The sequence below is a fragment of the Mercenaria mercenaria genome, chromosome 14, assembly GCF_021730395.1.
Source record: "Mercenaria mercenaria strain notata chromosome 14, MADL_Memer_1, whole genome shotgun sequence".
Taxonomy (NCBI): domain Eukaryota; kingdom Metazoa; phylum Mollusca; class Bivalvia; order Venerida; family Veneridae; genus Mercenaria; species Mercenaria mercenaria.
In genome coordinates, this window is record NC_069374.1 from 24,833,436 (window position 1) to 25,082,730 (window position 249,295).

At 35.8% G+C, this 249,295-nt stretch overlaps 10 protein-coding genes and 1 long non-coding RNA gene across 11 annotated transcripts; 9 read left to right on the forward strand and 2 right to left on the reverse strand.

Annotated features, from left to right (window-relative positions):
- Positions 1-788: 788 nt before the first annotated feature.
- LOC123526586 (carbohydrate sulfotransferase 1-like) lies at positions 789-11,644 on the forward strand. Its single transcript, XM_053523087.1, has 4 exons — positions 789-1,074; positions 2,843-2,899; positions 3,511-3,626; positions 4,893-11,644. Exons 1-4 carry the CDS (start codon positions 860-862, stop codon positions 5,594-5,596), a joined length of 1,092 nt encoding a protein of 363 aa, XP_053379062.1. The 5' UTR covers positions 789-859; the 3' UTR covers positions 5,597-11,644.
- Positions 11,645-26,555: 14,911 nt separating this feature from the next.
- On the forward strand, positions 26,556-29,312 carry LOC123528046 (carbohydrate sulfotransferase 1-like). The gene is made up of 2 exons (XM_045307789.2): positions 26,556-26,681; positions 28,526-29,312. Exons 1-2 carry the CDS (start codon positions 26,588-26,590, stop codon positions 29,227-29,229), a joined length of 798 nt encoding a protein of 265 aa, XP_045163724.2. The 5' UTR covers positions 26,556-26,587; the 3' UTR covers positions 29,230-29,312.
- Positions 29,313-35,589: 6,277 nt separating this feature from the next.
- Positions 35,590-38,065, forward strand: LOC123526587 (uncharacterized). Its single transcript, XM_045305829.2, has 6 exons — positions 35,590-35,767; positions 36,248-36,343; positions 36,576-36,644; positions 37,045-37,146; positions 37,407-37,568; positions 37,823-38,065. Exons 1-6 carry the CDS (start codon positions 35,617-35,619, stop codon positions 38,041-38,043), a joined length of 801 nt encoding a protein of 266 aa, XP_045161764.2. The 5' UTR covers positions 35,590-35,616; the 3' UTR covers positions 38,044-38,065.
- Positions 38,066-38,197: 132 nt separating this feature from the next.
- Positions 38,198-44,155, forward strand: LOC123526588 (uncharacterized). Its single transcript, XM_053522751.1, has 6 exons — positions 38,198-40,421; positions 40,827-40,922; positions 41,123-41,191; positions 41,608-41,709; positions 42,791-42,952; positions 43,908-44,155. The coding sequence occupies exons 1-6, from the start codon at positions 40,247-40,249 to the stop codon at positions 44,126-44,128; spliced, it is 825 nt and encodes a 274-aa protein (XP_053378726.1). The 5' UTR covers positions 38,198-40,246; the 3' UTR covers positions 44,129-44,155.
- Positions 44,156-46,687: 2,532 nt separating this feature from the next.
- Positions 46,688-67,420, forward strand: LOC123526589 (uncharacterized). The gene is made up of 19 exons (XM_053522546.1): positions 46,688-46,763; positions 47,107-47,284; positions 48,834-48,996; positions 50,408-50,575; positions 51,559-51,726; positions 53,014-53,201; positions 54,486-54,651; positions 54,872-54,983; positions 55,359-55,509; positions 56,086-56,230; positions 59,237-59,404; positions 59,889-60,076; positions 61,328-61,493; positions 61,695-61,806; positions 62,126-62,276; positions 62,864-63,008; positions 64,841-65,012; positions 66,574-66,749; positions 67,200-67,420. The coding sequence occupies exons 2-19, from the start codon at positions 47,111-47,113 to the stop codon at positions 67,256-67,258; spliced, it is 2,772 nt and encodes a 923-aa protein (XP_053378521.1). The 5' UTR covers positions 46,688-46,763; positions 47,107-47,110; the 3' UTR covers positions 67,259-67,420.
- A 4,996-nt stretch (positions 67,421-72,416) lies between these two features.
- On the forward strand, positions 72,417-74,718 carry LOC123528048 (uncharacterized). The gene is made up of 2 exons (XM_045307790.2): positions 72,417-73,540; positions 73,731-74,718. Exons 1-2 carry the CDS (start codon positions 72,611-72,613, stop codon positions 74,481-74,483), a joined length of 1,683 nt encoding a protein of 560 aa, XP_045163725.2. The 5' UTR covers positions 72,417-72,610; the 3' UTR covers positions 74,484-74,718.
- A 4,366-nt stretch (positions 74,719-79,084) lies between these two features.
- LOC128548411 (ctenidin-1-like) lies at positions 79,085-91,646 on the forward strand. The gene is made up of 3 exons (XM_053523088.1): positions 79,085-79,255; positions 89,544-89,682; positions 90,544-91,646. The coding sequence occupies exons 1-3, from the start codon at positions 79,198-79,200 to the stop codon at positions 90,701-90,703; spliced, it is 357 nt and encodes a 118-aa protein (XP_053379063.1). The 5' UTR covers positions 79,085-79,197; the 3' UTR covers positions 90,704-91,646.
- LOC128548412 (uncharacterized) lies at positions 84,845-86,055 on the reverse strand. Its single transcript, XR_008367020.1, has 3 exons — positions 85,758-86,055; positions 85,177-85,454; positions 84,845-85,002 (listed from the first exon to the last, which is right to left on the reverse strand). It is a non-coding gene; the product is annotated as an uncharacterized LOC128548412 (long non-coding RNA).
- A 9,164-nt stretch (positions 91,647-100,810) lies between the features above and the next one.
- On the forward strand, positions 100,811-122,986 carry LOC123526594 (SPRY domain-containing SOCS box protein 1-like). Its single transcript, XM_045305835.2, has 3 exons — positions 100,811-100,957; positions 105,344-106,194; positions 108,872-122,986. The coding sequence occupies exons 2-3, from the start codon at positions 105,489-105,491 to the stop codon at positions 109,000-109,002; spliced, it is 837 nt and encodes a 278-aa protein (XP_045161770.1). The 5' UTR covers positions 100,811-100,957; positions 105,344-105,488; the 3' UTR covers positions 109,003-122,986.
- Positions 122,987-124,679: 1,693 nt separating this feature from the next.
- On the forward strand, positions 124,680-231,670 carry LOC123526698 (von Willebrand factor A domain-containing protein 8-like). The gene is made up of 44 exons (XM_053523090.1): positions 124,680-124,951; positions 131,957-132,037; positions 132,491-132,546; positions 133,463-133,537; positions 134,766-134,876; positions 136,752-136,919; positions 137,151-137,365; positions 141,187-141,295; positions 142,894-142,998; positions 143,537-143,650; positions 146,215-146,346; positions 146,783-146,860; positions 153,563-153,723; positions 154,391-154,504; positions 155,382-155,550; positions 156,023-156,094; positions 156,822-156,937; positions 157,542-157,654; positions 159,104-159,210; positions 160,245-160,393; positions 161,043-161,118; positions 164,635-164,770; positions 167,848-167,967; positions 187,045-187,250; positions 187,772-187,923; positions 189,430-189,544; positions 192,773-192,911; positions 196,555-196,772; positions 197,678-197,797; positions 198,984-199,054; positions 200,087-200,212; positions 202,055-202,119; positions 202,823-202,971; positions 204,328-204,523; positions 205,839-205,917; positions 213,947-214,151; positions 214,540-214,648; positions 217,333-217,489; positions 219,060-219,168; positions 220,321-220,446; positions 222,318-222,476; positions 226,950-227,048; positions 227,448-227,686; positions 230,871-231,670. The coding sequence occupies exons 1-44, from the start codon at positions 124,819-124,821 to the stop codon at positions 230,974-230,976; spliced, it is 5,655 nt and encodes a 1,884-aa protein (XP_053379065.1). The 5' UTR covers positions 124,680-124,818; the 3' UTR covers positions 230,977-231,670.
- A 7,513-nt stretch (positions 231,671-239,183) lies between these two features.
- On the reverse strand, positions 239,184-244,525 carry LOC123526596 (PDZ and LIM domain protein 5-like). The gene is made up of 4 exons (XM_045305836.2): positions 244,234-244,525; positions 242,191-242,342; positions 241,617-241,762; positions 239,184-239,854 (listed from the first exon to the last, which is right to left on the reverse strand). Exons 1-4 carry the CDS (start codon positions 244,333-244,335, stop codon positions 239,754-239,756), a joined length of 501 nt encoding a protein of 166 aa, XP_045161771.2. The 5' UTR covers positions 244,336-244,525; the 3' UTR covers positions 239,184-239,753.
- Between the last annotated feature and the right edge of the window lie 4,770 nt (positions 244,526-249,295).

The window sequence follows — 249,295 nt, forward strand, 5'->3', positions numbered from 1 at the left end:
AGATGTTTGTTCTTTTTCCTGTTAAATAAAACAAAACACACTCCTAAACAGAAGATATTGACACTGGCATTTAATTATATGCTTTTGTCTACATAGCTAAACCACAGAAAGAAAGAAACTGATTTGGTTTATGTATAGGGTAGACATCGGATCCTTGTTGTTCCTTCTCTTGAGAAGGAATATATTAATTCGGTAAGTCACACTTGACTGAGCTACTGATATCGAAAGCTGTTGTAATTACAAGCTGGCCAATTAAACTCCATGACCTTAGAAGTAACCTCTGACGTTAAACTATTCTTTCTCAATTGAGGCGACTCTCTGACTGAACGCGTTCCATGGATTACATGATACTAAACCCGAGGATGATTGATTGATTCTTTAATTTCCTCTATGCTTGAAGAACATAACATATTATGTACATTTCAGCCGACCAGATAGACATATATCAGCAAACATAAATGTAAACAACCAAATATTATCGTTACCTTCAAATGTATGGTTAATATGTGAAAACAAACCCCATTGCGACCCTCTAATTATGCGCAACAGATTCACAAATCGAATCATTAAGGATTGACCGGGTCAATGTCTTATTGCCGTATTTACTCTACTGAAATTGGTAACAGATTTAACTTGTTGTTAGATTTAACAATTTTGTTAAATAACTAGCGTAAATACTTACCTGACATTTTTAGGCAGTAAAAAACAGACATTGCAACCAAACTTTTACAAGATGATCATTTTATATTCATTTAGATGTGCCCTAGAAGGAACTTTTGCTATGCTTTAACTTGTTTAACTTATCTGCAGATATTTCGACCACTCGTAGACATTTGAACCACTATCTGAATATGGCGGTATGGTCCTGCTTACTGGGTTGTATTTACATATTTCAGTCAAGTACTACGACGTTTTAATCAGCAGCTACATGCGAAGCGGTAGTACACTGACGGGTATTATTCTAGGCTGGAGAGCTGACACGTTCTATTTATATGAACCTTTCTGGAAAGTCTCGCAGTGGGCTTACTGGCATGGTAACGACACAGTTTGTCGCTCTGATTATCTAGACTGCAGGTAAGTTAGACTGCATGTATTTTAATCTAACAAAGTTTAAAGTATATCTTAGTCATCATTATTGTATTCTTATGTGATAATCATGTAGGGATAACAAAGCACATCTGCAGAATTCCTAGGGATCAGTTGGTGCACGAACTCGGAAGGGCAAAAGTACCAACGTATCCTGAGGAATTCTGAAGATATTATAATACAAAATGAACATGCGCTTACACTGTTCTAGCATAAATCGCGTAGAAATAAATAACATATGAATATAGCGTTCATCATCATTATGAAATTTCATCAAAGTCACAGGGAAGTAACTAACGAGGCCTCTGATTGGTTGAAAAAAGTATATGGTATTCTGCAGTGTATATCTACCATGTAAAGTGATCTCCCATTGGTGCAAAATATGTTGGATGTGTTTGAAAACTACCTTATTTCATAAAATAAAACTGTAATCCATGATTACTGGCTAAAATAATATGAGATGATGCACTTTGTGTGAGAAATATGCATGTTCTAACAGTAGGGCATTTTTATGAAAAATGAAAAAAAATCACTGCCGGACAACGGGTAACCGAGTTCAAAGAGAAAAAAGTGCCCAAAAGTGATGCCCAACATATATATTCCCTGCAGTGTTTCGATAGTTCTTGGATAGTTCTTTCAACCTGAGTAGGTGGCATCAAATGTTTTAATGTTAGGAAAGGCCCGTGACCGGAAACATTACAATGTGGGCCTATGGAAATTTAGTTGTTTCCCTATGACCAAAGGCGCAGGAGTATCAGTGTTTCTTTATGACGTTGGCGTCTTTTCCGTTTGAATTATTCATCTTTGGGTCGTAATACATTTACGCTTTGGCACGAAACGCGCATATCATATAAAAATGTGTTTAACAGCGCGTGAGGACTAAAATCTCTCTATTAACACACGTTTACTTAACTGTTAAAACATCCCCAAAAATATGCTTCAGTGAACAATGCATATTTCAATACAGGTGTGATTATGTTTATCATCCAAAATAAAAGTTCTGTTAGGATACTGATAGTACTAGATACAGTGCATGTTCTACATGCATTCGACTGCATATTCTTTATATATATGGTAATTTAGTTTTACACTTGTGTGAAGACCATATGAGCCGCGCCATGAGAAAACCAACATAATGCATTTTCGAACAGTTTGGATCCAGACCAGACTGCGTGTCAGAATCCATGCTGTTCGCTAACAATTTCTTAAATTGCAATAGGCTTTGAAAGCGAACAACATGGATCCTGACTAGACTGCGTGGATGCACAGGCTGGTCTGGGTCCATGCTGGTCACAAATGCACTATGTTGGTTTTCTCATGGTGCGGCTCATATGAATCTCCGGAAACTGCTTCGTCTGAGATCGAATCTAAACAACCATTTCTATTAGTGACAATTGTCCTAATTTATCAAGTTCTATGAAGCCTTTATAGTATCATCATGGACATTCAAGTTGTATTGTTTCTCTTAATTTTGACAAGACCGCCTCGGTATGTTTTTAGAACTTCCGCTTCGTGTGCAGGATATCTGGGTTCGATCCATGGCCGCGTTATACCAAAGACTTGAAAAAATGGCACTAGTAGATTCCTCGTTTACAAGTAGACACAGTTGTTTTTACCATGAGAAAACTATTGGAAAAGACACCAATCCCAAACAAACACTCGAAAAGACAGCTATAAAATGTCTAACACATGTTTAATTATCATTGTCCATATAAATATAAAACTAAAAAGATGTGTATATGTCTTTTTTCTTCAGGAAAGTAGAACCAGGGAAGGCAGTTCAAGACAAATCATTTCCTAACAACAAATACAAGTAATACAATATATCTTCACTTTATCAAAACCACAAAAATGTTTTGAAATGTTACAGCCAGTTTTGTCTTGAACAGATGGTTATGTTGTAGTCCATCTACTGTTGATATCTATTTTTTTTTTCAAATAGCCACTTGGTACTTGGTAGGGTCCGTGTCTACGAATGCTGTAACATCTAGCGTTGTCTGCGATATCGCTCATAACTAGCAAAAAACGGCATCTGTGCATCAACCCGTGGTTACATAATGAATTATTCCTGAATTAAATTTCTATAAAATAATTAAATATTTGTTTTTCATCTGTACTTATTGTCTTCCTGTGGGACAAACCCTTTTGCTGAAATGAAAACTTTCATATTTTAACGTTTTAAGAGTTATATTGGGACTCCTAAAAGCTAATGCAGACCAATGTATATTTTGCAAAATCGTTTTTATCTATTTTTTGTTTAAAAACTTTGGGTTAATCTTAAGTAACTAAGTATTCGTATCTTTTCATAAAGAATTGGCTTGTTAAAATTTTGAAAAGAATCAAAACACACCCTTAATCGAGTATTGAATGATGCCCAGTCACATGTTTTGGTCCAGTGTCAGTAAACATTCTCTTTGTTTTCAGAGACCACCCTGTGTCATTAGTCATGGCAATGAAGATATTAAGAAAAATCTACAGTTGTCAATTTGATGGCTTGAAACGGACAGTTTTTGATCGGCACATAACAGTTGGATTAGGCGGTAAGTGTTAAATATTATATCAGTGGACATTTACATCAATTTGGGGAGCTACAAAGTGAGTTCAAACTGCATTGGGTCTTTCACAAACAATCTTTAGGAGAAAGATGTCATTGTTATTTCACCGTTTTTATAACATAAGTTTTCTTATGGCCTTAGAAATTAATATAAAGTACGCCTTCATGAATTGTAGTAGGAGTGTTTCAAATACTAAAGAAATCTTTCATTTTGTAATTGAAAGATCATTTATATAGGAAAATCTGACAAACGAAATTAAAATTTTGCAATATTTAACGTTCACTACACATGTTTTGCCAACAGAGAGTAGCATATCCTGAAAGCTTGACAAGAAGAAGAATGTAAAAAAGTATACTAAAATATTGGGTCCATAAATTGTTCTTGTATCATATCAAGACCGAGGTCTGATGGTACTTAAAGTCAAAATCTATTAAGTAATACAATGTATCTTATTAAAGTAATACTTTTGTACTTAAGGTCAGGCTGAAAAAAAAACAAAAAAAAACAACATAAGTACTCTAAAGACACGTTTGCGACAATGAACATCACAAACTGTCGTTGATGCAGATGTTATTTATGGGCATCGTATAATATTTAGTAACAGCATTTTTAGTTATATATGGTAATACATAGGTTTGCTTAAACGAGGGAGTGGACCGGCTGTTTTTAAATCCATGTTCGGTGTTCAGTCTCTTTAGAGATGGACGCTACGTTTTTCGTGAAAGACAGGGCATCGTTCCAGAAAATTTGCTTAGCTAGACAAAGTGTGAACTTGGGAGTACACTGTATAAAATTGAATTACTAACAGTCCTATAGGACAAACAATGAAATAAAAGTTTGAAAAAATTATATTTAGGAGAAAACCTATGAAAATCTGAACATTTGTGAAACAGGCCCTAGTTCTCCTTAAGCCCGCTGGATCTACTAGTATACTGCTTCGTAATTGTCTTCTCACTTTTTTGTCGGGCAAGAGTGGTGTTTCTCTTGTTGGGCTATCATCTTCAATGGAGCTGACTGCAGGTTTTTAGGGTTTTTCAAGTGTGCTTATCATAAACATTTACATGAGCTTGTTGTATATATCGTGTATTTTATTGCATTTTGTTTCGATTCTCTTACATCTTTTCTCTGGCTTCGGAACATATGAGGTGTTTTTACTACTGCTTGTTTTCTATATACTCTGTATAGACCGAAATATAGAAATGTACTTTATATTTAATTACTTAATTTTTTTTCAATCTGTTTCTTGCATAGGTCCCAGCTGGAGTCAGATGCGTACTTGCATGAAAAGCAAGGGGGAATTTGAATCATGTCTTCAGAGTTATATTCCACAAAACTGTAAGAACGCAACACATCGTGTCGCCAAAGTACTGCGACTGTCAGTTGATCTGCTGGAAGATATACTTCGTGCACGTAAAAACCTGAAGGTCATTCATCTGTTTAGAGATCCAAGGGCAATCATCAATTCAAGAATTGAGAGAAAATGGTATCCACCACATAAAGAAGAACGAATCATTGAGAACGCCAAAACTTTATGCAATAAAATGCTGTATGACTTTCAAGCAGGTCAAAAATTATCTAAACTTTACCCTGATCGATTTATGTTCGTTTACTATGAAGATTTAAGCGAAAACCCATCCGGTAAATCGAAAGAATTATTCAAATATTTTGGTATGAATTTAGAGGAACATAAGTACAGACACGTGAAGAAATTATCTGTATTTAACAACGCAGCGAAACGAAGTGAACGTCAGAATAACACAGCATTCTGGTGGAGAAAGTCCTTAAAGTGGGACATTGTGCAGAAAATGGAGCCATTATGTAAAGATGTCTTTACAGAACTTGGATATAAAATTTTTACTAACGTGCAGGAATATCAAAACCTCTCAACTTCCAGTATTACTATACCAAATAAGTATTTAATCCTGAAGGTTAAAGAGAATGCATCCCAAGATTAATTTGTAGCTTTGGTTTTGTTTACGTTATAAAAAAAAATCTGTAGGAAAATCCCTCGGAAGCATAGAATGCAACAAAGCAAAATGATAGCAAATTCGGTTTGACTGAGGTTGTTCATTAGAGGTTGGGAAAGTGCAACACCTCTCACACCCCCTAGCACCGGTTTTAGCGGAACTCTTAATACACATGAGCAACGAGTGGATAAATCTACACATTCATTACTAGTTTAATTATTATCATCATCATACTTATCATTATCATATTTTTATTATTGTTGTTGTCGATATGGTTTTATTATAGTTATTTGAGAGAACAACAATCAAATCTAAACATTTATAGTGTTTCATCAATGCTCTTGATCAATACGTGTTTTAGCCCCCGCCTATAAAACAATACGTCATTTTAGGTTGTCGTAACGGATAACACATGAGTTTTTACTGTACCGGCGGCGTCGGAGGCTTGTCTAGACACGTTGTTTTAACAATTCTGAACAAGCCCATACAACGATAACACCAATTAATTGACAAAAAATCCATAACTCATGCTAGCATTTTGACATTATGCCCCTCATGTACTTAGCCATTGCTTCAACAAAACACAGTCTATGTCTGTCAGCGAGTTATTACCTCAGTATCTGTATACAGCTTAATAAAACTTCACACATCAACTTTATAATATTCCATAACATTTACTATTGTTTTCATTTCGATGCCTCTTTTTATACTTAGCCATTTTTCTTTTCTTCAACAATAGGCCTTGATTCTATTACTAAAGAACTACAGGCCTGTTTCAAACCTACCTTTTGTCTCAAAAGAAAAGTAGTAGATCAACGCATTGAGTGAAACCTGACTTCGAAGAACCTACATGAACTGCATCAGTCGGCATACAGATTTTTGCATCACTCGACAGAAACTGCACTTCTCAAAGTTCCAAATGACATTCTTCAATCCCTGGATCAAAACGAAATCACAATCTTGGTAATGCTTGACTTATCAGCTGCGTTTGATACTATCGACCATGAAACGTTGCTTAAACGCTTGGAAAAGGACTTCGGGATCATTAGCAAACCACTACAGTGGATGACTTCTTATCTGAATGACCGCTACCAAACAGTCTCAGTAAATGGCGAACTATCTACTCCAGTCCATATGAAATACAGTGTACCACAAGGATCTGTCCTAGGACCGAAAAACTACATCATGTACACAAAACCCGTTGGTTCAATCTGCAGAAGCCATGGACTGAATCATCAATTTTATGCCGATGATTGACAACTATACTTATCGTTTAAGCCAAAAATTATTTCCCATCAACACGAAGCCCTATCTCGGATTGAAATCTGTCTCAACGACATAGTCTCTTGAATGCATCAGAACATGCTGAAGCTCAATACTGACAAAACTGAGGTCATTTTGTTTCACACAAATCACACAAAAATACCCGAAGATATCTGCGTGAAAGTAGGACACTCTCAGATTAAACCATCAATTTGTGTGAAGAATCTCGGCGCTAGAATGGATTCAAACATAGTCATGACACAGGATGTTAACACTCTCTGTAGAGCTAGTTACGTACAACTTCGGCAAATTGGCCACATCAGGCAGTACATTACAGCTGATGCTACCAAGTCTCTTGTGAACTCTCTGGTTACATCGAAAGTAGACTACTGTAATTCGCTGCTGTATGGAATTTCCAAAGACACACTGCAAAAACTTCAATGTGTACAAAACACAGCGGCCCGCATCATAACCAGGACTCCAAGATTCGAACACATCACGCCGGTCTTAAAGGAGTTGCATTGGATTCCGGTTCAGCACCGCATTGAGTTCAAAATCTTGACACTTACATACAAAGCCATGCCATCCTAAGTACATTGTCGATATGTTGGACGTGTACAAGCCTCGTAGAGACTTAAGGTCGGCAAATGGCCCGGTGTCTTTGGTTGTACCGAGGAGTCGAACAGTAAAGTATGGTGACAGAAGTTTCAGTGCCCTCCCAGCAAGCATCAGAGATTCAAGCTCACTGTCCGCATTTAAAAAATCTTTGAAAACGCATCTCTTTCACATATGTTATAAATAAATAACAAAATCTGGAATACTGTTGAAAATGGCGTTAAACCAAATCACATTCAACATGTAATATCTGAAATACTGTTAAAATGGCGTTAAACCAAAAACCATGAAAGTGAGAAAGGGTTTGGTCTCGTAATGTAATTTAACGTTGAACATAATTTATGGATGAACTTGTTTTAATTACTATTCATTTTAATCTTTTACCAATATATTTTATGTATGTATGTGTATGTATGTGTTCTTTATGTTTTTGTAAAGCACTTTTGGACGTATATATTTTGTATGAAAAAAGTGCTATATACGTTAGGTATCATAATAATAATAATAATAATAATATGTTGACAATTGTCAGCAGATTAGTATTTCAGTACTTATACTTCGCAACTGAACAAACGAAACTTTACACAATTCTTTGCGATGATGGTAATGCCAAAGGAATAACACAGGCACCATAACTATTTCATCTTTTTGATAAAATACGTAAAATGTTCGTCTGCCTTGAATGCATTTTTAGCTCACCTGTCACAAAGTGACAAGGTGAGCTTTTGTGATTGCGCGGTGTCCGTCGTCCGTCCGTCCGTGCGTGCGTGCGTCCGTGCGTCCGTAAACTTTTGCTTGTGACCACTCTAGAGGTCACATTTTTCATGGGATCTTTATGAAAATTGGTCAGAATGTTCATCTTGATGATATCTAGGTCAAGTTCGAAACTGGGTCACGTGTCATCAAAAACTAGGTCAGTAGGTCTAAAAATAGAAAAACCTTGTGACCTCTCTAGAGGCCATATATTTCACAAGATCTTCATGAAAATTGGTCAGAATGTTCACCTTGATGATATCTAGGTCAAGTTCGAAACTGAATCACATGCCATCAAAAACTAGGTCAGTAGGTCTAAAAATAGAAAAACGTTGTGACCTCTCTAGAGGCCATATATTTCGCAAGATCTTCATGAAAATTGCTCAAAACGTTCACCTTGATGATATCTAGGTCAAGTTCGAAACTGGGTCACGAGCCGTCAAAAACTAGGTCAGTAGGTCAAATAATAGAAAAACCTTGTGACCTCTCTAAAGGCCATATTTTTCATAGGATCTGTATGAAAGTTGGTCTGAATGTTCATCTTGATGATATCTAGGTCAAGTTTGAAACTGGGTCACGTGCGATCAAAAACTAGGTCAGTAGGTCTAAAAATAGAAAAATCTTGTGACCTCTCTAGAGGCCATATATTTCATGAGATCTTCATGAAAATTGGTCAGAATGTTCACCTTGATGACATCTAGGTCAAGTTCGAAAGTGGGTCACGTGCCATCAAAAACTAGGTCAGTAGGTCAAATAATAGAAAAACCTTGTGACCTCTCTAGAGGCCATATTTTTCATGGGATCTGTATGAAAGTTGGTCTGAATGTTCATCTTGATGATATCTAGGTCAAGTTCGAAAGTGGGTCAGGTGCCATCAAAAACTAGGTCAGTAGGTCAAATAATAGAATAACCTTGTGACCTCTCTAAAGGCCATATTTTTCATTGGATCTGTATGAAAATTGGTCTGAATGTTCATCTTGATGATATCTAGGTCTAGTTCTAAACAGGGTCATGTGCGGTCAAAAACTAGGTCAGTAGGTCTAAAAATAGAAAAACCTTGTGACCTCTCTAGAGGCCATACTTGTGAATGGATCTCCATAAAAATTGGTCAGAATGTTCACCTTGATGATATCTAGGTCAAGTTTGAAACTGGGTCACGTGCCTTAAAAAACTAGGTCAGTAGGTCACATAATAAAAAACCTTGTGACCTCTCTAGAGGCCATACTTTCATGGGATGTTTATGAAAGTTGGTCTGAATGTTCATCTTGATGATATCTAGGTCAAGTTTGAAACTGGGCCAACTGCGGTCAAAAACTAGGTCAGTAGGTCTAAAATTATTAAAATCTTTTGACCTCTCTAGAGGCCATATTTTTCAAGGATCTTCATGAAAATTGATCTGAATGTTCACCTTGATGATATCTAGGTCAGTTTCGAAACTGGGTCACGTGCGGTCAGAAACTAGGCTAGTAGGTATAAAAATAGAAAAACCTTTTGACCTCTCTAGAGGCCATACTTTTCATGAGATCTTCATGAAAATTAGTGAGAATGTTCACCTTGATGATATCTAGGTAAAGTTCAAAACAGGGTCAGGTACCTTCGAAAACTAGGTCAATAGGTCAAATAATAAAAAAACCTTGTCACCTCTGTAGAGACCATATTTTTCAATGGATCTTCATGAAAATTGGTCATAATTTTTATCTTGATAATATCTAGATCAAGTTCAAAACTGGGTCACATGAGCTCAAAAACTAGGTCACTATGTCAAATAATAGAAAAAACGACGTCATACTCAAAACTGGGTCATGTGGGAAGAGGTGAGCGATTCAGGACCATCATGGTCCTCTTGTTATTATTCCTGGCTGTAAAGTCGTACGGGGAATATAGAAAGGAAGGTCATATATATGTGTCCGCCTGTCTGACTGCACCTTACCCTTTCACATCCTCACCCATCTACGTTCAAATAAGTATTTCTGTTACCTCAACTTCTCCAGTGTTTCGATATACAGTCACTTGATATCATAGTTTCCCATCTTTCAGCCGTCCACATTAAGTACTTCACCCCATTCCCACCTATCAGCCGACATTACACTTCCCGTTTTTTTTTTTTTTTTTGTTTTTTTTTTTTTTTGGTTTTTGTTGTTTTTTTTGCTTTATTATATTTCTTGGTGAGTATCTCCAGTCACACCCCGCCCACATTACCCTTAATCCCATGCACACAAAATGTGCATTCCACTTAAAATGATTCTAAAAATACATGTTTCGCGCCATAGAACCATAGTGCCATACCATGTCCAAACAAAAATCCGTCATTTAGTTTAATCTAACATTAACATGAGGGACGGACCAGTTTCAAATGTTGGTAAAACTTGTGCTCCAGTCCTTTTGTATTATCACACTATTGCAATGTTACGGAATGTATTTTGGTGAACTGTGGTATTATATGTCTTGATGTACTTTTGCTGTTGTATCTATCATGTCTTTTGTGAGTTTTGCAATAAAATATTATTAAACTATAACTATCATACTATGTAACCATTGATCACCGGTGGAAACGGGAAGACGGCTTCTGAAAGAAAATTCACTGTTTGTAAAAATGGTGTATCTAATTAATTTTACTATCTGTTTATATGTCAAAAATTTGTTTATTAAAGCAAAGGGTATTTGAAACACTATTTCTAAGTTAATCCAATTTTTGTTCTGTAAGAATTGTACTCTAGCACAAAGTAATGTAACCGTACTAAGTGAACTTTGAACATTTGTAGACGTAATTACTAAGAACATGTCACACTTCGATATTTATTGGAAAATTGGTAAAATATATATTACAAAAGTCTACATTATCACAGTTTGATGTGTTATGTAGTATTATATACATGTATCAGACTGTTTCATATATTTAGCTATGTTTATTGTTTTCTATTTACTTGCAATTTATTAATAGATATGCCGCCATTATTATGAAAATGGGATGCTTATATGTTGTTTACTTGATGTAGAAAATAAATGTTTTAAAGTTTGAAAGAAACGTTTGCCAGTCCGAGCTGGAGTAACTGAATATTAATATTTATAGATAATTACTACAACCACGGGCACGGACATCACAGACATCGAGGCCTTCGAGGCTGGTCTCCGTGCCTCGGTAGCAGCCTCGCCTCTGTACGCAATGTAGACAACTCATGTATGTATCATAGTTTTAACTGTATATAGTCAAATTTTAACTGCACAGCCTTTAGAGTTGTGACTGTCTTGCCCAAACCCAACCGTGGACAAAGTACAATCCAGTTATTGGAGTCCGGTCCTGTACACGGGAGAAGGAAGATTACTGAATATATATGACCTATCTGTTTTTAAATTTATTATTTGAGCCGTGCCATAAGAAAACCAACATAGTGGGTTTGCGACCAGCATGGATCCAGACCAGCCTGCGCATCCGCGCAGTCTGGTCAGGATCCATGCTGTTCGCTTTTAAAGCCTACTGCAATTAGAGAAACCGTTAGCGAACAGCATGGATCCTGACCAGACTGCGCGGATGCGCAGGCTGGACTGGATCCATGCTGGTCGCAAACCCACTATGTTGGTTTTCCCATGGCACGGCTCATTTTATGTTACTGTAATTGTACATGTATATCATTTGCATCTAGGAAAATATATATTTATGAAAGTTTCTTGTACTTACCACCAAAAAAAGCACCCACCAACATTCTTCCATCTCCCTTCTCATATACAAATTTAAATATGAGCATTAAATATGGATATTAATAGGAACGTGTAAGACTTTTGTTTGCGTAGGATATTATAAGTCAATGAATCGGAAATAAGGGGGAAAGTGACAATAGGCAGAAGGGCCAACGAATTCCAGAAAGTGACACAACTGTAGTGCTTCTTGTAAATGCTACTGAATTTATAATACTTTCACTCCCATATGGTTATAACAGACTAAACAATTTCGTCATTTTGCATTATAGTATAACATTCCCTGTTGAAGAGAGAAATTGTCTATACACTTTTTTTTTGTAATTGCATAAAATTATAATTATATTCAACTTCTTTGGCATCTTTCATTTTGGAATACTTTTAGAGGAAAAGTATTTATTTTATGGGCCAAAATTCTGCACTTAGATACAGTATCACATTTGACAATTGAATTTTAAAATGTTACTATTAGTAATAGTACTATAACATACAGTACATGTTCATGGAAAACATCATTGGTCGGTAGCATACTTCCTGTAAGCTTCTTATCACCACCGTAATAGTATTTGCTCAGACGATGTTTAAACGTTCTGCTTCTAGTTAATTATACACTTGTGGAACAATCACAACGACAACATGTACAGTGTTGCTTATGACATTCTTCATAACGGTATTGCTAGCCTTGCAAGTATCGCATATTTCATGAATAGATACCCCCCCCCCCCCCACCCCCTTTCTAAAACAGTTTCCAATCAGTGTCACTACCGTTTTAAAGCATGCATCAACATCTATAAATATCTTCCTTTATCACAATATTATGATAGTCATATGTAACGTTATAGTAGCAGTGCAAGTATTGAAACGCAATTAAGTAATGATATTATATTCGCACAACTTCCTGACAATGTATACAGCTATCACTATAATATCCATATCAGACACATAGATCATAAACTTTATACCATATTTATTCGCCTCCTACAAGATTCTTGTATTTCTATTGGTCAATAGACATCACGTGGAGACAGGATATATTTCATATCCTGCTAGTACATTTCAGATATGAATTTTGATTAAAAACAAAATGGTTGCCGCATCGCTAGCATAATTGAATCAAGTCAGATTATAAGCTCTAGCTATAGATACCGTTTCCGAGATAAAAAATAATGTTTTCTTGACGTTCTCATTTTTCCTTTCAAATTTAGGTTCGTGAAGTTAGCCGTAATTAGTAGAAATAGAAGAACAGTAACTCTGTATGGCACGGCCGCGATTTTTTTAGTTTTAGATTGTTTTAGTTAAATAATCGTAAAGCAAAGGAATTAACATATTTGTAAGACAGGAGTTTGTTTTAGGATCATTTAATCTACCAGCAAGATAAAGGAATTAACAGGAAAAGGGAGGAAAGTCAAAGTTTTAAGACATTTCGGACGTCGTGTTATCTGATGATTTTTTCGAAAGGATGGAACATAAAAGTTTTTCAAAACCAGTTCATAACCTGTATAAATAGCTTCTGTGTTTTGTGAGTAGTCAAAACACAGTTCATTTTTCATTTTATGGCTTATGTTAATCAATTATAATCAAAGCATGATGACCAGAGAAGATTGCATGATTCCAGTCTGCACTGTAAGTAGCTTTATTAATACAAAAATATGTTAATTTCAGAGAGGATGTAAAAGGTAGTCGGAAAGATAAAATCGCCTAATATGGTATTTCTCAACAGCGTATATCCCGTATCCTGTCACCAAAGAGCAGTGTAACTAATAACTTTACTGCCACCAGTCTGCTTGGAACACCAATATATCAACTGGTACTAGTTCAGGATTTTCACACACCATACCTGCAATGAGATGTATGGTTCCTGTATTGTTTTGCACAAATTCTTTAAAGTTTTTATCACCATGCCATCATACACCTTGTCTTGTTTTGCCTCCAACAACAATCTTAACATGTACAATTTATTGCATAAAACTTTATTCAAATACAATTACAAAGTAGGAAAAAGTAATACATTTTACAAGAACAAGATGTAATCAATATACTTTACATCTCTTAACAAATTGGCGAAATAGAAAATAAATTTGGCTAAGTTTCTTATTATTATTCATCTTATATGTTTTAAATAGCAAAGACTGGCTATTTGATTTCAACAAATATTTGACCATCAATATTTTTCTTCTGACAAACATAGGGATTCTGCCTAGTTCTCCATAACGTGCATCTAAGTTAGTGGAACGTTCAACACAAAATAGTTTATATTTAGATATATAGTTTCGATATCCCGGCTCTCATGGTATCCCCATACCTCGGCCCCATAGTTTAGAACTGGAGCGACAGCTTCATTTAAAATTTATGATTTATAGGCAAATCTCTTTGGTTATAAACAGTGAATAAATTATGAAGCAAAACGGACGCGTGTTGTGCGACTCTTTTTTTGTGTGTATATTTCCATCAACTACATTGTACTTCAATTTTAGAGTTATAAATGAAAATGTCGGCCATTTTCAAAGATCGGTATTTTTTTTCTTTTATTGGCGTTTAGACGTAGACCCCATGTGTTACAGTAAATTTCTATATCATAAAACATTGATTGTAAAGGTATTGTTATTTTTTCATGAGAAAACAAAACCATATCGTCAGCAAATAGAAGTAAAAACAAAAGTTCATCTATAGGAGAATGGACTTTATGTTGCTGTTAATATTATCTAGAATAACCTTTAGGAAAAACAGACAAAATAAAATACTTGCCGGAGAAGGAACAGTTAAGGTTGACATTTCACACTTGACTGAACTGGTAATGAATACGATACAGGGGTACTCAAAAAGGCATCTGATTAACTGTAGGCGCAGCCATCTTGGACCTATGCATATTCATTACGAATATCCTCTATCCCAGTGTGTATTTATTCCTTTTCAAGCAAATCTATTGTGAAATGCAAATTATTAAAAACATGCCGATTAGAAACAATAATAAGTGTAGAGTAATATCCTGTGCATAGAATATTTTATAATGTAGAATAGAGATTTATATAATGAATATGCATGATTTAAAAATAGAATCCCGCCAAATAATCATGAAATCGAATAGTCGCTGATCACGTGATATTTTTAGCTTCAAATATATTTGTGCAATTTGCAAATGGTGAAGTTCAGGTTTGCAAATGTTTCCATTCATTTATTTCTTACCTGTCTAGATCTTTTTTCTTGCGTTTCGTAAATGCATATGTGTAAAAAAAATAGACATATATACTAGTGTTCGCGTGTGTTAATCACGTGACGAAAACATCAGGGCGTAGGGATATTTCTGCAGAGAATTCTGAACGTTACATAAAGTAACAAAACAAATTTTTCATCACTGCCATACTAAACATCCGTAAAATGGTGCTAAAACAGATTTTCTTAAAAGATTTACAACGCTCGTAAGATTTGATATTATCGTTTATAGATTTAACAGCTGTGAAACGTTTACCTAATAGTTTTTGCCATAAATCTGTTCTTTTAATTCTATCAAACGATTGTTAAATAAGGTACGTAACTGTAAAATAATAAGTGTTCAAATATCGATATTCTCTGAGTCCGTAACCTAAGCATGTTTAAGTAGTTCACAATTGACAAGTTCTGTTCCTTTTTTGTAATAATTGTTGTTGCTTTTTTTAAGTAGAACTGTGGATATACTTGGATGTATGAATATCTCAGTAGAAAATTAATGAACTTCTGTAGTTCATTTCTTTCTCGCCAGTGGTCAAATAGTGCCCTAGGGCAAAGCGAAAAATTAATTTAATTGATATAAATCTTTTATCATTTCAATCTTCTTTTTCACCACATGCACTAGAAATCTTCATGTAACGTCAAAACAATACATATAATTGTGTAATGTACATTATCTTACTGCATATTGGGTGCTTTTTAATCTTTCTGATTTTTTTTTCGTGTGTGTGTGTTTTTTATGCATTTATGTACATTTATGAAAAATACAGCTCAATTACAATTAATACAATTTGTTTAACATGGAATAGTGACAATATATTTACAGATCTATCACTTCAATGGACTTATTCTAGGATTTAGACAATTTTACAGGTAAGAGCTAAATGATTTAAGCATAAATAAAACATCTGAAAGTCGTACTAAAATGTTCTCACAAGACCGACTTTTTTCGCTTCCAAATTTCGTGATCAGATAATCCTTTGGTATAGGGCGTTACATGTACATGCATCGTCCGTTAAAGGTTTCAGTACTTACGATGTTGCTCATTTTAGAGCTGGAGCGATTGTCTGCGCATGTCCGGAAGTCATTATCAGTTGGAGAGCACGGCAAAAATATGCAATTAATTGCATGTTCGTATGCATTTAGTGTATAGTATTGCCATGGTTACAAAATATATACATTTAAGGTACTTTTCATTCAAATTGCTTGAAAACGGTATATATTACGGAGTCTGTAATTTACACAGACGCTCGTACTTATACCACGTATCATTACCACGTATCATACAATACATATCGTGGATTAAAAAAGATTGACTAAGCTCAATTTTATCAATGATTACAATTTATGCCAGTGATGAGAATGTATATCTCACTGATCACTTTAATATAAGAACAGTTACAAGTTTGCCAAACGGTAATACGTTATTATGAGAATATAATGGTAGAAAATGGTCTAATGATAATCAAAATGCATCTAAATTAATGACATACAGATAAAAACATATAAATTGTGAATAATATTTGACATTGAATATAAGAAAGTATGTCAATTCAAGACTTTTGTAGATTCATTTCTTTGAATTCATTGGAACATAAGAGACACTTTCTGCTTGAGTGCGAATTATTTATTCAAATGTCGTTGCTGATAATTTAGAAAATGCTTGACTTTAAGCCTATAACAACCGAAATTTCACATTCATTCTTCGTAATAACCCTAGAAAAACAGCAAAATTGGGTAATAAGGCTGACTTATATAGGAGAAGCATTGTGTATAATTCTTAAAACTATTGTTCGTCAAAACTGGACGTCAGTCAATAGGCATGTTTGAAAGTTTGCAGAGATAAACGTTACAGACACATCAAACATGCCTTCAGTTTAGACGTACTCTATTTGAAAGTAAAATAAAGATGTGGTTTGAAAGTATTTGGTTACAGATTTTGTTAATTGTAGAAAAAACGAGGTTTCACGTGTACCTACTGTCTTAACATGTATGGCTGCCGACAGTTAAAAACTGTTTTCAACAAAAGCAAGTGGACGATCCTGATAACAGTATGGAGTACAGGTAAGGGCGTAAACCATTAACTTTAATTCCGCCTTAAGACTAAAACCTCCCCGCTAACGTAACCAATAATTCAATGTACCTGTTGTATGGACCTACTCCAGGGGTCGTTATTTTGAAATTTAACACTTTGGTCGACTTTTAGCTCGATCCCTAAAATGATAGATGAAATGTATTTTTAACAGTAGGTAACTGCTGTTCGAAAGTACATCATGAGCATGTACTAGTTACTTCTAACAATTTCTTTTTATGGCTTGTTGCGTTGAAATAGGACATATCTTGTCGTATCTGTTGCATTCGGTCCTTGCCTAAATTACTTGATTCATTAATAAATATTTTACTATTAAATCAATAATATTTAATGAAGGACTAACTCTCATAAATTTCGAGGTTGTGACAATTCACAAAATTATATACCAACAACCAAGTAAATTTCCCATTCAATTTACCCACGAATTCAAATCCACACGAGAAAATTGTTTTTGCCAAAGCCATGACTTTGGGTAACCACGAAAGTGAATGATTTCGCAGGAAATAGAGCGAATAAGACAACAATTCTAATTTTAATCGCCAGTTTTCTTGTTTATATTTTGCTATTACAAGTTTCTTGTAAAGCTAAAAATCTGTTACTACACAAAAAATATGTAAGAAACACTACTGTAGAATCAGGTATTTTTGCGAGGGATTTATTATCGCTGTATTCGCTAAGTATTCATACTCAAAAAAAAATACTTGCGAAAGTCCTTATATTTCGGTAAAAATCCCCATATGTTTCCAAATATGGCGATGTACCGCGAATTTTCTACCTAGCAAATCATTTCATTTTTTGAAAAAAAAACTTTCATGATTTTGGTGTGTTTCTACCAAACCCTTTGGTATATAAAAGCTAAATGCTCACAGTTGCTACTGACTCATTTTACACAGCGTTTTATATAATGTACATATAGTTGTATGACGTAGGATATTGCAAGTCGATATTTATTTATTGTCGGCAGATAAAATAACATTATAAACATAAGCTATGTATAGCTTAAATTTAGGCCGACATAACTAAAAGAGCAAAATAGCCGGTGAATCCTTTAAAAAATATATATGCAGTATGATGTTAACACTGGTGGCTCCAACACTGGTGCTCTAGCACCTAAGCTCGCTTAAACTGTACATGAGATCCATATTAAATTACTTCGCAAACTCACGTTGTTTTATCTCATTAAATTTTGCTATGGTAGTCATTATAAGACTGTATGTAAGGTCGCGAAAACGTGTGACAAATTGTCCAATCAATAACATAAACAGGAAACTCTACTTATTTAGTAGAAATCGAATTCCTCGTGAGGAAAGATATTGTTTATGTTGCAACAATTTAGACATTGAAGACGAATACCATTTTGTTTGTGTATGTAAATGTTACGCTAATATTAGAAAGAAATATTTAAAAGTAGAATATTGTAGACGTTCATCGGTGTATAAGTTCATACAAATCCTTAATTCAAATAACAAAACCGAACTTATTCAATTATCTAGATATGTAAAAGAAGCTCTAACCATCAGAAATGCAATTCTAACTGTCGAACGTTGATGTCTTATGTTCATTCTCCACATATTTTCTACTGTATATATAATTATATTCAAGGATAAAATACTAAATATAAATGATCCATTATGCCATGTTAATTGTCACGTTGATATTATATATGTATAGAATATGTATTATAGATGATGTACTATGTACAAGTCTTAATAAACTATCTGTTCTGTTCTGTTCTGTTCTGTTCTTATTTTCCCTTGTCCGTTGTAAAAGATGGGGGAGGGGGGAAATAAAGTGACCGGTTTAGCAGTTTCTATGTGCTAATTAAACACGGTGAGGATGCGCACACCGGATATTGCCATTTAGTGATAAGGTATTTTCCGAAAACGTGTTTATTTTTCGCCAACAAGGTAAGTAAAACCCTCATTTACTATTGTATTATACTAATATGGAAGAAAAGAGCATTACTTTTAATAACTAGATGCTGTGCATATGCTCTCACAAGCGTAAAATGAGTCAATCTTATAAAGGAATGCTAAAATTTGTGATAAAATGGCAACTTTATCATCTGATAATTGCAGGTCGGGGACGCATCTCTCCCGATATCGTCACTTATTGTCTTATGATAAAAATTCTGAATCGTATGATTAATTTAGTTACATACAAAGAAAACATATGCAAAATTTCAGCTTTGTACATGTTCAAATGACAGAGAAATCGATGATAAATGAGCGTCGGTGGTGTACTGTGTATTGCAAATATATGTACTGTGTATTGACCTGTATCACATTTTACTGTACTGTGTATTGTTAACATTATCGCTGAGTTTTGCAGAATGAATCTTACATAATGTACATTATCATTTCCTTTTCAAAGTACAAAACTGTATTTTCTTTAGTCCTGAAGATACGTGATGTTTTACATTGATATTTATAGCGTTTACTCTGTTGTAATTCATGTAATAAGCTCTAAACGTAACTCACAGTGACCATAGTTAAACAGTGGGCAATATTTTTTGTTATGCTTACCAGTTTTAAATGTATAGATAAATTCTGTTCCTCCATTGAGCATTTTGTTTAAGTTGATATTAGATGAATTATCTCAGAAACAGTTAAAGGTACATGTATCAATTAAAACTTTGTATTGGGATGCCACTTAGACTTACTCTCAATAACTTGCAGACAGCCCGGCCCTACCAATAAATATTATATTGTGATTTTTTTTCGTTGCAGATTCAACTTGTGTATATGTGTTTATGACTGGCTCGACGAACGAATTTAAGGCCATTGTATGTCACGTTGTTGAACACCACCAACATGACGAGAATATTTTCTTGTGCTAATGGCCAAAACCGCAAAAAAAGTAAATTCAGAATAGTATCAGACATAAATTATGCAGCGAAAAAAACAGAAAAAATACTGTCGATTCAGAAAATATTAACATACATGTTTTAAAAAGGAACCCGATTACAAAAGGGGCCAATTTGCAACAGAACAGAAAGAAACCTTTGATTTGGGAAAATGGTGAGGAGCCTGTTCACTGACGGTAGTGGAAATGTATGCTACCTACCACGCCATGTAGCTTAACATTTACACAATGATACCAGTACAAAAATATAATCTAGAGACACATGCACGGCGGTGTACTTGGAACTTTCAATGTTACACAGAGTGCAATTCCATGGACAGATAAGGTTTTTGGAGAATATTGTTATACAGTCGATGAAAGAATAACAAAATAGATGAATGAATAAATAGCTTTAATTAGTTTGTTTGCCAAGAAACGTTTTCTTTAAGTGATTTTATAGTTTCCTTTATTTTTTGACGTCGCAAAATGTTTTCATCGACAACTTGGTTAATATGAGGTATAGTGAAGACTGCAAGTTGTTTTGAAGAGCAGGCTTATAACTTTTCCAATGATTTTACAATTATTCAACTGCTTGCATAACAGAGACCGCATTTCTGACGCTAAATTAAGAGGAAACAGAAAAGCAAGCAGACAAATACTTATTGAAATTATAAGAAGTAGCTAGTTACTGCATAAATGTGATGAGTGTACATAAGAATTCACATAAGAGTGGGCATTGATACTGAAATAGGTTCGGTTGTGACATATTTATTTTACCAAACATTATCTGACAAGCAATATTGTAAAAGACATGTTTTACCTTGATAAAGAACAAATAGTCATGTACATTGTAATATTTATTAAACAAACTTGAAACCTAAACACAAATTCATAAAATAACAAAGGTCATAGATAGTAGAAGAACTCTTTAAGATTTGTCTTTCTTTCTAATCCTTTCCATCAACTGTACTTGTAATGTCAGTATATAAATATAGTTAAGTATATTGTTGGGAATAAATATGTTAAAACCAAAGGTCATAAACATTTTACATTCAACAGTTGAAATACATGAAAAATGTCGGAATGATCTTCAAGTCAGTTCCCGATCGTTTGTTATAGTTTGAAGTTGACCTTGACAACAAATATACTATTTTAGTTAACGGGGAAGTTGATCACATAATAATGATAACGAACTGTTTGCATAGAAATGACATATATCTTGCAAATGAAGTGTACAAGATAACACATGGCACTGTTTCCCCCTACTTCTAAAATAAATTGCTCAGTGCATATGGCACCTATTTTGTTTTGTATGAAGAAAGTGGTGAGCTAACTACCTTTCAGAACAATGCATTTAGAACAATAAAAATAGCTTTGACTATATTATTTTAAGAAAATTTCAAGTGAAACTAGTTCGAGGGTTCTACGTCAAATGAGTCTAAGGTTATTGAGGAGAAACCACTTTAAAAACTCAAAGCCCTTACGGCCTTGACCTTTGAACTATTGACACCATAAGCGATAAAGGTCTTCTATTGACCAAGGTTTATGTCTCTTTGTAGTATGAAGGTGAAAGGATAACATATTTTCATGTTTGCTCTTCTTATACGGAGAGCCCTTTTCCACTCTTATCGTCATCATATCCTGTGTTACATTATTATAAAACATCACGGCTGAATGTGTGGCTGTGCCGTTTATCTGCAATGGCTAGTCTTTAGACAGTTTCTCGGAGTGACTATTGGCATGTCGCTGTAATTGTAAATTGTAATATCAGTGTTCAAACTGGTGCTTGTTAATTTCGCTGTGAAGTCTAATGCCATCTGCAAACAGAAAAAGAAATTCTATCATTTGGGCCAATGGAACTACATGCTTTGTCTATCTAATGACCATAAATACTGAAAATATGCACGTTTTTCATTATCAATACTCAGTACACCAAACTGCAATACACAGTACAAATATTACTTTGAAAACTCAATACACAGTACACCACCGGCGCTCATTTATCACCGATTTCTCCGTGATTTGAACATGTACAAAGCTGAAATTTTGCACATTTTTTCTTTGTATGTAACTAAATAAATCGTTCGATTTAGATTTTCCCCATAATGCAAATATATTATGGTATCGAGACAAATGTGTTTACAGCATGCATTTATTAAATGATAAACTTGTCATTTTATCACAAATTTTATCATTTCTACTGAAGATTGACTCATTTTACGCTTGTAAGAGCATATACACAGTATCTAGTTATGAAAATTAATGCTCTTTTCTTCTGTAGTAGTATAATACAAAAGTAAATGAGGATTTTACTTACCTTGTTGACGAAAAATAATCACGTTTTCGGAAAATAACTTATCACTTAATGGCAATATCCGGTGTACGCATCCTCACCGTGATTAAAAGGCTGTTAATATTTCATTTACTATTTCTCTAGTGAATTATTTTGAAATACAGGAGGTGTTCTTTTAGTTATCGAATTTTGAATCTGCTTTTGATCAATTAAAGAAATAGTGTTTATACATAAGTATTTTAAATACAGAATTAAGGTATATTCATCATGGACATATTTATACTAAATGAAACCCTTTATTTTTCAGCAATCATATGTTTACACCTGCAGTATGTATCAAGTAAGTATATTTCAATAAAAACTACGTATTAAAATTTAAACACTAGTAGTGTGTAAGAGTGTTCGAGTAACTTTTGTCTCCTGTGCGCGATCATTTTCATTTGTATTACGACATTTCAACCATGTTATACGGCGGCATTGCTGGCGGGCTTGACTTTTTCAGGATTGCATTTTATCACATTTTTATTGCGCTGCTATGTTGAACGATTATTTATTTCTTCACTTACTTGCACGCTTATGACAGTAGGCGAGAGTGGCTGGCCCGCATTCTGTTGCTGGTCGTGTCGTGTCTTTACAAATACAAAGAACATGAAAATGAAAACCAGACAAGTGATATTGCATGGGAAAAATGTTACATTCTGGCAGTAAAGTAATCTAAGTAATCTTTTTTTTCTATCAGCAGGTTTCAGAACTGTCACAGATGCACGGGAGGCTTGTATGTACATTTTCGATACGGATTTTGGATAAAGAAAGGAAGCAGATTCGGATTATAAACGTTCTAGATATACATTTGTAAATTATAATGAACTTGATAAATAAACTGCATGAGTGAGGAGCTTTACAGTTTTATGCCTGGGAACAGAACCATGCTATGCACTTAAATTCTTAGTTTTGAAACAGCAAAACCTGAATAATACACTCTCAAAAATTACAGAATTTATTAAACAATCAAATACAATTTTAGATAATCATTTAGATTTTAGATAACTATTTAGATAATCATTTTAGATGAAAGGAACAATTATTAATTTGATGTTTATGATAGTATGACAATGAACAATACATGCAAACTACGTCACACAACTGTACAACTTGAAATAACTCGCGAGAACTCCATGCTACATTTGTCAGCTTAAATACAAAGTGAATATAAGACATTGCAAAAACAAGCAGAAATAAATCTTGATATTGTTTTATTACAGATCAGGACCAAGAACGTAGTATGGATGAACCAGAAGCAACCAAACCAAGAGTTCCAAGTAAGTACACCAATCCTTTTTTCAAATGTCATCTATAGCCAAGGCAATGAATACGGATAGTCGCACTACAATTTCAGTCTTTTCTAAATTGATATCATAATGCTTTCCTGTATCTACGTCTTTTTGGTTGTTGTTGTTGTCAAGAAGTTTAACTTACTTATGTAATCATTAAAGAAATATTCCAAAGTCTTGCTGTAGTTTGTCTCCGTACCAGAACATGATTCTTGTACAAACACATTTTTACATTACCTGCTCGCATGTGGTACAATACAACATAAGCTCTGACTGAGCTATTTAACCGATTACTGAAAACAAGTGCAAACAACTAGCAACAAATATTTAAGAACTGTAAATAAAATAATTTAATTAGTACATGGTTTAAAACAAATTACAACATAATAATTGGCATAAGTTCATAAAATCTTAGGGGTTCTATTAATACCAGGAGTTTACACAATTAAAATATAACTTTGTTACGATTGCATAATATCCTTAACTTCACTACTTATATAAACGAAAAGCTAAGAGATTAAGCAAAATAAAAAGATGGTTTTAAAGAAGCAAGTATCACACCAGTGCGCACTGGGCTAACACAACTGTATACATTTAAGGTGTAAGATAATGTTAAACTGGTTAAATTGGGATTTTCTTTGTTACAAATACATGAAAAAAGTGATTAGTTTTATTAAAAAAAATAACATTTTCGTACGATGTTAAATATATCCTCGATCTGACGTATTGGCCCTCCGCTTGCGGCCTCTGGTCATGTTACATAATGTCGAAACTATCTTGGATCTGTCTTATTTACATTAGATTTGCGCCTAGTGTTTGACGAAAGACTAATGATATATTGTTCATATCAATAAAAAATAAAATATTACCCAGCAAGCAAAAAAGCAAACCATTAATTAGACATCATTTCTATCTCGCAAGTTTATCTAGACTGATGCCCAGTGGAGAGTTGTTTGTTTTATTTCTTGTCAAAGGAAACACATCCCCACACACATAAGCAGATTGGTAGTCATATGGCATTTAAATATGAGCCGCGCCATGAGAAAACCAACATAGTGGCTTTGCGACCAGCATGGATCCAGACCAGCCTGCGCATCTGGTCAGGATCCATGCTGTTCGCTAACGGTTTCTCTAACTGCAATAGGCTTTGAAGGCGAACAGCATGGATCCTGACCAGACTGCGCAGATGCGCAGGCTGGTCTGGATCCATGCTGGTCGCAAAGCCACTATGTTGGTTTTTTCATGGCGCGCTCATATATGTTTTTGTTTTTCTACATAATATTATCACAAACAGAATATTTATTCGGGCAAACATTGGATCTTTGACGGACCTACCTACAGATATTTTGATCACTTATAGACATATATCCCACTATGCGATAACGGTCATGCTCACTGGGTTAGGTTTTCATATTTCAGTCAAGTACTACGACGTTTTGCTAAACAGCTACATGCGAGGCGGTAGTACATTGACGGGTATTATTCTAGGCTGGAGGGATGACTCGTTCTATTTATATGAACCTCTCTGGAAGATCTCAAGGTGGGCTTACTGGCATGGTAACAACACAGTCTGTCGCTCTGATCGTCTAGACTGCAGGTAAGATAGACTCCATGTATATAAACCTATCTTTATAATGTTTAAAATATACCGTAGTCATTATTAATTTATTTATATGATTAGGTGATTATAATATGTTTCTTTGCACAAGGCGTGATTTTATTTTTCAGCCGAAATAAAAGTTTGTTTACTAACAATAGTAGGGACAGTGTATGCAACATTTTACCTTCTCTTTTAATATACATTTACATCATGTTTTATACTCCATTCACTCCCATAGGGATATATTCCATCAGGAATGAGGTGTCGAGAGTGATTAATATATGTTGTAGAATTTGCTTCACAATCGACCTAAAATAAATCATTATAAACTATGTTGTATACTTATGTGAAGAACATAAGGACCTCATCTGAGATCGAATCTAAGTACAAGGCACCGGACTAAAATGACCATTGTCTTAGTTATCAAGCTCTAAAAAGTCTTTGCCGTACACTAATGGTCATTCAAGTTGTGACGTTTCTCTTATCCTCGACAAAGCAGTTACAAAATGTCATTCGCATGTTAAATTAACATTTTTCATACTCCTATACAATTTTAGGATGTGTATATAACTTTTTTCAGAAAGGTCGAACCAGGGAAGGCAGTTCAGGACAAATCATTTCCTGACAACAAACACAAGTAATACTTTACATCTTCATTTTACCAAGGCCACAAAAGAATGACCAGTCTCATCTTGAGCAGAAAGCTATTTTGTAGTCCACCTACTGTTGACATCTATTTCTTTAAATAGCTTGGTACTTGCTACGAATGCTATAACATTTATTGTTGTTTGCTATATCGCTCATAACTAATCATATAAGTTATCAACACGATTTTGTTTTAAAATGGGAATTATAGCTTTGCTGTGAAACTACCATTTATTAGCTATAAAAATAAAATTGAAATAACATCCTTTACTGAGATAATCGGCATTTGCTCATTAGTCCACGCTTTACTGATTATTTTTGAAAGAATTTAAAGCTGTACAAATTATTAACACTTTTTTTCCGAGACCAATATATATTTCGCAAAACCTTTTTACATATGTTTTGTTTCATACCTTTAGGGTAATCTTTCGCTACAAAAATATTCAAATCATTTTATCAAGCGTTTGATTGGTCAAATTTTTAAAAGACTCAAATACACCCTTAATCGAGTATTAAATGGTTACAAGTTACATGTTTTGGTCCAGTCTAAGGAATCATTCTCTTTTTAAATGGTTACAAGTTACATGTTTTGTCCAGTCTAAGGAATCATTCTCTTTTATTCAGAGAGCTCGCTGGGTCATTTGTCATGGCAATGAAAATATTAAGAAAAATCTACGATTGTCAGTTTAATGACTTTGAACGAACTGTCGTTGAACCGAGCTTAACAACTGAACTTGGAGGTAAGGGTTAAATATTATTATAAATAATTATTGGGAGAGCTACTTTGTACGTTCGAACCGCTTTGTGTCTTTAACAAGTTACGCTTAGGAGCTAGACGATACTGTTAATTCACCTTTTTTGGTACAAGGGTTGCCTAATGCCCTAAGAACTAAAATTGAGCCGTGCCATGAGAAAACCAACATAGTGGCTTTGCGACCAGCATGGATCCAGACCAGCCTGCGCATCCGCGCCGTCTGGTCAGGATCCATGCTGTTTACTAACAGTTTCTCTAATTGCAATTTAAAGCAAACAGCATGGATCCTGACCAGCCTGCGCAGATCCATGCTGGTCGCAAAGCCACTATGTTGGTTTTCTCATGGCGCAGTTCAAATATAAAATACGTCTTTACGGATTGTATTAGGACCATTTTAGATACTAAAATATATTTTGGTTTATGACAAAAAAAAGACCAAACATTTTTATAGGAAAGCCACTATATGTAAAACTCTTATCAAATATTGTTATAGGAAAACCCTTACCAACAAAATTGAAACTTTGCAATACTTAAAGATTACTACCTAACTACTTGTATTATCCTGAAAGCTTGAAAGTATTCTACAAATATTTGATGTCCTAAATTGCTCTTATATCATATCAGTATGAAGTTCTGATGGTACTAAAACACAAACTCTACAAGTAATAACTAATATCTTATGAAACTGACTTTTTCAAAATTCAGATCAGGTTTAAAATTTTTATCTATCTAAAGACTAAGAACACCACAAACTGTCGGTGGTGGAGATGTCATTTATGGGCATAGCATGAGCGGAACTATCCAATTTTCTCAGAGATGTTCTGACCGAACATCTCAGTATAACCAGAAAGGCCTAATACGTATCAGTCGTCCGAGCTATGACAAACATGTTTCTTTATACATAAAATTATTCGATGTGTTTTTTTGTGCATGTTAGACGTTTATAAGTACAGGGCTGTCAATAAGTTTTTTGTTAAACATGCTGAAATAAATAATTAGCCGCCCCGCTAGAGGGTTGGGGCATGCCCCCTACCCCACCCCACCCCCACCCCTGGAAAATTTTGAAATTCAGCGCTTCGTTTTCTGTATTCTGGAGCATTTAAGAACACATATTCCACAGAAATTTTATACACAATATGCCCCTTATTTTCACAGTTTTATGGGCTAATGTACGGTGCCCCTAAAGCAATAACTTATTTCGTTTAAACGAAATAACTTATTTCGTTTAAACGAAATAAAAAATAGTCTCACATTACCTACTTGGAAAAAAGTGTGTAACATGTCACTTTAGGGGCACCGTACTAATGTGTTAAATTTGGAAAAAAAAATAAAATAAAGCTTTTCTTAGAACTTCAACCAAAGATTAATGTAGATCTGTCATAAAATTGAATTACTGGTAGCTCTTAAGAAAATACAAGTTATATCCTTAGAAGTTCATATTCAGGAGAAAATTTAGGATCAATCTGAACTTTTGTGAAACAGACCCAATTCTCTAAGCCCGTTGGAACTATACTGCATTGATAATTGTCTTCTCTCCTACAGCATGGTCCTCTTTTTGGTCTGTCATCTTCAGTGGAGCTCAATGCCTGCTTTTAGGGTTCTTAAAGTGTGTTTATCATATTCATTTATATGAGCATGTTTAACAGACCGTGCATTGTACCTTATTTTTTTTCAATTCTTTTACATTTTTTCTCTAGCTTTAAATGGGAAAAATGAGTGAGGTCTTTTACTACTGTGTGTTTTGTAAATACACTGTATATAGACTGAAATATTGAAACGTACTTTAGATTTAATGACTTAAAGTGCTTTTTCTGATTGTTTCTTACATAGGTCCCAGCTGGAGTCAGATGCGTACTTGCATGAAAACCAAGATGCAATTTAAATTATGTCTGCACCGGTATATCCCACGAAAATGTAAGAACGCTACACATCGTGTCGCAAAAGTACTACGACTGTCAACCGATCTGCTGGGAGATATACTCCGTGCACGTGAAAACCTGAAGGTTATTCATCTGTTTAGAGATCCAAGGGCAATCATCAATTCAAGAATTGAGACGACATGGTACCCAACACATAAAGAAGAACAAATTATTCAGAACGCCAAAGCTTTGTGCAATAAAATGCTGTATGACTTTCAAGAAGGTCAAAAATTATTAAAACTTTATCCTGATAGATTCAAGTTCGTTTATTATGAAGATTTAAGCGAAAGCCCATCCGGTAAATCGAAAGAATTATTCAACTATTTTGGTATGGATTTAGATGAACATAAATACCCAAAAGTGAGAAACTTATCTGTATTTAACAACGCGAAGAAGCGAACTGAACGTGAGAAAAACACAGCATTCTGGTGGAGAAAGTCCTTAAAGTGGGACATTGTGCAGAAAATGGAGCCATTATGTAAAGATGTCTATAAAGAACTTGGTTATAAAGTTTTTACGAACGTGCAAGAATATCAAAACCTGTCAATTTCAAGTGTTACTATACCAAATAAGTATTTAATTCTGAACGTTAAAGAGAATGCATCCCAAGATTAGTTTGTAGCTTTAGTTTTGTTTACGTTATACTTAAAAAAGTAAAATTTCTACATTCATTATTATTATTGTTATCATTATTATTATTAGAAACCTATTTATTATTATTATTATTATTATCAATATTGTAATTATCATTTTTATCATCATTATAACTATTATTATTATTGTCTTTAAGTGCGGTAGATAGATACCCATATCGACCGAACCAAACGAGCAAAAAATGTTACTATAGTTATATGAGAAAAGAGAAATAAAACCTAAACATTTGTTGCGGTTGATCCTTTTGTCTACTCAAGTGTTTTGGTCTTAAAAGTATACGTCCGCCCGCTTAACTCCATAGGGAGAGCGCATTTCAAGGTTCACGTGATCCTGAGGTCGATCTCTAGGCGAGGCGTATGTTCGTCTTAACGAATGATTAAAGACTTTGTGTCTGAAACTATTCGTTCTCCACATCTGATTCTTGCTGGGAAGTTGGCATTTACTTGCGGAGAACAGGTTAGTACTGGCACAAAATCCAAGAAATCTGCACCGTTATAAACTAAGGCGTTAAACCCAGTACAAACAAACATAGAGTGTGTATGGCGTCACACTGTCATATCATCAAAATGTTATGACGTCAATGCTCGAGGTCACTACGTGTTTTGGCTCCGCCTACAAAACAATACATTTTTTGAGCTTGACGAATGTCACATTAGCTGTTGATGTACGTGCGGCATCGGCGTCTCGTCTAGACATGTTGTTTTAACAATTCTGAGCAAGCTCATAGAACTGGATGGAACTTCAGATAGCCTTCAGTTTTCAAATGATAATACCAATTAGATCTAAATGACAAAAATTCCATAACTAATGCTAGCATTTTGACGTTATGCCCCATTTTGGACAAAATACTGTCAACGATTTATTAGCTCCGTATATCACTGCTTAATAAACCTTTACACAACTGCATAATAATATTGAGCCGTGCCATGAGAAAACCAACATAGTGGGTTGCGACCAGCATGGATCCAGACCAGCCTGCGCATCCGCGCAGTCTGATCAGGATCCATGCTGTTCGCTAACAGTTTCTCTAATAGTAATAGGCTTTGAAAGCAAATAGCATGGATCCTGACCAGACTGTTTTTATTTCTGTGCAATTTTGCCTCTTTCTATACTTCGCCATTTTTCCTTCTTTTCAATAACATTCTGTTAGTCAGTATTTTAGTAACTGCACTTCACAACTGAACAAACGAAACTGCACACAATTCTTTGCCATGATGGTAATAACAAAGCATTGACACAGACACCATAACTATTTTTGATAAAATATGTCCATTTTCTTTCAAAATAAAAATTTGTCTGCCTTGAAAACATTTTTATTATTCCCAACTGTGAAGTCGTACGGGTAATATAGAAAGGACGTTTATACATAAAAACCAGTCTGGATTTCTACCAGGACATTCTACAATATACCAACTTATGATAAATATAACCAAACATGTAAATGGTTTGACGATAAACAATCTGTGTATGGTTTTCTGTGACACTTCGACAGCTTTCGATAGAGTTTGGCACAGAGGTCTTTTTTTAAACTTCGTGAGTTCGGTATTTCTGGAAATACATTCGCAGTAGCGACACATGCAGTCTTCGTTACTAAACAACCACTGTAGCAACGCATTCAATCTGCGTACTTAACAATCACGGTGGCAATACATTCAGTTTTCGTGACTTAAAAATATCAAAGACCACACACACAGGTAAGAAATATTATCTATAAGTGGATCCCTTGAAAGCATCGATTGTAAACTGAGCAAAGTAGCAGTACAAATGGTTGGAATAAATCGTTTAGTACGAGAAGTAATGAAACGTGCATCACACCTCATGCACCATAGCACCAGCTTAAGCGGAACTCTTATTTCATAAGAAGTGAATGAACTTTATGATCCAAAAAGGACTATGAAATTTAACACATTGAATGCAACAACGGGGCCACTGCACGGCGCTTAGCGACTGCCGTTCTGATAGTCAATAAAATCCAGAATGTTAATTCAGAATATTCTATATTATATGTCTCTAGAAAGTGTACTACCAGCCACATGATTCTTTCAATCAACATGTGCTACGAGCTTTATTTCAATCACAAGCTTGGGAAAAACTCCAATACCCCCAGTGCCACATATACTGGATCCTCAATAGTCAAAAATATAAGCCCTCGATCCTTAGGTTCTAGCATTCAATAATTGTAAAGATTGGTGTATCTGCTTAGCTTAAAAAACAGCCGATAACAAGTTCCTCCTCCTTCTTCAGTGCATAAATTGTTCATCAAAGTATAAAATGGAGAGAAGTTTCCTGCAATGCTTAAAAATAGTTCAAAAACATAAAATTGTGATAAGCACAGACTCTCAAGATTACTTTCCGAGGACCATTGTATTAGTATATTCAAGCTATGAAAATCCAAACCAAAAACAAAACAAGTATGAGAACGTCTGCCTGATAAACATGACGTCTAATCAATTTGACAATCCTAAAGGTTTCTGCTTTCTGCGGGTTATCGTAGCTTTGTATTGTGCAATCTAGCACTACAGTATGATTGTAATAAATGAATTTACTGTGACCAAAAACATTCAAACAAAATAGCAGTATCTTATTATTATTGATTTTACGCAACAAATTACGTTGATTTTACGCAACAAATTACGTTCAACGGTTTCAACGGAAAGGCCGAATATGATATGTGTTATGTAGGATAGTGTTAACTTAAGAAACATGATTCCTCCAAAATTATCACGGTACTTACGGTATATATGGAAATATAAATTTGAATTGCAGTGCATCTTAAAAGAATTGAATACTCCAAGAATACTGCTGTACAAATTTGTAAAGAAACGAAATTTGTCACAAAAAATAATCACAAATTTTCTGCAATTAATATATCAAATTTTCACAAACTCTGAGGCGTAGAGATCGCAGTATTTTGGTTCACAATCAAATTTTGTATAAAACAATTTGTGATAAATTATGTACTCTTGAATTATTTCATCCATATTTGTTTGGGATATCATGTTGTATACTGACTAATTCTTTTTCTTTCGAAAGATTCACGTATTTTCACTTTTTTAAATGTTGCTATATGATATTCCCAAGAATGAAATCAATTCAAATTTGATAGGCATTTGGAATAGCCGCTATCCTGACAATACGTCGCATAATCATATTTTCAATAACTGTAGAAGCATATCTTAATTTCTTGACCTGAAATAGCCAGGAACAACCCTGCTGTACTTTAAGTCTTGAAAATGAAATTTGCACTACAAAGATTGTCCTTTATTTGATATATCTTACCACTCCTAGTTTAGAAAATAGATTACTTTGACAGATAAGACTTTATTCGGAAAAGCTTACTATGATGCTGATTGCTTTGCCTCTTTCTTGTGTGATACAATTTTAATTTCAATGTTAATGGAGTTAATTTCCCGACTTCTTAACATTTAAAAGAGAATGCATATACATTTACGCTATATTGTGTTTTTACCAGTTATCTTTATTCTATGGTATATCTCTCATTATTTTTAAGGTTTGGGTTTTATAACTAGGCAACAGTGCTTTTATTTGGGAAAAAAAAGCTGTTTTACATAAAATTCTTTTAGCTAGACTGTTTTATGAAGAAGTCTCTCTACAATACTTTGACAATATATCGTCTAAGCTAAATCTATAGAACGTCGGAAACTTATTGAGTCTGGTAACGCTGAATGCGTTTGCCGATTACTTGCGGTCGCACGATTTCTGTCTAACTGGACCGAACAACATAGTATGGATATAGTTCCAATGGATTGTCTCAAACATCAAATAGTTTGTCGCATTAATGAAATGAACTTATCAATACGCCAATTTCATTTTATATGACCAGTAAACGGTGTGATTTACTGAATTTATTAAGTATATTTGTTCTATATACCCGGATAAAGCCATTTTTTCCTCGGGACACTTCCGCAGATTTTTCAGCAGGTCACACACGCCTAAATAGTATTCCCTATATATTCTATATAAAACTTACATTTTTACCAAACATAGCTAGACCCATTTCAGAGAACAAATCCTTACCTCATTTTAAAGAGTTAAGATAAAACTAACATAAAATGAAGAAAAAAGTAGGGGACATGTATCTTCTAAGAGAGATTTCTCTTGTCACATTTGCTTACTGTAAAATCACATTAAAATGACACTGCTGTGACCTGAAAGTACTACTCATACTAAAATTGAGTTTCATTGCACCAAATACAACCTCCTCTCCCATTTTGTTCTATAAAATGTGAAAAATACCTCCACAATGAAATTCAAACAGAAATCAGCTTTAATTTAGACCTAGTACTTCATTTCTGTTGTTGTTTACATGCACAGATTTCCAAACACAGACATGAGTGAATTTCATAGATGTTGTTCATTTATTTATGTAATTGCCATATGTTTCCGACATAACAGTCTAATTACATGATATTTTTTCAGGTTGCTGAAGACCGAAAAGTTTTAACTATATATTCATAATGTATTATGTGATTTTTATGTAATATTTTCTATTTCAGATTTGCTTGTTTGCTATTTTATCGCCTTGTCGAAATGTCGGGACGACATTTTTCGGCCGGGGGAGGGGTGGAATATGTCATAGAGTGTGTTGTATTTAACACCTTTGTTTATACACGTTTCGTACCAAAGCTACAACTATTTTAATAAGAATTTGGTTTGTTTAGTTAGTGCTAAATAGAAAGATTTTAGTCTTTATACATAGTCGAAAACACCTTATACAGTTCCGTTAGTTAATATAGTAGTTGTAGTCAGTAGTCCAAAATAGTCGTATTACGTAGAATTTACTACCTTTAGACCTTTAATCTCATATTTATGTTCGATTAATCTTCTACTTAACATTCATTTGCATGAATCAATAACCAATCACAACCACACCGCCATATTCAAAAGTGTAAACAAAAGTCATAGCCATTTTGTGCACAAATATTTCCCCATCTGTTGTCTGTACACAGTTGCAGGATCGTATCTGTCGTCAAATACATATCATACGAACCCCAGACTTGAGTTGTCATTACTCAGTCTACCGGCTGGCGAGGTCGGCGACATATACAATTTACACTTTACATATTTTTAAACCCAAAAATATACTTTTAATTCACATCAGTCTAAATAGGTGTAGTATATATATAGGTATAATTTGAGTCCATACAGAATATTTGCCGATAGTATAGAAATTACTCAATCTTGCTCGTGTTTTGATGCACTGGTGCTAGACCAGAAAGAAAAAGCCACTGTACATGGTATACTCTACCTCTGGGTATACGATAAGAACCATGGTCGTGAACGGGAAATTATACCAACACATTTCAATCGCGCATTTCTCACATAAAACGCACAGTTCGGTAAATGGGTAATATGCATATTGAACAAATGGTAACTGGTCTTCAATCTTGCACCTGTTACATTGTCTTAATATTTCTTATTGCAGAGACACTACGCGTAGGTCAAATTTCAAAAAAAAAGTTGGATTCTGTCATTATATGTTCCCGGCAGTCTAAAATAGACAGGCATATTTCTAAAATAAGTAAGGGTCACTCATTTTTCAAATCCCCATTTTCCCTTCCTAATCATCCTGATACACAATTGCCCCTCCGATGTGTTTACAATAACAAGTTTTATCAGTGACTTACTTTCCAGCTCTGGGAAACAACGGTCATACTAATAAGCTTTGATAATGTGGCAGTTGAGTCCAATAAGTCCAGGGGTGTTCAAAGATAATCCGTCACAAATCTATCGTAAAGCAATTATTGGGTTTACCTGTATTGGAAAATAAACAGTGACGATTGTATTGAGGTCAACTGCCACATTATCAAAGTTTATTAGTACCCTGGTTTGTTTGTTGAGTACTTACGCATATATGTGCATATAAAATGCCTAACCTCCATTTAATCTTGGTAAAAATACGAAACGTGTGTACTTTGCTACGGAATAAGTAAACAGCAATACGCAAATCATACATGACTCAACAATACTTATTCCTTGTCAAAATATGGCACTAGGAATTGATATAGCTTTTCTTATAACGTAAATAGTATGTTTTAGTATAATTATTTAAATTGCAGCGAATAGTGATACAGTTGCTTCGAGTAAAGAAAGTAATAAAACCTTTGATAACAAACCTTTTTCTTCTGTAGTGATATATTGTTCCTGATGACAGAAATATAATGAGCCGTGCCATGAGAAAACCAACATAGTGCGTTTGCGACCAGCTACACTTTGTAGCAGCTCTACTGTTATTGTACTGGTTTAATGCCAATGAAAGACATTAGTGTAGAACATGATAATAGGTCATATACTGTGATAAGGACATACGAATAATTAGATTTCGAAATGCTGTCCTTAAAACTGCTTTTGTTCAACAGCATATTGGCCACTGTTATAACTTTGGCTTATACTGAAGAATGTAGCGGGCTTAGGAATGATTTTGAACGCTTAAAAGAAGAATTGTCTCAAAGAATTGTTGATTTGGAGAACAAATTAGGTAATAAATCTTATATTAACTTATTCAAGCGGTTTATACCATAGATTTTTAATCCTTATTTAAAAGTTTTATAAGTCAGATTTTCGTTTAAAATTAGTGTTACAGCGTTCAATTGTATTTCCTCCCGTATTTAAGCACACACACTCACGGTTTGTCACACTAAAGATGTGAATCCAAGCGTCAACATCGGCGCAAATTAGACGTGCAGTCTGATCATGGTCTGCACTGTTCGCTATTCATTTTTCAGTAAACACCCCTTCGAATAATAAATAGTATTGCCCAAATTTAATGATGAACCAGTCCATGCGGGTAAGGGTTAAAATGTCCGATAACCGTTAAATGTAAAACCAATAATATATGGGTTTGCCTTTATTGCACCGATATACCAATATTTAATGGGCACTGTCTAAGGATGGTGGAATATTTTCATCATTATTACCATGACGATTACATGATTCAAGAAAAATTATGTACTTGTAGAGGCAGAGAAACGGAAAAGATATCTTGTAGATGAAGAATTAGATATTGAAAAGGAAGTTACAAAGCTTATCGGAGATGTTAATGGTATCAAACAAGGTAAACAGTCATTACTTCTGCAGTTAGAACTAATACAGTGTCAAGACTAGTAGAAATTACCTTAAAACTAGATGTACCCCTTCCTTAATAATTTAACTGAATCAGTCAGTTGTAAATGATGTGCCAAACAGAATTAAGAGTGATACTTGAACACGGTATATCTATAAAATACCTTTTCCTTGTGCTTACGTATATTCGCTAGATACTGAATTTTAAAGTTACATTGAGACAGGCATGGGCAGTACATATATAAGATGGGGTCGAACAGAGTGTGGAGGAAATGCAAGCAAGATTTATAAAGGTAATTGTTCAAGAAAGCAACTTCCCTATATACCCTAAAGCTTTAAAACAGTGTGTTACAGAAAGGCCAGAGTAATATATAAACGGTCTGAAAAAAATAGATAATAAAGAATAATTTGTCTTCTTGTTAATTCGCAACGTATAGCGTGTTTACATACTTTAATGTTAAATGTACTTACACGTCAAAAAGATGCATACAGAAAATAAATTAATTGTAACATTAATCTACAACTATTACTGAAGAAATACACACTTGACTGCGTATCTCTTCTTCGAAAGTGCAGACGGAAAAAGGCAGAGTATAATTTGTATACAAAACTTATAACTATTGCATATTATCTATTTTAAAGACACGTAGACAAAAGAACATTCTAATTGTAGCGAATCTATTTTATACAAAGGATACACAGGTGGGAAATGGTACGCAGATACAGGAGGTCCTGCTAATTATGTACGTATGCCAGAAGATCCTCAATGGGCAAAATACATGGACGGCTTTCAAGGTACTCGAACTGTCATACGTTATATACACTACAAACAGTGCATAGATAACTTTCCTGTATTTGTTTTATATTGTTTTAATGGGTCATTCTCAGATTTGCTGGCACTAGCCGTTTTATAAGGACACACAGCTTTGACTCACACTTTTTGGATAAATTATTTTACAAATACATCCTGTAGGGTTATAATATGCTGTAAAACACAAAGAGCATTCGTTTTATTGCAAAAGGGTTATATTGTAATTATACCGGTAATATTTTAGATATTGGAAACCGGATGTATGGTACAGAATATGAGGATAATTCCGAATCCACTTTCAATCCATTCAGTGTCCATAGAGATGACGAAGATGCCCCCTGTGTCGTCTGCAGGTCCCAAAGGGCGACAACTGTTATGATACCTGCCAGAACTAACTGTTACACCGGTATTATATTATTGAAATTATACATGCTTTTGCGCGGGTGCAAGCCGAAACTGTTACAAGGAATAAGCACCGTACTTGTCATCCGCTATTTGTGCTACCGCAGTTGCTTTTACAGGTTATTTGCTCGTTCGTTCGTCTCCGACTTGAACTAAATATAATTATTATACTCTAATGTGAACAAAAGCATGCCTTTTCCTCCGAACATGTGCATCTATTTCCAACAAAGTTTAATGAAAAGGATATTCCATATTCAGGTTGGCATCTGGAGTACACAGGATACCTAATGGCTATGAGCAGACACTATCAATCATCCAGCGAGTATATCTGCGTTGATAAAGACCCAGAGGTTATTGATCATGGCAGTCAGAGTGAAGATGGCAACTTGCTGTACATTGTCGAGGCAGCATGTGGCTCTCTTCCTTGTGGCCCGTATGTGAATGGAAGAGAATTGACTTGTGCTGTATGCAGCAAATAAAATGTGTAGTATCAAAATTACAAATTTGTTACAGTAATAACTAGATCTAGTATTTTGTTTATTTATAGCAACAAAACTCTTTTTTCTTGCTGAAATGTGACACGGTGTACCTGTAACCTGACAATAACAGGTAAAACACAACACATTTCTTTGTATATTAGTGACAATTACATTGTTCTTGTAGTGCCCGTCGTATTTTTTATTTGCCAAATTTCAGACATCCGAAGCGCACCTAAAATGTATCCATTTGCTATATTTTTTTCAACTGCGTAGCAGTGATCACTCAGTCTGAGTAAAATATTACATTTTATAATAAATCTAGTCGATAAGTAATTTTATACATGATTTATACCTTACTACTAATCGTTCAGGATCATATGTCAGTTGAACACATCAATAAAACACTTTTATGATTTTATATTTGATAAAGGTGGACGTAACTACAGTTCTGACAATGATCTAGTTCTTAACTAATTTGTTCGCCGGTATCAAATACTAAAGGAGTTCATATGTTCCTTTGCCAATCATTGTAATTATATGAAAAAGTAATGACTTTGTCTTGAAATTTGTGTTAACGCTTTCGATGTTACAAGGCGACTTTGCGGGTTCGATACGATATTTACATTTCTTTAACCCTTAACCTGCTAAATTTCTATAATGAATTTGTCCATCTTTTAACTTGGACAGAACCATTAACTGTTAAAAGGGGTGTTTACCAGAAATATACTGTCTGAATGGCGACCAGTACAGATCATGATCAGACTGCACGGATGTGCAGGCTGATCTTGGTCTGCACTGGTCGCAAAGGCAGAATCATTTGCCGCCAGCAGGCTAAGGATTAAAAATATATGTATACTAATATTTGAACGCGTAACATTTTATTCACACAGTCCTGGAACTTATGTCGGTAAATATTTCGATATTTGTAAATTTTGAAACGTGGATAAAGTTCCTTAAAAACAAGTTATTTTTATAAGATCATACGGTAGTTGAACAGATAATAGGATAAAAATAATTTCTGTCGGAAATTATTTTTTATAAAAGCATGTCTTTAACATATAAAAAGGATAAATGGGGCTTCTGCAGCCAAGTGATCAAGGTGACTCAAATCGGATCAATGTAGACCAAACCTGTCGCAGTAACTTTCAATCCAACAAATACAAAACAAGTATGATAACATATGCCTGATACACATATGTTTCTGAAGGGTTATGGTAACTTTAAATAGACCTACGATGCATCCAAATCCTATCAGTGGTGTGCCTCAAAATGTAGCATTGCGATTTGATTGTGACTACCAATATTTGGAAGGTAGTGTAATACCTAGTGCGCTTGATACGTACACAACCACAAATCATATCAATAGGTTATTGTTGTTAGACACTAAAAACAGACAAATGAAAAAATAAAAAGGCATTATGATCAAGTCGCTCCTCTGACTTTGACCTTTTAACCTTGAATATATGGCAGCCCTAAAATGCATAAAAGCGGGATTTATTAAATAAATCTGGCAAAGGTTAATCAATGATTATTCTGTCCAAATTTGGTGTGGCTCCCGTTTAAGATCCGCCAAATTGAATTTCGTTTGTTATTTTATGAAACCTCGACGATTACCTGCGAACATCCCTCATGTTAAAAACACTTAGTGCGTTTGAGCTATCGTTGAAGGTCATTTACGCACGTCAGAATTCAATATTTTAGTTTAGTTTTATTTATAATCCATGGCATATAATATGCATGTGGATAAAACAAGTGAAATAATGAAATAGTCATAAATCAATATTGTTCAAAATATTGTACAAAATGCGGTACAAACTAAACATGTCAGATATATTGTTATTTCTATACAGATGACTCCGAACCCTCTTTGCTACTTCCATAGGAGAATTAATTCCCCTCCCCCACGCGCCCTTTCACATCAGTTACAAATTAGTCATGCTACGTCCTGATGTCATTAAAACTGTGATAATGCGTTGTATTCCACAGGCCTATAAAATCAAAAACATGCACCGTTGCAATGCCGTTTGTTTGCTACAAAGAAACCACAAATTGCGTTTCTATCATTTTGAGGTGTAACATATCATTAACTGTTCTAGTTGGACGTCAACAAAAGATCTCAAACGTGATAATGGGTCATAGACTGTGATAAGAACGCTTAAAATGTAATGCAGTAAAGTAGAAACAGCTGAAATACTAAATCATCATGTCAATAAAACTGTTGTTTTTCAGCAGCATATTATTATTGGAGACTTTTATATCTTTGGCTTATAATGAAGACTGTGACGGACTAAGGAGAGAAGTTGAATTCTTGAAAGAAGAATTCTCAAATCTGCGTCAATATACGTCTCAAAGAATTAAAGATTTGGAGAATGAACTAGGTAATGTTATTAATCACTTTATTCCAGCAGTCTGCTATGAAATATTAGTATTATTGTCTATTGGTTAGATGATGACTCATAGAAGTTTTGTTTTTAAAAACAATGTCATTCTTTTAGTTCTTAAATTGCCTGCAATACGTTTAAGCGAAACGTGAATTATAGAGACTGGATGTTTAATGATTGTGTTTAAAAGTATACTATAGACCCAAATATCATACTTGAAAATATGAACAATTTCTACTTGACATCCTCTGACAATGTTGAAAATTTCAAATAGTTTCCGCTTGTTCCAATGATACGATATGATTAAATTGTATGTAGAAATGCTACGAGTGATATATATACTTATATAAGAATATAAGAACAGGACAAATGCTTTATTTGTATAATATATCATATTTGCAGAGGCAGAGAGAAGCAAACGATATCTTGTAGATGGTGAATTAGACATTGAAAGAGAAGTTACCAAGCTTATCGGAGATGTTAATGGTATAAAACAAGGTAATATAAAGTTAAATTGAAACTAAATTAAAATAGATCTATCACACGATTACTTAATCAAAGTAGATATAACAAATTTTCACTACATCGGTCAGAAGCTAATGATGTGCCACGCTTTACTACGATGTGCTGTTTCTTTTTGCCTATAGAATACTACTTATAGTCTGCATTAACTGAATTTTGAAGTTACTTTGACACAGGCATGGGCAGTTCATATGTCAGGTGGGGACGAACACAGTGTGGAGCAAATGCTAGTATGATTTATAAAGGTAATAGACGGCAACTTTCTTCTTTTCCTAGCGCTTTATGAGCGTTTTCAGAATGTTAGATGCTTAAAACGTTTCGATAAGATAAAAACTGGTAAATATTGTATACTATCCATGTAAATCTAGATTACATAAGCTCTAATGTTGGATTAATGACACGTCAAAAATAAGCATAGTGAGAATGTTATGGGGGGAGGGAGGTGGGGCCTGGGAAGCTATTGTAATTTATGACTTCGTTGCAAGTGCAAACAGAAAGACCTAAAATAACTTGTAAAAAATTTCAATTATTTATCGCATATAATCTCGTAAACCAAAGAATAGTTTATGCATGAGGAAGTTACTTTATAAAGGATATTAATCTGGATTTAAAAGATACGTAGACAAAAGAGTATTCTTATTGTAAGATTTTTTATATAAAGGATACACAGGAGGGAAATGGTACGGAGATACTGGAGGTCCTGCTAATTATGTATGTATGCCAGAAGATCCCCAATGGGCAAAATACCTGGACGGCTTTCAAGGTGTGCAAACACGCTTACTCTTTATTATTATTCCTATCAAACTACTTATATTATGTTATTAATCAAGCGATTTCATACTGGCCATGTTATTTGTTTGAGAGTTGTCGTATTTAGGCCTTGGGCCAACAGGACTTCCCGAGGACAAATAACTAGGCCAATATGAAATCACTTGTAATTAATATTATGAAATATTGTTCCCTCGATAAAATCAGCATTGGGGTGAACTTACCATATGTATTTTCTCTAGTGACATTTGGCGCCAAGCTTGGGGCGGTATAGAACTTGAATATTTAAACGGGGAGAAAATGTGCAGCCAGACCGGGACTCGAACCCGGGGCCTCGGAATACCGTTCCGATGCTCTACCGTCTGAGCTATCCGGCCGCCTACACACTTTCTCTCCGTTTAAATATTCAAGTTCTTTACCGTAACATATTTCCCCGCCATTTTGAAATTCGTCCTCGAATTTCAGCAGGTACTTTATATATAAGCAATTACACGTTGGGCGCAAAATGTTACAGGGTGAGAAAAATGTGCAGCCAGACCAGGACTCGAACCCGTGGCCCCGGAATACCGTTTCGATGCTCTACCGACTGAGCTATCCGGCCGTTTAAATATTCAAGTTCTATACCGTGATATCAGTATATTCCAGAAAATATGTCAGAATTTATGACACAAACTTGTTTACGAAATAAACTATCGAGAAACGTTATCTTCTACAAAGACGTACATCGGCATCGTAAGTCCGCTCAGAGTCGCACTTGGTTATTACATAACTCTGTTAGATGACATTTTTGTCAATACTTTTAAAAGTATTGTAACTTTATCATTCTTTTGTAAAAAAAAATGGCGTCGTTTAAAAATCAAACGGAACTATCTTCTCCGTATTTGCCCTCTCCTTAGAACCAATCAAGAGGTGGCCCTGTTTTTTTTCATATTGGCCATGATGTTCTCATATTGGCTCATATAATTTGTTTAATTAATCTAATTATCGTGTCCAATATTTCATTGTTGAATAATAATGAGATACATACTACACTACAATTATATATGTCGTGTGTAACAATACTGTGAACACTTTAGATATCGGGAACCGGATGTATGGCACAGAATATGAAGACAACTACGAGTCCACGTTCAATCCATTCAGTGTCCATAGAGCTAATGAGGACGCCCCATGTGTCGTTTGCAAGTCACAAAGGGCGATAACTGTGATGATACCTGCCAGAACAAGCTGTTACACTGGTATTGTTTAACTGAAATTGTGCACGATTTAGATGAATACTCTTGTTGTAACAAGGTTAGCTTTTTGTAAAAACTAGATAGCGACCAGTTTAATATGCTTTAATATGTTTAACTTAACTTAGACGGAAAGATCTATAAAATACATATGAGCCGCGCCATGGGAAAACCAACATAGTGGTTTTGCGACCAGCATGGATCCAGACCAGTCTGCGCATCCGCGCAGTCTGGTCAGGATCCATGCTGTTCGCTAACGGTTTCTATAATTTCAATAGGTATTGATAGCGAACAGTATGGATCCTGACCAGACTGCGCGGATGCGCAGGCTGGTTTGGATGCATACTGGTCGCAAAGCCACTATGTTGGTTTTCCCATGGCGCGGCTCATATACTGGTTAACCATCGTGGGAAACAACTTTCATTTAAAAATAGTCTCTTTGGATAAGTTCACACTGGAGCTCTAGGGAAGGGTAGGCTGTTGTGTAAATGATACTCCTACTAGTAAAGTAACCGACTAATCAAACATTGGGCCCTGAAAATATGTAAAACTTGTTTTTCCCTGCACATTGAGCGCTGTGATGAAAAGCAAGGACCCAGTTAACCCTACCTCGCAGTGGAGTTTGCAGAATTCAGCTCTTCAACAGGGAAGGTATGATTGGTGTACTAATTTATACCGTTCATGTGGGTTATCGAGTATAGAGTAGGTCTTTACTCTACCTAAGTGCTTCGATGTGAACTTACCCTTTGGGTTGATATATTGCAAAAACTGGTTTTCCATTTGTCAGTGCATTTGCAATTACTCGCACAGAAACCAAAGGCAAAAAGGTCTCCTTGGGATTCGGAAGCTTTAGCCTTCTTCATTGTTTTAAACAAAATCCCTGTCGTAATACTGACCTGCCGAGACGGGCGCATGTGAGTATTACAAATGCAAGTTACTGTGATTTATATTCCATATTTAGGCTGGCATCTGGAATACACGGGCTACCTAATGACTATGAGTAGACACTATCATTCATCCAGCGAGTATATTTGTGTTGATAAAGATCCAGAGGCTTTAGTGCATGGTAGCCAGGATGAAAATGGCAACTTGTTGTATCTTGTCGAAGCAGCATGTGGGTCTCTTCCTTGCGGTCCATATGTAAATGGAAGAGAACTGGCGTGTGCTGTATGTAGCAAATAAAACGTAACAATTAAAGTACAAAATATTTGTTGTAGTACTCTTTTCTATGCCAAAATACAGATTGCCATTGAAAATGCGACAATAAACTGGCAAAATACTGTAGCAATACGTATTTTTTGTACACTTCACTGTCTTGTTTCGTGACGTTTTTGCTAGTGTGTTGTTAAAGACGCATGTTATCTATCGGTTTTGGGTGTTGGCTTGCGTCGGTGTTTTGACTGACTTCCTTTCAAGCATTGTGACTTTTCTTCAGGATACGTTTGGTACACATGTTAAGAATAATCATTCAATCTATATAAACAAATCGTTGCACTTTATACATGAAATTGGTGCAACAATCCAAACCTATTGTATTCATTACCAGTTGCCAACACTTTCAGCGGCTATGCGTAGAATACGGTTTGTATTGAGTCAATTGTTTTGCCACTCCGCTGGTTCAATATTATGAAGCATCAAGGAATTACAAATGTCTCTAGTGTAACGTTGATTTATATCTAACTTCAATATCGTCATCACACAAATGGTCATGCATACCTTTTAACCATTTTAACTATATAGCTTGTTAATATTGCGAAAAAAATATATATCAAACTCTTGCCCATTATAACAGAAAGCAAATAGGGAAAGATTATCTGGAAAACCTGATATTTAGCCATTAATTCTCTTAATAAAATTTAAACGTCTTTTAAGTATTTTCCACAGCTTGAACAAATAATGGTATAGCCTCTGTCAATAACGCATTGAAGATCACATACTTCTCTGCAGGATTTAGACTATTCACGTAATTTAAGTTTTTCAGAGCAAACATTTCCGTACTGCTTACAGCATTCAAAGTGATGTTCTTCTTCTCCCAAGTCTTCAGTGTAGTGTCAGTGTAGAACTATATACAATGCCCAGTGTACTCGGTTATTAAGTATGTAATTTATCACATGGGTCCAGCCTCTTGTTTCGGGATAAAAGAAGTCAATCAATAGATAACTTGTATACGTGGTGACTTTTAAAGGACGACAGATATTCAAAATGCCATTAATTAGAATACACGGTAACATATAGGTGTTAGATGCCAAACGGTCAGCTTGATCTATAACTCCGTGATATGACATAAAGGAGTTGTGCGAAAGTAATTATTATCATGATGAAATAAAATCGCATTATACGTTATACACCCATGCCTTGTTAGCTTATATTACCAACATTATAGACTTTATCATATATATATATATATATCTCTCTTCCAAACTGATCGGTAAATCTCTCAACAGAAACTGGTATATGGGTACCAAAACATCGTAGTACATACAGCAAGGCATTGAGATGGCTTAAGGGTAATAACTTTATTGTATAAAGTCCAGTCCCTGAAGTGATGTCTGTACGCGTGAGAGGTCCGGAGAAAATTTGTCTAGAAATAGAGGAACATCTTAGGTGCAAGAAAATCGGAGGTGATATTGACGCATCAAGGTGCGATTCGAGAAAATTAGACACCTACAGAATTTGACCGCATGCCTATCACGTTTATATTGTGCAAGTATACATTCTGTTGTTTATGTCACATAAACGTTACGTACATTTTACAACCACTTGCATATTCTCGAATCATGTAATATTTTATCACATGTTTTACGCCGTGGTAGCCGAAATAATCTATATAAAATTGATAATACACTTCGTCACCTCAATACAAGAAGTGGATAACTGCATTAACTTAAAGAAGGACTTATTCACTTTTTGCGCTAAGGTGACGACTTGTTTAATAAGGGTTTGGCGCCAAACGTAAAGTACAGGAGATGTTGGTCAAATTGACTTGTTTATAATAGTTAAAAAGATAGATTTTTGATGTGTCTGCAGGAAAACCTTACATGTGATAAAAGAATATTACACTTGTAACTTTCCACATTGAATTTATTAAACGCGTTGAATAAAATTGATAAAATGCTCGACAGAGCCTCGCATTTTATTATTTTATCCAACACGTTTAATTAATTCAGTATGAAAAGACACTTTTATAATATGCTCTCTGTAACAACATCAGCCTCGAGTTTCCTGAATCTAATAATATGTTCCTGTAATCTATAATTTCAACTTAAAATTCAACTGGTTAAAAAATAATCAAATTTAAATAACTAAAATTTCATTTATGTTCTCCAACCTACATTCACTCCATATTTTTGCCATTTATTAAGAAATGAAATGATTTTTTTCAGTGTTCATGCGAAAAGTTTTGCAAATTCCACGCGTTGATTTACCTCACACACTTTCAGAGTTTAGTTGTTTGCTACATATAAGTGATAACATAGCATAAAACACGTTTTAAGAAGTTTTGCATAAACTGAATATCTATAACAAACATATAAAGATAATTTGAAAAGGTACTAGATTTTAAGCCATTTTTCTTTTCACCTCAAAATTCGTTAACTATTGAAAAGACCGAAACCATGATTAAGAAAAATTATTATTTTTATACAGGGACTTGTGTTTCTAATACTACAATCGAAAGTTAGTTAGATATCTTTTATATTACGTGTGTCTTACCAAAATTTGAAGTTTCTATCGTCTAAATAAAACTTGATAGTCTTATCTTGACCTTCGAAGAGGAAACTTCCTTTCTCCAACACAGTACGTGTGAACTTTCGTGCAGGTATTTCTTTAATTCTTTTCGTTAATTGTATTTTCATACAAAGTTGAGCATTCTTTACTATTAATGCCTATGTTTTAAAATGATTTTCGTTCATCTTACAAGTATGATGATGTATGTTCATACAAAAGAAAAAAATGTGTAAACGAATCCTAAAAAAGGTGGACAATCAGGTCTTATGAAATACATGTATACATTTCGTTCCCAGCACTAGCTGTATCCAGCAATTACTGGACCTTCAAATGATTGGTTTTCCTTTTCCAAGGAGCACCTACGTATTCCTAAGAATTTAACCTAAAAAAATCATTCTGATAGACTGGTATTCGATTTGTATCTTATTTTAAAGGTACATGACCATGTGGGGTTTACTACTACTTGTATCAGTGGGTGGCTGCCTCGGCATGAACCAACTGCCTATCACTGCTAATTGGAATGGCGGTTTCAAGGGCGAATTCATCGTGACAGGCGAATTGCACAACTGGAAGGTTCATCTAATTTTTGACAAACCTGTCGACCAACTTGAGGTACATAATGGAATTTATTTGGTGTCAGTAAATGGCTTAGAGATAAGAATTAGAAATGTATTGATAGTTTGTAATCATTTTTGAAAGAGGTTACTGTTAGTTAAATGTAAAGAGAAATCTGACAGTAAGTCCAAGGTTTACTACCAAACAAATATTCTGGAGTACATGTATATAATTGAGCCGCGCCATGAGAAAACCAACATGGTGGCTTTGCATCCGCGCAGTCTGATCAGCTAACTGTTTCTCTATTTGCAATAGTCTTTGAAAGCGAACATCATGGATCCTGACCAGACTGCGCAGGCTGGTCTGGATCTATGCTGGTCGCAAAGCCATTATATATATGTTGGTTTTCTCATTGCGCGACTCAATTATTGTTTCAGCTAACGTGCTGATTGAGGTGCCGTGCGATGCTTCTATTTCCTTGTGTGCAGTGACAGAGGACTGTTAACTCTTGACCATACAAAAATGTAATACAATTAAAAAAAAACATTTTCAAGAATCCGTGACTTGGTTTAGTTGAGCAGGGAATATGATGAAAAATTCGACAAACTATTGTTATATGACGTAATTCCAAGCTGTAGAACCTGTTCAAAATTAAATTTGAGTAAAACTTTTTAATCCTTTAGCCTGCTGACGGCAAGTGATTCTGCCTTTGCGACCAGTGTAGACCAAGATCAGCCTGCACATCCGTGTTAGCTGCCTAGTTTTAAATCCCATATATGGTCCAGATTCTGACTTGGCCTAGATTTTAACAAAACAAATATTCTGACCAGGTGTCATAAAAAATCAAGCGTACAGTATGACCTCTGGAATTTAAACAGTTTATCTCATATAACTTAACATAGTGATCCACTTTTGGCTCCAACTGAAATCGTTTCACATATTCCAAGATTTCATATATACAAACATGCTGACCATATTTAATAAAAATAATTTAGAAAACATGGCTTATAGTGTATTAATAAGGTTTTTCTATTATAATTTCATGCGGATCGGATAGAAATTATAATGGCTTCTAGAGTGTTAACAATGTTGATCTATGAACTAGACTTTCTACAGAGTACCCAGTTTCAAACTTCGCTTGTACTTTATGAAATTTTAAAACAAATATAACTAGGTTTCATTCAGATCAGAATTTAAGATGGATTCAGCCAAAATTCTGGCCTCTAAAGTGTTCACGAATTATTCGTGGACAACATGCGACGAAACATCATCTATAATAGTTCGCCTTTAATCTTTGGTTCCAGTGAAGTATAAACATGTACAAATGAGCCGCGCCATGTGAAAACCAACATAGTGCGTGTGCGCAGTCTGATCGGGATCCATGTTGTTCGCTTTTAAAATCTATTACAATTAGAGAAACTGTTAGCGAACAGCATGGATCATGACCAGACTGCGCCATGCGCAGGCTGGTCTGGTCCATGCTGGTCGCAAATACACTATGTTGGTTTTCTCAGCAGCGGCTCAAATCACGAAGCTTTACGCTTCCTAGAAAAATGTTCTCTGATGTTATGTTTGAATCAATCAAGGTAGATGCTGTTTTCTACAGGTCTATAAATTTTCTATTGAGAGGCGACTAAATGGGGGTAGAGAATTCATTTTACGTGCATTACCCGAGCATGCGAACCTTGCAGCTGGTACTACACTCGCGTGTGTTGTTGTTGCTCGACGAAATGGTGATGCTTATCCACACGGAAGGTATTCTATCGTGGGTAAGTAGGCGGGGATTGTGGGTAAGTAGGCAGGGATTGTGGGTAAGTAGGCGAGGATTGTGGGTAAGTAGGCAGGGATTGTGGGTAAGTAGGCAGGGATTGTGGGTAAGTAGGCGAGGATTGTGGGTAAGTAGGCAGGGATTGTGGGTAAGTAGGCGAGGATTGTGGGTAAGTAGGCAGGGGTTTACTCTACATGTTATGCTATACTTTAAAGTTCATCCTATAATTACAAATTTATTATTAACAACAAATTATGGTATGTTGCAATTTAGTTGTTTGCTATATTTCCTTAGACAGTAACCCTTTGTTGAAACTTTCTTCTACACAGGTCACTGGCACCAGATCAGAAAGAAAATGCCTCCGTACGTGTTATACCCTACCCCTAGGTATTCTATAAGAACCATGGTCATGAACGGGAAAGTGCACTAACCCGTTTCAATCGTACATTTCTCAACTTAAACGCGCAGTTCGGTGAATGGGTACCTAGTATATTGAACAAGCGATAATTTATCTTCCATCGTGCACCAGTCACATTGTCTCAATATTCCATATTGCTGAGATTATCAACATATTTTATGCTTTCATCAACGTTACAGAAAAAACTTGCTTGAACTTCCCTAATGAACATTCGGTCTAGAGGTCACGGCAGTACGCACATGTTTGGCGAAACGTAAACAAACAAAAACAGATTTTTAAAAAATCACAATTTTACACTAAAACACGAAATGATGAATGAAATTCATCTTGTATATGATCTTTAATTTGAAATCGTACATTGGTCTGCATCTGTTCTGTATATTTTATTCATTTTGCACATTTTGCTGCATTTTCACATTTTAGCGAACACGTGTAGTAAAATGACGATTGACATACATTTTCACAACAGCCAATCAGAATGGTTTTGTAATCTAGAACGGAACTTCACCAGGGAAGTTCAAGCAAGTTTTTTGTGTAATGTTGAAATTACTATAAACTACGCGTTGTTTTTCTAAGATAAAATGTATTGAAAAAATGTGACCGGTACACAATGGAAGATAAATTACCACTTGTTTGATATCCATAGTACACATTTACCGCACTGCCTGTTTTAGGTATGAAATGCGCGATTGAAACGGGTTAGTATATTTTCCCGTTCACGACCATGGTTCTTATAGAATACCTAGGGGTAGGGTATAACACGTACGGAGGCATTTTCTTTCTGATCTGGTACCAGTGACACAGGTAGGCATTTTCGGCATTGTAGGAAGCAGTTTTCTGTCAGACAATACGTGAAAGAAAATATGCAAATATTCCAGTTTTGTTTGATTGACATAACTGTTATCTATTCCTCATTTCATTCCGGTTCTATTGTATTACTACTTTAAAAGTAGATATATGTCATAAACGATGGGATTCTTATGTTTTTGTTAAGGAAAACACACTGGCAGTGGGACCAGCTCCAACGTTGGTACTAGCAGTGCGGGTACAACTACCGGAAGTTCAAGCGGACCCACTACCAGGGTTACTAGCACTGGGGTTCCTAGTATAAGAAGTACATCCTACTGGAGAAAGACACCGCCTACTACACCCTCTGGAGCAGGTTCGTTGCTTCAAAATTTATGATTTAACGAACACAACCGGTAATGAATAGTTTGCCGTAAAATTAGTAAACAATCACTAGATCGCGAACTTATCCGAGTTTAGTAGAGTCGGGTATTACGGCACAGAAAATAATGAGCTGTCGTTAACAAACACAAAAGCTATTGAAAATGCGTAAATGATTTTTTTTTATTTAAACACGGTTTAGGCTTGATAAAATAATGATTTTCAGGATTAACTTAAATTACCCATTTATGAAAAATTGTTTACATTCACGTATCGCTGATATCTATCAAAACTTGCTTCCGTTCTTTAACAAAACTTGCTCTAGCTCAAGTTTTTCTTATATACATTTAAAGATGTTCCTGTCCACGTATCTCTTATAAATAACTTGCTTTCGTTCCCAAATATCTTATATCTAACAAACTTTGCTCCTGTTCACGTATTTTTAATATTTAACAATATTTACTGAAGTTCACGTATCACGTATATTCATCAAAACTTGCTTACGTTCACATACCTCTTATATTCATCAAAACTTGCTTACGTTCACATATCTCTTATATTCATCAAAACTTGCTTACGTTGACATATCTCTTATATTCATCAAAACTTGCTTACGTTCACATATCTCTTATATTCATCAAAACTTGATCACGTTCACATATCTCTTATATTCATCAAAACTTGCTTACGTTGACATATCTCTTATATTCATCAAAACTTGCTTACGTTGACATATCTCTTATATTCATCAAAACTTGCTTACGTTCACATACCTCTTATATTCATCAAAACTTGCTTACGTTCACATACCTCTTATATTCATCAAAACTTGATCACGTTCACATATCTTTTATATTTAATAAAACCTGCTCATGTCCACATATCATGTTTAACAAACTTAAGATCGCTTACGTCCATATATTTCTTATATTTAACAAACATTGCTCCCGTTCACGTATGTCTTGTATTTTCTTCTAGGTTCTCCAATGAAGTATGATTACAACGAAGCACTCCGCCTTTCCATACTCTTCTACGATGCTCAGCGTTCCGGTCACCTTCCTCCAAACAACCCCATCCCATGGCGCGAAGATTCGGCCGTCAACGACGGTGCCGACGGTCACGATCTTAGCGGAGGCTGGTATGATGGTATGCTTCATGTTTAGACTTACTGCAAAAAAAAAGCAATTTAGAAAGTGCATGTTATAAAACCTTCTCCTCTAGCATGCAAAATCCGATTTTTTCTCTTACGCTACAATCACAAAAGTATTAAAGATGCACTGTCACGGATTGAGAAAAATGTGAAGCCAGACCGGGCTTCCAATTCAGGGTCTCTGAAAACTGTTCCGAAGCTTTACCGAGCGAGTTACCACGTTGCTTACACATGTTTTCACATTTTCTCACAAAACCTTGAATTAAGTCCGCCATAGTTAATAATATATAAAACAAACTAAATTAGCATTTAGCGATATCAACTAGACTAATGTTACATGAAACGTGTTTTGTGAAATCGTAATCCGATTAGTACACTACTATAGAGACGAGTGTGTTCTGTATTAAAAAGGTAACTGGCATGAACTCTTCGTTAATGTGGTATCCCTCTAGCCAAAACTTTTGCTGTTATAAATGTCCATTCTGTTCCTTATAACGAAATTCCAATGAACAATAGATATATCTAAACGTCGGCGTCCTCAGTGCAATACCCACTCATATACACCCTTCAGTTAGGTACATTCGGGCCCTCTCGAAGCGTAGGCTTTTGATCAGAAACAAAATAAATGTGGGGCATTTATTTCAAAGACTTTATAAGAGAGTCATGCTACTTTCATTGAAAACACATCCTATGTGTTTCTTCAAAGAAGGGATCAGTTTGCGACCAGAATATTTATTCTAGCATAAAGCTGCAGTTATTGTCACTTTTCGGGGGTGTTTTAACAGGAGAGAAAACGTGTATTAACAGAGAGATTCTCGCGATCATGTGCTGTTAAAACACTTTTTTATATATATATGCGCGTTCCGTGGCAAAGTGTAAACGTAATACGGCCCCAAAACGGATAATTTCAAAATGAAATGACGTCAACGTGAAAAACCAACGTAGATATTACCGCTCATTTCATGGAAATTTAATGACGTTGAGGGACAACATATTCATTTACATGGTTTATAAGCGTTTTATGCTAGAATAGTGTTAGCGCATTATAACAGCTTCAGAATCCCCCGGAAATCGTTGGTACCCTCGCCCTACCGAACTCGGACACTAACCAATCCCTCAGGATTCTGCAGATGTTATAACACGAAAAAACATGCGTTATCCCTACAATCATATAACAGTTTTCTTTCAAAACCTGTTTCTTTTTAAGCAACTATTTCCTATCCATCAACAATCTTGGCCTTTTCTAAGCAAGTTTTGTAAAGTATTTGCGGCCACTCTTTCAGGCGGGGACCATGTGAAATTTGGTCTGCCTATGGCCTGGTCTACCTGGGTGTTGCTGTACGGTATGTTAGAGTTCCGGGACGGGTATGAGGCTGCCGGACAGATAGACAAAGCATGCGATATGATCAGAACGCCTCTGGAATATTTCCTCAAGTGCTGGATTCCGGGTCAACAAACGCTTTATGTACAAGTAAGTCTAACAGTAGCGTCTATGGGATATGACCATAGTGAAGTATATATATTTTTAGATTAGTTTAAACACCAGTTACAGAGAAATGAGAAATGTGAAGAACACTAGATTACTGCCCTTATACACTTATACCAGAACTATATTTTGGAAGAAAGTTTTCTAAGAAATATTGCTGCCAAATTATTTTGAAGGCTGGCTTACAGAGCAGTAGAGTTTTGAAGTTTTCAAAAGTCTCTCCGTACGTGGACTCAGTGTTGTTATTTCTGGCCCTTTAGTATTTGGTTGAGCTATGAGTATAGTTGCATGATGCGTGTTCTTAATCAAAATTGCACCGAGCTTAGTCAATAGGATCATAGCATGGACCTTTCTACAATTTATTGAACTGGTTCAGCTTGTTCCAATATAGAGGCTGCAAGAGCTAGAAATAAAGAAACTTTTAAATCATCATGTTCCCACAAGCCACATAGCGGATCTTCACCGCATTTGGTTTATAACATCCTTGTATAGATTTTAGTTGAATTTGTTCAACTCTTGTATAACTCTTGGTCCCCTTAACGGAACAGGGTCCATATTCATGAATATTTAAAGTCTGATACTTAGTCTTAAGAATGGTTAAATTCAATTAGCCATAGCTTTGTTTATAGCATATCTATACTGTTGATGCGTATATTTGCCGGATGCACATCCATGCAAAGTTTCGTTAAAATCTGTGGAAATATAAGACTATGAACAAAAAAGAAGAATTGGCACTTTAAAATTCAAGTCTAAATTTCAGACTTCAAACTTGATGAATACAGGCCCAGAACTAAGACTGAAACAAATTTTTAAAACGAATACTTCTCATGAATTTTCTGTTGCATTCTTGCATGCTTTTCTCTTAAATTTGCCCAACTGACTCCGCTTTGCAACTTTTTGGGATTGCCGGAGCTAAAAATAGAAACAACATTTAAATGTTAAAACTTCGCCGGATCTTCGCCTGTTTTGCTCTTTACCATCCTTGATAAGTCATGTCTAAAAAAGTGTTCAAATTTGCTTGGCCTTTTTTGTGAACAACTTGATGTGTCTCCACCAGACTTGGTTTGTAGCTCTCTTGGATGGTCCTCAGTCATCTTTCTTTGCAGTGACTCCAGTTGACCCCTTTTACAGGCCACCAGAGCTTAAAGTAGAAAAATCTTAAAACGACTTTTTCTCAATAACCAGTGCTGGATCTTCACGAAACATTGTCAGGAATTTACTATGACTATACTTCTGAAATGTTTAATATATGTTAACAAAATGTGACAGGTAGGCGATGGTCATGTTGATCATGGATACTGGGGTCGACCAGAAAATATGAATATGGGACGTCCTGCGTACAAAGTGACCACCTCGTGCCACGGAAGTGACGTAGCTGGTGACACTGCCGCTGCAATGGCGGCCGGATATCTCGTCTTCAAGGACATGTGCGGAGGTAAATCCATAGCAGAGTAATCAGACTAGACAAAACTGTACATTAAAATTACGTTTTGTAAAACATTAATGCAAGGAGATGCCAGTGTCATATATACAATTTGTTACATTGTTTTCTTTTTAATTAGATCTCTTAATTTTTGTGTTTTATGTTATGAACTATAAACACGTTGCGGATGAACTGAAAACTGAAGCTTCTTCTTAATATACTGTATTTCAAGATACTGGTTTTGCTGACAAACTACTCGACGCATCGAAGAGTTTATATACCTTTGCAAAGAACAATCGAGGCAAATACACGGACTGTATCACACAGGCAAAGGACTTCTATTGGTAATGTTGGTTGCTGTTCTTTGTAACAGTTTTAAAACTCATTTCCTATACATGTATACATTTATTTATAAAAAAAAACATACGTATTTTAATAAAGAATACTCTTGTGTCCGCTCCCACCATCAGAACCTCCAAATCTACAAGGAAGAATAATACTGACAAAGCTAAACAATGTGACAGGAAACCTCTTTTATTAAGTTATGGGCACAAGATAGTATGGTATGACAGTATTTCCACATGTCACCTCAAGGCACAACTACTGTTTTGAATATATCTTAAATGGATTCTAGCCACTTTCTGACAGTACTAATGCAATACAAATCATTTTGTATAATATGTTTAACTTTTGATTACCTCTCTGCTTTTCTTATATAGGTCTACAGGTGAGGCTGATGAACTTTCCGTGGCTGGAGCATGGTTGTATAAAGCCACTAATGACCAGTCCTACTTAAATGACGCCAAGGAATTTTACCCCATAGGTACAGCCTGGAGCTTCAACTGGGATGATGCCAATACTGGTGCAGCCGTAAGTTTCTGTATAATTCAAATATTTCAAGTAAATAGAATCTTCATGTCTCGGGTTTATATGTGTCTTTTCTTGCATGCCAGACAGGATTTTCTCTTGTTTTTGCCGTAGCAGGATGACTCACTGCAGAAATTTATTCATACACTGCCATGATAAAATATTGCCTAAAATAAAATAGTTTATTTAATTTTAATTCTTCTTCCATTAATCAAAGAATATGGTATACAAGAAAAAGAATCGATCACTAGTTGAAAGTGCGGATTGAAATATCTGGCTCTCGGGTTACTCGGCAAAGCCTCGTTACCGCCTAAACAGTTACTCTTGAGCCAGATATTTCCGTCTGCCCCTTCAACCAGTGAAATATTCCTATAAACTAACACCCATTTAATGGCTTAGAATGCAACCTTTTTGCATTTGGCAACAAAGTAAGGTAGGCAAAAGTCCCAGTCAATGGGCATGGCTAAAACCATATCCACATATACTAGGCAAATATGAAAGTACGAAATATTAGGGACATTAGGACTTTATTTTATAATACTTTTTTCTTCCCCTAAATATAATTATTTTCTCCTGCAGTTACTCTTGTATGACATAACGAAGGACGGGAAATATAAAACTGACATTGAGAGTCTTGTGAATGCGTTTCAACCTGGTGGCGACGTACCAACTACTCCATGTGGTCTAGCCTGGAGGGACCAGTGGGGCCCGAACAGATATGCCGGTACTTTTTATATGAATATTAAAACGAACTAAGTTAACCTATATATATAGGTGCAGTGATTATGGAAGCCAAACGTCACCTTACCGACAAGTTTTTCAAATGTTTTCCAAAGACATAAATTGGACATACAACATGTGATCCCTTGTTTCAGAAATGGTGTGTGACTGCAGATGGCCTTTAACACATATTTTACTATTATCTATTTGTAAATACAATATGGAATTCGGGAATGACTGTCAAAACAAGGTTATTAGTCGCCGGTGTAATGAAGTATTTCGACCCCCATAGAATAACGACCCCCGGTCATTATTCTATAGAAAATGTGACTCCTTTCCTGTAAAATATTGACTCCCCTTATAAAAAACTGACTCCCTTTGAAAACTCTATAGAATAACGACCCCCGGTCATTATTCTATAGAAAAACTGACCCCTCCAAGTAAAATACTGACTCCCTAAAGATGACTCCCTTCGAATCTCATAGAATAACGACCCCGGTTATTATTCTATAGAAAAAGTGACTCCTTCCATGTAAAATACTCACTGCCGAAATTACTACATTCGAACTCTCATACAATATCGATTCCCGGACATTATTCTATTTAAAAAAGTTACTCTTTCCGTGTAAAACACCGGCTCCTAAAAAGACTTTCGACGATAATATCTATTAAAAAGTGATCCCCACCAAACCTAACGGACAATTTTACTAGATCTACAACTCTAATACCCTCCATTGCCAATAGTTAACATTTTGATTGTACTACTGCTACTGGTGCTGCTACTTCTATTGCTATTACTACATGTACTTCTTCTCCTTCTACTACTACTTCTACTACTACTACTACAACTGCTACTACTGATACTACTATACCTGCTTCCACTAATACGTCTTGTACATCTACCTCTTCTTCTCCTGCTGCTGTTGTTGCTGTCACTTATTCCTCTGCTGCTGCTGCTGCTGCTGCTGCTACTGCCACTGCCACTACCACTGCCACTACTACTACTACTACTACTACTACTACTACTTTCTATTATTGCCGCTACCGTACTTTACTGCCACTGCTAAGTATTGCAACTTCTATTAATACTAAGTTCTATGCTAGCAGTTTCTTGTGCAGTTTTTTTCTGAAGAATTACTTCATACCGAAGTTTGCAGGAATTATTGACACTGGTGTGTTTTGTGAACGTATTGTGAATTGTTATTTTCCTGAAAAAAAATGTATACACCAAGATACAGCGTCTAGAAATAGAATCCCTTTTCCCGTTGCGGAATGCTCTGATTTCTGTGTCAAGTGATGGTATCTGGGGCTAATGGTCAAACGGAAGGACGGACGGACGGACGGACGGACAAGGGTAAATCTATATGCCCCCCCCCCCCCTCCCCCGAGTGGAGGCATAAAATGCAGCAATTAGGCCTTAGATACAGGAGTTATCACTAAATTTGACCAAATGACCGGGGGTCGTTTTTTTATGGGAGTCAATATTCTTCGTGAGGTTCAGTTTACTTCACGTGGGGGAGTCATAGTACTATGATCTGGAGGTCATAATACTATGACCGGGGGGTCACTTTTTCTATAGAATAATGACCGGGGGGTCATTATTCTATATGGGTCGAAATACTTCATTACACCGGCCTATAAGCTAGCTACATTGGATAAACTGCCCCTTTTGCTACACAATAAGACGCATACGAACCATGAAATTACCCTCTTTATACAAGGGAAACAACCTGTTTATAGGGTGAAGCTGTTGAATGAACACTGTTTGTCAAGCCTAATCGTGTCCATGTTATATCAGTGCAACGGAAAAGTAATCTATCTATGTTACCTGCTATATAAGATAACGCAGTCATGCATCTTGCAGTCCTGGAATTATTTTCGTTTTCATTTAATTTTCTCATATTTGTAGACAGTTTTCCCACAGTTTAACGCATGTATATAGGTAGCAGTGGCTGTTCTCTTTCCGGCAATAGCTTTCACAACATATTTTTCTTGTAAAATTCTGAGGGTTTTAACCTTTTTTTTTAAAAAAATCGTCTGTTTGTAGACATGATGATGATTCCCTGTACAAATGACACACTTTCCCTAGGGTATTTCTTGATTTTATCTATACATATTTTTCTTTTCTGACCATTTTAGTAATTATACATGCTTTTTAATGCTAAAAGGAGCATCTTTGCCGGAGATAATTTCCATAAAAAACGCGAGTCGCGCGCTGTTCGCGAATATTAGCGAAAATACATTCATCTAAAGTAGGTATAAGAGCCTGGGATCTTCCAAATGTACGGTATAATTTAAGAGCTTTAGGATCTTCCCAATGTACGGTATAAGATCTTCAGTATAAGATTCTATAATATTCTACTGTATAAGTGCTTTGGGATCTTTCCAATGTACGGTATAAGAGCCTTGGGATCTTCCGTTTTTGGGGGTTTTAAATTATTTTTTAATAAAATTTTTACTATAGGTTTTAACAAATAATTTGTTAAAATCTTTTTTCTTTTTTTAATTGTCTGGCATTGGTCAGTCCTGACCAAGGGTTATATGTCAAGTGGGGTCAGATATGTCCTCGCACCATCCTTTCTTATACTACTTTCATCAAAACTTGCTCACGTTCACATACCTCTTATATTCATCAAAACTTGCTCACGTTCACATACCTCTTATGGTCGTCAAAACTTGCTCACGTTCACATACCTCTTATATTCATCAAAACTTGCTCACGTTCACATACCTCTTATGGTCATCAAAACTTGCTCACGTTCACATACCTCTTATATTCATCAAAACTTGCTTACGTTCACATCCCTCTTATAGTCATCAAAACTTGCTCACGTTCACATACCTCCTATAGTCATGAAAACTTGCTCACGTTCACATATCTCTTATGTTTAATAAAACCTGCTTACGTCCACATATCATGTTTAACAAACTTAAGATCGCTTACGTCCATATATTTCTTATATTTAACAAACATTGCTCCCGTTCACGTATGTCTTGTATTTTCTTCTAGGTTCTCCAATGAAGTATGATTACAACGAAGCACTCCGCCTTTCCATACTCTTCTACGATGCTCAGCGTTCCGGTCGCCTTCCTCCAAACAACCCCATCCCATGGCGCGAAGATTCTGCCGTCAACGACGGTGCCGACGGTCACGATCTTAGCGGAGGCTGGTATGATGGTATGCTTCATGTTTAGACTTACTGCAAAAAAGCAATTTAGAAAGTTCATGTTATTAGTGAGTAGGTAGGAAGTAAAAACTTCTCCTCTAGCATGCAAAATCCGACTTTTTCCCTTATGCTACAATCACAAAAGTATTAAAGATGTACTGTCACGGACTGAGAAAAATGTGAAGCCAGAATTCCAATGAACAATAGATATATCAAAACGTCAGCGTCCTCAGTGCAATACCCACTCATATACACCCTTCAGTTAGATATATTCGGGCCCTCACGAAGCGTAGGATTTTGATCAAATACAAAAAAAATGTTTTTGATCAAAAGCCTACCTTCGCCTTTATTTCAAAGAATTTATAAGAGAGTCATGCTACTTTCATTGAAAACACATCCTATGTGTTTCTTCAAAGTAAGGATCAGTTTGCGACCAGAATATTTATTCTAGCATAAAGCTGCTGTTATTGTCACTTTTCGGGACCACTCTTTCAGGCGGGGACCATGTGAAATTTGGTCTGCCTATGGCCTGGTCTACCTGGGTGTTGCTGTACGGTATGTTAGAGTTCCGGGACGGGTATGAGGCTGCCGGACAGATAGACAAAGCATGCGATATGATCAGAACGCCCCTAAAATACTTCCTCAAGTGCTGGATTCCGGGTGAACAAACGCTTTATGTACAAGTAAGTCTAACAGTAGCGTCTATGGGATATGACCACAGTGAAGTCTATATAGTTTTAGATTAGTTTAAACACCAGTTACAGAGAAATGAGAAATGTGAAGAACACTAGATTACTGCCCTTATACACCTATACCAGAACTATATTTTTGAAGAAAGTTTTCTAAGAAATATTTCTGCCAAATTATTTTGAAGGCTGGCTTACAGAGCAGTTGAGTTTTGAAGTTTTAAAAAGTCTCTCCGTACGTGGACTCAGTGTTGTTATTTCTGGCCCTTTAGTATTAGGTTGAGCTATTAGTATAGTTGCATGATGCGTGTTCTTAATCAAAATTGCACCGAGCTTAGTCAATAGCATCATAGCATGGACCTTTCTACAATTTATTGAACTGGTTCAGCTTGATCCAATATAGAGGCTGCAAGAGCTAGAAATAAAGAAACTTTTAAATCATCAAGTTCCCACAAGCCACATAGCGGATCTTCACCACATTTGGTTTATAACATCCTTATATAGATTTTAGTTGAAATTGTTCAACAAGTTCCTCTTAGTCCCCTTAGCGGAACAGGGTCCATATTCATGAATATTTAAATGCTGATACTTAGTCTTAAGAATGGTTAAATTCAATTGGCCATAGCTTTGTTTATAGCATATCTATACTGTTGATGCGTATATTTGCCGAATGCACATCCATGCAAAGTTTCGTTAAAATCTGTGGAAATATAAGACAATGAACAAAAGAGAAGAATTGGCACTTTAAAATTTAAGTCTAAATTTCAGACTTCAAACTTGATGAATACAGGCCCAGAACTAAGACTGAAACAAATTTTTAAAACAAATACTTCTCATGAACTTTCTGTTGCATTCTTGTATGCTTTTCTCTTAAATTTGCCCAACTGACTTCGCTTTGCAACTTTTTGGGACTGCCAGAGCTAAAAATAGAAACAACACTTCGCCGGATCTTCACCAGTTTTGCTCTTTACCATCCTTGATAAGTCCTGTCTAAAAAGTGTTCAAATTTGCTTGGCCTTTTTTATGAACAACTTGATGGGTCTCCACCAGGCTTGGTTTGTAGCTCTCTTGGATGGTCCTCTGTCATCTTTTTTTGCAGTGACTCCAGTTGACCCCAGAGCTTAAAGTAGAAAAATCTTAAAACGACTTTTTCTCAATAACCATTGCTGGATCTTCACGAAACATTGTCAGGAATTTACTATGACTATACTTCTGAAATGTTTAATATATGTTAACAAAATGTGACAGGTAGGCGATGGTCATGTTGATCATGGATACTGGGGTCGACCAGAAAATATGAATATGCGACGTCCTGCTTACAAAGTGACCACCTCGTGCCACGGAAGTGACGTAGCTGGTGACACTGCCGCTGCAATGGCGGCCGGATATCTCGTCTTCAAGGACATGTGCGGAGGTAAATCTAGACAAAACTGTACATTAAAATTACGTTTTGTAAAACATTAATGCAAGGAGATGCCAGTGTCATATATACAATTTGTTACATTGTTTTCTTTTTAATAAGATCTCTTAATTTTTGTGTTTTATGTTATGAACTATAAACACGTTGCGGATGAACTGAAAACTGAAGCGTCCTCTTAATATACTGTATTTCAAGATACTGGTTTTGCTGACAAACTACTCGAAGCATCGAAGAGTTTATATACCTTTGCAAAGAACAATAGAGGCAAATACACGGACTGTATCACACAGGCAAAGGACTTCTATTGGTAATGTTGGTTGCTGTTCTTTGTTTTAAAACTCATTTCCTATACATGTATACATTTATTTATAAAAAAAACACGTATTTTAATATAGAATACTCTTGTGCCTGCTCCCACCATCAAACCTCCAAATCTACAAGGAAGAATAATACTGACAAAGCTAAAAAATGTGAGAGGAACCTCTTTTATTAAGTTATGGGCACAAGATAGTATGGTATGATAGTATTTCCACATGTCACCTCAAGGCACAGCTAGTACTAATGCAATACAAACCATTTCGTAAATATTTTTCACTTTTGATTACCTCTCTGCTTTTCTTATATAGGTCTACAGGTGAGGCTGATGAACTTTCCGTGGCTGGAGCATGGTTGTATAAAGCCACTAATGACCAGTCCTACTTAAATGACGCCAAGGAATTTTATCCCACAGGTACAGCCTGGAGCTTCAACTGGGATGATGCCAATACTGGTGCAGCCGTAAGTTTCTGTACGATTCAAATATTTCAAGTAAATAGAATCTTCATGTCTCGGGTTTATATGTGTCTTTTCTTGCATGCCAGACAGTATTTTCTCTTGTTTTTGCCGTAGCTGGATGACTCACTGCAGAAATTTATTAATGAATGCGTAAATTCATACACTGCCATGATAAAATATTGCCTAAAAGAAAATAGTTTATTTAATTTTAATTCTTCTTCTTTTAATCAAAGAATATGGTATACAAGAAAAAGAATCGATCACTAGTTGAAAGTGCGGATTGAAATATCTGGCTCTCGGGTTACTCGGCAAAGTCTCGTTACCGCCTAAACAGTTACTCTTGAGCCAGATATTTCCGTCTGCCCCTTCAACCAGTGAAAGATTCCTATAAACTAACACCAATTTACCGGCTTAGAATGCAACCTTTTTGCATTTGGCAACAAAGTAAGGTAGGTAAAAGTCCCAGTCAATGGACATGACTGCAACCATATCCACATATACTAGGCAAATATGAAAGTACGAAATATGACATTAGGACTTCATTTTATAAACTGTTTTCTTCCCCTAAATATAATTATTTCCTCCTGCAGTTACTCTTGTATGACATAACGAAGGACGGGAAATATAAAACTGACATTGAGGGTCTTGTGAATTCGTTTCAACCTGGTGGTGACGTACCAACTACTCCATGTGGTCTAGCCTGGAGGGACCAGTGGGGCCCGAACAGATATGCCGGTACGTATTTTGTGAATATTAAAACAGCAAAGTTGACCTATATATAGGTGTAGTGATTATGGGAGCTAAACGTCACCTTACCGACAAGTTTTTCAAATGTTTTCCAAAGACATAAATTGGACATACAACATGTGATCCTTTGTTTCAGACATGGTGTGTGGCTGCAGATGGCCTTTAACACATATTTGACTATTATCTTTTTGTAAATACAATATGAAATTCGGGAATGACTGTCAAACCAAATTTATTAGTCGCCGGCCGATAAGCTAGCTGCAGGATTTTTTTTCTGTTGAGAATTTTTGTAACTTAGATAAACTTCTCCTTTCGCTACAGATACGAACCCAGAAATAGAGACTCACCCTATACCCTCTTTACACAAGGGAAATAATAAGTTTATAGAGAGAAATTGTTGGGTGAACACCGTTTGTCAAGCCTAATCGTGTCCTTGTTATATCAGTGCAACGGAAAAGTACTATATCTATGTTACTTGTTATATCCTGGAATTCTTCTTCTTTCTTTTAATTTTCTCATATTTGTAGAAAGTTTTCCCACAGTTTAATGCATGTAAATAGGTAGCAGAGGTTGTTCTCTTTCCAGCAATAGCTTTCTCAACATATTTTCTTGTAAAATTCTGTGGGTTTTAACTTTTTTCAAAAACAAATGTCGTCTTTTTGTTGACATTATTCCCTGCAGAAATGACACACTTTCCCCAGGGTATTTCTTGATTTCATCGATACATATGTTCTTTTCACATTACTGACCATTGAAGTAATTATGTATGCTTTTTAATGCTAAAAGGAGCATCCATGTAAAGTAGGTATAAGAGCCTTGGGATCTTCCCAATGCACGGTACAAAAGCCTTGGGATCTTCCCAATGAACGGTATAGAGTCCTAGGATCGTCCCAATATACGGTAAAAGAGCCTTGGGATCTTCCCAATGTACGGCAAAAGAGCCTTAGGATCTTTCCAAAGTACGGTATAAGAGCCTTGGGATCTATCCAGTGTACGGTATAAGAGCCCTAGGAACTTCTCAATGTACGGTATAAGAGCCTTGGAATCTATCCAATGTATGGTATAAGAGGCTTGGAATCTATTCAGTGTACGGTATAAGAGCCTTATGATTTATCCAGTGTACGGTATAAGAGCCTTGGGACCTATCCAATGTACGGTATAAGAGCCTTGGGATCTATCCAGTGTACGGTATAAGAGCCTTGGGATCTATCCAGTGTACGGTATAAGAGCCTTGGGGTCTATCCAATGTACGGTATAAGAGCCTTGGGATCTATCCAATGTACGGTATAAGAGCCTTGGGATCTATCCAGTGTACGGTATAAGAGCCTTGGGATCTATCCAATGTATGGTATAAGAGCCTTGGGATCTATCCAATGTATGGTATAAGAGCCTTGGGATCTATTCAGTGTACGGTATAAGAGCCTTATGATCTATCCAGTGTACGGTATAAGATCCTTGGGATCTATCCAATGTATGGTATAAGAGCCTTGGGATCTATCCAGTGTACGGTATAAGAGCCTTGGGGTCTATCCAATGTATGGTATAAGAGCCTTGGGATCTATCCAATGTACGGTATAAGAGCCTTGCGATCTATCCAATGTATGGTATAAGAGCCTTGGGATCTATTCAGTGTACGGTATAAGAGCCTTGGGATCTATCCAGTGTACCATATAAGAGCCTTGGGATCTTCTCGGTGTACGGTATAAGAGCCTTGGAATCTATCCAATGTACGGTATAAGAGCCTTGGGATCTCTCCAATGTACGGTAAAAGAGCCTTAGGATCTTTCAACAACTTAACACCTTTTGATTCTCCTTTCCAGCAAATGTCGCCTTCATAGCAACAATGGCAGCAAGGTATGGTATCCAATCTGATGCTTACAATAAATGGGCCATGTCCCAAATTAACTACCTTCTTGGAGACAACAAACTTAATATGAGTTATGAGATTGGATTTGGAAGCAACTTTCCTAAACGACCACATCATAGAGGAAGGTGAGTTTGAACTGTATGTTTTGCAAAATATATTCAGAGAAGACAGTTGTGTTCTCAGAGGACAGATGAGGGTAAAACATATACATTTGCACATGTTTCTTTGTAAATAATTAGAACCAAGTGATTCAATTTAGGTCACACTGTTTCAGCTTTGGTCGTAATGGTTCAGTATAGGTCATACTGGTTCAGTTTAAGTCATAATGGTCCTGCTTAGGTTGTACTAGATCAGTTAAGGTCATACTGGTTCAGTTAAGATGTGGTGTACTTCTGCTGTTTAGATCGTACTGATTCACTTTAGATGATATTAACTCAATTTAGGTCGTATTGGCTTAGATAAGCTCGTACTGGTTCAGTTTAGGGTCGTGCCGGTTCGTTTTAGGTCATACTGGTTCTGTTTACGTCGTTCTGGTTCAGTTGTCATCGTATTGGTTCAGTTTAGGTCGTACCGGTTCTTTTTAGGTCATACTGGTTTTGTTTAGGTCGTACTGGTTCAGTTGTCATCGTATTGGTTCAGACTTACAGGTTAACTTTAGGTCGTACTGAATCAGTCTATGTCGTACTGGTTCTGCTTAGGTTGCACTCGTTCCGTTTAGGTCCTACTAGTTCAGTTTAGATCGCACTAGTTCAGTTTATGTCGCATTGGTTCATTTTAGGTATTACTGATTCTGCTTAGGTGGTACTGGTTCAGTTTAGGTCACACTGGCTCAGGCTCGGTTTAGGTCGTACTGGTTCAATTTAGGTCGTACTGGCTCAATTTAGGTCGTACTGGCTCAATTTAGGTCGTAATGGTTCTGCTTAGGTTGCACTCGTTCCGTTTAGGTCCTACTAGTTCAGTTTATGTCGCACTCACACTGGTTCATTTTAGGTCGTACTGATTCTGCTTAGGTCTTACTGGTTCAGTTTAGGTCGAACTGGTTCAATTTAGGACGTACTTGCTCAATTTAGGTCGTACTGGCTCAATTTAGGTCATACTGATTCTTCTTAGGTCAAACTAGTTCAGGCTCAATAAGATCGCACTGACTCAATTGGGATCGTAGAGGTTCAATTGAGATCGCACCGGCTCAGTTGAGATCGTACTGGCTCGATTTAGGTCGTATTGGCTCAATTGACATCGTACTGGCTCAATTTAGGTCGTACTGGCTCAATTTAGGTCGTACTGGTTTTCGTGTTTTAAGCTGTACTCCTCTGCATTTATCTTTTTCATGTAGTTAAAACTATTTCCGTTGTATTTATACATTAAAGTCCGAATGCCTACAATTATTAACATGTAATATCTTTGGTGATTTCCGGTTCTTCTGTGTGTTGCAGAAATACATTTAGTACACAGTCTGTAGATAATTACCTGTTGTAGAAGCGTTAATTAGTCACATATGAGCCGCGCCATGAGAAAACCAACATAGTGCATTAACAGTTAGTTTCTCTGCAATAGGCTTTGAACGCGAACAGCATGGATCCTGACCTGACTGCGCGAATGCGCAGGCTGGTCTGGATCCATGCTGGTCGCAAACGCACTATGTTGGTTTTCTCATGGCGCGGCTCATAATTATGATAAATGTTTCAGTTCATGTTCGACGAGCAACGTGTGTGCCCAGGGTAACGAAACGAACCCAAACATTCTTAAGGGTGGTTTGGTAGGAGGACCTGACCAGTGGGATAACTATGGCGACAGAAGGGAGGCTTATGTGAAAAATGAAGTGGCCTGTGACTACAACGCCGGTTTTCAGTCGGCTCTAGCCGGTATGGCTACATTGCTGAAGATAAGACTCAGTCTTTCACAAATAACTATCTTATTTCTCACAAGCTGACCGATCTGTATAAATTTGCAGTTTTATGTCATTAGTTACATTTACAAGTAGCAGGACGCTTCTTTTGGTTGACTTACGCTTTTTGCAACATTATTATCGGTTACATAGCAATGGCAAGTTCACCAGCCAGCGTCTGAGGCTTGGTAATAATATGTTCGCATCAAGAAACTGACAACTTTGCAACTCAAGCTGTAAATAATACATATGAAGAACGAGTTATGTCCAAAATATACATATACTCCGCCAAGGGACAGAACTCCTTTTCATATTTGCAGTTCTCCTGACGTGCGTACACAAACTAGTAACAGAATTATACTTGCAATCATGACCTTAATGTTAGGTGTCTAATGGTTGGGTTTTAATTTTATTTTATTGTTTTTAGGTTTAATCCATTTTGCGCACAACAACAATCTTCCAGCTGCACCAGCGGCCAAGTGTTAAAAGTTCTTACTTATAGACATCCAGTGCAGATGAAAGTACTTCTTCAACTGAATAAATTTTCTACACAAATAAATAATTGTTACTGTTTTCGTTCACAACAAGTAACGGTTTACTATCACATACCGGTTATTTTCTGTTACCCAGCCTATAGACTTTCTTTATGACAGCACCACGACAGACACAGCAACACTTGGGATACAATATCATTTTGATTCAACGAGTTCGATATTAATAGAAGCTTTAAATGTCAATGTATGTTATCCTTTAGCCTGCTGGCGGTACGTGATTCTGCCTTTGCGACCAGTGCAGACCAAGATCAGCCTGCATATCCGTGCAGGCTGATCATGGTCTGCGCTGTTCGCTATTCAGTCAGTAAATTTTCAGTAAATAGCCCTTTGAATAATAAATAGTATTGCCCAAATTGAATGATGGACCAGTCCATTTTAGGAATTTAGCGGTTATCTAACGCCGATATATTGTCGTTTTATCATTACTTCTTGCGGAATTTCAACAGCTCAGTTGTTAAACTCAACAAAATTTTCTCTATGTCCTATGTTTTGCTACCTAAATGTATTATTTTTACAATGTCAGCAAAATTGAGACAGACGGACGCACAGGATGAGGTGTTGCAACAACAAGCTAAAGATTCATGTTATTTTCAAATGCAGTCTGGTAGGGTCATATAAACAGACACATAATCTTGACTTGTTGAATGTTGAAAATGGATCATTGCAATTATTTCGTTTAATCTTGTTAAACATACCCTATAATGCTAGTGAAAAAGAAATCAAGTGTTACTAATAAACTTTGATAATGTGGCAGTTGAGTCCAATAAGTCCAGAGGTGTTCAAAGATAATCCGTCATAAAATTAACTTTAGGCTATATAGCAAAGTAATTATTAGTTACCTGTATTATAAAATAAACAGTGTCGATTGTATTGAGGTCAACTGCCACATTATCAAAGTTTATTAATAGAGCATAAAGTAAACATCTTGAAAAAAAAACACAATGGAACTTAATTAAAACATGCTAAATGGCGGATTCGCAAAGTTCACGGATATATAATAATACGACAAGTTCTACCAACATAGTAAACGGCCCTTTACCTTGTAAATCATAAGTATATTGTGCAACTATATATCCTTAGTAGCATATTGCATATATCGTAAGTAGTTTTCAGTGGTATTTTGCCTCAGGCTGAGGAAATTGCATTTAAATTTATTCTTTTAAAGCCTCAATCACGCGTACTCTCTGTTCTAATAATGTATCATGTTATTATGGAATATTATGCCATAGACAACAACTACATATGTGGTCTAAATGACTCCTTTCACTACAGGACACGAACATGAAAGGAAAATTAAAAAATAAATACATTCCCATTTCGAATAATTGTAAAAAGGGCGAAGATTTATGTTTTCAGTGCTTTTACAACTTTTTTAAGGAACAGCATCTCAAGTTTCAATGTAATAAACATCGTCACTTATGAAGAAATCGACAGTACCATGCCGATGTTTTAGCAAGTCAACGTAAACGGTCTCTTGAACTAAGTAGTAGGAATATTATACCATGTTGTTGCTACTGGTGTGTCGAGTGGGACGGGGAGGGGGTGGGGGACTGGATGGTGGCGGTGTGCATTGGCATGCTGATAATGTTGGTGCAAATGTACTAACTGTTTACTACATTTAGACATTGTACCTTTGGTATAGATATTTCATGCAGAATGAATTGATACCATAAAAATTAAACAGTTTAATCATAAATCGTTAAAGTAGTATATTATACAACTATAAATCGTAAGTAGTATATTGTACAACTATAACTCGTAAGTAGTATATTGTACAACTATAAATCGTAAGTAGTATATTGTGCAACTATAAATCGTAAGTAGTGAATTGTACAACTTTAACTCGTAAGTAGTATATTGTACAACTATAACTCGTATGTAGTATATTGTGCAACTATAAATCGTAAGTAGTGTATTGTACAACTATAACTCGTAAGTAGTATATTATACAACTATAAATCGTAAGTAGTATATTGTACAACTATAAATCGTAAGTAGTATATTGTGCAACTGCAAATCGTAAGTAGTAAGTTGTGCAGCTATAACTCGTAAGTAGCATATTGTACAACTATAACTCGTAAGTAGTATATTGTGCAACTGCAAATCGTAAGTAGTATATTGTACAACTATAACTCGTAAGTAGTATATTGTGCAACTGCAAACGCAAATCGTAAGTAGTACATCGTGCAACTATAACTCGTAAGTAGTATATTGTGCAACTATAACTCGTAAGCAGTATATTGTGCAACTATAACTCGTAAGTAGTAAATTGTGCAGCTGCAAATCGTAAGTAGCATATTGTACAACTATAACTCGTAAGTAGTATATTGTGCAACTGCAAATCGTAAGTAGTATATTGTACAACTATAACTCGTAAGTAGTATATTGTGCAACTGCAAATCGTAAGTAGTACATTGTGTAACTATAACTCGTAAGTAGTATATTGTGCAACTATAATTCGTAAGTAGTATATTGTGCAACTGCAAATCGTAAGTAGTATATTGTGCAATTATAACTCGTAAGTAGTATATTGTCCAACTATAACTCGTAAGTAGTATATGGTACAACTATAACTCGTAAGTAGTATGTTATTGTGCAACTATAACTCGTAAGTAGTATATTGTGCAACTATAAGTCGTAAGTAGTATATTGTGCAACTATATCTTGTTAGGAGTATATTGTGCAACTATAACTCTGCAACTGCAAATCGTAAGTAGTATATTGTGTAAGTATATCTCGTAAGTAGTATATTGTGCAACTATAACTGGTAAGTAGTATATTGTGCAACTATATCTTGTAAGTAGTATATTGTGCAACTATAACTCGTAAGTAGTATATTGTGCAACTATAACTCGTAAGTAGTAAATTGTGCAACTGCAAATCGTAAATAGTATATTGTGCAACTATAACTCGTAAGTAGTAAATTGTTCAACTGCAAATCGTAAGTAGTATATTGTACAACTGCAAATCGTTAGTAGTATATTGTACAACTGCAAATCGTAAGTAGTATATTGTACAACTGCAAATCGTAAGTAGTAAATTGTGCAACTGCAAATCGTAAGTAGTATATTGTACAACTGCAAGTCGTAAGTAGTATATTGTGCAACTGCAAATCGTAAGTAGTACATTGAGCAACTGCAAATCGTAAGTAGTATATTGTGCAACTATAACTCGTAAGTAGTATATTGTTTGTTTGTTTGTTTTGGGGTTAACGCCGTTTTTCAACAGTATTTCAGTCATGTAACGGCGAGCAGTTAACCTAACCAGTGTTCCTAGATTCTGTACCAGTACAAACCTGTTCTCCGTAAGTAACTGCCAACTTCCCCGCATGAATCAGAGGTGGAGGATTAATGATTTCAGACACAATGTCGTTTATCTAACAGTCACGGAGAACATATGCCCAGCCCGATGATCGAACTCACGACCCCGCGATCCGTAGACCGACGCTATACCTACTGAGCTAAGCGGGCGGGTAAGTAGTATATTGTGCAACTATAACTCGTAAGTAGTGTATTGTGCAACTATAACTCGTAGGTAGTGTATTATGCAACTATAACTCGTAAGTAGTGTATTGTGCAACTATAACTCGTAAGTAGTATATTGTGCAACTGCAAATCGTAAGTAGTATATTGTGCAACTGCAAATCCTAAGTAGTGTATTGTGCAACTGCAAATCCTAAGTAGTGTATTGTGCAATTATAACTCGTAAGTAGTATATTGTGCAACTATAACTCGTAAGTAGTAAATTGTGCAACTGCAAATCATAAGTAGTATATTGTAAAACTGCAAATCGTAAGTAGTATATTGTGCAACTGCAAATCGTAAGTAGTATATTGTGCAACTGCAAATCGTAAGTAGTATATTGTACAACTGCAAATCGTAAGTAGTATATTGTGCAACTGCAAATCGTAAGTAGTATATTGTACAACTGCAAATCGTAAGTAGTATATTGAGCAACTATAAAACTTTAAAAAAAAATCACTTTTTAATGCTTCTTTGTTGCAACGCCTCTCTGAGGTGTGCATAACGTGGAAGCACAAATATTTCCGTAGATAAATACGTGTATTTTACTACCAGTTAGTAAAGAGAAAGGGATGAAAGACCTTGTTATTTTCATGAGAACGATAATAAATTATGTTGTATAAACATATATGACCTTCAAACATATAGTATTATAGGTGCAGTGAAAACTCGGCAATTTGTTTTATCAACAAACATATCTGCCAATATCATGATAATGAAAAAAGGTCATACCAGTGAAAGTGAATATACCTTCACACTTGTACGCGGTAATTACAAAAAAGCCATACATGGTCAATCACCGTTATTGGAATTTAATAACGAAAGAAATTTAAGTTTATTGATCAGCGTTTGTACCGGTTTGATCGATTTTAGATCCACTGTTATAGTGGACGCAACTTGACCCCGATCATGTCAAACTAAAGTCTTCTTTCATCAAGGGACATTACCCTGTATTTACCGTTGATAAGACAAATTAGATATGCGAGTTTCTGCCCTTATCTACCTGTAAGGTAACATAACGTATCTTATCACCAATCATTCTGATTCATCAGATGTTCGACATGGTACCCGAGATGAACCGGAGAACCATGGTAGAGCTCTGGTATGCGAGAATGCTCACCAATAAACAGTGTTGTCATTATCATCCATAAAAGAATAGGAAGGACGAAATGGGAGTCCGTATATTTAATGCAAGAATTTTAATGGATAAAATATTGTCATGATCACCTCAAATATGAACAGAATCTATAACCAACCCCATTAAAACATGGCTATGATGTAAATATAGCCATATAAATTAAAATCATAAAAATCATGGGGTTGCCTTGTATTATAATACATAGTTAGATACAACCTATTATTGAAAAGGGGTGTACGTAAAGCGCTTCAGCTCTTTGCATTCATAAATTTAAAATTGACGGCTACACTAAGCACCTCATATTTCTACAATGAAATAATCGATACACAATGTATGAATAATCTGCCTAAGGTCAACCACCGCGGTCATAGTTGCGACTACTATACCAATACAAACGTATCTCTTGCGGGGTTATATGCACTTCATGGCTATCTTACCGTAGCGAACACACAGTACAGAGAGTTACTTCATGCATGGATATAGGCAATACATCCTTGTGTTACCTGAGCTTTTATTTAAAATTAATGTTTAAATTGCTTCATTGAACGTATGTATATCCGTCTCATAAATATATAAGTGATCTACTTATCAACACTAAAACTGTCAGTGAAATTTATGAAACACAATGGATGGACTATACAAGGAAAGTCATGTTAGAATTGATACTTCTCATGGAGTAAGTAAAAGAACTAACCTCATAGATTGTCTTCAGGAGTATGCAACAACAAAACCAGACACTGAAGCGTTTGTGTTTGCATCTACAACAGCATCTCGCGAGAGTGTGACCTGGTTACACCTTTACCAAAGAGCATGCGCGACCGGAAGATCATTAATACAGTTAGGAATCAAAAGGAATGAAACGATTGCCATTAATCTTCGCACATGTCCTGAATGGCTTTATGCAGCATTCGGCGCTATGATAGCAGGGGCAGTTCCTGTAGGCATATCGTTCACATACAAGGATGGTGCCAGTGACTTGATAGCTACGATGGAAAAATTGCAGAACTGTTCTATTCTTATCATGGATCCTGGGCTAGATAATGTAAACTGGAATATTATTGCTGATCATCTTGACCATTATGACAAGGAAGGTTCTGTACGCAGCAAGAAAATGCCTTATTTGCGATATATGTTGGGTCATGCCTTTGCAAACTGCCAGGCATCTGTTAAACAGTTTCAAGACTTATTTGAAAGTGCGAATCCAGACATAGTTGTTCCAAAAATAGACGCGGAAGATGCAGCAATGATGTTGCAAACGCCCGGAAGTACAGGTATTCCGAAGTTCGTTGTTCATACTCACAAATCTCTGGTAGCCATGGGAACTTCTAACTCGCAGTACATTGATAACTGTTATTCACTTTTTAACGACAGACCCTTCACATGGGTAGGTGGTTTTCTGCTGTCCGTGTTGACTGGGCAGACGAGAGTGACTGTATCCGGGTTCTGTGCATCACCAAAAAACGTGGTTTCCTTCATGGTAGACGTGATACAGAATGAAAGGTGTTCACTTGTTCTTGCATTACCTCCCCTGATGGCCGAGCTAATGAAGCGACAGGTAAGTCTCGTATATTGTGCATACTTGATTAATTTCATAATATCTGATATGGATAATAAAGTAAACTTAATCATTTAATAGTAATAACTCGCTCAGTGCGACATTAGATTAAAGATTTTGTTTCATTATAAATACATTGAAAAAAAATAAGCTTGAATAATACATGTTTTCTGCTTTTCTTTATTACAAGAACGATCTTCCTGCTGACTGGCCGGTTGAAGTTATCATGTCAGGAGGACAACCATTGACAAAAAGTCTTGTCAAATGCATTGGTAAGGTCTGCAAGTCATTTGGCAGTCTTTACGCTGGAACGGAAGTTCTCGGCTTAACACAACTGTTGGTCAGAGATCCAGAAAACTTCAGTGAGTATGGATGCGGCAAGGCACTCCACATGAAAGGTTTTGAAATGAAGATCGTCAACGAAGATGGGAAAACAGTACCGGTAAATACAAGAGGTGAAATATTCGTGAAATCACCGGCAATGTTCAAAGAGTATTACAACGATTCTGCGAAAACACGCCAAGCTAAATCTGACGACGGTTGGTTTAAAACTGACGACATCGGGCGCATGACAAAAAATGGAGAGTTCTTCGTAGAAAGTCGAAAATCGAACACGATCATTTCCGGTGGAATGAACTTGGCTCCCGAAATCCTTGAGCAAGTCATGAAATCATTTCCTGGTGTTGATGCAGTGGTATACGTTCCTGTTCCAGATGAAGTTCTGTATCAGGCAGTTTGCGCATGCGTAATAAAGAAACCCGGATGTGACATCACAGAGGAGAAACTGCGGAGCTGCTGCGAAGAGTTTCATGCTGATAAACCAGGGTTGTTTACAGTGCTACCAAAGTATTACATTTTTCTCGACAGATTTCCTCTTTTGAGTTCAGGGAAAGTAAATAGAGTAGAACTAAAAAGAAATGCAAATGAACTATTGTGTTTATAATTAGACAAGATATGTGCATATAAATGCTATAAAACTTAAAATGTTAGTGCGCTATTTACGGACGACTTATATTAGTATTTAGATAGACTGACTAGTGAGAATTGTCGAAAGTTGCGTCGTCTTTGATTTGTGCAGCAATTTGTATTACAAGTACATTTAACACTGAGTCTGTGTTTTAACAATAAAATAGACTATTTTTCGCTTAATTTTCGTTTGTAGACATATATGATTTCAAAACTCCCGTGAATAATAAAAAAAAACAATATCTCCAAGTGTATGCTTGTTTGTTTTGGGTTTAGCGCCGTTTTTCGACAGCAATTCAGTTATGTAATGGCGGGCAGTTAACTTAACCAGTTTTCTGGATTCTGTAGCAGTACTAACCTTTTCTTTGCAAGTAACTGCCAACATCCCCCACATGAATAAGAGATGGAGGACAAATGTTTTCAGACGCAATGTCTTTTATCATATCGTCACAAAGAACATACGCCCCGCCCGGGAATCGAACTCATGACCCCGCGACCCGTAAAGCTAAGCGTGCGGGCTATCTCCAAATGTAGAACTAAGAATAAACCGCTACTTCTTAAACAAGTCACAAAATGAAGGTGATATGCGAAAATTGCCCAATATATGGACGTTACGCACGATGTTGGTATACCGAATGGTAACGTCGAAAACGTCAAAATCTGACGTCAAAATTGACGTTCTTAAAGGCTGTGCAAAAACGTTATCGTAATAGAAACAAAAATGTAAATGACAGTATTTTATAAGATAATCAAGAAACGTATATAGCTTTAATTGCTGTCTTGTCATGTATACAAATACTGGCACTTTCTGTTGAAGTCATAATAGCTTTCCTAAAGCTAAGAGTTAAATAGTGCAGTATTATGCAGTGTATTATTATAAAATATAGAAGTTAAGTAAAAAGAATCAATGTCAATATTTGACAAAATACATGGGATCAGTTTCCTAAAACTATTCTACGTATATGAATGAATACATAATCATAAACTATAGAAAAATACGCTACATACAGTACTGTAACGTCGAGGAATAAGGTACATCAGTTTTGTGACATTTTCACTGGACATTCAGTTAAAACGATAAAGTAATCATATATCTAAATATTTAATTACCAAGTACAATTTCGAAATCATCTTGAAAATAACATTGCATAAATTTTTACATTTGTGAACTATCTGTCACGATAAAGTAAATATTCAGGTCTGAAATAGTACATAAATCGCCAAAATTTGCAAGACTACGTTAATTTTCTACTTGTGACATTATACTAGACACCGACTTTGAAATTTATGCCAACTTCTAACAACGTTTGTAGCATTTAAAATATTGCAAGAACATTTAGCCTGCAACATGAAAATATGAAACAAATCTAAAATAAATATATAATTTATATAATTTCAAATAAACTCGCTTATCGTTCTAAACTTTTCGCAAAATATCCAATCGTCTACATGTCTAATGTTGAAGTTATCTTGTTTAGGATTTGTTTTGTGCGTATGACATCAAATGTTTTTAGCTCCGTCACTGAGGTCATCTACAGACGACATTCAGGGCAACGTTATTTGACTTTTTCCCGCGTTAACAAAGGATTCGGGACGGAAATAACACTATTAGGGTTAAAGAGGCTGCGGGTATTTAACTTTTAAAGTTGGTAATTCGAAAACCAAATTTTTCGCTGAGACTCCGCGTTGAGTTGTAGTTTTCTTCACTTTCACATGTTTCTAAAATGTGTATTGTATGTTCGTATATTTCTCAAATTCTTATCATCATTTCAATTAGGTATATAACGTTTTTCAAATGTACCCGCTCAAAGGAAATACTATAAAAGTGTTGCATATTTAACGCAATATGAACGTATTGAACAAATTTACGTCCGGATTAATATACTTTTTGTCCTTTATTCACATTTCGTTAACTCTTCTAAATTATTGATATCATTTATTTATTCATTCAACTTTACTTGTGTTAATTCATTTCGGGTATACAAACGGCTTCTCTTTTGTGACTATCAAACTGAAATTAAGAAGTGGCATAAATACTTATTTCTAATGAACTTGCTCAGTTTTATATATAGGGGGTAGGTATGGGCACCCGAACAGTCACTGGTATTCCAGCGGGATTCACACGAGTTTAGGAATTCTTGTGCGATTTTATTATGAAGTCAATTCTTTTTAAATTCTTCAACATTTCAAATCTTCATCTATATTTGAAAAACTGAGCGGTATTTATTATATCAATAACAGTTTTTTAAAATGTCTAAAAGCTTAAACCTTCATTACGGCTTGTATAGGTAGAGCATTACTGAATAATAAAACACTAAATTTCTGGCGAAAAAGGGGTTGCCGACCCAATCAGTTCTTATAATTTGGCCATATAACGCTACTGATCGAACATACTTGTTCATTCAGAAAATAAGTACCTTAGTTTATCTAGAATTCAATAATTATATGTTTCAGCTTTGTTTATTTATTACATGTATTTTGTAAATATTCGCACCAATTTATTTTTGTCTTCGCCAAATAGAGGTTACTAAGAGTGTAGAGATCACTTTTAATCATATAACATGGTGTAAATACATTGAATATGGTGCTACATTTTAATAACTTTTTAATTTGATGTAGGTTTTAAGGTCTCGAGTTTATTCATCTTCAGCCGACATAGGTGTTTTTTATTGTAAAAAGGCCAAGAGTTTGCATGTCTCTGGAGACTTCCTTTAGGTTAAGGGAAAGAAATAACTTGCACAACTCTATTTTCACTTCAACAGTTTAGTAATAAAACAAAGTTTTAACTAGATTTTAAAGACAGAATGCTTTACTTATCCAACTTACACTATAATCAAAATCAAAAAGATGCACATAAATACATTCAATAAAGTATAGCATCGCATCGATTAAATGTAGACAGGTTGCTAAATATTACATATGACCGAATTATAAAGCAAGGACATACCCTTGGCCTCTATCAAAACATCACCAAAACAAACATTCTTTATGATATTTACATTCGCCATATTCTTCTCCATTGAAAATTCGGACGTTCATTTTGTATGAACAGCAAAAGGAAAGGGACCAAAGTTACAGCACTGCTTAATGATGACGATGTAGGCAGGGAGAACGTTCCTTAGATGACGTCGCAGTTGTTTCGTCTGGTGAGCAGAATGGCCAGGAGGTTGATTTAAATGTTAAATGCAACAAAATGTGTGCAATTTATAATATAACCTTGTTTACAGATGGAAAGGAAAAATATTGTAAATATGAGAAATGAATATAAAAAAACGGAGTTCATGCGAAATGCAATCTGACTAAAGTACATATCCTATTACGCTACGCATAGGATCTGAGAACGACCTATTCATTGCCTCGTTCTGACGACCCTTTCGCTAGCCAATCAGAGCCTAACTTACAACATCTTGCAAATCTACCTGTAGCCTTGACTTTTGATATTTACAATTCTGATGTCATAATGTATCAGATAGCCGGTTAGCGCAGTAGGTAGGCCACTTGCTTTGTAAGCGAGGGGTCCTGGGTTCGAGCCCGGGAATAACTGCACATTTTTCTTATTCTTTGACATTCGAACATGTCGTCTGACTGGATAAAATAAAAATAGCAATACTGGAAATCCAAAATATACAGAAGACGAATGTGAATGGGTCGTTCTCAGATCTTCGTTTAGAAGATCAAGTACTTTAGTCAGATTGTGCGAAATGAACGACAGAATAGGATCGCCAAATCAAACATGAATCGCTAGAGTAATTCATGAATTTACCGATCATAATCTGTCGTTCATTTCGCATTAACTCCTAAAAATAATCATTTTTTAAAAATTTTTCTTTCTTTTTCTCGGAAATAAAAAGCACACATTGATAATACGGCAACATAAAAACCAATCTTTAACAACAGAAAATATATGGCGTCAATAAATGGAAAAATTGTAAGAATTAAAATCATGATGCAGTATTACTTTGAAGAACGATTATATGAATTAGAATTGTTAAAAACTTAGTAGTCAAATTGTTCTTATAAAATTTGATCTGTTACCGTTTAAATCATATATTCGCTAATGCATTTCTTTCTGTGTCATCCAATGAATATGTTACAACTTTTCGCTTCAAGGAACATACCCGTCCGTATCATCATTGGACTAGAAAATAAATTGTTTTTATATCAAAACTGAATTATTTGACTCATACGCCGAAATTCCCCCACTGATATTACGAACACGGAAATCACCGTTTTCTAACGATTGCAAAATTACAAGTTAAATATCATGATGAACTAAAATATAAATACATATATGAGCCGTGCCATGAGAAAACCAACATAGTGGCTTTGCGACCAGCATGGATCCAGACCAGCCTGCGCATCCGCGCAGTCTGGTCAGGATCCATGCTGTTCGCTAACAATTTCTCCAATTCCAATAGACTTTAAAAGCGAACAGTATGGATCCTGACCAGACTGCGCCGATGCGCAGGCTGGTCTGGATCCATGCTGGTCGCAAAGCCACTGTGTTGGTTTTCTCATGGCGCGGCTCATATATAATCATAATACATAGAAAATGCTGCGATATTAAATAGGTGGGGCGAGACGCATACTCGTTGTCCGAAAGTCCCGAATCAATCAATAATTTCGAAATGCTAAAATTTTGATTATATTTAAAGCTAACAGATTCTTTTAATTCAGAAATTTACTAGAAAATGGATACTGATAAAAAGACCATACTGACATGTGTGTTACTGGCCTTGTTGATTTTAGGTAGGTGTTTTAATAATCGTGCTAGTCAAAGCGTTTCAATGAGCGTTGAAATCACGTGATCATGGCGGCAAGTTGTGTTTTTTCTGAGTGGGACTTGAAAACTGAAAATTATGTGATTTAGTGTCAGTTTTGGAGGTTGAAAATTTGTGCTGGATGTATAAAAGGAATTAAGTTTACAAACTGAGAAGTATGATTTGACATTATGTTTTTGAGATGTATACTTTTTGAAGCTGAAATATTTTCACGCTAACTTTACGCGCCAGTGGTCACAGCACAGTATGCATGTATACCTTTGACAAACTCTTTATACAGTTTTTGTGCAAAATAACTTTACATATGTCAGATAAAAATTCTACTCCCGAGCCTAATACAACTAAAAAACGTTTTTTGTCGTCACCATTGGACAGTTTTGATTCGAAAAAATCCCGCACTGTATCGCAAACCATGGATGACGATTCCAGCACAACAAATGTTTCCTTCAGCCAGGATGACCTAGTGAAAATCGCTGAAGTATTAAAATCTTCTTTTCAAAATGACATTTCTGAAATGGTAAAAGAAGCAGTAAGCTCATCCGTTAGTGCTATAGTCGACGGTGTTCTTTCTGGACTCCAAGAGAAAGTAAAATCCCTAGAAACCGAAAATTTTAAATTAAAACAGGAAAATGATCATCTGAAAACCAGTGTGAAACAACTGAAACTAGCCGCTGACTCCTCTGAGCAGTACAGTCGTCGTAACAATATCCGAGTGTCTGGAATTCCCGAAACAAAAAACGAAAATACTGATCAAATAATCCTGGACACCTGTAAAAAAATTAATGTTACTATGGATCTGTCTGAAATTGACCGGAGTCACCGTGTGGGCAAACCCAATCAAACTGGAGGTCCAAGACCTATTATCGTTAAATTTATCTCGTACCGAGCCAGACAGCGTATGTACTCGGCAAGGGCTTCACTAAAAACCAATGGTCTAACTGGAACCTATATAAACGAGGATCTTACGAGACAGCGCAGCTTCGCCTTTTACACTGCACGAGTTTTGGTCAAACGTAAGAAACTCAACAGTTGCTGGACATCAGATGGTGTAGTGCTAGTGAAGGACATTTATGAAAACATTCACCGTGTAACAAGCAGTGATGATCTTGCAAATTTTGAACATTGCTAAAAGTTAGTGTTGTTGAAACTTTTTAAGTACATACCGTAGTCACAATGTGTAACGGAACATTAAATTTTGGGTCAAAACCATGACCGTTATAATTGATTGATACGCTTAGAGCTTTATTTGATATATATAATCTACTAAAGTTTTGCATAATGGTCTTGGTTGATAGATATTTACCTGTGTTTTTGTTAGCATGTTGTAAATTAGTGCTTATTATAAAAGGTATGCACATAGTGTAACATATTTGAGTCTGAGTGATATCAAGACTAGTTTTGTTTGTACGCAGTAAAATATTTTCATTTTAGGTGTATACGCGTAATACCTGTTTTTGCTATACGTTCGAAAATACTGCATATTATAAACAGTATGCAGAAGTATGCACATAGTGTAACATATTTGAGTCTGAGTGATCAAGACTCGTTTTGCTTGTACGTAGTAAAATATTTTCATTTTAGGTGTAGACGCATATTTACCTGTTTTCGCTATACGTTGTAAAGTACTGCAGATCATAAACAGTATGAACACATTTAAGTCTTAGTGATATCATGACTCATTTTGTTTGCACGTCGGTAAATATCTTTCATTTTAGGTGTCCAGGCTGAGTAAAGTAATCGTACCTAGTTCTCATCAAGACTTTACTTTTCTAGAATATTTTTTGAAAAAAATATACCTTTGACAGTATTGTCTCGAAGTCAATGCGTTTATTTGTTGATGGAGTTCTTTATACGATCGTTTTCACATGTTTGTCCATTTTGAAGTTTTGGCCAGTTCTTGCTTAATTGTAAATGCTGACTGTTTACTGCATTGTTGTTTTATAATCGGTAGAAACACAGCACTAGTGCATGAGTGCTATGCATGAACGTTATTTGGCTTTGAACCTTTCGGTCAGTCATCTACATCTAATACTAAGAGACGCCTGTCTATAGTTTTATAAATTACAATATCTAGTTAGTCATATCATTGAAATGTTTAGCTGACATATAAAACTATAATATATAAATCTTATCGTTTTTAAACCAAGATCGCGCTAGGTATATTTGTATATACTGATATTCTGTCTAGTACAACTGAGCCTCGACTCGTAATAATATCCACAATATTTTGATCCGTTTCGAAACTTTTATCGGTTTATGAAGCCTTTGCCATTTAAAAATAATTTACGCATAGTGTTCTATATGTATATACTACTTGTGTACAGTTTTGTATGAAAAGTTTTGTTTGCTCGCTGTAAATAGTTCTTATTACAGAATTTACGATCACAATAAGATGTCCATGCGATATCGAAACTTTAATTCCATTTTTGGCAGTATTGTTTTGAAGACACTTTTATTTATATGTTGATCAAGTTTCTTATAATTATATCACTATTGTTTTAGTCGATCAAAATAGTACTTGTTAACTGTTATTGTTGACTGTTTCAGTACATATTTTACTTTTATAAAGTAGAAACTTAACACTATTGAATGAGTGATATGCATAAATGTTTATTGTGTTTATTACTTATCTATCATCTTCATGCAATACTGTGAGTAGACTACCGATATACACACTTTTATAAATGATATAGTTCGCGTATCATATATACTGTACATAGGTGCTAAGCACGTGATGCTCATTGAATTTTCATAGTTATTCTGATAGCCTGTCTGGCCTTAATTCCATAAATTTACAACACATACAATTACAATAAGTAATGTACAAATTAAAATTAACAGCTTTAACTGTAAAATGGGATAAAGTATGATTTACGCATGATATGGTTAATTTAAAAGGCATAAGTCTACAGTGTGTAATATCCTGTTTAGTCGTCGTTCAAGTTATACACAGCACAGTTAATTAGCGTACACTTGCGTTGGTAAAATGTTGAAATACTACGCATTTAAAGATCATCCATACTACTTAATGAAACTCATATTATTTTACTATTGTACATGTTCATGATATTACTAGAACACTAAAATATCTGATTTATGGCGCGATCCGAACAAATTATTTAAACGCACATCAAAAATATAAATCATGTAAACTATAAAAGATATAACAGAGTATTTATTTGATCAGTCTATGTGTAACACATCTAAAAAGAAACTTTTCTTCTCACAAAACATCTCATTTACTTTATCATCACTATTCGTTCATCACCAATTTGATGGCACCTATTTCACCTCCAAATCTTCGCAAGAAACAATGTTACTCAATTTAATCTTACTCATTTCTTCTCTTTTATGCTTTTTCTCTAGGATGAACACGCACAATTTTCATTTTCATTGCTGGATCTCTTCATGTAACTTGCAACGACTATGTTCTCTCATATTGGTTATTTTCAAATTCCTGTGCCTACTGTCAACTATATCATGAGATCGATTAAGCAGTCTTCCTTAACCAAAATGAGAGTTTTTCGTATTCACTTCATGTTTAGATTTCTTATTTTACAAATCTTATTATTTATATCCGCCTACATCACCTATGTCCCTGTTTGCATTAGACTGTGTATTTATGACAACGACTTGACTTTCAAAACAATATCTTTACCTATTCACCGCCGTTTACATCCACCTGGTAAGAATCAACATTTAAATGTTATCTTTTCGCTCTGTCTTGTCTGTTCAATCATATTGCTTTTTGCCTTTGTTCAATTCTGGAACATTTCTGCTATCATCCTCCTGTCAGGTGATGTCCACAAAAACCCAGGACCTGTATCCAGTAACTATAGTACGTCACCTACATCATCTGTCTCATCTGATAGTGAATATATTGATCTTTCTAGGAACCTTTCTTTTGTTCACTACAACGTTCAGAGTTTGTTTCCAAAACTCGACACGCTCTACACCGAACTGAAGGATTTTGACTTCCTCTCTTTCTCAGAAACTTGGCTTGGCCCACATATTCCAACTTCTGATCTAATTCTTCACTCGTTTGCAAATCCCGAAAGAAAAGATCGCACAGACAACTATGGTGGAGTGATACTTTATGTTAAAGAATATATTCATTATAAAAGGCGCCATGATCTTGAAATTAATGGTACTGAATGTATCTGGATTGAAATTGTACTTTCCAACAAGCATATTCTATTTGGACTTTTTTACAGACCACCTAATACTGACCCTGTTCATCACGCCTTGATTGTCGATTCTATGCATCTAGCTATTGATACGGGGATTGAAAATATTTTAATTATGGGCGATTTTAACTTGAACGTAATGAATACTGCTGCCTTGAGAAAAGTTCATGATATATGTTCTCAATTGTCTCTGCATCAGGTTATAGATTCGCCTACGCATTATACTGAGTCATCTACCTCCATAATCGACCTCATTTTCACCTCAAGCAAACACCTTATCCATTCTAGTGGTGTTGGCGATCCTTTTCTTCCTCAAGATGTACGTTACCATTGTCCTATCTATTGCTTATTCAACTTAAAAAAGCCAAAGAGGCTATGTTTTTATCGTCACGTTTGGATTTTTGAAAAGGGGAATTATGGTCTTCTCAGACAATTAGCCTCAGAAACTGAGTGGGAATCTAAGAAAGATGATGATATTAATGTTTATGCTAACAATATAACGAGTGAAATTACAGACATAGCAAAACAATGTATTCCAAATAGAAAAGTTCTAATACGAGAAAATGAACCACCTTGGTTTAAAAATGAATTGCGATTGCTTATTAGAAAAAGAAAACGTCTTTATCGAAAAGCAAAGCACACCAATTCGCCATTTCACTGGGAAAGATTTCGAAATTTGAGAAACCAAATTACCTCTAAAATTCGCGAGGCAAAAAAACAGCACATTGACAACCTAGCCGCAAAGTTAAAACAAGAAAATCGGAACACTAAGAGTTGGTGGACCTGTCTTAAATCCTTCATTAAACCTCCTTCATCAGTCTCTATACCCCCACTTTCCTCTGGCGATAACATTATATTCAATGACACTGATAAGGCAAATCTCTTAAATGACTTTTTCGTTGCCCAGACTCGAATTGATGAAAGACGAGCCCCCATTCTCCCTGATTTGCCTGATATTTCTGATCAAACTCTGGATGACATTACTATTACTCCCAGCGAGGTGGAATTGGTACTAAAGTCACTTCCTCTAGGGAAAGCAGCTGGTCCAGACGGAATTAACAATCGTATACTTCGTGAACTTTCACATGAACTGAGTAGTCCTCTCAGCTCTCTCTTCAACTATTCAATTCAGATCTCTCAGGTTCCTGACACATGGAAGGAAGCAAATGTTTCTCCTCTTTTCAAATCTGGCGACCCTTCCTTAGTTAGTAACTATCGCCCTATATCCCTTATCAGTACTGTCAATAAAGTATTTGAAAGAATTGTATTCAAACAGACTTTCAACTTTCTTCGAGAACATGATATTCTTACTCCTTTGCAATCCGGTTTTGTTCCTGGTGACTCTACTGTCAACCAACTAACATATATCTATAACTTATTTGCACAGGCTATTGACTCCGGTAAAGAGGTCAGAGCTGTATTTTGTGATATAAGTAAGGCCTTCGATCGTGTCTGGCACAAAGGACTTATTTTCAAACTGAATTCTGTAGGTATTTCCGGACGTGTTTCTTCTTGGTTCTCTTCTTACCTTAATAATAGAAAACAAAGGGTTGTTCTTCCTGGTTGTAAATCGTCTGAAAAGTGCATTACAGCTGGTGTTCCACAAGGGTCAATTCTCGGGCCTTTACTTTTTCTTATATATATAAACGATATAGTACTAGATATCCAAGCGAATATTAGGCTCTTCGCTGATGATACTAACCTTTTCATTGTAGTAGAAGATCCTATCACTGCTTCAACTATTTTAAACTCGGACCTGCAGAATATAACTTCATGGGCAGAAAAATGGTTGGTAAAATTCAATCCTTCGAAAACTGAATCCTTACTGATATCACGTAAAACTCACAGAAATATTAATCATCAGCCAATCAGAATGCAAGGCGTACAAATAAACGAAGTCCGTAATCATAAACACTTGGGTATCAGTCTCTCGCATGATCTGCGGTGGTCCACACACATTGAATACATTAAAAGTAAGGCCTGGAAAAGAATCAATATTATGAAAAAACTAAAATTTCAGCTTGATAGAAAATCACTTGAAGTCATATATATATCTTTTATACGACCAATTCTAGAGTATGGAGATGTATTATTTGATAACTGTACACAGAATGAAAAACGAGAGCTTGAGCAAATTCAACAGGAAGCGGCAAGAATAATTACTGGAACAACAAAACTTGTATCCATTGATAAACTCATGACAGAGGTTGGTTTAGAATCTTTGGAAAAACGGCGATACAAACACAAACTTATTTTTTTCTTTAAAATGAAAAACAATCTTACCCCACAGTATCTTTCAGATCTTGTCCCTTCGTCAGTTGGCAGTGAGCATCGCTATCCACTCAGGAATGCAAACGACACGCAAAACATTCTCACACATACTGACTTTTATTACAAATCATTTTTGCCTTCAGTTATCAGAGACTTCAATGCGCTCCCACTTCAGACACAAAATGCTCCAACGGTTGCATCATTCAAGCGAATGCTAAATAACGACCTACCAAATGTCCCCAGCTTCTTCTTTTCTGGTGACCGTAAACTGCAGATCCTTCACACAAGATTACGCACTCACTGCAGCTCTCTTTCCTCTGATTTATTTGAGAAAAATATTATCGACTCTCCCTTGTGTGACTGCGGGGAAATAGAAAATTCTTACCACTATTTCCTAATTTGTCCAGAATACATAGATCTCCGACCTGAACTACTTACTACGATTTCCCAACATTGTAATCCCTCTATTAATGTTATCTTAAACGGTGATATTTCACTATCTCTCGATTCCAATATAACAATTTTTAATGCCGTTCAAAAATTCATTAGAGAAACAAAACGATTTTAGCAATAGCTAGTTAATGTAATGTTGCATAAAATACAATTGCATCTATATATGTATACACGTCATATCTAAACATTATCATTATCTAAACATGTTGATTATTTGATTGATTCAGCTATTTTCTTCACACTTTATCCTTATCGTTCATCCGTTTATCCTTTTTTCTTTTACGTGTTTAAGCTTTTTACAACTCTAAATTTAGTTTGGTGTTTAACTTACATTTTACACTTACCATTTAAATCAGTATCAAATATTTCTTTAAATGAGTTTTGCTTGTTATTTCATATCAAGTGTTTCTGAATTCTACTTTTCAAATTCATTGCTATATGTCTGAATATGTTTTCATATTTAAACTTTTATTGTACTTTACAAAAGCACTTTTTGGTTTATTGAAATGTGTCATCTTTTCATGTATTATATATAATACTGTAGTAACTGGTAATTAATTGTGCCATGAATAAACATGTAATTTTATGTAATAAGGAGAGGACAACTGTAAGCTAATATAGCTTTCTGTCCAATTCCTGGAATGTTGTATTGTAAATATTTCATGCATTTCGGAATAAAAATATGTTTAAACTAAAGCGTTTCAATGCTTATAAAGTTCTGAATTTCTGTGCTTTCCCTTTTGGGATAAGCGTGCGGGCTTTGTTCTCAATAAATTTTGAAGGAAGGTTGTTAATTTGCGACTTCTTTTATCCAGTTATTTTCATTTGGGATATGTTGTCTCAGATTGATTGACTAGTTTTCTGACGGGCATTTTTTGTATAAAATTTCATCTTAGAATTTCATGTTCCAAATGAAAGTTACTCATATCTCAATGTATGATAGTATGAAATTTATGAATTCTGAAATCATCGTTAATAGTGCACATTTTATGGACAAAGATGTATTTTGCGTGTGAAAGTCACGCCATTACGACAATATTTGTCTTTAGTGTACATAAACATTGCGTTCATACTAACTTAACAAAAATGTGCTGAAAGCTTTATCAGAATATTTTTTTCGAATGGAGTGAAACTGCAATTAAAAATATGAACGAAAGAAGGAAAACACTCCCATCAAAACGGATTTTTAGGATACATTAAATCACGGTTGTATATTCGAAATAATATAACAGTAATAGACCATTGGTGACCTTCTACCAAAGTCCTTCAAATAAAACAAATGGCCTCCAGGGAGCAGGGCTAGTTCTATTTCTTTAGGAAACATGGTCGTCAGAGGGGCGGGCTAGTTTCCATATATTATTATATGGAAAACTTGGAAAATCTTCCGCTCTCAAACCACAAGCCTGATTTCAAAATAATTTGGCAGTAATGTTTCATGGGTAACCCCTTCCGTCTTTCTTCAAGTCATGTGCATTTGTTAAAAATATAGCTGTCTATGGGCGTGTGTGTGTGTGTGTTAGCTTGTAGCAGTGAGTTCAATGCTCGGTCACAGGAACACGTTACATGATACTTAACCCAGTCATATTATACCGAAATCGAGCTGGCCAGTTCTTAAACTTTCGTCTTAGTATGTGGCATACGAGGAAGCTATAAGTACCACTTTCACATTTCTGGTATGACGCGGTCAGCGTCCAGGGAGCGAACCCATGACCTCCCGCACCCGAGGCGGACGCTATACCACTAGGCTACCAAGGCTATATGACTGCATGCAAAAATTGAAAATATTCTCCAGCTCGAACTGCCAGCTCGATTTGAAAATAAAATCTTACAGATGAATACTTCGTATCAAAGAGACCGTCTACGCATCATGAATTTACGAAATACCGTTAGGACAATTTTGCAATGGTGTCGCATCAAATATATGCAATGCCACGGCAGTACGACTGTAATGACACAATAGTGCGATGGCACGATGATGAAAGAGCGAAGGTACTATGATTAAGATTCGCCTTCGTCATGGTGTCTTGGCTACCGCACTGTCGTGCCGTCAATCGCACTGTCGCTGACGAGACACCGGTATGACAATGGCCCTAACTTCTGATCGTTCAAACTAATCCTATGATGTAAGAGGTATACCATTTTTAGCTCATCTGATTTTTTAAAAAAAAAATGATGAGTTATTGTCATCACTTGAGCGGTTGTCGGCGTCGGCGTCGGCGTTGCCTGGTGAAGTTTTATGTTTAGGTCAGCTTTTCTCCTAAACTATCAAAGCTATTGCTTTGAAACTTGGAATACTTGTTCACCATCATAAGCTGACCCTGTATAGCAAGAAACATAACCCCATCTTGATTTTTGCAAGATTTATGGCCCCTTTTGTACTTAGAAAATATCAGATTTCTTGGTTAAGTTTTATGTTTAGGTCAACTTTTCTCCTAAACTATCAAAGCTATTGCTTTGAAACTTGGAATACTTGTTCACCATCATAAGCAGACCCTGTACATCAAGAAACATAACCCCATCTTGCTTTTTGCAAGAATTATTGCCCCTTTTGGACTTAGAAAATCAGTTTTCTTGGTTAAGTTTTATGTTTATGTCAGCTTTTTTCCTAAACTGTCAAAGCTATTGCTTTAAACTTGCAACACTTGTTCACCATCATAAGTTGACCCTGTACAGCAAGAAACATAACTCCATCCTGCTTTTTGCAAGATTTATGGCCCCTTTTGGACTTAGAAAATATCAGATTTCTTGGTTAAGTTTTATGTTTAGGTCAACTTTTTTTCTTAAACTATCAAAGCTATTGCTTTGAAACTTGCAACACTTGTTCACCATCATAAGCTGACCCTGTACAGCAAGCAACATAACTCCATCCTGCTTTTTGCAATAATTATTGCCCCTTTTGGACTTAGAAAATCATTTTCTTGGTTGAGTATTATGTTTAAGTCAACTTTTCTCATAAACTATGAAAGCTATTGCTTTAAAACTTGCAACAGTTTTTCACCATCATAAGTGGACACTGAACATCAAGAAACATAACTCTATCCTGCTTTTTGCAAGAATGATGCCCCTTTTTAGACTTAGAAAATCATGGGTAGGACAATATTTCTATTACACAAAAAAAATCAGATGAGCGTCAGCACCCGCAAGGCGGTGCTCTTGTTTTTACTTTCTAATTAGCTGTTTGTGTTGGGAATAATGCTAAATCGCATTGTTTTTTCACTTCATATTTACATACATGTACTGGTAACTGACAGATGAGCGTAAATTTTTTGGCGAGCTAACTGAAGTAGCAGTTAGAAAAACGATGATTTTGATATTATAAGGAAGACCTGCTTTCTTATTTACTAGACATGGTCGAATGTCGAGGAGGTGGTGGTGGGCGTGGCGGAGGAAGTGTTGGAGGGCGAGGCGGAGGGCGTAGTGGTGGACGAGGTAGTGGACGAACAGGTAGAGGTGGAAGTGGTGCTGGTGGAGTCGGTGGATCTGGGTAAGCTGTTTATACATAACGTTGATACTATTTCGATTTCGGGCTATATTTCTTGAATTTGAAGAGATAATCGGCAATGTCCGTGCCATTACGTTTTCATGTTTACTATTACGGCAGTTTTCTCGTCCAGAACGATGCTTTCTGTAAACTTCAATGAACCAGAGAATTCGAAACTGCACACATAGAATTCGTTGTCGACTGTCAATAAGAGGTCAATACCTTATCACATTTTCTTACTTTATCAGTTACCTTCGTTTGAAGTTCTTTCTTTAATTTAATTCAGAGAATCAATTAAAATCGCCTTAAGTCTAAAATAATCTGGCATCTTTAAAGAGCATACGTCCAATTTTATGTCATTTTTGACAGATTTTAGACAGCATTGACTATTTATTTGTTGCTAATCATAAAAAGTAAAATAAAAATATTTATACAAACAAATGTGTTATCTTTATTTATTATAATGTATAACAGCTATTTGTTCATAAGACTCACAGTAAGGCTTCGAAATTAACGAAAAGCTAAGTAACTTACCTGTGACTCATCCAACTCACCATACAGTATGAACTTTTATTGAATTCAGCTGATTGAGGATTTATGTATTAAACTGTCTTTTTGAAAACAGTGCTATCTTCTAAAGTTATAAAGTTTAAATGCACATGTGTAGGCATGTCCCTTAACGGAAAAAGATATGTATTCTACTTTTTTTCCACAGTGTTTAGATTGTTTATAAAGACAAATTGAAAAACAAATTATGGACCAAGTATATTTGTTCTAATTCTTTTTATTTACTATAAAGGAAAAGAAATTGTTGTTTTACAACTTTGAAATATATATATATATATATATTGTTGATACTTACAGAGGAGGCAGCGTGTCTGGAGCCTGGTGGTTGGGTTTGGTCATCGTTGGGATAGTTTGTTTAATTGTAGTGACTGTATACCTTTGTTATAAGTGTGATGAAAAGCAAAAACAGAGAAAGAACATTCCCCGATGGATCATGCACAAATGCATAAAGTGGTAATTCACAAACCGTGTTTCCGACCACAACAGAATATGGACGTGTCGGCGATATACGGAACTTCTAAAGGACAAGGCAGACAAAAACAAACTGCACATAAAAACTTGCCTCCTGCGTACAGTCTACATGCACCTGCTTCGTTTTCAAACGTCAATAAACCATCTGTACATCAAGGCAAACAGTTCAGTGAGAATTTCATGCTATACTAGTTACTAGGGGGCACGAAACGTCCATAATCATCGATGCAGACAGAAATGCACCAACTGTCAGTGGAACAATTGAAATGATTGACTCCAGTTTTCAGAAACTTAAAAATGAATTAGACCCAATTATATATTTGAAAATATGAATAATTACTTGATAGTAGCATAAAACTATTGGTGGAATGAGCCAACTTGTAATGTGTAACAAAATATATATGCCTATATTCTAAATACCAAAGGTGTGCAATTGTATTGTTAGGCTTAATTTTCACACTAGAAACGTAGATTTTACAATCTGTCTGTAGACGTCTGAAATGGTAGTGTGTCATACGTTGTCCTCCCCAGAAGCAATGTTGATTTTAATACATTGATGTTGTTTGATGATTCAGTATGGCTGAAATCATCTTTGAAACGTCTTTTCTGTCGTCCGATTATTCATTATATATGCTATGTATTTATTAATCATACGTCATCAGACAGTTTTGCATTATGAGATGTCGGGACGTCCAAAATATTCAAATGATCTGGATTAAGAATCCATCTGCCAGATCTAGCTATAAAGCAATTTTAAATCAATGTGCCTGCACGTAGATTCTCCCTGTGGCTTAATATAACATTAAAGCCCTTATTATGCAAACACAATCAATTTATGCATTTGAAGTAAGCACCGAATGTACAAAACATCGATTGATGGTGCAAAAATTGTTAGGGAAACTGGTAGAAAAATAAATCACCACAGCTAATTTTGTAGTATATTTACTAACAAGGGCAAAGCCATTTGCGAACAGCATGGATCCAGACCAGCCTGCGCATCCGCGTAATCTGGTCAGGATCCATGCTGTTCACTTTTAATGCCTACTGCAATTAGAGAAACTGTTAGCGAACAGCATGGATCCTGAACAGACTGCGTGGATGCGCAGGACAGACTGCGTGGATGCGCAGGCTGGTCTGGATCCATGCTGTTCGCAAATGCGCTATGTTGGTTTTCTTATGGTGAGGCTCATTCTCTAAGCAAAATAACATCAAAACAAGATATTTATCACTTAATACCTCTATGGATAAAGTGCTGTTACGAATAAAAAAAAACTTCTTCTTTTATAAAAAAAACATTAATAACTCGCCCATGAAATAACAATACTTATAATATATTTAATTTGCCGTTTACGATAGCAAAGGTAAGACTGAATAAGGTTAGAGGGCATATTCGATTTAATTTGATAAATTATGCCTGGCAAACTGTCAAAAAAGCTTTTGAAATATCTATTAAGATTACCGCGATATATCCATTAGAGCCTGTCTATAGTTTTCCAACAGTCTTAGACGTATCGTTTGCCATCCATAACTTCTTCAGAGACAAAAACATGTTCGAATTAAACGATGAGCTGTTCAGGCGGTACTTCAAAGATAATCATGATGTCAACCCCTATTACAAAATGATCTGCGTGCTCTTGAATAATGGGGACGGGAATAGTCCGTGGAATTCAATTTTGATAAATATGAGGTGTAGCGTACAACTACGAAAGAGAATCTTTATAATCCAACTACATTATACATGGAACTGAATTTAAAAAGCACCGATGCCGCTTAATTCCTTGACGTGACAATCTTAAAAGTCGTATCAACAATGTTCAATCCAAAGCAAAAACCTCTCTCCGCTTCCCTAGAAGAAATATCAAGACAGATAAAAAAGAAATTAAAATAAGGATTTATAACACATGTCCGCCCCAAATTAAAACATTTTTCAGCTTTTTGGCACCCTTGGCAAAAGTCCCATACTCGCAAAAATGAAATGATTGAACAGGTCGACAGCACCCTATGTCTGTAACAACTATGACTACACAATCAGTGTTTCCAGCTTGATAAATACCCTAAACTGACAACCCCTAGAAAAACGCCGCCACTAAACTTCCCAGATTGTGTTTTGCAAAATCAAATGTAACTAGTCCATGTAGGTCACCATCACCAGGAACTTAAACTACCTAATTCCAAATTCATGCACACAATATCCATCAAATCCCATCTTTCCAAGCGAATACCCACGCAAGCAGTGTACAGTTCAACCACAGTCTTGGTTTATTTGCTGAGCGACTGGCTACTATGCGCTTTATTTAAGGTATTTCTTCTGTTTTAACCACAGCACTTTAGGGACCTCCGTGGGCGAGTGGTTAAAGTGACTGACTTCAATTCACTTGCCCCTCACCAGTGTGGGTCCTACATGAGGAAGCCATCCCGCTGTCTTCATAAGCAATAAGATTTGTACATGTAACTTATTTTCAACAGATTCTCTACAAACTGATCAAATTCTATTTTCAAAGCGGAGGTTCGCGTAACGGACAGTTTTAAGTCTATTATGTCAACCCTACATCTAAATTTAGCAAACCCCGCCATGTGGTTAAGAGGCACGAACATTTTCAAGGAACTTTCATCTGAGTACTCCTGTTTACAAAACATCTTCACTCCTTTCAAATCATTGGAATTTTGTGCCCCCCCCCCCCCCCATATTTTTGTGTGATTGCGGGTGCTCTGTCTGTCCGTCCGTCCTTTTTGAATTTGTGTCGTACACATCTCAAAGAGTATTTAATCCAGAGTCATCAAACCTCATAGGATTGTCATTCATTAAGTGACGTTTTGCACCTTGTTTTTTATTTGGGATTTCCCACAGTCAATTCTGAGCTATGGCCCTTTACTTGTTCAAATATATGCATAAAGAGGGCCTAAAAGTTTGACTCCTATGTATCCCAGAAAGTATTTGATCTAGGATTATAAAACCTGTGAAGCTGTGTACCTGGGATTTTGTTTTAGATTCCACGTAGCCAGACCAGAGTTATGGCCCTAGACTTAACAACGAATGTGCATAAAAGGCCATAAAAGTTTGTTTCGCGCGATTCTTAATAAAATCTGTAGAAAGATCCTTTGGAAGCATATAATGCAACCAAGAAGAAAAATACAGACTCGATTTGATCGAGTCTATTCATGAGAGGTAATGAAATTTTCAACACCTTTCACGCCCCACTAGCACCGGCTTTTAAAAGCGGAACTCTTTTACACATCTATTGAATGGACTCCGTGATCCCAAAGGACCAGAAAATATAACAACACTGAATCCAAGTACGGGGAGACTTTTTACAGCCGCCACTTACAGATTGCTGTCTGTTGTAATAGTTAATGAAATCCTTAGGAAGCATAGGATACAACGAAGAAGAATAATAGCAGACTCGGTTTGATTAAGTCTATTAAAGGCGTACGCTAGAATTCCCTGTATATGAGATGGGCGAAAATTTTCCCAATAACAGAATTTCTTTAAACTTTGGATATTGAAGGACAATCATCTAAGAAACAAAAAAATGCAATAAAAATCATAGGTCACCGGATTTGAAAAAGAGTTATCTGCCCTTGAAAGCGTCATTTTTGGGGGAAATGCCGTTTTCAAGGGCAGATAACTTTTTTTCGATACCGGTGACCTATGATTTTTATTGCATTGTTTTGTTTCTTAGATGATTGTCCTTCAATATCCAAAGTTTGAAGAAATTCTGTTATTGGGAAAATTTTTGCACCAAATTCTAGCATACGTCCTTAATGAGAGGTAATAGAATGTGCAACACCTCTCAAGTTTAAGCGGAACACTGATCCCAAAGGACCAGAAAATATAACATACGGGGAGACTTTTTACAGCCGCCACATGGCACTAAAAGATTACTATTGTGATAGTTTATAAAATCTGTAGAAAGATCCTTTGGAAGCATAGAATGCAGCCAAGAAGAATAGTATCAGACTCGGTTTACAACGTATTTCATATAGGGCCATGACAAATGATAGGAATATTATTGAGCATGCGAGTTTGTGCACCCGAGTTTTGTTTTGGATTTCATAAACCAGGCCCCGTGTTCACAAAACATTTTCAGTCTCAGCTGAGTTTGATAATGAAACTTTATTTGTCATTTATATCTAAATAGCCTGTTTAAAACTAAATTTTAAGTTAATAACTATTTTCAAATGACCTTTCATTATTGATGGGCAGTTTCAATTGGAATTAAGTCTTGAAGTTTTAGTAAAACTAATAATAAAATTTCAATCTCAAACTCAGCTGAGATTGAAAAATGTTTTGTGAACACGGGGCCTGGTCAAAGTTATGGCCCTGTATTTAGTCAAAAATATGCATTAAGGGCATAAACGTTTGTGTCCTATGTATCACAAAAATTATTTGACTTAGAGTCATAAAACATTAAGGGATTGTTATATATCGTGTGAAAATTTGTACCTGTTTTGTTTGAATTTCACTCAGCTAGACCAGAGTTATCGTCCTTCACTTAGTGAAAAATACACATGATGTGCTTAAACGTTTTTGTTGCATTTATCTGAAAAAGATATTTCACCTTGAGTCAGGCGACCATGTACAGTGATAGGAAGTGGGTGGGTGGGGGCGGGGGGGGGGGGGAAGGGGCACCGGTGTCCTATGGACGCACATCTAGTTTACTTTACATTGATACTTTGCAAAAAATCATCATTTTATTAAATATTTAATTTCTATTATTACGTATGTGATAAAACATGTAGCTAACTGTGCATTAAACAAAAGATTAATAAATACTTTGATTACAATAATGTTTGACAATAGCTGTATTATTATTATTATTTTTAGTCGATTTGTTGATGTTGATGATGATGATGTAGATGGTTACGATGGAAGATAGCATTACAATGATGACCAGCAATGGACAAAGCATAGGCCTGTCAACAATGTTCAGTGCCGCCAAAGGAAATCGTACACTGAGTTTCGTAAGGCTATACTAGCCGCCTACACTCGTATTGTCAGGCCCTCACTAGAGTAGGCAAGCACTGTATGGGACCCAGCAACAGTTAGAGATAGGGCTTATACCATCGAACAGGTTAGTTTTCAGTAATTACACTGGCCGAACTCCAGGATGTCTAACCATACAAGAACTCCCTTGGGCTACCTTGCAACACAACATAGCCAGAACCACCATGCTATTTAAAATCAGCAATGCAATATGGTCAAAGTGCCAAAGAACCGCCTTGTCTGCGGAAATACCAGAACTAGAGGCGACAGTAGATTTGGACGATCTCAGAAGAAGAAAAAGAAGATGATAATGAAGATAATTATGTTCAACCGAGACCAGTTGTACGACACAAACCTGTGGTTTCTACATGGTCCTTTTTAATAATTTGTTTTCCTTAGTTGAATAAGGCTGCCCAGAGCTCGATCCATGGATATGAATTTTAAAATTTGTGTTAATCCACAGTTTTCTTCATGAATACTAATTGAGCCGCGCCATGAGAAAACCTACATAGTGCGTACGTTTGTGACCAGCATGGATGCAGGCTGGTCTGGACCCATGCTGGTCGCAAATGCACTATGTTGGTTTTCTCATGGTGCGGTTCAATTAATATATTCTATATTTGTAGTAAGACAGATTATAACTTAAGGATGCACTTATTCTACTTTGCTATATGAGCTTTATAAGCAGTCCTTCTTTCTCAGGACAATACAGGACTGGAACCGCTTGCCAACCACGGTCACGGACATCCCAGACATCGAGGCCTCCAAGGCTGCTCTCCATGCCTCGGTAGCAGCCCCGCCTCTGTACTCGGTGTAGACAGCTCACATGTGTACCATAGTTTCAATTGTATATAAGTAGACAACTATTAACTGTACAGTCTTTAGAGATGTAACTGTTTTGCCCCAACCCAATCGTTGACAAAGTACAATCCAGTTCTTGGAGACCTGTCCTGTACACGGAAGAAGAAGAAGAAGAAGCTAGCTTTTATAGCGATGTTATTGAGTGTCCAACTTCGGTGTGAGAGGTCCTGGGTTCGATTCTCGGTTGGTCTGGGCAGAAATATTTTGTCTGTTATATTTTAGATCCATAAGTGTTTATATCACTTCAATAGTAAAATTATTGTTTTCTTTTGGATGCAAAGGTCGAGTTCCGAGTAGTAGCTACGGAGGTGAAGGCCCATGTTCGATTCCTGCATGGTGTGTCCTTGGGCAAGGCAATTTATCATGATTGCCTCAAACGACCCAGCCATAAACCAGAAAATTGCGGCTCAAAATCTCTACAGAGCTTATAATTGGTTTTAACTGTTCTTAAAATAGGGTCGCTCAAAATCTCTACAGAGCTTATAATGTTCATTGTATCACAAAGCGACGGTAAATAAAATTTACCTTTACCTATATGTTCAATAAGTTTGTTTTATATGTCACATGCTCTAAATGAGCCATGACTTTGAAATAAAATCTTGAAATAATTGAAAGTCTTTCCTTCCACGCATATACCACACCCTATAAACGACTGTATTGCCCCGCTTCCTCTTGCGAGTGATGAAAACAATAAACAGACACGCGGCAGGTAAGAAATCGTGTTGAAATCAATATTTTTTTGCCTTACATTGTATGTATATTTAAGTTTAATTATAATTCTAACATAAACATTTGTATATGGTGATATAATAGATGAACATGACAGGTAATGTTTACTAAATGCTGACAGATCACACTAATTGCATGAAAATTCACTCGACCAAGTCACGAAACTGATGAATAACACGTCAAATTGATTTGTAATAAAATAATCCATGATAGCTTCTGAAATAAGTATGCATACTCCATAAATGTATGTAAATAAGATGTGTCATATCTGTTGCGTTTTTGAATAAAAATAATTTTTATCTAGTCTGTGAAGAAAACATTCCCTGTATTCGGACTTGCCACTTTTGATATTTGATCTGAACACGTACTTGTGAGTGACTCTGTATTCAACTTTGCGAGGACAGCAGACGATTTATGTCCTTTTAAAGCGTAAATGAAATACAAATCCAGACAAAATTGTCTCTATTGATCAGAAGCCATGTATATAATGTCATTTAATATCGAATCCCTCGTGCTATGCTTGTACTAATCCATTGGGGGTGAGGGGTGGAGGGTCTTTGACTATTAACTACAATTTCCTTTGATTTGACCAATTGACCTAGTTTTTGACCCCTCATCACCCAGATTTAAACTTGACCTCAACATTATTATGAATAACAATCTGACTAAGTTTCATGAAGAAAAAATCATGAATATAGTAACTTCATGTATTTACCTGGTGACCTATTTTTGGATCCCACATGATCCTGATTCTAACTTGACCTACACGACATAAAGACAAACATTTGGAAGAAATATCATACAAATATTGCCATGAATGTGGCTTCCACAGTCTGAACAGGCTTTTCTTTGATTTGACCAGGTGACCTAGTGACATACTTTTTGACCTTAGATGACCCAATATCAAACTTATCCAACATTTTATTGAAGTAACATTCTGACCAAGTTTCAATACGTTTGGGCCAAAATTGTGACCACCTGTAATGTTTTAACAAGCTTTTCCTTTGATTACACCTGATGACATATTTTTTGAACCCCATGACCCAGATTCTAACTTATCCTCAAAATGTTCAATATTAACATTCTGACCAAGTTTCATTAAGATCTGCCACAAATGTTGCCTGTAGAATGTTAACTAGATTTTACTTTGATTTCACATGGTGACATAGTTTTAAGCCCCGCATGACCCAGATTTGAAGCTGACCTGAAGTTCATCAAGATTAACTTCCTGACCAAGATTCATAAATGTGGCCTCTAGAGTGTTAATAAAATTTTCCTTTGATGTCAGCCTCGGTTACCTAGTTTTTGACCCCACTTAACCAAGATTTGATATTAGCCTAAACATCTTGAAGATTAACAGTCTGACCAAGTTTCATAGAAATATGGTCAAAATTATGGCCTATGTTGAAATAACAAGCTTGTCCTTTAATTTTATCTGATGACCTAGTCTTTCACCCTACCTGACCCAGATTTATATGTCACCTGTAGATTATCAAGATTGATACTCTGACAAAGCTTAATTACGTTATGGTCATCGATGTGGCCTCTAGAGTGTTAACAAGCTTTTCCTTATATTTGACCTGATGACTAAGTTTTGTAACCCATCTAACCCTGATTTGAACACGACTTAAATATCATCAAAATTAAGATTGTGAAACAATTTTCATTAATATATACTCAAAATGTGGCCTCTAGAGTGTTAATAAGCTTTTCCTTTGATTTGACCTGATGACCTAGTTTTTTAAACCCAGATGACCCAAAATCGAAGTCGTCCACGATTTTATTGAGAGTAATATGCTGACCAAGAATCATTAAGATTGGGCTAAATTGTGAACTGTAGACTGTTAACAACATTTTCCTTTGCTATGATCTGGTGACCTAGTTTTGAACCCAGATGACCCAATATCGAACTCGTACACGATTCTATTCAGAGCAACATTCTGACCAAGTTTCATTGAGATTTGACCAAATGTGTGACCTCTACGGTCAACAGTCAAATTGTTGACGACGAACGATGACAACGGAAGACGGACACAGGGTGGATCACAAAAGTTCAACTTGAGCACTTCGTGCTCAGGTGACCTAATAAACCTTCATTTTTCCTCTAATGACACTTCTTCTGGTAAAATTTTAACTTATTTCATTCTGCGATTTTCTTTCAGTAACATAAGAAGTTTCATGTTAAATGCCGTGTGTTTATGGCAAATACAAAGACAAAACTAAAGGAGACCTGTTTACTTTGCGACGCTGTCAAGAACGTGATCCACAAAATCTAGTACCATTTCACTATAAATCACCCAATTTCTTATTTTCAAAGATTATTAATTCAATGGGTTGAAATTCCATAAAATATAGTCTTGTATGCGACACATCGTCTCATGATGGTCTCATGATGGTGAACATGTGTGCCAAGTTATTTCAGAATCACGTAATGCATATAAGTTATGGCACGGACACGAAAAACACACCCTGTTTCACCTTTAATGTCACTTTAAAAAGAAAGGGATATGAATAAAACGGACATTAAATGCATATTGCCGATTTTTGTTTTGAGAAAGGTAGGTGTAATAGTATTGAATTAAATGCACGACCAAATTTATGATGACACATATACAAAGAGACCAAACAGACAGACCGCATGGTCACTCATATATACCACCCTCCTTCAAACGTTGTTGGCGGGTTATAATTATGAATAAATACTACAGGAGCTTAGGAAACGACGATACTTTATACAAAAGTCACTCGCAAACAGAAATTCAGTTCTTTTTTTGAAACTCGCAAGCACTTGTACAGTAATAAAGCAAGTACGCATACAGTCAGGTGATCACATCGATTCTTCTTTCATTGACGGTTATAAACAAATTAGAGATATTTGCAATGCTTTTATTTTATTTTACCAAACAAGTATTGTTTCTTTATCCATGAAACAGTGTAACTGACATGTAGGTCACTCTTCAAGCAAGAAAATATGTACTTTTGACATGGACAATGTACAAATTATGGACACAATCAGTGATCAATAGAGTTTTATGCTATAATTCTACCTGTAATGAGACTAACACATTATATACAGCAAAAACTCATGTTCAGCTTCCAATGAAATATAAAAATACATACCTTCAAAGCAAATCAGTTACTTTAAAATGCTGTTTTTCACCTCTTAGCCGTAGCTTTATTGTTTTCATCACTCGCAAGAGGAAGCGGGGCAATACAGTCGTTTATAGGGTGTGTATACAGTACAGCATATAAAATGTAGATCTATTGACCCACTCTGCACTGGATTTACGTACAGACAACTGTATCTACGTTGAGGTAATTATCTATACACCCTAAATATTATTAAATAACTATTATCAGTATATGAGTTAGTTGTCCTTTGTTGAATATGGCCAAAACAAAGGTGACAAAGAAACTAGCCACATATCGGGGATTAAGCTCACACCACCTGTCTCTTTTCGCATTTACGGAGGATCACGGAAATAAACGATGTAGTACGGAAAGTATCGATCGCTTACATGGACGCCATATTGGTTTTGTCTGCGTGTGGTGGGGACATAATTTCTTGAAAACAAAGTGATTTTATGTTAGAAAGATGTATTTCAGGAAAAAAGCTGAAGTTAGGTATCAAGAAGAATATCTGAAGTATTGAAAAAAAATATTTAGGTAAGTAAATGTTGTATGATATTGTGACAATTTTCACTAGGAAAATACTTGTCATTTTTCCATATCCAGATGCCAACCGGAAGTTGTCATGTACACAATGAAAAACAAAGGGATTTGTTAAGATTTCGGACAAACATGGCTTCATTTAATAGAGAATAGTGCTAGCGTTATTTTGAATGAAATTCTTACTTAACATTAAGGTTTACTTGTTTATTATGAAGAAGAAATTAACAGACAGTGTACTGATTTGTGTGAATAAAATCTGAAAATTTCATCCTATGAATGATTCATTATATCAGTACAATCATTCTTATCTTACCATGTGCTGGATATGAAAGGTATGACATATTTTAGATGAATTTTGCCTACTATTTATATTACTAATTAATATCTGAGGAGAGTTTTCAGGATTCAAGAAGAGTATACTACCAAGAACAGAGCTAGATTATTTGTTTGGCTGTTCCACAACTTGGCACAAATTTCTTTATAGTCACGAACATTTGTTAACAAATTATTAGTGATGGGTTACTAGTAGTTATCAGAAAGGTGCAGATTGATTCGAGACATATTGAGATACAAGGGAACTGGAGATGATGCTTTAGCTCTTCGTTCTTTTGTTTGTTAAAACAAGTAATAGTGTTATGTCAAGAGTGGCGCAATGGGGCACCCTGGCCTTTTTAACGGCCGCCACGTTGTTCTTTAAATTATGCCCTCCTGCCTTTAAACTTCTGCTAAATCCCGCAAAAAACAGAACTCATTTTTTTGACATATTTACTGGGCAAAACAGTGCTAAAACCCATGAATTTGTTTGCAATTCAGTTTCAATTCAGCATTCAAGTTTTTGCTTCTTCTTTTCCTCCCTTTGCTTGCTTTGGCTTCACATTGCTACCGAATCCAATAGGTTATTCAATATACCCTTAACGATGTTTTTTGGATCATGTGTTGTTGGTTAAAAGAATGCGTAGAGCATTTGTTCACATTTTACCTTCTAAGAAAGAGACATTTTGTTGTTTTACTGAACCATTAAGTTCATTCCGCACTGGAAATTGATATTTTAAATCAACACATACCGCTTTGAAATACACTGGCTTACCATCAATATAATTCCTAACTATTTGATCTACACACACATTGGGTGTATTTAGTTTAACATAGGTTTATAGAGTACCATTCTCAATGCGTGTGTACGTTCAATGTCAGTTAAGCATCCAGATGATTCAGATTTTGTTTAAGCGAGTAAAGTCATTGTGTGCTTGTCTGTAATTTCATATACGTTTTTATACGCTAAAAATATAAGGCATGCGTATATGATTACTATATGCATTATTTCAAAGCGTTATTTACGCTAATACGCATCTTATCAGGAGCCCTGCGGTCAGTAGGTCAATGGTCATTAGGTCACATTGACACAGAACAGTAGAACTTTCTTTTGACATTGGCTTACTTTTGTGATAAGGCCGTATTGAACTTGAAGGGTATTATTTGTCACTCCTGTGACAGCTCTACTTTTACATGATGTCATTGCTGTTGAAAGGTATTTCATTCAGGGCCAGTGTCTGTCAAAAGCATTTTTTGGTTTTCGTGATTTAACTTTAGTGCAGTTAGCGCTCGAAGCTTGATTTCATTTTTATCTTAGCCAGTTATATAATATGAAATTAACTTTTTAGCTCATCTGATTTTTGAAAAAAATCTACAAGGTATTGTCGTCAGTTGATTGCTGTTTAGGTCCACCTTTTCTCAAACACTGTAAGAGCTACAGCTTTGAAAGTTTGGTCTATGAAGGCCAAGAACCATAACTCTGATATGCATTTTGTCACAATAATGGCCCTTTTTGTATTTAGAAAATTTGAGTTTATTGGTTAAAATTATAGTTAAGGTCACCTTTTCTCTAAAACTACCGTAGATACCCATGTATAATGCGCAGTTTTTTGACCCCCGGGACCACCCCCAAATCGTGGGTGCGCATAATACACAGGTATAGACAATTTTCCAACTTCAAAACAAGTTTGTTACCGATGTTCGCCATTTTGGTAAAGGGAAACTACTCCCCGCGCTTACTGTCTCCGCTAAAATCTAAGATTGCCGTTACGTTCCATAAAAGATCGAATTGTTTATTTTTCTTTCAAACAAAATTAATTTCATATAAATTTAAAAGTATTTTGACGAAAGAAATGTTTATAAATCACAAAAATTATGTTACTAATTAAAGATCGAGAATTATCTTTAACCGAGATCAAACTGTGAACAACATAATTGACACGAGGTGACACGTTGATTGCCGGTAATTACTGGCTTTATGATCGTGACAAAAAGACTATCACACCTCTTGTTATCAGTTTAAATTGAGAAGCTCATGTCATTTTGAAAGATACCATTCCGAAATATTGAATCAGCTGCTATTTATTTATTCAAAATAGTGAATTAAAAAAGGTAAAACAACAAATATAACAATAATTTACTGGTTTTATTTTCGAGAAAACAAAAATCGATAGTACCGTGAGACTGATGCTGCTTTCCGCCGTGGAGATAAAATTTATTACCGGTGTCGATGTAAACTCTACTTTCGTTTTCCATCCACCTCAAAATTGACCAAATTTTTTTTTATTTATTTTTTTTTTCCAGGATTTTGGACTAAGATCGGGGGTGCGCATTATACACGGGTGCGCATTATACACGGGTATCTACGGTATAAGAGCTACAGCTTTGAAACTTTGCACTCTTGTTTATCATCATTAGGGGACAATTTTTGTCAAGAACCATAACTCTAACCTGCATTTTGTCAAAATTATGGCCTTTTTGTATTTGAAAGTCTGAACTATAACTCTTTTCTTACATATTGTCCAGCTCTTGTCTGTAAATTGCATAAATTAACAATTACAGTTTCTTTTGTTTATGCACTGATAAGGCAAGACTTGAATATACATTTTGTATACTTTAACTTTTAAAATTGCTTTGAATAACAATTCAGTCACATTAAATTCACAAGATAAGAAAAACAGATTCACAAATATTTTCAGTGAATTTGTTTAAATTGTTATTTAATTTAAATAAACAGACTTAAACAAAGACGAACAATTTTATGAAAAGAGTTATAAATATGTATTATAATATAAATATACATTGTAGTTACTTTTTTGACTTGCATGCCGCGGCACTAAAATCTCTCCACTTCTCCCGCAGAATCTCTCAACTTTTCTCTAAAACCTCTCCACTTCTTGCTAATCTTAACAGAGGGAGAAGTGACCTCCCCAAAATCGAAGCCTAGCTTAAGCCCTGTTACATCCAGATCCCTAGCGCAGTAGTGGTCAAGGTCACACTTGGAGGTCAAAAGTCAACATTGATTTTTAGCTCCTCTGATACATAGAGCTATAGCGCTTGTCCATTTCATTTGTCAGTTCGTTAAGTTCTTGTTTGTAAGCAGGTATCTCAGTACCCACTAACGGGAATGGATTGAAACTTAAAACGCTTGTTCAATTTGACAATTTGTTGATGATGATCATTGACAGATATCAAATCTGTAGATTTTATTACACGTTTTTCAATGAATTATGGAAATAATTGAGTGAAATGTATCTGATATTTTCACACTGGTGAAAAAGATCAAATATATTTTCAGTGGTAAGTAAGAAACTGTAAAATGGGTAAGTTTAGTCAAAACATGAAAGAAAAAGCTTGTTTGTTTTACATATAAAATTAAGATCAAATTCTCTTTCACTCATGAACACCATATCTTACATTTTCTTGTCTGGCTATGTCACTCGTGAAAATACTGCATTTGGTGTTTAGTCATGAAAGATATTTCAATAGCAAACACTGAAACAAACTAATATCCTATATATGCGGCAGTTGAGGTAATTAGTCACTTTCCAGTAGGGGACTTTGTATTACCTAGAATTTCTTCCTTGTCTGGAAACTGGTCCTGTCTGTCTTTCTATTAGTTTCTAGTTGGAGTGCTAATTCAGAGGTTTTGTTACATCGTTTTATATCTTGCTGCCTTGAAATATAAATTTAATTTTGCAGTTAATACCAAACGTTCCTTTTTGGGGTATCTGTGACCAAGTTTAAGTCACTGTCTTGGCATTAATTACCTGTCGCCTGTTTTGGGGTGTAAGATCCTTTCATGTGAGATAGCCATCATGCATGCTTATAAATGCAAGGTTTATGGTTCTGCCCTGTTGCTCATCAATTTCTGAAACAATTCAAGAAGGGGCACCTGGTGTCTTTCTCCACCATCAAAAGTTTGAAAGCTGCCGTATGACAAAATTGTGTTGGTGCGACATAAAACCCAACAAAATAAATAAATAAAGTTCCTTTCTTTTTTTTATGACACAGTTTTGCAGACTTTTCTTCCAGATTTTGTTTTAAAACTTTGTTTTATTTTTGCAGATTCTGCTGTGGAGTGGTGAGGGGAATACAGTCTAGAGAGGTGAGGTACAGTGAAGAGATTTGTCTAGGGGAGATAACACAGTGTTGCGCACATCCCTAGTTTATTTGGTTTATATTGCCCAGTTCATTGTGTGAGATTCAGAGAATGAACATGGGGCAAAAAGTATCAGGTGGAATTAAGACCGTCACCTCAAGAGAACCGAGTCATTGTAAAGGGATCAATCGTGAAATAGCATACAATCCAGATTACCAAAAACCAGCGAGACTAGATATGTTGCTAGACATGCCACCAGTTTCAAAAGAACAACAAAGTGAACACGGATGGAATGCGGATGATAGATCGTTAAATATATTTGTGAAAGACGACGATAAAATGACATTTCACAGACATCCTGTAGCTCAAAGTACTGACTGTATAAGGGGTAAAGTAGGTTACACACGTGGATTACATGTGTGGGAAATAAACTGGAGTACACGGCAACGTGGCACACATGCGGTGGTTGGTGTAGCGACAATAGACGCTCCCTTACATTGTGTTGGATATCAATCTCTAGTCGGCAGTAATAGTGATTCATGGGGGTGGGATCTTGGGCGAAACAAATTGTACCATGATGTAAAAAACTTTCCGGGTGTCACATACCCAACATTACTGAACTCTGATGAGAACTTTGTAGTACCAGACAGTTTTCTTGTTGTATTAGATATGGATGAAGGTACATTGAGTTTTGTTGTAGATGGACAATACTTAGGTGTGGCATTTAGAGGAATGAAAGGCAAAAAGCTCTACCCTATAGTTAGTGCAGTATGGGGACATTGTGAAATCACCATGAGATATATAGGGGGTCTTGATCGTAAGTATTTATGTAATTTGTTATCATTTATTTCTAAATATAAGCTACCATTTATTCGTAGGTATTTGTTTGGAAATACAGAAAAACCGTCCTTCAGCTTGATTACTTTTAGATATTTCATTTTACTTAAAATTTTATATTAAATTCAAGTTAATTAGTCCCACCTTCTCTTTAGGAGACTTGTAAAAGTACAAATTTATGCACCGGTACATGTACTCTGCAAAGACATTTATATAAGCAGTATGTTATAAGCTGTGTACATTGGAAATATTGTTACACAAGTGTTAAGCTTGCCAGGTGGCATCATAAGTTAATTGTTTTCCTTCACAATTTCACAAGGTGTCTACAGATTTCACAACCAACAAACAACAGGATATGATTTCAATATAACAGTTAAGATACATGTACAATGTATTGTGCTTCATTGCATAATAATTATTGAGGAACTGGAGAAAATGAAGGAATTGGTTAGAATAAAAAAAAAGACGCCAGTTGTTAAGATGATGGTTGGTATAATCTGTTGAAGTCGCAAAACTTCCATGGTGTTAATTTCAGTTGTCTTGTCCCCAAAGGGAGGCATTTATAGTTATCACATTGTTGGCCACTTAATTTGTTGGTCTGTTCTTTGGAAACACTTTCATGTGTCAGCTCGGGGTGGGGAGGGGATTGGGGCATTTAGAATTGCCCTTGTCCATTCACCTGTCCATGTGAATTTGTGTGTTTTCACACAGCTAGACCAGAGTTATTGTCCTTGGCTTAGTGAAAAATACACGTAAAGTGCTTAAAAGTTTGTGTTGCATATATCTTGAGAATATTTCTCTTAAGAGTCATCAAACCATGTGCATTTTGTGTACAGTGAGTGAGTGACAAGAAGTGGGGGCTGCGGCATCTTTGTCCTATGGACACATATATTAGTGGTGAACAAGTTTTAAGTTGAGAGAAATCGTGTAACATTTATCAGGTTAACTGACTGAAAAATAACTTCCCTTTAAAACAGCGCTCGCGCTGCCAATCGACATTATCGCCAAATGGCGATTATTTTATTAAAGTGTCGATTAAAACGCAATTTTTGGCGATAGAAAATGGCGATTAATTTATAAAAATGCTACAAAAAAATATTGCAAAAAAATGTCCGTAAACTGTTGGAACATACGTAGTTTTATCGACAAAAACGTGCGAAGTCGGTAGCAGGAAGTGTATTTGCCCAGAGGCATAATTACCCCTTCTAAACGGTGACACATTTGTTTATCGCCAACGAGGTATACTTCACAAATTGATCTGCATGTATGGAAGTTTAAAGCAACAATTATCATCACTTTATCCTTGATCATTTAATCGCTATTAATTACCAAACAAACAAATTAATTAAACATAATTCCTTCAGATGTGGAATTCCTATGTCCGACTCGAGACTTTCAGACGGCGGACAAGTGCGTTTTTGCATTCCGTTTTTCCACGGGCAAGCACAAATTAACAGTAGGGATTTTAGCTTACACATTCTTTTTTGACCTTAAGAAAGATCTTACCTTGACTGGCTCAGTAATTTCCTTAAATCCACTTAATTTTACTTGTATTTTTCAAAACCAAGACTTTAGAAACATAATATTATCACTGACACTTCCTGTGGCTTAAATAATGTAACTTAAATTTGCCCAAATTTTTGACACCTGCCATCAGAAACTGGGTTTAACCTGTTTGACAACTGTTTCTTTTAATGTGTGCCCACATCAACAGATCAAAGAAGACACCAGCAGATCAAAGAAGACGGGTATTCCATGTGATGTCATAGTGATGTCACTGCTATTGACATGTTTAATTTAGTTCAGAACCAGCATAACACCTGTTATTTAAAGTGACTGTGACTTTGAGTGCATTATAGCACTGGGAGTTGATTTCTTTTTGCTGATATGGAATTAACTTTTTTAAATTGTATTTGTATTCAAAGGGTGTTCTTGGTTTGGGCAATCATTGCAAGATTGAAAAAAAACACACTTTAATTTGCAGTTTAATCACATTAAATTCACAAGGTTAACAAGGATAAGAAAAACAGAACCACTGACATTTTGAGTGAATTTGTTATTTACTTTAAATCAATAGACTTAAACAAAGACAGGAAATAATAAAAATAGTAACATTATATTAAGCATATTTAGTTCCTTTTTCAACTTGCATGTCATGGCATTAAACTATTTTACATTTTCCCTAAAATCTTGTCACTTCTCCCTTATATTAGCTGAGGGAGAATCTTAGCCTAGCTTCATTGAAATGCGAAAGAGCATGCGAATTACGCTCGTGCCAAGTTAGTCTATTAATTTTTTCCCGGAAAAAAATGTGGCTATTAATTTATGATGGCCAGGGCTAGCACTGCTTTAAAAAATCATGATGGTATAGCATGTCTGGTTAGGTAGAGCACAGTGCTGCTAATAGGAAGGTTTGAATCTCAGCTGGACAGATGTTTTCAGTGCCGATTGAATGAAGACAGAATTGTCAGTTTCATCCATTTTCCAACACAGTTTCATGATTACAACATCTGACTACTGTACATAATTGAACAATCAGTAAAATTAAAATGTAATTAAGATGTGACAAACAAACTTAATAATTAGTGTTTAAAAATGATAAAACAAAGGAAAGAAAGAGACATTGTTATTACACAGTTTAACTTTTTTTGTTTCAGCTGAACCTCTACCTCTGACAGATATTTGCCGTCGTGTTATACGTCAGCATCTTGGTAAGAATCGTCTCCAGGAAATTCATCGTTTACCATTGCCAACTTCAGTAAAAAATTACCTGTTATATCAATCCTAGTGAATCATTGCGCCTCGGAGTGTGTGATCATCCTTCATCAAGTCTATATAGGAACAGTCTTCATCCCGCCCAGTGATACAATACGCCTTCGCATCATAGTTTTATACGTTACTGCTTGATTCACATGTTTTGTAACTGACAACATTTTTTTCCATGAATTTTTCTTGTTGTTTATCGTTAAATTTTTTAATGAGATACTTTACACCTGACATTCTATAAAAGTTTGCAATAATTTTTATTGAGGATTTTACCAAAAACAAGGAAAGAATTCATTAGAAATTTAAATTAAGATCAAATTACGTAACAAAAGGTGTGACTCAGACAGTTACATTTTGTATCTGAAAGATGGTTGGTTGGTACTGAAGAACAGAATGATACACAGTTTCTGTATTTCATCTAAAGTTCAGCCAGTCTGAGAACTTTACATAAAATTTTATGATATTGCATAAAAGAGAAAAAAGCCAGTTTTGACCAATTATGACGAGATTTTTACGAGTATTTTACTTTTCTATATGCTATATTTTTGTCTTTAGTAACTTTAAACTGCTCAGACGTGCACTTTTAATTGAAACTTCATTTTTAAGGTGACTCCGACAGACTATCTTTACGGAGTACTTTTTCTTCTATTAGAGGCCGAAAGTGTTAGAATTTTATTTTGTACAGTAGACAGATTTTTGAATGTTTTATTACTTAACTAATTTACAGAAAAGTTCTTAAAGAGTTTTTTTTTTTTTTTAAATGTTTTTACAATGTATCCGAATTTAGTAATGTTTTACATGTTAGAAATTCCAGTCAGAAAGTAAGGATATACTTTTGCCGAAAATTTTCTTCGCATCTAATGTCAAAGGGAGATAATTACCATTATTAAACTATTTGAAATTATCTGCAGACTACATAAAATAATTGCATACCAGTACATGTGAAAAAGTTGCTGTTAGAATCTGAAACCTCATTGATTTAGTGTAGCTCATAGAATAAGATGTTTGAAATTTAACCTGTTCCTTAATTAAGATTGATCAAATTTCAAGAAAACAATATAAAAAATGATACACCTTGTTATCATATTCTCATATATGGATGTTAAATCATGGTTAAATCAAATGTCAGAAGTGAATAAGAGGTCAAGATTGTGTAAAAAAAAGGTATAGAATAGAATGAAGAAAGCAGTTGCAGAAATAAAAGAGAAAATGTCAAGATAAAAGAATGTTAATAACGAGTTCATCCCATCTAGAATGTCAGTTGATACAAGGTGAAGGTCAGACAAAAACGTGTTAATTTGTTACCTTGTATCTATAGATTTTGTATTCAAAATGATCATGCTTTTATGTAAGAAAGAAAATTAGATTTTGTATTCAAAATGATCATGCTTTTATGTAAGAAAGAAAATTAGATTTTGTATTCAAAATGATCAGGCTCAGGGCTTTTTCTGGCCATTTTGGGAAAAAGGCCCCTGTGCTTTTTGGGAATTTTCGACTCGCGAATACTGTCATATTGGGAAATATATGTATCCAAATTAGGAAAGTATTTCCATGAAAATCAGTCTTTTTTTTTTCCTTGCGTATATTTCTGTGATTTCTACTGCTAATATTCATAAAAGGAAACTGCTTTATATTCAAATTCAGGCTGAAAATTCAATAAAATCTACAATACAATGGTTGCACCACTATAATTTGCAACAAAATAGGTCTTTAAAAAAAAAAAAAAAAAAATTTTTTTTTTTTTTGCTTTGATTTGCAATTTTTGAACAGCTATTGGGAAAAAATATGCATATTTGCCGTTGGGAATGGGGCCGAATTTCGGCCCCGTGGGACACGCTGAAAAAGCCCTGAGGCTTTTATGTAAGAAAGAAATTTTTTCTGTTCAAACCAGATTTACTTTCACCTACTGGAAATAACTGTTTATGTCTACAGTTAATTTTGTGGTGGTTCAGAATAGTTCAAGCTTTTATGGTACTTATTAGCAGAAAATATTTACTGTAAACGATTTGACCTTGCAGTCTGTAATTACGAAGTTTGTACATCATAAATCTTCCCTAGACAGAAATTGCCTGCAGACTAACAGTGAATTTATCTCCCTGAAACTGTATTGTGTGATTTGGTACTGAAACTTCTAATTTTGTTTTATATACATTTTGTTATTAAGTGAAGTAATAGGAGCCTATTTATGGTTTTATAGTAAGAACACAGGTTTTAAAGTTTGTTGTCAGTTGAAACCGTTGATAGTCTCAATTTTAAAATCTTTTATACTCTTATATAGACTTTCATAATGCAGGGTTTGATTTTAGCTCACCTGAGCACAAAGTGCACAAGGTAAGCTATTGTGATCACCATGTGTTCGTCATTGTGCGTTGTCTGTCATCAGCAGTTTGACTGTTAACATGTATAGAGGTCACAACCTTAACAAAACTTGGTCAGAATGTTACCCTGAATATAGTCTCTGAAATATTTGTTACTGGGTCAGTTTGGTTCAAAACATAGGTCACTGGGTCAAATCATATAAAAGCATTGTTAACACTTTAGAGGCCACATTTTCTATTTCATTCTCATAAATTTTTGTAAGAATGTTTGTCTCTATAAAATCTATGTCAGTTTCAAATCTGGTTTACGCGAGGAAAAAAAACTAGGTCATGAGGTCAAATCATAGAAAAGCCGCATTAACACTTGAGAGACCACATTTTCCATTTGACCTTCATACATAATTGTCAGAATGTTTGAATTGTAGGTCAGATTTAAAACTGGGTTACCTGAGGTCTAAAACTAGGTCACTAGGTCAAATCCTAGAAAATCTGGTTGAAATTCAAGGGGGCACATTTTCTTCTTGATCTTCATAAAACTTTGATGAATGTTTGTCTCTATGAAATTAAAGTCCGGCTCAAAAGATGGTTATAAATCAGAGATCTTAAACTAGGTCACTAGGTCAAATCGTCGAGAAACCTTGTTTACAGTGTAGAGGTCACATTTTCCATTTGACCTTTATAAATACTGGTTAGAATGTTTGTCTCAGCGATATCAATGTCAAGTTGAAAAGTGAATGCCTTGCATTACAAACTAGGTCACTAGTTAAAATCTTAAGACAAACCTTTTTAACACTCTATAGAGGCCACATTTTCCACTTGATCTTCATGATACTTGGTCAGAATGTTTACCTGTTTACACTATAGGATAATTATATAACTTGGTCACTTTGAACAAAAAAGAGGTAAAATCATTGAAAAAGAACTTGGTTAATGATCTGCCTGATTTACATCAAATACAATGTTGGGCGGTTAAAACCACCCCCGGTTTTAACCAGCGGTTTTAACCGGTTAAAACCGCCCCGGTCAATACTCCCTGAAGTGGTCAATACCGGTCAATACTGGTCGATTGGTCAATACTGGTCAGTTAGTCAATACTGACTGTTAAGATATTTTGCAAAGTTTATGATCAATTAAATAATGACTCTTTAAGAACATCTGGGGCTTGATTATTGTAAATGCAGGCATTAGTAGTTAGTTAAAGCAACCAAATCAATACTCCCAAATTGGTCAGAAGTGGTTGATTGGTCAATACTGATTGATACTGGTTATTAAACATTTTCTGTTAGATTAGATTACAAAGATATATAGTTTTGCTGAACTTCATTTGTAAAAAGTAATTCATAAACTGTAGCAGTAAGTGTTTGATTCATAAGTGATAAATCTAATGATTTTTTATATTGGTATACATAATTTAATGAAAAACTGCTGCAAAACACCTGGACCCTTTCATGGAAGTGGTTTAATTGTGTTTTGATAGCAATTGTCACATTGCCTAATTGACAACATGTCTTACAATATACAATAGATGTTGCAGACCTGTCTATCTAGTCACTAAATAGTTGTCAAGATCAATAATCCCACTGTATTATTGAGATGCTTGAACATGGTAAAAATTAAATAAGTCATGCAATCAAAGTATTCAACTAACCAATATTGACCACTATATGTATTAATCAGGGATATTGAGTAGGACCAAAATTTGAATTGACCAGTACTGTCCGTTTCAATGAGTGTAATTTATATTAATAAAATCTTTAATTAATTTAAAATAAAGGCTACTGTAAGAAGATAAAAGCATTGAATAAACTAGTATTGACCACTGTCCACTCTAAGTATATTGTTCAAAACTGAGCCTGACCAGGACACATTGCCACAGACCAAAACTGAATCGACCAGTATTGACCACTATACTTTTTAATGAACAAAATTTTATATTATTCAAATTGCTTTATTATTTTTATAAAGCATTCTTTTTGACTCTATTATTTCAGCCTGTGCCAATCTGTGAATGTGCATTATGTAAAAGTGTTGAATAAACCAGTATTGACCACCCAAGAGTGACCAAAGTACTGAATCGACCAGTATTGACCGGTATTGACCAGTATTGACCGGTTTTAACCAGTATTGACCGCCGGCCCGGTCAATACTCATATTGACCGGCTTTTTGCCAACATTGATCAAATATGGTCATAATGTTTGTCTCTATGAAATCTACTTTAACTGATATCACAGAAATGTTTCTTTGGTGACCCTGTACCAAGTTTGTTCAAAGTATTCCAGTTTGTAAAACACATGGCCACAAGAGATGGTAGTCTCTTATACATATATGTATACAGTATTTCCTATATGCATATAATGGACACTTTGAAAAAAATGTTTTAGAAAACACTGGCCCATTTTCAAAATATTATCACATACATTTTCCATGGGTGACCCTCTACCAAAATTGTTCACTCAGGTGATTGATCTAGGGCCATCATGGCTCTCTTGTTAAGTAATTCAGGTCCTATTTATATTTTATAACAATGAATTTTTATCATAGTTTTTATTAGGATGGAAAAAAATCTTTTGTAAGTTGCAGTTGATCTGTACACTTTTTGTTTGATTTCGAATATTTTAGAACATTTTTATACAGTTACTTAATACGGACATTTTGTCTGTACGTTTGACAAAAAATTGTTTTAACTGAGCTAACGTTTGCAACTTTTGAAACTTGTGGAATTTTAGACAGTCAGGAATTCTGACTTTATATCAGAAATAGTCCTGTAAATTCTTCAGGTTATATAATAAGAAAATAATTTGTGGGACTAAGCTGACTGAATATGTAATATGTATGCTATGATAATTAAAAGCCAAGTCTACTTTTTCCAGACACAATGAAAAGTTTAAAGAATTAGTGTGTAGACTGGCTTGTTGAAAAAAATGCGTAATTTGTAATGATTAAAGCGACTATTCAGTGACAATGACTGTGTTTCACTATTCTTGTTCTATCTTGGTTCAGTTTTTGTCTTTAGCCTCGTTCATTTGTATGGAATTCAAGTATTTCTATAGCAAAGATACAATTTAGTAAATTATTAGGTATATAAATGATAAATAGCAGAGCTGAGTATACTTTTTGTACCGAAAAGTTAGAAGATGTAGTGATGATCAGATTTGATCATTTTTACAGTTCAATCATTAGATTGTGAAATGTTCTCAAAAATTAAAACAGATGCTTTTGTCTAAAGATGCATGCATTTTTATATGAGTGAGAAAAACATTGTCTTTCATTAGATGGTCTAAATAAGTAATAGCATACAACTTGTGACCTCCGTTTTAATTCATCGGCATTTTTGTGTAATACATATTTTACATCTTGTTCTAAGATAATGGAAAAGTATACTGTTGGCCTTAAATCTTGCTTGAAGACTGTCATACATTTAAACATAGATCTATCATCACTTTTTATCAATAATGCCGAAACCAGTCTTGTGCTGTTGCTGTATATTTGTTTATATATATGAGCCGCGCCGTGACAAAACCAACATAGTGGCTTTGTGACCAGCATGGATCCAGACAAGCCTGCGCATCCACGCAGTCTGGTCAGGATCCATGCTGTTCGCTTTCAAAGCCTATTGCAATTAGAGAAACCGTTAGCGAACAGCATGGATCCTGACCAGACTGCGCGGATGCGCAGGCTGGTCTGGATCCATGCTGGTCGCAAACCCACTATGTTGGTTTTCCCATGGCACGGCTCAATATATAGAATTCACTTTAAGTGTATGATGTGCGGACATTAAATAGCATTTCCTTAATTGCTTAAAACTTGTGTATATAAAATGTCTATTGTGTTTGAACCTAGAGATATTCTTTGTGCAATATTTATATGAGTGTAAGAGTCTAAGACTGAAGAGATAGGTGCTTTATATTGAATTAATTTGGAAATTCCTAACTTGCGATTTTACCCACTAAAAGTTAAGTTTGTATTATATGTTGTTTTCAGTCAATAATAAAATGGTGAAATATATCTGGTATAGATATATATTTTTTACAGGTTTTGAACTGCAAGATTTGGTTAAAACTGTTTAACTTGAAAGGTTATGATATCCTTGAATCGTGAATACTATATCTTACATTTTCACTTGACTATACTACTCATAAAAAATGTTGCATCTACCTGGTGTAGATGTTTTGATCTTACGCAGAAACAAACTTGTCATTTCGACTTTGGTGAGACAAATGCACCAATATTCATGGACAGAAGCTTAAAACGCGATAGCAGAAATTCTTCGGGCTGCAGGGATATGATGAAATAATTGTTCAGATTGTCTCATTGTTTGGTAAAATATCTACAGTCAGTTGCCACTTTAAGCCTCATTGTAGCTTTGCCACTGAAATTAAAGAGTATTAAAACATTTTCTCTAGCTTCATATGTTACAATAGATGTAGCCAGACAATAAAAGCTAGATATTTCAAGGGCATCATAGAGGATTATATACTTGTTCATGTTTCACTTTCATTTAGTGCAATAAAGATGTCTGAGAAAAGTTCTGGACAGGATTTAGAACTGTTTGCATTTAATTCAAATAATGATACTTTATATTAAGGCCCACATGGTATATGGGAAAACCCAATGTGTAGCCTCTAGAATTAAAGTTCTTTCTTACTTACTATAAATTGAAAGTGCTGAATTTAGGAATCTTGCTGCAACATGTAATGAAAGTAACAAGTTAGGAATTTCCAATTTTGAATTATAAATAGACTTTGCAAATATTTTTCATTTGATTATTTATTAATTGCTTAACCAGTGTAATTGTCCGCTTATTTACATTTTAAGGATATAAACATGAAATAATTGTTTTCTATTGCTCATGTTTCTTGAGTCAGTAGAGATGAGCCCTATGTGGTCCTGGGACAATTTGTGTATGAAAGGATCACTGTCTTACCCTTGCATGATTGTAAGAGGCAGCTTACAGAGTCTGAACACTTGGTTTTGCTGTATCTCTGTGATTCCAGCAAGTTTTAAAAGTTTTGATGTAAATGAATTGTGAAACCAAAAGTTTTGGCGCCATATAACCTGTACTGTGTTGGTGCACCGTAAAACCCAAATCAGTAGGGATAGACATGTGCAGCATGTCATTCTTTGTTTTAATAAACTTTTTCAAAACTCCGCAAGTTTTCACAGTTAAGCTTTTCACATTCAAAATGTTCTTGTTTAAACTAGATTTGAAGTTTAAAACATACAGATTTACCTTTGTACGTGTTGTGAGCAACTCTGTTAAATTTTTCAGGCAGGTTCATGCTAACCCTTAGTATTACAATTTTTTTTTACATCTTACATATCTTTAAATCTCAGTGTCTCTAGCCTTCCTTTTAGGTATTAAAAAGAAGTAGAGAAATAAACAGCATTGTCCTACATTACACTTAACCCAATTAAAACAAAACTTTTGTTTCTTTCCACTGGTAAGCTAGTGTTTTTAAAGAACATAGCAAATTTTATGCAAAAGTTAAGCATACTGTAATAAAATCAGATGAAAGATGTTTGCAGGTGTCGTATATTGAATGAGTTTCCTTTTTTACGAGTTCTGTGAATTCAAGCTTTGATATACTTGATAAATGTGCATGTGTGAGCATGCTTGGATGTGTGTTTGTTACATAACTAGTGTCTATCATACTTGTAATTCTGCTGTCTAGTTTTATCTCACCTGAGCACAAAGTGCTTCACGGTGAGCTGTTGTGATCACTCTGCTTCCTTTGTTCAGTCACACTTCTTCAAACTACCTCTCCTCTGAAACCATTTGGTGGCATTGATGAGACTTTGCTGGGATGTTCCTTGGATGACCTTCACAGAATTTTATTCCATGTAGAACTCTAGTTGCCATGGAAGCCCGGAACCGAGATATCTGATATGTAGCATTTTGTAATGGTACTCTACGAAGTTTGTTCAAATCATTCCCGTGGGGTCAAAATTGGCCCTTACATTGGTTTCATTTGTTTACATAAACTTTAATGTGAAGGGCATTAAAAATCTTTTTTTCTAAAACCATAATGCTCTGAGCTTAGATATTTGGCTGGTGGCATAGTGTAGTAGTCCTCTATCAAACTTGATCAAATCAAACCCCTTGGATCAAAATATGTCCTGCCCTGGGGTTATCTTGTTTTATATAGACTTGTATAGGAAGTACTTTTGAATGGTAATGCCCTGTGCTTAGATATTTCACATGTAGTTTTGTGTTGTGCTCCTTTAGCAAATTCTTTCAATTCATGCCCCTGGGATCAAATGTGGCCCCATCCATGGAGGTCACTTGTTTTACTCTGAATGTAGGAAAAACTTTGATATTGCAAATATGATTATCTTTTGCATACTGTTATATGTTAGAATGCATGAAATCATGAACATTAGCCTCTCGTATATCAGATGTTAAAACCACCAACTTGACTATTAGCAGCATGTACCCATTTGAGCCAGGTGAGCGATATAGGGCCATTATGGCCTTCTTGTATAGCCCTGTATTTTGTATAAAATGAACTGTGCTACACAGGGCCATGTAAGGTTTGGATATAGTTAATTCCGAGGCAACAATTAAATCACTTCAATAAATTGTACATAGATAAAATTACTAGTCTGACAATTTACTGTTAGTAGTCAAATTGTTTAATGTGGTAAAGTTTTTTTCTGTGGGCATTTTTATATGCATTGATTGTGCTAATATGATTTGACATACAATTGTATATAACTGAATTCCATTAATAGCAAGGTATTTTCAAATTGCCCACTCATGCTTGACAAATATGATATTATTTGTAAGAAAAACTTTCTAGACAGTTTATGATAAATTCAGGGAGGTAAGCCCTGATTTAAATTGTAAAACAGAAAAGTAAAACCTCACCAATGCTTTCATCAATGATTTTCATCTAAATCCAGATTCAGCAAAGGAACAGATAGCATGATTAATGCTAAACAAGGCATATCAGATACTGCTGGCAATGTTATTTGGTCATATTTTATTTCATCTTGTTATAAGATGGGTAATTAAAGCCAATTGAGTGTTGTTCAGAAATCCGGCTCGTTCTGTAGCTGTTAATTGGGTCATACTCCATGGAGATAAGAACCTTTCCCACAGAAATTCTCAGTTGTCTCAATAAGAATGTGGTCAAAAAGTCAATCGTTATTATAGTGTTCATTCTCTGCAAAGGTTATTGCAAAATTGATAACAAAGATAATCAAAAAAACTGAATGCAAATGATTGTAAAAGTACTTAGTAGTGATATATGGTGGATGATTTTGAGCAAAATGCTGCTGAAATTACTAAAGCCATTTAATTTATGGTCCATTATCCCAAAATACTTGCAAAAACCCCGCATGTATTGCCAAATGCATAAGATAGAAAGGCAGGGTGATATACACACTTTTTGGTTGCTTAGTGACACATTTAAGAATGGATATAATTTTTCATTTTTCAATGCCAAAATTGGAAGTATTCATTCAGGGTGTCCTTTAGTCAAAAACTGAAGAATGCTTTCTGTCCCCTACCCCTCTACTCAAATTGAGCTTTTTCAGTTTACCCAGCCTACATGGGGCATATATATATCATTGATGTTTGTATCTCCAGAAAATAATGGATGGGTGAAAAAGAGTTTTGTTACATATAAGGTATCTATACCTACTGGTGCATCATTTTAAGATTTCAAAATTCAGGAGTGAGAATTTTATTTTTTAGCAGTGGTTCAAACTTCAATATTTTTCTCTTTACTTTAGTTCCTTTTTTTTCTTGATGGATATATCTCAGAAAGAATTCTTTTTAGAGTACAAGAAAAGAGTGTTTTGTAATGCTGGAGTAATTGTATATACTATTATAGTGATTGGTACATATGATGAAATATGTGTTAAAAAGAATAATTTATTATCACATTTTTAACTAGCTTTTACATGTGGTATTGTACTAGATGTTGTAGATCAATTATTATATAGATATATTGTAATGCATTTTGCTGGAATGATTTGCGCAGAAATTGATTGTGTTTATTATAATACTTGATTCATGATTTTCCCTTTACCCAGAATTCTTGTATAAAGCTGAGACTGATTGATCTACCTTGTCTTTATCGCCAAATCAATTATCATATTAAACATTTTTTCGGAGCCTATTTTATCAGTGTTTTGAGTAGGAAACTTGGGCTTAAGAATTCAAAAAGCTAAATTTTCTTTTCTGTTTCTGTCATGTTAAGTCAAGACTTGATGGGGCTTTAAAGGAATACAGTGCCATTTTACTGGCTGATTACATAAACATATTACAAAGATCTGAATTTTTTTTAGCAATTTTCTATATTGTATTGTTCAAACTTTTAATAGAAAAAAAAGGGATATTTGGCACTTCTAAGTTTTAATTTTCATAAATAAATTCCATGAAGTTGGTGTATATGGATCCAAGGCTTAGCCTTGACAATTTCCTTATCACTGCAAAGTTTCAGCTTTATTTTAACTTCTGTATGAAATGTTTCCTAGTTAAGGTTACAAGAAATGCTGAAATATTCACTGCCTTGGTTCCTCTTACGTGTTGTTGTCGAAGTATAGTGATGCTTCTGTGCAAACTGTTATCAAGCACAAATTTGCTGTGCATGTCGAGACAGAAAAAAAAGACACATTTTGTTTAGATATTTCAGTCCATGTTCTGATACTGTCTGATTCACAATACTTTACCTGCTATTGTTAAAGATATTTTTGTCTCAAAAGATTACAGTGTTATTTCAGAAATAACTTTACTTTACGAAGAGTTTTTGTGCCCGCATAAAATTTTGGGTAGGGGTGGCACTTGAGTTGCTCATGTCTGTCAGTCTGTCAGTCAGTCCGTATGAATTTGCGTTGTGCATATCTCAAAAAAGTATTTCAGCTAGAGTCATCAGACCCCACAGAATTGTTAATCAGCATGTGAAGTGCATCTGGTGTTTTATTTGAATTTCACACAGCCAGACCTATTCGACAACATCCGGATTTGGTTAAGTTTTTGTGTGTAAGCTGGTGTCGCATTAACCACATGTAGGAATGGATTGAAACTTCACGCATTTATTCACTGTGATGAACTTACTTACATTGTACTGGTTCCAAAAATATGCATAAACTGTATAAAAGTTATTGTGTCCCATGTATGAAGTTCATTATATCGTGCTTAAATAAAAAATATCATATTTACATGACCGAAATAAGTATTGCAGACAAATACTACTAACCATAGTATAATTTAATTTATCTATAAAAACATTATTACAGAAAAGAAAAACAGCATTAAATAACAATAACTTAAGCGATAGCACAATTTTTAAATGACAGACTTAACTAAGTAATTACTTAAGTTTTTTTAGCTCACCTGTCACAAAGTGACAAGGTGAGCTTTTGTGATCGTGCGGTGTCCGTCGTCCGTCCGTCCGTGCGTCCGTCCGTCCGTAAACTTTTGCTTGTGACCACTCTAGAGGTCACATTTTTCATGGGATCTTTATGAAAGTTGGTCAGAATGTTCATCTTGATGATATCTAGGTCAAGTTCGAAACTGGGTCATGTGCCATCAAAAACTAGGTCAGTAGGTCTAAAAATAGAAAAAACCTTGTGACCTCTCTAGAGGCCATATATTTCACAAGATCTTCATGAAAATTGGTCAGAATGTTCACCTTGATGATATCTAGGTCAAGTTTGAAACTGGGTCACGTGCGGTCAAAAACTAGGTCAGTAGGTCTAAAAATAGAAAAATCTTGTGACCTCTCTAGAGGCCATATATTTCACAAGATCTTCATGAAAATTGGTCAGAACGTTCACCTTGATGATATCTAGGTCAAGTTCGAAACTGGGTCATGTGCCTTCAAAAACTAGGTCAGTAGGTCAAATAATAGAAAAACCTTGTGACCTCTCTAAAGGCCGTATTTTTCATGGGATCTGTATGAAAGTTGGTCTGAATGTTCATCTTGATGATATCTAGTTCAGATTCGAAACTGGGTCACGTGCGATCAAAAACTAGGTCAGTAGGTCTAAAATAGAAAAACCTTGTGACCTCTCTAGAGGCCATATATTTCATGAGACCTTCATGAAAATTGGTCAGAATGTTCATCTTGATGATATCTAGGTCAAGTTTGAAAGTGGGTCACGTGCCATCAAAAACTAGGTCAGTAGGTCAAATAATAGAAAAACCTTGTGACCTCTCTAGAGGCCATATTTTTCATGGGAACTGTATGAAAATTGGTCTGAATGTTAATCTTGATGATATCTAGGTCAAGTTCGAAAGTGGGTCACGTGCCATCAAAAAGTAGGTCAGTAGGTCAAATAATGAAAAAATGTTGTGACCTCTCTAGAGGCCATATTTTTCATGGGATCTGTATGAAAATTGGTCTGAATGTTTATCTTGATGATATCTAGGTCAAGTTTGAAACTGGGTCAACTGCGATCAAAAACTAGGTCAGTAGGTCTTGAAATAGAAAAACCTTGTGACCTCTCTAGAGGCCATACCCTTGAATGGATCTGCATGAAAATTGGTCAGAATGTTCACCTTGATGATATCTAGGTCAGGTTTGAAACTGGGTCACGAGCCTTAAAAAACTAGGTCAATAGGTCAAATAATAGAAAAACCTTGTGACCTCTCTAGAGACCATATTTTTCAATGGATCTTCATGAAAATTGGTCAGAATTTTTATCTTGATAATATCTAGGTCAAGTTCAAAACTGGGTCACATGAGCCCAAAAACTAGGTCACTATGTCAAATAATAGAAAAAAGGGAGTCATACTCAAAACTGGGTCATGTGGGAAGAGGTGAGCGATTCAGGACCATCATGGTCCTCTTGTCATGAAATTGGGGCCGGGTGTTCTGTGCGGGATTTCACTCGGTCAAACCAGTTTTATGGTCCTTGACTTAGTAAAAAAAAAAGCACACAAAGTGCTTAAGAGTTGTGTTGCATAAATCTTTAAAATATTCCACCTAGAGTCGTGAAACCATGTTCAGGTAGAGGGGGCACCAATGTCCTATGGACACACATAGATCTAGTTTGTCATAAAGATGAATTCAATTTTAGATATTACTTTTATTCATTTTAAAAGAAAGTGATTGATTTAGTTCCTTTTTAGGGATTGTTCTTATTTTGATTTTACACTGTGTTAGGAATTTATTTGACCAAACCCGAAGGATTTTTTCTATCAGTCTATTTTATAGCTTTGATATTTATAGAAATTATATGTATGATCTTGCCTTGTTTGAGAATGTGCATGTATGATAATAACTGTAGTATCGTAAATAGAAAATGTCAACAATACTACTAACTTAAGTTCTTAATTAAGTTCGTTAGTTTTTTTGTACTTATATGATATTGAACGTTTTATAGAATATTGTCATTATTGATGACATGAAACGTTCTCAGTATATATTGGCATACATACTTGAAAATTAAAATGTGTTAGTGCAAAATTAAGATTAGTTTTTCGTCTGACTTCATGAACATTTTGATCAGAAAAAGACATGTTCGCACAAAAAACTTTTTTGTCTTAAGTCTGTAACTATGATCATGGTGAGATATATTGAGAATCTTTTCATGGACTAAACTAGCAGTTATGTTACCCCCAACAGTTTGCACATGCCGCTTTGACTACAACTTTTCTCTCACACTCGAGATCTTTTACGTGGTTGTAATTGTATATGTGGTTGTTTCTTTCGAGAATAAACCATGGTTAAATATACTGTGTTGTTTTTTGTTTGCCATGAATATTTATTTTCAGATTCTGAAAATTAAAAAAAGGAGACCATGAGTTCAAGTGTAATACATTTTATGTAGCTTCACAAATGCTACTTTTGTTTCTTAATGACAAAAATTATGCCGGAGAAGCATTATTATTGCCCAAAAATAATAATTTATTATGCCTCAAGGTAGGAAGTATGGCAGTATTGGGTGCAAAATGCAAATTTGGAATCACACCCTGTTAGGTATGTTTCCGGGAACATATCTATTACTGCTGAAGAAAAACTGTTTTACCCCAATATACTTTGTATAAGATATTGGAGTCAGGACGGCCATTCTTTTTCCAGAGGCATATCTGCGAAAACCGTATACTGGATTATCAAATAACATTACAGTCCTGTTCACAATCATAATACAAGGAGATATTATGAATGACCCATATCACTATGTCTAATAGGTCAAAGTCTCTTACGGAGGTCAGTTGGCTTCATACCCTCTAATCTACTAAATGTATTTTCATAAAAATAACATGCAGTATACACAACACAACATTGTCACAGTTTGAGATCAAAGTTCGAAAAGCTTTGTGTCCACAACATATCTTTTAAACCATCAAAAGGATTGCCATAAAACTAGCAACCTAGTTTACCTTGTCAAGACGATGTGCAGAGCACTCAGTTTCCTGATACCAAAGTGACATCCTTGGATTTTTAGTCACCTTCATTGAAAACTTCCAACTTTACAAACAATCTTTTTACAATCTGTTTAGCCCATTTAGACGCTATCATCTGTCTGAGAAACTACTTAGAATAACCATTGAATTAGTAACCTTTCATGTGGTCCAAAGTTTGAATATTACTTTTCTGAAGCTTAAGACTGACATACGTCTAAGTAGTGTTTTAGTCTGTTATCTGTTTTTTCTAGGTATATCATATCTTATCTCAAAAAAGAAACATGGGTGCTGGTATTCTAAGTCTTAGGCAAAAATTGCCTATGTATTATTAATGTACCATATTGACCATTTCCCTCTAAATGAGTTTGATAAAGGTAAAGGAAAAGGTAAATTTTATTTACTCTTGCTTTGTGAAACAATGAACATAAGCTCTCTAGAAGAGCTTTTGAGCGATCATTTTAAGAACAGTTTAAACCAGTTATACCTTATCCCAAGCAATTGGCTGGTACCCATTTACATCTGGGTCGACTGAGGCAATCATAATAAAGTGCCTTGCCCAAGGATACACCACAATGAGAGTAGCCAAGTATCGAACCCAGGGCCTTCACCTCCGTCTTAGCCCTTTCAGTCAAATTGCGTCTACCGATACAAGCTTATAGAACTCTTCATGTGAGAAAACCATCCAGCAGGCATACAGAAGGTCGAAGTTCCAACCAGGTGCCCACCTGAGCCTACAACAATACCTGGAGGGGCACCATGGGTCTTCCTCCACCAGCAAAAGCTGAAAAAGTCACCAAATTGTGTTTGTGAACCCAACAAAAATTATGTTCTAGTGACACGTATGTTAAAATACACTTTGGATTCTGGCAAAGAAAGTGTTTTCTTACATTTTGTGAAGGTCTGCCTATATAGACATCCATGTTTGAGCAAAATAAAGAGTCATAAGAAAATGGAGAGAAATCCAGGCTGGTACGAAATATAAAGGGTACGAATCAGACCAGAAGCTTGATCTTATGGAATAAGCATTTGGTGACCTTGATGAAACAAATGTGGATCGACACAAATTGTGAACTTTCAACCTGAATTTTATCGATGAAACTTATGTGTCAACGCGACACAAACACGTGATCTGAATCTGTAAATGCGGATAGATGACATATGAGGCTACCACTTCGAATGAGCGTAGATCGAAATCTACGTCGCCTCCGAAACCTGCAGTCAATCCTGCGGGTGGGGGATGGTCAAGTTCTCAGGATCGAACCATGCAGAGCGTGCTCAAAGTCACCTGAAGGTAAGTTCTGTCTACTGAATGTTTCAGCTATGGTTAGAATAGTTAAATCAAATTTAAAATCAATGCCTGTTATTTTATGTATACTGTTTTTCAGCACAGACACGGCAGACTTGCTAAGTCAATACAACTCATCATGCCGGCCACTACTGGCACAAGTGGATGTGTTTTTTACAGCTAAATACATGGGTGAAAGTTTTCCGTATTATGACGGAATTCCGTATTTTGGACCTTCCTAAAGGTCATTTTTCCAAATCGTGTAAATCCGATGAGATTTTTGTGTGGGGGGGGTGGGGGGGGGAGGGTGATCAAGTCAACTCGTCCCCTAGTCATTGTTCCAGTGCGGTCATCTATCAATGGCAAAATAATGACATTCAAATTTTCCAGGATGCTAAAAATAGCGCTGATTTGCAACACTTGCATCATCCTTTTCCGTTAGGAATACCGTATGTAACATCATTCGATAGCCGAAAATAACCAAACGCTGGCGATTATTCATCCAAAAATAGACTGTAGATCAGTTATTTCCGCGGATAAGACTGCAGATTCTATTTGAAATTTCCGTGTGTAACCGTTTGTTACCGATGGTTAACGAATCATTTCAGCCGCGTGATACTTTATGACCTCCTTTTACGACAACCAAAAACCTTACTGCTAATCGGAGGCAGAAATTTCGAATGTTCACAATATATTGAAGAAATTGACCGATCTGAACATCATGAATTTATACCAACTGGTTAAAACACCAAGGAGATGGAGAAACAAGCCAAAAACAAAATTTAACGGCGATGGCAGATGTCCGAGTTAGATTCTGAGGGGTTGAAATGGTCTGATAGTGAAAGATAGATATTTGCTGTGTTGCATATTGCACAAACGATTAATTACAAATCCAATGGAAATAAAGGCATCAGACTTCACTGCGAGGACGCCAATCATCAGAAAAAACACTTTTCACACGAGTTGTGAAAACGGGGAATGAGGTGAGACTATTGTTTATTATCTGTTTATAAATGCTTAATCTATATGGAAGAGGTACTAACTCACAAGCATCCATGACAAGTATGCCTCAATTCAAATAAAAAATAAGCGTTTTAAACATACCTAAAAAGACTGAAACACAGCCTTTGTTTTTTAACTTCACACATGTACATTATTGTATCCTTACATCAGGCAATTTTGGCATGGATGTGACCCCACCCTCTTCCTTTCTTCTGTCTTCTCCTTGCTTTCCTGGCCATATACACTGTTGCTTGCTGGGACTGGTCTGTTAATTCTGAGTAAATATTAGTTTAACTTGCCCTGAACTTATGAGCCCAGCAGCAAAGTGGCAGTTTAAACCAAAGAAGCCAATTTACTAGGGGAACCCATGCCCAATTTTTAAAAAATATATATATGGTGGTCTAAATTGGGACTGTTGATGTCTTTTATGGCTCTACTGTCTAGTTTTGTATGTCATTTAATAATTGGTCCATTTGTTTACTTTCAGGTTCTGCCGGGTTCTTCTAATTGTACTAAGAACACTGAATCTTTGAAAGACAGGGTGGATAAACAACACGCCATAACCAGTGCCACATGGTGGCACATACGTAAACTAAACACACACAGCATTGCCAAAAGTTAGGATGACCTAAAGAAAAATCTTAAAGGACAGATCTTAACACTGTATACCAATGAGGCAACAAACAATAACAATGATAAGAATTTGAATGTAATCACATTGTATATTGTGAAATAGTGTGGAAATAATAAAATTACAAAATTTTTGAAAAAAAAAAATAAAAGGTCTTGAATTGTTGTTTGCAGGAGTCTCCAAAACTGAAATACAGAGGACTCTATTTATCAGGAAAAGCTTTGTACAGTACTTGTAAATTGCTGTATTTCAGGAGCTTCCGGGGGCCTCTGGCCCCCTGGACCCCTAGCCAGATATTTTTTTCAGTATTTTCAGTTTTTGCAACTTTTACCCATGTAAATAGAAATTATGCAGTGCAGATATCAAATCTATTTGAATTTTTCAAAGATATCCTTTCTAGATCATGATATAAACATTTGCCAACAATGTTCTAATTTTTAACATTTTTTGTTTACTTTTTACTGCTTTGAATCAAAGAAGTATAAATACACAGAATGGCAACAGGCGGTAATCTCGTGTCAGCTCGTTATCTTATTGAAGCGTTTGCTGACTTGATGGCTCGTGATTATTAAGGTAGTTCTGCATGTTCGGATCGAAATTTTTTTTACAAATTGTATGTTAAGAATTTGATTAAACCCTAAGTTTTCAAAACTTCAGAATATACTTAAATAACTCAGCAAATAAAAAAGATTTGGTCGTGTGCTTGATTTTAGCAAGACTGATTTGAAAAATTTTGACCTCACGCAATTTTTCGTAATGGGAGTCTATGAGAAAATCGTAATTTTCATAACATGTTCGCGAATAGAAGTTTTTCTATTACAATGTACATTTTAATGAAACTTCTCACAGTTGTTAATAAACATGTGGCATATTATAATGTGGCGAAATAAAATGTATAGGTCCGGCGCTTATTTTTGATATATTTGACCATGAGTAAAGTGAACCGCACATTTCATGCTAATTTTAGGACATTATTTCGAATAACTTCACGTGTCAGATGTTTTATTATCATATTTTGACTTTAGAAAGATAGTAACAGTGTCATTGTAATAAATCTACTCATGTACTAGTTGCCATTAATTCATAAAATATTTTTCATTTCCGTACGCCGAATCCAGGCTATATTCTACGTTTTCCGGATAAATGATGTTAAGCCATCACTTCTGGTTTATCAAACGTGCAGAACTACCTTAAAGTATTACACTGGCCGGCACATAAAAACCGATTTTCAAACAACAACTGTTGATTTCTCAGACTTCCAATCATAAGTTCATTTGTTCCCAGATAATACTTATAACATTAAAAAACACCATTATCATTATAAAAAAACGATCTGATAGAAAGTTTTTCACGACACAAATTTTTATTCTTCTTCTGTCTGTTTCATACATCGGTAAAACCAGATCTCATTCAGTTCCTACGTGATGTTGGCGAGATTCGCTCAGTATGCCTTTCAAGTTACCAATCTATTTTTATAGCTCTTTGTTCGAGTGTAGGAGGTCGTGGGTTAGATTCGGGGCCACGTCATACTAAGGACTTGAAAATGGTACAAGTAGCTCTCTTGCTTGGTGCACAGCCTTAAAAGGGTAACTGGCTTCTCTTAGAGAGGAGCCATTCATAAAATAGTATAGAATAACTTTTAGAAACTGTCTAGGGGTACGGATCCATACCTCTAGACAAGACTGTTAGGGGTTTTCTAGGGGTACGGACCTCCTTTTTCTAGAGATTTAGGGTTATATACATCTTAAATTTTGTTGAAAATGAAATAACAAATAAGACTTAACCAATTTTCACTTAAAACTTGGATCTAAATGGTTTACAGATACCAGCATTCACCTGATTGTTTACCTTTTCTTTCAAAACCTAAATAACCAAGGAACTCAAAATAAATACACTGTTTCGTGCCGATTAGTTTATTGTAAGATAAACTGTTGATAACAGATTAATGGGTGAATCTAACCCTTGAATGAATTATATTTGAAATTCAGCAGAAAAAAAATAAATTAGGCATAATAATATGCACTTATAACAAGATAATGATAATCGGCACGGAACTGATTGTTTAGTAATCAATTAACCGACATTAAGTAAAAGAAACAGTTTGTGAAAACGTTCCTTGTATCTCGTAACAGCTACCAAATGTGTGGAAAACATAAATACCCTAAGGGTTAATTATTATTAAAAATAGTTTTTTTTTTTTTTTCACATCATAATTTAGCATTATTTTTTTTAATCTTTTTTTCTGCCAGTTCGAATCCTCGTGATTTATTTGGTGTTCCTCGGTTATTTACGCTTTGAAAGAAAATGTAATTATATAACCAATGAATCGGGTGAACGTTAGTATATGTAAAGCATTTAGATCCAAATTTAAGGTGAATACTGATGAAGTCTTATTTGTTAAATTATTTCATTTTCAACAAAATTTGAAATGAAAATAACCATTAATCTCTAGAAAAAAGGAGGTCCTTACCCCTAGAAAACCCCTAACAGGCTTGTCTAGAGGTACGGATCCATACCACTAGAATCAGATTCTTGAGGTACGGATCCATACCCCTAGACACTCCCTAACTTTTATTCACCAATGCCTCAAGAATGAATTTTGGTGCCCTCAGTCATTACCAACAATCAATTAAAACAATAGAAATTATTATGTGACCAGTGAGCTTAACAAAATAATTTCTAGCACAACTGTTATAATGAAATTTATTGATATGTTTTACAGTGACACTACAATATAGTACTAAGGTACTTGTAAAACCAATGCATGTGAAGAATTGAGAGATAAAACTAATTTTGACAGATTGTGAAAAAAAAGTCGATACTTGACAAGTTGACAGGTGGTAAATGATTTATGAACTAATTTAAAGTTTATTGCCATTTATACCTTCCAGCTGGATTTTCTTAGAAATGGCTCCTCTATACTCTAGTTTACAACAATAAAAGAACTGCCTGTTAACTTACTGTGTTTTCTCTCAATATATCCAAATCATGTAAGAACTCCTATTGTTTCAACCAACTGACACTTGAGCCATTCACAATATATTGTAAATACCAGTAGTCAAAAACAGATCCCTTATTTTCACATTGATATTGAGGATTTATCTGATGAGCATTATATTCGTAATAAAATTTCAATACCTAATGTGTATTACAATAATGCTAAAATATAGCAGCCGTGACGTGTCCTTAAAATAAGTTGTACAACTTGCTTCAAAACTGACCTAAAATAAGTTAGTACAGCTAAATTTTACAGACAGTTCTTGGGATTTCAAGCTTAAAAATCACATTAGCTGTCTTAATGCTTAAGAGAGATATCGTTAAGTATGCAGACTTAACATATATCTGTCTGTTTATCTATAATTATATGAAATTCTTTTTTTTCAAAGCACAATTATTAATGTAATTAGCTTTTCAAAGTGACAGTTACTAATTGCATCTTGTATGTGTTTTTAGCTCACCTGTCACAAAGTGACAAGGTGAGCTTTTGTGATTGCGCGGTGTCCGTCGTCCGTCGTCCGTGCGTGCGTCCGTGCGTGCGTGCGTGCGTCCGTCCGTAAACTTTTGCTTGTGACCACTCTAGAGGTCACGTTTTTCATGGGATCTTTATGAAAGTTGGTCAGAATGTTCATCTTGATGATATCTAGGTCAGGTTCGAAACTGGGTCACGTGCCATCAAAAACTAGGTCAGTAGGTCTAAAAATAGAAAAACCTTGTGACCTCTCTAGAGGCCATATATTTCACAAGATCTTCATGAAAATTAGTCAGAATGTTGACCTTGATGATATCTAGGTCAAGGTCGAAACTGGGTCACGTGCCTTCAAAAACTAGGTCAGTAGGTCTAAAAATAGAAAAACCTTGTGACCTCTCTAGAGGCCATATATTTCACAAGATCTTCATGAAAATTGGTCAGAACGTTCACCTTGATGATATCTAGGTCAAGTCTGAAACTGGGTCACGTGCCATCAAAAACTAGGTCAGTAGGTCAAATAATAGAAAAACCTTGTGACCTCTCTAAAGGCCATATTTTTCATGGGATCTGTATGAAAGTTGGTCTGAATGTTCATCTTGATAATATCTAGGTCAAGTTCAAAACTGGGTCACGTGCGGTCAAAAACTAGGTCAGTAGGTCTAAAAATAGAAAAACCTTGTGACCTCTCTGTAGGCCATATATTTCATGAGATCTTCATGAAAATTGGTCAGAATGTTCACCTTGATGATATCTAGGTCAAGTTCGAAAGTGGGTCACCTGCCATCAAAAACTAGGTCAGTAGGTCAAATAATAGAAAAACCTTGTGACCTCTCTAGAGGCCATATTTTTCATGGGATCTGTATGAAAGTTGGTCTGAATGTTCATCTTGATGATATCTAGGTCAAGTTCGAAAGTGGGTCACATGCCATCAAAAACTAGGTCAGTAGGTCAAATAATAGAAAAACCTTGTGACCTCTCTAAAGGCCATATTTTTCATGGGATCTGTATGAAAATTGGTCTGAATGTTCATCTTGATGATATCTAGGTCAAGTTTGAAACAGGGTCAATTGCGGTCAAAAACTAGGTTAGTAGGTCTAAAAATAGAAAAACCTTGTGACCTCTCTAGAGGCCATCCTTGTGAATGGATCTCCATAAAAAGTGGTCAGAATGTACACCTTGATGATATCTAGGTCAAGTTTGAAACTGGGTCACGTGCCATAAAAAACTAGGTCAGTAGGTCAAATAATAAAAAAACCTTGTGACCTCTCTAGAGGCCATACTTTTCATGGGATCTGTATGAAATTTGGTCTGAATGTTCACCTTGATGATATCTAGGTCAAGTTTGAAACTGGGTCAACTGCGGTCAAAAACTAGGTCAGTAGGTCTAAAATTATTAAAATCTTTTGACCTCTCTAGAGGCCATATTTTTCAATGGATCTTCATGAAAATTGACCTGAATGTTCACCTTGATAATATCTAGGTCAGTTTCAAAACTGGGTCACATGCGGTCAAAAACTAGGCCAGTAGGTATAAAAATAGAAAAACCTTGTGACCTCTCTAGAGGCCATATTTTTCATGAGATCTTCATGAAAATTAGTGAGAATGTTCACCTTGATAATATCTAGGTAAAGTTCAAAACAGGGTCACATACCTTCGAAAACTAGGTCAATAGGTCAAATAATAGAAAAACCTTGTGACCTCTCTAGAGACCATATTTTTCAATGGATCTTCATGAAAATTGGTCAGAATTTTTATCTTGATAATATCTAGGTCAAGTTCAAAACTGGGTCACATGAGCTCAAAAACTAGGTCACTATGTCAAATAATAGAAAAAATGACGTCAAAAACTGGGTCATGTGGGAAGAGGTGAGCGATTCAGGACCATCATGGTCCTCTTGTTATATTGTAGGTACCAACTCTGTTAGCATTGGTGGCATCAACATCAAGATAACAAAGCCAAAGAATCCAGAATGTGTACCAAAAAACTATTGTAAGAATTGCTATTTCAGTGAAATAGGTGTTTCATTTTTTGAATGTGCTTTGAATACTTGCACAGGTAGCTCTGCTAATTTGTGGTATCGTACTAAACAACATTATTTTAAAGGTTTAATACATAATATTATATTAAATAACTAAATAACACAAATCTAGAGGATGGTACATTATTTATACCAGATTGTTACTACCTTCTACTGATGTTGCTATGACAGACTCCATGGTAGATGGGTGGGGTTGTGGGGGAGTTTTTATACAATAGCAATAAATCTGAAGCAGTTTTAATGTTTAAGACTTGAAATAGCATCAGGCATATCGGTAGGGGAAACTTCACGTTTGGAAAACAATCTTGTGGGGTGGGGGGGGGGGTCCCTAAATATGCAAAATTTGTTATCTAACATACTGGGTAAAAACAGTTCTAATCTTTATAATTCTTTTCTTATGACAGTGCCAGAGAAAGTACCACAGTCAGTTTTAAGACACTTGAAATGGATCATGCAAAAGGTAAGTTTTCAATATAGGAATGACAGCATTTATGGCAAAATCTGTCTCTCCAGGGCCCTCTCTTCTCTTCTGGAGAATGGAAATAGGGCCTTTTAATAATGAAAATTTTTATGGCATTTTCAAGAAAGGGGATTTTTTTTATTTGTTATAAATGATGAAATAATGGTTCAACCATGGCAGGAGAAAACATACATGATTTAACAGTCACTGTATCAGAAATCTTCCTTTGAAGAGCAATTAAAGTCTTGTTCCATTATTGTAGGTAAACAATCATATTTTAAGATATTTTTAGAGGGTATTTGAAACAAAAGTAATTGGAAAAGAATATTTTCTTTATATTTTATGAAGGGAATGGAGTCAAAAATCAAGAGAGGGCTATGCTTACCGAGAGAATGGTAGCAGAAAATTTATTCTGAATACCAGTTCTTTAGAATTCTTATATGTTTCATCATATTGTAAAACTATGAAAATAATAGTAACTGTAAATAAAGATGACATAATTATAAATGTTTCCTGTTGGCATCTTGCCATTTCTTATTTTGTGTCACTCAAATCATAGCAGAACAGAACGGTGCCTTAAATGCTGTGACTCACTAAATGAGCCGTGCCATTAGAAAATCAACATAGTGGGTTTGCGACCAGCAAGGATCCAGACCAGCCTGCGCATCCGCGCAGTCTGGTCAGGATCCATGCTGTTCGCTAACGGTTTCTCTAATTGCAATAGGCTCTGATAGCGAACAGCATGGATCCTGACCAGACTGCGCGGATGCGCAGGCTGGTCTGGATCCTTGCTGGTCGCAAACCCACTATGTTGATTTTCTCATGGCACAGCTCAAATAAACTTTTCAATGAACTCAAGTAATTGCTGTTTGCTCAAATTTTATCCACTTTCTATGTTTAACTTTAATGTTTGTAGGATTTGCTAGGACAGGATGTCTTTCTGATTGGATCTCCGGGACCATTGAGAAGACAGTTAGCAATGATGTACTTGGTAAGTTGAACATTTACTTTAAAAACAGTATACTGTGAAATATTTTAATTTTGTGAACATGCAATTTCATAGTTTTGAACAAAACAGCTGTTTCATTTGGTAGCTGAATTTGTTGATACATGGGTATAAACTTCTAAAAACAAATTGATTATTTTTAACTGACTTCAGTGAGCACTAAGTGCTCGTGGTCGGCTTTTAGGATAGTTGGATGTCTGTCGGCTGTCTGCCTGTCCAACACCTGTCTGTTATCCACTGTTCCTTTAATGAACATCTCCTCCTAAACTTTAACCACTTGTTTACCTTCATAGTCTCCATATGTAGGCTAGACTATATAACTAGGACAAGGACTTTGGCTTAGTTATGGCCCTTTTTTGACATAGATATTAATTAAGTTGCGCGTTCCATTCCATATTTTGTCTGGACTGTTCAGTATACTGTGAAATCATTAATATTCATGGGGGACTAATTTTCATGGATTTTATAGTTGAATCCATGAAATTTAATCCCAACGAACAAGTAAAATTTCCATTCATTTTATGTTAAAAAGTTGAAATCCACGTATTCATATTCCCATGAAATTGCCGTTTTGACTAAAACCACGAAATTTCATGCCCATGAAATTAAATGATTTCACAGTATGGCTTTGAAACTTTAAACACTTGCTTTCCATCATAGTCTCTATGTGTAGACATTAGACAAGAGTACATAACTTTTCTACTCACTTTTTAGCTAGACCATTCAAAATATAACCAGGAACCCATAATTACATCAATTCTTCGAACAGCCAAGCAGGCTGTTGACAGATAGCTCTTGTATTGAAGCCTGGAATCTTCTTCCATTAAAGTTACTACCAGTATTTTAACCATAGCTGTCAGTGAGACTTTGAAGGCCAACAAAAAAAACAGCATAATGTTCCTCATTAAGACATTATATGAAAGAACTAATATATACTGGTACATTTGTGCTTTAGATACTAGCATGATTGTGCATGTTCTATGACTTATTGTGTTTCCATTGACTTGCAGTATTAATTCCTCTACTTGAGTCAGAAGTGGAAAGCAAATAATGATAGACCAGTTAGTCGGAGATTTAATTACGTCCTGTTGAGAAGTGAGCTTCTTCTCACCGCGATAATTTGGTATGTCTCAGATATATGACCGATCAAAGCAGTTTTGCAGGAATATACTTTACCTAGGCTATGAGAACTTACAAATGATTGATATTGCAGGAATTGACAAAGAGGGAAGGGGAGTTTGTGTCATTGTCAAGAGACACAACAGAAGCAGATCTCAAGCAGCGGAGAGAAATACGCTCTGGTAGCGCTTTCTATCTTGATCAGGTATAGAGGAAGTCTTTGATGTGTTTTAATTGCAGAATCGCTTTAAAGTGACAAGTGTTTACTTCAAATTTGTTAACTCAGTAATTAATTTAAACTGAAATTTGACAAATTAACAACTTTAATCAGGGTTTTCACTAGCAATTTCAAGTTGCAGTCCTGGGACTCCCAAAGCTGAAAAAGTTGCAGTCCCAACTACTGACTAGACTTTTCGTCAAAACACAGGCCTCTAATTTGTACTGTCAGATTAAATGTAGACCGACAGACATTTTGTAATCACAATTCTTCACCGAAATATTGTTAAGATGAGATAAAAAGGTAAAGGTAAAATAAGTAAAATGTAGTCAAAAATTAATGTTGGACAACCTCCCCCCCCCCCCCCCCCCCCCCCCCCCCCCCATCCCTGATGTTTTTGGTCTTCCTGGACGAAATCCTCCTGTGAAATTATCAAGGTGGACAAAATCCCCCTTGTGAAAATATCAAGTTGGACAAAATGCCTCGTGATAACTTTTTCTTAACCTTTTTATTTCAGAATGGAAACGTATATAAACATACAGTGAAAAGAAAATATATGAACAATTATACTTTTATTTTAATACTTATTAAGAGCATAACGTTAAAACATTCGGTCTAAAATACATTAAGACTGCACAGTGTGTCTATGATCAACATATTAATAAATGCTTCTTCAGTAACATCAGCGATTTTGCAAAAAAATAATCACGTTACTAAGACCGACATCGACAGCATCTTAAAATTACTTGGACATTCATAATTAAGCGTAATTATCACATTTTCTAAAAAAAAAAAAACATCTTGAAAACTGCTTGGTAATTAGTACGTGAGAAAACAATCGAAGTTACTTCAAATACTACGTAATCCGTCGTAAACAATTAGAAATTGTCACCTATGCAATCATGCCGACAATCACATGTATATTCGAGTTGATCATACACATGCTATCTCGCGGTGTAGTGGAAACGGGCAACGCTGATTGGCTATACGCGGCTATCGGTGACAAGCGAGTAACTCCGCCCACATATTTTGTTTTCGAGTCAAACCTTGTGTATTCGCAGGTTTACGTAATCAATTAATTTTCATTGCGTCTTACTGCAGAAACGTGCGTCCGGGGACTCCCAAGCTGCAATAAACACGCGTATACCGGGACCAATTATGCGTACAGGGACGCCGATTTCGGCGTTTCCGAGAACCCTGCTTTAATATTTAGAGGAAGCTATCTACCGGTAGCTGGCTTATGGAAGGTTGGTGGTTCTACCCAGGTGCACGCTTGTAATAATGCACTAAGGGCACCATGGGTCTTCCTCCACCATCAAAAGCTGGAAAGTTGCCGTAATAACTCAAATTTAAATGAGAAAAATGTATGGCTTGTGTGAGTTTTAGACCTCAGATTATCGTACTGTAACAGGCAACAAGCCAGTTTCATCTGACCTCAAACAACCATTTTAACAGTTCATGTGATATCAACTGAAGAAGAATGCAGTCTATTTATGTTCATGTTTCCTGTCAATTTATGTTCATATTTCCAGTCATTTTATGTCACTTCTGGGGGTCTCCGTGGCCACGTGGTTAAGGTCGCTGACTTCAAATCACTTGCCTTTCACCTATGTTAGTTCGAGCGTCACTCGGGGCGTTGAATTCTTCATGTAAGAAAGCTTAGTCCAGCTGGCTTACGGAAGGTCGGTGGTTCTATCCAGGTGCCTGCTTGTGATGAAATAATGCACGGAGGAGCACCTGGGGTCTTTCTCCACCATCAAAGCTGGAAAGTCGCCATATGACCTAAAATTGTGTCAGTGCGATGTTAAACCCAACAAAACAAAACATTTATGTCATTTCCAGTCCATTTATGTTTGTTTGCAGTCAGCAGTAAGAGCAGCAGTGAGTGGTCACATACTGATACTGGAGGGTATAGAGAAGGCAGAGAGAAATGTTTTACCTATTCTCAACAATCTGTTGGAGAACCGTGAGATGCAGCTGGAGGATGGGCGCTTTCTTGTGGCTGCTGATAGATACGATAAATTACTGCAGGTATTAATTTATGGGAGATATCCAAGACTTCATATAATATAAACTGTTATTTTGAGATAGAATGAAAACTTCATTTGTTTGCTAGGATTTCATTTTGTGTGTCAACACAACCATGAAATCTGAAAATAATTAGCTCCCCTGGAATAAGAATGATTTTACAGTATACAAAATGTTTTTTTTTTATATATTATATTATGTAAAATTTAACACTACTGTTATTTCATTTTCAAGGACCATACTAAAGAAGAGTTAGATGACTTGAAACTAGTCAGAGTAGATGAGAGATTTAGAGTTATTGCCCTTGGTTTGCCAGTACCTCGTTACCAAGGCAACCCTCTAGATCCACCGTTAAGGTCAAGGTTTCAGGCAAGAGATGTTAACCAGCTGCCATTCAACGAGGAATTGGAACTGCTTCAGGAGTCTGCCCCAAATGTCAGATCTGATAGGTATACCTGCTTTTGTTTAGTTTATAAATATAGATTTTTTTATGTGTTAAGTGAACTAGTTATTGTGGAGAGTTCTTATGCTGAACACATTTTAAAGGCATTTTTTGTTGCAGAGCCAGGTTAATTTCTGATTTTTACGTTCTTTTCATTAACAAACTGGAATTGTATATTTAAAATTTAATACAGTATATGATGGCACCATTAACAGAGGGGTTGAACCTCTATATGCAGCCCATCTGGGCGTACTAGGTGCTTTAAGCACTGGTATTGGCAATAGGGGTAAAGCGACCTCAAGGGGAGGGGTGCGGTCATGGCTGTTTGTTACAATAAGACTGTAATGGTTATCATTGTCGTTATTGATATTGTTGTAATAACTATTATTTTTATTATTATGTACAACGCCATTGAATATATCATTTGTAAAAAGGCGTTTAATCAGATTATTCAGTTTCAGTTTTATGATTGCATATGTCATGTCTTGTTATTTTCCTACATATCTGCGATATGTCACATGTTTAATTGTAAAGCGCCCTTGAACGTATATTCCATGTGAAAAGGGCGCTCAACAAATCTGGTATAATAATAATAATAATTGATTTAGTTTAATGATATTTTATTGCTTATTATTATCCCCTGATGAAAGTTGGAGGGATATAGTTTTGGCGTTGTCCGTCCGTCCATCCGTCCGTCCATCTGTCTGTCCGTCCGACTGGAGCCATATCTAGGAAATGGTTGGGAATATTTATTTAAAACTTCATATATGTGTTCACCACTATGAGTTCTTGCGGCCCGTCAAGTTTCAGTCAGATTGCCCAAGTAACACCAGAGTTATGGCCCTTAGAATTTTCTAGTGTTAACTATATAGGGTACTATAAATATGGCAATTTCTGCATCATAACTTTTGATATATTTGACCTTGAACTATGAAATTTTAACAGAATTTAGAGCACTATAATGTGGTTGTGCACACACAATTTCGTATGGATTTCTTTTGTAACTGCAGAGTTATTGCCCTTTAATTGTCTAAAAATCCACATATTTGTACATAACAAACTTGCCATTTGGCAGAATTTCATTAAATTTCTTTCATTCTTTTCTGTATACATTTATTATAAACATGTGAAGTTGCGCACCCACACCTTGGTCACCCGGGGTGACCCCGGGGTCAAAATTGACCCTGCCCCAGGGGTCACTTGATTTTACATAGGAAAATCTTTAAAAATCTTCTTCTCAAAAACCAGAAGCCCTAGAGCTTAGATATTTGACTTGTAGCATTGCCTAATGGACCTCTACTAAAGTTATTCAAATCATGACCCCCCGGGTCAAAATTGACCCTGCCCCAGGGGTCACTTGATTTTACATAGGAAAATCTTCAAAAATTTTCTAAAAATAAACCAGAAGGCCTAGATCTTAGATATTTGACATGTAGCATTGCCTAGTGGACCTCTACAAAATTTATTCAAATCATGACCCCTGGGTCAAAATTGACCCCGCTCCAGGGGTCACTTGATTTTACATAGGAAAATCTTCAAAAAACTTCTAAAAATAAACTAGAAGGCCTAGATCTTAGATATTTGACATGTAGCATTACCTAGTAGACTTCTACAAAATTTGTTCAAATCATGACCCCCGGGGTCAAATTGACCCCGCCCCATGGGGTTACTTGATTGTACATAGAAAAATCTTCAAATTTTTCTAAAAATAAACCAGAAGGCCTAGATCTTAGATATTTGACATGTAGCATTGCCTAGTAGACCTCTACAAAATTTGTTCAAATCTTGACCCCAGGGTCAAAATTGACCCTGTCCCAGGGGTCACTTGATTTTACATAGGAAAATCTTCAAAATTTTTCTAGAAATAAACCAGAAGGCCTAGAGCTTAGATATTTCACATGTAGCATTGCCTATTGGACCTCTACAAAATTTGTTCAAATCATGACCCCCGGGGTCAAAACTGACCCCGCTTCAGGGCTTACTTGATTTTACATAGGAAAATCTTCAAAAATTTTCTAAAAATAAACCAAAAGGCCTAGATCTTAGATATTTGACGTGTAGCATTGCCTAATAGACTTCTACAAAATTGTTCAAATCATGAAGCCCAGGGTCAAAATGACCCCGCCCCATGTGGTTACTTCATTGTACATAGAAAAATCTTCAAAATTTTCTAAAAATAAACCAGAAGGCCTAGAGCTTAGATATTTCACATGTAGCATTGCCTAGTGGACCTCTACAAAATGTGTTCAAATCATGACCCCTGGGGTCAAAATTGACCCCGCCCCAGGGGTCACTTGATTTTACTTAGGAAAATCATTAAAAATTTTCTTAAAATAAACCAGAAGGCCTAGAGCTTAGATATTTCACATGTAGCATTGCCTAGTGGACCTCTACAAAATTTGTTCAAATCATTACCTCTGGGTCAAAATTGACCCCGCTCCAGGGGTCACTTGATTTTACATAGGAAAATCTTCAAAAAATTTCTAAAAATAAACTAGAAGGCCTAGATCTTAGATATTTGACATGCAGCATTGCCTAGTAGACTTCTACAAAATCTGTTCAAATCATGACCCCCGGGGTCAAATTGACACCGCCCCATGGGGTTACTTGATTGTACATAGAAAAATCTTCAAAATTTTCTAAAAATAAACCAGAAGGCCTAGAGCTTAGATATTTGACATGTAGCATTGCCTAGTGGACCTCTACAAAACTGGTTCAAATCTTGACCCCCTAGGGTCAAATTGACCCAGCCCCAGGGGTTACTTGATTGTACATAGGGAAATCTTCATAAATTTGCTAAAAATAAACCAGAAGGCCTAGATCTTAGATATTTGATATGTAACATTTCCAAGTAGACTTCTACAAACTTTGTTCAAATCATGACCCCCGGGGTAAAATTGGCCCCGCCCCAGGGGTTACTTGATTGTACATCGGAAAATCTTCCAAAAAATTTCTAAAAATCATCAGTTTGACATTAGAAACATGTAGCTCATATTACTCTGGTGAGCGATCCAGGGTGATCATGACCCTCTTGTTTTTCATTTTTAATTTTCCATCAATATTTATAATCAACATGTGAAATTTTGTTTCCTCTCCCGTTCCCCCGCACCCCCACACCCTTAAAGATGAAATATATATACATATATATATTTCCATTCCTTTTTTTTTTTTTTTTTAAATGTTCAAACCTTCAACATGTTAAGTTGTGACTGCACAAGCCTTGCCCTCAGTCATGTTCAAGATATCTTACCAGTGTTCTCATAAGGACATCTGTTTTTTTAAGTTCAGATGTACATGTTAAACAACAACACCTGGTGCCAAACCACTCAAAGACAATAATTCGTTTCAGTTAAACTTCAAGCTCATATTTCAATTAACTGCATTTAATTTTAAAAGCTAAGCTTATTACAGTAAGCATATCCCATTCAAAATAAATTCTTTAGTCAGGATCAAAGTATCATACATTTATTATGTACTCTTTAATTAAACATTTGTTTTCTGTTAAATTGATTTTGACTATTGAAATTATTTGCTTCTTTAATATTAACATCCTTAACATTTTGCCGGATATATTTTTTTGCCATTCCTCACCACAAACCCTTTCGGCGGGGGATACCAATTCATCGAATTTGCTTGTTTACATTCCTAATATTATATAACAACAGTTGTACATGTACAAAAATAAAAAAGCAAATAGGTCAGGCCACAAGTTCTTACAGCATCAGTAAACGGCCCTTCCCAAAAATATTGATTGGATTGAACAATGCAAGTTGTTTCTTATTGTTTTTAAAGTTATCGAAAATGAACTTTTTCCTGTCTATCATACAGATTGGCACACATGTTGATGTTTGCTTCCACTTTGGTGTCAAAAGAATCTACCTCACTTGGACTCCCTGATTTCCCAGTTGCAAATTTACAGGACCTGGCAAAAATCCTGGTAAGTGCTTAATTTCTTAACATAATAATTTGAAATCTTTCTTGTTCATGGGTGGCTTATTTTCATGGATGTTATGGTTGCTACTGTTAACCTTTATCCTGCTAAATTTCCGATATGGACTGGTCTATCATTCAATTTGGGCAGTACCATTGATTATTCAAAGGAGTGTTCACTAAAAATTTACTGGCTGAATAGCCAACAATGCAGACTATGATCAGCCTTCACGGACGTGCCACTGGTTGCAAATGCAGAATAACTTGCCACCATCAGGCTAAAGGTTAATTTAAAACAGGAAATGTTATGCATTTATTTTATCACAAAAGTGTAATCCAAAAATTTCGAGATGTGGAAATTTCCGTTTTGGTCTGAGCCACAACAGATTTGACTGATGAAATCAAATGATCATCATACATTCTACATCATATTGTACACACATTTAGAATTGCTTATAATGTGTTGTTCTGTTGGATGTTGGTAACTAGATAGCTTTCTAACATGACAGAATTCTACATCCAAAACAGGACTTAAACTCTGCAGTGAGACAAAGTGATACAAAGTTGGCAAAGTTAACCTTCTGGCCACAGAGGCACATGCAATAAAATTCTGAAGTCATTTACTTTACTGCCTTATCAATTCTGTGAAAACAATACCGAGTAGACTATCGTATCTGCATTGTCAGATTTAAGTTTAGTTTAAATAGACTCTCTTTATACCATTTATAGTGCAATGACTCTTTCTAGGTTCAAAGTTTAGTAAAGGTAAGTTTAGCAGGGCCTCCTCTGCCATTCACCAATGTAGCCAAATGCTACAAATTCAGAGAACTGGCTACAAGAATTACAAGAATTATTAAAATGTGGCCAAATTTCAGCAATTCAGCTTCAATTTGGCAGTTTATCTCAAAAAGTGGCTTCAACTTTCTGAGGCCCGGTGGAGGCCCTGTTTAGAGTCTAGTCTAAGAGTGCAGTATTACCATTGGTTGATTTTGAGTTTGAGCTCTGAATTAATCAATACTTTGCCAAAGTTTTGAGTCTAGTCTCAGAAGTCAGCTTTATAATCTTTGACCCTGGACTTCAGAGGATTGTAAAACAGCCTCAGAAAGCAAGTTTTTTATTGGTCAGTTGCAAGATTATGTTCGGAAAAAAAAAACAAATGAGCCGTGCCATGGGAAAACCAACATAGTGGGTTTGCGACCAGCATGGATCCAGACCAGCCTGCGCATCCGCGCAGTCTGGTCAGGATCCATGCTGTTCGCTAACAGTTTCCCAATTCCAATAGGCTTTAAAAGCGAACAGCATGGAGCCTGACCAGACTGCGCGGATGCGCAGGCTGGTCTGGATCCATGCTGGTCGCAAACCCACTATGTTGGTTTTCCCATGGCACGGCTCAAATACATGTAGTAGTTGGAGTTTAGAGACTGGATGCTTTATTTGTGTCATATTTTAAAAGATGTATGAGGACTGAGGTCAGATTAAGATTTAACTTATAAATAATTGTAATGAGATACAATGCCCTCACACCACAGTACCTCTTAGATTTGTAGTTGTGTGGAAAGAGACATACCTACATTATACATAAATAGGAAGTTTCTACATTTACAGAATGTTATGCCAGAAACCAGTCTACATACATTGATACAGAGACTGTATCCATACAAAGCTATGATGGGCAAAGAAGGACAAACTGCAGTTACTGATGCATTAGCTGTAAGTAGGGAAAAAACTCTTAATTTTTAAAACAGTCAATTTTTCGTTACAGTGTAAGGCAAATTCTGCATGTTTTTGTTTCAGTTACTGTGAAATCATTTAATTTTGTGGGCATGAAATTTCGTGGTTTTGGTCAAAACGGCAATTTCGTGGGGATTTGAATTCGTGGATTTCAACTTTTGAACATAAAATGAATGGGAATTTTACATGTTCGTTGGGATTAAATTTTGTGGATTGACTCAACCACAAAATCCACGAAAATTAGTCCCGAAGGAATATTAATGATTTCACGGTATAACGTGTAGGTATTATATGCTCAAAAGCTTAGTTCTGAAATTGGAGAAAAAATAAAATTTAGTGAGTTTGAGAAAATGTGTCCTTTTGGTACTACATTTCAGCTACATGTATAAATATTTCATGCTGATAAAAAAGTTATTACAACAATAGTAAGTCACAGCAGTTGTAATTTTTTTGCGAAAACAATTTTTTTTTGTAATAACTATAACATTTTATTGAATATGGGATTATTTATTTCCAGAAATTTGATATACCTATCTCTAAAGTAGAACAGAGTCATTTAGTCTCTGTAGAAAGATTGAAAGAAGGAGCCAATGTTTCATTGAAGACTGGGAGGAAAACAGACAATTTTAAGGTAATATCTTGTTTGTTTGTTTTAGTGGTAGAGATACTGTGCCACCTGAGACGTGCACTATAGTCTTCAAAACAACAGTTTGTATTTCTGGATGCAAAGCTAGTAATTTTTAACTTGAATATTCAAAGAATAGTCTAGCTATTCTACTCACCCTGGCGTCGGCGTCGGTGTCGGCGTAGGCGTCGACGTCGGCGTAACACCTTGGTTAAGTTTTTGCATGCAAGTACATACAGCTATCATTTAAAGGCATATAGCTTTGAAACTTATTTATTCTTTTTCTAGGTCAATTACCAACCTCACTGTGTCAAGTTCCATAACTCTGACATGTATTTTGAGCAAATTATGCCCCCTTTTGGACTTAGAAAATTCTGGTTAAAGTTTTACATGCAAGTTACTATCTCCAAAACTAATGCAGATATTGAATTGAAATTTCACATGTGTCTTTGGGGTAATAAAACTAGTTGATAGCAGCAAGTCCCATAACTCTGACCTTCATTTTGGCCAAATTATGCCCCCTTTTGGACTTAGAAAATTCTGGTTAAGGTTTTACATGCAAGTTACTATCTCCAAAACTAATGCAGATTTTGAATTGAAATTTCACATGTGTCTTCGGGGTTATAAAACTAGTTGATAGCAGCAAGTCCCATAACTCTGACCTTCATTTTGGCCAAATTATGCCCCCTTTTGGACTTAGAAAATTCTGGTTAAAGTTTTGCGTTCAAGTACATACAGCTATTACTAAAAGGCATATAGATTTGAAACTTATTTTTTCTTTTTCTAGGTCAATAACCAACCTCACTGGGTCAAGTCCCATAACTCTGACATGCATTTTGGGAAAATTATGCCCCATTTGGACTTATAAAATTCTGGTTAAAGTTTTGCGTGCAAGTACATACAGCTATTACTAAAAGGCATATAGATTTGAAACTTATTTTTTCTTTTTCTAGGTCAATAACCAACCTCACTGGGTCAAGTCCCATAACTCTGACATGTATTTTGAGCAAATTATGCCCCCCTTTGGACTTAGAAAATTCTGGTTAAGGTTTTACATGCAAGTTACTATCTCCAAAACTAATGCAGATATTGAATTGAAACTTCACATGTGTCTTCGGGGTTATAAAACTAGTTGATAGCAGCAAGTCCAATAACTCTGACATGCATTTTTGGTCAAAGTATGCCCCCTTTTGAACTTAAAACTCTTTTGATATTTAACATTTTGGGTAAAATTTTCCTGCTTCTGGGACAATATTTCGAATAGTCAAGCTTGGCTGTCTTATGGACAGCTCTTGTTTAATTACCTACTAGCTAACTCTTACAAATGATGTCTTTTGTTAAGTCAAGTTAAATTGAAAATTTATAAGACAAACAATAAAATGATTTCATAAATGACGTCATACACCCAGTATGAAATTGACATATCAGTATGGCTAACTGAGAGTGTTTAAGGTTCTATTGTAACTTAATGTTGTTTAAAAGTGAGTTTTTGATAATCAAAAGTACATGTGTTGGTAATATGTATATGTGAAAGGCACTGATCTCCAGATCGTATGACAACAATAGAAGAGAACATTTTTAGATATCAGAAAATTATTGCTATAGTTCATAAGAAGGCTTTGAAACTTACGATTTCCTGTTATAGAAACATATAAGAATAAGTTCTTTTTATTAATTTTTCCATTCAAAATTGAAAAGTGTTTGTATATGGGTACTGGAAGTAATCTGTCTGAATGTTAAAGCTTTGTATTGTACGACCTTTAAGTATGTATTCCTCCATGGTGTGTTGGTTAAGAATTCTGGAAAATTTTTGTTGCTGCAGTGGTCCTGGTGATTCCCTATTTAAGCATGTTTTTAGCTTGACTATTCGAAGAAAAGTCTAGCTATTCTACTCACCCTGGCGTCGGCATCGGCCTCACACCTTGGTTAAGTTTTTGCATGCAAGTACATACAGCTATCATTTAAAGGCATATAGCTTTGAAACTTAATTATTCTTTTTCTAGGTCAATTACCAACTTCACTGGGTCAAGTTCCATAACTCTAACATGTATTTTGAGCAAATTATGCCCCCTTTTGGACTTAGAAAATTCTGGTTAAAGTTTTACATGCAAGTTACTATCTCCAAAACTAATGCAGATATTGAATTGAAACTTCACATGTGTCTTCGGGGTTATAAAACTAGTTGATAGCACCAAGTCCCATAACTCTGACCTTCATTTAGGCCAAGTGTCCCCTTTCGAACTTAAAACTCTTTTGATATTTAACATTTTGGGTAATAATTTCCTGCTTCTGTGACAATATTTCGAATAGTCGAGCTTGGCTGTCTTATGGACAGCTCTTGTTTTTTCTTGATTTGGCATTTTTAAGATAGTTTAGAAACAGAAACTCATGGTCTAATGTTCATAATATGCCCAAACTTCAATTTTAAAGAAAGATCATTTTTAGCCAAAATTTGGAGATCAGTGCCTTTAAATGCTTAATTGTCTAGTGTGATGTTTAAAAAGATATTCTTCATCAGTATAGTCTCTAGTTACAGGTATATAAATTAATCTTTCTCACACTTTTTACAGGTAGAATCAGGCAGTCTTGACATTGGTCAGTCTGGCAGTCACCAGTTCATTCAGACCAGTTACCATGATGGCCTCCTTGCAGAAATGTTGCAGTCACATCTTGTAAAAGACTTCTGTGTTATAGGAGCTAGGGTATGGAAATTTTATACTATAAGATATCTTTGTGAGTGAATAAGTCACATTACTTTCCAATTTTTCAAAATTTGGCAAAAAAATTTCCTGCAAAAAGTCAGTTGTTATATATAAATGCTATCATTTACATGTAGAAAAATATTTCCTGGGAAAATTTCGCAGCTGTACTGAAAATGTAACACAACTTGCATATTTTGTATAATTTTTTTGCAATGAACAATTCATTTTTACTATATATGTAGGTTTTATCATAAAGAAAGAAACCTAAAACAGTCATGGGTATCTGTATTCTTTTCTGAGATATTTAGATTTTCTATGATTTAAGTAACAATGCTCTGACTCTTTTTTTTCGGCATGACTTGTTTCAGTGTTTGGATACTTGAATAATAAACTTGCCTTGTTGAGACTTTAGTAACTTTTTATGTTAATATCTCAGGGTTGTGGAAAATCAGCAGTTATAAAGAGATTTGCCAGTCTGCTTGGATACCATATTGAGCCTATTATGTTATATCAGGTAAGAGAAATCTATGAAATAATGCAAGAAGCTATAATTACATTTATAACTTTTTCATGATAACAAATTATAAACTAATGTCAAAATAATTAAATTTTATTTTGTAAGTGTATGAAATTTGCTTTTCAACTAGGTTTAAGAACAATTTTAGTTTGGGCAGTTTATTTATTTTCACTTTTTAGCTCACCTGTCACATAGTGACAAGGTGAGCTTTTGTGATCACCCTTCGTCCGTCGTCAGTCCGTCCGTCCGTGTGTCCGTCCGTCCGTCCTGAGTCAACAATTTCTTGTCTGCACAATAGTGGTTTCATTTATGATTTTATTTTAACCAAACTTGCACACAACTTGTATCACCATAAGATCGGTTCCTTTCTTGAACTGGCCAGATCCCATTATGGGTTCCAGAGTTACAGCCCCTGAAAGGGCCAAAATTAGCTATTTTGACCTTGTTTGCACAATAGCAGCTTTATTTATGATTTGATTTTTACCAAACTGGCACACAACTTGTATCACCTTAAGATCTTGGTTCCTTTCTTGAACTGGCCAGATTCCATCATGGGTTCTAGAGTTATGGCCCCTGAAAGGGCCAGAATTAGCTGTTTTGACCTTGTCTGCACAATAGCAGCTTCATTTATGATTTTATTTTAACCAAACTTACACACAACTTGTATCACCATAAGATCTTGGTTCCTTTCTTGAACTGGCCAGATTCCTTTATGGGTTCCAGAGTTATGGCCCCTGAAAGGGCCAGAATTAGCTATTTTGTCCTTGTCTGCACAATAGCAGCTTCATTTATGATTTGAATTTAATCAAACTTGCACACAACTTGTGTCACCATAAGATCTCGGTTCCTTTCTTGAATCGGCCAGATCCCATTATGGGTTCCAGAGTTATGGCCCCTGAAAGGGCCAAAATAAGCTATTTTGACCTTGTCTGCACAATAGTAGCTTCATTTATCATTTGATTTTAACCAAACTTGCACACAACTTGTATCACCACAAGATCTCGCTTCCTTTCTTGAACTGGCGAGATTCCATCATGGGTTCCAGAGTTATGGCCCCTTAAAGGTCCAAAATTGGCTGTTTGGGCTTTTGCAGCCATATAGAGACTTCATTTATGGTTTTATTTGATACAAATGTCCAAAATGTCTTCAACAACAATAAATCTTGGATTCCATGACAAATCCAGTCGTAGGTTCCAGAGTTATTTTATATCTGATTACCTCCCCTGATTGTAATCAAAATTGATTTATATCAGTAAGTACTTATGGGACGTATTTGAAATTTCATTATTGTTATTAGTTGGAGTGAGACAATCAGGGTAGATAACTATGGACTGATTTTATGTCAAATTACCTCCCTTTATTTCAAATTAAAATGGGTATATCTCCGTAACTAATGAAGATACTGATCTGAAATTTCATATATGTCAACAGATTTATTTGGCAGATCTTTCTTTTGTTCACATTTACAATATATTTTTTTTTTAATTACTTCCCTTTTTCGTTACTATAAATAGCTTATTTTTAGTAACTTTTTTATTATTGGCCGTAGGGAAAAACCGAGACCACTTTTCTGTGGTACAACATGGATCGTACCTCCAATTTTTAGGTGTATTTTGACACATCTATGCCTTGTAAGAATTTTTTTTTTCTTTTTGTTTAAATTCTTCCCTTTGTTGTTCCTGTCCTTTGGATTTAGATATTTTTTCTGAGGACTTTCTTGTCCTCAAATGCAATGATAACAGGTGAGCGATATAGGGTCATCATGGCCCTCTTGTTGTATAAATGTTGTCATAATTCTGCAATATGCTGAGAAATCTTTTATTTTCACAGACATAAAGTTTCGTGGTTTGGGCTAAAAATGGCTGTTTCGTTGGATATGAATTTGTAGATTTCAAATTTTCAGGATAAAATAAATGTAATTTTTATATGTTTGTTAACTTCGTGGACTGATGTAGCCATGAAATCCATGAAAGTTAGTCCCCCATGAAAACTGATGATTTTATAATAGTTATTGGTAATTTTGAAATGTTAATATAAGATTTCTTCCACTGGTTGAAGGTGCAGATGGGAATATCCGGCTCGAGGGTAACTGTTTTTGGCGGAAATGAGGCTCTGCCAAGTTACCGCTTAAACAGTTACCCGAGAGACGTGTACTTCCGTCTGTACCTACCACCAGTGATTGAATCTTTTTCTTGCATGCCATATTCAACTAATAACAGTAAAAATAAATTCAAACAAATGCTTTTTTTATAGCACTTTTTAGCTCACCAGAGCGCAAAGTGCTCAAGGTGAGCTATTGTGACTGGTCATTGTCCGGCGTCCGGCGTGCGCCGTCTGTCGTCCATCAACATTTGTCTTGTGAACACTCTAGAGGCCACATTTGTGACCCAATCTTTATGAAACTTGGTCAGAATGTTAGTCTTGATGATCTCTAGGTCAAGTTCGAAACTGGGTCATGTGGGGTCAAAAACTAGGTCAGTAGGCCAGATCAAAGGAAAAGCTTGTGAACAGTCTAGAGGCCACAGTTGTGATCCAATATTTATGAAACTTGGTCAGAATGATTGTCTTGATGATTTCTAGGTCCAGTTTTAATCTGGGTCATGTGGGGTCAAAAACTAGGTCACCCGGTCAAATCAAAGGAAAAGCTTGTGAACACTTTAGAGGCCACAGTTTTGACTCAATCTTTATGAATCTTGGTCAGAATGTTTGTCTTGATGATCTCTAGGTCAAGTTCAAACTGGGTCATGTGGGGTCAAAAACTAGGTCAGTAGGCCAGATCAAAGGAAAAGCTTGTGAATACTCTAGAGGCCACAGTTGTGATCCAATATTTATGAAACTTGGTCAGAATGATTGTCTTGAAGATTTCTAGGACAAGTTCTAATCTGGGTCATGTGGGGTCAAAAACTAGGTCACCCATTCAAGTCAAAGGAAAAGCTTGTGAACACTTTAGAGGCCACAATTTTGATTAATCTTGTTTATGAAATTGGTCGAATGTTTGTCTTGATTTTTAGGTCAGGTTCAAACTGGTCATGTGGGTCAAAATCTAGGTTCATGATGCCAATCAAAGAAAACATTAAAACATCTAGAGGCCACAGTTTTGTGTCAATATTATTGAAACTTACAGGCGAAGTGTCAAGTGAAGTCTGGTCATGTGGGGTCAAAAACGGTCACCTGGGTCTAGCTCAATGAAAATTGTCTTGTGAACACTTAGAGGCCACATTTTGACTCAATCTTTATGAAACTTGGTCAGAATGTTTGTCTTGATGATCTCTAGGTCAAGTTCGAAACTGGGTCATGTGGGTCAAAAACTAGGTCAGTAGGCCAGATCAAAGGAAAAGCTTGTGAAACTCTAGAGGCCACAGTTGTGACCAATATTTATGAAACTTGGTCAGAATGATTGTCTTGAAGATTTCTAGGACAAGTTTAATCTGGGTCATGTGGGGTCAAAAACTAGGTCACCCAGGTCAATCAAAGGAAAAGCTTGTCAACACTTTAGAGGCCACAGTTTGATAATCTTTATGAACTTGGTCAGAATGTTTGTCTTGATGATCTCTAGGTCAAGTTCAAACTGGGTCATGTGGGGTCAAAAACTAGGTCAGTAGGCCAGATCAAAGGAAAAGCTTGTGAATACTCTAGAGGCCACAGTTGTGATCCAATATTTATGAAACTTGGTCAGAATGATTGTCTTGAAGATTTCTAGGACAAGTTCTAATCTGGGTCATGTGGGGTCAAAAACTAGGTCACCCATTCAAGTCAAAGGAAAAGCTTGTGAACACTTTAGAGGCCACAATTTTGATTTAATCTTGAGTTTATGAAACTTGGTCAGAATGTTTGTCTTGATGATCTTTAGGTCAAGTTCAAAACTGGGTCATGTGGGGTCAAAAACTAGGTCAGTAGGCCAGATCAAAGGAAAAACTTTTGAACAGTCTAGAGGCCACAGTTGTGACCCAATATTTATGAAACTTGGTCAAGTTCGAATCTGGGTCATGTGGGGTCAAAAACTAGGTCACTCAGTCAAATCAAAGGAAAAGCTTGTGAACACTTTAGAGGCCACAATTTTGACTCAATCTTTATGAAACTTGGTCAGAATGTTTGTTTTGATGATTTCTAGGTCAGATTTGAAACTTGGTCATGTGGGGTCAAAAACTAGGTCAGAATGATTGGTCAAATCAAAGGAAAAGCTTGTGAACACTTTAGAGGCCACAGTTTTGACTCAACCTTTATGAAACTTGGTCAGAATGTTTGTTTTGATGATTTCTAGGTCAGATTTGAAACTGGGTCATGTGGGGTCAAAAACTAGGTCAGTAGGCCAGATCAAAGAAAAATCTTGTCAGCACTGTAGAGACCACAATTTAAGTTTGAAACTCATGGGAATTAATCCGAATGTTTGTCTTGATAATCTATAGGTCGTGTTCGAATCTTGGTCATGTGGGTTCAAAATCTAGGTCACATGGTCAAATCAAAGGAAAAGCTTGTAAACACTCTAGAGGCCACAGTTGTGATCTAATATTTATGAAACTTGGTAAGAATGATTGTCTTGATGATTTCTAGGTCAAGCTTGAATCTGGGTCATGTGGGGCCAAAAACTAGGTCACCTGGTCAGATCAAAGGAAAAGCTTGTGAACACTTTAGAGGCCACAGTTTTGACTTAATCTTTATGAAACTTGGTCAGAATGTTTGTCTTGATGAATTCTAGGTCGAATTCAAAACTAGGTCATGTGGGATCAAAAACTAGGTCAGTAGGCCAGATCAAAGGAAAAGCTTGTGAATACTCTAGAGGCCACAGTTGTGACCCAATATTTATGCAACTTGGTCAGAAGGATTGTCTTGAAGATTTCTAGGACAAGTTCTAATCTGGGTCATGTGGGGTCAAAAACTAGGTCACCCATTCAAGTCAAAGGAAAAGCTTGTGAACACTTTAGAGGCCACAATTTTGATTCAATCTTTATGAAACTTGGTCAGAATGTTTGTCTTGATGATCTTTAGGTCAAGTTTGAAACTGGGTCATGTGGGGTCAAAAACTAGGTCAGTAGGCCAGATCAAAGAAAAAGCTTGTGAACAGTCTAGAGGCCACAGTTGTGACCCAATATTTATGAAACTTGGTCAAGTTCGAATCTTGGTCATGTGGGGTCAAAAACTAGGTCACCTGGTCAAGTCAAAGGAAAAGCTTGTGAACACTTTAGAGGCCACAATTTTGATTCAATCTTTATGAAACTTGATCAGAATGTTTGTCTTGATGATCTTTAGGTCAAGTTCGAAACTGGTCAAAAACTAGGTCAGTAGGCCAGATCAAAGGAAAAGCTTGTGAACAGTCTAGAGGCCACAGATGTGACCCAATATTTATGAAACTTGGTCAAGTTCGAATCTGGGTCATGTGGGGTCAAAAACTAGGTCACCCGGTCAAATCAAAGGAAAAGCTTGTGAACACTTTAGAGGCCACAATTTTGACTCAATCTTTATGAAACTTGGTCAGAATGTTTGTTTTGATGATTTCTGGGTCAGATTTGAAACTGGGTCATGTGGGATCAAAAACTAGGTCAGTAGGCCAGATCAAAGGAAAACCTTTTCAGCACTGTAGAGACCACAATTTAAGTTTGAAACTCATGGGAATTAATCCGAATGTTTGTCTTGATAATCTATAGGTCATGTTCGAATCTGGGTCATGTGGGTTCAAAAACTAGGTCACACGGTCAAATCAAAGGAAAAGCTTGTGAACACTCTAGAGGCCACAGTTGTGACCCAGTCTTTATGATTCTTGGCCAGAATGTTTATCATGATGATTTCTAGGTCAAATTCGAAACTGGGTCATATGGGAACAAAGACTAGGTCAGTAGGCCAGATCAAAGGAAAAGCTTGTGAGCACTCTAGAGGCCACAATTTTGACTCAATCTTTATGAAACTTGGTCAGAATGTTTGTCTTGATGATCTCTAGGTCCAGTTTTAATCTGGGTCATTTGGGTTCAAAAACTAGGTCACATGGTCAAATCAAAGGAAAAGTTTGTGAACACTCTAAAGGCAACAGTTGTGACTCAATCTATATGAAACTTGGTCAGAATGTTTGTCTTGATGATCTTTAGGTCAAATTTGAAACTTGGTCATTTGGGGTCAAAAATTAGGTCGGTAGGCCAGATCAACTCTGATGAGCGATATAGAGCCATCATTGCCCTCTTGTTTTAATATAGTAGCGTATTGACAAAGCACAGGAACTTTACGTCCGTAAACAGGAAGTACGTCATGTCGTTACATAGACTAAAACAATGTAATAGTTCTGGTTTTGTTTTATAATCTGCTGTTAAACGTTATGTTTTTTCTGTTAAATGACTTTTTTTAATCGAGAAATATGTTATAAGGAACGAAGAGAAACTGTCAAGGTATTTGATTTTTATCCCTTTTTACGTAAAACATAATTATTACTACACAAATTACTACGCAGATGTAGTTTGTTACACATCATTTACAGCATGAGAGTCATCTTACACCCTGGGGTGGAGTTTTCCAGCACTGGTGAAATCACCAAAAATCTTAGTCTGGTATGCAAGAAAGTATATTCTTGAAGTGTCTACAGCTCCATTACAAAGTCTTCTCTTTCACACAAGCAAACGGTTTTATTAAAATGAACTCAGTCTTTGACAAGGTAGATAAACTAAATTAAGATTGCGACTGACTAAGTCTAATGAAATAATCTTCTGTAATTGACAGGATATGACATCACGTGACCTGTTACAACAGAGAACAACCTTATCTAATGGAGATACCGCATGGAGATTGTCTCCCCTGGTCACAGCAGCACTAGAGGGCAGTTTGGCAGTGCTGGATGGAGTACATAGAATTAATGCAGGCTCTTTCTCCGTCTTACAGAGGTGAATGCAAATTTTCAATGAAACTTGTTTATAAGAGTGACTTTATGAAAATCATCTGTCTTGCGCTACTTACTGATGTACATGTTTTTCTGATTTACATAACAAGAGTGTGATTTGTACTAGAAAAACAGTTCCACTTAGTACGATTTAACTTGTCAGTAAAACTTACGTTATAATACTATGTCATGTGAATTTTGAATTTTCTTCCACTATTTCTTATACTGTTGTGTAAGATAAGTATGTCTGTAGCGAAAGTACACATTTAGTACATGAAATATGCTGTTTAACAGTATTGTTCTATGTTAGATGTAAAACAGTCATTCGAATGGCAAGGAGCTTAGCGAAATGTTACCATGGTTTTGTATGATCCAACCACAGAAAATAAATGGAAAATTTCTGGAGACACATGAATTGCTGGTTGGATGATCGAGTCATCTATGCTTGACTTGAGCAAGCGGTGTTTCACAGTGGTTCAATTTGATTGACACTGTCTTAAGTTTATGTCATTGAAACATTTATGATAAATTATTTATTTGCAGCCTGTTTTGTATGGAGTAATAACTCTTCAGTTTGTAGTTAAAACTATTCAGTATGGAGTTGAGGTAACCTTTTATTGATTTAAAACATAACAAATTGTAACAATTGTATTTGATATATTTCTTGACAGACTAGTACATGATCGTGAGCTCCAGTTATTTGATGGTACAAGGTTGCTTGGGAAAGAGAGATATGATGCCATTAAAGCGGAACATGACTTAACGGATGCTGAAATGGCTGAGAGGTTCGTTTTAGTACAGATGTACTTAACCCTACTGAAAACACAATTATACAAACACAGATATATAACACCCTAGATGTACATTAAATTTTACATTTTAAAGGTCACGATTCACTAGTTAACTGTAATGTAGTGATCAGGCTTAAACCCCCAACTGCCATATAAAAGCCAGAAGATGGCGCTGGGGCAGGTTTTTATATGAATTATGCATGCTTCACATCAGAGAGCCCTTTTTTTAAAATTTTGAATTAACTACTGAATAAAAAGTTATAAAAGATTGCATAAATACACATTGAAACATTCTTTATCAATTGGTTTAACTTTTGTTTAAACAAAAACTTACAAAGTAGAGTTTTTTGGATACACAAAGTATGGTTACTGTTAATTTGTAACCATCAAAACTTCAACTGCCCACTGTTTACATTTGCTTGTGAATCATTGAAAGGGAGCTATTTTTGCTGTTTATAGCTGACAGAAAGCCCAGAATAGCATTGTTATTTGATAGGCTCCTCCTGCAAAATTTACTACCAGAGCAGTAAAAGTAGGGGCTTTAAGGCTCCAAATCTTATTTTTGGTGACCAGTCTTAGAATATTACCTCACCATTAGGCAGTTTTGAAAACTGTGCTAAATAACCAGTCAGGTGCTGCAGTTTCTTTTTGATTGGTCAGCAAAATTTTAGTAGCATTTTTAATTTTAGCCCATGATCAGCACTTTCGTATTTCACTTCTAGCAGTTTAGTTGCTACAATTTGCAGACTTTTTTTTTGTTAAAAGAAAATAATATCCTGTTTCTTTATCCGATTTGTCAACTCGTGTAGCAGGCGATTTTTGCAGTGTCATAAAGTTAATGATATGACAGAGAAAGGCTTATTTATTTCAGACATATTCTAAGTATACACCCAGGATTTAGAATTCTTGCTCTAGCCGAGCCCCCAGTGGTCGGCAGTAGTAACCAGCAGTGGCTCAGTCCAGAAATTTTGACCATGTTCCTCTACCACAATATGCGACCTTTGACCCAGAATGAAGAACAAGCTGTCATCTCCCAGCTGGTATGTGAAAACTTTTACTTTGTTGGCATAAAATGTTTGTGGTTTGGACAAAAACAGCAATTTCAAGGGTTCATGAATTTGTTACAAAGTGAATTTGTAGATTGAAATTTCTAAAGATAAAAAAAAAGAAGTTCATGTAAAAATGAATCCTCTAGATTGATAATGCTTTTACCATCATCTAAAAATCTAAAATGTGATTGCCTTTTCAGTGTGTATTAATAATATTTTCATTGACTAAATTAGTTCAAACATATCTTACTTATACCGCTCATAAGTGCAGGCTGATCTTGATCTGCACTGTTTACTATTCAGTCAGTAAATTTTCAGTAAAAACCCATTTTCATAATGACTGGTACAGCCAAAATTGAATGATGGACCAATCCATTTTAGAAATTTAGCAAGGTAAAGATTTACTAGTATGTTGCTTTGATCCTCAGCTTTACTAAAGTATCAATCTGTGTATGTTTTGCAGGTACCACATTGTCCAGATCTTACAAAGCTGCTGCAGTTCTCACATCAACTCAGAAATTCTAATGATCCTACAGTAAGTGATTATATTATGTGATAAAACATGTAATTTATAAAAATAATCAGTTTAGAGACACTCTAAACTCATTCAGATGAATTGCTGATTCAGTATTTTGAACAAGTGAACCTTGTTAGTATTATGAAACTTGATGTTAAAGTAGTTATAGCCAGTCTGGCTTTGAATCATCCTGTGAGTCCAGTACTATGATTTTTGTCTTTTGAGGAAATCAGCTGGCTTTCAGAATATACCAGCTTTATACCAGGTTTGAGGAAGTAATAAAGGGCAAAGTAAAAATTTAATCATATATCCATAGCTGAAACTGGGATTCAATATGCAAAAGTTAAATTGCACCCCCTCCCCCCAACCCCCTCGACAAAAAAAAAACAAACAAAAAAAAAACAGAAATGTGGATTCTGTGATAACTTAAAAGATGCCAGAGAGTTATCATGAAATTTCGTAAAAAAAAGTACAAGAACATTTTTCATGAAACCCATTTTTTAGATGGTTACCAGTAGTTATTTGGAGAATATGCAAGTTCATCAATTAAGTTTCAATGTAAAAAAGTGTTACTTTGGCAGCAAATAAGACAAATGTCCCATCTGGTTATTCCTTGGCAGAAGTCTTGTTGTTTCTGTCATAGTTAATTGTTAAACAGCATTAATTTTTTTATTCTTATGCTAATAGATATTTTTGTTCTTTATTACAAACTGATAATTATAGATGTTTTTATTTCAATGTTTAGGTGTCTTCTATAGCATCCTCTTTGTCAACCAGACAGTTGATCCGAGTTGCGAAACGCTTGGCTAGCTTTCCATCTGAAGATCTGTATGGTGTTATACAGAAAGCATGTTTAGCTAGGTAAGTATGTTCCATAGATATCACCATGGTAACAGATTCCTCCTTAATCAGTATCCAGTATCTTAATCGTTATCCAGCTGATATTTCTAAATATGTGCCTATCTAGTTCAAGTTATAGAATTGAATAACCAAGGCTTAAACATTTTATGCATTCAAAACCGTCTTTTCAACTTATGGTGCATTTTAAGATTATCGTTCAGTTACTGTTGAATTTGCATTATGACCACCCACTTAGCTCAAGAGGGAGAGCGCAGATCTACATATCACGGGGTTGTGTGTTTGATCTCTGATCAAAGGCGCATGTTCTCCATAATAATTTGATAAAAGACATTGTGTCTGACATAATTTATCCTCTGCCTCTGATTCATGTGGGGAAGTTGACTTTTACTTGTGGAGAACAGGTTTGTACTGGTAGAGAATCCAGAAACACTGGTTAGGTTAACTGCCCATTTTTATATAACTGAAATACTGTTGAAAAATGGTGTTAAACCCAAAACAAACAAGCAAACTTTGCATCATACATGTATTTTAGTAGTGCTGTTTTTTTATGTGTAGCTTGTTATATTTTATAAAACAATACTATATGATACCTTGTATGTTTTAGATTTTTACCTCGTCTTGCAAAGTCGGCATTAGAACAAGCTTTAGAAGAATCGGGTATAATTAAAATCAGCTCTGAACAACACTCTGTAGACGGCATAGAGAAATCTATAACCTGTAAGTTACAAACAGATGGATATACAGTCAAACCTGTGAACAAAGACCACTCTTCGGAACAAGCAAAAGTGGTCTTTGTTCACAGGTGGTCTTTATTCGGGGGGAAGGGTCACTTTTCAGTTAGCCATTATCATGCTGATAAAAAGTATTTTTACAGCTTCTTGCATTCTTTATGTTCTATGTATTAATTCGGCCGGTGCAAACTTGCAAATTTTCAATCAAGCAGTAATTATTATGTTTGCTATAAGGCGAAAGTCGTGAAAATTCGGCGGATTTCAAATATTTTCAAGCCGGAACGGTCCATCTTGGTCGTTATTGGGGGGCAAATATGACCCTTGAGAATCAATTTGGCAGATCGCTGGTTGTGATCGCCAGGTGGTCGCTATTCACGGCCTTTTTATGAGCATTTTTCTATGGGGGGACCAGAGACCGGTCGTTGTTTAGCGGTTGTCACTATTCACGGGTGGTCGCTAGCACAAGTTTGACTGTAGTGGTGCAGGGGAGGTTTTGGGTCTTTACACTAGTATTGCCTTGGTTACATCTGACAGCTAAACTGTATGAATAATTTGGAAACTTAAAAACAAGGTAGAACAAACTCTTGTTTTTCTATGTGGGTATTAAGGGCCTTGGTGGGCGTGTGCTGACTTCAAATTGACCCTCACCTTTGTTTCTTACTCGGGTCACTGAATTCTTCATGTGAGAAAGTCATCCAGCTGGCTTACATAAGGTCGGTGATTCTACCCAGGTGCCCGCCCGGGCACAGAGGTGCACCAGGGATTTACCTCCAACATCAAAGCTAGAAAGTCGCAATATAACCTATAATTGTGTCAATGCAACGTTAAACCTAACAAAAAAACAAAAAAAACAAGAAAAAGCAAATCTTTGTGGATATTGGAAAAGATGTTATCATGTGGGCACTGATGGTCACCACCTTTAAACTGTAGTAAATAAATTGATATATCTAACAGTGTAGGATGATTGCATGTTTTCTAATTTTATTCAAGACAACATTCTTTTGAACTTTTGCATGCTAGTCTTTATATCAGCTAACTTTATATCATGTTTAAATTTTGTTTTCTCTGTAATATGAATGAATATTAATTTGAGTCAGTGGTGAAAAACAGAAGAATTGCCTCCCTTTATTTGGTGTTGAAAAAATATGAATCAAGTTTTCTTGAAATGGAATATTCAGTTATAAGGAAAATGAATGAATTTACTTTCTGTATCTTTATAAAGTAACCCACCTTTTGTTTTGCTGATATCCATATTTGTCTAATAAACATTTAATCCTGATTCGGAATTTACTGAAAGTAAGATTTGAAGAGCAATGTGTTGTGAGAAATAAAAGCTTAATTGGATTAGGCAGTTTCCAACATTCCTGGTCATTACAGATGCACAGGCCAGCATGACCAATATAACACCTATTGTAACAATTTCGAAATATTACAGGTGAAATAAAGGATAACAAGTTACGGATAGGCAATACAGAAGTTGATGTATATAACCCCGGAAACAGAACTAAAGTTCCTGATGTACTGTTCTATGAAAATGCACAGGTATGTTCAAAAAAGCAGAAATCGGCCCTGGATTTTCAGACTATTAATACAGTTTCACATGACAGATTGTTTGTCTGCATATTGAAACTTGCGCCATTTTTGAATGGCGGACCTCACTTACCCCTCACTGATGTGGGTTTGAGCCTCAATTGAGTCATGGAATTATTCATGTGAGGAAGCCATCCATCATTCTGGTTTACAGAAGATCAGTGGTTTTACCTAGGTACTTGCCCGTGATGAAATAATGCGCAGAGGGGCTGCTAGGGTCTTCCTCCACCATCAAAGCTGAAAAGTTGCCATATGACCTAAAATTGTGTCGGAGTGATGTTAAACCCAATGAAAAATTAAAAATAAATGTAGACCTTCATTGGTGACATCAGAAATGCATTGCTTATACTGTAACAGCTATTAGATGAGGTAAACATTTTTATTACAATCTGATCAAATGTATTACGCTCGTTTTCTAACTGATTTATATGGGAATGATGTCAGCAACTTGAGTTGGAGAACAAGTTTGTTCTACTGTTGAATCTAGGAATACTTGCAGGTAAATGCTTTTAACGGCAATTATCCCTTATGATTCTGAACACGTTTGATTCTACCTTTGCGACCCGTGCAGATCATGATCAGCCTGCACATCCATGCAGTCTCATCATCTCCTGCACTGTTTGCCATTCAGTATCTGGTGTGCACCCCTTTTAATAGTTAATAGTACTGTCCAAATTGAAAGATGGACAAGTTCATTATAGAAATTTAGCAGGGTAAGGGTTAATCAAATGCAGTGCCTTGTAGTTACTTATTCTCAGGCAGTGCATTAACATTTTTTGTTTTCTAAATAATACTAGAGGCGGTATGCCAGCAGTTGCTTTGGTGCCAGAAAATAAGTTAGTGCAGGTGTAGAATCCAGGAATACTGGTTAGGATGACTTAAAAAATGTTGAGCTTTTGTGAAGCAAACATCCAGTTACATTACCTGGCCTATAAAAAAGAATCAGTGTAATGCTTAAATTGATTTTAAAACTTCCTGTTTTTCAGCATTTATCAGTAATGGAGGACATGGTAAAAGATTTTATACTTGGAGAACAACTACTGCTGGTCGGTAACCAAGGTGTTGGCAAGAATAAGATTGTTGATAGATTCCTACATCTTCTCAACAGACCTAGAGAATATATACAGTTACATAGGTAATGTGCAAGAGGCAGCTATATACATGTAGGTTGTGGCTTTAGCTATCATTGACTTATCTGCTTTGGAAAAGGAGTGTAGATAGAAAAAACTCAAAGAACAATGCTGTAAAATCATTTATTTTGTGGGCATGAAATTTCGTGGTTTTGGTCAAGATGGCAATTTCGTAGGGATATGAATTTGTGGATTTCAACTTTTGAACATAGAATGAATGGGAATTTTACTTGTTCGTTGGGATTAAATTTCAAGGATTAACTCAACCACGAAATCCATCAAAATTAGTCCCCCAAGAATATTAATGATATTACAGTATTAAAACATAAAACAAAAAATTAGTAATATTTTCAATTTTGATTTACTGGTAGTTACAAATGATTGATGGTGTGGCAGATAACTTATCTACAACTCAGCCTGGAATTGGCAGTTTGAAACCTGCTAGGGTCAGGTCCATATTTTTATATTCATAAATTAAGGATCTTTGAAATTGTAAAGATTTCATGCAATTATAGTATAGAGTTAACTAAATATGATTGTAGCTAATTCTTGGTAGTCATGCTAATATGTAAATTGAATACAGTGTAAACTAAACAATGTGTATGATACACTTGACAATATGTGAAATGCCCAAACCCGTGTTTCTTGTTTCAGAGATACCACAGTACAGACACTCACCTTGCAGCCCACTGTTCAAGATGGTGTCATCATTTATGAAGATTCTCCTCTAGTAAGTTGTTCACCTTTCTGTTTTTTAATTAATATTTGTAAATGAATGGACATAAGCAAACATGTCAGAATAGATTAATCCTTGTATTCAGTGCTCTTACACAGAAACATTTACATGATTGATAATCAAGGAAAGATCAACATAACACTTTTATGGGTTGTTCAGTTAACCTGACCATCACTGCTGTGTGGTCAAAACCTGGCAAAGGTGTAGAAGTTTTCATGTGGTGAGCCATGCTGGCTTACAGACGGTTGGTACTTATACCCAGGTACCTACCTAATCTTTAACCTGCTAGTTGGAGAAGGCAACTCTATCAAGCATTTTGACTGAATTATGGCCCCTTTTCGACTTAGAATAAATGGAAACACCCCTGTCAACAGTTAATGGTACTGTCCAGATTGAAAGATGGACAAGTTCATTATAGAAAGGGGTGGTCCCAGTTAGGTGTCTGCGCAAAATGTTTTTTGATTTTATTTGTACTTTGTTATAATATACCTATATGTATTAAGTTTCATTAACAAGTGTTACTGGTACCAGTTTTGACTTACTTTTATAGATATTCACATTTAAAGTGGGTTGGGTAATCTGACATGTGACCAGCCAGGAACACAATTTCTGCTATTTTTTTAAAAATGGTTCAAACTTTTTACCTGAAACTTTCATGATAAAATAACTAAGCAATGGCCATTCACACAACATGTTGCATTTTAAATTGTACTGAATACTTTTTTCATCACAGAGCCACAAAGTGGTCTAATCAAATTTACTGATTTTCAATGGACGAACTTTACCAAAAAGCTAAAACATTTTTCATTAGTTGAGATATTAAGGTGTTATTTTCAGCAGATATTGTAAACTAAATAAACATTAAAATGACAGTATATCAGTATATTCTGATTAATATTGGAATAGTGGTACACTCTCAAACTGGGTAAAAGTGGGTGGGGTAAATAAATATTCGAAGCAACACTACAAAATTTGTGCATTTGTTACGAAATGGCCTCAGATTGTCTATTACTATCTTAATTGTGCCCCCATGAGTGGTGGAGCATATAGATTTGCTCTTGTCCGTGCGTCCGTCCGTCCATCCGTCAGTGCGTCCGTCCGAAGTTCGTGACGTGCCTAGCTCAAAAAGTATTTGATATAAATTGATGAAACCTTGCAAGAGTCTTTATCATGATATGGACTTGCGCACCTTCTATTTTTCGTCTGGCTCCGCCCCCTAATTTTAGAGTTACGGCCCCTGAAATAGTAAAAAATGCACATTTTCACCTTGTGACATGCCTAGCTCAAAAAGTATTTGATATAAATTGATGAAATCTTGCATGAGTCTTTATAATGATATGAACTTTCACACCTCCTATTTTTTCGTCTGGCTCCGCCCCTATTTCTAGAGTTATGGCCCCTGAAATAGTAAAAAATGCACATTTTCACAATGTTACACGCCTAGCTCAAAAAGTATTTGATATAGATTCATGAAACCTTGCATTAGTCTTAATCATGATATGAATTTGCGCATCTCCCATTTTTAATCTGGGTCCGCGCCCTATTCCTAGAGTTATGGCCCCTGAAATAGTCAAAAATGCACATTTTCACCTTGTGACACGCCTAGCTCAAAAAGTATTTGATATAAATTGATGAGTGTTTATTATGATATGAACTTGCGCACCTACTATTTTTTATCTGGGTCTGCCCCCTATTTCCAGAGTTATGGCCACTGAATTAGTAAAAAAATGCACAGTTTTACCTAATTATGTGCCTTACTCAGAAGTATTCTCGGTGCCTAACTCAGAAGTATTTAAATGTAAATTCATGAAACCTTGCTTGAGTCTTTATCATAATGTGACCTTTGCACACATGGCATTCTTCTTGAGAATTTTAGCATTCATTACAGAGTTATGGCCCTTGAAATGGCCAAAAAAGTGGATTTTTTGTTTGTGATGCTCATAGCTCAAAAAGTATAAGGTATAGAATAATGAATCATTTTCATTTTTTTTTTGAGACTATACCCCATTAAGACTGCAAACATTTGAATTATTTCCCCTTATTTGTGACAAATGTACCAGTCGGAGGTGGGGGGGGGGGGGGGGGGGGGGGGGGGGGGGGGGGACACACCATGTGTCCTACAGACACATTCTAGTTTTATTAAATACAGACTTGGTTGATAAATTCAAAACAAAATTTTTTTCTCTTTAATAAGACTTTATACATGTGTGCCATGGAAAAATCAATGCAGAAAATTTAATGTTAATTTGAACAATAGCTTTCCTAAAAATATACTGCCTCAGGCAAAACCTTTTGTTAAATACTTTGAGCTTTCAGGGTTAATTTGGTTTGTCTACATGTCATGTTCAAGGTCCATGCTTTTTCCATGACACACATGTATAAAGTGGGACATTTTTTGTTAATTTATCAATCAATGCTGTATTTAATAAAATTAAGATAGTAATAGACAATCTGAGCCCATTTCTTAACAACTGCACAATTTTTCTAGTGTTGCTTTGAATATTTATTTACCCCACCCACTTTTTCCCAGTTTGAGAGTGTACCACTCTTCCAATATTAATCAGAGTGCACTGATATACTGTCGTTTTAATGTTTATTTAGTTTACAATATCTGCTGAAAATAACACCTTAATATCTCAACTAATGAAAAATGTTTTAGCTTTTTGGTAAAGTTCGTCCATTGAAAATCAGTAAATTTGATTAGACCACTTTGTGGCTCTGTGATGAAAAAAGTATTCTGAATTTCAGTACAATTTAAAATGCAACATGTTGTGTGAATGGCCATTGCTTAGTCATTTTATCATGAAAGTTTCAGGTAAAAAGTTTGAACCATTTTTAAAAAAATAACAGAAATTGTGTTCCTGGCTGGTCACATGTCAGATTACCCAACCCACTTTAAATGTGAATATCTATAAAAGTAAGTCAAAACTGGTAACAGTAACACTTGTTAATGAAACTTAATACATGTAGGTATATTACCACAAATTATAAATAAAATCAAAAAACATTTTGCGCAGACACCTAACTGGGACCCCCCCTTTAGCAGGGTAAAGATTAATATAATGAGGAGACACTTAAGAGTCAGCATTTCTTATGTTTTTCCTCAGAAGTATTATTTTTAGGTCGACTATTGCTTTCATATTTTGCATACTTGTTTACCATCATGACCCCAGTCTGTAAAAAGGAGGAGGCAACTCTGTCAAGCATTTTGACTGAATTATGGCCCTTTTTCGACTTAGAATAAATGTTAAAGTTTGCGTACAACCCCAAATATTTTCAAAGTCCATTGAGATATTGCTTTCATATTTTGCATACTTGTTTACCATCATGACCCCAGTCTATATAAAGGAGGAGACAACTCTATCAAGCATTTTGACTGAATTATGGCCCCTTTTCGACTTAGAATATGCTTATTGTAATGTTAAAGTTTTACTCATTGCTTATATTATACTATCAAGCACTGAGAATAGTCGAGCACGCTGTCCACTGACAGCTATTGTTTATTTTCAGGTGAGGGCAGTTAAACTTGGTCATGTGTTAGTTGTAGATGAGGCAGACAAGGCCCCGACAAATGTGACCTGTATATTGAAAACATTGGTAGAGAGCGGGGAAATGCATCTAGCTGATGGCAGAAGAATAGTTGCAGGTATTTCACAGAGTTACTTATTTAAGCTTCATATTATAATTGAGCCATGCCATGGATCCAGACCAGCCTGCGCATCTGCGCAGTCAGGTCAGGATCCATGCTGTTCGCTTTCAAAACCCTATTGCAATTAGAGAAACTGTTAGCGAACAGCATGGATCCTGACCAGACTGCGCGGATGCGCAGGCTGGTCTGGATCCATGCTGGTTGTAAATGCACTATATTGGTTTTCTCATGGTGCGACTCATATGTTACTTTTGCCTTCCTAACTAGGTCAGTAGGTAGAACATGTTACTGTTGTAGTGGGGTCACAAATTCAATAACAAAATGTTAAAGCTGTTAATGTTTTGAAAAATTGCTATACAGTTAAACTGATGACTCAAGGCGGCAAGAGGATGAACAACATGTTCTAGTTATCCAAGGTTTCCATGATTTTAATGGCTCCCTTGATTTTGTGAAAATGGAGTCTGCTTACAATTTGTCAAGCAAGTTCTTTGTAAATTAACAGACATACAAATAATTATGCTTACTTTCTGTAAAGCACAAAAAATGAGTTCGAAAATGTGCTTTGGAAATGTTTACAAAACTCGATGTTCTGCATGTGTCTTGTTATTTCACCGTCATTTGTACATTTTGTATCAAAATCGTAAGTTAATGATGGTTTTAGAACTGTGAAGAAGTAGCTTTAAATCAGTTAGAAACAATCAAACATACAAGAATTATGTCAGTAATGAAATAAAACACAGGCAAGTGATGGTGATATGAGATGTTGTGAGGCACTAGAAGTTTTCAGTGGTTGACAATATCCCCTTACACCCTCACTGGCCTGTAGTATTTATTTTATTATACAGAAAACTGCAACACGAGATAGTTAAAAAACAAAAAACTTAAAAGTCAGCATGTAAGTTTTTCTTTAGCTTGGCTATTCGAAGAATAGGGGAGCTATTCTACTCGCCCCGGCGTCGGCATGAGCGTTAGCGTCACACAAATGTTAAAGTTTGCGTACCACCCCAAATATTTTCAAAGTCTATTGAGATATTGCTTTGATATTTTGCATACTTGTTTATCATCATAACCCCAGTCTGTAAAAAGGAGGGGGCAACTCTATCAAGCATTTTGACTGAATTATGGCCCCTTTTCGACTTAGAATATGCTTATTGTAATGTTAAAGTTTTACTCATAGCTTATATCATACTATCAAGCACTGAGAATAGTCGAGCGCGCTGTCCACTGACAGCTCTTGTTAGCTCACCTGTCACGAAGTGACAAGGTGAGCTATTGTGACTGCTTGATGTCTGTCATCCGTCGTGCGTCGTCCGTCGTCCGTCAACAATTTGTAAAAAAATCAGAATTACACCAAACTTCACAGGAATGATCCTTGGGTGGCCCCCTTTCAAAATTGTTCAAAGAATTGAATTCCATGGAGAACTCTGGTTGCCATGGCTACCGAAAGGATAAACTTTAAAAATCTTCTTCTCAAAAACCAGAAGCCCTAGAGCTTAGATATTTGGTGTGAAGCATTGCCTAGAGGACCTCTACCAAGTTTATTCAAATCATGACCCCCACAGGGCTCACTTGATTTTACATAGGAAAATCTTAAGAAATCTTCTTCTCAAAAAGCAGAAGCCCTAGAGCTTAGATATTTGACATGTAGCATTGCCTAGTGGACCTCTACTAAAATTGTTCAAATCATGACCTCCGGTGTCAAAAATGACCCCGCCCCAGGGGTCACTTGATTTTACATATGAAAATCTTCAAAAAATTTCTAAAAATAAACCAGAAGGCCTAGATCTTAGATATTTGACATGTAGCATTGCCTAGTGGACCTCTACAAAATTTGTTTAAATCATGACCCCGGGGTCAAAATTGACCCCGCCCCAGGGTTCACTTGATTTTACATATGAAAATCTTAAAAAAATCTTCTTCTCAAAAACCAGAGGCCCTAGAGCTTAGATGTATGGTGTGAAGCATTGCCTAGTGAACCTCTACCAAGTTTGTTCAAATCATGACCCCAGGGTCAAAATTGACCCCGCCCCAGGGGTTACTTGATTGTACATAGGAAAATCTTAAAAAATCTTCCTCTCAAAAAGCATAAACCCTGGAGCTTAGATATTTGACATGTAGCATTGCCTAGTGGACCTCTACTATTCTAAAGTTGTTCAAATCATGACCCCGGGGTCAAAATTGATCCCGCCCTAGGGGTCACTTGATTTTACATATGAAAATCTTCAAAAATTTTCTAAAAATAAACCAGAAGGCCTAGAGCTTAGATATTTCACTTGTAGCATGGCCTAGTGGGCCTCTACAACATTTGTTCAAATCATGACCCCAGGGGTCAAAATTGACCCGGCCCCAGGGGTCACTTGATTTTACATATGAAAATCTTCAAAAAATTTCTAAAAATAAACCAGAAGGCCTAGAGCTTAGATATTTGACAGGTAGCATTGCCTAGTGGACCTCTACAAAATTTGTTCAAATCATGACCCCGGGGTCAAATTGGCTTCGCCCCATGGGGTTACTTGATTGTACATAGAAAAATCTTCAAAATTTTCTAAAAAAAAAACCCAGAAGACCTAGAGCTTAGATATTTGACATGTAGCATTGCCTAGTGGACCTCTACAAAATTTGTTCAAATCTTGACCCCGAGGGTCAAATTGACCCCGCCCCAGGGTTACTTGATTGTGCATAGGGAAATCTTCATAAATTTGCTAAAAATAAAGCAGAAGGCCTAGATCTTAAAGCTTTAGCTAAGAAATTTGTTCAAGCAAGCAACTCTACTCAGGTGAGCGATATAGGGCCATCATGGCCGTCTTGTTTTTGTTTTCTAATCATTTACAAACACATGCTTTTTCACTGAGTTCTTTATAAGGGTCTACTGTCAGTTGCCTGGATGCTTGTCAGTACAAGTGTTTGTGGAAACAAATCACACTCAGCCAGGTGGTATTCGAAAGAATTATCACACCTTCGTACTGTTCAAATAATTTATTCAGAATTTATTCTTGTTGGACTGTTGAAATTTTTTACTAAGTGTTTACTTGGGGCGTATTGCTTATACAAGGCACATTATATATATATTTCAGCCAACTCTGGTATGAAACCATCAGACCAGGTGATAGTGTCCCATCCAGATTTCAGAATGATTGTACTTGCAAACAGACCAGGCTTTCCTTTCCTTGGAAATGATTTCTTTGGTGCTATGGGTAAGTTTGTATTCATGATACCCACACAATCATACAATAGATACTTCGGCTGTTCAGATATTTGAATAACCTTTTTGTCAAGACAAAAGGGTTAAGTGAGACACAGGTCTCTGGGTCCAGGATTAAGGTCAATTGAATGTATGTTGTTGCTCACGCCATATTTTCTCAGCTGCAGGAAGGATTTTCATAAAACTTGCATCAATTGTTCACCCCTTAAATGGTTTGCAAAAACACCACATCCCTGTATCAAAGAGCTGTCTGACAGTATTGATCAAAGTCACTGGTAGCTCTAGTTTATTGACATGGTAGTTTATTGACATGGTTTCAGGAAGGAGGAGTGTTGGTTTAGATAAAGTAGAGCTGTTTTTCCATATAAAGTTACATGATCAAGTTGGTTTGGTTTTGCTGCCTTGTATACTTTCATGTGTATTACAGTTGAACAGTTATGCCATTCCACATTTCTAAATACAGTATTATTAAACTCTAACTTTGGTTTCACAATCTGGGATTTGTGTGATTCGGCCCCCCTCAAAGTGAGATCCTGTGATAACTAAAAGTACAAGAACTTCTTTCCTAACCTTGGCATGTGAAAAGATGGAGTCATCCTTTTATTTTGTTACTGTGGCAGAAAAGAAATGTGGTTGCTGTGGCATAAATGTGACATAAAATTAGATTCTGTGACAGCTGAAAAAGTACAATAGATTTTTATGCCCCTGAAGGGAGGCATATAGTTTTTGAACTGTCTGTCGGTCTGTCCGTCTGTCGGTCTGTCCGCAATTTTCGTGTCTGGTCCATATCTTTGTCATCCATGGATGGATTTTCAAATAACTTGGCATGAATGTGTACCACAGTAAGACGACGTGTCGCGCGCAAGACCCAGGTCTGTAGCTCAAAGGTCAAGGCCACACTTAGACGTTAAAGGTCATTTTTCATGATACTGCATTGATGGGCGTGTCCGGTCCATATCTTTGTCATCCATGGATGGATTTTCAAATAACTTGGCATGAATGTGTACCACAGTAAGACGACGAGTTGCGCGCAAGACCCAGGTCCGTAGCTCAAAGGTCAAGGTCACACTTAGACATTAAAGGTCATTTTTCATGATAGTGCATTGATGGGCGTGTCCGGTCCATATCTTTGTCATCCATGGATGGATTTTAAAATAACTACGCATGAATGTGTGGCACAGTAAGACGACGTGTCGCGCGCAAGACCCAGGTCCGTAGGTCAATGGTCCTAAACTCTAACATCGACCATAACTATTCATTCAAAGTGCCATCGGGGGCATGTGTCATCCTATGGAGACAGCTCTTGTTTTATGAAATTTGGTAAAAGAACAATAGGGAGAACAAAAGAGTAGCCACATAAATACTCATTTGTAGGAATGTCCATACGTACATCCCACAATCTTGTATGTCCAACTTCTCCCACACTATTTGCCTGATTTGTCTCAAACTTTCACAGATGAGCAAGTTAGATGTACAGATGACCATAAAGGAAGGAATTTTGTCTGTGACTATTTTTACTGCAGTTATGTCCCTTTGATAGTTTCGCTATATAGAATATAGTAAAAAAATCATGTCAAACTCCTTCCACACTATTAGTCTGATTTGCTTCAAACTTTCACAGCGAACAAATAGAAGTACAGATGACCATAAAAGAAAGAATTTATTTACCACAGGTATGGCCCTTTGGTAGTTTTTGCTATATAGAGGATGGCACAGTATGTTTGTTTATTTTGGGTTATACCATCTTTCAGCAGTATTTCAGTTACATAATGAAAGGCAGTTAACCTAACCTGTGTTCCTGGATTCTGTACCAGTAGAAACCTGTTCTCAGCAATTAACTGCCAACTTCCCCACATGAATCAGAGGACGAATGATTTCAGACACAACGTCTTCTATCAAATCGTCACAGAGAATAGGAGCATCCGTGTCTTATTTTTCTAGTTTATTACTCAGTCACCCCCATCCACCTGCATACCACACTCCGAAATACTCTCACTTCCCCTTTTCAGAATGTGTTCTTGTAAAAATAATCATTTTTTGTGGTTTTATCTGCTGACAATTCATCTTATGGGGATAAATTTGTTATTATTTTACTCATACAAGACTTAGTATGCATATTTGTTCATATCCAGGACAGCAGAAATGTCTTTAATAAAAAAATAACTTTACAAAAAGAAATATTTTGTGAGTTTTTATTGAGGTCCGATGCATGTATGCAGTGCAGTCCATATGGCACAACAGTATACAACTTGATCCATCTCCAAATTATTACAAAGTGTCAATATTTCCATATATACAACAGCATAAACTAAATCCTTCAAACATCATTAAGAACCAATAAGTGACATCATAAGGTATTCATCAGCACTAGAATGTGGTATTCATCAGCACTAGAATGTGGTATTCATCAGCACTGGAATGTCATCAGATTCAATGTATGATACAGTGGAACACTGTTGGGCATACCCATTCTTCCCTGTGAGCCTCAGATGTACATGTATACAGTAAACACAAATTAACAGATATGTAAGGGATTTAAATGCATAATACTAATAGCAAACATATGAGCCGTGCCATGGGAAAACCAACATAGTGGCTTTGCGACCAGCATGGATCCAGACCAGCCTGTGCATCCGCGCAGTCTGGTCAGGATCCATGCTGTTCGCTTTCAAAGCCTATTGCTATTAGAGAAACTGTTAGCGAACAGCATGGATCCTGACCAGACTGCGCGGATGCGCAGGCTGGTCTGGATCCATGCTGGTCGCAAAGCCACTATTGGTTTTCCCATGGCGCGGCTCATATAAAATTAAATATATTAAGAGGAATACATGGCATTTATACATTGAAAGCAAAAGTAATGGAATAAACAACATGGTTTTAACATAAAGTTACACTGAAAGCAAAAGTAATAAAACAAACAATATACATACATTTGTTAATTATTTACATTTTTAAACAGATATATATCTCATCTGGTTGTTAGGTATTGTTGCCCATTAGAGATACTACACTTTTAACAATTACCTTTAAATATGTTTAAGTTCACCAATGTTCTTATTTTATAAGGATTCAGTGAGTTCAGAGTATGCCAAAGATTTTCTGCAGTTTTGAAACAAAAAATAGTCTTCGAGCATATGATTTCAATGAACTACTGTGAAATCATTAATATTCGTTGGGGACTAATTTTCGTGGATTTCGTGGTTGAGTAAATCAACGAAATTTAATCCCAGTGAACAAGTAAAATTCCCATTCATTTTATGTTTAACAGTTGAAATCCACGAATTCATATCCCCACGAAATTGCCGTTTTGACCAGAACCACGAAATTTCATGCCCACGAAATTAAATGATTTTGCAGTATTTGAATTTAGGGAATAAATTGTGGTTATGCAGTTGCCCTCTGGATAATGAAAAAAAGTGTTGATCTGTTTAAAGTATGTGTCAATGCCTTTTGCCTCCACCCTGAGTATTTTATATCCTATGGTAATTACATTACTACAGTATATTCTTTAAGCTTTACCCTGCTAAATTTCTAAAATGGACTGGTCCATCATTCAATTTGGGCAATACCATTTATTATTCAAAGGGGTGTTCACTGAAAATTTACTGACTGAATTGCGACCAGTGCAGACCATGATCAGTCTGCAAGAATATGCAGGCTGATCTTGATCTGCACTGGTCGCAAAGGCAGAATCATTTGCCGCCAGCAGACTAAAGGTTAAATAAAGGTTCATCTGCACAATATAGAACAAGCATAGATGTATAGTATAGATTGCCTGGATGTGTAATAACTGATAAGCCATTACTTAAGACAAAATCAGAAAAGGTATGATTGGTCAATCATATTTTCCAAACATGCAAAATTTTGTCTAACAAGTGCACAAAACTGAACAAATATCATCAAAAACAAACTACTGGTATGTTTAATTAAAGGGTCTAACCCACACATTTTTAGCAAGAAGTAATTTTTCACGTAAGTCGATAAGAAATGACTACTTTTAAAGTGTCTAGTTGTACAAAGTTATTGAAATAAGATTTTACAAGATATTTTACAAATAACCAAAAATATTGTGCAGCGGGAAGTAAACAGTTGCAACGCTTTTGAAATATTATGCAGAAAATTTACATTCTTGCATTTTTACCAATACCTTTAGAACTTTATTTCACCCGCTTTTAATTGTCATTTTTCAAAGTCATATGTACATCCAATGCCAAACTTGGTTGAAAAAAATTCATCTTAACTTTGGGCATGAGCATCCTAACTTTAAATATAGCTTAAGTGTAAATGTAGTTGCAAAAATAGAGAAGGCCTTCAAAAATATTTACAAAATTCTCTATAAGTAACAGGAACTTTTGATATGACATTGAAATGTTTGTAATGAATTGATTTCATTACCTGTCAGCTGCTCTAACCAACCATCAGTATCTTTTATAAGTTTTGATATTTTATAGTCGCAACAGCGGACATTTTGTGCTGTGTAATAGCTGTAGAAGGTTACCCCATTAACTGTTAAAAGAGGTGCTTACCAATAAGATACAGAATGAAAAGCAGGTTATGATAAGACTGCACAGATGTGCAGGTTGATGATGATCTGCACTGGTCACAAAGGCAGAATCAGTCGTGTCCAGCATGATAATTAGTTTAGTTTATATAGAATTTATTTTAGGTCGATTGTGAAAGAAGTTCTACACATTATATTAATCACTCTCGACACCTCATTCCTGATGGAATCCATCATCGCCACCAGGGTATGAGAGAAGTGGCCAGTTTCCCTTTTAATGCTGAGCGCCAAGTAAGGGAGCTACTGGTACCATTTTTTTACGTTTTTGGTATAACAGCATAATAATAAAAGTTAAAGTTAAAATAGATTGGGTAATTTATTTATTCATCAGGATTAAATTTTGCAAATTTATGCAACCACAAATACCACAAACTTTTTAACCCATACCCTATTAAATTTCTATAATGACCTTGTCCATATTTTAATTTGGACAGTACCATTAATAGTTAAAAGGGGTGCATACCAAAAAGATACTGACTGAATGGCGAACAGTGTAGATCATGATCAGACTGCACGGTCGCAAAGGCAGAATAAATTGTGTAACAGCTCAGCATGATAAGGGTTAACTCCTCCGCAAATACTGATTTCTCAATACCTTTTATTTAATTCCTGAAAGAAATGTTTTTAAAACCTCTTTTACTGACTTAAAAAAAAAGGAAGTTTATTTAAATACATGCTTTCACACCCAGGAAGTCTTCCTGAATTAATTTGATCATATTTCTAGTTCTTTAATAGATGTTAAATTTTATTTTATTGCCTCATTCCGATTTTAAGTAGAAAAATCGATTATTATTTAAATCATGATTATAGCTTTGAAATGCAAGCTAGAATGAACTATTTATCTCACTATTCAGAATTGAAAGAGAGAGGTGGATTTAAAAGGATATAAAAAAATTAATTTACCTCCCCTCACCCCAGCACACACAAATCAAACCTAGCCAGTTAAGTTAAAAGTAGGAGGCTATCTTTGCTTATTTGATTGTCATTTAAACAAATGGAACTGTGATAGATTTTGTCCAACATCCAAGACAAAACTCTGATACAATGCAATGCATTGCAATACAATGTAATGTTATAGGTTTTTTTATGCGCTTGAAGGGACGTATTCTGTTATGATGCAGGTGTCCGTCTGTCCGTTAGCAATTTTTTGTCCTCTCTGTAACTTTTGAACCCCATAAAAAGATTTTGAAGAAACTTGACACAAATGTTCACCACATTGAAAGAACATGCAGAGTGCATGTTCTAGATGACTTGCTTCAAGGTCAAGGTCACAGGGGTCAAAGGTCATATGACTTTGTTTTGTGTCTGCTCTGTAACTCTTGAACTGCTTGAAGGATTATAAAGAAACTTGGTACAAATGATCACCACGTCAAGGTAACCAGCAGAGCACTTGTTTTGAATGGCTCATTTCGAGGTCGAAGTCACACTTAGGGGTCACAGGTCATACCTGAACCACTTGACGGATTTCGAAGAAACTTGACACAGATGTTCACCACATCAAGACAACGTGCAGAGAGCATGTTCTGGTTGTCAAGGTCAAGGTCACACTTAGGGGTCAAAGGTCATAGACAATGTTTGATGTCTGCTGTGTAACTCTTGAACTGCCTGAAGGATTTTAAAGAAACTTGACAAAAGCTCACCACATCGAGAAGACATGCAGAACGCATGTTTTGGGTGGCTTGCTTCAAGGTCAAGGTCACACTTGGGAATCAAAAGTCATACCTTCAGGTGTATATTGCTCAGCATTGCGGTACTCTTGTTTTAGATTTGAAGACTGAAATTAAGATTCTAAAATTAAATAGGGTAAATTTTATAATTTCTTTTCTCTTCAAATCTATTATTTTAATAAATTCATTTTACTCAAATGGAATGATCAAGTTTTCCCCAAAAATGTGAATGGGTCAATTTTTACATCAAAATTTGAATGAGTCAGTTTTTACCTCAAAATGTTAATTAGTCAGTTTTACCTCAAAATGTGAGTTAAAATTTACCTCAAAATTTGAATGAATCAGTTTTTTTTATGCCCCCACTTTGGGGGGGGGGGGGGGCATATAGATTTGCTCTTGTCCTTCCGTCCGTCTGTCCGTCCGTCCGTTCGTCCTTCCGAAAATGTTGTGTCGGGCGTAGCTCTGAAAGTATTTGACGTAGAGTCACAAAACTTTACAAGAATGTTGGTCAGCATGTGTAGTTGTGCACCTGGGTTTTGCGTCCGGATCCATTCAGTCATGTAGAAGTTATGGCCCCTGACTTGTAAAAATTGGTCATTTTAATGTTGTGTCGTGCCTAGCTCCAAAAGTATATGACCTAGAGTCACAAAACTTTACAGGGATGTTGGTCAGCATGTGCAGTTGTCACCTGGTGTTTCGCGTCTGGATTCATCCAGACATTATAGGAGTTATGGCCCCTGACTTAGTAAAAATTGGTCATTTTAATGTTGTGTCACGCATAGCTCAAAAGTATTTGACCTAGAATCACCAAAGTTTACAGGAATGTTGGTCAGCATGTGTAGTTTTTGCACCTGGGGTTTCGCGTCCGGATTCATTCAGTCATGTAGAAGTTATGGCCCCTGACTTTGTAAAAATTGGTCATTTTAATGTTGTGTCGTGCCTAGCTCCAAAAGTATATGACCTAGAGTCACGAAACTTTACAGGCATGTTGGTCAGCATGTGTGTTGTGCACCTGGGTTTCGCATCCGATTCATCCAGTCATGTAGGAGTTATGGCCTGACTTCGTAAAAATTGGTCATTTTAATGTTGTGTTTTGCATAGCCCCAAAAGTATTTGACCTAGAATCACCAAAGTTTACAGGAATGTTGGTCAGCATGTGTAGTTGTGCACCTGGGGTTTCGCATCCGGATTCATTCAGTATTGTAGGAGTTCTGGCCCCTGACTAATGTCATGTAGTGGGGGCATCTGTGTCCCATGGACACATTTCTAGTTTATTTTTTTTAAATGTGAGTCAGTTTTTACCCACAAATGTGAATCAGTCAAAATTTTACAACAAAATATGAATTCATTTTACACAGAAATGAAATGATTAAGTTTTTCCCAATGTGTATGAGTCAATATTTACCTCAAAATGTGTATGAGTCAATATTTACCTCAAAATATAAATGAGTCAGTTTTTACCTCAAAATGTGAATTAGTAAGATTTACCTCAAAATATGAGTCTGTCTTTACCTCAAATTAGAATAAGTCACTTTTTATTAGAATTTAAATTGAGTCAATTTTTTCTCAAAATGTGAGTCAGTGTTCACCTCAAAATGTGAATCAGTGAAAATTTTACAACAAAATATGAATTCATTTTACCCAGAAATTCAACTGATTACGTTTTTCCCAAAAAAGTGTACAAGTCAATTTTTATGCCCCCGAAGGGAGGCATATAGTTTTTGAACCGTCTGTCGGTCTGTCAGTCTGTTGGTCTGTCGGTCTGTCCGCAATTTTCGTGTCCGGTCCATATCTTTGTCATCGATGGATGGATTTTCAAATAACTTGGCATGAATGTGTACCACAGTAAGACGACGTGCAGTGCGCAAGACCCAGGTCCGTAGCTCAAAGGTCAAGGTCACACTTAGACGTTAAAGGATAGTGCATTGATGGGCGTGTCCGGTCCATATCTTTGTCATCGATGGATGGATTTTCAAATAACTTGGCATGAATGTGTACCACAGTAAGACGACGTGCAGTGCCCAAGACCCAGGTCCGTAGCTCAAAGGTCAAGGTCACACTTAGACGTTAAAGGATAGTGCATTGATGGGCGTGTCCGGTCCATATCTTTGTCATCGATGGATGGATTTTCAAATAACTTGGCATAAATGTGTACCACAGTAAGACGACGTGTCATGCGCAAGACCCAGGTTCGTAGCTCAAAGGTCAAGGTCACACTTAGATGTTAAAGGATAGTGCATTGATGGGCGTGTCCGGTCCATATCTTTGTCATCGATGGATGGATTTTCAAATAACTTGGCATGAATGTGTACCACAGTAAGATGACGTGTCACATGCAAGACCCAGGTCCGTAGCTCAAAGGTCAAGGTCACACTTAGACATTAAAGATCATTTTTCATGATAGTGCATTGATGGGCATGTCCGGTCCATATCTTTGTCATTCATGCATGGATTTTAAAATAACTATGCATGAATGTGTGACACAGTAAGATGATGTGTCGCGCGCAAGACCCAGCTCCATAGGTCAAAGGTCCTAAACTCTAACATCAGCCATAACTATTCATTCAAAGTGCCATCGGGGGCATGTGTCATCCTACGGAGACAGCTCTTGTTACCTCAAAATTTGAATGAGTCAGTTTTTACCTCAGAATGTGAATTAGTCAGTTTTACCTCAAAATGGGAGTCAGTCTTTACATCAAAATTTGAATGAGTCACTTTTTACCAAAATTTGAATGAGTCAATTTTTTCTCAAAATGTGAGTCAGGTTTTACCGCAAAATGTGAATCAGTCAAAATTCTAGTCCAAAGTTAATTCCAAAGTATGAATGAGTCAGTTTTTACCCTAAAATATCCATTGGTATAGTGAAATTTAGTATAGTAAGGAACATCTAATAAATTCTTTATAAATAAGCTTCTTTTTCTAAGTGAGTTTGTTCAATTTTAACAAGTTCAAGAATGGAGGTACATACATTTTCCCAGGTAGTTTTAAGCTGGTAATCATTGCCGTGGTTCTCCCACAAGATACGAGTGTTCTTTCTAAATATAATACAGAGGCTGGGAACCATTTCTTCTTCACTGACTGCCTCTTTTAACATTAGAATGATTGGCTTATTCATTCTTAGAGCATGGTCAAACTCCATACGACAGTATTGGCTGGTGCAGAACTTTTTAGATAAAATCAAGATAATAACTGACGACTGTTCTAGACTTCGAACTATTTCATCATTGATGGGTTGACCGGGTCGGAATTGTTTGTCACCATACGCAACTAAATCCCTGTTAGTTCCAACAATTTTTTGCAGGCATTGATTCATTGGAGGGTATACATACGTGCTCATAAATTCTTCGTCGTCACTGCTGAAAATAGTAAATACGACGAATTTTGTACCAGTGGCATCTTCTTGAATGAGTCGAATCTTTTCGGCCATGTTTAATGCGTATTGTTTGTAGCGGCGGTACTTCAGTATAGAATATGTGGTTGCAATAATTAAAACGATGGAGACAAGGGGTACAAAGGTTCCTAGCAGAATAATGTTCCTGATATGTGTTTGTCTGTGACATATTTCCTGGACAGAGGTAACAGCATTTCTGTCGACAGGGACAAAGTTGTCATGATTATCATTTACACAAACTAAGTCTGATTTGGAGTGAATGATAGAACGACTTTCAGCAAGCCATCGTATTGTCTGTAAATTATCACATTTTGAACAGGAGACAGGGTTGTGTCTTACATCAAAATGCCAATTAGCATTTGGTTGGAATAATTTTAAGTTGTTTAGGGAAGTGATGTCCAGCATGGTAATTCGGTTGTACTGAAGGTTTAACAGTGTAAGATTTTTCAGATGTTGCAGATGGAATGTCACTTGTTCCAGTCTATTATGCGATAAATCTATTACTTCCAGCAGGCTGTTTACTTGAAATAGTGCCGCAGGAATGCTGTTTAATTCATTTGAAGTGAGGTAAATTTCCTCTAGCCTTTTGTAATGATTGAAAATTTGGGAGAACAGTGAACTATTTAACGCAGACATTTTATGGAGTTGGTTGTAAGAAAGTTCAATTTTCTTTAAGTTGAAGCAGCAGGAACAGAAAGCAGGTCGTAGGAAGGTTATTCCATTGTAAGAAAGATCGATTGTCTCCAATGAAGAATTAATGCATGGTATGGTCACATCCAGATAGCGCATATTATTTCCTTTCAGTATCAGATTTTTTGTATGCCATTTTTCATGCTTAGAGTTCAATAGTAAAATTGTTAAATTTTTTAGCACTAGTGGTAAATGATTGATATTGGAATAATCTATGGATTCAAATTTTGTGAATATGGTTGTGTTCTTCATATCCAGGGGAAACTTGGAGTTTGACAGTAGATCAAATGGAAATTTTGTGAAACGAAGCAATCCCATTGGTAGAGTTATGAAACTAATGTTAAGTAGCTGGGGCTGTTCAAAAATTAAGGACTCGATGTCGTCGTTATCGATTTGGTTCAACGTAATGCCAGATCCGTTTATAATTTTCAATGAATGCATTATGGGTCCTCTAAAATATTTTACTTGGAGGTTGTTAACAAGAATTTGATGCATATCAAGAAGCTGTAGTGGTTTTGATGATATAGCAGTAAGAGTGTCTTTGTCAAGGTTAACACCATTTCCTGTATTGATATAAGTCATTGATAATGTTTGAAGATTTGGCACAGTCTCAGAACCATTAATGGCTTTCGCAATATTTTCAAGCATTAAGTGCTCACATGTTTTGAAACTTAAAACTTTAAGTCTACCCAGTCCAGCAAACGACCCGTAGTCTAGCCCTTCAAAAGAATTTGATATATAGTTCTCAGACTGTAATTCTCATATATAGCTTCAATGATTGATATGTACGTTGTGATCTGTTGTTTTGTTGTTCTATTCGCTGGATCTTAAAAATGGCAGTATTACTTGTTCTTTCTACCATCAAGCCTTTTTAATTTCCACATTTGAGTCTTGTAACGATATGGTAATGTTGGTACGTATGTGAAATGTGATGAAGTTTTGTGCTATCTGTATTCATTTCTTTCATTGTATAGCACAGTTAACGTACCTGTCGGTATACGCTACTAAACAACTTATCCAAAGAAATTTCACTTGTTTTCATTTCCATTGTTGATCTTACTCATTATATAACCATTATGTTAACTTTGTCACAATGAGTATCACTTAATGTGTTTAATTCATTTGTTTTATTTATTAAGTACTTTGTTATATCATGTACATATACATCTATTTATTCCATTAAATCCAACCGCAATGTTTATTAAATTAAATTTAAGATGTACAACTGCTTTTCTGCTGTAAACATACAATGAGTCATACTACAACTCAGAAGGTTTTATTCCATGTAAAGAATAGGCATTTCATTTTTATTACATATGTGGAATTGATAGCTTTTATAATAATCCATTCAATAAACTAAATCCCGATGTCAAAGAATATGTAAATCAGGCACTGTATAGGCTTTTATGGCAGAGTTTTTATTTTCTATATTCGCGATTTGTAATATCAGCAAAGTATAAAACAATTTTAAATCTGAACAAGTTTTATATAATCATTGTAATTTAAAATTAGAAACGCTTGTTCCTGAAATAACATCAGATAAGTTAAGTCTGAAAATAGCTTCATCTAATGTTTTACGTGTTTGTTATCTTTCATAACATGGGGTTATTTCTAATTAATTTATGGAAACTTGATACTTTATAATAAATATATTCAAAATCATCGAAAAATGTATCAAAGCATAATTTCAACTTTAATAATTTATTTAAATTCAGTAAGGCTAAAAAAATTTTTTGTTTCCGTAATTGCTGAAAAAAATAGGTAGTATGTCGAAAATGTTTTTTTTGGAAATTTTTTTATATAGGAGATTTTCAAAATTAATTTTTTTGTCAAAATGATTACAAATAAGGGTTATGCTTACATCGTAATTGATTTTACATCACTGGCATGTTTTAAGCATAAAAGTGCAATTTTGCATAACTTATTTATAAAAAGTTGAAAATATCTCATATAAAAACATTTAGGCGTCAGCCAAAAATTAGGTAGTCGAGATACGAAACAAACAATTTTTTTTTTTACCACTTAAATAAACATAATTTATACATAAATATATAAAGTCTATATTATTTGATCGTCTGCATTTACTCTAATGGTTGATAACTGCTTTTATTGATACATGTACACAATAGCTGTCTGCCTGAACAAAAGCGCTTACTCTAACAGTTTTTGTTGGGGGTGTTTAAACCTGCCGATACAAAAGATCTTTTTAGGAGCTTAGTTTCTAGTGACAGTTTATTAAAGAGTTTGTCATCCATTGTGAGTTTTGATCTTTGATGTTTGACACTCTTAGATCAATATTAATTTCACCTATGTCAAAGGGGAGTGGTGGTCTAGTGGATAAGTTGTTGGCCATTTAATCTAGGGGTTATGGGTTCGAGCCCCACTGGGGTCACGACCATGTCTTCTTATATGACAACAGTACTGGTTTTTCCAGGAAGCGGACTCAAGAGTGGTTCCAATAACTTGAAGCTTTCTTCACAATCGAGCTAAAACAAATTAGTATAAACCTATGTCTGTATTTGAGGTTAATGCCTTTGGAACTTGGCTGGCATAGTAAGCTTGGAATTCTGTGCCAAGATGCTGTTTAAAGGTGTTATTTGGTATTCAGTCAGTTAGTATTCAGTGAACTCCCCTTCGAATAATAAATGGTATGGCCTAAATTGAATGATGGACCAGTCCATTTTAGAAATTTAGCAGGCTAAAGGTTAATGATGATTTATAACAGTAATCCCCTGTGTTGTGAGCAAATCAAATTGTTTATGAGTACCTTATTTATACCCACTTACGGTGTTGCAATTTTCAAAACATGTGCTAAAAAGCAGACAATCAGAAACGCAGTCAAGTATACTCTATTGGAAAAAACACTTTGGGGAAAATATCATTTCGCATTTTATGAAAATGCACAAATTACAAAACTTAACCAGCCCGTTTTGGAAAAATAGCGAAAAAAAACCTCAGCAAATTCAAAGTCCTATACAGTACATCCTAGTATGTGTTTGAAGCATCACACGAAACTGGGTTTTTCCAGTGACTTAGTTGTGGCATCTTGCCAAATTAAAATGTACATGTTTTATAGTTCCCAGTTTTAATAAACAAAATTCTGATTATGCTACTTTGGTTGTTCTTTCAAATACTATTTTAAAATAATAGAATTTTAATGGATATTGAAATACTTTTATTGAGAAAAACATTAGTTTAAATTGACATTTTTTTGTATTAAATGATAACATATTTATGTTATTGACAGCACCAATATAAGTGCAGTGTCAAATATGAAGATTTTTCTGAGTTTTCTCATCCAATGGACACCCTTCAAGCCACTGATGTTTTGATGACAAGTTGTTACTCCATTAGCCACTGGTGTTTTGATGACAAGTTGTCAGTCCAAGCCACTGGTGTTTTGATGACAAGTTGTTAGTCCAAGCCATTGGTGTTTTGACGACCAGTTGCCACTTCAAGCCACTGGTGATTAAGTGGCCATTTGTCATTTCAAGCATCTGGTGTTTTGATGACCAGTGGACACTCTTAAACCCACTGGTGTTTTGATGACCAGTTGTAACTCCAAGCCACTGGTGTTTTGATGACCAGTTGTAACTTCAAGCCACTGGTGTTTAGATGACCAGTTGTCACTTCAAGCCACTGGTGTTTTGATGATCAGTTGTCACTTGAAGCCACTGGTGTTTTGATGTACAGTTGTCACTTCAAGTCACTGGTGTTTCAATGATCAGCTGTCACTTCAAGTCACTGGTGTTTTGATGTCCAGTTGTCACTTTAAGCGACTGATGTTTTAATGTCCAGTTGTTACTTCAGGCGACTGGTGTTTCGATGTCCAGTTGTCACTTCAGGTGGCTGGTGTTTCGATGTCCAGTTGTCATTTCAGGCGACTGGTGTTTCAATGTCCAGTTTTCACTTCAAGTGACTTGTGTTTTGATGTTCAGTTTTCACTTCAAGCGACTTGTGTTTTGATGTTCAGTTTTCACTTTAAGCGACTGGTGTTTTAATGTCCAGTTGTCACTTCAGGCGACTGGTATTTCGATGTCCAGTTGTCACTTCAGGTGGCTGGTGTTTCGATGTCCAGTTGTCACTTCAGGTGTCTGGTGTTTCAGTGTCCAGTTTTCACTTCAAGTGACTTGTGTTTTGATGTTCAGTTTTCACTTCAAGTGATGTGTTTTGATGTTAAGTTTTCACTTCAAGTGACTGTTGTTTTGATGTCCAGTTGTTACTTCAAGCCTCAGGTGTTTTGATATACACTTGTCAAGCCTCAGGTGTTTTGATATACAGTTGTCAAGCCTCAGGTGTTTTGATATCCAGTTGTCACTTCAAGACACTGGTGTTTTGATGTTCAGTTTTCACTTCAAGTGACTTGTGTTTTGATGTTCAGTTTTCACTTCAAGCGACTGTTGTTTTGATGTCCAGTTGTTACTTCAAGTCTCAGGTGTTTTGATATACAGTTGTCAAGCCTCAGATGTTTTGATGTCCAGTTGTCACTTCAAGCCACTGGTGTTTCGATGTCCAGTTGTCACTTCAAGCCACTGGTGTTTTGATGTCCAGTTGCCACTTCAAGCCACTTGCGTTTAGATGACCAGTGGTGTTATTTTGGCAACCAGTTGTCAGTCCAAGCCACTGGTGTTAAAGTAGCCAGTGGACACTTGAAGCCACTGGTGTTTTGATGGTCAGAATAACTTACAAGGACTAGTTCAGTTGAATGGTGTTTTGATAACCAGTGGTTACTTCAAAACATAGGTGTAACTAAAATTGATGAGCAATGGATACTTCAGGGCACTGGTACTTTTATAAGCAGTGGATATTTCAAAGCATTAAAGCTGCATGCCTCCAGACATATGTTGAAGTTTTAAAAGTTTAGTAAATACTTTGATTAGTTAGCAGTTACAATAGAAACAAATTTTATTGTTATTCTGCGTGTTTGGGCAAGTCGTATCTACAGAAACTCTTCGTAGTCAGTAAAACATGATTGTAGAAAACTGAAAGCATTATGTCAGGCTGTTGAATAAAATAGATGGTTAACCTTTAATTCCTGTCACACACATTTCAAAAAATGTCTGTTTTTGGACATTAAGTATCAGTCATGAAATCCACAAAAATTAATCACTCACAAATATTAATCATGACTTAATTAACGGTATTGCATGTTCAGATGCCTGTGCTTTTAGGGTTTCATTCTGTTTAAGTATTTAAAGTATGAAATGTCAAAATTCAGTTTATATAATTTTTCTCAAAATGTAATCGAACGTTAAAACAATTTTTAACATGTATATGTGCAATGTAACGAGCTACGCATATGTAAGCAAATGATTTTAACCATATATAGAGATTTGTTACACATGTGCATCCAAACAAAAGTATGAAACCTCTTAATTTTCTTCTGTGAAAAAAGAAAATTGTACAAAGCAAGGAATTTATTATACCCGGCTGTCAAAATTCCAGAAGTTTCCATGGAATGTCTTTGGATTTCCATGGAAGTCCGGACTCTGGAGTAATCGGACAAACTTTCCGGAGCTTGATATAGAATACTGCAGAAAAATGTCCAGGGATTTCTGGAGAACTTTCCATGGACAATTTTCCGGAGTGATTCCATGGACGTCCGTGAACAATTTTCCGGAGTTATTCTGCAGTTGTCCAGGAAGTTCTGCTGACAGTATTATTCAATAGCAATAAATGTGATTTATAGACTTTTTTGCAGTACTGGTTGGGAACCTGTTACCGGACAGGGACAGTTTCCGGACACATATAATATCCGCTTTATTCCGTTGTTATTCATGTTATTTTTTCATCTAGATCATTAAGGTGTTTGTTCTTCATGTCTACAACAAACCATTACATTACAAGGATGTTTTATGTTAGTTTTTATGATGATAACTCACCCGTGTTTACAAAACAACTTTCTGTCTTAACGGGGCATGAAGATAGCATTGCGCATGCGCAGTAGTTCGCACTTGCCGAGGTATCAAGTGGGGAAGAAATAATTAAACTACATATTGATTGTCTGCTACTTATAATTTCACGGTAATAGTTACATAAAATGCAGGGCTGTCGATTTTTGCACTAATTTTATTCTATATCTATTGGAATAATCAAGAATTCGCGTTAGACGAAATTCTTGATTTTATTGTCAACTTTGGTTTGTTTTCGTAGCTGCTATTGAACGTCAGGTTATGTTTCATGTGCGTTTTTGAAGAGATGAATGATAAAGAAATGTGTAAAAATAGTTTAATTACTTATTTCGATATCAAATTAACAGCAAAAAAACGTCAAAATATGTGTCCGGATACTGGTTTACCTTACGGGGAAAATAACTTCTTTTAGTGACCCCACTTGAGGCCCCATAGAACCCATGCTTTACGTCACAACGCGATGCTGATTACAACATCGGATGCGGAAGGAGCTGAAGTTTGTGCAGTGTGGGCTTCATTTATGTCAAATATTTGTTTGGGAAATAATGGAGCAAAAATATGAAAATGTGTCCGGAAAATGGTTCCCAACCAGTACATGTATAGTGAGCAATAACACTTCAGTACAAGCAATATGATTTTATTGCATGTGGTCACTTTTGCAGTTTCAAACACTATATGATATATATGAACAAGGAAAATAAATCTTTGCCAGTTAAAAGTGACTGATTAGAATATTTTTTAAGCATATACATAGTTTCGAACAAAGATTAGTTACACCTAGATAATGATGAAATTATTCAAAGAAAGTACCTGAAGATATCTGTTTTGATATTATAGTGCATATTATTTATAAAATCTTTGTGAAGCCTTTGGTTATTCTAGCATTCATTGTTTTATGCTGTTTAATGACTGATGTACAAATATACATGCATGTGTTAATTAGCATAATTACAAATGTATGTATTGTTTCATTGGTCAATTATGTAAACAAACTTACTTGAGCAATTTCTAGAATCCTCAATATTATCTTTGAACTAAATTACCTCACATAATAAAGTTTCACTAATTTTTACACAACTTGTTAACACCAGACTTCCAGTTACACATTTTGAAAATTCCTCTGTAAGATCAGTTCATCTAATTGGCTGAGCTTGATCACATGGTATTCCCAGTCTGATGCTAATTGTTTTCTGATGTGTTTAAAATCTCTTAGAAAATGACAGAGTTATTTTCCAGAGTTAAATGACCAGAATTTTTTCAAAGTGCTACATTTCCGCAGTGTTGGTGAATATTCCATGAACATTTTGATAGATGCCCAGAGTAATTTCCAGAGATGTCCATGGAAAACAAAAGTACCTACTTTCCATGGAAGTTTTGCATTTGTCCGCAATTTTTCCACAGTTACTCTGGAATATGTACAGCCAGATTATGATGTCCTGAAATAAAACTACCATCCAAAACATTATTTCCTAAAAATATGAAAAAGCAGTCTAACCTTTAGCCTGCTGGCTTAACCTTTAGCCTGCTGGCTAAAGTGATTTGTTTGCCTTTGTGACCGATCGGCCTGCACATCCATGGAGTCTGATCATGGTCTGCACTGTTCGTTATTCAATCAGTAAATTTTCAGTGAACACTCCAGACCTTTGAATAATAAGTGGTACTGCCCAAATTGAATGATGGACCAGTCCATTTTAGAAATTTAGCAGGGTAAAGGCTAATCTACAATAAGGTGAAATCCTATAATTCGTTATTCAATCAGTAAATTTTCAGTGAACACTCCAGACCTTTGAATAATAAGTGGTACTGCCCAAATTGAATGATGGACCAGTCCATTTTAGAAATTTAGCAGGGTAAAGGCTAATCTACAATAAGGTGAAATCCTATAATTTCTTTGACAAAACATCTATTTCATGAGGATGTAAATTCATGGTTTCAGTTATTGAAGAGAACAGGAGAGGAAATTTTATTTGCTCATTGGGATTGTCTCAGCTATCAAATTCTCAAATACTAGTCTCCCACAAATATTTATTAGTCCCCACATCATTTTCAGCTTGTCTGATTTTTTTTTTAAAAATCTACGAGGTGACTAATTGATGTCGTCTGCATTGGTTAATTTTTTTGTTTAGGTCCGCCATTTCTTAAAAACTGTAAGAGCTACAGCTTTGAAACTTTGCACACTCGTTTATCATCATTAGGGGACTTTGTAGGCCAAGAACCATAACTCTGGTTTGCATTTTGTCAGAATTATGGCCCTTTTTGTATTTAGAAAATTTGAGTTTATTGGTTAAAATTTTTGTTAACGTCACCTTTTGTCAAAAACTATAAGAGCTACAGCTTTGAAACTTTGCACACTCGTTTATCATCATTAGGGGACTTTGTAGGCCAAGAACCATAACTCTGGTTTGCATTTTGTCAGAATTATGGCCCTTTTTGTATTTAGAAAATTTGAGTTTATTGGTTAAAATTTTTGTTAACGTCACCTTTTGTCAAAAACTATAAGAGCTACAGCTTTGAAACTTTGCATACTTGTTTATCATCATTAGAGGATTATGTAGGCCAGGAACCATAACTCTTACCTACATTTTATCTCATTTATGGCCCTTTTTGTATGGCAACCATAGTTGGTGCTCTTGTATTTGATATTAACCTTTGCCTTTGCCACCAGAGCAACAAGATTATCTGCACTGTTCACTATTCCGTGTATTTTCAGTGAACACCCCTTTGATAAACAAATGATACTGCCCAAAATGAATGCTGGGCCATTATTCATTTAGAAATTAAGCAGGGTAAGGGTTAAAAAGACTTCCGGTGCAGTTATTTAATAATAAGATTTTCCATTCGATTTCAGGTGATATATTTAGTTGCCATGCAATAGACAATCCTGACAAAGCCTCGGAAATGTCGATGTTGCGCCAGTATGGACCCGACGTTCCAGAAGCCATACTTGAGAAACTTGTGCTATCATTTGGAGAGTTGAGAGATATGGCAGACCAGGGTCTTATAGCCTACCCTTACTCCACCAGAGAAGTTGTTAACATGGTTAAACATCTGCAGGTATGTGATACGGTATATTGAAACTGCTTTGACCTATTAAAGACATTCCCTAGATTTAATTTTTATGCATACATACATTTATGTCGGAGCATTATAATGTTACTGCTGTCTGTATGTCCAAAAATCTTGAGTGTCCAACTCCTGCCACATTATAAACCTGATTTGCTTCAAACTTTCACAGATTAACAAGCTTGATGTGCAGATGACCATAAAGGAAAATTTTCTCTGACTATTTTTACCGCAGTTATGGCCCTTTGATAGTTTTTGCTATATTGAATTTAAAGAAAACGTTTGTGTGTCCAGCTCCTCCCATACCTGATTTGCTTCAAATACAGAATAACAAAGCTTAATGTGCAGATGACCTTGAATTGCTTGATAGATTTACACCAAACTTGGCCAATAGCGTCACTGTATAGACCAGTTTGTTAACATAGTTCTGCTTAACCCTTTTTTCGGGGCTGCCATTGGCAGTTGTCAGTTTCACTGTACTTAAAGTTGTCATTAATTTTTATCTCTTTCAGAAATACCCAAATGAAGGCCTTACATCTGTGATAAAGAATGTGTTTGACTTTGACTCGTATAACTCTGAATTGCAAGAAGTCCTTATTACAACTATGCAAAAACATGGGATTCCTTTAGGGGCCAGCGCGGACAGTGTTCAACTTGCCAAGGAGTAAGGACATACTGTTCAAAAATGTAAAATAGAATAAATGTACTGTGGTTGAGATTTCGTAATTTTTTGTATCCATGGTAAGAATTTAATAAGGGTGACCGTCCAAGTTTAAACAGCAATGCAGAGGTATCAAAGAGACTTTCATGAGACCTGTAATGTAACTTTTTCTGTAACAGATGTCGGACACTGGCATAATTGCTTTTTTATAAGACCTGTATGATGGTATATTTTGTTTGCAGACTGTGAAATTTGAGAGGTTGATAACATTTATGCAGTAAAATGAAAGCATTTTAAATTACTTACAAAGGTATCAACAAATGTAGCAAATAATCACAACTTAACATTGAAATACCCGACTTGTTTAAAGTTGAAAAAAATATGCTTGCTATGATTACAGGTATTTGAAAAATATCTGAGCCGCGCCTTGAGAAAACCAACATAGTGGCTTTGCGACCAGCATGGATCCAGACCAGCCTGCACATCTTTGCAGTCTGGTCAGGATCCATGCTGTTCACTAACAGTTTCTCCAATTCCAATAAGCTTTAAAAGCGAACAGCATGGATCCTGACCAGACTGCGCAAATGCGCAGGCTGGTCTGGATCCACTATATTGGTTTTCTCATGGCACGGCTCATCTAAATCATGAATGTTGACAACACTTGCAACAAAAACAAGTAAAATGTTGGTTGGGAAAATATTTTTAGCAGAATTTTAATTGTTATTTACTCATAGCATTGGCTTTGAATTTTGAATAACTTACAGATGACTGTCTTTATTTCTCTCTTTTATTTATGCATGTAATTCACACTATGTAGTATTCTATGACTTTAATATTGTTTACTGTGATAATGAATTTGTCATAGTTTTGCTGCAGTTATGATAAAATAAAATATATCCAGCAAGTACATGTGTTATGTTTTTAATTGGAAAATGGAAGTATGGTACAGTTTACTTATTCAGGAAAATTTTTCAAAACTGTTTACACTGATTGGATATATTTTATTTTATATTTTGCTTCATGTGTCATAAAAAAACAAAATCAAAAACAAGTAGAGCCCAAAATCATCTATGTTCTAAGAATAAACTTTTAGACTTTAAAAATGCTAGAATTTCTTTTTAGTCTATTCCTGTGGAGCTAGCAATCTTAAATGAAATTTGGCATAACTTTGGTGCCAGTTTGGACACGACATATAAATTATATTATGAAGTTAAAAGAAATGACTTTACCAGACCAGTATGAAATCAGGACTCTGAAATTTAGATGCTAAATTTTTAAATGATAAGAATGAAAATATTTGAGTAAGCACATATTTTAATGAAGCTTTGCCTGTGTATTGCTCCTGTAGCTACAGATCTATATATCTGCAGTATCTGGCAATTTTCACTTTTGTCTTTAAACTCGGAACATTTCTTAATTTGGAATTTGAATGATTATAAACCTTGATGGATTGCCTGACTATTTTTAGAGACAAGGTTTTATGGCGGTGTTACTGTACCATACTTTCAGATTCCCTCTGCCTGACTTTGAGTTGGCTGGTCAGTGGAATATACAGCGTCAGGGCGGGAGGAGAAAAACTGCTGTAATGGCCTTACCTGTACAGACAAGAAAACTGGGACTGAAAGTACGAATCTTTTGTGAATATAGTTTTGTTCGTATATTATCTGAACATCTGTGTAGGAAGATTTAAATTAGGTCTTGAAAGCTTGATTTGGCAAAGTGCTAAGTCATCAGTTTTTGTTTAATGGTGGTTTCTTCTGTCCGAAGATTAGGGCTTTAGGTCAAAGCTACATTACTGTTTATGGGGTGTCCTTGGCTGAATGGTTAAAGTCATTGACTTTAGATCACTTGGCCCTCATTGATGTAGGATCGAGCCTCATTTGGGGCCGTGAAATTTTCATGTGAAGAAGCCATCCAGCTGGCTTACGGAAAGTCAGTGGTTCTACCCAGGTGCCTGCCCGTGATGACATGCAAAAAGGGGCATCTGGTGACTTCCTTCACCATCAAAGCTGGAAAGTCACCATTTGCCTATAATTGTGACAGAGCAATGTTAAACCCAACAACCATTACTGTTCAAGTCTTTAACAGAGATTTGACTGCAATAATACTACACACTTCTTCATTTGTTTTGTAAGAAAAAAAGGATATTTTAAAAAAGTCTAGACAGAGGTTTTAAAGCACTGACTACATTAAAAAGTAAGAAGTTAATTTTTGGGGGTCAGTATTACATACTTTCTCTTCGCTACTTTGGGATGTTTTTGGCTGCGTGGATATGGTGATCAGAACTGTTCCCTTGTAGGTTTGAACCCAGTGTGGTGTTTTGAATTCTTTTATATGAGGAAGTTGGCTTGCAGAAGATCCATGGATCTATTATTAGGTGCCCATCTGCACCTGAAATAATACACTGAGGCCCACATTAATTTTAGTCTTGTTCCATTAAAATCTGGAAAGATCAGTTTTGTGTCTGGATGACTTAAAACGCACAAAAATCAATAGAAAGTCATATATTACTGTGTAAGCATTAAGTGACAGTTTCTTGAGTTAGAGATGTTCATCTAAACATCAATTTTAAAGAAAACTAAATACATGTGATTTTTTAAAGTAAAACATGGAATTGCATGCACATTATATACAAAGTAGCTAGTTTGAAACACTATTAATTAAATACTCCTAGACTAATTTCGACATAAAATAGAAACATGTCTGCGGCTGTAGCTGGAGATCACTTGGGGGGCACCCTACTAAGGTCATGGTGACACAGTGTCTGTAGCTGGAGATCACTTAGTCTTGGGGGGGGGGGGCACCCCACTAAGGTCATGATGACACTGTGTCTGTAGTTGGAGATCACTTGGGGGGCACCCCACTAAGGTCATGATGACACAGTGTCTGTAGCTGGAGATCACTTGGGGGGGCACCCCACTAAGGTCATGATGACACAGTGTCTGTAGCTGGAGATCACTTGGGGGGCACCCCACTAAGGTCATGATGACACAGTGTCTGTAGCTGGAGATCACTTGGGGGGCACCCCACTAAGGTCATGATGACACCGTGTCTGTAGCTGGAGATCACTTAGGGGACACCCCACTAAGGTCATGGTGACACTGTGTCTGTAGCTGGAGAACACTTGGGGGGCACCCCACTAAGGTCATGATGACAGTGTCTGTAGCTGGAGTCACTTGGGGGCACCCCATTAAGGTCATGATGACACAGTGTCTGTAGCTGGAGATCACTTGGGGGCACCCCACTAAGGTCATGATGACACCGTGTCTGTAGCTGGAGATCACTTGGGGGCACCCCACTAAGGTCATGATGACACAGTGTCTGTAGCTGGAGATCACTTGGGGCACCCCACTAAGGTCATGGTGACACCATGTCTGTAGCTGGAGATCACTTGGGGACACCCCACTTAGGTCAAGGTGACACAGTGTCTGTTGCTGGAGATTACTTGGAGGGGCACCCCACTAAGGTCATGATGACACTAGTCTGTAGCTCGAGATCACTTAGGGGGCACCCTACTAAGGTCATGATGACACAGTGTCTGTAGCTGGAGATCACTTTGAGGGCACCCTACTAAGGTCATGACACAGTTTTTGTAGCTGGGCAGGCAATTAACTGTCATGATGACACAGTGTCTGTTGCTGGAGATCACTTGGGGGCACCCCACTAAGGTCATGGTGACACCGTGTCTGTAGCTGGAGATCACTTGGGGTGGCACCCCACTAAGGTCATGATGACACCGTGTCTGTAGCTGGAGATCACTTGTAGGCACCCCACTAAGGTCATGATGACACCGTGTCTGTAGCTGGAGATCACTTGAGGGGCACCCCACTAAGGTCATGATGACACAGTGTCTGTAACTGGAGATCACTTGAGGGGCACCCCAGTAAGGTCATGATGACACCGTGTCTGTAACTGGAGATCACTTGAGGGGCACCCCACTAAGGTCATGATGACACCGTGTCTGTAGCTGGAGATCACTTGGGGGTACCCCACTAAGGTCATGATGACACAGTGTCTGTAGCTGGAGATCACTTGAGGGGCACCCCACTAAGGTCATGATGACACCGTGTCTGTAACTGGAGATCACTTGAGGGGTACCCCACTAAGGTCATGATGACATCGTGTCTGTAGCTGGAGATCACTTGGGGGCACCCCACTAAGGTCATGATGACACAGTGTCTGTAACTGGAGATCACTTGAGGGTACCCCACTAAGGTCATGGTGACACAGTGTCTGTAGCTGGAGATCACTTGAGGGTACCCCACTAAGGTCATGGTGACACAGTGTCTGTAGCTGGAGATCACTTGAGGGGCAACCCACTAAGGTCATGATGACACCGTGTCTGTAACTGGAGATCACTTGAGGGGTACCCCACTAAGGTCATGATGACACCGTGTCTGTAACTGGAGATCACTTGGGGGCACCCCACTAAGGTCATGATGACACAGTGTCTGTAGCTGGAGATCACTTGGGGGCAACCCACTAAGGTCATGATGACACAGTGTCTGTAACTGGAGATCACTTGAGGGGCACCCCACTAAGGTCATGGTGACACAGTGTCTGTAGCTGGAGATCACTTGAGGGGCACCCCACTAAGGTCATGATGACACCTTGTCATAGACATCTGGACCTGAAGTTGTAACAGTAAGTTTGGAGGCCAGTTTAAAAATGAAGTCATACCATTGGTTAATTTTAAGACTAAGCTCAGGAGCGACCAATCGGATAACAAAACAATGATTTAGATAACCCTGGACTGAGTGCTGTGTAACTTGTTTGATTCAGATAAGTTTAAAGCTTTCTTCACAGTCGAGCTTAATTAAAATTGGTTCAAAGTAAAGAAATGCTTTTTTAGGGCCCAGTAACTGTGCGTGTAGAATCAATGCCTATAGATAGAACTGAAGCACGCTCGGATAAGTTCACGGAGCAACAAGCATTTTGGAACGTCCCCCTTCATGAAACAAACATCATTTGTGATATAGCTGTTACAAAAGGTAAGATTTGAAAAAAAAACAACTGATATTTGTAGATATTTATGAGATCTGTTTCCAGTAAAATGAAGGAAAGATAATGTGTTGTTAGCTCACCTGAGCCACAGGCTCATGGTGAGCTATTGTGACCGCTCAATTTCCGTCGTCCGTCGTGTGTCGTCCGTTGTGTGTCCGTCAACATTTTCTAAAAAAATCTTCTTCTTGAAAACCACTGGGCAAAATTACACCAAACTTCACAGGAATGATCCTTGGGTGGCCCCCTTTCAAAAGTTTTCAAAGAATTGAATTCCATGCAGAACTCTGGTTGCCATGGCAACCGAAAGGAAACACTTTAAAAATCTTCTTCTCAAAAACCAGAAGCCCTAGAGCTTAAATATTTGGTATGATGCATTGCCTAGTGGACCTTTAGCAAATTTTTTCAAATCATGACCCCCAGGGTCAAAATTGACCCCGCCCCAGGGGTCACTTGATTTTACTTAGGAAAATCTTAAAAAATCTTCTTCTCAAAAACCAGAAGGCCTATAGCTTAGATATTTGACGTGTAGCATTGCCTAGTGGACCTCTACTAAAATTATTCAAATCATGACCCCGGGGTCAAAATTGACCCCACCCCAGGGGTCACTTGACTTTACATATGAAAATCTTCAAAATTTTTCTAAAATAAACCAGAAGGCCTAGGGCTTAGATATTTCACATGTAGCATTGCCTAGTGGACCTCTACAAAATTTATTCAAACCATGACCCCCCTGGGTCAAAATTGACCCCGCCCCAGGGGTCACTTGATTTCACATAGGAAAATCTTCAAAAATTTTCTAAAAATAAACCAGAAGGCCTAGAGCTTAGATATTTCACATGTAGCATTGTCTAGTGGACCTCTACAAAATTTGTTCAAATCATGACTCCCGGGGTCAAAACTGACCCTGCCCCAGGGGTCACTTGATTTTACATAGGAAAATCTTCAAAACTTTTCTAAAAATAAACCAGAAGGCATAGATCTTAGACATTTGACATGTAACATTGCCTAGTAGACTTCTACAAAATTTGTTCAAATCATGACCCCGGGATCAAATTGACCCCACCCCATGGGGTTACTTGATTGTATACAGAAAAATCTTCAAAATTTTCTAAAAATAAACCAGAAGGCCTAGAGCTTAGGTACATGTATTTGACATGTAGCATTGCCTAGTGGACCTCTACAAAATTTGTTCAGATCATGACCCCCGGGGCAAAATTGATCCTGCCTGAGGGGTCACTTGATTTTACATAGGAAAATCTTCAAAAATTTTCAAAAAATAAACCAGAAGGCATAGAGCTTAGATATTTGATATGTAGCATTTCCTAGTGGACCTCTACAAAATTTGTTCAAATCCTGACCCCCGGGGTCAAAATTGACCCCGCCCGAGGGGTCACTTGATTTTACATAGGAAAATCTTCAAAAATTTTCTTAAAATAAGCCAGAAGGCCTAGATCTAAGATGTTTGACATGTAGCATTGCATAATAGACTTCTACAAAATTGTTCAAATCCTGACCCCCGGGGTCAAATTGACCCCGCCCCATGGGGTTACTTGATTGTACATAGAAAAATATTCAAAATTTTTTAAAAATAAACCAGAAGGCCGAGAGCTTAGATATTTGACATGTAGCATTGCCTAGTGGACCTCTACAAAATTTGTTCAAATCTTGACCCCCAACCCCCCAGGGTTAAATTGCCGCAGGAGTTACTTGATTGTACATAGGGAAATCTTCTTAAATTTGCTAAAAATAAACCAGAAGGCCTAGATCTTAGATATTTGATATTGTAATAGACTCAGAATTTCATTACCAAATTTAACCTCAAGCTTACATATTGCTATTTTTATAAATAAACAATTAGACAGTATATCTTAAATGAAACATAAATATATAAACTTTGGATGACAATGTAGGATACTTTACTAACAGAATAAATTGATAATGAAGCTTATATTTGGAGGTATTTAAGGCACTTACCTGCCAGGATTTCTGAACTTCTCGAGACTGTGACATTTTTCCAATATTTTATGTATTCTAAGAGAATATCTCACAAATTAAGATATTAATACAATGTTATAGGACATCTTGAACATATAGGACTTTATAGGACATTTATTAAGGGTTATATTTGAAGAAATCCTTGATTTTTACCTTTTTGTAAACTGGCTTCAAATGGCGGACAAGAGTTGTCTACCTTGGGTCAATTTCCAAGGCCTCTTATAAATAATTAGTTGCTAGTTCTTCACATATTATGTGTCACATGAAACCTTTTAATGTTTTCTCATCTAGAAAAATATGTAACTTTTCTATCTTTCACTATTCTTGCAGTATTTTGTAATAATGATTTGTCCAGCTATTGACCTCTAAGTTTGGCAGGCGGGAATATTCAAAATCCTTGCAGCTAGGAATTTATATTCCTTAATAATTCTTTCCTTTTATGAGTTTTTATTAAAGCTTTTGGTTTAAACATTTGAAATGACTAGTAAGGCTTGTATTTTAAGTGTTTTTAGCATATTATCATTCATATTATTTATGTAAATTCACTTTTTCTAAAATATTCCTGGCAATATGGCCGCCATTCCAATAAAAATCCTGTCATCCTGCCAGACTTACAGGACAAATGGAACCATATGATTGGTCAATTCTGACAGTCCTGGCACTTCCAGAGCTTATATAAGTGGCCAGGCTGGTCATTTGGGACACTTTTCAACTTGGTTGACAAACAAGGTCGTGAAAACTTGTGACAAATCTCTGGTAAATGATTTTAGACTATTATTGACATTAAATTCTCCCTGGTGTTCTGCTGAAATAAACAACTAAAACTGTTGAATTTCTTAACCTTATTTGATATAAAACATGATTTGTTTACAATATGTTACATTGCCTAGTAGACTTCTACAAACTTTGTTCAAATCCTGACCCCCGGGGTAAAATTGGCCCTGCCCCAGGGGTTACACTGCCAAAAATATGTGCATATACGGGAGTATACGGTTCCGTATATGTCTAATATACGAATATCATATAAAAGGTATCTTTCCTGAAAGTATGATCAAAACCTACGCCTTAAACATACTTTTGGACCTTGACAATACCTAACTTTGAATACAGACATAAACTGTTGAAACGTATTTATGCTAAGTATGAATAAACGGATCCATGTGAGAAAAACATGAATGTCCAATTAAAGAATACGGGATTCCCGTATATGGAATGTTCCATATACGGGAAAAATGTTTCCGTATACGCCCATATATTAGGAGTATACGAAATGCGTACACTCCTGTATACGGAACCATTTTCCGCAGTGTTACTTGATTGTACATCGGAAAATCTTCCAAAATATTTCTAAAAATCATCAGTTTGACATTTGAAACATGTAGCTCATATTACTCAGGTGAGTGATCCAGGGTCATCATGACCCTCTTGTTTATGTTTCTGTATCCTTCTACTTGTACTAAAAAGTTTTATCCTCTTAATTAAACAATGAACATAGCCGCATCTCTTCATAAGTCACAGTTTTTCCAGGTAGCAAAAGCAAAACAATGAAGTTTAAATAAGTAAATTGAATGGTGAACATGTTTTGTGCCAAAAAATTTATGATGCTAATAATTGATTCTTGCTATGGATTTTCAGCAATTAACAGGAGTCCAGGCCACACCACTTCAGACATTATACATATCGGAACTGCTAATCCTGTAGGACTGTACTCAATGAACCCACGTACTATGACTGCAAACTTTATCGACATGTATGATGTTTTCCCGATGATAAGTGGCTCATTCAGACCATATGTCAAACTGTACCCCCTTGGAGCCCCACTAGATGATAATGTCATCCTCCATGAAGAAGTGGTAGGTAGATAACATTATACAGAGAATTAGACATTACAAAGTGGTAGGTTTTATAGTATCATACAGAAAATTTGACATGATAAAGTGGTAGGTAGATAATATGATACAGACAATTTGACATGACAAATTTGCAGGTAGATAACATTATACAGAGAATTTGCCATGATGAAGTGGTAGGTTTTATAGTATTATACAGAAATTTTTACATGATGAAGTGGTAGTTAGATAGCATTTTACAGAGAATTTGACATAATGAAATGTTAGGTAGATAGTATTATACAGAAAGTTTGACGTGACAAAGCGGTAGGTAGATCGTATTATACAGAGAATTTGACATGACAAAGTGGTAGGTAGTTTAGTCAGGTTTCATATCTACCTCACCTACATCCAATCCAGGCCAAAGCTGCTGGGAACAGTACCAGTTTAAATGTATCACTCAGCACTGAACACTTGTTGGGATATCAGTCTCACTCAAGAATTGAACCTAGATTGCTATGGTTGTAATCCAACCTGCTAACCACTGCGCCACTGACTCCAAATACAGAGGTAGACATTGAGAAGTGGTAAGTAGATAGTTTAATACAGAGACGTTGACATGAAGATGTGGTAGGAAGGTAGTATAATACAGAAAGTGTCCAATCCCATTTTTGTAACATACATGTGCAGTCCATTAGTCAGCATTCAAAACTAAATTATCGGCATGTTAACCTGGATTATGATTTGAAGAGTAATCCAAATGGATGAAGAGCAACATGTGTATAAGAAAAGACTTGATGAAAAAAAAACATGAAAGAAAATTTTGTGAGACATCACTGCTACCTGATTTGAAGTTTACAAATATTGATATTTGTTTTGCTTATCTTTTGTTTGTGCTTTAATTGCTTGCATATATGCCAATATTTCAGACAAATACAGTGCTGAATGTGAACTTTGAGACAGGGGAGATATCTCGTATTGTGATAGACAGTTTACCTCAGACAGCACCAGACCGTAGTAGATTTGTATCAGCAGCAGCAACCAAGTCTGTATGTTGACTATAGATTATCTTTTACAAAACAAGCCATCAGTAAAATATTCTTCAAAAACAGTGTCTTTTATCTATTTTTAGTGGGAAAGAATACACATATATTTTAATATTAGTTTCTTGTTTATATATTCTCTTAGTATCATGTCTACATCCCCTCTGTTCGCATTTCTCCCTTCCCCGTTTCTTCCTACAGATTATTCACTCCTTCCACCAAAAAAAAAAAAATAATAAAAAAAATACTGATTTGTGTCTAAGTATATCCTATGTCATCATTCCCACACCCTACCCTTCACCCCCCATGATACTATTTTCATAGAAAAATCCCTTGTGTGATTTTCAAACAAATCTGTTCAAGCACGCTGTGAAACATTCAGAAATTTTCAAGTGTGTGCATATCTCTAAACCATTGAAATGATTTCTTAATTATTTTCAGAATATTCACTGGTAGGTGATCTGCATAGCCTGCCCGTCCGCTTAGCTCAGTAGGGAGAGCGTTGGTCTATGGATCGCAGGGTCGTGAGTTCGATCCCCGGCTGGGGCGTATGTTTTCTGTGTCGATTTGATAAAAGACATTGTGTCTGAAATCATTTGTCCTCCACCTCTGATAATTCATTTTGGGAAGTTGGCAGTGACTTACGGGGAACAGGTTTGTACCGGTACAGAATCCAGGAACACTGGTTAGGTTAACTGCCAGCTGTTACATGACTGAAATACTGTTGAAAAATAGTTTTAAACCCGAAACAAAACAAACAAAATGTTTATTGAAATATGCATGATTCGTAGCATTTGTATTTGAAACTATCTACTACATCAGACTTGAAAATGAAACCAAATTGCTATGAAGTAAAATTTCATTCAAAGTTAGATAAATAATAGTATAGGCCAAGTGTCTAAGTAAATAAATAATTGGAGGAAATAAATATTCAAACCTACGAGACTCGAGTTCCCCATTCCCACACCACCAGTCAACTCCATTTCCCCCCAAATCTTCCCCTCCCCCTGCATGCACACTTTATTTCTAATAGTTAAAGCCTACCTGCTCACTATATCTTGGCACTTTGTTTTATTCAAACAGATAATAAGTGTACTTTTTATGGTGGTTTAAATTATACCATCAGATACTTAAAAATAAAATCTGCATAAAATCATGTAATAACAAGTGAAACATTTATTTTTGTCTTCAGAGTCCATACAGACTGTGCTCAAGTAATGTTCCAGATCCCTATGGTACAGTTGTCTTCTTTGAGAAAAATGGGTAGGTTCATTATGATATTGAGGCGCGCCATGAGAAAACCAACATAGTGGGTTTGCGACCAGCATGGATCCAGACTAGCCTGCACATCCGCGCAGTCTGGTCAGGATCCATGCTATTCGCTTTCAAAGCCTATTGCAATTAGAGAAACCATTAGCGAACAGCATGGATCCTGACCAGACTGCGCGGATGCGCAGGCTGGTCTGGATCCATGCTGGTCGCAAAGCCACTATGTTGGTTTTCTCATGACGCAGCTCATATAGTCCTTTATTTCTTAGGAGACTACTCTTATCTTGAAGGTTTAACATGCCTTCTGTTGCCATGGCATATGTTAGGGTTTCATTGGGTAGGGATAACTTATATTTACACTGCCCTGTGACTTTGAAACATGGTGGGGGTTAGAGTAAGGTTTGGTGCACCATAAATAAAAATTATGCTTCCCAGTGGTGGTTTTGCCAGTGACCGTTCCAAGGCAGTGCCCCACTGTGTTCCTTTATTTGTTCGTTTTGTCCTTGTGTGTTTGCTTTGTGTGACTGTTTGTGTTAGTGGTGTTTGCATCCATGTCTGGCTTGGCATTTAGGGAGGCTGGGTATTTGGAATGTGGCTTTCCCAGATGGATATTTATCCTTGTTTTTATCTACATGCAGCTGGAAACAGACAAAAGAATGACTGACTAGAAAACCATAGTCATATGACTAAGACTTGTGGTAAAAGCACTTACATTGTGTTTTTGTTAGATATCTGGAAATATCAACTCTCTTTTTCATTTTTAAAAGTTACATGAAATTATATGCAATGTTTCCTCTTTACTGTGTAAAAAATGCTTTTGAAAGTCTAAAGATAGCACTGTATGTTTATATGGATTACCTGGCCAGTCACTACTCTGCTAATTGCAGTATTGTTACCATTAAAATTGCAAACAAATCACACTTACTTAAAAAAATAATTAGCAAAGCATCTTAGGAGGGAATGCACTGTACATTGATACATGTATATATAAGGAAAGTTATAATAATTATTATTCATATTTTTCAGAGACTTTCTGGAGATAATGAGTTTGTTAGAGGGTATCTCTCACAATGTATCTTTACCAATGCATGTGGATGACGTGCACCAGATTGGCTTAAACCAGTGGATACTGACTGAGGCCAAAACTAACAAGTAAGTAAGCGTAAATTGTTCTTACTTCAAATGCTTTGTATTTTATACCAGAAATACCATGGACATAATATTCTCATTAACTTGCTTTGTATCAGTTACTGTTATATTCCAGAACTTTACTAGTCATAGACACTCTATATATTATGTTCTGTTTTTAGCTCACATGTCAAGTCGCCATATGACCTATAATTGTGTCGGTGCGACGTTAAACCCAACAACATATAGCTCACATGTCACAAAGTGGCAAGGTGAGCTTTTGTGATCGCGCAGCGTCCGTCGTCCATCCGTCCGTAAACTTTTGCTTGTGACCACTCTAGAGGTCACATTTTTCATGGGATCTTTATGAAAGTTGGTCAGAATGTTCATCTTGATGATATCTAGGTCAAGTTTGAAACTGGGTCATGTGCGGTCCAAAACGAGAAAATAGAAAAACCTTGTGACCTCTCTAGAGGCCATACTTTTCAATGGATCTTCATGAAAATAAATCAGAATGTTCATCTTGATGATATCTAGGTTAAGTTCGAAACTGGGTCACGTGCCATCAAAAACTAGGTCAGTAGGTCTAAAAATAGAAAAACCTTGTGAACTCTCAAGAGGCCATACTTTTCATGGATCTTCGTGAAAGTTAATCAGAATGTTCATCTTGGTGATATCTAGGTCAAGTTCGAAACTGGGTCACGTGCCTTTAAAAACTAGGTCAGTAGGTCAAATAATAAAAAAAACCTTGTGACCTCTCTAGAGGCCATATTTTTCATGGGATCTGTATGAAAGTTGGTCTGATTGTTCATCTTGATGATATCTAGGTAAAGTTTGAAACTGGGTCAACTGCAGTCAAAAACTAGGTCAATAGGTCTAAAAATAGAAAAACCTTGTGACCTCTCTAGAGGCCATACTTTTGAATGGATCTTCATTAAAATTGGTCAGAATGTTCACCTTGATAATATCTGGGTCAAGTTCGAAACTGGGTCACGTGCCATCAATAACTAGGTCAGTAGGTCAAATAATAAAAAAGCCTTGTGACCCTCTAGAGGCCATATTTTTCATGGGATCTTTATGAAAGTTGGTCTGAATGTTCATCTTGATGATATCTAGATCAGGTTTGAAACTGGGTCAACTGCGGTCAAAAACTAGGTCAGTAGGTCTAAAAATAGAAAAACCTTTTTGCCTCTCTAGAGGCCATATTTTTCAATGGATTTTCATGAATGTTCACCTTGATGATATCTAGGTAAAGTCCAAAACAGGGTCATGTGCGGCCAAAAACTAGGTCAGTAGGTATAAAAATAGAAAACTTTGTGACCTCTCTAGAGGCCATATTTTTCAAGAGATCTTCATGAAAATTGGTGAGAATGTTCACCTTGATGATGTCTAGGTCAGGTTCAAAACTGGGTCACATGCCTTCAAAAACTAGATCATTAGGTCAAATAATAGAAAGACCTTGTGACCTCTCTAGAGGCAATATTTTTCAATAGATCTTCATGAAAATTGGTCAGAAGTTTTATCTTGAGGATATCTAGGTCAAGTTCAAAACTGGGTCACATGAGCTCAATAACTAGGTCACTATGTCAAATAATAGAAAAAAACGACGTCATACTCCGTTCAAAACTGGGTCATGTGGGGACAGGTGAGCGATTCAGGACCATCATGGTCCTCTTGTTAGTAAAATTTGTTGAAATGCAACAAAAATATATTTCTGATATGAGTTTAGCATATTACAGCTAATCAAATTGCAGATTTCAAGCAAAATGTATGAAATCTACTCTATGTCAGAAAATGATTCTGAAAAATGATTGGCCACCTAGCTGTTTATATTTAGCTCACTGAATATTTGTCTTTATGTTGCAGGAAATATATGATAGTTAGGGATGGAATTGAAGACTTCAAGTTAAACACTATCATTGAAGAAGGAGGTAAGTCTTTCTAGGAAAAAAATGAAACAACTTTCCAACATATACTGCTTGATAAAGATTCTCAAAGATTTGTCCTACAGAATGTTGATTCCTATATTAATTAAGGATGCTTATCTATATACTAATTACATATGCTAATTCCTGCACCAATTACATATGCTAATTCCTTTACCAATTACATACGCTATTTCCTGCACCAATTACATATGCTAATTCCTGCACCAATTACATATGCTTATTCCTTTACCAATTACATATGCTAATTCCTTTACCAATTACATATGCTAATTCCTTTACCAATTACATATGCTAATTCCTTTACCAATTACATATGCTAATTCCTGCACCAATTACATATGCTAATTCCTGCACCAATTACATAATGTTAATTCCTGCACTAATTACAGATGTTAATCCCTGCACCAATTACAGATACCTATTCCTATACTTACTAAAGATGCTAATTTCAGTTGCTAATTCCTGTTATAATTACAGATGCTAATCATTATTTAAAAAATGTTATGACTGAAATTAGATCTGTAGTGAGTATAGGAATTGGCATCTGTAATTGGTGCATGGATTAGCATTTGTGATTTGTGCAGAATGTTAATTTGTACACAAATAACAGATGCTAATTCCTATGCAAATTACAGGTGATAAATCCTTCTTTAGTTACAAGTGTTAATTTCTACACTAATTACAGGTGCTGGTGCTTATGTGCAGAAGTGTTCTACAGTACCTATGTCTGATAGTGTTCTATCTGCCACACTTGGAGAGAAAGTATCCTCACCAAACAGAGTGCTGGTCACTCCAGATTCCTATGGTAGTGTACTGAAGGGATTTCCAGATCTGGTATGTATTTTGTTGTTAGGGAGTGTCACCAGTAACCATAATGTAGTTAACAAATACTACATGACACTGCTATAAATATTATACAAGACCTAAAGCGTTAGGTGTACTAAAGCATATTTTGTTCATTTAATATGAACTGCAGTGTGATATATAATTTTCAATATACCGTAATGTATAATGATAAGGTTTTATCATATTGTTAAAAGGTAGTGTTGTCTCAGAAATTGGCTAAAGAACCTATACACATAAATTAGAATAAATTTATCTCTTTAGTAAACATAATATCATCTAGTCTGTGAAAATGTATAATAACTAATATCATAGTGATATGTGACCATGTGTTTTACATGTATATGGACCAGAATGACTTCACACTGATTACAGAGCAAAGAATGCAAATGAGATATACCTTAATTTAGAATTGATATTTAATGAGAATGCATTGATGCTACTGAGATGATAAGGAAGTTGGACGAATATTACTGACGTTAAGTGTAATTAAACCAGTCAAGAGTATTAAACAAGAAAAATTGGCAGTTGCAGCATGATTCTTTTCCAAGGAGAAATTTCTCTTTTGAAATTTATTTGCTACCGGGTGTATTGTCACTTGCTATTTAGACTTTGTCTTCAGTATTTCAATAAACAGGGGCCTCCGTGGCTGATTGGTTAAGGTCACTGACTTCAGATCACTTCCCCTCATTGATGTGGGTTTGAGCCTCACTCGGGGCGTTGAATTCTTTATGTGAGGAAGTCATCCAGCTGGCTTCTGGAAGGTCGCTGGTTCTACCCAGGTGCCTGCTTGTGATGAAATAATCCACGTAGGAGCATCTGGGTTCTTCCTCCACCGTCAAAGCTGGAAAGTTGCCATATGACCTAAAATAGTGTTGGTGTGACTTTAAACCCAACAAAATAGATTAATTCAGTAAACAGTATAACAGTGATTTTTCTATGTCGCAACGGGATGAACAAAATGTTTTAGTTATTACCAATCTTATTATTAGCAATCCAAACAATGTTGTATGAAAATGGCTGGAGACCATATTAATAGCTTGAGCCACTGGTGCTCGAGGGGCCTCCATAGCCAGATGGTTAAGGTGGCTGACTTCCAATCACTTGCCCTTCACTGGTGTTGGTTCAAGCCTCATTTGGTTGGTGTTCTACCTAGGTGCCTGCCTGTGATGAAATAATGCACAGGGAGTACTCTTGGGTCTTTTTCCACTATCAAAAGCTGGAAAGTGGCCATATGACCTGTAATTGTGTCATAATGATGTTAAACCCAACAAAAAAATAAAAGCAAAAAAAGAAAAAGGAGCTGATGTTTGAACTAGCAAAGTTTTACTGTATATATACTTTCAGAGTCAGGCAGATATATACAAAAGTCCAAGAGAACCATTGAAAAATGAACAACCCAGTTCAGGGGACCAGCTGCTTGGATTTACACGGAAACAAGACAAACAAAGCCAGGCACCATCCATAGTGTATCTTCCAGGTTGTGGCCAGGTTGTCAGGACAATACCTACATGGAAAGCACCAGAAGGTGTTCTACCTAAAGGTTCATTATTTTGCATTTTATATTTGATTTTATGAAATAAGTTGCTGCCTATCCACTGGAAAACCCTGAGCATGCATGGTCAGTTTGTCCTTTCTAAGGAAAAGTTTCTTTTCAATACTTTCTGTGGAAAATTTAGGGCCTTTTCCAGTATTTTTGGAATGGCAAAGGGAGTTAAAAGTAGACTGGGGAAATATAACAGGGTTATTATAACAGTATTCTGGCATACCAGACTGGGATTTCTGATGATTTCACCAGTGCTGGAAAACTCTCGTGCTGTGAATGACGTATAAAGAGCTACATCTGTATAGTAGATTTGTGTAATAATTATGTTTTACGTAAAACTGGATAAAATTCCTATACGGTAACCTTGATAGTTTCTCTTTGTTCCTTATAACATATGTCTCGATTCAAAAAACGTCATTTTATGGAAAAAACATAACGTTTCACTGCAGATGATAAAACGAAACCAGAACTATTATGTTTTTTCGTCTTTGTAACGTCATGACATACTTCCTGTTTACGGACGTAAACTTCCTGCGCTTTATTAATACGCTACTATAAGAAAAAAGTGCTATAAGAAAATCATTTGTTTGAATTTATTTTTACTATTATTTGTTGAATATGACATCATTGGCATGCAAGAAAAAGATTCAATCACTGGTGGTAGGTGCAGATGGAAATATCCGGCTCTCTGGTAACTGTTTAAGCAATAACTCGGCAGAGCCTCTTTAACCCCAAAAACAGTTACCCTCAAGCCAGAAATTCCCATCTGCACCTACCACTCGTGAAAGAATCTTATAGTAAAATACACAAGAGCCAAATACAAAATCCCAGATCTAGCTACTGTTATAATGACCCTTTTATTATATATCTCGACCATTTTGTTTGTTGTTTTGTTATTGAACAAAATCTTCAATGTTTATGGATGTTAAAATAGAACAGAGAGTAGTTTTTTTGTGCGCTAATTATAGAATTTTGTCAGGTCATGTATATAAGATAAAAGTAGTCCTGCAACATACAATACAAAAGGTACAGTACAGAATTTTTCCTGCATGTTCGTATTTACTTGTGAAATACAAGCTTTTGACAGAATTTATGCAGGTATATAATAAATATATAGACACATCACAACCAGTTCGAAAAGTTTCACAAGTCGAAAACATGTGTAAGTTTACTTTCTAACATAAAACAATTGTATTTAACTTCAGTTGGAAAAAACATGGCAGTGTTTTTCTGTATACATTGTATATGTACTAATAGAAGATTTCTGTTTTTTGACTACCATAGAAATCAATCTTTAATTATTTTTTTACAGACAAGCGCCCTTACCTAAGTGGTTTGTTAGAAGTGTCAGATTTAGCCAATCACAAACTACGATACATACTGGTTCCTGGGTAAGAAATTGGTCACATTTTATTTTTATCTCTTTAAATATATACTATTCAAACTCAGATACTGTGAAATCATTAATATTCGTGGGGGACTAATTTTCGTGGTTGATTCAATCTACGAAATTTAATCCCAACGAACAAGTAAAATTCCCATTTGTTTTATGTTTAAAAATTGAAATCCACGAATTCATATCCCCACAAAATTGCCGTTTTGAACAAAACCACGAAATTTCATGCACACGAATTTAAATGATTTTACAGTAACTGATTACCAAGAGTAAGTAGTAAACATAGTTCTGAATCTGTCTTCAGTGTTTAAGTATATCTGAATTCTCAATTTACTTCATAACGGATGACTTTATGGATAATTGTTCAGGCAACGCTGCAATACAGTAGTTTATTCTATACCTATTGTCTCTTCCAACTGGTGATTGGTATTTGCATTACATGACCATACAATCTATTTCCCTAACTCATTGATTGAAGCTGTTGGCATATAAAAGTAGTCATATGAAATTACATATCAATATTACTGTATTTCCAGTATACCATTCCTTACAAGTCATTTCAGTCACTTGGAATATAGATTTAAGGTATTAGGCCCCTAATAGTAATATTTAAAAAATGGCATTTGCTTTGTATATTCTTACAGTTGACCGTGCTTGGCACTTATATGCAAATTTTTAAAAACTTTTACCGTGCCGTTTTTTATAAATTTTGTGCAATTTATGGTATTTCCTAAAGCTCAAGTAGAGACAAATTTCAAAGTGGTGGCCTTTATCCAAAACGTTTGTAGAGAATTCATTATTCCATTATTTTTTATGAAAGAAACATCAAACTATTGGTAAACAATCATAAAACTTAAAATAAAAACTTTCTTTATCATTTTTAGCTCACCTGTCACAAAGTGACAAGGTGAGCTTTTGTGATCGCGCGGTGTCCGTCGTCCGTGCGTCCGTCCGTGCGTAAACTTTTTGCTTGTGACATCTCTAGAGGTCACATTTTTCATGGGATCTTTATGAAAATGGGTCAGAATGTTCATCTTGGTAAATTCTAGGTCAAGTTCGAAACTGGGTCACGTGCCTTCAAAAACTAGGTCAGTAGGTCTAAAAATAGAAAAACCTTGTGACCTCTCTAGAGGCCATAATTTTCAATGGATCTTCATGAAAATTGGTCAGAATGTTCAACTTGATGATATCTAGGTCAAGTTTGAAACTGGGTCACGTGCATCAAAAACTAGGTCAGTAGGTCTAAAAATAGAAAAACCTTGTGACCTCTATAGAGGCCATATATTTCAAAAGATCTTCATGAAAATTGGTCAGAACGTTCATCTTGATGATAGCTAGGTCAAGTTCGAAACTGGGTCACGTGCCGTCAAAAACTAGGTCAGTAGGTCAAATAATAGAAAAACCTTGTGACCTCTCTAAAGGCCATATTTTTCATGGGATTTTTATGAAAGTTGGTCTGAATGTTCATCTTGATAATATCTAGGTCAAGTTCAAAACTGGGTCACGTGTGATCAAAAACTAGGTCAGTAGGTCTAAAAATAGAAAAACCTTGTGACCTTTCTAGAGGCCATATATTTCACAAGATCTTCATGAAAATTGGTCAGAACGTTCACCTTGATGATATCTAGGTCAAGTTTGAAACTGGGTCACGTGCCATCAAAAACTAGGTCAGTAGGTCAAATAATAGAAAAACCTTGTGACCTCTCTAAAGGCCATATTTTTCATGGGATCTGTATGAAAGTTGGTCTGAATGTTCATCTTGATGATATCTAGGTCAAGTTCGAAACTGGGTCACGTGCGGTCAAAAACTAGGTCAGTAGATCTAAAAATAGAAAAACCTTGTGACCTCTCTAGAGGCCATATATTTCATGAAATCTTCATGAAAATTGGTCAGAATGTTCATCTTGATGATATCTAAGTCAAGTTCAAAAGTGGATCACGTGCCATCAAAAACTAGGTCAGTAGGTCAAATAATAGAAAAACCTTGTGACCTCTCTAGAGGCCATATTTTCCAAGGGATCTGTATGAAAGTTGGTCTGAATGTTCATCTTGATGATATCTAGGTCAAGTTCGAAAGTGGGTCACGTGCCGTCAAAAACTAGGTCAGTAGGTCAAATAATAGAAAAACCTTGTGTCCTCTCTAAAGGCCATATTTTTCAATGGATCTTCATGAAATTTGGTCTGAGTGTTCATCTTGATGATATCTAGGTCAAGTTCGAAACAGGGTCATGTGCGGTCAAAAACTAGGTCAGTAGGTCTAAAAATAGAAAAACCTTGTGACCCCTCTAGAGGCCATACTTGTGAATGGATCTCCATAAAAATTGGTCAGAATGTTCATCTTGATGATATCTAGGTCAAGTTCGAAAGTGGGTCACATGCCATCAAAAAGTAGGTCAGTAGGTCAAATAATGAAAAAACGTTGTGACCTCTCTAGAGGCCATATTTTTCATGGGATCTGTATGAAAGTTGGTCTGAATGTTTATCTTGATGATATCTAGGTCAAGTTCGAAACTGGGTCAACTGCGATCAAAAACTAGGTCAGTAGGTCTTGAAATAGAAAAACCTTGTGACCTCTCTAGAGGCCATACCCTTGAATGGATCTTCATGAAAATTAGTCAGAATGTTCACCTTGATGATATCTAGGTCAAGTTTGAAACTGGGTCACGTGCCTTAAAAAACTAGGTCAATAGGTCAAATAATAGAAAAACCTTGTGACCTCTCTAGAGACCATATTTTTCAATGGATCTTCATGAAAATTGGTCAGAATTTTTATCTTGATAATATCTAGGTCAAGTTCAAAACTGGGTCACATGAGCTCAAAAACTAGGTCACTATGTCAAATAATAGAAAAAACGACGTCATACTCAAAACTGGATCATGTGGGAAGAGGTGAGCGATTCAGGACCATCATGGTCCTCTTGTTTCTAGGGTGCCTCGAGTAAACGGATTTAATCAGACAGAATTCCAACTCCAATATTGAAAAATTAAGGTCGCATCCTGGGGGTCTGTTTTGAATTTTGCTCACTTCATTCAAAAATAACCTTGGGGCAGAAGTAAAACCTACCTACATTTCTTCCACAATATGTAATATAAAGAATGAAGGCAAAATAGAGAACTTTTACCGCATGTAACTCATTATTTTTAAAGATGTCTAACTCTACCCCTTCTGTTTCAGAGGTAAATTCACTTTGAATAGCAAGAAATCGCATATCAAATGATTTTTTTCCCACTTTTGTACAATAAATCAATAACAAGCCTTGAAAGAAGTAAAAACTTACTAGAAAAAAAGGAAAATAAGGGGAAAAAAATTTGGTCTCGGGGGGGGGGGGGGGGGGGGGGATGAACCTACGCACCCCTGAAAATTGCAGTCAAAGTAGGTTTATGGTAAGAATTGAATACTCTTCAAAAAGGAGGTACCCTATTATGGGCCTAATACCTTAACTGCATGTGTCTGACCTATTTTTACTGAGAAAAATTAACACAGAATGAAAATGGTATTCATAATTTTAACATTACCAAAACATTGCAGAATGATACCAGGAATAATGTATTACTATTATGTATCTATTTATGTCCCTGATGATACCAATTTCACTCAGTTACATTTTACTTGGACTTTATTATAGACTGCCTGTGTGGAATCTCAAACTTTGAATTAAAATCAAAGTACAGAATCCATATAATATTTAAATGAAACTTTGAAGGTTTGGTGTTTGTAGTATGCTCCAGGCCATGTATAGTCAAAAGACTGAATTTGATTTCTGAAATTGACTCATCTAGAATGGCTACATGTTTCTGCTGGATTCTCATTTAAAATATATACCTGTAGAACTAGAACTTTTACTATAGCCAAAGGGGGGGATCCCAGTTAGGTGTCACGCGCAAAATGTTTTTAGCTCACCTGTCACATAGTGACAAGGTGAGCTTTTGTAATCACGCAGCGTCCGTCGTCCGTCGTCCGTGCGTCCGTTCGTCCGTCCGTCCGTAAACTTTTGCTTGTGACCACTCTAGAGGTCACATTTTTTGTGGGATCTTTATGAAAGTTGGTCAGAATGTTCATCTCGATGATATCTAGGTCAAGTTCGAAACTGGGTCACGTGCCCTCAAAAACTAGGTCAGTAGGTCTAAAAATAGAAAAACCTTGTGACCTCTCTAGAGGCCATATATTTCACAAGATCTTCATGAAAATTGGTCAGAATGTTCACCTTGATGATATCTAGGTCAAGTTCGAAACTGGGTCACGTGCCATGAAAAACTAGGTCAGTAGGTCTAAAAATAGAAAAACCTTGTGACCTCTCTAGAGGCCATATATTTCACAAGATCTTCATGAAGATTGGTCAGAACGTTCACCTTGATGATATCTAGGTCAAGTTCGAAACTGGGTCACGTGCCATCAAAAACTAGGTCAGTAGGTCAAATAATAGAAAAACCTTGTGACCTCTCTAAAGGCCATATTTTTCATGGGATCTGTATGAAAGTTGGTCTGAATGTTCATCTTGATGATATGTAGGTCAAGTTCGAAACTGGGTCACCTGCGGTCAAAAACTAGGTCAGTAGGTCTAAAAATAGAAAAACCTTGTGACCTCTCTAGAGGCCATATATTTCATGAGATCTTCATAAAAATTGGTCAGAGTGTTCACCTTGATGATATCTAGGTCAAGTTCGAAAGTGGGTCACGTGCCCTCAGAAACTAGGTCAGTAGGTCAAATAATAGAAAAACCTTGTGACCTCTCTAGAGGCTATATTTTTCATGGGATCTGTATGAAAAATGGTCTGAATGCTCATCTTGATGATATCTAGGTCAAGTTCGAAAGTGGGTCACATGCCATCAAAAACTAGGTCAGTAGGTCAAATAATAGAAAAACCTTGTGACCTCTCTAAAGGCCATATTTTTCATGGGATCTGTATGAAAATTGGTCTGAATGTTCATCTTGATGATATCTAGGTCAAGTTCGAAACAGGGTCATGTGCGGTCAAAAACTAGGTCAGTAGGTCTAAAAATAGAAAAACCTTGTGACATCTCTAGAGGCCATATTTATGAATGGATCTTCATGAAAATTGGTCAGAATGTTCATCTTGATGATACCTAGGTCAAGTTCGAAATTGGGTCACGTGCCTTCAAAAAGTAGGTCAGTAGGTCAAATAATGAAAAAACGTTGTGACCTCTCTGGAGGCCATATTTTTCATGGGATCTGTATGAAAGTTGGTCTGAATGTTTATAAACTGGGTCATATGGGAAGAGGTGAGCGATTCAGGACCATCATGGTCCTCTTGTTTGATTTTATTTATACTTTGTGGCAATATACCTACATGAATTAAGTTTCATTAACAAGTATTGTTGTTACCAGTTTTGACTTACTTTTATAGATATTCACATTTAAAGTGGGTGGGGTAATCTGACATGTGACCAGCCAGGAACACAATTTTTGTTATCTTTTTAAAAATGGTTCTAACTTTTTAACTGAAACTTTCATGATAAAATAACTATGCAATGGACATTCACACAACATGTTGCATTTTAAATTGTACTGAATACTTTTTTCATTACAGAGCCACAAAGTGGTCTAATCAAATTTACTGATTTTCAATGGACGAACTTTACCAAAAAGCTAAAACATTTTTCATTAGTTGAGATATTAAGGTGTTATTTTCAGCAGATATTGTAAACTAAATAAACATTAAAATGACAGTATATCAGTATACTCTGATTAATATTGGAAGAGTGGTACACTCTCAAACTGGGAAAAAGTGGGTGGGGTAAATAAATATTCGAAGCAACACTACAAAAATTGTGCAGTTGTTAAGAAATGGCCTCAGATTGTCTATTACTATCTTAAATTTATTAAATACAGCATTGATTGATAAATTTTAACAAAGAATTCCCATTTTATACATGTGTGTCATGGAAAAAGCATGGACCTTGAACATAACATGTAGACAAACCAAATTAACCCTAAAAGCTCAAGGTGTTTAACAAAATGTTTTGCCTGAGGCAGTATATTTTGAGGAAAGCTATTGTTTAAATTAACATTTAATTTTCTGCATTGATTTTTCCATGGCACACATGTATAAAGTCTTATTAAAGTGAAAAAAAATTGTTAAAATTTATCAACCAAGTCTGTATTTAATAAAACTAGAATGTGTCTGTAGGACACAGGGTGTGTCCCCCTCCCCACACCCCTACCCCTCGCATGGTACATATGTCACAAATAAGGGGAAATAATTCAAATGTTTGCAGTCTTAATGGAGTATAGCCTCAAAAAACTATGAAAAGGATTCATTATTCTATACCATATACTTTATGAGCATCACAAACAAAAAATCCACTATTTTAGCTATTTCAAGGGCCATAACTCTGTAATAAATGCTAAAATTCTCAAGAAGTGCCATGTGTGCAAAGGTCACATTATGATAAAGACTCAAGCAAGGTTTCATGAATTTACATTTAAATACTTCTGAGTAAGGCACCGAGAATACTTCTGAGTAAGGCACATAATTAGGTAAAAATGTGCATTTATCAGTTACTATTTCAGGGGCCATAACTCTGGAAATAGGGGGCAAACCCAGATAAAAATAGTATATGCGCAAGTTCATATCATGATAAACACTCATCAATTTATATCAAATACTTTTTGAGCTAGGCATGTCACAAGGTGAAAATGTGCATTTTTGACTATTTCAGGGACCATAACTCTAGAAATAGGGTGCGGACCCAGATTAAAAATAGGAGATGCGCAAGTTCATGTCATGATTAAGACTAATGCAAGGTTTCATGAATCTATATCAAATACTTTTTGAGCTAGGGGTGTCACTAGGTGAAAATGTGCAATTTTTACTATTTCAGGGGCCATAACTCTAGAAATAGTGGCGGGGCCAGACGAAAAATAGAAAATATGCAAGTTCATATCATTATAAAGACTCATGCAAGATTTCATCAATTTATATCAAATACTTTTGAAGCCAGGCGTGTCACAAGGTGAAAATGTGCATTTTTTACTATTCCAGGGGCAGTAACTCTAAAATTAGGGGGCGGAGCCAGACGAAAAATAGAAGGTGTGCAAGTTCATATCATGATAAAGACTCTTGCAAGGTTTCATCAATTTATATCAAATACTTTTTGATCTAAGCGCGTCACGAACTTCGGACGGACGCACAGACAGATTGACGGACGGACGCACGGACAAATGCAAATCTATATGCCCCACCACTCATGGTGGCACAATTAAGATAGTAATAGACAATCTGAGGCCATTTCGTAACAACTGCACAATTTTTGTAGTGTTGCTTCGAATATTTATTTACCCCACCCACTTTTTCCCCGTTTGAGAGTGTACCACTCTACCAATATTAATCAGAATATACTGATATACTGTCATTTTAATGTTTATTTAGTTTACAATATCTGCTGAAAATAACACCTTAATATCTCAACTAATGAAAAATGTTTTAGCTTTTTGGTAAAGTTCGTCCATTGAAAATCAGTAAATTTGATTAGACCACTTTGTGGCTCTGTGATTAAAAAAGTATTCAGTACAATTTAAAATGCAACATGTTGTGTGAATGTCCATTGCATAGTTATTTTATTATGAAAGTTTCAGGTAAAAAGTTAGAACTATTTTTAAATGAATAACAGAAATTGTGTTCCTGGCTGGTCACATGTCAGATTACCCCACCCACTTTAAATGTGAATATCTATAGAAGTAAGTCAAAACTGGTAACAATAACACTTGTTAATGAAACTTAATACATGTAGGTATATTACCACAAAATATTAATAAAATCAAAAAACATTTTGCGCAGACACCTAACTGGGACCCCCACTTTATCACTTTATTTTAAGGAATAATGAATTTTAAAAGTTTATGTATGATAAAAGACCAATGTCAACCACACAGCTAAGATTTAAAAGACTAAAATTATAAAGAAAATTACATTGAAGTTAGTTTAGGTACTACTGATTTTATAAATCTTGAAGAAAAATGTGTCAGTCTTAAAACATTAACCAAAGTACTGTATCATTTCAGAGCTACAAGACAATCACCCTATGCATCCTGGTTATTCAATATTTCTGACACAAGTATACTGATGGCGGAAACCAGTAACGATGGTTTGGTTACCGTAGATGTAGGTGGATGTGTGCGATTGTGGGAGACTTCAGTCATTAACCTTGAAAGGTCAATGGCAGAATGGAAGAATATGATTGGCTGGCAGGATACAAGACCTCTACAGGTACTTTGTTACAGTTTTAAAGGGTCTAAGGTGGTGATGAAAATCTCTTAGTTATAGGTCTCACAATTATTATAATACTGCTTTAATGAAAAATTAAGAACATAAATGACTGTCTGTCTGATGTTTGGAACCATTGGAAACAAATTTATACAGTAAAGTCTTATTTTCTGGAGGTAAATAAACAACTTCTTAATGTACTACAATTCCTAAAATACATTTTAATACATGTACACAAGTTCAAGGTTATAAGATTGAGTTTGAAGACCAGTCACAGAATACAGTCTTGAGAACTTTCTGAGGAAATGCATTACAGGAGACAAAAAGATCTAACATTAGTCTCACAAGTAAAATGAGCATATTAAGGAGGAAAAAGTATAATGCATTTTAGGTAACCTATGACAGAGAAAGTGGTCGCACGGCTGACGATCCTAAACATGGAAAAGTTGACTCGAAAAATGAACCTCATGTTGGTGGCAATACATGGGCAGGTGGCACTGGTAAGGCCATTTTTATTTTTGAAAAGATAATTGAAATAATATTAATAATTAGAAGATGCGATTGTAAAAAGGTTTCATTATCCACAATATATCTTGATGTGAAGAAGTTTAAGATTTCAATTCCTCAAACTACAGTACAGCAAAACCTGTATTAAGTAGCCAGTCAGGGGAGCGACACAGTCTGGTTCCTTAAACCAAGTGCCAGTTTAAGAAAATTGATATAAGAATAAAAAATGAATTTCGGATGTAAGCTTACTGACTGCTTAAGGCAAGTAGCTATTTAATACAGGTTTAAATGTGTAACGCTAAATATATTTCCTTTATAGTCCAATTTTCAGCACTATATTACTTATTAGCACAGTTTTATTTTGAAAGATAAGCTCTGCCTAAAAGCGTGTCTTCTCATTAAGGGGACACAACTCAATTCTTATTAAATACAGGTGGTAACTAATGCAGGTTTAAGTGTACTTGCTTCACAGTGCAATTTACAATGTTTTAATCTTGCATTGGTCGTATCAGTTTTTAAAGAAATCCAGTAGTTTGGCTTTAAGTCCTTTGTGTAGTTCATGCAGTTATCGCAATACATGTAGGTAGATGACTTCTGGTCTTGAGGTAATGGGACAGTATTAGGTTCAGATCTCTGGCAAGATGTATATGCTAACTGACGGGTTTCTGAAGACAATGTTTAACTGTCACTCCCCACCCACCTCTGATACATTTAAGGAAGTTTTAAGTTACTTATGAAAAAGAACAGGTTTAAAATATTGGCAAGGAATTAAGAAAAAAATATGTTAGGTAAACTAAGCACTGTATAATGTATATAAATGAAAACTTACTGAAAATTATATTAAACCAAAAGACAGTCATTTGTTTCACATGTGGTTTGGTGCTATATCTTTACAAATTCAAGCGCAGATTTTGCAGTGGACATGTTTATTAGCTCACCAGAGCCAAAGGCTCAGGGTGAGCTATTCTGATCAGTCAACGTCCGGCGTCCGGTGTCCGGCGTCCGGCCGTAAACTTTTACTTTAAACGACATCTCCTCATAAACTGCTAGGCCAATTTTATCCAAACTTCACAGGAATGTTCCTTGGGTGAAGCTCTACAAAAATTATTCAAAGAATTGAATTCCATGCAGAACTCTGGTTGCCATGGCAACAGAAAGGAAAAACTTTAAAAATCTTCTTCTCAAAAACCAGAAGCCCTAGAGCTTAGATATTTGGTGTGAAGCATTGCCTAGTGAACCTCTACCAAATTTATTCAAATCATGACCCCGGGGTCAAAATTGACCCCGCCCCAGGGGTCACTTGATTTTACATAGGAAAATCTTCAAAAATCTTCTTCTCAAAAACCAGAAGCCCTAGAGCTTAGATATTTGACATGTAGCATTGCCTAGTGGACCTCTACTAAAATTGTTCAAATCATGACCCCCGGGGTCAAAATTGACCCCGCCCCAGGGGTCACTTGATTTTACATAGGAAAATCTTCAAAAAATTTCTAAAAATAAACCAGAAGGCCAAGAGCTTAGATATTTCACGTGTAGCATTGCCAGTGGACCTCTACAAAATTTGTTCAAATCATGACCCCGGGGTCAAACTTGACCCTGCCCCAGGGGTCACTTGATTTTACATAGGAAAATCTTCAAAAATTTCCAAAAAATAAACCAGAAGGCCTAAATCTTAGATATTTGACAGGTAGCATTGCCTAGTACACTTCTACAAAAAATTTTCAAATCATGACCCCCGGGGTGAAATTGACCCCGCCCGATGGGGTTACTTGATTGTACATAGAAAAATCTTCAAAATTTTCTAAAAATGAACCAGAAGGCCTAGATCTTAGATATTTGACATGTAGCATTGCCTAGTGGACCTCTACAAAATTTGTTCAAATCATGACCCCGGGGTCAAAATTGACCCCGCCCCAGGGGTCACTTGATTGTACATAGGAAAATCTTCAAAAAATTTCTAAAAATAAACCAGAAGGCCTAGAGCTTAGATATTTGACATGTAGCATTGCTTAGTGACCTCTACAAAATTTGTTCAAATCATGACCCCCGGGGTCAAAATTGACACCGCCCCAGGGGTCACTTGATTTTACATAGGAAAATCTTCAAAAATTTTCTAAAAATAAACCAGAAGGTCTAGATCTTAGATATTTGACATGTGGCATTGCCTAGCAGACTTCTAAAAAATTTGTTCAAATCCTGAACCTCAGGGACAAATTGACCCGCCCCATGGGGTTACTTGATTGTACATAGAAAAATCTTCAAAATTTTCTAAAAATAAACCAGAGGGCCTAGAGCTTAGATATTTGACATGTAGCATTGCCTAGTGGACCTCTACAAAAGTTGTTCAAATCTTGACCCCCCAGGGTCAAATTGACCCAGCCCCAGGGGTCACTTGATTGTACATAGGGAAATCTTCATAAATTTGTTAAAAAGAAACCAGAAGGCCTAGATCTTAGATATTTGATATGTAACATTGCCTAATAGACTTCTACAAACTTTGTTCAAATCATGACCCCTGGGGTAAAATTGGCCCTGCCCCAGGGGTTACTTGATTGTACATCGGAAAATCTTCCAAAAAATTTCTAAAAATCATCAGTTTGACATTTGAAACATGTAGCTCATATTGCTCTGGTGAGCAATCCAGGGTCATCATGACCCTCTTGTTTTAATCTTGTAGGTGGTAGTAATACAGCTGGGCTAGGAGGTATTGGAGGACCATACAGACTGGATGCTGGTCACAATGTAGCTCAGGTAGCACAGTGGGAGAAAGATAATGTACCGGAACATGTACGTAAAGCTGCTAGAGAGATGGCACAAAAAGCTTTCAAAGAAAGGTACAACATTTCCTAATGGCATTTAAAACAAGTGGTACTAACAACTTTGTCTTTTATGATTTAATAGCAGATTATCTTACGGAGTAAAATACATGTAAAAATGAACCCATCTTGTTTATGAATCCTTTAGTGTTAATCAATGATAATCCCTTAGTATTAATGAATCCCTTACTTTTAATGAATTCTTTACTGTTAATCAATGATAATCCCATAGTACTAATGAATCCCTTACTTTTAATGAATCCTTTAGTGTTAATCAATGATAATCCCATAGTATTAATGAATCCCTTACTTTTAATGAATTCTTTAGTGTTAATCAATGATATTCCCATAGTACTAATGAATCCCTTACTTTTAATGAATCCTTTAGTGTTAATCAATGAAAATCCCATAGTACTAATGAATCCCTTACTTTTAATGAATCCTTTAGTGTTATTCAATGATAATCCCATAGTATTAATGAATCCCTTACTTTTGATGAATTCTTTAGTGTTAATCAATGAAAATCCCATAGTACTAATGAATCCCTTACTTTTAATGAATCCTTTAGTGTTAATCAATGATAATCCCGAGTATTAATGAATCCCTTACTTTTAATGAATTCTTTAGTGTTAATGAATCCTTCAGAGTTATTCTGTAAGCTCTTAGTTAAGTAGTGTACTAGATAAAATCAGAAAAGTAAGAAACAGACATAAATCAGTAACATAGGTGGATGGTCTGGCACCTGTCATCTGTTGTTACCATTTTAAGTTAGAACATCTTCTCCACTGAAACCTTTGGTTAGAATTATACCAAACTTGACATGTAGCATCCTTGCAAGGTCCTCTCTCAATTATTTTGATGTGGGCTCCTTCTTGGTGCCTCTAAAGCTAAAGATAGAGAACCCTATAAAGGACTTCTACTCATGAAGTGTTTAGATCTTCATGCCTGTAGCATCATTATAAGGTCCTCTTCAAAATTTTTTCAATTTGGGGCACTCATCCCCTACAGATAAAAAAGAATAGCCTTCTCATGAACCACTTTACGGATCTTATCAAACTGTGGAGCATCATTATAAGGTCCTCCCCTCATTTTGTTCAGATGAGGGCATTTGCCTTCTTTTTATGGCCACTAGAGCTGAAAATTAGAAATACCTTGAAACAGCTTTTCATGCAGCACTTAATAGATCTTCATCAAACTTGGTCTGTATCATTTATAGAAAGTCCTATGTTAAATTTCTTCAAATTGGGTCACTTGGTCTCTTTAAGGGATCACTATAGCTAAGAATAGAAATATCTTAAATAACTGTTCCTTTGAACCTTTTGGCGTATCTTCATTAATCTTGGTCTGTAGTATTCTTATACGGTCCTCTCTCAAATTTTTTCAAAAGAGGACACTTGACCGGGTTTTTTTTTCTGTACTAAACACATTTGTTACTATTCATGGTCAGTGTGCTATACATGTGTTAAAGGTCAAACAGTCGAGGTCAGATGAGCAACTTACAGCCCTCTTGTTGTTAGAACTTCTACTTCCTTACCTTGAATGTACGAATATGTGTAATTGTCTAACTTGTCTATATGGTTTATTCCAGGTTGAAGGAAATTCAAATGAGTGAATATGATGCTGAAAATTATGAGAATTTTGCTGGCCACGTACGAAGACAAGTTCAATCACTGAGGGTCATCATAGACAGCCTGCAGGTAAACTATAAATTTAGAATAAGGGTAACATGTGAGTTCATTGATACAATGATTATGCTTTGTCCATGCAAGAAAATCTTAATATACTGGTATTTGCATTAAACACTCGCTAAATTAGTACTAATTAATTTCAGTTGGCTTCGATTAAGTTTCTTATATTATTAATTGGCTAATAAGAAAAGAAATTGTCTGACTGAATTCCCAGTCTAAGATGTTTTTTATATGTTCAGGATTTTTTTCTGAAATGGCATGGCTTTGATTGATTGTTTCCAAATTATTTAAGGCAATTTCAAGACTCTGCCATACTGTTACATCTAATGTTGGTAAAATTTTAACTTCAAAGGTGTCAAATAGCACTTTATGAATTTTGATTTTTTTTAAATGTTCAAGGGATTTTTTCGTTTTATTGTATTTAGAAAGTGTACAAGTCTATACAGTGTTTAAAGGTCTTTTAAGTGTCTTTACAAATAAAACAAAACTTAATGTGGCCTTTATGGCTACAGAAAGGTAAAGGTCACTGGATACAGACATCCAAATTCAGTTATGGGTAAGATTTTTCATTCTTTCCTACCAAGCAGGGAAAGACAAGGTTATCTGGGTAGGAGATCACCTTATTTTTCCCCTAGGGAAAAGATAATCTGCACATGTACATACTGACATCATAATTAAAATTTTATATGACATGATTTATGAGCGATTTTTAATTTATAATATCTTTGAAAATATTGCAATAATATCAACGATAGGCAAGAAAAATTATCTAACATGACTGCCTGAGTAAGGCAAGTGTTTTCCAAACCCACGGGACATTCTGGATAATAAACCTAGCTAGCACTGGATTTTCCATTCCAAGCTGCCCCTCGGGTTTGGGAAAACCCTGTCTTACATGGGCAGTCATATGAGATCCTTATATTCTCTTTATTGAACTCAACTACATCTTTCTGTAGTCATAAGGAATATGTTCAGTTTGGTTTTATTTGTCTAATGATCTAAAAGACTTATAAAAATGTTTGGGTTTGTATATTTTCTAAGAGTAGAAAAAAGTACCGATATGAAGATTTTTAATGAATAAAATTTAATAAAGCATCCTGGTAACATGGTTTAAGACAGTTTTGTAAAGCTTTTATGTATTTCTTTATTGATACTATTTAGGCAAAGAGTAAAGAGCGCCAGTGGTTGAAGAACCAGACATACGGGGATTTAGATGATGCTAAACTGATTGATGGCCTCACCGGGGAGAAAACTGTGTATAAAAGACGCGGTGAAAAAGAACCAGAGGTACATAAGTTTACAATATATTTCTGGTATTAAGATGATATTAATTTTGTACCTGTATATTAGCACCAGGTAATAGGTAGGTTTATCTACCAGGGTGTTCAATCAATTATTTTGTTTCTGAAAATACTTCTTGATGATTTATCTTGTTTCTGTACTGGTAAATTATCATTTGATGAAGCTATCCAACTAGTTTGCACAAGGTTAGTGGAGTTTCACAGGAGCCCTCATGCCTAAAATAATACTGAAATGGACACCAGGTGTCTTACTGTGAAATCAATTAATTTTGAGGGCACGAAATTTCCTGGTATTAAATTTTCGTGGGGATGTGAATTCATGGATTTGAACTTTTAAAGGTAAATTGAATAGACATTTTACTTGTTCATTGATATTTAATTTCATGGATTGATGCAAACCACAAAATCCACGAAAATTAGTCCCTCAAGAAACTTAATGTCACCGTGTTCCACTTTTAAGGGAGTTCTGCACGTTGGAATCAAAGGGATAAAAAAATTTTCTATAATGTAGAATTTGATTAAACCCTGGTTTTTCAAAACTTCAGAATATACTTAGAAAATTCAGCAAATAAAAATGATAGGGTCGTGTGCTTGATTTTTTGCAAGACTGATTTGAAAAGTTTGGACCTCACGCAATTTGGGAAAGTCATAACTTTCATAACATTTTCGCAAATAGAAATTTTTCTACAATGTAGATTTTAATGAAACTTCTCACAGTTGTTAATAAACCTATGGCCTATCATGTGGTGAAATAAAATATATATGTCCCTGTGCTTATTTTTGAGATATTTGACCATGATTAAAGTGAACTGTACATTTCACTCTAATTTTGAGCCATTATTTTGAATTATTTAACGTGTCAGATCTTTTAATATCATATTTTAACTTAAGAAAAATAGTAACAGTGCCATTGTGATAAATTTACTCACAGGTTGTCATTAATTCATAAAACGATTTTCATTTCCGTATGCCAAATCCAGGATTTATTCTACGTTTTGCGCCATCACTTCCGGTTTATCAAACGTGCAGAACTACCTTAAGGCTAGAACAGCACCGTGCAACCTGAACCATGTCATTGCCACTTAAAACCCAGACAAAACAAACAAATATTCAGGAAGCAAATATTCAGCAAGTTTTTCCACTTCTTCAAAATTTGGAACAATTATGATGAATAATTTCCCATATATGAATAGGAGAAGAAGTAGTTAGTATATGATTTTATTATACGCCCGAAGGGACGTATTATGTTATGACGCTGGTGTCCGTCTGTCCGTCCGTCTGTCTGTCCGTCCGTCTGTCCGTTAGCAATTTCGTGTCCGCTCTGTAGCTCTTGAACCCCTTGAAGGATTTCAAGGAAACTTTACACAAATGTTCACCACACCGAGTCGATGTGCAGAGCACATGTTTTGGATGTCTCGCTTCAAGGTCAAGGTCACACTTAGGAGTCAAAGGTCATATCACTTTGTTTCGTGTCCGCACTGTAACTCTTGAACCCCTTGAAGGATTTCAAAGAAACTTGACACAAATGTTCACCACACCAAGACGACGTGCAGAGCGCATGTTCCGGATGACTTGCTTGAAGGTCAAGGTCACACTTAGGGGTCAAAAGTCAAGTTCTTAAAATTTTGCTCCCATCCTATGATGTAAGCCTTCGGGCGTATATTGCCCCGCTTGGCGGCGCTCTTGTTCTTTCTTAGTAAACTTAAATGACAGTGTGGTTTCGAAACAAACATCAATATTCTTCTTTCTATATAGAATGAAAATATTGGATGTGTGAGGTTAAGGTTTTTTAAATTTAATTGTGCATTTGTTGATAGTGTTACAGCGTAAACAACATGAATGTTTTCATTTTGGCAGATGGGAGCTAAGCAAGAACTACCAAAGAAGTTACGATTATTGATGGATGTATCGGGAAGTATGTACAGATTTAATGGCCATGATGGAAGGTTAGAGAGAGAGATGGAAACTGCTATAATGGCTATGGAGGCTTTAGAAGGATATGAGGACAAAATCAAGGTATGTACAGGTTCAGTGGACACATGCAAGGTTAAAGAGAGAGAGGGATGGAAATTGATATAACAGCATTATAAGCTGTATAAGAATATTAAAAGAAAATCAAGGAATGTACAGATTTTAATGGCCATGATGTAAGGTGAGAAAGCGAGATAGAAACTGTTTTAATGGCTGGGGAGGGTCTGGAAGGATATTAGAAGAAAATCAAGGCATGTACTGATTTAATGCATGATGCAAGGTTAGAAAGGGAGATGGGAATTGTTTAAAAGGCTGGGGAGGGTCTTGAAAGATATATGATGGAAATCAAGGAATATACAGATTTAATGGCCATGATGAAATGTTAGAAAACGAGATGGAAACTGTCTTAATGGCTGAGGGGTGTGTGGAAGGATATAAGAAGAAAATCAAGGAATGTATGGATTTAATGGCCATGATCAAGGTTAGAAACTGGAATGGAAATTGTTTTTAATGGCTGGGGAGTGTTTGGAAGGATATTTAGAAGAATATCAAGGAATATACTTATTTAGTGGCCATGAAAAAACTGCAGTAATAGCTATGAAGGCTTCAGAGGAATGTGAGGAATTAATGTGAGGTATGTTTACATAATTATGTCTCCCACCACAGAGTGGTGTGGGAGACATATTGATTTACTCCAGTCTGTGTGTGTGTCTGTCACAAAGCTTGTCCGCACTCTAAGTCGAACATTTCTCATCCGATTTTCACCAAACTTGAAAAAAATGTGTTTGACCATAAGACCTCAGCCAAGTTCGATAACTAGCCAAATCGGTCCAGGCGTCTTGGAGTTATGGCCCTTGAATTACCAAAAATCGGTCTTTTTTTTTCTCTTTTTTGTTTAACTGGAAATCCAATCGAGCCGTGTTAGAATTCTATTTTAATGTGAGTAATACTATTTTCTTTTTATTTTTGTTTAACTGTCATATGATTAGCCACAACATACATAAAATTTAGAAACAGGAAATAGCTGCAAGTGCAAATTTTCCAAAGGCTCGGATCAATGAGAATGTTTGGAATTACGAGAAAGAGGCATATATTGGTCCTTCAAAGTTTTGATATTTAGATTGCCCGTCACAAATATAAAACAATCTGAACGTCAAATTATTTTGACTAATTCTAGAGGTAGACAGCTGGGACCTGTAAGTGGACACTTACGTGTTCTGCGAGGTCTACACGTTTTACACTATCTTGTATGACAAAAATAACGTCAATAACATTTGCTGTGGATATTATATGCATTCTTCTAGTAATGTAGCCTAACTATCCTTTTGCTGCTTTCTCCTTGATTCTTAAATTACAATGTTATCTTCTTTTATATGTACTTTTTTTGCACGAGACTGAAGAAGGTCAAACTCTACATCATTTCAAAACTTTCTCATTGATTCGAGCCCTTTGTTAAGTAGGTTAATCAAGTGTTTATGTTTGCACAGATTATTTCCATAAAACAAATTTCTATCAAGATTGATTTCTTGTTCACTTGTTACAACCGTCGAAATATGCTCAGGATATGCTTTTAATTTGAAATTTGGGCTCACAGTATTACCCACTGTGTAATTTCCTTTTTTGAAATAAGCAATTTTTGATGCAAAATATTAAAACAGGTATTTACTTAATTTTTCAGTGGTTTCATGACTAATATTTTCCAAGGTATTTTAAAATGTAAATGACACAAGTTTCTGATGGAAGAACATGCTACCTGAGTATGAATTTACTAAAACACAAGGGCTCGAACAGATGAGAAAGCTCAAATTGACAAGAAACAGGCATACTCGTTTGGCATATCGGGATGACTTATTTAATGATCTGATATTTTATAGTTGTCATCCCTCTAAGCCTTACCTGTATCTGCATTGTACTCTTAGGAAAATGAAGACATTAAAAAATCCAAAAAAGTCATAATATACTGGTCAGACTAAGTTACTTGCTCTAATAAATTAGACATTAATATTCATGTATAAACTTCAAATGGGTTGAATATAACTCATGATTTTAAATAAGAGACTTAAATCTTCGAAAATATGATGTGACAGGTGTGAGGAGATATCTACCCTGACACCTGTTTCATTACAGAGCAGACTGCAAATGACACTGAATTTCAGAAACTGTGACAGGCCCAGTACCCACCCTTATCTTTTAGACTTCAACTGTGTAAATGACCTACATGGATGACACACACATTTTGTATTACACCGGCTAATGTTCTATTATTTGACATCTGGTAATTGTCGTCTGCTGCTACAAGGCATTTGATTGGAACGAGCACCGCTAATAACCTATCATTCTTATCTATGTCATCTTGTGCATGGTTGGTCAGTTGCACTTACGGAAAGTTACAAAGTTTTGTTTTGTAATGAGTTGTCTGGATACTATAGAAATGAAATAATTGTTAGATATATTTGGGTGGTAAAATGTGCATAAATATAAAAACGACAACTGTTCCGGAGGGTTCCTTCTCTTGCTGCACAAGCGCAGGCTTTCAAATAGCCCTACTTTTTCCTACTTTTTAGGTCTGTTCCTACTTTTTTCCTGCTTTTTTTTTTTTAAAAACTCCTACTATTGATAATTCCTACTTTTTTATCTAAAGAAGAAGAAATATGTTAACAAATATTATAAGTCTATATATATAATTAATTTAGTAACATAATGCTCTAGAGACGATGCATTAGGATGATTGGACATGCATGATAGATGAACACTACAGATTTTGGGTTCACTTGATCAAAGGTCAAGGTCACAGGGGCCTGAACATGGAAAACTGTTTTGAATTTATAACTTGAGAACCGCCAGGCCCAAACTGTGGAAACTTAGTGGTATGACTGGACATGCCAAGTAGATGATCCCAATTGCAGCCAACCATCAGTGTCTCTTTGACTTTCGCTCCTGTCCCCTATCGACTTCTTGCCTATGCGACTATACACTGGGGGAGACACGCGCTTTTTTACAAAAGCATCTTGTAGTTAAATCTTAAAAAGACTGAACTTATCCATTTGATAAAAAGAAAATTATATCACAATCATATTACTGAACATTCTTAAATGAGAAGCACACCATTTCAGTACATATCCTGAACTACATCTCGATTACATGGTAGCATGCATGCTTTTATACAGCCTCGTACCAAATGTTTTGCACTTGATTTAAATCATATGTTCAGAAGTATTTTATTCCTTGCTTTTCATACTTACACAAATTGACAGGTCTTATTCTCAAATCAGGATTTTGACCCTCCTGCCTGGGAGATCACATGTACGCAATATTGGCACTCAGTTATAATGTATACAAGTGTACATGGAAAATAACTAATTTTGCAACAAAGATGAAGAAATAACCATCAAATATTTTTATATTTAGAGTCAAGGTCAATTTAAAAAAATACTTTTTCAGTTAGGAAAATAAGCATATATTCATAATTTCTGAGTAAATTTTCTCTTAATTTTATTGGGACATGCATATCCGATTACTGGTAAACAAACAACAGATGCAGCAAAAAGATATAAATAACAGTATTATACTGTGATAATTGTTTATCATGAATACAGGTGAAATCCATTTCTGGTTAGTAACTTGAGAACCATTTGACCTAGAACCGTCAAATTTCATAGGGTGATAGGACTTACAGAGTAGTTGACCAATATGATTTTTGGGGTCACTCCATCAAAGGTCAAGGTCACAGGGGCCATCTGTCACACTTCATTTTTGATCATTAACTGGAGAACCATTTGACCTAGAACCTTCAAACATCATAGGATGTTAGGGCTTACAGAGTAGGTGACCAGTGATATTTTTGGGGTTACTAGATCAAAGGTCAAGGTCACAGGTGGCTGAACATGGAAAACTGTTTCCAGTCCATAACTTGAGAACCACTAGGCCCAGAATGTTGAAATTTTGTGGGATGATTGGACATGCCAAGTAGATGATCCCTATTGCAGCCAACCATCAGTGTCTCTTTGACTTTCTCTCCTGCCCCCTGTTGACTTCTTGCCTATTACTACTATGCATTGGGGGAGACATGCACTTTTCTACAAAAGCATCTTCTAGTTATGGTATGAGACTGGAGAAGTTAGTTTAGATTGTGTGCTTTGCCAAGGGAATTCTAATGAAAATGGTCTGTAAATCATGTTCCAGAGAGTGTCAGTCCTTTATTGACTGTGGTGTTTTTCATTTTGATGATATGTGCCGCACCATGAGAAAACCAACATAGTGCATTTGCGACCAGCATGAATCCAGACCAGCCTGCGCATCCACATGAATCCAGACCAGCCTGCACATCCGTGCAGTCTGGTCTGGATCCATGCTGGTTGCAAATGCACTATGTTGGTTTTCTCATGGTGCGGCTCATATATGTAACAACAGATTTCACATCAGGTAAAATTAGACTGTTTTTTGTTTGCGAAGTGCATGTATATTTTGATAATGGTTGGCACATACATTCAAAAGTACTTTTCAATTTTATATCTACAGTTTGACATAGTTGGCCACTCCGGTGAAGATCATAAAGTTGAGCTCTCCAGTTTCGAGAAACCACCAAAGAATAACAAAGAAAGATTGAAGGTTGTCAAGGTAATACAATGTTGATTGTAATTTTCATGTAAAAATGTCTTGGTTTACTTGAGTTGTACAGTTTAACATATCTATAAAGATTTACTTTAAGAATTATTTTGGTAAAGTATAGAGCACTACTCACAGACATTGCTCAAAATTCATTATAATTATAAATAATTTTCAAGAACATGAATCAAATGTGTAAAAATATTACATTAGATTAAATTATATAGATTAAGTATATCACTTGTTAATGAACCTTAACACTAATTTTTAATCTTAAACAAACAAGGAGTTCATTCTTTCTCATGTTTATAAATCTGTTACAAGTTTGACCCCCCTCCCGTGTGAAACATAGGATACATGTGGTTCAAAATATTTGTGTATTATAACATAGCATATTTTGTATTTTTACAGACAATGCATGCACATTCACAGTTTTGTCTGAGTGGAGACACCACACTAGAAGCCACACGCTATGCTATTAACACATTAGCTAAGGAAGAAGCTGACGAAAGGTTCCTCATAATTCTAAGTGATGCCAATTTTGACCGTTACGGCATCTCTCCCGCCAAGTTTGGTCAGATACTGCGAAGTGATGAAAATGTGAATGCCTATGCAATTTTTATAGGCTCTCTGGGTGATCAAGCTCTTAGGTAAATAAAATACTTATTTTGAAATTCCTTCATATGATTTTCATAGATTTTCATAACTGAAATGAAGTTGCATTCAGATAGATTTGATTCATTTGAACTTGAATTTTTATGCCACCTCCATTAAAAATGTGGGGGCATAATTATATAGTTACCCCCTGTCTATGTGTACGTCTGTCTGTGCTCAAAATCTTTTCCAGCCTGTAACTTTGTTATGCATTTTTATACGCACGTCTCTAATGCGGGGCGTATTTTGTGAACACCCGTGGCGGCGTCTGGCGGGCGGCATCCAAAGCATGTCCGCTCTCTAAGTCAAACAGTTTTCATCAGATCTTCACCAAACTTGCTGAGAATGTTTGTGGGCATAATATCTCAGCCAAGTTCGATAACCAGCCAAATCGTCCCAGGCACTCTTGGATTATGGCCCTTGAATTACTAAAAAAAACAACGAATTTAGCCTTGTCTGCTCTCTAAGTCCAACAGTTTTCATCCGATCTTCACTAAACTTGCTGAGAATGTTTGTGGGCATAATATCTCGGCCAAGTTCAATAACCAGCCAAATCGCCCCAGGCACTCTTGGTTTATGGCCCTTGAATTACTCGAAAAACTTCGAATTTAGCCTTGTCCGCTCTCTAAGTCCAACAGTTTTCATCCGATCTTCACCAAACTTGCTGACAGTGTTTTTGGGCATAATATCTATGCCAAGTTTGATAACCAGACAAATCGCCCCAGGCACTCTTAGATTATGCCCCTTGAATTAGACGAAGTTCCATGACGGGCGTATTTTGTGACAGTCTGGCACTCTTGTTGGATTTTGAAACAATTTGGCACAAATATCCACCATAACAAGTCTCTTGCAGCATCCATTCTCTAGCTCTTAGGTCAAGGTGACACTTAGAGGTCAAATATTTAAGGCTGACTAAGTTTGATAACCAGCCAAATCGCCCGAGGCATTCTTGGATTATGGCCCTTGAATTACTCGAAAATCTGCGAATTTAGCCTTGTCCGCTCTCAAGTCCAACAGTTTTCATCCGATCTTCACCAAACTTGCTGACAATGTTTGTGGGCATACTTTCTCGGCCAGGTTCAATAACCAGCCAAATTGCCCCAGACAGTCTTGGATTATGGCCCTTAAATTACTAAAAAAAACTGCGAATTTAGACTTGTCCGCACTCTAAGTCGAAAGTTTTCATCTGATCTTCACCAAACTTGCTGACAATGTTTGTGGGCATAATATCTCGGCCAAGAAAGATAACCACCCAAATCGCCCCAGGCACTCTTAGATTATGCCCCTTGAATTAGACGAAGTTCCATGACGGGCGTATTTTGTGACAGTCTGGCACTCTTGTTGGATTTTGAAACAATTTGGCACAAATATCCACCATAACAAGTCTCTCTTGCAGCATCCATTCCCTAGCTCTAAGGTCAAGGTGACACTTAGAGGTCAAATATTTAAGGCTGAATTTATTGTCTGCTCTATAACTTTTTAGCCAGTGTTTTAGCAAGTGGCTATAGCTCTAAATCAACTACCAAGTTTCAACCTTGCGTCATTTGAGTTTTCCTTCTATTTCTATGTGACCACATCACACAAATATTCTTGTCGTGTAAAAAAATAGTCCCATTTTTATTTTTTATAATCTTGGTATTGAGTGAGTGTGTGAGCAACTGAGGACTACTGTTTTAAACAACAAAAACAAAAACAGGCAGCAACCGATTCTAGAATAATTATGAACTTTATATTCACATTCGAAATATTCGGTGTCTCCACTCCGCTCTAGGGTTAGGGTTTAGAGTTTAGGGTTAGGGTTGAAATTGTCCCCACCCTGGGGCAAACTTAGTTTTACATAGAGTTGTATAGGGAAAACCTTTAAAAACCTTCTTGTCTTGAACCACAATGCAAAGAGCTTAGATATTTGCCATGTAGCATTGTCTAGTGGACCTCTACCAACATTGTTCAAATCATGACCAGTCTATGCACAATGAAATGTTGATTCTTCAGGTGTATCGGTTTAAATATCACTCAATAAGCACTGGCTATTAGTCCTTTCAGGGCTTTGATTTATGCATGTATGGATATTCAAATAACTTGACACAAATAACCAACATAACAATATAACATATGGCTTGCAAAATCCAGTCCCGTATCTCAGAGGTCAAGGTCACACTTAGAGGTTCAAGATGTAAGGTAATTTTCCTTGTCTGCTCTTAAAACTTTGTTATGCATGCATGAATGTTTAATACCATGGTACAAACAATCACCATATCAAGATAAAGGGTTGCATTCAAGATTCAAGCCCCTACCTTAAAGGTCAAGGTCACACTTAGAAGTAAAAAACATAACAATTTTTCCTGTCCTGTCTATAAAAACTTTTATATGAATGGATGGATATTCATGTAACTTGGTATAAACATCCACCATTACATGTTGATGTGTTCAGTTTAAGATCTAGACACCTAGCACAAAGGCCAAGGTCACGGGGATCAAAGATTTTACTAAATTTTTCGTGTGCAGTCTATAACTTTTGTATTTTATAGACATAGATGGATATTCAAATAACTGAGCACAAGCATTCACCATAATAATACAGTTAATCAAGTGCAGACTTAAACCGCGAAATATCAATACTTACACGCCTGAGATTTTATGTTGTTTTTCTTTTCTGGTGTATTACTTTTATACGCATAGCAGGATATTCAAATAACTTACTACAAACATTCTCTTTACCAAGACGATGTAATATTGAATCATTTAAAAGTGAAATAGTAATGTCCACTCATATTTCTCCTCCAGTCCTATTTTCAAAGTGCCATTACTCACAGGACTTAAACTTTTGTGTCCTAACATCACACAGCAGGGGTATCCATGTCCTGTGGACATATTTCTAGTTTTAGATTTACAATATCTAATTTTCGTGGTTTTGTTTTAGCATTTTCATGTTTGAAATATTGCTAAGTTATTATGGGTTAAATTTAGAATTGTTGCCCAAGACTGCTGACTTTGTTTAACAGAAAATTCAATGATTTACTACATGTTTTGACTGATGATACTATGGTCATGATAGATGTCACGTTCAGTCATTGTGATCAAAAACAAAAGTTCAGCAAAATTTGGTATGTTCCATTCACATTACCTGTATTTAGATAAAACCTTTAGCAATAGAATTCTGTATATACCTGTCTTTTTCAGGTTACACAAACAATTACCAATGGGTCACGCCTTTATCTGCCTTGATACGAAAAACTTGCCACAGATATTGCAGCAGATCTTTACTTCTACCATGCTGTCAAAGTAAATATAAATTTATGCATCACAAGGACCTGTGTGAAATATGATACAAAAATGTCTTAGACAAGTCCCTTTGGTTATGAAGGCCTGTTTGTTTACTAGAGCCAACATTATCTTATCTTGGCAATCTTCTAGAACATGCTGGAGCCAAGTAGCAACAACATTTTATCATGGCAATCTTCTAGAATATACTTGAGCCAAGTAATAACATCTTATCGTGGCAATCTTCTAGAACATGCTGGAGCCAAGTTGCAACATCATCTTATCATGGCAATCTTCTAGAACATACTGGAGCCAAGTAGCAACAGCATCTTATAGCAATCTTCTAGAACAGGCTGGAGCCAAGTAGCAACAACATCTTATCATGGCAATCTTCTAGAACATGCAACATCATCTTATCATGGCAATCTTCTAGAACATGCTGGAGCCAAGTAGCAACATCATCTTATCTTGGCAATCTTCTAGAACATGCTGGAGCCAAGTAGCAATATCATCTTACCATGGCAATCTTCTAGAACATGCTGGAGCCAAGTAGCAACATCATCTTATTATGACAATCTTCTAGAACATGCTGGAGCCAAGTAGCAACATCATCTTATCATGGCAATCTTCTAGAACATACTGGAGCCAAGTAGCAACAGCATCTTATGGCAATCTTCTAGAACATGCTGGATGGAGCCAAGTAGCAACAACATCTTATCATGGCAATCTTCTAGAACATGCAACATCATCTTATCATGGCAATCTTCTAGAACATGCAACATCATCTTATCATGGCAATCTTCTAGAACATGCTGGAGCCAAGTAGCAACATCATCTTATCTTGGCAATCTTCTAGAACATGCTGGAGCCAAGTAGCAACATCATCTTATCTTGGCAATCTTCTAGAACATGCTGGAGCCAAGTAGCAACAACATCTTATCATGGCAATCTTCTAGAACATGCTGGAACCAAGTAGCAACATCATCTTTTCATGGCATTTCATTAACTGTGATATGAAATATACAATATTGAAATTAAAGAAAGTCAAAAAATAATGCACGGGTGTGTTTTGTAGAATTCGTTTTGTAGTTATGTGCTTAATCTTTTCTAATTACTGATCTCATGCAGCAAAGAAAACATGAGGTTACTACTTCATTGAACAAGTTGATGGCTTAGAAATTACTGTATTGTTTACTGTCCATTATTGCCCACTTTCAAAGATATCCAATGTGCATCTTTCATTTATTTTTAGATACAACAAATGTACTTACTTTGAATGAAGATAATACATAGAACTGGTTATACACATAAACTGTATTGTTTGCTGTCCATTTTTACCCCACTTTTAAAGATATCTAATGTGCATCTTTCATTTATTTTTAGATAATTTTCTTTAAATGTAGAAAATCCCCATCAAATGAATTGAAACTAACTGTGATTGTAAGGCTACACTAAAAATTATATGTCATTTATACACATATGTTAAAAACACTCCCAGTATTTTTAGTGGTAGCACACATTTATACCAAGCATAGGGGTAGTAGGTGTTTTAAACCTTTAACACAGTATTGTTTATACACACAGACATGTTAATTTTATGTTTACATAGATACTGTGAAGTAATTGTTCATATTTTCAAATATGACATTTGGTCTTGTATATCTTTAATGGAAATATTTATAATTTATATGCATTTTCTTTTAAATGAACTATCTGAGGAAACTGGGTCATATATTTTATGTTACTTGTCGATATAATCAAATTATCAGAGAGAGGTGAATTGGAGATTTTTGTGTGCATGTGTATATATTTGAAACAATTTGAACTGAATAGTTTACATTTTACATATATTAACCTGTAGGTAAATCAGTTATTGTGGAAAGTAGAAGATCATGGGTCTTTATGCTTTAAGCAAATGTATAACTAACTGAAATATCAGTGAAACTTGAAATGATTATGTTGAAGTTATATATACAAGTATGAAAAACTGTCTTCCCAGAAAGTGAATTGGTATAGATTTTACTGAATTATGTGATAAAAGTTAAATTGGATATGTTCATGTTGTATTTAGAAGTGTATAACGGAAAGAAATGAAATGTATTGGTAAACACTGTTCTCTGTTAAGGATGAATTGCTTTTTGTAATGATAGTTGTCTTAATGATTCTTGTAGGGCGGAGCTTGAAACTACTGTATCTTGTTCTCTATTTATATACAATTACAGTAGTTTCACGTTCAACCTTTGACTTGTGTATTAAATTGTATTTATTTTATGATTGGATATTATTATGCAAATGTTTGTTTTGATAAGGCTATGTCAGTGTCTTAAATGAAAGACTGTTTTGATGTCGCTAGTTGGAAAAATTCATTCAAAATTAGTGTAAATAAAGTAATGAATTCTAGAAAAAAGTTGTTTGTGTCCTTTACAGAATGTTGGAAATACTGGTGATGTAAAACCATTTGAGACAGACAATACCAAGTGTAAATATATTAAACATCTAATCAGTACAGAGTTGATTTAGCTACTCTAGTTACTCTAAGAGACAGTTAAAGCCATATATTCAAATTGTTTCTACCGTTTGGTCGTATAGTTGTTCCAAGACATAGTACTGTTGTCAAGGGAATCTATAACAATGACCTTAATGTCCATAAGCGGTTGATTAATTAGGAACAAAGTCAGTTTGTCTTGTGTTACAGTCTTTTGATCATGGGGTATTTTTGACAAGTATAAAGTGAGCTTTCCTACACACCTCGTAGTTCATGTCAGCACTGGATTTTTAGCTCACCTGAGCCCACCTGAGCCAATTGCTCATGGTGAGCTTTTCTGACCGCTCAATGTCTGTCGTGCGTCCGTCAACATTTTATAAAAAAATCTTCTTGAAAACCACTGGGCAGAATTACACCAAACTTCACAGGAATGATCCTTGGGTGTCCCCCTTTCAAACTTGTTCAAAGAATTGATTTCCATGCAGAACTCTGGTTACCATGGCAACCGAAATGAAAAACTTTAAAAATCTTCTTGTCCAAACCCACATGTCATAGGGCTTTTATATTTGGTATGTAGCATCATCTAGTGGTCCTCTACCAAGATTGTTCAAATTATCCCCCTAGGGTCAAATATGGCCCCGCCCTGGGGTCACATGGTTTACATATACTTACATAGGGAAAACTTTGAAAATCTTCTTGTCCGAAACCACAAGGCGTAGAGCCTCAATATTTGGCATGTGATATCATCTAATGATCCTCTATAAAGAGTATTCAAAATATGCCCCTGGGGTGAAAAGAGGCCCCGCCCCAGGGGTCCCAAGTTTCACATAGATTTATATACATTTATTACTTTAGTAGTTGGGTTCAGTTGTACAAGAACAAAAAGTACAATAAGATTAAGAATGGTAACAGTAAATAAAAGTTAAAAAGTTCAACAACAAAAAAAAGATGTATATGTCGCAGTATTAATAGAGGTATAATGCCTACAGCTAGTACTTTTCCCCAGACTGTTTATCTTAAAAAATATTTGATACTGACAACAATAGACTTCATAAGAGTACGAGTTCGAAATTTACGCCAAATTATGATAAAATCAGTAAGCACCATTTCTAGCTAAATGCTGTCAACGAAAACAAAACTGATTATATGGAAGAACTTAAATGTAAAACTGAAAGAAATATGTAAAGTGCTTCATTTTGGCACATTGATATTTTCATTTTGTCGCATTGGCGATGCGCTAAGACAACACAACGAAACTTTAAAATTTACTTATTGCGCTACAGTTTGTTTGTTTTGGGTTTAACGCCGTTTTTCAACAGTATTTCAGACATGTAAGGGCGGGCAGTTAACCTAACCAGTGTTCCTGGATTCTGTACCAGTACAAACCTGTTCTCCGCAAGTAACTGCCAACTTCCCCACATGAAACAGAGGTGGAGGACTAATGATTTCAGACACAACGTCGTTTATCAAATCGTCACGGAGAACATACGCCCCGCCCGAGGATCGAACTCGCGTAGATCAACGCTCTACCTACTGAGCTAAGTGGGCGGGCGGCGAGCGCGCCAGAACAACACAACCAAATGTGCTACATAAACCACAATCCTAAGTCATCCTAATCTAAATGCCCTAAGTCAGCCACCATACTATCGTACGAGTGGTTTAGGTCGCTGACTTGGAATCACTTGCCCCTCAACGATGTGGGTTCGAGCCTCAATCGGGGCATTGAATTCTTCATGTGGGGAAGCTATACAGCTGACTTATGGAAGGTCGATGGTTCAATTCAGGTGCCCGCTCGTGATGAAATAATACACGGAGGGGCACCAGGGATCTTCCCCCACCATCAAAGCTGGAAAGTCGCCATATGACATATACTTACGTCGGTGCGACGTTAAACCCAACAAAAGCAAACAAATGTGTAAGTTACACTCGTAAACGGAACTTTACAGAAGTGATCCGTGAAAACTAATGACAATATTTGACATCTTAACCTTATCAAAAATTTGCTGTTGTTTCTACTTTCGAGTTCGATTTTCTCAAAAAGCTCATATATTGTAGCTTACAACAGTAAAACATCTTGATTGTTAATTTACTACCGTTTTCTTTGTCTGAGTCGCGTACGAATTTCTATTGTTTCAATTATCTGACACTAATTGGGGTCATCCAAAATGTTGCAATAGTCAGAAAAGGTCCCTAAAATTTCAATACCAGTTTTGTATTACAATAATGCTAAAATATTCCAATCATGCCTTGTCTTTAATTATTCCTTGAGATATAGGCTTTTTGATTTTGTTAAAAGGTTGTTAGAATTTTCAGTTATAGAGCTAGTCATGGCACGCGTTTTCGTACACAAATATATATAATATAAAAAAAAACGCGTTGTTTTTCATTCTTCAGACTTCAAAATATAGATTTTTTTATAATCGAGACAGTTTACCTCGAGTCAAGCGTTACAATCGCTTTTCGATTTTCATCATTAAAGTAGTAAAAACAGCAAATTCTCATGTATTTCCGTAACATATAGTTTGTCAGTAATTACGTTTTAAAGCCTTCTTAAGAGATATAGCATTTATTTCCAGATATTTATAAAAGTATTTTTTCTAGTTGTCGAACGATATGTTGGCCAGTGCCTTTAATATTTAAAATACATGTGTATTTCAGGTCTCCTTGAAAATGTGTCTTTTCAGTTTAAAAAGTTTTTAAATATTATGGATCCGTGGCCTATAAATGCATTTTACTTTACAATAATGTGAATTTGGATTTTGAACGTTAAGATAAATTATCAAAATTTATAACTTCATATCCATAATTTATATTTTAACTTTAAAGTGCTTAGACAAGAGCCGTAATAATTGTCCCTTTCCGCGGGGCATGTCAGACAAACAGACACTAATCCAATTAGTAACGGTAATAAACAGAAATATGTCGGCATTTGGTTAACTTATTGTCAAACGTGTTATTTGACTTTATCATACATATATGCAATCATTACAAAAAGATAAGATAAGAAATTTATAATAACAATATCATGAAACAAGAAACATGAAATTTACACCCGACCCAATAGACTTGTATATCTAAGAATGGAGATAATAATATTTGAAACAATCGTAGAATATAACAATGAAATGAAGCCCTCCCTTTGAATGAAGACTTGAATAAATGAATTTTAGAATTATCAGTGATACAATAACTGCAGCCGAATAATATGTTTTCATATTTGCCCATTACTTTTAAGTGATTTATGTGAAAAAAAGAGTAAACTGCAAATGTATGTTTTAATGCGAATATTACTTTCATTGTCCATGTGTTATATTTACACACATGTACAATATTCAAGTTTAACTATGAACATGTAGTTTTATATGTTAATCAACTTTATGTTATGTTTTAATGCAATAAATAACTCTGGTAGTGAAACTGGTATTAAATGAATTAAAAAGTGGAATATTTTTTATTTAAACATGTAATTTAAAATATTAATTTAAACTGTATTTTTATTTAATCTGACAAGTAATGACATTAAACACCATGTCTGTCTAATTCAGAGACATACCAGTTTATCCGGTGTCATCAGTACATGTGTACTATGACGGGCAAAATTTTCCAAATTAGTAAAATCAGTGATATTCAAACGTTTAGGGAAGCAAGAAGACATAAAAATAACTTAAAAATAAACTCATTGAAAGAAAGATTAACTTTTCTAGTTTACTTCAATAACTTTATAAATGTTGTGACGTTATTATAAATATAAGAATAGATCATTTTAAAAAACCATGTAAAGCTTAAAATCTATCATTTCCTACAGAAATCAATGGGACTCGGAATCAAAATTAGTTACTTATTTCAAACGCATAGGGAAGCAAGAAGATCATATTTTATTTTATCAAAAATTATATTGAAAGAAATTGCAAACATTGCAGATTAATTCAATAACTTAATAAATATTGTCAGATAATGCTTTTGATGTAATTTGATGTGTTAAAGTTTTTCTCCTTCTATATTTCAATAGGCGTAAATTGACCGATAATCGCTAATCGATACACTCAATAAGCTGTTTTCAGGGGAGACAATTTCGCCAATAAGCCAGCAAATTGGCTGAGATTTCTGGGTATGAAAAATTAACTGTATTTCCATTTTCTATGGTGGCTGATTTCTGCCAGTGTCGTTCTGGCGCCCCCGCCATAACGAAAGAACGACGTATTCCTCTTTTGGCGTTGTCTCGTTCTGTCGTTCTGGCGCCCCCGCCATAACGAAAGAACGACGTATTCCTCTTTTGGCGTTGTTTCGTTCCCTCGTTCTGGCGCCCCCGCCAAAACGATATAACGAAGAATGCAACGCGACAGAACGAAAGAACGACACTTATAAACGGCGCCCTAAAAAACGTCGTCTTGGCGTTCTTTCGTTCTGGCGCCCCCGCCACAACGACGGAACGAAACAACGCCAAATGTGAAAATATCGTTCTGGCGTTCTGGCGCGTTCCGGTAGAGCATGCGCAGTGTTGTTATGTTTCGGCAGAGTAACTCGGAGTTACTCCCTTTTAGTGGAGACTGCCTTTTGGGTTGTTCCTAATTCCCATATCGTACCTGTACCGTACATTCATATTCGGCAACTTTCGATTTTCACGGAGTGTGGCGGAAACATACGACGAAAAAAATCTATTTTTAGACGTATTTAAGGGGCTGTTGTTGTGGTCTTAGCCGATTTCATCATGTTTATGATATGTATATAATTTAATGTCATTTTGAAAATTGTATCTTAAGGTTCATTATGTTTGCTGCTAATTGATGACCCAGTTTTTCGTCATATTTAAACATGTAGTTCACAAAGGGAGTGGATATAACCACATGTTTTCTGATATTATTCTTTTCCATCAAAGCTAGAATGAATGCATTAAATAAAAAAATATTAACTTGTGTTTAGAGTAAAAATATGGCTAAGATGTTTTAAGTATATAACCGTATACATATTTAACACAGTATGTTTATTTTTTTTCAAATTTGAATAACATGAGTATTATAGCTGGATATATACGCTAAGTCGCTGTTATTCTCAGCTAAAGCTTGAAACAAAACCGGGTGATATGAATAAAATGAAGTGTGAAATATGAAAGATAGATGCCGTTTCCAAACTTGTATGGATTCCGTGAAAAAGTGTATCTATCTATTTATGAAACAGTAAAAATGGGCTTAAGCAAAATACGAAAATTGTGACAACACTGCGCATGTTGTTTCGTTCCGTCGTTGTGGCGGGGGCGCCAGAACGAAAGAACGCCAAGACGACGCTTTTTAGGGCGCCGTTTATAAGTGTCGTTCTTTCGTTCTGTCGCGTTGCATTCTTCGTTATATCGTTTTGGCGGGGGCGCCAGAACGAGGGAACGAAACAACGCCAAAAGAGGAAAACGTCGTTCTTTCGTTATGGCGGGGGCGCCAGAACGACAGAACGAGACAACGCCAAAAGAGAAAAACGCCATAACGACAGAACGACACTGGCAGAAATCAGCCACCATAGTTTTCATTAATACAAGGTTGCGTTCATTAGAAGTAATATATCTCGGACCGGTCGAGATAGACTGTTAATAACAACTCTCGTGCTGTGTTATATACGAGACACTTCCAGGCTGTAAAATGCACGATTTTAACTCGACAGTATGACTTAATTGGCGTACAAGCAAAACCATTTGAAACATCGAATGAAGTGCATTTGGACAATACATAGTTATATTTTTGATGAACTAAAGGAACAACAAGTTTAAACAAATAACATTTATTAAACAAACAGAACGATACCCTCCAAAACGATCAGCAATGTTCGGAAGGAGTGTACCACAAAAAATATAATTAAAATATTTACCAAATATTACAATGATGGTGAATGGTATAGCAGAATCGTATTTAATATATTCCACGACAATGATAGTAAGAACGATCACAGCAAGCATTTTGAAGTGTAATTCCCGACGTTAGCTGAGATGCAATACCGGTGAAACTGACCTACATTTGTATACGTAATAAGAGTATCTCTTCATAGACACGTTTCCCATCAAATCTCCTTCGTGGCACATGTATGTCATTTCAGCTCACCATGCTTTTTATATTCGTATTCCTGGAGTTCCAGAAAATGTAGGAACTATTTTTATCTGTTCGAAAAATAAGATCACTGCGCCACAAAGCCAAAGGTTTGAACATATTAGTGCCACGGAAACAGTATATTATAGAACAGCTTGATATCCGCAATTTAAGCTATGAAACAGTATTAAATGTGACAGGTGTGCACCGTGCATAAACAAAATACAAATACGGTCAGTACTCCACATTTCCTTATTGTTGACCGAAAGGTTTGGTGTAACCGGACTGGTCAGTTTTGGTGTACGCTGACCTACTCTGTCTTTTCTTGTCAAATATGGACGCTGGTCTTGCACCTAAAACAGGGAAAGTAAGTGTTAACAACTCATAACTATAGTACTAGATGTATCCAAGAAGCTTCAAGTCAAAGAAGTGCAAATCCGGCTGGTTCTGTCTGACAGTTTAAGACTATGATGATGCGCACTGTGTTGATACCAGTTACGTAAATGAAGCCTGTTTTTTTTATCTGACATACTTTATTTCATTTTATAGTGCTTATCCCAATTTTTGTTTCATTCGTTAACTTGTTGTGTGCGTTCATTTAAACATTATCATTTATTGTGCACAAAATTAATACATAAACATTATGGAAACAATTTCCACACTGTTTTAAAGAACATCAGAGATCTGATAAATATTTTATAAAACGATTATTTCGGGGTTTTTTAGGCATAAAACATGGGTATGCGGTCAGTAGTTCTAATAAAATGGTACCAATACCGTTTGAACAATGTCAATATAATTGTTCAAATAACCTTAACAGACACCCTATTAGTGTCACAATATACGCCCGTCAGAGCAAATTTCTTTACACTAGCACTGTATTTGCATATGGAATTTAAATTCTGTAGTTGTGTTGTAATTCTTGGAGAGCATCATTTCAAAATGGCTGATGAAAAAAAATTCTAAGTCGACACGAAACTCCTTACCAGGTAGAGATAGGCCAAAATACACCTAAAATTGGATGTAACATACATGTTGTACCACAGAAAAGTGGTCTCGATTTTCCACTACGGCCAATAATAAAAAAGTCATAATATAACCTATTTATAGTAATAACAAAGGGTGCCTGATGGTGGTGAACATTTGTGCCAAGTTACATCAAAATCTCTCCATGCACGAAGAAGAAATGCTCCACACAAAGCTGTCATTCTTGTATCTGACCTTTGACCTCTAAGTGTGACCTTGACTTTAGACCTAGGGACCTGGTTCTTGCGCATGGCACTCCGTCTCATGGTGGTGACCAATTGTACCAAGTTACATCAAAATCCCTCCATGGCATGAAAAAGAAATGCCCCGGACAGTCATTCTTGAATTTGACCTTTGACCTCTAACTGACCTTGACCTTAAACCTAGGGACTTGATTCTTGTGCATGACATGGTGAACATTTGTGCTAAGTTACATCAAAATCCCTCCATGCATGAAGAAGAAATGCTCGGACAAAGTTTAGGTCTACATTTACCAAACGAATTGGGTTACATTTCTGCTTACAGGTCTTCGTAGCGGTATAGGTCAATGACTTCAAATCACTTGTCCCACACAACTATGGGTTAGGAACCTCGCTTGAGGTGGTTTTTTTTTCATGTGAGGAAGCCAGTGTTTGAGTCTACCCAGTAGCCGCTCGTGCCTGAAAATAACGCTCTGAGGGGCATCTAGGGGTCTTCCTGTATTAGTAACAGCTGGAGAGCCGCCTTATGACTTATATTTATTATGTCGGTGTGACCTTTAACAAACTAGATAAATACTGAGCATGCTGAGCGTTATTACAATTTTATCGGCTTTAATATTTCATTTGCATACACATATACCATTTGTTCCTATTTTTGCTCCCACAAAGATAAATAGCTGAAAAATTGCATGAAAATTAAGTAAGTAAATTGTAACCATGGATATTTGTTTGTTCAGATGAGTACTTACTTCATTGAATAAACACATAAGATCTGGTATTCAGACAAAATAGTGTTTCGAAACAGTGGGAGCATGTTACAGAGATATAAAATACCACTATATTTCAGTAACTTACTAGAATCATGAGCAAAAAGCAATCAAATATTTACCTGATGATTCAGCCTTTGGTAGTTCGTTCTCTAACACTTTAAATGTTTTTGATGTAACGTCTTGGTATGGGCTATCACTGTCACTGACTGACATCCGGGGACGTTCCTCTTCAACCACAGACCCTGCTGGCGGGTTGATGATTCCACTACAAATGAAACAATATGGTAGGAAAATTCTGATCAACAAATCTGTGAGCAAATCTGTCACATTTACAATGTATTCTAATGAACGAAGAAGTTAGCCATGAAGGGTTGATGTCAGCTCCTGGCTACCCGTCAGATCGATGCTCAGGCTAGACTAATTCGTGAATTAAGATCACATGATAAGATACACAAGTGATTAGTATATTCTATATTGCATAGTACAAGTTTCCGCAAGTTTTATTCCCCCATTTCTTTCCATGGAAAGAACTTCTCTTTGAACGAATTTTCATGCGCGCTGCCTACGGGTAATGTTTTACTTAATCATACTAAACTTTACCGAGAACATGCGGTGCTTCAAATATAAACAAGATCAATAAATTAGTATTGTATCAGCACCGGTTCGTCGCAAGATATAGTTATAAGTACGAACCTTTGAACGGTAAGGTTTACATCGTTGCCACAGCGGAGCATTTCACCTCTGGCTTGCTCGTGAGTGAATCCAACAACATCAGCACTACCGATCAGTAGTATAGCGTCACCAGCTTTCAACCCGGACTGTCCAGCGATACTGTTCGGAGAAACCTGTCAAATGTATTACTGGTCATAAACATCATGTCAAGGAAACTTGCTTGGAGTTTATGTATTTTTCTGCAATGCGTTAGAGCTAATTCAGTATAACACTGGCAAACAAAAAGAAACCGGGCGAGTTTATAATTATATGACTTTGAGTAATTCCATTTAGTTTCGTGCCTATGTATCTAAAATAAACATGATTAAGGTACTAAATATTTCAAGCCCTTGTGGAATGTGGTTTGTGTGTGTGTGTGTTAGCACCATGAACATCCGGCTGGAAACTGGAGGAGTAACATGCATTACTAGTATTAGATCTGGCTTAAAAAAACACCTACTAACTGAAGATGTATATCAAATTGGATTGAATTGTTTAAGTAAGTGACCAAAAATGACGTCTTTTTTTTCTTGGAAACATTGCACAGCCAAATGATCTAAATTTATGTTGGTGGAAAATAAGAACACATTAATGCTTCTTTTAAAATAATGTTTTACTGTCGTGCAAAGACTAGAGAATATATTGCTTTGAATATGATTTACCTATTCCACAGCTATTAATGTATAGTGTATATGCTAGTTCCTATATATATGTTTTGTTACAGAAGACAACTTCCGAGGCTATTCAAATTGTGTGTTTATATCCCTTTTCTGCGCGTAACAAATATTTAGAGCTAATTAAGGACATTGCAGAGATAGAGAGAAAACGAAATAAAGGACACAGAAATATACTTTTTTAATGAAAAAAGATTATCCATTCGGCAGACATACTAAGCACATGCGTGTTTGTTATTGTTTACCTGCAGTTGATGCACTACTCCCCTGCTACGTGTTATGATAAAAATCTCATGAATGTAGAGGATCAGATTTTTATTATCTCTGACTGATCAATATGGAACTCACTTCTTATTCTATTGTCTATGAAAGCCACATGGCTTATCATACGAGTCAATAGGATTTCCTGCTTGTATTAATAGTTTTTTTTCTATAATTACTGAATGCAAAATGCAGATATACGAAACAGTTGCTATGGTAACCCACTAGATTCCGGAAAAATGTACTATACAAATGATATTTGATATCATAATAATCCACATTGAAAATACTGTTATTTCATTGACTAAAATATCTTTCAAGACAGAAGTTTACCTTTCAAAATGTTATTAAACTTGTTCATTTGAACATTAAACTTGTTTTTACAACTTCTTAACGGGCGGATGATCGGAAAGCCTTATGGCAAAATACCTGTGTACAGAATATTGATATATGAATAAACGAAATATGTTTCTACAATATACATCAAGTTATATGATTTAGGTAACTTATAACTTTAGTACTAAACTATTTGCACTGCATGGAGAGAGATAAAATTAATTTAAATGCTTATCACTTATTCGTTAATTAAAACACATTCTAACACGACCGATTTGTTATTATCTATTTATATATTTAAAGAATATTTGTTTTGTTTCAGTGTAAGATAGAAATACTTTCATGAGAGAACATCAGATGCACTATTTTCACGCGTGAATAGCCACGAGTAAAAATGCAAGATATGGTTGGAAGATATTATATATTTTGATCTTACAGCTTCTCTTCTCATTGCACGTTTTGATTAAATTGACCCATTTTATATATCTTAATTCTTAGCCTACCAGTGAATAATTCACTGGGAAAAAAAACGTAATAAAAACGCTGTAGTTTTATATAAATGAAAATGAAACATTTTGGACTACAATATCAGAATTACTTAATAATTTAAAAGTGAAAACGGTGAAAATCTATTCCCCGACCGTCACTCGATCATCTGTCAAAACAGGACTTCTGTATTAAGCAAACATGGAGAAAGAATTCGCCTTAAAAGTAATAATTATAATGTACAGAACAAAAGAAAAATATTACTTACATGAGCGACGAAAAGTGGCATTCCGACGTCCGTACCACCCTGCATTTTGAAACCCCAGGGCTGACTAGTATTATATCTCCTTAATTCAACAAGTCGAGACATTTTTGATATGTAAAATTAACACCCTTTTTAAAATCACACTTAGTTAACTTTTGATCAATCAGTTCAGATGTAGTATATAATAAACATCGGCTACTGTATACCCCAGAAACTCGTGTTAATGTAACGGTGGTTGAATCATGAATCCAAAGTACAGAAACACAGGTAAGTATCGGGAGGCAGGTATGTGCACTGTGGTGTTCTTACTTTCTCAATTAATGTTGAGTGTTACACACTGAATGCTTATCTTTACGTAGATAGATTTACATATTATACTCTATCGTAATTACTTAGTAAGCTGAAGTAGCAACTATGTATATATAGGTAAGAGAATTCATGCATATAACCCGCAAAGCGGGCTATAAGAATTGCGACAACACGGTATATACACTGTCACCAAAATTAAGGATTCCAGGATAAAATTTAGAAGTATAAAATAAGATAGGAATAACTAATACATATAAAATTCAATGCATCCTTCATTTGAGAATGCTTAACTGATCAGAAATAAGCAAGAGAAAAAGTAGGCAAAGATGATATTATCCAAATCAAAGCGGCGGCCCTTTAAACAGAACCAAATTAAGGAACACATGTTTATTTTGTGTTGCTTACAATATGCTTACATCTAATGAACCCATTGTTCCTAATAAATTTGATAAATGCCAAAGATTAGTTTTTATTTTCGTATCAATTATTGACAAAATATCCATGTTTGTTCAGTTTTAAAAAATTTGGTATACAGGCAGCAGGGTATATTTGCAATTGCATAATTGACATGTTTAATTCCACCAGTCATGCAAAAGTGCTGTCTTTTTTACTTCAGAGTTTATCTAATTTATTAAGTTACAATTGGTTCATTAGATGGAAACAACAATAGGCAATACAAAATAAAATATGTTTCTTATATTAAATAAAGTAAAGTAAATTTTTCCGTTTAATGGGTCGTTAACTAAATATGAATATTAAACATTTGGTGACAGTTTTAAAAGAGTTAAAAAACTAGAGATTGTTTTTCGTTTTTCACGAATAACGTATGTCTTCAACTAATTAGCACGCAGACAATAGTAAAATAACACAAATTAAGGACCCTAACTCCAGTAAAAATCACTTAACATAACATTCCATCAATATAATATCACCCGTGAGGTTTAGTGAAATCAAGTCAAGTGGTATAAACACTAAATATGACGGTCATAACTCCAATGAAAATCACTGAACCGGGATATGCCAATGATATGCATAACTAGGTTTGGCACTCCTGTACGGCCTTGTGGAAATACGATAGGCCATAACTCTGCTGAAAATCACTGAACTGGATTATGCCCATAATTAAGCTTGGATGTGATAACTTTTATGAAGTTTGATGTCATTCCACCTTGTGGTACCGGTATATAAGCAGTTGCACAGACAAAGTAAACTACGATAAATCAAGGGCTATAACTCCACTGAAAATCAATAAACCGTAACATGCCGTAATATGAACTGAAAAAGATTTTTCTTTTTTAAGGTCTAGCGGCCCCTAAATGGGGCAAAGCACCCCTATTTCAAGACATTTCATAGATGACCTTACAATGATGCAACAGACCAAGACTGATGAAGTTCCATCAAGTGGTACATGAGGAATCATTAAAATGTAGTTCTATTTTCAGCTCTAGCGGTCTCTAAAAGGGGCCCAAGTGCCTCAATTCGATCAAACTTGAGAAAGGACCTTATACTTATGTTAAAGACCAAGTTTGATGAAAATTCATTTGGCAGTTTATGAGAAGAAATTATATAAAGATATTTCTATTTTTACCTCTAGTGGCCCATAAGCCGGGCCAAAGACCACTTTTAAAAACCTTGACAGAAGCATATAGCGGTTCATAAGAAGATTTGTTTAAAGGTACATGTATTTCTATTTTTAGCTCTAACAGCCCCTAAATTGAGGAGGCAAGTCCCCCATTTGAACAAATTTGAGAGAGAATCTTACAATGATGATACAGAAAAAGTTTAATGAAGATCTATTAAGCATTTCATGAGAAAAAATGTTTAAAGGCATTTCTATTTCTAACTCGAGTGGCCCCTAAAAAGAGGCCAATTGCCCCCATTTGAAGAAAATTGAGAGAGAACCTTACAATGATGCTACAGATGATAGTTTGATGAAGATCCATCAAGCGGTTCTTCAGAAGTTGTTTAAAAGTATTTCTATTTTTAGCTCTAGCACCTCCTTAAATGGGACAAAGGCCCCGTTTAAACCAGTTTGAGAGAGGACCTTATAATGATGCTACAGACCAAGTTTGATGAAGGTCAATCAAGTGGTTCATAATAAATAATTTAAAACTTTTTCATGTTTAACTCTAGCGGCCCCTAAAACAGGCCATGTGCCCCCATTTGACCAAATTTGAGAGGGGGGCCTTGCCAGGATGCTACAGACCAAGCAAAGTGTAATTCTAACCAGTAGTTTCAGTGAAGATATTTAGGGTAAAATGTTGACAACAAACACTGGACCATGCTCACCCAGAAGTCTTGGTTCAGGTGAGCTATAACTAAAAAATAAAGTTTTACATGCCAAACGAAATCAACTGTATCTAAATCTGTTATGTATTTTATAATATTGCTTATGGAGCTAAGCATGTTGTTCATTTGGAACATGATAGGAGAGGATGTATATGGCAGAAGAGTGTTTCACGCTGAATTTTGCAGAAGTATATTTACATTCAGCTGCATTGTTATACCGTTACTAGTTTCATATCGCACATAAATATTACCTATCATATTTTAAGATTCAAGTTATATAAATATAAAATATTTGCTGTTAAAATGTGTGTAACATAGTGACCTAGTTTAATTTTGGTCTTAGATAACCCAGTTTCAAACTTGACCTATACTTCATAGAAACATTTTAGCAAAGTTTTATGAAATAGTAAAGTAGAAAATGTGGTTTCTAAAGTGTGAACAAGGTTTTGCTGTGATTGACAAAGTAACCTTGTTTTTCACCTTAGGTAACTCGGCTTTGAAAATCTGTGCAGTCTGATCATGATCTACACTGTTCGCCATTCAGTCAGTATCTTTTCGAAAAGCAGTGACCAAACACCCCTTGTAATTGATAATGGTATTGTCCATATTGAAAGATGGACAAGTTCATTATAGTAATTTAGCAGTGTAAGGGTTAAAACAAGTATCTATGACAAACATGTAGAAAATGTGTCCTCTAGAGTGTTAGCAAGTTGACCAAGAGAACTAGTTTTGGTCTCAGGAAACCCATTTTCTAACTTGATCTAGACTTCATAAAGATAAACAATACTGTTGATATATTATGGAGATCATGCAAAGAAAATGGGTTCTATAGTTCTAACCATGTTTTTCTACAATTTGACCTAGTTACCTAGTTTCTGATCCCACATGACCAATTTCAAACAAGACTTAGATGTCATAAAGATCGGTCGACAAACATTCTGACAAGGGTTCAGAAGGATAAGGTAGAAAATATAGCCTCAGGGTGTCAACAAGACTTTTTCTATGGTTTGACATAGTGACCTAGTTTATGAACCTGATAACCAAGTTTTAAATTAATCCAAGATTTTATTGCGGCAAACATTCTGACCAAGTTACATTCAGACTTGGCAAAAAGTGAGACTATCCAAGACTAGAGTATTAACAGTAATATATAACGAAAAGTTACCTCGCCCTTTGTTGTTTCTCTTTTGAAGGATCAATATATCTTGAACAACCATGGTATTGTGTCACCCATGGAACATTTGCATGAAATGATTTGAAAATGGAGCAAGCTGTTTGTGACAATATTTTGAAAGCTCCAATGATATACATAAAGGGAAAAGTGCCTTTTGAAGAATCAATATATCTTGAACAACCATGGAATTGTGTCACCCGTGGAACATTAATAATTTGCATGAAATGCAAGATTTTAAAAGCTCCAATGATACACATAAAGGGAAAAGTGCCTTTAGAAAAATCAAAATACCTTGAACAACCATGGTATTGGGTCACCCATGGAACATTTGCATGAATAATTTGAAAATGGAGCAAGCTGTTTGTGACCAGATTTTGAAAGCTCCAATGATATACATAATGGGAAAAGTGCCCTCTAGCAGCCATGCTTAATGATGAAACAGAATAATTTGAATAATCTTGGTAGAGGAATACTCAAGAAACATTTCTGTTAAATTATTTTGAAATTGGGAAAGTAGTTTCTGACAAGAAGATTTTTAAAGTTTTTTTTTCTGTTGTTCTCTTCTGTTAACCAGATTTATATATGGAATAAATTCTTTTCATAAGGTTGTTAAGAGGATTATCCAAGGAACATGCAGGCTAAGTTTCATCTACTTCCACCAGACAGTTTCAGAGATGTCCTTTAGTGGAAAAATTGTGGAAGGGCAACGGACAAACAGATTGATGGACAGATGGAAGACAAACAATGTATGACTGACAGTGAGTGGTCACAATAACTCCAACAGCAATTCCTGCATAAGTGAGCTAAAACATACAGACAAATCAAGAAATGAGGACGACAAGGAGTATATTCAAAACCAAATAACAGTTACAAAGCTTAATACCTACACATGAAACAAAGAGTACAGCAATGACTTTAATACCTGGTTAAGCATTCCTTTTCATTTTAACCATTATAAACCTGAACAAGTGCTACAACTTGGATATAAATATATGCTTAGAATTACTTGTATTTATACACAAATTGTAAAAGGGTCATAATAGCTTCGTTTATAATGTAAAAATAAAAAATAATTTCTTCCTATTTCCTATTTTCTTAATTGTTATCTCTGATATTTTCTATAAGTTTGAATTTTATTTCAGTAGAAAAATGTAATGTTAATTCCTAGATTTTTCATTACCTCCCTGTATGACTCTCACTGCAATATTGGAAGGTAATTACTGTAGAATCAATAATATGTGTTTCAGACTTATTTTCATAAATTATGTGGTTGTGAAATGAGGTGACGTATAT

What these genes read in the sequence shown, in the direction of transcription:
- LOC123526586 (XM_053523087.1), top strand. Translation starts at nt 860, where the DNA reads ATGGTCCTGCTTACTGGGTTGTATTTACATATTTCAGTCAAGTACTAC. An exon ending in TTTCCTAACAACAAATACAA is followed by an intron (nt 2,900 to 3,510) that starts GTAATACAATAT and finishes CTTTGTTTTCAG; the next exon opens with AGACCACCCTGTGTCATTAG. An exon ending in CATAACAGTTGGATTAGGCG is followed by an intron (nt 3,627 to 4,892) that starts GTAAGTGTTAAA and finishes TTTCTTGCATAG; the next exon opens with GTCCCAGCTGGAGTCAGATG.
- LOC123528046 (XM_045307789.2), top strand. Translation starts at nt 26,588, where the DNA reads ATGGCAATGAAAATATTAAGAAAAATCTACGATTGTCAGTTTAATGAC. An exon ending in CTTAACAACTGAACTTGGAG is followed by an intron (nt 26,682 to 28,525) that starts GTAAGGGTTAAA and finishes TTTCTTACATAG; the next exon opens with GTCCCAGCTGGAGTCAGATG.
- LOC123526587 (XM_045305829.2), top strand. Translation starts at nt 35,617, where the DNA reads ATGCTGTCCTTAAAACTGCTTTTGTTCAACAGCATATTGGCCACTGTT. An exon ending in TGATTTGGAGAACAAATTAG is followed by an intron (nt 35,768 to 36,247) that starts GTAATAAATCTT and finishes ATGTACTTGTAG; the next exon opens with AGGCAGAGAAACGGAAAAGA. An exon ending in ATACATGGACGGCTTTCAAG is followed by an intron (nt 37,147 to 37,406) that starts GTACTCGAACTG and finishes GTAATATTTTAG; the next exon opens with ATATTGGAAACCGGATGTAT.
- LOC123526588 (XM_053522751.1), top strand. Translation starts at nt 40,247, where the DNA reads ATGTCAATAAAACTGTTGTTTTTCAGCAGCATATTATTATTGGAGACT. An exon ending in TGTTAATGGTATAAAACAAG is followed by an intron (nt 40,923 to 41,122) that starts GTAATATAAAGT and finishes ACTTTGACACAG; the next exon opens with GCATGGGCAGTTCATATGTC. An exon ending in ATACCTGGACGGCTTTCAAG is followed by an intron (nt 41,710 to 42,790) that starts GTGTGCAAACAC and finishes TGAACACTTTAG; the next exon opens with ATATCGGGAACCGGATGTAT.
- LOC123526589 (XM_053522546.1), top strand. Translation starts at nt 47,111, where the DNA reads ATGACCATGTGGGGTTTACTACTACTTGTATCAGTGGGTGGCTGCCTC. An exon ending in AACAAACGCTTTATGTACAA is followed by an intron (nt 53,202 to 54,485) that starts GTAAGTCTAACA and finishes AAAATGTGACAG; the next exon opens with GTAGGCGATGGTCATGTTGA. An exon ending in GGGCCCGAACAGATATGCCG is followed by an intron (nt 63,009 to 64,840) that starts GTACGTATTTTG and finishes TCTCCTTTCCAG; the next exon opens with CAAATGTCGCCTTCATAGCA.
- LOC123528048 (XM_045307790.2), top strand. Translation starts at nt 72,611, where the DNA reads ATGGATGGACTATACAAGGAAAGTCATGTTAGAATTGATACTTCTCAT. An exon ending in CCGAGCTAATGAAGCGACAG is followed by an intron (nt 73,541 to 73,730) that starts GTAAGTCTCGTA and finishes CTTTATTACAAG; the next exon opens with AACGATCTTCCTGCTGACTG.
- LOC128548411 (XM_053523088.1), top strand. Translation starts at nt 79,198, where the DNA reads ATGGATACTGATAAAAAGACCATACTGACATGTGTGTTACTGGCCTTG. An exon ending in ACTGGCCTTGTTGATTTTAG is followed by an intron (nt 79,256 to 89,543) that starts GTAGGTGTTTTA and finishes CTTATTTACTAG; the next exon opens with ACATGGTCGAATGTCGAGGA. An exon ending in GGTGGAGTCGGTGGATCTGG is followed by an intron (nt 89,683 to 90,543) that starts GTAAGCTGTTTA and finishes TGATACTTACAG; the next exon opens with AGGAGGCAGCGTGTCTGGAG.
- LOC123526594 (XM_045305835.2), top strand. Translation starts at nt 105,489, where the DNA reads ATGAACATGGGGCAAAAAGTATCAGGTGGAATTAAGACCGTCACCTCA. An exon ending in ATATATAGGGGGTCTTGATC is followed by an intron (nt 106,195 to 108,871) that starts GTAAGTATTTAT and finishes TTTTTGTTTCAG; the next exon opens with CTGAACCTCTACCTCTGACA.
- LOC123526698 (XM_053523090.1), top strand. Translation starts at nt 124,819, where the DNA reads ATGAGGCTACCACTTCGAATGAGCGTAGATCGAAATCTACGTCGCCTC. An exon ending in CATAGAGAAATCTATAACCT is followed by an intron (nt 157,655 to 159,103) that starts GTAAGTTACAAA and finishes GAAATATTACAG; the next exon opens with GTGAAATAAAGGATAACAAG. An exon ending in GTCTTCTTTGAGAAAAATGG is followed by an intron (nt 199,055 to 200,086) that starts GTAGGTTCATTA and finishes CATATTTTTCAG; the next exon opens with AGACTTTCTGGAGATAATGA.
- LOC123526596 (XM_045305836.2), bottom strand. Translation starts at nt 244,335, where the DNA reads ATGTCTCGACTTGTTGAATTAAGGAGATATAATACTAGTCAGCCCTGG. An exon ending in TGCCACTTTTCGTCGCTCAT is followed by an intron (nt 242,343 to 244,233) that starts GTAAGTAATATT and finishes TACATTTGACAG; the next exon opens with GTTTCTCCGAACAGTATCGC. An exon ending in ACCAAAGGCTGAATCATCAG is followed by an intron (nt 239,855 to 241,616) that starts GTAAATATTTGA and finishes TCCCTGTTTTAG; the next exon opens with GTGCAAGACCAGCGTCCATA.